Below are 288358 nucleotides of genomic sequence, written 5' to 3'. Positions count from 1 at the left end.
GAAAAAAAAAAAAAAGTCATTTGTACACTCTACCACAAGAGGGTGCTATAACATAAAGCTTCCCGAGTCCTAAAGCATACCTCAGTTTTCTAAACTACACCAGATACTCCTTACTCTCTTACTTGCTGCTATTTGCACCCCGTTTCATGTTAAAGTTCTGATTTTTCGGTGGTCTTCCCCATTTTCCTGCTGTTTGCAGTTCACTTTCAGGGAAAGGACGTGTAGCAAGCCCATCGTTCTGCCAATAGTACACTGTCCTGCACTTTCTTGCCCTTACTTCCCATGCTGTATAACACTTTGCCTGGTTCAATCAGCAGGGAGGCAGTAGCTGAATGTCAGCCCCTCAGCTTTAGCAGGATGATTCAGACACTCAGACACATTCTGGTGAAATGGTTAGAAAAGCCACTACAATATGTGCACAGATACAAACACACAGATCCTATAAATTGTGCAGATAGTTATCACAGTGCATGCACTCTGTCGGCCTGCAGCCTCTGAGAGCACTGGAGCCGGCTGTGAGGATAGCTCTTCTGCTAAGGAAACGTCCTTGTTCCTACAGAAGCTCTGTACCTAACAACATAGGGTAAATTGCAGAAACGTTGGAGACCCCTAAAAAGACTGGTAAGCAACAATCTTGGGCAAGATTTGTGCAATGCGAGACGCATGAATATGAACCTCATTTTTTTGAATGAGCTCATACACATTGTGGCACGTCCTATCTTTGGGCATGCCCTCACATCGCCCATTGTTTTCAATGGTGCTGGCGGCAGTATCGCGCCACGTGCTAGGTACACACGATGCGAGGTCTCCAACTGAAAATAGGAGAAACTTCGCGATGCCCTGCCGCGGCTGTCAGCTGTGGATCTTTATTTCCCCAAAGTGATGGGAAGCAGTTTTAATACAAGCTGGTCTTTAGGACATGTTCGATTCACATGTGATAAGATTCAGTCATGGAAAACTCCTTAAATGTAACTTACCAGTAAAGCACTTCATCGCCACACTCCACGTCAAATCTGAAGTGCACGAAAGCAACAGGCATACTAAGTTCATCTCTGGCAATAAGGTACCAGGCACGTTCATCTGTCAACTCCTCTCGTTTTTCTCTCTCTTTCCATCCCCATTCGCTTTGTTCATAACTACGATGACATATTTACGCATAACTTAGACTGACAGAGGAAAATGCAACTAAATAAGAAATAACAGTTTTCTAAAGAGGCATAAATAGGGTGCACTTCAGCTGAAAAGATGTAGAAAAACAAGTAAGAACAACTTTAAAGTTTTTTCCCCATCTTATAAAGTGCTAGCACATCACTAGGATACGCCATCCCTATATGATCAGAGTCTTGCCTAAAACAAGTGGGGCCATTTGCAGTTCCTTGCACGGCCGTGTGGGCAGATGCATCTATGTGCAGGAAAGACCGAAGGCCTATTTAGACAAAGATTATCGCTCAAAAGCCATCTTTTGAGCGATAATCGTGGTGTGTAAATGTGCCCATTTTTCAGTCGTATGACAACTTTCAGTTCGGCTTGAAAACAGTCCTTCAGCAGAAGAGCTGATAAAATGGACTCCAGGCTGTGTTCTGCCAGGGGACTGCTAAGAACAGCTGATTTCATTGTATCAGCTGTTCTCAGCTGTCAGCCCGCCAGCAGAACAAAGGGAATGTAATCAGGAAGTAGCGGGTGGTCTGTTCCCTGAATACAGCTTCTGGCAGCTCACATGCTACTAATTGGTACTAATACGCATTAGTACCAAGTAGCAGCTTATGCAAAATGATCGCTCAAAAGCCATCTTTTGTAAATGCGCCTTTAGAAGGAGAGACAGCACTAAATCAGCTATGCTGCCTCATTACTCTCAGGATCGGTGGGGGGACCCGAAGGTTGGATCCCGACTGATTATAAGGTATTCTGTATTGTAGTATACCAGCCACAGGCAACACATTGATCATGGCACTTAAGTGATTAAATGGTTGCAATTCGAGCTCTCTCTGATCGCAGCCATTGTTGGCTGGTGACAGCTGTTTAACACCAGATATGTAGATTTTGAGCCTGCTACATACATTCTCCAGGGGCCAAGTTCATATACTCTGTCGTGAAGGGGTTAATATTGAGTAAGCAAGAGAAAAAAAAAAAAGCTACAACAGGTACACATATACTGAACGTAATAAAATTCACTATATTAAGGGAGATATTTCCATAGAGACGTATAATTACATAAGAGACCCTTACAGAAGCTGCATATTCGTTTTTGTGAGTTCAAAGGCCCAATCTATGGTCTTCTGGTCCAAATCCGTTACTCGGCAGCACTCTATAGTCAAATTCAACCTACGAATGTAAAGGGTGAATAAGAGTCAGCAAAAATGTCAGATTTAAAGGGATTTGTCATTAAAACAAGAATACCGTTTTCCAGCTGGGTCCTGCCTAAAATAATAAACAAGGATATACTAGCCTTTCCTGGGCTCCTCAACGCAGCTGGCAATGGCATCGGTGGTGGCTTCTGAGTATACAGGCCGGGCAGAAACACACATGATCCCCACGGATAATCAAAGGCCTTAGCATCACCGTCAACACTCCTGACATTAGGGCACATTTTATGATGCCAGGAGTTTGGCTGCAGCAGTTAAGTGATTCTGCGCACCCATCTACCCAGATGCCACCACCAGGTTGTCAACTGCTTCCCGAGGCCCAAGGAGAAGCGAATAGGACCCAATTTATTTTGGGCAGTTCCCAGTGTTTTATTTTAATGGCAAAACTTGTTTAAGAAAAAAACATTTGGTTTTCTCTACATCACATCTTACCCATTTCTGTCAAATTTTTTGAATACTGGAAAGGCTCCAAGAGGGTCACCAAGCTGAAGAAAGGAATCGTAAAGGAACAAAGCTAAGAAAGAGGTCCCAGGTAAGGCGATAAGGAATAAAATATATATTTTTTAAAAAAAGGTAAAAGACACTTTATAAGCCACACAGCTTACTTGATTGGCCGCTTGCACCTTGGCACACACAGCAGCCATGGCAGCGCGCTCCTCCTGGCGCTTTTGCTTTTTCTCTTTTGCCCGTACAGATTTCCTCTGAAGACCAAGTGAAAACACATATAGTTAGTAAAAAGCGCTCAGCATCAATACAAAGTAGCAGTACCGCCATAGCGCCATTGTTATTCACGTACAGTGACAAATTCCAGAAAGATCTGTGCCATCGCTTACCTTCCTAATACAAGCAAACACAGGCAATTTTATTGGCAAGTCTAAGTTACAGGATGCCATACAAAGCGTCTGGCAGTCCATATTCCCAGGACAAGCCCCGCACAGGACCACTAGAAGGTTTATGCAGAATTGTTGTACCAAATGGAGTTATGGCATTTTTACACATCTTTCCGCCCCATGTAAAGACACCCCAAGGGCTTTCTCACACGGGCGTTTTTACCGTGATTGACGTGGCGTTTTGAACACCACGGTATATTGCTCCCATTGAAATCAATGGGCCACAGTTGATTGCGATGCTGGACGGCGCTTTCCAGCGTCGCGATTTTTGAGCGCTGTCTCTGTCTTTGGCTGTTTAGTGCACCCTATCACAATGATGGTGTGCGCTAAGACACGCTGTCGACCGCAGGGAGTCATGGCTGAAAACTAAAGTAAAATCGTGACAAGCCGCCGCGTCTATGTGTGAAAGGACCCTTAAAGTGATCCTCTGAGCAAGAGCTCAAAATTGCTATATGCAAGTTAACGCCTACAGGGAAGGATTACCTGCTAGTTTATTTTTCCTCTGTGCTTGCTCCTTGGCTGCTTTTTAACTCCGCTCTATTAGGTCAGAGCTCTAGTGCCTATTCTGTAGTAGTCTGGCACCCCCTTTCCTCATCCCATCTTTGGTGGCGCTCCCTCTGTGACATCATTGGACCTCCACGATGACATCACGGAGGGCTGACAGGTTGCCATGGCAACAGGACGCCAGCCAAAGGCGTCCTGCTTTGCCATTGCTTATTGATCGCTATTGCTAGCGATAAGGCATTACAGGACAGAAGTCCTGCAATGCTTTATTAGAGCGATCATAGGCGGTATGGTACCCTACAGAGAAATAAAAAGTGTTAAAAAAATTGTTAAACCCAGTTTTTGTGCGTTTCCCCCCATTAGTGTATAAAAAAAAAAAAATGTTAAAAAATTTAAATGCCACATATTTGATATTGTCGAATGCATAACGACTCAAACAAGTTGAACATACTTTTTATCCTGCACGGCAAAAAGCGTAAAAAAAACACCTAAAAAGCTGAGGCAAAATGCTTATTTTTTTCATTTTGCCCAATAAAAAACGCAGTAAAAGTCATCAAAAAAAGCTGTTTGTACCCCAAAATGGTACCCATAAAAACCACAGTTCGTCACACAGAAAACAAGGCCTCACAGAGCTCCATCCAAGGAAAAATAAAATAGTTATACGACTTTGAATGTAGCGATTTAGAAAGAAGTAGAATTTCAAAAAAAAAAAAAAAGTTGGGTTTTTTTTATTGTGGAAAAGTGGTCCCCCCCCCCCCCTCAAAAAAAAAAAGAAAGGAAGAATTTTGGTATTGTTGTAATCACACCGACCCGCGGAAACGTATTGTGTCATTTATGATGCATGATTAACGCTGTTAAAAAAAAAAAAAATCAAATGGCAAAATAAAAATAGCTATAATAAAAAAAAAATTATACACGTTTTACAATATAGTCTATGCACCCAAAAATAATATCAATAAAAATTACAGTTCTCCATGCAAAAACAAGCCTTCATACGGCCGTGTTGATGGAAAAATGAAAAAGTTATGGCTTTTGAAAAGTGGAGATGAAAATCCCCCAAAAATCATTGTGTCGTTATGCCCAAAATAGGCCGTGCCTTTAAGGGGTTAAAGGGGTATTCCCATCTTGGCTTTTCATACCTGAGAAGGGAAACCGCTGCCATGGCTTCTAGACACCCAGCCAGAGTTCACGTAAGTAGCTGAGCACCTAGGCAGTTCTGTATCCCTCATTGAAGTGAATGGGAATTACGGACACATCCTAGCACAGCGCACTACATTGTTACCCCAAGTTACGTAAACAACGTAGCGAGCTGCGCTAGGCTGTTTCCGTAGCTGCCATTCACTTCAATGACAGCTACAAACACAGTACTGCGCTAAGTGCTTGTCTCTTTCTGACTGGCGGCTGGAACAGAATTTCCGGGCTTTCCCATCTCGGCCATGAAAAACAGAGCTAGGAATACCCTTTAAGGGCTTGTTCACACATGGCTGAAATACGGATCTGGACAAAAAAAGTGCCCACCTTCTCCTCACTTCCCCAGCAGTCTCTCTTGGCCTTTTAGCCATGGCATTGTGACCCATGAGTGTTCCATGCCATGATGCAGAGACGGGCAGGAAGAAGGGGAGTAGGTACATGAAAGCGCTGTGGATCTGCCACTGCGGAAAATCTGGATATTTTCCATCGCAAATCCACCCTGTGTGAACGTAGCCCAAGCGGTGAAAGGTGTTCAAACATCCCTGTAGAGAGGAATACGAGGTACAGAAGAGGAGAGCGAACTACAGGAACCCTACAAGTGAGCACTCCTATACAAACCACCATGGATCTGTCCTACGGCTGCAGAGAAGAAGCACACAGACCATTAAGTAGAACCTGCCACCTCTGTGCGCGGATGTAAGTTTTAGGCCGCTTTCACACGGGCTACAAAATCGTGCGATTTGTCTGACAATGCGATAGCGCTATAAAACACATGTATGTGAAGCCCATGGTTACCTTCACATTAGCAATGTTTTGTCTGAGATGTTGCTAGAAAAAAAATATTTAAAAAATTGCGGCATGCTGAATATCGCCATGATTTGCGATGTTTTGTAGCCCAGGTTTCCCTATGGAGCCTCCTTGTTTAACGCATCGCTGGAACTTGCGATTTCCGTGCCATGCGATACATTTTTAATATTAGAAACTCCTATTAAATTTCTCACAATTTTATCGTGCGACAAAATTGTGGGTCGCAGCGATGCGACATTTCACAAGACAAGAAGCATCACTGATGCTACAAAATCACACGTACATAGCAGCGATATTGCAGCAATCTTGTAGCAGCGATATTGCTGTCGCCCGTGGGAAAGAGGCCCTATACTCACCCGCACCCCCAGTGCAGTCCACGCGCGGGGTGAAAACCTGACACTATCCAAGGTCCTGCGCTATCCCATACAGATTACATAGCAGAGCGCAGGACTCTGAAGAGTCAGATTTTCGTGCCGCACGCCGAACTCAGAGGGAAACGCCGCCAGATAAAAGCACACATCACCCGGCTTCCCCACCCCTAACAACACTTAATGGTGCTGCTCAGAGATGACAGGTCCAATCACATAACCCAAAACCAGACACATCCACGGCAGCGGACCCCGCTAACAGATTAGCACACAAGATTGGAGTTACCCATAGAGTCCTGCCAGAATAGTTTCTGGAAGCTAGAGCTTGGATCTTATTGGCTGCTATGGGCAAGACCCCCATACTTTTATTATATATTAATATCTATATATCATATATAATGAAAGTAGGGCAGTGCAAAAATTGGGGTCTTGCACATAGCAAACAATAAGATCCAAGCTCTATCTTCCAGAAACTATTCTGGCAGGACCCTAGTTGGTTGTTATGTGCAAGACCCCCCCCATTTCTGCACTGCACTACTTTCAATATATGATATATAGATAAGACTATACAATGAAAGTATCACAGTGCAACAATGAGGGTCTTGCCCATAGCAACCAATAATATATTATATACACCTACATACTATACATACACACACACAGGGTGAGCATATTAGTTCTCCATCCCTGTATCAGCCTCACAGACACTGCCATGCCAAGACTTCAGGACCCGCACAGATTTCTGCCCCCCCCCCCAGCCAGGTTAAAGCCCCCTCTCCATATCCAGGATGGGAGTCCACCCTGTACCAGCCACCACAACTGCCCATTACACGCCAGAATCGAATACCCTCCTGCCATAACCAGATAATTGCCCCAACCTCTTCTACTGCCCCTTCTCCCCTCCCTCCTCACCCCCATGACGTAGCTGATGACGTAAGACTCTCAATCCCGGTTCGGTTCGGTGCTGGAGGGGGAGAAGAGTAGAGTAAGGGGCTAAGTGATGATATCATCACGCACTGGAGCCAACACGCCCACTTTGTGTAGTTCGCCGGCAGCATATTTCTGTTTTCAGCCGCACTTAAGCAGCGCTGCTGATTAGAGCCACCTGATTGGCTCTTCGGCACCACGTGACTACACAGCGTGCACGCGGGTTGCCTTCAGCAGCCGTACACTACACACTACAGTTAAGCAGACGTGCACAGCACACTACACTTAAGCAGCACGGGGTTAGGGTTAGGTTTAGGGTTAGTGTTTAGGGTTAGGTTTAGGGTTGGGGTTACCCTAAACCTAACCCCGTGCTGCTTAAGTGTAGTGTGTAGTGCACGGCTGCTGAAGGCAATCCGCGTGCACGCTGTGTAGTCACGTGGTGGCGAAGAGCCAATCAGGTGGCTCTAATCAGCAGCGCTGCTTAAGTGCGGCTGAAATCACAAATATGCTCCCCGGCATAGCGAAGGGAACTGGAACGCAATGCGTGACGTGCGTCTGCGTTCCAAACCTCGCTGCTAGTTGGCGGGGAAACCAAGAGCCCCGCCCCTTCTGTCTGAGTCTTTGTCTGAGTGAGAGAATGCGGCCGACGTGACGTCACGGGGAGAGAGGACTGAAAGAGACGGCGGTTGGTGAAGCGCCATTATGGGATGCTTGTTTCCATGGAGATGGTAGCGGCTGTATATCGTGAATGATAGTCCCGACCCGCACAGGGGTTATGGTTTCCTACAGAAGCTTCTGACACTAAACATGTCCGCACACTATTGCCATATACCTTTTTTTTAACATGGCTGAGTATACAGCCATTTATTAGACCTATTGGTCATCCGCTATTCAGTAAACGGATGCCTTAAGGCACGTTTTTTACTGTGGCGTTCAATGGGGCCTCGCAGACACGTACTCCAACGTTGCACGTTGTGAGCGTGCTCTGCGCTATTTTGCCGCATTTAGCACACCTCATCACTCATCAGAAAGAGGGGCAGCGCAAAAACCCACAGAAACCTGCTTCCGAAAATGGCGGGAAAATCATGGCGTTTTGCTAACAGCGTGTGAGAGCGGCCTTAGGCTGCTGCCCCTCCGGCGTTCGCGTCACTTCAGGGTTTCCATCTTTTGGCTCCATAAACTGAAATAAAGTAGGGAAAAATCTATTTATTAGATTCCATTCTGTCAGGATTCCACATTTTTTTATAACAGACTGCGCCGATTTTCTGTAAAAAGCAAAAAAACGTAACAGAACGTAAGTAAACTGAAGCTGAAAGAGCAATATCCGCATAACGTAAGACTTCATATGCGAAGTTTGGGGTAAAAACTGCATTCGCAAAAACAAACAGTTTTGTCAATGTGGCTTTTGTGCAATTTTTTTCCCACACAGTAATTGCGCAGCGTGAATATAGCCTACGGCTGGGGTCACATGGGGCGGAATTGCCGCGGAATTTCTGTGCGGACTTTCTGCATGGAAATTCCGCCGGCAATTTTTATCCTGTGATAAAGCAGCAAAGTGGACGAGATTTTCAAAAACCTAGTCCACACGCTGCGGCAGGCTGCGCTAAACTTGACATGTTGCGCAGAATTCAAGGCCGCGGCATGTCAATTTTATTGCCGTTTCCACTGCGGCCGCCTCTCCTCTCTATGGGGAAGAGCTGGGTGCCGCAGAATAAGCCGCTTGAAAACCCGTGGGACTTCAAGCTGCAGAAATCTCGCGGAATTTCCGCTGCAGACATTCTGAGGGATTTCTGCGCCGTGTGACCGCAGCCTACGAGATCATGGGGCAGCGTGGCCAACCCTGCTTCAGGCCTCTGTCACACTCAACGCTTTTTACAGAGTTTACAGCGCCTCCATTGATTACTACGGAGCTTTGCATACTAGCGTTCGAACGCAGCAATTTTTAACACCACGTTTTTTGTGTTCTGGGAGCATTTATGCGCTTTTTAATGCACCTTATGACCCATGACAGTGATGGGGTGTGTTAAAAATGCTATCGAACACTGTACAGTGCGTTCGAAAATGCTGCTTGAAATCGATGGTGTGTGTGAGAGTGGCCTAAGGGCTGACTTACACAAGCGGTTTTCTCACAGCATGCCTGCGGGAGCACGCAGCAAGTAGGCTATGAATTGCGTACTTGCTGTGTGCCAACACTCCCCATACACTATCTTGGCATGTATGTGCGCGTGATACGCATCAAGATAGTGCATGCCGCGACCTTTTTTGCATTCGCTGTGTGAGAGGCACAATTAAAAGTCAATGTAAAGACTGGTGCTGCCACGTATTACACAGCAGCATACAACCATGAGAGAGAGCCCTAAGACTGGGTGGATTTGCTGCGGAAATTCCATCCGGAATTAGCCAGCCTTTTGGCGAGATTTGTCAAAAATCTCATCCACACGGGACGGACAATCTGTCTCAGCAAAGCTGACAGAAGCCGATGCTGCGGCGAGAATTCCCGGCCACAGCATGTCAATTTTTTTTTCCGTTGCAGCCGCGCACTCCCCTATGCGAGCGCCGGCCGCAACGGAAAAGCATGCAGCCAAGCCGCTCCAAACACCACAGTTGAGTGCTACAGGTTTTGAAGCAGCGCTTTCCTGGGGGAAATCTCACGTTTTTTTTGCTGCGGCCAAACCGCTAGATTTCCGGTGGGACTCCACCCTGTGGGAACCCAGCCTAAGGCTTCATGTCCATGGGGAAAATCAGGCCCGCCGCGGATTCTCCATGCAGAATCCCGCAGCGGGTCCCTCCTTTCCCGGGGACATGAGGCTAAAAATAAGAATAAACTCACCTGTCCGGACACTGCGGATCTTCCCTCCGTCGCGGCCGGATCTTCTTTCTTCGGCCTGGCGGATGTGCTCGGCATTCGCCGTGCACACCAGCTGGGCCGCAGAAAGAAGATCCAGCCGCGACGGAGGGAAGATCCGCAGCGTCCGGACAGGTAAGTTTTAATTCAGGTACGGGTGTTCCGTGGATCCGGACGGCTTCCATAGGCTGCAGTAGAAGCCTGCGGGAGCCGTCCCCGCGGGAGATCCGCACGAAAATGGAGCGTTTTTTTCCTGCACACGCAATCCGCGCCTGAAGGGAAAATGACATCCGCAGGTATTTAACTACCTGTGGGTGTCCAATGCATCCCTACGGGGCGCGGATCCGCGTACGGGAAAAACGCTGCGGATTTTAAATAACAATTATCCCGTGGACATGAGGCCTAAGAGCGCTATTACACTCGCAAATTTTAGGTCGGAGGTTTTTAAGGTGGTTTTTGAAACCAAAAGTAAAAAGGTGTAAGGTCCTCTGTACACAAGCATATGCGTATTTGCGTGCAAGTAGTGTAGCGGTTTTGTGAAGTTTACAATGTTTTTTTGCGCATGAATCAACGTATTTTACTGTACTTTTTGAGCCCGCATGGCATGTTCATCTGCATGCAGCAAGGACGCGCTGCTTGAAATGGCTAATTAGTTCCAGATGTGTTCTTTTTCCATTGGAGTTCCGCCGTGTTTCACACATCCCTTTGTGTATTGCGCAAGCATTTGCTTAACACCCCTCCCCCACATTGATTTCTGTAGGGACCTTTAGGCCTCATGTCCACGGGGAAAATCAGATCCGCTGCAGATTCTCCATGGAGAATCTGCAGCGGGTCCCTCCTGCCCCGCGGACATGAGCGCTGAAAATAACAATAAATAAGAATAAACTCACCTCCCATCCGCTCCGTTTCTTCTCTTCGCTGCGGCGTCATCTTCTCTGTGTCGCGGCCGGATCTTCTTTCTTCGGCTCGGCGGATGTGCAGGATGACGTCGGTGACGTGCCCCGCGCATGCGCCGGCCCGAAGCAAAATGATCCGGCCGCGACGGAGAGAAGATGGCGCCGCGGAGAAGAGAAGAACCGGAGCGTGTGAGTAAACTCTGATTTTTGTCTCCCGCGGATCCGGACGGCTTCCATAGGCTTCAATAGAAGCCCGCGGGAGCCGTCCCCGCGGGAGACCCGCATGAAAATGGAGCATGGTCCGGATTTTTTCATGCTCCATTTTTTTTTAAATTCCTTTTATTGATGATCCGCGGGTATTTATCTACCCCGCGGGTGGTCAATGCATCCCTATGGGATGCGGATCCGCGGGCAGAAGAGTTAAAATCCGCTGCGGATTTTAATTCTTATTTTGCCCGTGGACGTGAGCCCTTAGGGCGCATATGTGCAGATAAGTATAGCATGCTGTTTTATTTTGCGTGTCTGAAATGCGCATTCAAAATATGGAAATGTGAATGAACCCAGTGAAATCAATGGGTTCTATTTTCTGCGTATTGCGCACAGAAATTTTCCATGCATAATACGCTGCATAGATATGTTCATGTGAATTCGGCATTTGTCTGTCTGTCGGAGTTGCCCTAAAATGATACCAATGGACACTACAACTCATCCTACAAAACTCAATACTAGAGATGAGCGAGTATACTCGCTAAGGCACATTACTCGAGCAAGTAGTGCCTTAGCCGAGTATCTCTCCGCTCATCTCTAAAGATTTGGGGGCCGGCGTGGGTGCCAGGTGATTTGCGGCGGGGAGCGGGGGGGGGGGAGGGAGGGAGAGAGGGATCTCCCCTCCGTTCCTCCCCGCTCTCCCCCGCCGCTCCCCGCCGGCCCCCGAATCTTTAGAGACAAGCGGGGAGATACTCGGCTAAGGCACTATTCGCTCGAGTAATGTGCCTTAGCGAGTATACTCGCTCATCTCTACTCAATACCTCACACAGCTCCATTGGTGGAAAATTAAAAGTGTTATGATTTTTAGAAATGTGGTGATGCAAATCCAGTTATTTTCCAGCATTTCATTCATATTGTAAAGTGAACCCCAGTAAAACAACAATGGCGGGATTTGTTTTTTTCAATCCTCTCCAAAGAAAATTAATAACAGTGAAACAAGAGAGAAACTTTATACACCGACATAGAAGGGGGTTCTTTACTGTAAGAGCAGTGTGCCTATGGAACTCTCTGCCTGAGAACGTTGTGATGGCGAACTCGATAAAATTTTTTAGAGTGCTTAGATGCTTTCTTGAGCGATACAATACTATATGTTATAATCCCCCAAAGCTATTAGGTTCTATTGAACCTAATAGCACACTGTTTACGGTGTGGAATCCCACCGTGGAATTCCGCCCCGCGAAATCACCCGTAATCACCCGCGCCATGTTCTCTTTGCCGCGGGCGTACGTGCTGAAGGCTTTCATTGCAGTCAATGGAAGTCGTCCGTCATGCTATCTTCCGCTGTAGCACAGCGGTAGATAGCGTGAAAACGCTTCCCTGCCTACCGATGCCCGCGTCATGTGACACTGTGGGCATGTCATATGACGCTGCCGCCGCGCCACGCGCTGTATTATGCATGCGCGCTGGCACAGGATGCGGGCCGTCGGGAAGCAGATCCGGAGGTGAGTATGGGGTCTCTGGGGGGGCGCCGTGACGAACTCTGCTGCGGAATTCCGCTTGCAGAGCCCGTCACGGCCGTGGGCACTAGGCCTAAATCTTCCTTGTGATTTATTCTTAACTTGGTATACTTCATCTCCTTTAGATGGCAGCAGACTGCAGGGTGATTGCAGGAGCAGAGCGTTATTGATTTGTACACCAGCATGTGCTATTCATGACAGTTGTGTATATAATACAGGTCATAGTCCATTTTCATTTCAAAATTATTTTTTGATATGTAACAACCAATTGCATCAATTTACATATTGAACACGCAAGATCATTCGCATGGAAATAACATCTTACTTAAGCAAACGTCAATGATACAGTATTTTCCTGGCATTAACTTTTTGCTTCTTTACTTAGTTTCTACATTCTTTGTTTTTTGGGAGCCAGAACAGTAGCATCTTGTCCTATTTATAATGAGGTAGTTTCCGATCTGCCTTAACTTATATTGCCCTTGACCCACTCCTGGTCGTCCGATGAGAGGGGCTGCGGGTGGGGGTATGGATAAGGGAAGGTAGGGGAGAGGGTAAGTAAATTCTACTAGAAGAGACAGACCAGGAGCCATTTTGCCTTATGGTTGGGGTTCCCTGTCTCTTGCTTGCTCTCCACTAGCCTGCCAGTGTTCCATCTACTAGGAACTATTCTGTATATCTGAAGGGAGAGAATCGTATTGTTATATCCGCACTCATAAGAGGAGATTTACCTATATAAATATCACATATAGGGTGTTTTTATTATGTTAGATAGTGCAAACAATATGCAAAAAGGACTCACCTGGTATAGAGCCTGTCTATATAGACAGGACTCCACACCTGTGGTCCCAGGATGGCAGTATATTATCCTCATAGGTGATCCCGCTTAGCTGGTGTACTTCGGGAGAGCAGTATAGGAAGAATATTTGGGGTTAGATGATCCCCAGTGTGACATGGTATAGTAGGGGTCAAGACTTGAAAAAGGGGCATAGTGCACCCCGAAATGCGTTGCCATTACAATCAGTGTGTTACAGTCCTAGTAGGGTGCACAGGTACGCACGGCGCGGGACTCCCTGACCCTCACCCACGCCAATGTCCCTTCCTGGAAGTAACCCCAAAGGTGGACAGGTCCAGGCTGCAAACACTGACCCTACGCTGCCTAGTGGCAGGACAAGAAGGAACCGCCGAACCTATGCAGATGACAACTTACTAGTACCGACAGGCTCGGCCGATGGAATAAACCAACATGACAGGAAAACCACAGAACACAGGCAGAGTTGGATCGAGACCAGGTAACTTTCACTGGAGCAGCACCGAAGTCAGACACACAGGGTACAGAACCAATAACTGGAAACTGCTATCAGCAACCAGAGGGATAAATAACTTCAAAAGGGATTTATGATACACCCTATGCACCCTCTAAGAACTTGGTAAATCCAACTCATAAGCTAGAGGATTGATAACTCGCGTGATGGCAAAGGGACCAAAAAAACGCGGCACAAGCTTTACCAAGGGGAGCTTCAATTTTGAATCTTTGTGGACAGATAGACCTGACCGACCTCAAATGGCTCTGACACAGTGGACCTTTTACAACTACGTAGTTGCATACGACCACTTGCTTCCTCCAGATTCTTGTGCACACCATTCCAGACCTCCCGCAACTCACTGATAATAACATCAACAGCGGAACAAGCTGTAGGTACTGGAATGGAAGTCAGGAACCGGGGATGCCGACTGAACACACAAAAGAAAGGTGACAGCCCCGTCGCAGAACTGATACGATTATTTATGGCAAATTCGGCCAAAGCTAAAAACTCTACCCACCGACTGACCCTCTCACCCACAAAAAGACACAAGTATTGTACTAGGTCTTGATTTTTACGTTCCATTTGCCCTTTCGTCTGCGGATGAAACGCTGATGAAAAAGAAAGACAGAGATGTTCCCAAGTTTTTACAGAGGGCCCTCCAAAATTGGGCCACGAATTGCACCCCCCGATCTGAAACTATATTGACCGGTATTCCGTGCAATCTTATAATCTCTCTAATGAAAATCTTCGCTAATTCAGCGGCAGACGGTAATTTTTCCAAAGCAACAAAATGGGCCTTTTTCGAGAACCTGTCAAAAACTACCAAAATGCTGGAACAACCTCATGACAAAGGCAGGTCAGTGACAAAATCCATGGACACATGCGACCATGGACTACCAGGTACTGACAGCGGCATTAACGGTCCCTGCGGGCTATTACAGCGACTCTTACCACGTGCACAAGCTGAACACTGATTTACGAACTCCCGGACCTCCCGTGCCATGCCGGGCCACCAGTAGAATTGGGAACATAGTTCAAGAGTCCCCTGGACCCCCGGATGCCCTGCAAAAACGGAGGAATGAGACTCTTCCAGAACCAACAACCGCAGAGACATCGGTACAAATAACTTCCCTGCGGAACCTCCTCCGGGGCTTCTTGTTGATATTCCTGAAGCTGAGCCAGAAGGTTCCGTGTCAGGGCTGCCACCACGACACCGGGCGGGAGGATACCTTCTGGAGTCCCGAAAACGGCGGGAGAGGGTGTCAGCTTTTACATTTTTATTTCCCGGCAGGTACGTGACTGTAAAATTGAATCTCCAGAAGAAAAGTGCCCACCTGGCTTGCCGCGCATTAAGACGCTTAGCATTCTCAAGATACACTAAGTTCTTGTGATCTGTGAAGACTGTCACCTGGTGTCGAGCCCCCTCCAGAAGATGACGCCATTCCTCAAATGCCCATTTTATTGCCAACAGTTCCCTGTTCCCAACATCGTAGATGCGCTCATCGCTACTGAATTCACGGGAAAAGAAGGCAGACGGACTATACCCTGAACGGCCCCCCAATTCATGGGAGAGGACTGCCCCCACCCCAACCTCCGAAGCGTCTACCTCCACTAAAAATGGCTTCTGAGGGTCCAGCTGAGCAAGCATCGGCGCAGTGGAAAAAGCCCTCTTAAGTTGCTCAAATGCCTCTGAAGCTTCCGGAGACCACAACGTCATGTCCGCTCCTTTTCTCATGAGATCAGTCAGCGGTTGTACAATCACTAAAAAATTTCTGATAAATTTTCTGTAAAAGTTCGCAAACCCAAGAAAGTGCAGAAGAGCCTTTAAATTATCGGGTTTAGCCCATTGTGCGATTGCCGCAACCTTGTCTGACTCCATACAGACATCAGTTGGAGTAACAATATACTCAAGGAATGACACGCGTTTAACTCCAAATGAGCACTTCTCCAATTTAACATACAATTGGTACTCCCGTAGCCGCTCTAACACTAAATGGAGATGTCTGACATGCGTGTCCCAATCCGACAAGTACACCAAAATGTCGACCAAATAAACAACCATAAAGACCCCTAGATAATCTTGGGAGACCGCGTTCATAAACCCCTGAAAAACCGCAGGGGCGTTGCATAACCCGAAGGGCATAACCAGACACTCGAAGTGCCCCAACTGGGTGTTGAACCCGGTCTTCCACGCGTCACCAGACTTAATACGTATAAGATTATAAGCCCCCCGAAGGTCAAGCTTAGAGAACCAGCGTGCTCCCACCACCTGATTCAACAGATCAGGGGGCGCAAGCACTGATTTTTTTATGGTAATCTTGTTTAAAGCCCGATAGTCGACACAAGGCCGCAAAGACCCATCTTTCTTTTCAACAAAAAATAGGCCTGCTCCAGCTGGTGACTTTGATGGTCTGATATGTTCCTTGGCTAATGCCTCTGAAATATAGGATTTAAGAGCCTCATGCTCCTGACCCAACAGATTAAATATGGCCCCCTTAGGGATGGGATTATCCGGGACTGGCATAGTGCATTATTTTGAAAAATAACTCTCCACACCTTTCTCTGTACATGTTTGAGTACCATGTTCCAGCTTTGGTCTTTGTGTCGTTGTTTTGTATGACACATTTTTAAGGCCCTGTAGAATAAAGCCCAGACACCCAGGACGTGAAAACACGTATTGATAGTTACTAAGGACTTAACACTTTTTGGATTAAATATTTCATAAACACCAAAAGTCACCCTAGAGTCACTTTATTATCAATATATTGTCAAAAACACGTTTCTCAATCCCTGCACCTCTCACCTGATTGCCTGTCGCACTCTGGAGGTATCCTGTATATTGTAGTCACTTCCATGCAGTGCAGCCTCCTATCTGATGCTTATCAGGCACTATCTTAATGCGCAGATTTCTGCTTTTTCTTTTATTACTAGTACCAGTATTTAGTACCACTTAGTAACATAATACAGTGAAAGGGATTGGAGTCAGTCAAATATTTCCGTGCAAATAGTAAGCTATTGCCATTATTTGCAATTTTGCTGCACAGTGCAAACACCTATGAATAAGAAAATGGCAGTAAATGTACAAAATAGCAATACCGTAGATGTTGGATTGTGGTTTTCGCATATAAGCAGCATGAGAGTTACAAACTTCCACAGCTCGCTGAGGAGACATGATGGCTTGTTGCTTTCGCATATAAGCTGCATGTGATTTATGAACTTCAGCTGCTCGCTGAGGAGACATGTTCGCTCGTTGTTTTCACATATCAGCTACACGAGATTTACAAACTTCAGCTGCTCGCTGAGGTAAAATCGTGGCTTGTCGCTGCATCATGTAAGCTGCATTAGCTTTACGGCGGCATTGAACCCACTGTGGTGACATGTTTGCACGACAGCGACAGTTTGTTTCAACAATGGAAAACGGTTCACGATTAGATGAAGGCTGGAATGGTGTTGGTGGTATTAGCACTTGAGATGACATGATATCACATTCAGGAGACTATAAAGACAGTGGTGAAGGACTATGCTTCAATGTTGTTGGTAAGAATACACTGCCAGCTATGTATGTGGACATTTGTGAGGTGTCATATATTGGAGTCTCCACACAGGTGTCCAGCTGTCTCACAACCAGCTACAAACTGCCAGACTGAGTCCTGCTGTATCCATAGCAACTGAGGCCGCGGGGGTTTGTAGGGGGTTAACAGGGATAAAGGACCTGTGATGACATCACCGTCATGTGATCAGGGGCAGAGTTCAGAGCCCCAGTGAGTGATCCCATGACGGTGTCATCTTCACATGTAACTCACACTGTCACTCACAGACAGATGGTTGTTAGTATTCCATAACAACTGAGGCTGCGGGGGTTTGTAGGGGATATAGTGAGCTTGTAATCTGCGCAGGGATGAAGGACCTGTGATGTTGTCACCATCATGTGATCAGGGGCGGAGCTAAGGGCCCCGGTGACTGATCACAAGACGTAACTCACACAGTCACCCACAGATAGGTGGTCGTTAGTATTTTGATTCTGTGATATCAATCCCATGATGCATCAGCACAGCATTACATGAGTAGCTAGAGACTATACTATCTCTGTTGCAGGGAAAACATTGCCATTATGTTCTGTATTCACTTAAATAAGTTACAGACCATAATTATACAGTCAGGAGGATGAGGTGTCATCTCCTCTAGTATATCTACTTGACAGGAGCTGTGTGATCGTCATCAGTAACTGTGATAGAAGTGTATGAGTCCTGCTATGAAGAGCATGTATGCTACACTCCATGTAATATCCTCACACAGGAGTTATGCTGACTGAGAAACTGACTAGTTTGAAAATACATAAACCCAAGTAAACCTAAGCTGGTCAGAATTGCGATCAAATGACCACTTGAAGAGAAAGAGGTCAGGAGTCTCAGATAGAAATGAATAACTAACCAAGAAAATTCTAGCAGATTTAGGATATGTTCACATGGGGCAGAATTTGCTGTCGAATGACCTCAACAGGCAGATCTGCAGTACACAAAACATGAGTCAAAATCTAGTGGTGCAGAATTCCCCCATATTTGAAGAGGTGGAATCCACACTGAAAATTCAGTGCTATAATTGACATGCTTCGGATCCAAAATCTGCTCTAGAGAAATTTTCGCAGCTGCTACTGTAAATGACACTGACTTTCATGCTAAGAGCCTGCATGGAAAATCTGCAGAAAAATCCGCCTCAGGTGAACATACCCTTATAAATACTGGGGTATAGATACATAAGGAATGTAAAAAATTTTTTATATTCTTTATCAATAATCCTAATGGATAATGCTAAACATATTTGAGTGGTTTACTGGAATGTCAATGTCAATATTTTTCTTGGCTGTTAGGGCTAAATGCTACAATTTGGCAAAGTACAGTTCCATAGTTCGGCTCAATAAAAATGATTTTCCTTGGGAAAAAAATCTGAATGCTTTTGTCACTTATAACTATCTTTAGTACAGGTGACTATTCCACATCGCATTCTAACGGTAGCAGCTCAACATTCAAAGACTATAGACACCTTTCCATGTTTTTTTTTCTCTAAATCCATGTCATTTTACATATAAATGATATTTGTAATTGAATGTTATTAAAATATTTCAATCATCACTTTCAAGGCTCTGTGTCCATTAGACCTTATTTACACAAGCAATTTTCAGGTCCGTATGCTGTCCATATTTACAGCTGACTGCACACAGACACCACACTAACCTATAATAGTCATTAAGTGTTACATGGACGTACACAGAGAACATTCGTGTGCACTGATCATTGCTAAACAACTTGGTGCGAGAAAAAATTTGTTGCATGTCCTATTTTTAGGCATTCCCTCGCATCGCTCATTGTTTTCAATGACGCTGGCAAAGCGTTGCATGGCATGCGAGGTGCACGCGATTGGGATGCGGTTTCCTATTAAAAATAATGGCAAACACTTGCCGATCCTCTGTCGCAGCTATCTCATCCGCGCGCGACATAGCACGTTAGTGAGCTCGATATCGGCCCGAGTTTTACGGCCCGTTATCGCACTTACCAGTGTGAAATTAGCTTTAGGCCAAGACACTTTACGTTTTTTTCCACTTCATAAAATCCTTGATTAATAGAGAGTAGAAGATCCTGATAGGAGATTCTATGTTGCTAGGGCTGTTAAAAGGAAATATGTCTTTGATGAAGAGGGGGTGGCTGACTGAGTTAAGGCCCTAAAAATTTATCCATCAGTTGCAAAAATTTCAAAGAAATCAGCCCTTCCATTTGAACATCTAGGATGGGTAAGGAACGCTTTAGATAGAAGAGCAGAGGTTTACCTTAAAAAAAAACTGAGAGGCAGCTACTACATCTATTAAGCTCTGTATTACAACCACCTCTGTGACACAATATCTTTAAATATGGTTGGATCAGCTAGAGTCACAGATCATTAATAGAACCCCTAGGGAACAGATCCTGAATCTTTTCCTATTATGACCAAGGTGATTGATTTTATTTCAGATGCATCTGCTAATGCTTTGAGATTTAGTGCTAGAGCAGTGACTTTATCTAATTCAGCAAGAAGAGCCTTATAGTTTAAATGCTGGAATGAAGATTTATCTGCAAAAGCTAGGTTATGTGCAGTTGCTTGCCAGTGTGTTTTTATATTTGGTCAAGCTTTGGATGATATCCTGGAAAAAGCTTCAGATAAAAAGAGGAGTTTCCCAACACCTCGTTTTTCTAGAGCTGTTGCTGCCAGTAGCAGTGAAAACCATCACAGAGCTGTGCCAGGGAATATGGGCATCCACATAATAGCCACAAGACTGGAAAAGATCTGTCTTCATCCCTCTACCAAAGAAAGGTGACTCCCAGAATTGCTCCAACTACTGAACATGCTTGCATGCGGAATAGCCCTCATTCCGCATGCAAGCAAGATCCTTCTCAAAATTATACAGGAAAGACTGAGATCAGTATTTGAAGCGGCACTCCCTAATGCGCAAGCAGGATTACTGTGAGGAAGCATCACCAACGACCATATTTCAAACCTGCGATGAATCATGGAAAAAGCTTGAGAATACCAAAAGAATACCTACATGTGCTTCATCGACTATATCAAGGCCTTTGACTGTGTCAACTAGGACAAGCTATGGCAGGCCCTACAAGAGCTGGGTGTATCGGCACACCTAGTCAAGCTAATAAAATCACTTTATACCAGTCAAGAAGCCACTGTAAGAACACAGTATGGGGACACAGATTGGTTTGAGATCGGCAAAGGCGTCCGACAGGGCTGCATTCTCTCACCCTTCTTGTTTAACCTATATGCAGAAGTGATCATACGTAAAATGGACCTATTATAGAAAAATCTATAATGCTTCGACAGATTAGTGGCAAAAAAAGACCTGGCCGCCAAAGGACACGATGACCTGATACTGTCAGCTGATAATGGCATGGATATCGCACAACTGAAAGAAGCAGTGCAAAACTGAAAAACATGGAGGGAGCTCACCTTTAGGATCGCCGAGGGTCGTGAACGACTAAACGGCTAACAATAGCAGTTTTCCTAGACAGCAAAGGCACATTCATAGGGTAAGATGGAATAGAAATAGAGAGTTTAAAAAGAATAAATCCTGGAAATTTGCAGGTAATGAAACCAAGATTTTCATGTTCAATAAACAATCTGACTCTACCAATAGAAACTAAGAATGACGCCAGGCCCTAGGTTGGAGGTTGACTTTCTTTGTATTTTCAGGCCTTGGAAAAGATTTCAGCAAGTTCTTGGATAAAAAAAAAATGGTAAAAGAAGGATAAGGTCTGGACTTCCTCTGCCGAAAAAGAATTTCACCTCATGAATCTGAGGTCATATTCCGCAAAACGGTCTGCCCTCTTGGAAGAAGTTCTTTCTCTCCTAGACAAAAATCTTTTAGTTCCAGTTCTAGAGGTAGAGAAAGGAAGATGTGTTTATTCCATTACACACAACTCCAGCTTTCTGGATCTTTGGGATGAATCTCCTTTTGTCCTTCTTTGACCAGAAGTTCAGTATTTCCAGTTCAGTAAAAATTTCCCTTCATTGGTGGACCTTGCCTGCAAATCTAGAGAAGGGGGTACATTGACTAAAGGAAGACCCTCTTTCATTACTACATTTGTGAGCGTCTATGGATGGAGTGCCCATCTGTAGGGTCATAATATTCAGGATCAGTGGGCTCCACCATTGTAAATAAAGTCCCAAAATGTGAGGGAGTTGAGATCCATTCAATTGGCAATTTCCCAGTCCATACACAACATTGAAAGAAGGCATATGAAAACATTTTTGCACAATGTAACTGCAATTGCATATGTAAACAAACAGAGGGTCCCAGGTCCCAGAAGTTGATTAGTATTGCTCAACAGCTTTTAAATTTAGCGGAGTTCAACATCATTTTCCTGATCGCAGTCCATGTGAAGGGGTCAGAAAAAATCCAGGCAGATTATCTCAGTCACCATCACATCAGGCCAGGGGAGTGGATATTGAATCTGGAGATTTACAACCAAATCTCCAGTCTCCCGGAAAAGCCAACTCTAAGGCTGGAGTCACATGGGATGTATTCCCTTCGGAAATCTCGCAGTTTGGCTGCAGCGAAAAACCGCAAGATTTCCGCCAGGAAAGCGCTGCTTCAAAACCCGCGGCACATAGTTATGGGTTTTGAAGTGGCTTGGCAGCCTGCTTTTCCGCTGCCGCCGGCGCTTCCATAGAGTAGAGCGTGGCTGCAGCCGAAAAAAGAATGGACATGCTGCGGCCAGCGAATCCACGCCGGCTTCTACTGGCTTTGCTGTGACGGATTCGCCGTCCTGTGTGGACGAGGTTTCTGAGAAATCTCGTCCACATGGCTGGCTAATCCCGGGATGGAATTTCCCCGGCAAATCTGCCCTGTGTGAACCCAGCCTAAATCTATTTGCGACAAGAAAAAATTTGAAATACAGCAGGTTTGTTTCTGTAAATCCTCACGATCGACTTTGCGGGGTAAATGCTTCATCCCAGTCATGGGATGAGGATAAACTTTATTATGCCTACCCTCCTCTGCATCTGCTCCCGAGAGTGATAGAGAAGATCAGGGAGGAGGGGACCAGAGTAATTCTCATAGTCCCTTTTTTGCCCAGAAGAGTTTGGTTTTCTTGCCTGAGAATGATGTCTTTGACAGATCTTTGGGTTCTTCCAGTGAGAAAAGATCTTCTCCACCAGGGCCCATTGTTTCACCCAGAAATAAAGCCCCTACATTTGACTGCTTGGAATTTGAAAGGCAGTCTTGAAACTAAAGAGTTTATCAGATGAAGTAATTTCTACCCTCTAGTAGAAAGGAGGCGACCTCTAAAATTTATCTTAAAATTTGGAAAGCCTACTTTAATTTTAATGATAATGAGGTGGATATCATTAAAGATCCCATTTACTCTTAAGATCCTAGAATTTTTTCAGGCGAGTATTGATAAAGGGTTAAGGCCTAATAGTATTAAAGTACAAGAGTCGGCTCATAGTGCTCTCTTTGATATTAAATTATGTGAGCATGCTTCGATTAGAAGATTCATAAAGGCTGTTAGTAGAATACATCCCAAAATCAGATCTAGTGCTCCTCCATTGGATTTAAACAGTATTATCCCATCTTTCTCATCCCTCTGAACCTTTGAAGGGGATTCCAATTGCATTTCTAATAAAATTGTCTTTTTAGTAGCGATTTAGTAGGAAAGCAGGAAAGATCACAGTGATATCTGCAGTACCTCCATATGTGAATATTCTTAATGATAGAATGATAATTAAACCTGACCCTGCTTTTCTTCCCAAGGTGGTTTCTGACTTTTACCACTCTGAGGAGACTATCCTACCCTCTATCTGCCAAGAGCTAAGGATGAAAAGGATGTCAACTTCATTTATGTGATGTTAGAAGATATCTAATCAGATGTCTAGAAGTTACTAAATCTTTTAAGTCATCTCAACTGTTTGTACAGTTTCAGGGGAATAACAAAGGCCAAAAATTATCTAGTAGAAGTTTGGTTAGATAGATTGTTTTCACAATTTAGGTCAGTTTATTCATCCGGAGGGATTGAGGCTCCTTCAGGGTTTGCAGCTCACTCTACCAGGGCAGTTTGTGGTTGAGCATATCTGCAGAGCTGCTATTTGGAGCTTTCAAAATACCTTTTTAAGCATTACAAGCTGGATCTCCAATCAGAGGATCAATTCCTTTGGAAGGAAGATTCTTCAACAATCAGCCACCATTAGGAATATATTATCTAGTTTATTCTCTCACTGGTATTGTTATGGGCGTTAGGGAAGCGTAAGGTTTCTTACCGGTAATTGGTTTTCCATAAGCCCAAGAATAAGTGCAGATGAAAAAGCATAAAAATATTCAAAATGTAAAAAATAAAATATAACAGATAATTAAAACTATAGATAAGGTAAGGATTACACTTCTATGGATTTATGGATCTTGCTATATACTGAGGATATGGAGGGTGTTCCTACTGTTAAAGTGATCAGGGTGATTCCTGTTTCCTGTCTGGATGGAAGGCGTCTCTCACTGGTGCTGTCATTGGCTCATGGAACATCGATTATTGGTAAGTAATCTTACACTTTTTATTATTGGCACATTTAATTTTCAGTCCTTTATACACATATATATTTTAACACGTATATGCTTCTGTTTTTACCAAGATAAATAGAATATAATATTGACCAAAGAAATACAGATTGGATTATGCAAAGCCAGGACTGACCAAGTGTTTAAGGCCATGATAGATTCTTCAAAATAATATTAAAATTAATTTTTTATATATTGTAGGAATGCAATACCAAAAGTGGCCAGTATGGGGCTGTTGGATAGATGATGTGAGGAAATCTCCAGCAGGGATGGGGTTTCTGTGGCTAATTAGTCAGCCATCACCTGGATGGGTGTGGATTCAGAACACAATTCTCCTGTGTCGCTGGTTACTGTGTCTATTGGAGATCAAACATTGGTCTAGTGAGGAAGGCCTCCTTTTACCTTTGAATTTGGGAACCTGAAAGGCCTGGAAAGCCTTTAGGTTGGCACCCTGGATGGGTATGACATGATGGACTTTGACGCAATGTGTTAAGGCACTAGACCTGTGTGGTAGACAGGACTACAAAACTTATGTTATTTAGTGGCCTGGGTGCTGTTTGTAATATGTACACTGTGACGATTAACAACGATGTGAAGACTGTGTTATTGATGCTGATTTACAATAATAAAAGGACTGATTTACCAAGTTTTATTAAACTTCTGGCCATAATGTTGTTTTCTGGTGTTCGACTGTCTAGTGGAGGAAAAATGGTGATCTGAGTTCAATACCCCCAAACTATCATAATATATAAATATGAATTTCTGTAGTCTGTTGTTTATGCGTGGCCAAACGACTGGACCAGTCTGCACCAAATTTGCCACATGGGTAAATCAGGTGCTTCCAAAGGTTTTAGCCAAGGTTTCAGCTGCCTAGGACCTACCGTTCTCAACATCTTAACAAAAAATTGAAATACAAAAGCAAACAATACAAAATTCATGAGCTGAAATCCACTCTAAAACCTTCCGAGGTGTCTGATTTACCTAAGTAGCTAACTTGGTGCAATAAGAATGTTTGCTCCATATCAGTAGCAAACTAGGTTTTTAACAACAAACAGGCTAACTTCACACAGATGAGCATGATATAGGGCCTTAAATCCGGCCCCCATATCGCGCTCCCCATCCATGTGAATACCCCGAGGCGTTTTCATGTCAACACAGCCTTGCATCACTTTGGGGATGAAGGGAATCTCCGCCGTGGCTGTCTGCCGTTGCAGAGGATTGCAGAGTTTCTCCCATTGTTTTAAATGGGAGACATCGCATCGCATGCACCTAGCACATAGTGAGACGCTGCTGGCCCCATTGAAAGCAATAGGCGCTGTGATGCGAGAACAAGCAGCAAGATAGAACATGTCACGAATTGTTTCCCACATAGCATTGCGGGAAACATCGCTCATGTGTATGACCCCATTCAAAAGAATAAGGTTCATATTTGTGTGAGATTTGCACATCTCGCACTACGATTTTCTTGCCTGTGTGAAGCTGAGCTTACATGAACTAGACCTATGCGAAGCTGTGTAATTCTGCTAGTATATCTTTAACTGCTATCAGGCTTGTGTAATGTATGAATGTTAGTAAATTTAATCTTGCTTTTTTTTTACTGTGACTTTTGTGATTTTTGCCAATTCAAATTTTGTTTATTGTGCAAAAAATGTATATGTAAGAATCATTGTCGAAGACAGATTTTTTTCATGCTTTGTATACAACTTACTAGAATTGACAATAGGCATACATTTTATTTTGAAATACAAATTCTTATAAACATTACATTTGGCCAGTTACACTAAGGCCTCCTTCCCACGAACGGATTTACGAAGCGTAAATTCGCGGCAAAAATCCGCTGCGTTGCCCCCTGCTATTAGGTTCTATTGAACCTAATAGCTCAATGCTCACGATGCGGAATTCCACCGCGGAATTTCGCACAGTGAAATCTCCCGTCCTCACCCGCAGCATGCTCTATTTGCTGCGGGTGTACGCGCTGACAGCTTCCATTGCAGTCAATGGAAGCCGTCCGTTCACGCTATCTCCCGCTGTAACACAGCGGAAGATAGCGTGAAAACGCTTTCCCGCCTACCGCCGCGTCATATGACGCGGCCGGCGTGTAACGTTACGCGCCGGCCGCGTCATGTGACGTGGTGGGCGTGTCACATGACGCGACGGCGGTGGGCGGGGAAGCGTCTTCACGCTATCTTCTGCTGGTAAGTATGGGGTCTCTGGGGGGCGCCGTGACGGGCTTCACTGCGGAATATTCCGCTGCGGAGCCCGTCACGCTCGTGTGAAGCCGGCCTAAGGCTCTTTTCTCATCTAGAACATAATCTTTATATAGCACCAACATGTTCCTCAGCACTTTACAAATCACAGGGTATGTGAACCAAAAATGGAGCTCCCTAACTCTAAGGGTGTCTTCACACTGGCGAGAAAATCGCACAATTACCCAACGTTCCGAGGCTGTGAGAAATCGCAAAATTATGAAGCCAATGGCTCAATGTACATTTGCGATGTTTTAACTCTTGCGATGCAGCATTAAAACAAAATCGAGGCATGTCCATTCTTTTTGCGATCTCACCTGTTGTTTCCAATGGGGCTGGCGGCCCCATTGTAAACAAATAATCAATAACTGTAGAAAAATTAAAAAGTAGAATACATAACGTTAGTAGCGCTGTCATCTCCGGCGCGTCTGCTTGCAGGTCCCGACACTCTTCTTCTGTTCTTCTGGCCTGGGAGTGAAAATCCCCGCCTCCTGAAGCGCTGCCTCTGATTGGCTGAGCGCTGTGACCAATCAGAGGCAGCACCCAGCTGTCATTGGCGCCCAGCCAACAGATAACAGCGATCACGTAAAAATTAAAAACAGGATAAGTGTAATGCTTCTTTCGGTTTGGGCCCCGTTGTGCATACGGACATAAGGTTAGGGACACAATGGGTACATTTCTGAACATGGAACAAACAGGGGGATCCATTTGGGGCAACAAGTCTTCATTCATATGTATGCTGTACAACAAAACCTGTTTTTAAAATGACTCAATTACCAAAAAAAGGAAAATCATATTATTTTCCTTCTGCTTTGCTTAGATTCATTCAAAAACTGTGGGGTCAAAATACACATTACACCCCTAGATAAATTCGTTAAGGGGTCTAGTTTTCGAAATGGGGTCATTTGTTGGGGTTCTATATCGTTTTGGCCACTTAAAAGCTCTACAAGTGGGCAATAGGGCCTAAATCAACTTCAAGCAAAATCTCTGTTCTGAAAGCCACTGGCTGCTCCTTTCATTATGGGCCCCGTTGTGCATACGAACATAAAACTAGTGCCACAAAGGGTATGTTTCTGAACACCGGACAAAAATGGGTATCCATTTTCGGGTGCAAGTCTTCATTAATATGTGTGCTGTGCAGAATAATAACGTTTTTTAAAATGACACACTTGACAAAAAAATGCAAATTGTAATTTTTTTTTCTACTTTGCTTAGATTCATTTAAAAACTGTGGGGTCAAAATACACAGTACACCCCTAGATGAATTCATTAAGGAGTCTAGTTTTCAAAATGGGGTCATTTGTGGGTGTTCTCCATCGTTTTGACCGCTCAAGTGCTCTACAAGTGGGCAATTGGGGCCTGAAACACCTTCAAGCAAAATGTCTTCTGAAAGCGTCCGGCTGCTCCTTTCATCTTGGGCCCCGTTGTGCATACGGACATAATATCAGGGCCACAATGGGTATTTTTCTGAACACAGGATAAACAGGGGTAACCATTTTGGGGTGTAAATCCTCATTTTCATGTGCACTATAGAAAGAAAATATGTCTTTCTCATCTAAATTGCATTAACTCTTGAAAAACAATTGTGGGGTCAAAATACTCCTGACACCCCTCAGTGAATACATTATGGGGTGTAGTTTTTAAAATGAGGTCGTATGTGGGGGTATCTATCATTCTTACACCTTTGAGCTTCTGCAATCTTGGCTTGGTGTAGGAAATCAAAGTTTTCCTCAAAATGTTGATAAGTAATGTTAAATTTATACGTCTCCTAAATGGTTACCAGAACAAAAGTTTTCTAATGTGCGCCAGAATAAAGTAAAGAGATGGAAATACATATCTTATCAAAAATTTGTACAGTATGTTTGCACATATTTGAGATATTGCAGTTGAAAATATGAAAAATTTATATTTTTTTCAAAATGTTCCCAATTTTGGCACTTTTAATAAATATACACAAATTCTGTTGGACTATTTTTACCACCTAAATGAAGTACAATAGGTGGCAAAAAAACTGTCAGAATTACTTGGATATGCAAAACCTTTACGGAGTTATTCTATGCTAAACTGGCACGTCAGATTTCCACATTTTGGCTCTGTCACTAAGGCGCAAACAAGCTTCGCCACTAAGGGGTTAAGGGCTCTCTCACATCGGCGCATGTCACCTGCATGATATGCAGTGCTAAAACCTCAGTAAATTTTATTGGGCCACTCGCACCTGTTTTTTTCATGCGTGTATTATGTGTATGAAAAAAATGCAGCGTGTTCTGTTTTGGGGCGTATTACGAAGGCAATGGGAATTTAGTATACACAGCAAATCACGTAAGGCTAACTGTCCATGGCCATAACGGAATATTGCTAGCGATATTCTGCCGCGGGGGAGAACTGACAGATTTCCGCGATGAGCCTCTCTGATAGATAGGCACACCAGGGATAATCGCTATGATTCTTCGCTCGTGGACGGCGAGCTGTGCTTTCCATAGTTAAGTCTATGGAAAGCGTTTACTGTGTTACCCGCGGCCGAATTATTGCCATGGATAACGCAGTGACATATCGCCCTTGGACAGAAGGCCTTACATGCATATTTGCTGTGTACTGCGTATTTTATGCACATAAAATGTGGACAAAATACACCTGTCTGAGTGGTCTCTTGGGAATGTGAGCTCTATCTGTCAGATCTTTCTGATGGAAGCCAAATACAGTGGAATGCCGCCCTTTGACTCCCTCTTTGCATATAGGAAAATGTTTGACTGCAATGATTGGAAAAAAGGTATTCTGACGCATTCCAGCCCACCATATGTCTAGAGGACACTTATTCGGGGAGCAGCAACAGTGTCCTCAGAGGCTGTGGCGGCAAGAGTAGACCCCACCCCGGTCCGGATATCTACGGCGTCACCGGTAGAAGACACAGAAGTGACCGATGAAGGACTCTGAAGCAACTCTCACCAATGGAGCAACTTTTTCCCTTCGCTGGTTGGCAGGCCGGTCACCCATTGGTGCTTCGTGGCCAGCCGAGGCATTGGCGTGGCCCATTCCCGACCAGCAGCATCAGCAGGGGCCGTGGCAGCATCACAACCTTCCTCTCTGGAGAAACAACTCATAGTCAGGTCTACGGGCAATGGCTCAAGGAATTGCAATGATCCTTAAATCTCTTTCTCATTGCTGAAGTACCACTGAGGCGCTGGCAGAAGGTAGCCAGCAGGCACACCCCTTGTCACCATTTCTAGACATGGTGCTTCAGTCTCCAACATGTCTCACTCCTCCTCCTTGTTCTCTGAGAACTGCAGAGCATTCCCGGAAGACTCCGCCCTGGGGTGGCTCCTGGCTTCACTCTTTCTTAGCTCCGCCATGGGGTATTCACGCCCATGACTTTTTCTATACCGCTGGTGGCCATTTTTTGGCGCCAAGATTTCTTGGGCTTTTCCTGTAGGAGTGAAGAAGACAACAAAGCGCCATCTTGGGAGACCATGGCACAGCACAAATTTTCTCGCGGTTCGCCACCATCTTGTACGGTCAAGTCTCCAAGCAACACCACACAGTCCGCTCTCAGCACAAAGGGCATTTTAGCACACATTGTCCCAATAAAATTTCAATTTTCAGTCCATAGTTTGTAGACAGATTCAGTCCATAGTTTGTAGCGCAGTAGACGGATTACACAAATAAGGCTCATGATCACAATGATAAAAGTACATGATGCCAGTGCCTCAGAGTATAATCTATATATATATAAAATTGAATGTATGCGTGTGTGTCTGTGTGTCTGTCTGTTTGTGCTTTATGCGCTACTACACCATTCATCCGATCGCCATGAAACTTTGGGAAGTTGTTGAGTACACTCCTGGGAAGATTATAGGCATAGTACATTTATGCTACGATAAATGGCGCGCGTGCGTGCGTCGTCGACAGTTACGACCCCCCCACGTAGATCGTTCGATTTCCATCATTGCCACTAATTCTCTCACTTCCCGATGTTGTAGAAACATAAAATTTTGCACAAGCATGGATTATGTCATAAATAGGAAAAGCTAATGGGTCCCAACTCGATGATTCAATTGTAAGCGCCAAAGAATTAGCGTCCAAATTTTACGTACGGAATCTAATTTTCTCGCTTCCCAATGTCATAGAAACTTGAAATTTGGCACAAGCATTGATTATGTCATAAATAGGAAAAGCTAATGGGTCCCAACTCGATTATTCAATTCTAACCGCCAAAGAATTAGCGTCCAAATTCTACGTACGGAATCTAATTTTCTCGCTTCCCAATGTCATAGAAACTTGAAATTTGGCATGAGCATTGATTATGTCATAAATAGGAAAAGCTAATGGGTCCCAACTCGATTATTCAATTCTAAGCGCCAAAGAATTAGCGTCCAAATTCTACGTACGGAATCTAATTTTCTCGCTTCCCAATGTCATAGAAACTTGAAATTTGGCACGAGCATTGATTATGTCATAAATAGGAAACGCTAATGGGTCCCAACTCGATTATTCAATTCTATGCGCCAAAGAATTAGCATCCAAATTTTACGTACGGAATCTAATTTTCTCACATAGAAACTTGAAATTTGGCACGGGCATTGATTATGTCATAAATAGGAAAATTAATGGGTCCCAAGTCGATTATTCAATTCTAAGCGCAAAACAATTAGCGTCCAAATTTTACGTACGGAATCTAATTCTCTCACTTCCTGATATATATAAATGAATGTATGTCTGTCTGTTCTTTATGCATTACTACACCATTCATCCAATTGCCATGAGACTTTGGGAAGTTGCTGAGTACACTCCTGGGAAGATTATAGGCATAGTACAACTATCCTACGACAGGTGGCGCGCGTGCGAGCGAGCGTCATTGACAGTTATGTCCCCCAGACAAAGATCGTTTGATTTCCATCTCAAGCATGAAAGCAAAAGGCATTACGAGCAACGGGATGCGTGTTCAACTACAAAATGATGCATCCGCCGAACGTTTCACAAGACAATTGCTGCCTATTAAGAATGCTGAGGTAAAATGAAAGCTGTGCTGTGATTGGTTGCTATTTTTTATACTGCTGAGGTAACATGAAAGCTGTGCTGTGATTGGTGGCTACTTCTTATACTACTGAGGTTGCATGAAAGCTGTGCTGCGATTCATTGTTATATATTATACCACTGAGGTAACATGAAAGCTGCGCTGTGATTGGTTGCTATATATAATACCGCAGAGGTAACATGAAAGCTGCGCTGTGATTGGTTGCTATTTTTTATATTGCTGAGGCAGAATTAAAGTTGCGCTGTGATTGGTTGTTATTTCTCTTACTGCTGAGGTAACATGAAAGCTGCGCTGTGATTGGTTGTTATATTTTATACTGCTAAGGTAACATGAAAGCTGCGCTGTGATTGGTTGTTATATATTATACCACTGAGGGAACATGAAAGCTGCGCTGTGATTGGTTGTTATCTAGATATATAAAAACTAATGAATGTATGTCTGTCTGTCTTCGCAGCAACGCGCGACGGGTAAGCTAGTCTATATATATAAAATTAAATGTCTGTGTGTGTGTGTCTGTTTGTCCTTTATGCGCTACTACACCATTCATCCGATCGCCATGAAACTTTGGGAAGTTGATGAGTACACTCCTAGGAAGATTATAGGCATAGTACAACTATCCTATGATAAATGGCGCGTGTGCGAGCGTCGACAGTTACGCCCCCCCATGTAGATCGTTCGATTTCCATCATTGCCACTAATTTTCTTACTTCCCTATGTCGTAGAAACATGAAATTTGGCACAAGCATTGATTATGTCATAAATAGGAAAAGTTAATAGGTCCCAACTTGATCATTCAATTCTAAGCGCAAAAGAATTAGCGTCCAAATTTTACGTACAGAATCTAATTCTCTCACTTCCCGATGTCATAAAAACTTGAAATTTGGCACGGGCATTGATTATGTCATCAATAGGAAAAGCTCATGGGTCCCAACTCGATTATTCAATTCTAAGCATAAAAGAATTAGCGTCCAAATTTTATGTTCGGAATCTAATTCTCTCACTTCCCAATGTCATAGAAAGCTGAAATTTGGCACAAGCATTGATTATGCCATAAATAGGAAAAGCTAAAGGGTCCCAACTTGATTATTTAATTCTAAGTGCAAAAAAATGAGCGTCCAAATTTTACGTACGGAATCTAATTCTCTCACTTCCCAATGTCATAGAAACTTGAAATTTGGCACGAGCATTGATTATGTCATAAATAGGAAAAGCTAATGGGTCCCAACTCGATTATTCAATTCTAACCGCCAAAGAATTAGCGCCCAAATTTTACGTACGGAATCTAATTTTCTCACTTCGCGATGTCATAGAAACATGAAATTTGGCACGAGCATTGATTATGTCAGAAATAGGAAAAGTTAATAGGTCCCAACTCGATTATTCAATTCTAAGCGCAAAAGAATTAGCGTCCAAATTTTACGTACGGAATCTAATTCTCTCACTTCCCGATGTAATTTGGCACGAGCATGGATTATGTCATAAATAGGAAAAGTTAATAGGTCCCAACTCGATTATTCAATTCTAAGCGCAAAAGAATTAGCGTCCAAATTTTACGTATGAAATCTAATTTTCTCACTTCGCGATGTCATAGAAACATGACATTTGGCACGAGCATTGATTATGTCAGAAATAGGAAAAGTTAATGGGTCACAACTCGATTATTTAATTCTAAGCACAAAAGAATTAGCGTCCAAATTTTACATACGGAATCTAATTCTCTCACTTTCCAATGTCATAGAAACTTGAAATTTGGCACGAGCATTGATTATGTCAGAAATAGGAAAAGTTAATAGGTCCCAACTCTATTATTCAATTCTAAGCGCAAAAGAATTAGCGTCCAAATTTTACATATGAAATCTAATTCTCTCACTTTCCAATGTCATAGAAACATGAAATTTGGCACGGGCATTGATTATGTCAGAAATAGGAAAAGTTAATAGGTCCCAACTCGATTATTCAATTCTAAGCGCAAAAGAATTAGCGTCCAAATTTTACGTACGGAATCTAATTTTCTCACTTCCCGATGTCATAGAAACATGAAATTTGGCATGAGCATTGATTATGTCTTAAATAGGAAAAGTTAATGGGTCCCAACTCGATTATTTAATTCTAAGCGCTAAAGAATTAGCACCCAAATTTTTCGTAGTAAGGAATCTAATTCTCTCACTTCCAGATGTAATTTGGCACGAGCATTGATCATGTCATAAATAGGAAAAGTTAATGGGTCACAACTCGATTATTTAATTCTAAGCACAAAAGAATTAGCGTCCAAATTTTACATGCGGAATCTAATTCTCTCACTTTCCAATGTCATAGAAACTTGAAATTTGGCACGAGCATTGATTATGTCAGAAATAGGAAAAGTTAATAGGTCCCAACTCGATTATTCAATTCTAAGCGCAAAAGAATTAGCGTCCAAATTTTACGTATGAAATCTAATTCTCTCACTTTCCAATGTCATAGAAACATGAAATTTGGCACGGGCATTGATTATGTCAGAAATAGGAAAAGTTAATAGGTCCCAACTCGATTATTCAATTCTAAGCGCAAAAGAATTAGCGTCCAAATTTTACGTACGGAATCTAATTCTCTCACTTTCCGATGTAATTTGGCACGAGCATGGATTATGTCATAAATAGGAAAAGTTAATAGGTCCCAACTCGATTATTCAATTCTAAGCGCCAAAAAATTAGCGTCCAAATTTTACGTACGGAATCTAATTCTCTCACTTCCCAATGTCATAGAAACTTGAAATTTGGCACGATCATTGATTGTCAGAAATAGGAAAAGTTAATAGGTCCCAACTCGATTATTCAATTCTAAGCGCAAAAGAATTAGCGTCCAAATTTTACGTGCGGAATCTAATTCTCTCACTTCCCGATGTAATTTGGCACGAGCATTGATTATGTCATAAATAGGAAAAGTTAATAGGTCCCAACTCGATTATTCAATTCTAAGCGCAAAAAAATTAGCGTCCAAATTTTACGTACGGAATCTAATTCTCTCACTTTCCAATGTCATAGAAACTTGAAATTTGGCACGATCATTGATTGTCAGAAATAGGAAAAGTTAATAGGTCCCAACTCGATTATTCAATTCTAAGCGCAAAAAAATTAGCGTCCAAATTTTAGGTACGGAATCTAATTCTCTCACTTCCCGATGTAATTTGGCACGAGCATTAATTATGTCATAAATAGGAAAAGTTAATAGGTCCCAACTCGATTATTCAATTCTAAGCGCAAAAAAATTAGCGTCCAAATTTTACGTACGGAATCTAATTCCATCACTTCCCAATGTCATAGAAACTTGATATTTGGCACGATCATTGATTATGTCATAAATAGGAAAAGTTAATGGGTCCCAACTCGAATATTCAATTCTAAGCGCCAAAGAATTAGCGTCCAAATTTTATGTACCAAATCTAATTCTCTCACTTCCCTGTGTCATAGAAACTTGAAATTTGGCACAGGCATTGATTATATCATAAATAGGAAAAGTTAATAGGTCCCAACTCGATTATTTAATTCTAAGCGCAAAAGAATTAGCGTCCAAATTTTACGTATGAAATCTAATTCTCTCACTTTCCAATGTCATAGAAACATGAAATTTGGCACGGGCATTGATTATGTCAGAAATAGGAAAAGTTAATAGGTCCCAACTCGATTATTCAATTCTAAGCGCAAAAGAATTAGCGTCCAAATTTTACGTACGGAATCTAATTCTCTCACTTTCCGATGTAATTTGGCACGAGCATGGATTATGTCATAAATAGGAAAAGTTAATAGGTCCCAACTCGATTATTCAATTCTAAGCGCCAAAAAATTAGCGTCCAAATTTTACGTACGGAATCTAATTCTCTCACTTCCCAATGTCATAGAAACTTGAAATTTGGCACGATCATTGATTGTCAGAAATAGGAAAAGTTAATAGGTCCCAACTCGATTATTCAATTCTAAGCGCAAAAGAATTAGCGTCCAAATTTTACGTGCGGAATCTAATTCTCTCACTTCCCGATGTAATTTGGCACGAGCATTGATTATGTCATAAATAGGAAAAGTTAATAGGTCCCAACTCGATTATTCAATTCTAAGCGCAAAAAAATTAGCGTCCAAATTTTACGTACGGAATCTAATTCTCTCACTTTCCAATGTCATAGAAACTTGAAATTTGGCACGATCATTGATTGTCAGAAATAGGAAAAGTTAATAGGTCCCAACTCGATTATTCAATTCTAAGCGTAAAAAAATTAGCGTCCAAATTTTAGGTACGGAATCTAATTCTCTCACTTCCCGATGTAATTTGGCACGAGCATTAATTATGTCATAAATAGGAAAAGTTAATAGGTCCCAACTCGATTATTCAATTCTAAGCGCAAAAAAATTAGCGTCCAAATTTTACGTACGGAATCTAATTCCATCACTTCCCAATGTCATAGAAACTTGATATTTGGCACGATCATTGATTATGTCATAAATAGGAAAAGTTAATGGGTCCCAACTCGAATATTCAATTCTAAGCGCCAAAGAATTAGCGTCCAAATTTTATGTACCAAATCTAATTCTCTCACTTCCCTGTGTCATAGAAACTTGAAATTTGGCACAGGCATTGATTATATCATAAATAGGAAAAGTTAATGGGTCCCAACTCGATTATTTTATTCTAAGCGCAAAAAAATTAGCGTCCAAATTTTCGTACGGAATCTAATTCTCTCACTTCCCAATGTCATAGAAACATGAAATTTGGCACGAGCATTGATTATGTCAGAAATAGGAAAAGTTAATGGGTCACAACTCGATTATTTAATTCTAAGCACAAAAGAATTAGCGTCCAAATTTTACATACGGAATCTAATTCACTTTCCAATGTCATAGAAACTTGAAATTTGGCACGAGCATTGATTATGTCAGAAATAGGAAAAGTTAATAGGTCCCAACTCGATTATTCAATTCTAAGCGCAAAAGAATTAGCGACCAAATTTTACATTCGGAATCTAATTCTCTCACTTCCTGATGTCATCTATATATATATATATATATATATATATATATATATATATATATATATATATAAATGAATGTATGTCTGTCTGTCCTTTATGCATTACTACACCATTCATCCAATCGCCATGAAAATTTGGGAAGTTGTTGAGTACACTCCTGGGAAGATTACTGGCATAGTACAACTATCCTACGATAGGTGGCGCGTGTGCGAGCATCGTCGACAGTTATGCCCCCCAGACAAAGATCGTTTGATTTCCATCTCAAGCACGAAAGCAAAAGGCATTACGAGCAAGCGTGTTCAACTACAAAATGATGCATCCGCCGAACGTTTCGCTTGACAATTGCTGGTTATTGAGAATGCTGAGGTAACATGAAAGCTGCGCTGTGATTGGTTGTTATATATTATACCGCTGAGGTAACTTGAAAGCTGCGCTGTGATTGGTTGTTATCTAGATATATAAAAACGAATGCATGTATGTATGTCTGTCTTCGCAGCAACGTGCGACGGGTAAGCTAGTGTAACGATAAAATAAAGAGTCCAGACCCAAAGAACTTTCATAAAACCAGACGCAGACGGTTTACTTCGTACTTGCAGAATTGGCAAACAGATCACACTTGGCAGATTTTCAAACAGTGGCGTCAGTAATAATAGTGACCCCCAAAGTGGTCCTTAGTAGTAATAGTGACCCCACAGTAGCCCAAGTAATAATAATAACAACCTCACAGTAGCCCTAGTAATAATAACCCCCTCAGTAGCAATATTAACCCAATAGTAGCCACAGTAGTAATATTAACCACCTCTGTATCCCCACTGGTAATATTAACCCTCTCAGTAGCAATATTAACCCCTCAATAGCCCCAGTAGTAATATTAACCCCCTCAGTAGCAATATTAACCCAACAGAAGCCCCAGTAGTAATATTAACCCCCTCAGTAGCCCCAATAGTAATAGCTTCCCACCAAGCCATATACTTACCTCCTCCTTGTAGTGAGCGCCGCTCCTCCTCTTCTTGGCGCTGATCCCTGGTACACACTGACAGCAGTGTCTGCACGCCTGGTACGCTTCCTCCCTTTTCCTCTTCTGCGGAACTAAGCAGGAGAGGACTCGGGAGGAGGATGCTGGGTGCACACACTGAGGTCAGACTGTGCACCGGGATCAGCATCGCAAACAGCGTCACTGAGTGATTACCAGCCAGAGAGCTGCGGCTCCCCAGCCAGTAATCACCATTGTAGTGAGCATAGATTCACCACCATGGACAGGCTCGCCTCTGGGCCCCCTCAGCGCAGGGGCTCGGTCGCCATTGTGACCTCTAGCGATACGCCTATGGTGTAGCACACGGACACATATTTGTGGTATATAGAGATTTATATCTTTTTTTGTTTTGCCGATGGACTCATAGATTCCTTTGGGGAGGAGACGAACAGAAGATTTTTAATAAGTAACTGACAACTGTAATTTTAAGTGTCAGGCATTTGCTTATTTGCGTATGTAGGAGGGGGGGCTTGTATCTTAGCCAATCAGAGTGAATACCATTTTTTTGTGCATCATAACTGAGTTGCTGCATAGGCACTAGATTACTAAAGTATTTCCTGTAGGGGGAGGGATTAGTTAGTCTATCCTTGCAGGGTAGCTGGGAGGAGAACAGTTTGGGGGAAAAGCAAGATGGGGGATAGAGGGCAAGACAGCTGGTGGTGAAAGTTCTGAATGATGTCTGTTTAACCTGTTCAGTGCTGGTAATGTGTTGTGACTCAGAGAGCAGATGGTCTTTTGTAAAACAGTGTTCTATAAAACAAAGGAATTGTAAATCTTCAGAGCCCTATTTGTGACCTTTTTTCTTGTATTAAGTCCCTTTTGCACAAGATGACTTTCGGGCACTTCAGTCCTCCCAGTGATAATCACACCTGTGCTTTTACACAGGAAAATCATTGCTCAGTGAATGAAGGCGGAGCGAGTCGGGGATTGTTCCAGCAGACTCCATTTACAGTAAACAGGCCATTGTTTACACGTAACGATGCAGACCTTTATTAACTTTAGGTCTGTTTGCAAGACCCAATTAGTGATTTATTCCTGATTGTTCTTTCATTGCATGCACACATACTGCACAATTATTGTGCAAACTGCTTAATCTAACAAGTGATTTGCACAATAATCATGCCCTGTAAAAGGGGTTTTAGTTATACATTTGTTATACTGTATATAAATGAATGTCTGTTCTTTATGCACAACAAAACATTTGGACTAATTTTCACTGAATTTGCCACATAGCTATATCAGGTGCTTTGGAAGGTTTTAGACTGGGTTTCAGCAATCTAGGACCTACCGTTCTCAACTTATTCCCCAAAAATCGTAATACAAAAGCAAATATGGTTATGTGGCTAATTTTATGCTATAATAATCTTGGCTTCATATTAGTAACAAACTAAGTTTTTATGCTCCGGGAAGTACATTTACATAATGAAGGTTTGGGGTTTGTATAGAGGAGGACCGGGAGTCGATCCCGCTCCTGACACCTGATACAGCTGACACCCACCCACTGATGGCAGTTGTTAACTCTTCAATTGCTGCAATCAATTCTGACAGCAGCATTTAGATTACCCGATTGGAGTCCCAAACGCCCCCTCTACCACCGTAATCTCCTACTAGAGGGCATGTTTGCAATAGAGAGAGGTTTTTTTTAGTGTAGATGGAAAGTTTTTCTTTATTAAGGATTTCATTACCCATACCAGTATGGGAGAAATTGATATATTAGAATGTCCCTGTGAACTTATGTACGTGGGACATATTTATAGAAAATTAAATGCCTGTAACAATATTAGAATAAGTAAACTTGATCACAGTGCTTCTGCACACTTTTTTGAGAGACATGGAAGAGATCCTAATGGCCTAAAATTGATAGCCAGGGCGGAAGAAGCTTGTTAGCGAAACCCTTTATCATATAATGCATGTCGTGAGGCGCCTGCCGGCTGTTTTCATTCAGTGCATATTTATTTACATATATTCTAAGTATGACCATTAAACTCATATGAAATTTAGTTCAGACAGTATTGCACCCATTTCTGTGATTTCTTCATTTAGTGTGAGAGTTGCCTGGGAAACTTCAACCTGTAGATTATATCATTTGGATGCTTCTCTGAGGTGTTTTCTGTGGGTGAACAAGTGGAAATAATTCCTTGGATTGACAGTTGCTCTATTCCCTATGTTGAGCATTGAGAGCTTTCTAATTTGGGAGTATACACATGATTGGAATACAAGGAACAGACTTAATAAAAGGGGAGAAGGTGTTGCATTGTATGTTAGTAAAGCATATATCTCCACAGAGATCCAAGCTTGAGAGCATGGTAGTTCTGTAGAAACTGGGTAAGAATACAAGGAGAAAACAAAAGAAAGGACACCATTGTAGGTATTTACTAAAAAACGCCTACACAAACAGAGGATATGGATGAGCTCTGTATACATCAGATTGGGGCTAAATTCTCAAAAAAGCACAAAATAGTGATCATAGGAGATTTTAACTATCCAGACATTTGTTGGGAATCTCTCTCCAACAAATTCTTATGCATGCTTCCTAACAAATTTATCTTCCAAAAGGTAGAATAGAACATAAGGGGATCTGCTATATTGGACCTAATTCTTACCAACAGGGAGGAAATGGTTGAAGAAGTACGGGTGGCTGGAACCTTAGGAGGCAGTCATTATGCTATCCTCAAGAGGAAGAAGATCTGAGACGGCTAAAACTTAAATATGAGAAAGGCAAATCATAATGGCCTTAGAAAGAGGGTAGGAAGCACCGTAAATGGGAAGATTGCTGGGATTACCCGGGTCTAGCTGCTTGGAGGACATCGCCAACCTCGGAGGACATCGATTGTAGACTTAGTGGTATTTTACTGGTTATATATCTTCACTACAATTCTTGACTTTTAGAAGTTCGGAAGTGGACATCAACTAACAACATAGAAAAGGAGAGGAGCCATTTGGTGAACTGCAACGTATGCTATATGTTTACAGACCTACCAGAGGAAAAGCTAATTTTCACCTACCAGAAATGCAAGCTTGTGTCTTTACTGGAGGAAAAGGTGCGTAGTCTTCAGGAGAGAATAGCTACATTCAAACGTATTAAGGAAGATGAAGATTTCCTGGACAGAATAGAAAAAAGTCTTCAAAATGTTGAAGGAAAAGAAATGTCCAGTGTACCTGCAGAAGCCGAGGAATGGAAGCATGTGACCTAAAGAAGCAGGAAGAACATGAGTCAGTCAGCACCCATACTGCTTGGGAACCGATACGAGGTTCTCACGCTGGGGGCGCTGGTACTGGTTCCTCAGCAGAAGGACAAAGAGGTACAACAAGAAATGACTCCACCCACAAAGAGCAGAGCAGAAAAGAGAGAGATACAGCAAGAAATGACTCTACCCACAGAAAACAAAGCAGAGGAGAAAGATATACCACAAAAAAATTACTCTACCCACAAAGAACTGCGTAGGAAATGCACAGAGTCCTCTTGAATAGAGAGAAAAAGAAGTGCTGTTGTGAAGAAGAAGAGGAGAGTGGTGGTTGTAGGGGATTCCCTGTTGAGAGGAACAGAGGCCCCTGTCTGTAGACCTGACATAACCTCACAAGAGGTGTGCTGTCTTCCAGATGCATAAATCAAAGATGTGTCTGATAGGCTGTCAAAACTCTTCAGTCATACAGAACACCACCCATTCCTACTAATACATGTAGGGACAAATAACACTGCAAAAAAGGACCTCCAACTACCTGCAGAGACTTTGAAGACCTCGGAAAGAAGGTGAAGGAACTTGGAGCACAGGTGGTCTTCTCATCCATCCTCCCAGTGGATGGCCATGGTATAAGAAGATGGAACAGGAATCTGGAGCTGAACAACTGGCTATGTCGATGGTACCGTCAGCAAAGATTTGGATTCCTAGACCATGGAGTGAATTACCTATATGATGGACTGCTTGCTAGAGATGGGTTGCACCTTATAAAAACAGGTAAGCACATTTTTGGTGGGTGCCTTGCTTCACTCATTAGGAGAGCTTTAAACTAGAACAATATGGGAAGGGAAGTGAAAAGCCAGGTAAAAATATACAGCTAATTAATACATTTGAGACCCTCACTTTTAGAAGTGGAACGAAAGAACAAAGACAAAAAATTCAGAAAGCAAGTAGAGGAGCAAGAGATACCGATCACAAACTAAAATGTTTTTAGACAAATGCACAGAGCATGGGAAACAAACAAGGAGAATTGGAGCTCCTAACACAGGAAGAGAAATATGATGTCATAGGCATTACGGAAACTTGGTGGAATGGTACACATGATTGGAACACGGCTTGAAGGATACAACTTATTTATAAGAAACAGACAAAAAAAAGGGGGGGGAGGTATTGCGTTATATGTTAGGAAAACATTCATCTACACAGAGATTCAAGCTTCAGAGCATGGGAGTTCCGTAGAAACTGGGTAAGAATACAACGATAAAACAACAGAAAGGACACCATTGTAGGCATTTACTATAGGCCACCTGAACAAGCAGAAGATATTGATGAACTCTTTCTACATCAGATGGCTAAGCTCTCTGAAAAGCATGACATGGGAGATTTTAACTATCCAGACATTTGTTGGGAATCTCTCTCAGGTAAAAGTAATGGATCCAACAAATTCTTATCCACTCTTACTTTATCTTCCAAAAGGTTGAAGAGAAAACAAGGGGATCTGCTATCTGGGACCTAATTCTTACCAACAGGGAGGAAATGGTTGAGGGAGTAAGGGTGACTGGGTCCATAGGAGGCAGTGATCATGCTATCTTTGAATTTTGGATAAAAAGGGGCGGAAGACCTGAGAAAACTCAGACCTCAAGGTTGGATTTCAGAAAGGCAGATTTCATTGAAATCAGAAAGAGGCTAGGAAGAATCCAATGGCTGGATGTTCCTAAGGACAGAAATGCCCAAGAAGGTTGGGAAAGATTGCGAAATATAAGTACAATCATTAATAGAGATGAGCGAGTATACTCACTAAAGGCAATTGCTCGAGCGAGCATTGCCTTTAGCGAGTATCTCCCCGCTCGAGACAGAAGGTTCGGGTACCGGTGCGGGGGAGTGGTGAGTAGCGGCTGTCAGCAGGAGGGAGCGGGGGGGAGAGAGGGAGAGAGAGATCTCCCCTCCGTTCTGCCCCGCTCTCCCCCACAGCTCAGTGCCCGCTGCCGGCACCCGAACCTGCAATCTTGAGCGGGGGAGATACTCGCTAAAGGCAATGCTCGCTCGAGCAATTGCCTTTAGCGAGTATACTCGCTCATCTATAATCATTAACAATTCCTAAAAGAAGGAAGAATAGGAAGCATTTAAAGAAACCAGGATGGATAAATGCAGAACTTGCACACATGTTAAAACCAAAGAAAAATATGTTTATCAAATGGAAAGAGGGGGAAATATCTAAAGAAGAATATAACGCAGTCTGCAGAAACTGTAGGGCAAGTGTCAGAAAAGCTAAAGCTAATAATGAATTGGGCCTTGCAACACAGGCCAAAAGCAATAGAAAAGGATTTTGGGGGTATGTCAAAAGCAAAAGAAAAGTCAAAGATGCTATAGGATGCTTACAAGATGACAATGGTGAATTGGTTAAGAATGATGCTGAGAAGGCCGAACTTTTAAATTCTTATTTTGTATCTGTTTTCTCTCAGAAAGTAGATGGAACATCAACTGATCTTCCCTGTGCTATTGGGGGAATAAAAGAATGCAGGCTATCTGTAAGCAGAGAGGTGGTGAGGGAATACTTAGCTAACTTAAATGAATTCAAGTCTCAAGATCCAGATGAATTACATCCTAGGATACTAAAGGAAGCAGCAGAGCTAATTGCTGAACCACTAGCCATAATTTTTGAAAATTCCTGGAGAACAGGAGAAGTCCCAGAAGATTGGAAAAGGGCAAATGTTGTCCCTATCTTCAAAAAAAGCGAAGAAGGTGGATCCAGGAAACTACAGGCCTGTGAGCCTGACTTCTCTACCGGGAAAGATCTTTGAACAAATTATTAAACAGCATTCTGCAAGTGCCTGGATGAAAATGGAGTAATTAACCAGAGCCAGCATGGAATTGTAACAAACAAGTCATGCCAGACAAATCTAATTTCCTTCTATGATAGTATCACTGACTGAGTTGATCAGGAAAATGCAGTTGATATAGTTTTTCTTGACCTTTAGTAAAGCATTTGACAAAGTATCTCATACTATACTTATTAAAAAAATTACCAAATATGGGATTGACAAGGAAACTGTTAGGTGAATTCAGAACTGGCTGAGTGTTCGTACTCCAAGAGTGGTTATAAATGGCTGCATATCCAAGTCGAAGAATGTATCAAGCGGGGTACCACAAGGCTCTGTCCTAGACCCAGTGTTGTTCAACATTTTTATAAATGATCTGGAGAAGGGAATTGATGGGAAATTAATAAAATTTGCTGATGACACAAAGCTAGGAGGGATAGCTAACACTAGGGAAGAGAGAGAGTATTCAAAAAGATCTAGAAAAGCTTGCACAGTGGGCAGCGACTAACAGAATGGTATTTAACAAGGAGAAATGCAAAGTCCTACATCTGGGCAAGAAAAATGAAAAAAGCACATACAGAATGGGAGTAATTGAGCTAAGCAGCAGCACATGTGAAAAAGACTTGGGTATACTAATAGATGATAGACTGAACATGAATCAACAATGTGATGCAGCAGCCAAAAAGGCAAACACAATTCAGGGATGTATTAAGAGAAGCATAGAGTCTAGATCACGGGAGGTAATTATGCCTCTCTACTCTTCCTTAGTCAGACCTCATCTGGAATACTGTGTCCAGTTCTGGGCACCCCACTTTAAAAAAGACAGAGACAAACTGGAGCAAGTTCAGAGAAGAGTTACCAAGATGGTAAGCGGTCTGCAAATCATGTCCTATGAAGAACAGTTAAAGGATCTGTGAATGTTTAGCTTGCAAAAAAGAAGGCTGAGAGGAGACTTATTAGCGGTCTACAAATATCTGAAGGGCTGTCACAGTGCAGAGGGATCAGCCCTATTCTCATTTGCACAAGGAAAGACTAGAAGCAATGGGATGAAACTGAAAGGGAGGAGACACAAATTAGATATTAGGAAAAAACTTTCTGACAGTGAGGGTAATCAGTGAGTGGAACAGGTTACCACGGGAGGTGGTGAGTTCTCCTTTAATGGAAGTGTTCAAACAAAGGCTGGACAAATATCTGTCTGGGATGATTTAGTAAATCCTGCACTGAACAGCGGGTTGGACCCGATGACTCTGAGGGTCCCTTCCAACTCTACCATTCTATGATTCTATGATATACTAGAGTACTGAAGGAAGCAGCAGAGGTAATTGCTGAACCACTTGCCGTAATCTTTGAAAATTCCTGGAAATTAGAAATCTCAGAAGATTAGAAAAGGGGAAAATGACTGAGTCTTCAAAAAAGGCAAGAAGATGAACTTAGGAAACTACATTTTTCCTGATGACACAAAGGTAGGAGGGATAGCTAACACTAGAGATACGAGAGAGGATTCAAAAAGATCTAGACAAGCTTGAACAGTGGGCTGTGAATAATAGAATAGTATTTAACAGGGAGAAATGCAAAGTCCTATATCTTTTTTACAATGGGTAAGTAATTTATTTCTGTCCTATTTATATCACCATTTGTCTATATATCTTTATGCTTGAGAAAGGCGTTTAATACGCTGAAACGCGTCGCAAGGATTCCGCAAGTATTTTGTCATTTTATGAGGCTGCGACCTCTTTTTTTGTATAAATAAACCTATTTGTCTCTAATCTGAGGCTGGCTTTTGAGACACCTATTATTTGTCCTCTACATGATAAGCAGCGCAGGTCTATAGTTTTTTTTCTTTTACTTTTTCTTCTATATTATCCCACCTCTTATGAGGAACGGAGCATTGTTATGATCTGCAGCTCTCCAGCGAGCTGGATCATCTCGATATTGATTTGTGGATTTGTGGATAAAGAAACTGCTATGAGCCTACCAGGATATTGGGTGCTGACATGACCACCTTAGGGTGACATGTCAGGCACCAGATGAGTGATCACATTATACTATAGTGATTACTTCTAAAGGTGCTTGGCGCTCTCCTTGACTTTGATATATCTGGGCAAGGAAAATGAAAAAAGGACATACAGAATGGGAGGAACAGAGCGGAGCAACAGCACATGTGAAAAAGACAAGGGTATACTAATAGATCACAGACTGAAAATGAGTCAACAGTGTGATGCAGCAGCAAAAGTAAACAATTCTGGGATGTATTAAGAGAATCATACAGTCTACAACACGAGAAGTAATTATCCCCCTTTACTCTTCCTTGGTCTGACCTCATTTGGAATACTGTGTCCAGTTCTGGGCATCCCAATTTTAAAAAGACATTGACAAACTGAAGAAAGTTTGAATGAAGGAAGCACTAATGAATAGAGAGAAATTTGTGGTTTCTTCCCTTGCCACATAGATTTTGTAAATGACAAGTTTATCAAAGTAATGTCTACATGCTTCAAGAGTGAAGAAATGGTTTGGCGGGGGTAAAGGAGTTTAGGTAAGGTCACCATTTTTAATGAGTGCCCCCCTACCTAATAAGGTTGATAAAGGGAGATATTCCCATCTCCGTAGTTCCTTGCATATTTTTAAATTCAGGGAATATTATCAAAAGCTTTTTCCACGTCCGAAGTGATGAGGATTGGAAGTTTGCTCGGTCCGTAGAGGTGTCTTATTCTGTCCACAACCACCAGGAATTTTCTTAAATTAGTGACTGACACTCTAACTATAATAAAGCCCACCTGGGCAGGCTGTACCAGGGATGTGGGGCAATCAGATAAGTTTTTACATTTAATTTTTATGCTCTTGTCTATTAAAAAGACAGGTTTATTAAACCCTAGGAGGATAGGATCTTTGTATTAATTTGATGAGTCTTGCCTTTCTGCTTTTCTTGGACAGCAATGCAAGTTGTGTGTTTGGGCACATTGCTTTGAGCACCAGATTTTTAATTTGGCTGCAACTTGCTTTACTGTGACCAGCTGTCTATCAGTATGATTCTTGACATCCTCCTCTAACTCCTTATGTCAATAAATAGTTTACATCCTTACGGTCCCCTTTTGCTGGATGTTTTTTCTTGATTACCGCATTCTTAGTATACTCTCCACTGTGTTGCATGAGAAATCCTAAGAAAGTTGGCTGTTTTTAAATCCTAGCCTTGGCTAGTATAGCACCAATAACCATGCCTTGTTAGAAGTTATTTATTTTTCCCATTCTAATGTGGATTCATACTGAAACTGATCCATGGAAAACTTAAGTTTATGCTGTACTACAGGGTCACGTTTCTAATTTTGACACGCGGAAGCTTCAATTGTGAAAGGGCTGGTGTCTCTAATAAAGTGACAATTCAGTGTATAAAGAATGTATTTATACCTTTTTTATGTGATTTCTTGCCACTGAAAATAAAGTGTTCTAAGTGTATTTGTTGCATAGGGGACCTTTACCGTCAGTGTCTGCTCTGTATATTATTGAACAAGCATTTGGGGGACAATTATTAGTCACCTTAAAGAGTCAGGAAGGTTTGAGTGGATTATGTTATTTTAAGAAACCTTCTAACGTAATCCATGTCAGGAATTTGCCTCCTTGTTGTTTAACATCCGGGATGAACTTCCCTGCAAACAAAAACACCTCCCATCACTTCAGTACAGTTGTGATCCTCCGGCGTGGCTAGTGTTTCCCATTGTTTTCTATGGCAAACCTTGCATTGCACTGGTGTGCACATCGTAGTCCATGCAATGTGTTTTGCTGTTCTATTGAAAACAATGGACGATGCATTTCGAGAGAATGGCCAAACATAGTTCATGCTGCGATTCTTTCCTGGACCGCGATGCGAGAAAAAAAATTGTTCATATATGTGAGCCCTTTCGAAAGAATGAGGTTAATATTCGTGTGAGATTTGTGCTTCTCCCATTGCACAAATCTCGCGCGGTTTTCACGGCTGTGTGAAAGCGGCCTAAGTGGTTAAATAATCTGAGAATCGGTCTGTGTAAAAGAAACACTAGGGCTTGTTCACTTGAGTGTAAGGGTATTTTGGCAACGCAAAAGCACCGTGCATTTGTGCGAACAAAATGCGCTTATGTCTGCATATTTCACCCACTCTGTTGTCTATGTGTGCAAATATACCATGTGTTTGCACACTAAAAAATAATGCACGCAAAATCACATTGATTTTGTATGCATACATGCAGCAAATATGCAGGTTTTCTGCATATCTTGCGCACATTTATGCAAGCCCACTTGCATAACAGAATCACCAACTGGCTTGCAACATTGAGATCCATTGACAACTTGTAAAGGAGTTTGCTTCTCGCTGAGCAGGCACTTGCTGGGGTAGATGTGGGGGTGGATAGTAGTAGGGGAGTGCAGGATGATCAGACAGCTAGCTGGGTGACAGAAGGAGGAGTATAGGGAAGAGATCCAGGGAGGCTAGGCCTAAACTGGCACACCCTAAGAACTCTAAAAAATTGGCATATTAGGGGAATGTCATTGCAAGATTAACACTGCTGCAGCATGACATGCCCTCTAACTGCTGGGGGGATGTCTGCTCCAGTAAGAAGGTGAGTAGGAGTGCAGGGCAGGCTAGACAGGTGCTGGTAGTAGGGAACCCAATTATTAGGGAAACAGGCAGGACATTCTGTCACAAAGACTGGGATTGTCAAACTGTGTGTTGTCTTCCTGGCACTTAAACATCACGCATCAGGTTGGCAGCTTACTGGGAGGGGCCAGTGAGAATCCAGTGGTCATGGTACACATTGGCACCAGTGGCAGTTAGAGGTAGGTGGAAGGTCCTGAAAAATAATTTCAGCGAACTACGCTATAAGCTTAGGACAAGACCTCCAAAGTAGTATTTTCTAAAATACTACCTGTACCACATTTCTAGACATGATGTGCATTTGTAGGTCAACTACTGGGCCAACTTTGCCATTGACTACAGGTTCTACCATAAGGGTGGTACTAAGTGGGGAGGATGCAGCTATGCTGGGCGAGAAGATGGTTAGATGGTTGCAGGAGTGTTTAACTTCTTAAGGACCAAGGCTGGTAAGTATATGGTACTTGGTTCTGGGCCTTAATCGGTAAGTATATGGCGTGGGATTAAAGCCTCTACTCCTGCAATCAAGCAGGAGCAGGTCAAGTTCTAGGCTGTTAGTCACAGCTGAGAACCTGGAGAAGGGAGAAGCGGTTTTAACCACTTCTCCTTTCCTGGGTACATAGCACTCAATGAGCGCTATGTACTAAGAAGTGAAAGTGGAAGTCTTTCTTCCACTATGCGACCCAGCAATCACATGATCGGCGGGTCCCTTTTACAGCAGAGCTGCAGGGTCCTAGCAGACCCAGATCAGTTCTGCCAGTGACTATTGTCACTACAAGGGGGATGTTTCCTCCTGTAACTGGGGCTTCTATGGATGCTGCTTCTATGGATGCCCCAGCTACAGTGGAAAATTGTGTAATTTAAAAAAAGACCATGTGAATGTCCCCCCAGATGTCTTATATGACGTCCTGGGGAACATAGATGGTAAAAAAATCATTACAAGTGTAAGTAAAAAAAATTATAGAATAAAATAGAAATATATAAATAAAAAAGATGACCCAAAGCCGACGCCAACCAAAACCATTGCCGCTTCTGCGCTGTAATACAAAACCATACGTAATATATATCAAAAAGTTCAAAACAAAATGAGGAACTCATTGCCATGCTTTATCTTAGCATAATTATACCAATGGGGAAAAAAAGCAATAAATGTTAAAAAAAAATCTTTTTTTTTAATCTTTTTACCCCCCAAGAAAACTAAAAAATGGGGGGGGGGGGAATCAGTGAAAAAAATATCAAAATAGCCCTATATTTCACAAAAAAACCACAGCAAATATAATTTTGGTAGGTGAAGGAAAAAAATAGGAGAGTAAAACCACATGGATAAAATCACTAGAAAGTGTTTGGTCCTTAAGGTACAAAACAGCCTCATCCTTAAGGGATTAAACTAGGGATGGGGGAGGGGCAGTGGTAAACCAGAGATAAAGATAGGGAGATAGTGTAGATAGTGATCAGGGACAGTTAAAACTGGCAGAACAGTTAGTAGGTATACACTTAATATAGAAAAGAACCAAAAACCCTAAAACTGTATGGTGACTAATGCTAGAAGTCTGACCAATAAGGTTGACGAACTGGAAGTAATAATGTCTGAAGAAAACTATGACATAGTGGGAGTAACGCAGACTGACCTGGTTGAATGAAAGCTGTGACTGGGCGGTTAACCTAACGGTTAGTTTTTCAGAAGGGATTGTAGAAACTGGAAAAGGGGAGGGGGGGTCTGCCCTTATGTAAAATCCTGTTTAAAGCTCCCAGTACGGTAAGATATATGGGGTTTTCTGTAGCCCATCAAAAATAAACAATGTCACCGAAAAGCTCGTGTGCTAAGCTCCAGCCCCCTCTTCGACACTTGTCGGCTGCTAGCAATGGGAGGGGGTGGGATGGGAACTTAGCAACTAGCTCCCCCCCCCCTCCCATTGCAAACAGCTGGCAAGGGGCAGAGAAGAAGAGGCAAGGGGGTGGGAGTTTAGCAAACACACTGCTAACCTCCCTCCCACCTCCCTTCTCCGACAGCTACCGTAGACTCCCATAGGAGTCTATGGGAGCTGCCACCATGTTCCAGCCAGAAAATAGCTCCCGAACTATCTTTCCTGGCCAGCGTGAAAGCACCGGCCGAAATGTGCACCGCGTGCGCTATTTTAAATGGCCGGGTGCTTTAACACCGCGGGAATACGCCCATCTGAACTGATGCATTGTAAACCAATACATCAGATGGGCAGCGTATATCGGCCGGCCGTGAAAGCGTGGCTGATATACGCTTGTGTGAATGAAGCCTATGATAAATAGATGAAGTGGCAAATCACAAGAAGGTAATGAGACTTTAACTATGTGGATATAAAACTGGGAAGTTGAAACCTGTGGTTCTCATAAAGGTAACAAATTTTTGTAAATAACTAAACACAATTAACTTTCCTCACTTGTACAGGACCCAACTAGAGGGATGGCCATTTTAAATTTAATGTTAACCAACAGACCTGACAGAATAACAAAGGTGCAGGTCAGGGGACACCTGGGAAATAGTGACCATAATATAATAAATTTCCACTTGTCTTTTAATGGGGTGTTTTATTGGGGAGCTATATAAATACTAAAATGACAAGGCAGTGAAAAAGGATTAAAACCTATAAGGAAAACAATTAATTATGTAAAACGCAGATAAAAGCAGCAAAGGTGGAGACAGAGAGATTCATCGTCAGAAAGAGTAAAACTAGCTCTAAACTGTTCTTTAACTATATAAATAGTAAAAAGATTAATACTAGAGATGAGCGAATATACTCTCTAAGGGCAATTGCTCGAGCGAGCATTGCCCTTAGCGAGTACCTGCCCGCTCGGGAGCAAAGATTCGGCTGCCGGCGGCGGGCGGGGAGCTGCGGGGGAGAGCGGGGAGGAATGGAGGGGAGATCTCCCTCTCCCCCCCCCCGCTCCCCCCTGCTGACTGCTGCAACTCACCTGTCACCCGCGCTGGCAGCCGAATCTTCTCTGCCGAGCGGGGAGATACTCGCTAAGGACAATGCTCGATCGAGCTATTGTCCTTAGCGAGTATGCTCGCTCATCTCTAATTAATACTCAAAGTGTTGTCCCTTTAAAAAAAAAAACTATGTAAGAAAAATTATAGAGGCTGATGAAGAGAAACCAAATATATTAAATAATTTTTTGCCAGTGAATTCACTGAGGAAGATGAAATGTTAGGTGAAATTCAGAATTATAAAGTAAACTCTCAATTAAAGGTCACCAGTCGAACCCAGGAGGAAGTGCAGAACCACTTTAAAACGATTAAAATAAACAAATCATCGGATCCCTATGGCATACATCCTTGGGTTCTAAGGGAATTAAGTTATGTGTTAGTCAGACCATTGCTTCTTATATTTAAGGACTCCATAGTGAGAGGGTCTGTTCCACTGGATTGGTGCATAGCAAGTGTGGTGCCATTATTCAAAATGGGGTTAGAAGTAAACCTGGAATCTATAGGCCGGTAAAGGCCCATTTATGCGCAAAAATAATCTTTCAAACCATTGAAAGATTAAAAGTTTTAGCGATCTTTTTGCATAAAGTGTTAATGCCCACTGATGGCTATTAATACTTTATCATCTTCATTTGCATGTAGAAGGGCCTGCAGGAACTTTTTGCAGAGTCCAGCGTGTTATTAATCACATGCCCTGCATTGTTCTTGTCAGGGATGTCCGCAGAATACAATGTTAACTGCCGTCTCCTTGTGGAGATACCAGCCGAAGGTCTACTGACAGATAAAGGTGTTTGCTTTTTCTCCAGTAGCTGATTGATGGATTTTAAGTTCACCCTAAAATCGTCATTCAAATGAAAAGTGCCCAATGCCCGCATTTACATCTAACGATTATTGCTCAAATTCGGTCGTTTAAAAGAAATTTTGAGCGATAATTGTTGTGTGTAAATGGGCCTTTAGTCTAACTTCTATTGTGGGTAAAATGTTTAAGTGGTTTCTAAGAGATGCTATTCTGGAGTACCACAATGAAAATAGCTGTATAGCTTCATATCAGCTTGGGTTTATGAGAGGTCGCTCCTGTCAAACCAATCTGATCAGCTTCTACGGGGAGGTAAGTTATAGACTTGACTGGGGAGTGTCACTGGATCTTGTGTATCTTTATTTTTCCAAAGCATCTGTCGAGACTGTGCCACAAAAAATTGGTATATAAAATGAGAATGCTTGGTCTTACTCTGTTTGTAAGTACATAAGTAACTGGTTCAGTGATGGAAAACAGAGTGGTTTATAATGGTACATACTGGGTTTGGGTCACCATTATTAGTGGGGTACAACAGGGGTCAGAATTGGGCGCTACCTTCCTAACTCTTAAGTAAATCTAAATCCTCTTGATGAGCGTTCTGGGTAATATTAATGTGTATCCCTCTATATGCTATTGTTTGTTGGGGATATTTGTAAAAGCTGATCACCTCCCAGCATGATGTAATGTATTGCCTGTAAGGGTATTGGTGTATCTTGTCTCCACCAAAAACTGGGTGGAGACCTTGGATTGTGCTGTGGGAGGTATAAGGTACGCCCACAGCTGCTGATTGGCTGGGCTCCTGTCTCGGCTGTACCATGCCCTCCTTTCTCTGCTTCAAGCAGCTTACCCGCCGGACTCCCTGAAATGCCCCTGGCTGTGACAGCATGAGATGGCTGCTGCTGTGTTGAGCAGCAGCATGATCAGCACCATGGAGGGGAAGGAGGACGAAGCAGCGGCTTGCGTACAAGCCGCCTGTGCTCTCACACCTTGTGTGAGCCGCCAGCGGTCCCCAGGGCGGGAGGCGGGGCAAAGTGAGCACCAGAAGAGGCAGGGCATCGACAGGGGAGAGCGAGTTCTGGCGGTCCCCAACTGAGCGGGGAGGGCAGCAGTGGGGGAGAGCGAACGGGGGGCAGTGAACTCACACATGGCACACCGCGCAGGGGGGGAACACTGATAGCGGGGCCAAGAGCCATGATGGAAGGGTGGGGGGGAGGATAACACTGTTAACAGAGCTGCCAGCAGCCGAGACTGAAAGCAGCAGTGGCCCCGGGAGCCTATGCTAGCGGGCACACTTGACAGAAGCAGCAGGGTGGTGAACAGAGGCTATACAATGACAACAGCACTGGTTGCTTCGGCAGGGAAGATGTTGTGGGCGTCACCTCGCCCTCCTCTCCAAATCAACTTTGCCAGCCCATATTTCCACCCAATTATCCGGTGTAGACAAGGTACACCAGTACCGTCTGTTCTTTGTAGGTTTCTGGATGCCTCATGTATATTAATGAGATTGAGGGGTATATATATGTATTAGAAAAGACTAGAAAGGCCTCAGTTACCAGTTAATCGAGGTTAATACCACAGGACAAGAAAACCTGCCATAGCAACAGAATGTATATGTATAAGAAAATAAATAAGTGACAAACGAATCCCAGTCAAGAGAGATCTGACCATCAAGGCAAAATATACCATGCTCAAAAAATGAAAACCAACATGACCCCTAGGGATGTAGGACTCAAAACAAAACAATTGCTAAAATAGCAAAAAATCACCCTAATAATCATCCCTAGCATATTATAATCATAAGTTTATTGAATGTAATTTAAAAAACTAAGGCCTGGGATAAATGCTGCATTACAGATCTGAACCAAAGCTATGTGCATGAGGCTCAATTCTTGCAATCTATTTACTTCTATACACCCCTTCTCTCTCACTGCAGCTTTGCTTCTGTTATGGAGATTTTTAGTCTGCTGACTGCATCTTTGTCACACCTCCTCCCTCTACACACCTCTACTCTCCCTTCCCCCTCCAATGTCTCTAGGGAATGTATGGTGTTCCTAATGAGTGGGATATATCTATCTACATTCTTCCTTTCCATCTATCTACAGAACACTTGTGCTATCTCTATCTCAAAAACATCGTCAGAATCTTCCCTTTATTTGTATGAAAACAGCCAAAATTCTTAAAGGAAACCTGTAGGGACCTTATACTGCCCTGGCAGAGGGCAGCACACTGTAGTGACAGATACACTGATTTCAGCAGTCTGTCACTTATATCTGTACATGCAGTAATATATTTATAATTTACATTTCAAATGGTGTAATGCACAGCTAAAAGAGGAGTAAGGCTGCCTTCACATCTGAGTTGGAACCTACGATCAGAGGTTCTGTTGCAGATCTGGCACAAAATACTCGAGAAAATAGTACTGCATGCAGCTCTTTTTCTTCCAGTAAAATGCCAAGCAGCTGAGTGGAAACTGAATGGATCCCATTATGGTCAATGGAGCTCATTCTGCGCTGTTCGGTTCTGTTTTAAGACGGACCTGTTCGGGCCAAGGAATTCACCTTTTCTTTCCTACAAACAGAGCAGGAACATGGAATCCTCACCACAGATGATAAGGCAGCCTAAGTTGGTGTTGACTCATATTCATATATTCATTCTCCTCTCCAGCCGCTAATTGAGAGGTTTCTCCATATTACTGTGCATACTACAGTTTTACATTTTACCAACAGCATAAGACTAAGGGCCCTTTTAGATAGAACAATTTATCGTTGGAATGAGTGAACGATGTCAGAGTTCGCTTGTTCGCTCGTACAGCCTGTTTATACAGGCAAATAAATAATTTGCTAAATTGTTCAGTCATTCAAAACTGAACCATTAGTGAACAAGTGAACAATGATTTTAATGCTTGCATAAAATTAACGATAAGCAAACGCTCTAGCAATTTTTTTTAATGATAACACTGGTCAACAGTGAAAATCTTTCCAACTTGAAAATAGGTATTTCCTAATCATTTCATCATAGAAGAAACGCAAATGACATTGAAAACTTTGATTTAGCTCTTGGCTCTGAGATGTAGGATGAAGGTCATTGCAATACTGTTGGGCATGCAGTTGGGATACACCAAGTACTGCTGTTTCTTGTGTCAGTGGGACAGTCGGGATAGGTCTTCTCAATACAAGATAAAAGTCTGGCCTCCAAGGGAAAATCTTTTCCCCGGAGAGAAAATTCTCCAGTATGATCCTCTGGTAGAGAGAAACAAAATTCATTTTCCCCCTCTACACATAAAAGTTGGACTCGTGAAGAACTTTGTAAATGGGATGAACCAGGGCGGATAAGCTTTTCAGTACCTCAGAAGACACAGCTCAGTGATGGCATTAGAAACCGTGTAAAATTTGGTACTCTTGAGGTGTTTCTTCAGGTTTGGAAACAGATGATAGTCGGAGGGAGCTAGATCTGGTGAATAAGGTGGGTGATCAACAAGCTGGAAGCCTAGCTCCACCAGTTTTGCCGTGGTCGCTTGTGCAGTGTGAGCGGAGGCGTTGTCTTACAGGAACAAGATTCCTTTGGACAGCTTGCCGCACCATTTGGCCTACAGAGCTGCTTTCAATTGGTCCAAAAGTTCAATGCAATACCTTGCATTGATGGTAGAACCATTTTGAAGGTAGTGCACCAGCAGCATGCCCTCCTTATTCCAGAACACAGACGCCATCACCTTAGTGGCCGATTTTTGCACCCTGAACTTCTTTGGGCAAGGAGAAACACTGTGCCTCCACTCTTTTGACTGCTCATTATTTTCAGAGTCATACAAATAAATCCAGGTCTCATCCATAGTGACCAGTCGATCCAGGAAGTTCTTATCATTCCGGAAACGCTGACAAATGGACCGGGAAGTTTTCACTCGCATGCTTTTCTGATCTGCTGTCAAACATTTGGTGACCCACTTTGCAGATAGCTTCTTCATGTTCAAATGTTCATGGATAATGACACAAACACGTTCACGAGAAATCCCCAAGATGTCTGCTATTCCTTTAGCTGAAATTGACCGAATCTCCAGTATGAGGTTGTGCGCAGCATCGACGATCTCTGGGACAATAACCTCTCTCGGTCGTCCAGGACGTTCCTCATCATTGGTGCTGAAGTGGCCCGTTTTAAATTTGGCAACCCAGTTCTTAACTGTAGAATATGAAGGGCATTGATCCCCCAATGTCTGTGACATATCACCATGAATATCCTTCGTGGAATTTCCTTGCAGAAACAAGAATTTTATCACTCCTCTGCTCTCATTTGCTGTGAATATCACCTTAGACTCCGCCATTTTCTTTTCCCGCTTGTCTAGATCACTGTTGCCATAAAATAGAAACACAAAATTTTGAAGGCATGTATTAGACACATAAGGCTTTCATGTGATGTAACATTCGTTACCATAGAAACAAAAAAAGAACACAAAGCCAAAGACTTATCAGCAGCCCCTCGTATTTTAAATTCTTTTTCAGTGATTTGACCTCTTTTAGTGGTTAGTGGGCTTAGTGGTTAGTGGGCTCATGTATCTTGGCCAACATCCAACTAATGCCTTGCATTTATTATCTATCATTCACATGCAGTGTGGCATTAAGACTCCAGGGGGAGCCCAGGGTGGCAGTACCAATGTGGTTCACTGATGGATATGCAGGGCAACCCGCTGAATTATCATGGCGTCATTAACAGGTTGCTGGTCTGCATGGTGAATTACATATATCAGAATGGTCTGGCACCCTGTATCCACTATGTGTGGGAGTGTACATCAAGCATCCACCCCCTCATTATCAGGAGGCAGTGTGAGTGGGTGTTTTATCGGTGCCCTCACAGGTGTTATTGGCTCCTCCATTTGGTAGTCAGCTACCTGCATGGTGAGAGGAGGATGCATCTATATGCACTCCTCAGTCAGTAACGGCCATTTTCTGTGATTGTTTTTAATTCTTGATTTCCCCTTCTGTGATGCTTTTAGTCCAAAAGCATTCGTACTGTCCCGGTGATTTGCTTTTATTTGAAGTTAGTGTAGCTATAAAACCAGAGTTAGGCCTACTAAACAAAATATAATGCCGCATTCATTTTCCTCAACCTAAAATTAGGGTATTTTAGTTATTTTGAGAAAAGAAAGGACTTCAAAGCGCATTTTCAGTATTTTGATTTGAGATTAGTGTATCTTAAAAAACAGAGCTAATAAACAAAATCTAATGTCATATTCATGCTTCTTGACCCAAAATTAGGGTAGTTTAACTATTTTGAGAAAAGAAAAATTTTTAGTTTTCCATTGTAATTGTTCTGTCTGAACACACCTTAACATCTTTCATAATCTGAGCCGTTTACCCAGTCTTCAAGACTGTACTCATGCTGCTACAGTAGAGTTGAGCGAACATACTCTGCCGAGCTTGATGCTCGTTCGAGCATTAGCGTACTCGATGGTACTCGTTACTCGAACGAGCATCAAGCCGTGTTCGACCCCGCCCCAGTTTTTGGCTCCTCCCTGCTGTGACGCGCCTGTTTTGGCCCCGCCGCGACGCAGCGCGCGTCATTGGCAAATTTTTTGGCTGGATGGCTAGCGAGAGAGAAAGAGACAGAGAGACAGAGAGAGACAATGAACCTAGAAAAAAAAAAAAGCTTGGCACCGGGCGTCCCACATACAAAAATGCTCGAGTCTCCCGTTGTAGTCAATGGGGTTCGTTACTCGAGTAGAGCTCTCGAATTTTACGAAAAGCTCGACTCAAATAACGCGGACCCGAGCATTTGGGTGCTCGCTCATCTCTATGCTACAGTTCTCTGGAATGGGCTACCCCAGGCTACCATCAGATTAATTCTCAACTTCCAAAGCAAAAATTACATTTCGTTTTGGGGCCCTTTTACATGGGCTGATCTGTCAGGCAACAGATATTCAACAGGTTGTCCCAGCGATGATCTTTACTGTGCTTTTACACAGGAATGATCATTGTTGAGTGAATGGAGGGGAAGTGGGCCAGGGATTGTTCCAGCCCTTCCGCCTCCATTCACAGTAAACAGTAGATGGTCATAGAAGAATGACTGTCTCTTTACTTAGGCCAATCGTCGTATATTTTCATGCATGCATAAACTGAACAACAACGATAAGAGAACTCGTTAAACTGAATAATAGTCGTTCAGATTCTCGTTGGACGTGGAAATCTGAACAATTTATCAGCCCATGTAAAAGGGCCATCAGGCAGACCTTCCACATTCCCTAATCTGTTTGCCAACAACAGAACATGAATGCAGGAGAAATTGTGTACCTACTGACACATTTCAGACCAGATGAAGGAAGACCTCAGCTAAATATGTGCTGGGTTGCTGCACAGTGCAGTCAGACTCCCACTACAAACATGGATAAGGCATTGTGCCAATACTGTTGATCGATCTATAATGGTTGTTTGAGACTCGTACACCTGGGAATGGTGTTCCATTGTGGATTGCTATTACAGCCATATACAATTGGTATAGTCACATGGTTTGAGTGTGCTTAAATTGTGTAGTAATTTAGAGACCTCTTTCAAATATCTCCTGCAGTGGCTGCTACAGGGCCCACGTCTCAGGAGGTTCGGGCTGACAAGTCCAGCCTGGCAGCTCAGGTTCCCCTGAGAAGGCAGTTACTAATCAGGTTATCCACCAACTTTAATATTTTTTTACAAAATTAGCAAATGTAAAATAAAAAAAAACAGCCTATATGCTCCTCTTTAACATGTCCTGCTGTTCTCAGCTTCCCTCCTGGTAGCTGGTCATGTCGTGGGGGTCAGTAGTGTGATGTAATAACAAGGATACTGTTCAGTAGATGGAATTACCAAAGTGAAACAGATTTATTACTAACAGAAAAATATTAATAATGATTAAAGAAGATTAAAGCATTGTATAGCATATTTTTCAGTAACAGTCTGGTGGTATTATGTTGTCACAGTCTGGACGTATTATTAATCACTCGTACAGTCAAACCTCTAGTTTCATTGGTAATCCGTCTGAAAGCAATCGGCTAAACTTGAAACCAATGAAACTTGAGGCAATTATTTCCATAGGAATCAATGTAAATCCAATTAATTTGTTCTAGACATTCCAAAAAACACACCAAACCACATTTTTTGTACAGCGTTTAGCGCTGCTTTTTCAGCACAGTGCTAAATACTGTACAACGCTCCCATTCAATTCAATGGGGCTGTTCACACAAGCATTTTCAGCCCTGCGTCGCCCATTGAAATGAATGGGCAGTGGTTTCAGCACTGCTGAAAACGTGGCACAACTTGGTGCCGCGTTTTTGGCAGCTTTAACCTCACACCGATTTTTCAGGGGGAGGGCTTGAAATATAAGCACTACCCCGAAAATCAGCCCTAGCTACCCCAAATTGAAAAAAAAGCAATACTCTTCTTGCACGTACTGTCGGGGTCCTGCCCTCTTGTCTCTGGCACTGCTCAAAGCCTCCCCTGCACTGAGAGATCATCTGTTGCTGTAAGCGAGGATTGAGAACCCCACCCCCAGTAATTGATTGCTGTGATTGGTTCTCGGCGCTGGCTCAATGCCTAATCACAGCCATTCATTGACTGGCTCAGCCAATCAAAGCTTTCCGGTTCTGATTGGCTGAGTCAGTCAATGAATGGCTGTAATTGTACAGTGAGGTCATGTGGCCTGGCGGCGAAACTAGAAGCATGTGACGAAAGTATAGGAGGAATTCTGCATTAAAGAATCGGCGAAACTGGAAATCGGTGAAAGAAGAAGGCAACGAAAGTAGAGGTATGGCTGTATAATATTGTTCTTGGTAATATTGGTCTCTAGAACACTACAAATGCAGAGTTTTCCCCCTTGAGATGCTTTGCCAGGACTTTACTACAGCTGCTTACATCTGCTGCTTGTTTGTGGGTTTTCGTCCTTCAGTTTTGCCTTCAGAAACTGAAAAATATATTTGACAGATTGCCTGATTGTAAATTTCCTGTGTCATACCATTATTTAACCCCAATATAGGGTTAAATTATGGCTCATCTGACCAAATCATAGCTGTGCACTCTTATGAACAGTGAAATAACTATAGTGGGTGCAGAGAACACAGTTGCCCCTGAGCCCTGGAGCCTTAGGGAGTCAATAAGGTATCTCTTCCCCATATGAGTTCAGTATTATAAGTGAAACATTATATTTGATGGATTTTTATCTGTATAATCTCCATTTACAATGTGCTCCATGATTGACAATGCCATCCAGTGTGCATCTTTTGCCATGTATGCAATCCTTGAACAGCCATTTGAGGGTGCATACTACTGTATGAGATGTAAGCTTGTTGCACATTTGGAAATGTACAGCGTGCAACACTGAGAACCATTGACAATATGGAAAGGAATTTGCTGCTCACTGAGCAGGCACTTGCTGGGGTAAATGTGGGGGTGGATGGTAGTATGGGGGTGCAGGATGAGCAGGGTGACAGCTAGAAGGAGGGGTAGAGGGAAGACATCCAGGGAAGCTGGTCCTTAAGTGGAACACCCCAACAGGTTTGCAAAGGTGACAGATGAGGGGGATTTCATTAGAAGATTAACAATGCTGCTGCATGGCATGGCCTCTGACCGACTGCCAGGGGAATGTCTGCTCCAGTAAGAAGGGGAATAGGAGCGCAGGGCAGTCTAGACAAGTCCTGGTTGTGGGGGACTCAATAGGGCAATAAACATGGCAATCTGCCACAACCATTAGGATTGTCAAACAGTATGTTGTCTTCCTGGCAATCAAGTTCAACACATAGAGGATTGGGTTCACAGATTGACAGCCTGGAAGGAGCTGGTAAGGATCCAGTGGTCATGATGCACATTAGCACCGATGACGAGGTTGGTGGAAGGTCCTCAAAAATATTTTAGGGACTTAGGATTTAAGCTTAGGGAAAAGACCTCTAAAGTAGTATTTTTTGAAATACCAACTGTACCACACCAGAAAGGCAGGGGGAGTTTAGGGAGGTAAACAGCTGGCTCAAGAGTTGGTATAGAAGAGAGGGATTTGGGTTCCTGATTAACTGGGCTGACTCTACTGTTGGCTACAGATTCTACCATAGGGATAGGCTGCATCTCAGTGGGGAAGGTGGATCTGTTCTGTGGGAGAATACGCCTAGAAGGTTGGAGGAGTGTTTAACCCCTTCATGACATGGCCTATTTTGGGCTTAAGGACGCAACAATTTTTGGCGGATTTTCTTCTCCGTTTATCAAAAGTCATAACTTTTTTATTTTTCCGTCGACACGGCCATATGAGGGCTTGTTTTTTGCGTGGCGAACTGTAGTTTTTATCGGTGCCACTTTTGGGTACATAGACTATATTGTAAAACTTTTATTTTTTTTTTAATGATAGCAGGGAGAGAAAACGCATCAATTCTGCCATAGATTTTTTTTTTTTTTTTTTTTTAACAGCGGTACTCATGCAGCATAAATGAGACATTCCATTTTTTCTGCGGACCGGTACGGTTACAACGATACCAAAATTCTTACATTTTTTTTAGGTTTTCCAACTTTTCTGCAATAAAAACCCTTTTTCTGGGTAATCTTTTTTTTTTTTTATAAATTGCTGCATTCAAAGTCCTGTAACTTTTTTATTTTTTGATGTACGGCACTCTATGAGGGCTTATTTTTTGAGAGACGAGCTGTAGATGTTATTGGTACCATTTTGGGGTACATACGGCTTTTTTGATCACTTTTATTGTGTTTTTAGTGAGGCAAAATGCTAACAATTAGCATTTTGCCTCAGTTTTTTAGCGTTTTTTTCCGTGCACAGTCAAAAGCATGTGCAACTTATTGTACGCGTCGTTACGGACGCGACAATACCAAATATGTGGTATTTTTTTTTTTTTTACCTTTTTTTATGCTAATCTGAGAAAAAGCATAAAAAAATGGTTTTTTTTACTCTTTTTTTTAAATTTTTTTTAATTCTTTTTTTAATCTTTGTTTTCTTTACACTGTTTGTGTCCCTCTGAGGGACTTTAACCACTGCCCTGATGATCTCTGTTATAAGGCATGGCAGAGCTACTGGCCAGTGTCTGGTGTCCTGTTGCCATGGTGACAGGCCGGGCTCTCGCGATGACATCGCGAGTTCTGGCCGGAGACACAGAGGGAGCCGCGCTCCCTCTGTGAACTCTTTCCCTGCCGCGATCTAAGGGGTTAACAGCGGGGGGAGCATCTCCGATGTCCCCCCGCTGTTGCAGCAGGACGCCGGCTGTGAGTGACAGCTGGCTCCCGCTGCGGGATAGCGCAGGATCTTATGTGATCCCGCGCTATCTCCAGGACGTAAGTTTACGCCCTGTTGCGGGAAGTACCAGGCTGCCAGGACGTAAACTTACGCCCTGCAGCGGGAAGGGGTTAAACTATGGACTGGGGAGAAGAGCAATCAGAGATATAGAGGGAAAGATAGTGTAAACAGAGTTCTGGGACTAAGTAATGAAAATGAGGGTGAAGCGATGGGATGGGTTAGTGCAGTTAGAAATGGCAGAACAGTTAATAGGGATAGACTTAAAATAAAAAATAAACAAAAACTTCTAAATTGCATGGTGACTAATGCCAGTAGTCTGACTAACAAGGTTGATGAACTGTAAATAATAATGTCTTAGGAAAACTAGGACATAGTGGTAATAACTAAGAATTGGTTGGATGAAAGCTGTGACTTGGCAATTAACTTACAGAGTTACAGTTTGTTCAGAAGGGATCATAAAAATCGGAAGGGGGAGGAGTTTGTTTTTATGTAAAGTCCTGTTTAAAGCTCAAACTACATGGAAATATATGTAAGGAAAATAAACATGTGGAGTCTCAATGGGTACAAATACACAGAGGGAAAAGCAATTATAAAATCCTCATAGGGGTTTGCTTAGAGTCAACAAAGATAACAGAATCCACTAAAAATCTATTACTGAAACACAATCATAGTAATCACAATGAGGTAATTATTATGGGGGACTTTTACTATCCGGATACAAACTGGGAAACTGAAACCTGTGGATCTTTATGAAGGAAATAAATTTATGTCAATAACTAAAGATGATTAACTATACCTGTTTGTGCAGGACCCAACTAGAGGGATGGCCAGGTGAGGGGGGGACCTGGGAAATAGTGACCATAATAGAATACATTTCCACTTATATATGAATAGGGTGTTTTGTTGGGGCACAAAGATACTAAACTTCAGGAAGCCAAAGTTCAACCAGCTCAGAGATGCCCTTAGCCTTATCAACTGGGACAATGTTATCAGAAATAACAGTATAGACAATAAATGGGAACATTTTTAAACAATCCTAAATATTCACTATGAGTGGTTCATATGTTACAGGGATAAAAGGGTTAGGAATAGGAAAAAATCAGTATGGCTCAATAAAGAAGTACAGGAGACATAAAACAACAAGATAGCAAACTACTAAAACAAAAAGGCAGTGAAGAACTAAAAGCTATAAGAAAAGAAAAATTGTGTAAAAAGTAAATAACAGCTTTAAAGATGGAGACAAAGAGACTCATTGCCAAAGAGAGTAAACTAACCCTAAATTGTTCTTTAGCTATATAAATAGTTTAAAGATTAAAATGGAAAGTGTTGGTCATTTAAAAAGTAATGAAGGAAGAATTGTAGAGGAGAAAGCAAATCCGTTAGTTTTTTTCTGCCAGTGTATTCACTTAGGAAAACGAAGTGTCAGTTATTTCTCTATTACATTTTTCAGCCTGGGGGGGCATGGCCTAGCCGAGCACTGGAATGGCCAATTGGTCCGGAGCTTTGCAATTCCAAGCTCTCATCAGCGACTCCTCAGCCATTTTAGTGGCTGATACCGCTATAGGGGTACTGGAGATCCCTCAGTCTGCAGATGACCCTCCGCAGAGCCTCCTGCACTCAATCTAGGTGCCTGCAAGATTTTCTTCTCACGCGGCAGGCTGAGCGACACAGGGCCTGAGGCCCCAACTTCACCAGCCTCTCTGCTGGGAAGGGGAATCCCCGAATTCCCACAGCTTGTCACCACGGGCCCTGGTGACCTTCCAGGGGGAAAATTCTGAAGTGAGCACAGCCCATGAGTCCACCAGGAGCTGTCCCTCTCCAGTAACAGTGCCCAGAAAGCCCTCCAGAGTGACAAACTCTCTCAGCGAGGCACAGCTGATATCCAAAATGGTGCCAGGCCTCCAGTTTATGGCAGCCATATGATTCACCCTCAGCTAGTCCTCTCAAGCAGCACCCCAAGTGACAGGATGAGCAAGCAGTAGAACCATATATGCCCCCAACAAATGAATCTTCAGTATGCCTTCAACAGAACAGCTTACAATGGAAGCAGTTATAAAGGAGATGGTGGTCACTTTAAGGGACTCACTCCAGGCCAATTTTGCCTCTGGCATCTGCTATAAAGGAAACTTAGATGATTTTGGTGAGATGCTTGAACACACCGAAAACAAAATAGAAAAAAGAAATAACTCGGTCACATAACAAGCTAATTGATGCCCATTACGCTCTCTCAGACGAGGTAGACCTGCTTAAAGCTAAATTGGCGGACATCAAAGACAGAATCAGACATAATAATGTCAAATTCGGGGGGATCCCAGAATCTAGCCCTGCGACAGAAATCACTAAATATCTGCAGCAGCTTATGAAAGCCATACTGCCCAATGCATCACCTATGGACTTGACAATCAACAGAGCCCACAGGTTGCCCAAACCTAAATTCATTTCCAAAGCACTTCCCAGAGATGTGATAGCTCGTATTCATTTTTTCCATACTAAACAGGCTCTAATGCAAGCAGCCGCAAGCTAAACCAGTTACCAACATGCCATGCAGACATACGTCTTTATCTGGACTTATCACAGGTCACTATATAAGCGAGAAGGAAATTCACAGGAATCGCCAGCTCCCTCCGCCGAGCGAAACTATCCTGCAAATGGGGTTTTCCCCCAAAGTTTATAATCCAAGAAGATTGTGTCATCCACATGATCGTGAAACCCGATGATGCAGATCCTCTTTTGAAAACATGAGGCATCCACCCAGTCGATGCATCATCTCCACTTCTGACCAAAAGACCCAGAGCCCTGGAGAAGAATCAATCTACCGACTACCTGGCCTGCTGAGGCTACAAACAACTATCCACAAAATGAGAGCCAGGTCATTGTTCCTGTACAGGTGAACTTTTCCACCCCCACTTGAACAAGCCCGCACTTTGTTAGGACTTGTCACCCTATTTCACACCCAGAAAGGGCACTTCAACCCAGGGGCCCAGGACCTTTTGGCCCCCAGCCATAGGCCACATTAAAATTTATTTGTTAAAATTAATGTTTGATACAACACTTGTTTTTTACTCCCAACATTTAGAGAAGACATCTGACAGATTCCACACTATTGTTTTAGCAAAATTCATGTTTCACATGGCTATTAAACTTACCATGAACGCTAATTAACTGAATTTAAATGCTCATCTTTATGGAAAGAAGCCCTTTTCAACAATACAGGCTGTAAGGTATGGCCTTAGAGTCACGTGGATTTGCAACACTGCTGTGTAGTTTGTAGATGGAAGGGTTAAATGCTTTTCAACATCTAGGAAAGCTGGGTGCTGAAAGGGAGCTTTAAATCAGGCTTCAGCAAGACTGTCACGATATTATTGTACCTTGATGCCACCAGAAGCTAGGGGTTTGACAGGAGGAACGCCTCTCTCACACCCCTAGCTCCCGATTGGGTCAAGGCTGGCAGGTCCTAGTAGCAGAGTGTGGATTCATTAGTACGTTCCTTGCAGGCTTAGGCTGAGGGTTAGTTGTCTTCTAAGGCTTACATTATCAGCTGTAAATGCTGCCATGTTACCCCTGTAAGATGGCAGCATTAACATCTCATAATGTAAGCCTAAGAAGAAATCTTACCCTCACCCTAAGCCTGCAGGGAACGCACAAAGCAATCCACACTCTGCAGCGATGAGTGTCAGCGGTAGCTGGCTGTCAGCTCCATGTCGGCTGTTCCCCTGCTCACAGCTGCTGCCCTCACAGTTTGTGCTCCGCCACTGCTGAAACTGTCAGCTCCGTGCTACCGGCTCCCCTGCTCATAACTGCCACCCTCGGCGTTTGTGGTCCGACGCAGGGAAAGCCGGACGGCCACGGCCTTACTGCTGCAGGCGGCTCATCCCCGGCAGACAGCTGCCAATGTTGGGCCAGTGTGCACTTGTGGTCCGCGGTGGGGAAATGCAGTCGGCCGCCGTTTCAGTGCTGCAGGCAGCTGTCAGCTCTGTGCGGCCTGCCAACTCTGCGAACACTGACACCTGCTCCCCCGCTCACTGCTGCTAATGCCGGGCCACTTTATGCTTGTGCTCAGCCACAAGGGATGCCCCTTAAAGCTGCGATTCCTTTGTGGGCTTCCAGGACTTACTGCCCAACCAGGACTGCAACCAATCACATTCAGGGGGCATTACCCCCCTGTCAATCTTGGTTCCACCAGGACTTCCTGGTGGCATCAAGATACAATAATACCGACTGTCACATCACCCTAGGGGGGTCTGTGATCTACTACAGCCCCTGCTAAACCAGGGCTAGAAAATATTTACATTAGGAGATAAGGACAGGAATAGGCCCTTCACAAGCCAGTAAGTTCTCCTCCCCATTCCTCAAGCTGGTTACCTTGTCGCTCTAAATAAAGAAAAAATGTAATTTGGAAATTATGACTGACCTGTATGTCGTAGCCCGCTGGCAAGGATATTTTGCAAAATTCTTATATTTAAGGACTGTATAGTGACTGGGTCAACATTTGCAGATATATTTACAAGTGACTCATCAGACCACACATGGAATATTGTGTACAATTTTGGGGAATGGTACTCAAAAAGAACATATCAGAGCTTGAGCGGATACAAAGATGGGCAACTAAAGTAATAAATGAAGTGGGCGGACTGCCATACCCAGAGAGGTTATCGATATTCAGATTATTTAGTTAAGAAAAAAGATGGCTGAGGGGCGACCTAATAACTATGTAAAAAATATATCAAGGAACAATACAAAGATCTATCTCATGATCTGTTTATACCCAGGACTGCAACCGTAACAAGGTTTCTACACCAACATAGAGGGGGGTTCTTTACTGTAAGCACAATGAAACTATGGAACTGCCTGAAGATATGGTAATGGTGAATTTGATTAAAAGAGTTTAAGAGGGCCCTGGATGCCTTTCATGAACATTTCAATAAAACATGTTATAGTCACTAATTACTTCAGAAGGGTCAGTGATCAGGTCAGGGATTATTACAATTGTCAAACATGTCAGGAAGGAATTTTTTTCCCCCTTTAAATGAGGAAAATTGGCTTCTACCTTAGTTGTTATTTGCCTTCCTCTGGATCAACTTTGGGGGGATAATAGGCTGAACTAGATGGACAGTGGGAAGAGTGTATGGTTGCGTACCAAAGCACTTTGAAGCCTAATATTTTGGCTATCTTAGTTTAGGGTCAGGTTCTATCTTTGTGCAAAGTTTCATTGAAATCTGAGATGGTCGACTGAGAGCGTTGGTTGAACTGACATGGAATGACCCAGTTGAGAGGTGACATAATAACTATGTATAAATATACCAAGGGCTGTGACTGTAACAAGGGGGCATCCTCTAGAAGAAACGTCTAGAAGAAAAAAGGTTTCTACACCAAAATAGAAGGGAGTTCTTTACTGAAAAAGCAGTGAGACTATGGAAAATTGGCTTATTCCTCATTGTTTTTTTGCCTTTCTCTGGATCAACATTGTGCGATAATAGGCTGAACTGGATGGACATGTGTGTTCTTCAGCCTGACACACTAAACCACTGTGTTACTAAATAAAGACTAGTACAAAGATCAATAATACCAATAATAACACTATATGGGAGACAAATAATACCTCCAGACTGATCAAATAATACCACCATAGTGTTGCAGAAAATAAACATTATACAAAAAAAAATATTACTGCCATACAGTGACTATATACTGGTACATACCTGCGCTCCACAGGAGCTTTGCTGAGTGTATCAGTGATTACAGTATCGATATAGCCAGTAATCACAGGTGATGCCCTCTCTGACTGGAGTCGTTCACTTTCAGTTTTCTTCTCTACCTGACCCAGAACGCCACAATGATTTGCCCCAGCCACAACTTGAGTCTGCAAAATCTAACCCATAAGACATCTTTGGCTGTTTGTTTTTTCAGCACCTTCCCTACATTAATCACCCCTCGACACAACCCCCATTTTATAATGTCCCTGATGGTAATAATGCCACCAGTTGTGCCCCACACAGTAGTAGTATCCCCATTTTTGTGTTACCTGTACGCCCCACACAGTAAATTCTGCCTATAGTGACCCTCACAGAGTAAAAATACCCCCACTTTGCAATAATGTGTTCCTTACGGCCCTACTAAGTAATAATACCCACCTTTGCTCCATGTACTAATAATATTCCCTTTTGCTTCCTTTCAATAGTAATTCCCATTATGCCTTCTGTTAGTATTAATGCCCCTTTTGCCACATTCAGTAATAATATCCCCTTTTGCATCCACTCAGTAATAATACCTTAGTTTGCTCCATTCAAAAATAATGCCTGCTTTTAGAAATAATGCCCCCTTATATGTAATAGAAAGAAATGTGGCTATGCCTCTGTCGTTCCCCGTCCGCTGTAATCAACGCCATTTCTTTCACGTACCCCGGTGACTTCTGGGTTGTACGGTCATGTGGCAAACATGTGATTGCTGCTGTCAATCCCCGGCCTTAGCCTTAGTAAAGCCAAGGAATGTCCATAACAATCACATGTGTTTGTCATGCGATCGCACAACTCAGAGGTCAGCAAGGGACCAGAAAGTATCTGTCCCAACTACCAAAGTCAGAGAGTGATAGACGCAGACGATTATTGACACTTTATTTTATTAAATATTCTTAAACAATTACAATCAGGGAATGGAACTGACCCAGCAGCCTGGGTCTCCCTTTGACTGGCCCCAGGATCCGACCAGCTCACCAGGATTTCTCCTGGTGCAGTCAAGGATCACTTTGCCTGTAGTTGTAAGCATATAGTTTAATGGCTTGGTAGAGAGATAATGCCTAAGATTTCCCTGAATCCATTTTTTCCCATCCACTATTTAGCTCTACCTAAAGGGAATATGTCATTAGAAAATTATGTATAAACTGAAAGGGTGTTCTCATCTTGGCGAAACATGGCCAAGATGGGAACACAGCTGATTTTGAAGCAGTCGGGCTGATGTAAACAGCTGAGCTTTGCTGTTTCCAATACTCCCATAGAAGTCAATGGGAGTTATGCAAATAGTGTAGCTCGGTGAGCTACATTGTTTACACACCTCCCAAGTTGCAGAAACAGCATAGCTTCCTCTATCTTCTATGAGAGAAACATTTTCTTGTATAAAGCAATGAGTTAGGTCTTGTCCATTGTGTGAATGAATCATAAGTTCTATTGTAAATCCTATCTCTAAATACTGCTAACTGCAACTCAAACCTCATTTGCACGCAACAATTATCGCTCAAAATTTGTTCAAACGGTGGCATATGAGCGATATCATTGCGTGTAAATGCTACCATCGTTTACTCTTCGGCTGAACAATAATTTTAAGGTGAGCTTAAAATCCATTTTCCAGCTGGACAATAGCAGGGACCGCACACTGTGCTCTCCATGGGAGTGGCTGATTACATTGTATTCATGTGGACAGCCCAATGCGAGAACAAAGGACCTGATTGCAGAACTCAGACCACATGCTGTGTTCTGCAAGCAGCTCCTGGAGACTCAATTATATGCAAATGAAGCTGATAAAGTGCTAATGGACATTAGTGTCCATTAGCATTTTATGCAAAATGATTGTTAGAACTGTCAGTCTTTCAATTGTTTGAAAGATTGTCTTTGCGTGTAAATGAGTCTTCAGGTAAGATGGTAGCCCCCATAATCATGTACAGACATTAGAATTTTAAAAAGTTACATTCACACAATAAAAACTAATTAGAAAAATGGTGATGATCTGGTTTTAGTCTGTAAAAAATACAGGTGATACATTTCCTTTAAAATCACGAAGGCATATTTTTTGTCGACATAACCGTATGAAGGCTTGTTTTTTGGGGGGATAAGTTTTATTCTTTTTATTATTTGAGTCAATGCATTTACGGCGATACCATATTCTTACATAGTGGGTTTCTTTTGTTTTACTACTGATGCACATTAAAAGTACTTTATAAAACCGTTTTCTTTCTACCACATCCAAACACATTTTTATTTTTTTCTATAAGGACATATTTTTTACAGGACTAGTTGTCATTTTCTTTGATACTTTATTCGTATTCATACAAATTTTTGATCACTTTTATTCCACCCTTTGGACGTCAGGATGAACAAAAGACAGCAAGTCTGCCTTTTTATTTTTTACAATGTTCACCCTGCAAAAATGATAGGATAAATGTATTCTCCGGGTCAATACGATTACGGCGATACCAAATTTATAGTTTCTATTTGTGTTTAAGCTACTTTCGGACATAAAAAGAAATAATTTGCTTTGAAGCATTTAAAAGGCTACTCTCACGAATTTTTTTTTTCGCTCCACAAATTTTTAAAACATTTTCATAACAGAAAGTGATATGTTTCTGTAAAATTAAAACCTGCTGAATACACTGGCACAATCGAATAATAGCAGCACGTCTCATTCTCAAGTTATGAACCATTTACTTTATTACAGAGGATAAGAGTTTGGACGTGCCGTAATATTACTATTCAACTGTTTTTGGTAGAAAATGACCCTTTATTTTTCCTTCTGCTTACTGAAGAAACCTTTGGTATTCGTCGTGCAGAAATAACAGTCAGTAGGGTGGTCTTTTTGTTCTCGCCATACCTTCGGAATGGCAAATGGCGTTCTACTCTTGCCTTCCAGCCCCCGTGTGAGATGAGTGTTACATGACACACAGATGTGCGGTGCCACTTCTTATCTTGGTCATCAAACTTTATTCCAAAATACTTGTGATAGGCACACTTTACCAAGGATGTTATTTTCCTCCGCTGTGTCTTTGTTGTGAACTGTCCACAGACATATCAGAAATTGTCAGAGTTGTTCAGACATTCGCGCCGCTCAGCCATATTGTTATTACATTTTAAAAAATAGCACCAGTCTAACGAATGACACGTAAAAACACAGTTTATTAATTACAACCTACTGGCAGTAGCACCGCAATATCCTGCTGCGACTGTGACAGCTGCAGTAGGGGATTCCTTTAGCCCCACAGGGATGCGAAGCTTTCGCATCTAGGGGTTTCTTCATGTTCTCAATGGGGCAGTCACGGTGGGATGAAGGGAACCCCCACAGGGATGCGAGGCTGTTTTCATGTGAAAACGCCTCACACCCAGGGGATTTCAGAAGGATTACAATCCGATATCATAGTCGCCAATGTGAAGGAGCCCTTATAGTGTTCAGTCAGCGCACGGTGTGTAACAGAGATTGCTAAATCACTTTTGTTAATCTTTTTATTAAGCAAGGTTAATGGGAAGCCTATTGGACGAGGCCTCTCTCTCACGGCCATAGGCGTTTTTACGTGTGCTCACTGGCGCCATAAAAACGCATGGACCGGCGCACAAATCTAACGTTTGTGTGCCCGTTCAGATGGCACTGGCCCCAGCACATATACGTCGAGGCTGCAATGCTGTTGCCTCCCCTCTCTCCCCCTCACCGGTTCACCTCCTCTCTCCTTCCGTCCAGCTGTTTGCAATGGGAGTGGGTAGGGCAGAGCTAAGCAACCGACCTCTCCCTGCCCCTTGTCCACAGCCAGCAATGGGAGAGGGCGGAGTGAGGCAGAGCTTGGCTCCCACCCCCTTCACCCCCCACATTGCAAACATCTGGAAAGGAGGAGAAAGGAGAGAAGAGGGAGAGAGTTTAGCATTTACACTGCTAAACTCCCTCCCACCTCCCTTCTCCGGACGCTGTCATTGGCTCCCAAAGGAGCCCATGCAGCGGCCAACATATTCTGGCTGGAACGATAGTTCCATCTTTTTGGCCTGGTGTGAAAGCGCCCACCGCTATATTGGCACAGCCAGGTGCTTTTATGCCTCGGGAAAGCGGCCATGTGATCTGATGCATTGGAATCCAATGTATCAGATCGTAGCGTATATCGTCCGGCCGTGAAAACAGCATCCGATATACACTCATGTGATTGAGCCCTTAATTATATAGGCATATTTCCAAAAAAAAGTACAACGGCAACTGTATTACATTATTCTCCATAACTGGAAAACCTTACATGGCAGAAAAAAATGGCTATAATATTTGAATTCAGCACACTAAAGTTACTATGAGCCACCTGTCTGCTTATCGGTTACAAAAATTGTGTGATTGTTCTCAGTAAGAGAAACAAAGTAATTTTGTAGATATGATACCTTTTAATGACTAACAAAAATACATGATGTTATTGCAAGCCTTTGGACCTTACAGGGTCCTTCATCAAGGCATAATAAAATGGATCTGAAGAGGCATGCATATATATATATATACACACACACACATACATATATACACACATACTTATGACAAGGCACAGACATGGTGGGCTGAATTTGCTCATAAAAGAATACTACAACAGAAATACAAACATAGATGTGAAGGTTTTATTGTCCCTGAATTAGTGTTAAGAGATCATCAGGTCAACAATGTTATCTGTGTTGTAGATTTCACTTACTTACCATTCACGCATGAATCCTTTTGAAGAATTTATACCCTTTGTTGAAAGTGTCAAAACTTGTTATAAAATTGTATTCCCAAATTCTTCTTTTGCTTTGTGATTTGAAATTGCCTTTCAATATAATAACTTTCATGTCTTCAAGTTGTGTCCGTAACTTGAAAAGTGCTTGGCCACAGGGAATTCTGTCTTCCTCTGTTTAATTGTGTGGCGATGAGACCTCATCCTCGCTTTAAGTTTCTGTTCTGTTTCTCCAACACAAAAAGCCCCCCAACAAAACATTTACTACACAGGATCAGGTACACAACATTGGATGTGGAACATGTGAATGTCCTCGGGATCTTATAGTCCTGCTGTTTGTTGGAGATTTGTTTCCTGTCCGAGGTCAGTATATGTGAGCAGGTCTTACAGCTCCTTACATTGCAGGGATATGTTCCTTTTTGTGTGTTAGAGGGTAATGCACTCCTGATTATAAAGTTCCTCAAATATGGAGGTTGCCTGTAACACAGAAGGGGAGGGTCCGGGAATATGGTTTTCAGACGGTCATCCTTGTGTAGGGTATGATGGAGTTTTTTTGCAGTCTTCCTTAGTATCTCTAGCTGTGAATTGTAGGTCACTACTAGAGGCACACATACATTTTTTTCTTTCTCCGTGTATTGGAGCAGTGAATTCCTGGGTATCCTGGTGGCTCTGGTGATTTGGTCATCAATTAAAGTGGTAAGGTAGCCCTGTTTAAAAATGTCTTTTTGACATTGTGTAAATGTTCCTTTCTCTCTCTGTTGAGTTGGAGCAGATCCGATTATATCTCATGACCCGGCTGTAGACGATTTGATGTGCTTAGGATGGGTACTCTCCAATCAGAGTTATGTGGATTGATCAATTAGTTTTCAGAATAGAGATGTCCGTATTGAGTTTTTTGAAATTTTTATTGTGGTGTCCAAAAAGTTGATTTCTGTATATGAGTAGCTTAATGTCAGGTTTATGGTGGGGTTAAATTGAATCTCTCATGGAATTTTATTAGTTCTTGTTCAGTGTTGGTTCAGATGATTATGATGTCATCAATGTAGCAAAAGTAGGCCAATGGTTGGCTGAGGCAGGAGGTCAGAAAGTCACTCTCCAGTTTTGCCAGGAAGAGGTTGGCATAATGCCGTGCCATTTTACTGCCCATGGCGGTTCCGGTGATTTGCAAGAATATCTCTTTGCCAAGGAAGAAATAACTGTGTGTGAGGTGGTCAGTTCATCTTTGTGTGGGATGTTAGAATATAAGGATTCCACATCCATGATGGCCAGGATAGCGCCATTGGGGAGGGGACCTATGGTTGACAGTTTGTTCAGTAGGTCAGTGGTGTCCTCCAAGTAACTGGTTGTATTCCTCACCAGTAGTTTGAGGACACCTTCTACCCAACCTGAGATAATTGGCCTCCCTGGGTTGCCAGCTTTGTGTAGTTTGGGAAGCATATAGAATACTCCAACCCTGGGGTTCTCTGGTAACACGCCCAAGAGTTTTGTGGAGACCACAGACAGACTTCTGATGATGTTTCTCAATTCCCTCACATATTTTTGAGTCAGGTCTTGATCCAGTTTGGTGTAGTATCTGGTGTCCGTCAGCTGTTTGTCTGCTTCATTCGTGTAGTCTGATGTATTATCAAGTCCAAGAGTTTTGTGGAGCCCACAGACAGAATTGTGTTGCACAGTGTTATGTAGCTAGTCCCCCAGTATATAAGTCAGCTAGTATTACCTTGTTTAGTTATTCCTTTCTATCTGAAACTACTGGATTTCTCCTCAATTCTGACTAGCTGAGATATACTTGGATTTATGTGGTCTGAAATTAGTCAGTTTCTTAGTCAGCATAACTTCTGTGTGATGCTCTTCAGAGGGGGACACAAAGACTCCTATCACAGTTACTGATGATAATCAAAGAGTTACACTAGTTACACTGTTCTGTACTTAATTTAGATGAATACAGAATACAGATGCTAATGACAGCATCTTCCCAGAAGGCAGAGATGGTACAGTATGTAGCTTGTCATGAGATGCTGTGCTGATGCATCATGGAAGTGTTAGTATACCATAGAGAAAGTGAAAAGAGAGAAATCTCAGCATCAAGATGATGCCTGATAAGCACAAGACAGAAGGCTGCACTGCACGAAAGTGACTGTTTTTGCTGCAGTAGCTCTTTAAGGGCCGTTAACGTTTTTTTCTTTTAACAGAGCTGTAGTTATTAATGGTAGTAATTTGGGTACATATGACTTTTGATAGCTCTTTCACCCTTTTTTAAAGGTGGTTAAACCAAAGACAGACATTTTGTGACATTTTTTTTTCTTTATGGCAATAATGTGATCATTATATAGCTTGAGTCATTACAAATGTGGTGCTACCAATTATTTTTTTAACCTTATTATTTTATATTAAAACTGTGTTGAATATTGGAAAATGTGATTTTTCTTTTTACTGTGCTGCTCTGCCCCTCACCTGCTCCTAGGCTTGTGGTCAGTCACCACAACTTGTCACATGGTAAACAAAGCCAGACTCCATGCACAGACGGCTGTTTTACAAGCACACTGAAACAGCTGTCTGTGCATGGAGTCTGGCTTTGCTTCTGCTTCTGACATTGAGCCACAGCTACCATTACCCTCACATTATGATGGAGACTCCAAGTCCTGCCAAAGATTTTTGAACCACTGCTAGATCCATTTTGAACTCAAATCTCCACAGTCTCCCACTGATCACAGTAAAATTGTGTTTATTATTTCTTTACTGTCTGGCGATGCCGTGACCTGGGCTACACCTATATGGGAGCACAACGGTCCTGTGACTTCTGAGCTACAGACCTTCCTAGCCACATTCCATACTGTATTTGAGGAGCCTAGCTGAGTTTCATCTGCTCTCCTGTGCCAGCGTCAAGGGTCCATGATGGTTGGCCAGTGGAATTTTACACTTTGCCCGTGGAAGTAGAATGTAATAGCTAGGCACTTGAGGCAGCATTCTGGGAGGGGCTTTCTAGCAGAATAAAAAATGAGTTGGTTGCCAGAGAGTTACCCTCGTCCTTGGAGAACCTCATCTCTTTGACCTCAAGAATTGACATTCCGTTCAGTGAACACCTATGTTAAGTCTGTCATGAGAGAAAGGCAATTCTTCTGGTTCCCAGTTTCTCTAGAGCACTTGAGCTGTCTCCTGCTCTACAGAGGTAGAAAGAAGCAATCTTAGGAACACCTGAGAAGGCAAACACAAAACTTACATCTGCATTGCCGTGGTGATGGACATTTTCTCAGATATTGCCCAGTAAAGCCAGGAAAACTGGAGAGGCTGCCCTAGGTGACACTGAGTCCTCTCCAAAGCTTCTGCTTCCTGCATCTCTGACCTACGTAGACTCCAGCACTGCTGAAAACTTCATCCACCAGGCTTTGGTGGTCAAGAATAGGATATCTACACTATCCTTGAAGAAGCCTATTACTGTCACTTCTGTTGATGGGGAGCTCCTGTCTGATGTCATCAGGTTGGTCACCAGCCCGCTGGATCTGCAAATTGGAGTTCTGCACAGAGAGATTTCTTTGTTGATTCTACCAGAGCAATAAATGCAGTGTTGTTGGGATTTCCTTGGCTTTGCTTGCATTCTATAGTCATTGACTGGCATACTGGGCAAATTTTACAGTGGAGCACCCACTGCTATACCAAATGTTTGCATGCTATTTCTCCAGTCATTAAGCCACAAGTTCATCCTGAGCTTCCATGTCTACCTTTTTGTAATGCCCCTGCTGTTTTTGAAGAATTTGTGAATGATGTGCTCCGAGACCTGTATTTCTCTGTGATCATCTATTTAGATGACATATTGATATTCTATTGTGACCGTCCTTTGTACCACGGACATAGTCTTACAGCATCCAAGCCAAAATCACCTCTATGTCAGGCTAGAAAAATGTCTGTTTGAACAATTTAGTTTGCCCTTTCTGGAATAATTTGTATCCGCACAAGGTCTCAGTATGGACAAAGAAAAACTGTTGGCTATTCTTAATTGGCCTAAACTTCATCGAAGGCCATCCAGCACTTTTTTGGGGTTTGCAAATTACTACTGTCAATTCATACCACATTTTTCCTCTTTGCTACCCGATTAACTGCCATGACTCGCCGAGGTGCGAACCCTAAGAAATGATGATTTGAGACTTTGCCAAGCTAAAACAACTGTTTATCAATGCCCCCATTCTTAATCGTCCAGACGCCTCAAAACTATTTTATTTGAAGGTTGACACTTTTTTTCTGGCGGCAGGAGCCTTTGTATACCAAAAGAATTCCAAATGAAATAACAATACCTGTGGTTTCTTCTCCAAGCTGTTCATCTTTGGGAGAAAAATTATCCCATTGGCGATTGTGAGTTACTGGTGATTAAGCTCGCATTGCAAGAGTGGAGGCACTTACTGAATGGATCTGCTCATCCCTTTCATATTTACCCAGATCACAGGAATTTGACCTATATTCAATCTGCTCAGCGGTTAAATCCTCGTCAGGATCATGGGTTGCTGTTTTGCTCCAGGTTCAACTTCTTTCTACACTTCCATCTGGCTGAGAACGAAACTCAAGCAGATTCTTCTGCCAGGTCTTTTGATGCAGCTGATGACAATCCTGAGCCTCAATTCATCATTGATCCTGAGAAAATTGTTTCTGTTGATGCTACTTGTCTATGCAGCATTCCTTAAGGAAAAACCTTTCCTGCTTCTCAGAGGTCTTGCATTCCGTTCTGGGGGCATGACTCTAAAACGGCTAGACATCCAGGTTATAAGAGGACTCTTGAACTAATTTTTCATCATTACTGGTGGCCTACTGTGGTTAAAGACTTAAAATAATTTGTTTCTGCTTGACAAGTATGTGCCAGAAACAAGCCATCACTACTATGCCTTGCCGGTTTACTCCACCCTTTGCCTATTCCACATTAATCCTGGTCACACATTGCCATGGACTTTATCACCTAATTCTTCTGGTAATTCAGTAATCTGAGTGGTGCTGGATGGATTTTCTAAAATGGTTCATTTGATCCCCCTTACTTGTCTGCCCACTGCGGCCCATCTGGCACACCTGTTTGTAGCACACATTCACAGGTTACATGGACTTCCACTTCATATTGTCTCTGATTGTGGAGTACAATTCACTTCCAAGTTCTGTAGAACATTATGTTGTTTGATGGAAGCCAAGTTAGCTTTCTCTTCCACTTACCATCCTCAATCCAATGGCCAGGTAGAGTGGACCAATCAATCTTTAGAACTGTATCTTAAGCATTTTGTGTCCTCACAACAGGATGATTGGGCACGTCTTCTCCTCTGGGATGAATTCTCTCATAATAACCACATTAAAGGGAACCTGTCACTAGGTATGAGCACCATAAACTAAGTTATGGTGCTCATACGGCAAGTTCCTTGGAGTCCGAGGTGGTACTCCTTATACTTACTTGTGTGGTGACCCAGAGGGTCCTACAGGGTAGGCAGAGTGTTTGTAGGTCCCAGAGATTTTGCTATGAGCCCTTAGAGGGACATAGGAGGCACCCCTCTAGGAAAAAAGACAGTATTCCCTAAATATCGGGTTATAGCTAATCTGCCTAGCAACAGGTTACCTGCTGATTGGCTCCGAGCAGCCAATTATCTGATTGGTCTGCTGCTCCCTCAGGGTAAGTTTTAGGGAATTGGCCAGATGACCAAAAGGGGAAGGAGCCGAGAGAAGCCCAGGAAAAAGAGTCAGGGGGTGGCGGAGGAAGTGAGTCAGTGGAAGAGAGAGGAAGCGGGGAGATGGAGGAGAGTGGGGAAATGAGTGGAAGCTGGGAGAGGAGCCAGAGAGTGCTGGAGAGGTACAGAAGCATAGCACCATAATCTGACAGTACCCGAACTGAGATCGGAGTCTTGTTCAACCATCCGGAAGAAACCAGAGCCAGAGCAGACCCCGTGGAAGCTGGACGGAGAGTAGCTGGCACAACTATGAGTCAGACTGGTCTCCCCTCGAACAGTTTGCAGTCAGTGAACCCCAGGAGAGACTGCACTATTCCCTCCATTCTTCCACAAATAACCTATTAATATTGCAAGCATTTAACTTAGTCTGGCAGCCTTATTCCTCTGGAGAGAGAGTCAAGAAATCACTGTATGTTATTTTGAATACATGAAAAGTTATTGAAGTTTCTATTGCTGGCTAAACTGCAAAAGTGTGAAGACTGTAATTAATCTGCAAGAATTCAGTAAACTGTGTGCCTTCGGTTTTATTGCATCCTATTTGGATTTATTTCTTTGTCTCATTATTGCAACACATTCAAAGGCACTGGCGTCCCATCAAACAGTACATGAACTACTAATTGTCATTGCCAAGAACCCAATTGCAATCCAGCTGCACGAATCACCATCTTAGACAACGTAGCCACCACCCTGACCTAGCCAAAGTTAGCGCACCCACTATGCTTACGGACTTCTGCTCACTGCACCTAGCTTCACTGTCACTCCCGAAAGTCAGCTCAGACCGTGCAGCCATACCGATAGTTGCACGCTGTGCACGCACACACCTATAGTAAGCAATGCTAATGCTGTCCCCAGCAATCACCAGCAACCACCTGCTATATCAGGTATCTTTCCCCTATGGAGAATACCTAAGCAACTCGTCTCCTACATTGCGACAATGCCTCAGTTCGTGTGTTCCTTGTTTTAACTCTCTTAACTTCTGTGCTTCTTGACCTCGGCTCTGTGTCTTGGACTATGCTTTGTCTGCTACCTGCCCTGACCTACAGGCTGGACTTTGTTCATGCACCTGTGCCACCAGCCCTGACTCTAGCCTGTCTCTCCACTACATGCCTGTTCTGATGTGCAGGTACCATGCCTTGGTCCAGTTCAGCATAAGAGGCCACTGATTTAGGACTTTGTGTGTGTGTGTATCGGCATGGGGACCCAGTTGCAAAGCTGATATCCCACTTGCAGGGGTTAAGTGTGATAACTGGGGTTCCCCCGATGCTGCTACCTTAGTTAGGCCATAGCCAAATCAGTGTGGCAAGGCAGATCCACAGATGTCTACCTGACAGTTTTAGTTTTAACATTGGATTTTTTAAAGAATACTATGATTGAAACCTTTTTTAATGCAATGCTTAGAGATTTGAGGATGTGATCTTGCACCGTATACTGCACTACTTATGTAGTGCAGTGTACTATGCTTGTCAGTATTTTGACAGATCTTCTATTAGACCCTGTCAGAATCACCACATGGCAGACTCAGAGCCTCTTATAATGGTTCCCTCCAGCTGCCATGGCAACCCATAGGCACTCTGCGATCACGTTGGGGAGGGATGTAACACAAGAGTTGCTCCTGCTGTTGACCATTTAGATGCTGTAGTCAGAGTTTTCTCCAGTATTGACTGATAGAGCAAAATCCTGGCACTTTCCTGCCAGGCTGAACCTGCAAGGTCAATTAGGGCTTAGAAAACAAAAGTGAAAAAATATAAAATATGCAACACAGTATAGTATAATGCAAGTGAATGAGATTTCATTATCACTACTGAGTTTAGGAGAAGTTACCGTTCTGAAATTTCCTTTTTTACTCATCTGCATTGAAAAAAGTTAGGACTGGTTAACACAAATTTTGAGGGCATGATGTGAAATTTTAATTCTGCATCATCCCTTATATGACATGGGGCAGGCAGTGGTGTACATAATAGTCAGACCCATAGGAGAGATCAAAATGGACCACTCACAATAGTGCTGGGTTTTGCCACATAGGACAAATGGACCTGGTGTTTGTTTCTGCCTCCACATCCTTTTCTTGACACTTAGTTCACTTCCCCAACCTCTTGCTTGAAAATAATGCAGTTCTTCTGAAGAGTGCGGTCCTGCATGTTATTACTGCACAGTAGGAAAGTAGATGGGACCAATTGTAACGCCCCAATGAACTTACTATATGTATGGCTGGAGGCCTAATCCTTGTCACGGTGACGTCACACTCTAATTGGACACTCTGGATGATATGCCGCAGAAATAACGGATACAAGTCCAGTTTAGTTTAGCAATCTGAGAGCAAGCAGATTTACTAACTTTTGTATTTGCAGCAACAGGTTAACTTCACAATTCTCTGTAGACGTATATATACCAGGTACACAACGATGCAGTACTAGGCAGGCAAGATACAGCATTATTGACTTGATGATACTCTGACTTCAACGCTCTCTCTTATTTTCCTGAAGATTTGATTTACTAGACAATTTCCCCACTAGTGAATTTAGATGAAACTATTTAGTTAGATTTGACTGTAGGATTTGATGAAGCAGAGGAACAAAAGGCTGTATTGCTAATCCTGGCTTTGACTTCACTGGGTAGCTATAACTCACTGTTAGATGAAGATGGACCTCAGAAAGGATCTTCTGTTTTCTCTGCTGCGGGATGCCAAGGGAGCAGGTTGATCCCCACACTCTATCTTGGGTAACGATAACTCGCTGAACTACTTCTCCTCTCTGACCACGGAACTGCAACCTCTCCTTACTCACTCCTGGCTGAGTCAGACTAACTGCTCTGCATAACTTCCTTTTATAACCTCTCTCTCTTCCCGCACTCTTGCAAAGGGACTTGTATCTTTGCTTCCAGCCCTTGGGCTCTGCACCAGTAAGATTAAACCTGACTGTCAGCCAATGAGAGGCCAGCTGACATCAGGGTTGAGCTCTATGCTTATAGCAGAAGGGAGACACAGGGTCTCTCCCTCAGACGGCACTGTTTGTATCCATGGATGGCATACAGACAGGTGAGACAGGACAAGTGTACTGTGAGTGTTCTGTAGGACCGGCTGGGCCACTACACAACCATGGCTGAGCCCTCTCCTTTCAAGTGCCTCCTAGCAGCTACACAATAATATGTAAACCCTTGGGAGGAGATTTGCTTTACTGCAAAAACCTAGAAATTGGAACAGTGTTAGGGACATGCAGGGGGGAGAGCAGAGGAGATGAGCTGTTGCCATCACCCAATGTCAGTAGCGTGACACCCCCCCCCCCCCCGATTATCTAATAGTATGTGTGTGTACATCTAGTTCAAGAGTAGCAATTGTCACTATGCTCTGACTAGCAAATGTAATCACAACTGTTACAGTGACTGTAATTGTGGTGTGAAAATCTTTATATTCATATTCATCAGATGCAACAATGTTTTGATGTAGTAAGAGCTGATTCACATCAGCTTTTGGCAGTCCCCCCCCCCCCCCCCCCCGCACCGGGCCAAATGGTTCTGTCTTATGATGAAATTAAATGGCATTGAATAGACCCCCATTGACTATAATTGGGTCCATTCGATGTCCAGTTAGCAGTCCGGCATTTTGCCAGAGCTTACAGAATAAAATAGCACAGCTTGCTGTGCTATGTCATCCAGTTTCCTAGTGGAAATGAGCGACGAAGGTTCCAAACAGAACCTCTGACATTGATGTGAACGAGCCCTAGAATGTAATAATCTGACCACAATGGTTACTGTGACTGTGGTTTGTAAATCCTAGGGGAGATGTATCAAAAAATGGAATAAAAGCCCATCACAGCCAGTTAGATTCCAGATTTTTCAGAGGCCCTTTAGTAAATGAAATTGGAAACCTGTCTGGTTGCCATTGGCAACTGCTCCACTTATTCTGTGCTCTAGTTTTGATACATCTCCCCTTGTGTGTGAGTGAATTGGAAACCTATTATGGGGGTTCTCATCCTAGGAGGGTGCCCATTTAAATGGTGTATATGGCCAGCTTGAGGTGATAGTGTTTTATTGTCCCCAGTGGAGTGTAAACCCAGTGTTGGTGACCAGAATACAAATGCTTATTATCTAGTTATACATGTTAGTTATACTGTAGTCTTACAGAAAAGAAGACTGCCACTTATATATATGACTCCCTCATTCACACTTCTTATAAACACTCTCTTTTGTTATATTCTTCTACCTTCTGTGTCTTCAGCATGTACTCTTCTTGAAATAAATGTCTCCCATCCACTACCCCCTGATTAACCCTCTCTGTTTGCTGAAACGTCAGGCATCACTATGGCACTGGGTATCTGAATGTCTATTTTCACAGCTCTTTCACCCACTATTTCTATGTGCAGCTCACTGCACATTATGCCCATTGCTTCAGAATGTACTTCCTTTCAGTCATTTACATGAACTGCCATGTAGGTGCCCTGGTGATCAGCCTCTATTCCTGGAGAGCCATTAATACCCAGCAATAATGGATGCATTCATGATTTTAGCATGGCAGTAATGTCTCTACTGCCTTCTTTCTATGCCTGTCTTTATTTCCTCCCATGAGATGCGGCTCTGAATCAAGCCTGTCCACCAATGTGAAAATATGCTTATGTGCTCCACAGTATCCATGCTCAGCCAGCCCCAGACAAAGGTGCCCCCTCTTGTCCCGGCTGGGGACACAGGATTTATCCTCAATTATACAGATGTTCACAATTAATTGGGAGTCTGGGCTGGACATTTACACACAGCAACATTTCTGCTGCTCCTATTTCTAGCAACAATAAATCCCTGTTTTTTCCCTTAAATGGATTTCATGTTTCAATGACGATTCGTGCTCTCCGATCATAGCCATGATGGGGACTGGATCAGGAACGTTTTTATATCCACTACTGATTCTATCCCATAGACTGGACCACTTTTCCAATTAAAACATTACAATTCACTCATTGATCACTCTCGGTTAGACTATAGCAAAAATGACTGCTTATAAACCCAATTATTTTTCTATCATATTTGCAGTCTTTTTGAGACAAGATGTTACCATCAGATCATTTTCAATCCTGGCTCTAGAATCCTCATCTGCCAAATAAGCACAGTCTGCACAATGTTCATGAATCACGGTTCACTGTGTTTTATATATTTCCATAAGTCATTGTGGCACCACTTCTAACTAACCTATATGGACTGTCTGCTGGCCTGTATGTCTTTATATCACCACATTATTTACATTATTCTCTTCTTTGCCATCATTTTGCCTTTTACACAATATCAAGCTTTTTGTATTGTTCGATATGTCACATATTTAGTTTGTGACAATATTCCAAAAAAAGTGCCATTTCCTCCCTCCTGAAAGCATTGTCAACTTCCTCTGTATGCAATCTGACACCTCCACAGATTATGAAGCCTGGCAGGCACTCCCTCTGTGTGCAGCACATCTCCCCTCTGTGATCCATGCACATTTTGCATGCAGTGCTGCAGACACTAGATGAATTCCCTCCCCAGGAGCTCTGTATGCCCTATCTGCTAAAGTCAGCCCTTACCCAACCTGAACCTCCATAAATAAATGCTGGTATCATTTCTGCACCCCTGTTGGGAATTACACAACTTGCATGCATTGACTGAACACATTAGTGAATCACCGGAAGAGAAGGAGTTAATTTAACAGAGATCTGGCCAGCCCAGCAGCAGGAACCACAGTTACCCCCCAAAGGTTAAAACCACCCACTAGAAGGATAAAATAGTCCCCCTAGCTCATTAATCCTTTAAAGTGTGGACACTAATGCTGGTTGAATAAATAATGAAGCTCAGGAACAAAAATAAAACAAATGACACATTGTAACATTGTAGGGAACGTGGACAGAAGATGAATATAGCCAATCACAGCAGGAAAGGGCAGTTCATGAGATGGGCACAACTGGACAGGGTGCATAAGGGAAGCATGGGGGAGGGGGGGCAGGGTACTGGCACCATTAAATATAGATTATTAATATGGTACATTTGTGCTAGTTGAATAAGGGCTCATATAGATGGATGTATTTGTCACCTCCACCCGTATCCAGGAATAGATCCCAGCAGAGGGGGAAGTCTGGTTAAAAAAAAAGACCAGGGAAATTGTGACCTGCAAGGTATAACACTTGGAATTGTAATTAAAGGGGACTCTTGTTAAATGGCCTATTATGCAAATATAGAGGGAGCCCCCCTGCTAGCTGGAGCCAAAAGCTGCATTTAGATTGTCAGCATTCACTAAAAAGCAGAGGTGGTCAATGATTTCTGTGGGTGCCATGTAATGTTCTGCTTCCTCTGCAGTGACTCTGCAGGCAAAATGAGCTTGGCAGTAACAGATCATCGTAGGGATCCAGCAGTGTTGTCCGGGCTGTGCATAGAATTCACTGGGCTTATATATATATATATATATATATATATATATATATATATATATATATATATATATACAGGATTTCTCTGCCATCCAACTAATATATATATATATATATATATATATATATATATATATATGGGATTTCTCTGCCATCCAACTGCAGATCGCCATGCAATGCAATGATGCATCAGAACAGGGCTCCACCACCTAAACAGCGATGCCAGCCAGAAGCCTGTAGTGCAGCCGACGTCACGGTCATTTTGCAAAAGTGCAGTGTTTTTGCGAAAGGCTTTTTTTTTACATCTCAGAAGATGCAGCATCCAGATGTTTATGGCCGGTCAGTCCGAAACGAACCATAAATAGTCTATTTTTGTAACAGAATTTGTTTTCACTTTTTGTGTTCATGTTTTTTTAATCACAACATGTTTTGGGTATATTCTTTTTTCTGCCATTTTTCCATAGACGGCATGTGCAGTTTTTTTATGGAAGCCTTACAAGGGGTCAGGTTTTATTTTTTTGCTACAAAGAGAGCTGTTTTTCTAACAGAAAGACATATTGCTCCGACTGAAAGCATCGCTGTATCTATGGCCAGCTCTGACAACCCTCGCACAATGGCTGCAAGGCAAAAAAAAGTTAGAGATGAGAGACGGTAAGTGGGGGGATGGGAGGGTAAGTGACTGGAGGCAGGGGAGGAGGAGAGGGTACTTGTGATGAGGGAGGGTGACGAGAGGGTGAGAGGAGGGAGGTCACATTGGGTGATGCCGGCAGCTGTGCACTCACATGGTGAGACGGCGCGGAGTGATGCCTACACGGGAGTGAGGCGGCTGCGGCGGATCTTGATGCGAGCAGGCTGCTTGTGTGTGGTTGCTCTCATTGTGACTGAGCGGCACAGGGAAGCACTGGACTCCCCTCCTCTGATACTTTGTGTCTCCTCATCCATCCCATGCCCCGTGCTGCCTACAAGGGATACATTACCTCCGCAAACTTTTCTCTGTGCCACACACAAGCAGAGCTCCAGGTATAGATGATGATGTATGTATAATCTTGTACTCTGCCCAGTCCTGCAACTCTCACGTCCCTTTATCCCTCACCTAAAACAATGTCACTTGGGTTCTTTTGTTGCCATTATTGAATCCGCTGGGGTTTCTCCGCTGTGAATTCTGGACTTGTTATATTGCTGATTGATTTATGTTTTTAACCAACTTAAAAAGAAAAAACTGTGAATTTCTGGGAGGCATCTCCCTCCTTTAACCCCATTCCTGTAATTGGCTTCCCCAATAAAATAACTTGAACCCGTTTGTGCCATGCTGACTTTCCCCAAACAGTGGGCTTTAATCTGTGAAGTCTAATATTGGAATCTGTACTTTGCTTCATTGCAACTTTGTTCACTGTATCTCTTTAATTTTTATTTTTGGAGGTTTGTCAAGGAGATACAGCATCCTATCAAGGATTGAAGGGTTAAAGGAACCAGCAATGCCCTCCGTGATGGATAAGTCTCCAGGCTCCACTCCAATCATCTCTCGTAACCGAGCCAAATCAGACAGCTTGGGAAGCAATTCCGAGGGGGACAGCAGCGAGGATGAAGCACCAAGGGGTGAGGGTTCAGGAATCTCCAGAATGATGGACTTGTCTTAGGGCCTCCTCATTGTCTTGCTAAACTGCTCTGGTAGAGAATGGGTTAAGGGCTTCCTTGAACTAAAAGGATTAAGGTCTGTTTTGCATTACTCTGGCATGGGAGGAGTAGGGGTGTATTCACACAAGCGGAAAACTCTGACTGATGATGATACGCTCTAAAACTTGCGTTTCTGGTTGCGAGCACAATGCGTTTTTGCTTAAAAAAATGTGATTTTCTTCACATGCGTACATAGATGCGACGCAAGGGCTTCCAATGGTAAAAAGTCATATGGCGCGTAAGTGTGTGGCGCTTTTTCTTTTTGAAAGATCTCATAGGCAATAATGGGTAATTTCTTATGAGGAATCGCCCAAAAATAGAACATGCAGCAATTTTTCAATCTTGCCGCATCATTGCGAGAGAAATCGCTCCGGCGAATAAACGCATTGAAATCATGTGCTGTCTACACGCACAAGTTTCGTCCATATCGCTATCAGGCAGAACTCGCGCGTGAAACTTACCCGTGTGAATACACCCTTAAAGAGAATAGGGTAATGACTGCTTTAACAGTTCTGTAGAAGGGAAGGGTTAAGAATTGTCTACCATCCATCTGGGAGAATGGGTCAATGGCTGCTCTTCAGCTTCCTAGCAGGGTCCAGTGCAGCTCCATATAGAATGTTTTAGGATCTGCTACATAGCAGGAACAGGTTATGGTACATGGAACTGCTATGCAGAAAATGGGTTAATATCTGCTCTCCGACCCCTCAAGGCCTTATTCACACTCCGTATTCTCATCAGTATTTGGAAGCTAAAACAGGAGTGTCTCCCACAGAGGGTGTAATGGAGATATTTGTATTTCTTCCGTATTTTAGACCCACTCCTGCTATTGGCTTTCAAAAACTGATGCAAGATACTGACTGAAATACTGATATGAGAAAGTGGTCTTAAGGGTTTCTTTTGTTTTGAGACAGAAGGAAGAAAAGGTTTGCTTTGACTTGTAGCCCCTGGAAGAAAATGGGTTAAGGGCTGCTGTGTAGCTCTCTGGAAAATGAGGGATTGAGTGCTGTCATGCTGTTCCCGGGCAGGAAATGTGTTGGGGGCTTCCTAACCGCCATCCAGCAGGAGAGATGGGTAGCAGCTTTCTGGTAGGATAAGGAATGAATGCTACCACACAGCTCTCCAATAAGACGAAGGCTGAGTTCAGCTCTGGCAGGACAATGGCTGAATGCTACCTCTGGCAGGACAAGAGTTGAGTGCTGCAGAATTATATTCTGATGAGTCTTTTATGGGGTTAGTTGGTGCTTTGCTTCACTGTAGTTAATAAGGGGAGGTGATATTGGATATTCTGTAGCTACTCTACACTACGAGTTACTGGTGGGGTTCTAGGATGATTCAGAAGTAAGACTTGGGAGGGCAAATTTCAGGAGTCTTATAGAAAAATGTACATCTAGTAGATTTGTTGCTGAAATTTCTGAAGATCTGCTGATCTGAATGAGCTTATTTTGATGGCATATGTGGATTTCTTGAAGCCCCATTCAGATGAATGAAACAGTTGCAGAAATTTCTGCCACAATACTGCCATGTGTGAATTTCACCCTAATCCTAGGATGCGCTCCTATTAGACAGCTTGCTTGCGGGCCATATTTCATATTTGTCTGGTCTTTGTCAGTAGTTAATTACCTCTGGAGCTTTCTGTTCGCGCTTGGCTTGCAGCTGCCCTTGTTATACTGACCTTTCTTGCTTTCTGTTATCTGTTTTACTTGATCCCTTGTTCTCTAGAGCCGCCTTTTCTTCTCTCAGTCCTTCTAAATTCTCTGTTTTCTATTCTGTTTTCTAGATGTAGTTGCTCTCTGGACTTTCTCTACTTTCTCTCTACTTATGACCTCTGCCTTTTTTTTTTTGGTTCTACTTGTCTGTTTTCCTGCCATCTGGGTAGCTGTCCTGGTAAATCTTGTGTGATGACGCTAGCTTGCCTCCACCCCTACGCCCACTTGCTGCTGTGTATTCATTCATTAATTTCTGCTGATGCCCTTCAGTAGTGCCAGTCTAGACACTTGCTGTCAGTTCTGTCTCTGTACATCTCTAACGCCTGATTTTAATTTATTTATTTGTTACCTTCTTAATTTTATTCTGATGCTATACGACCTCTTATTTGTTTATTGTACAATTCACACCCCATACTTATATAGCCTAATAGACAATACATAAAGAATGGAAAAGAAATGAGCCCTGATGGCCTGGCATAGAATAGGCTTCTACAGATGTGATGAAGAAGCATTGCCTTTACAGGGCTTCCTGTTTTGGCTCCACCTCCTTTTTTCTTTTTTTACCAGATCAAAATTCTATCTTCTTCTCGGCTTTTCTCTAATGGAGCTAATGTTTAACATTTTTCTTAGGATCTATGTATCCCCGTTTTGCCATTTCTAATGAATGTTGCTAAAAGCTTGCATTCAGATTTTGAGTCATTTTTTCTTTTTTTTTTTTTTTTCTTTCCTGCTGTTTTTGAAAAGAATGGGTGCATTCCTCTGGTTCAGGCATCTATGCCTTAAGGCTGGCTTCACACAGACATGTTTGCGCACACAAAGTTTGCACATTCAATATGCAGAGAATAGAACCCATTGATTTTAATGGATTTGTTCAAATGCACATATTTTGGTGGCCGCATTTCGGCTATGCAAAAAGAAATAGAACATGCTCAATCTTTTTTACATATTTGTGCACTAAAAGACCCCATAGTCGTCAAAGCGGGGTGTGCAAATACGCACGCAATATGCAAGGAGATGCGTGAAACCTTGCGCAGGAGAAAGAACACATCTGGAACTAACTAGACGACCTAACCTTTTCCAATGGGGTGTGTCTGTGTCCTGTGCACTAAGACATGCCCTGTGGAAAGAAAAACTACAGTAAAATGTGCAGATGTACATAAAAAAAGCCTCGTTCATAGCTCAAAGAAGTTGCAATAAGGCACGCACAATTGCGCTTACACTTGTGTGAAGCCGGCCTAAGGATAGATTTTTGTTAAACGGATTGTCTGGTTTAGAAAACTAATTTTCAGATCCCTTATTAGGGTATGCTTACATGTAGCATATATGCTGCATATTTCCTTCCTACCCTACAGTTTTGCTTGTGCATTTTCCCTACAGCGCCACCACAGGGGAAATGTAGCGTTACATAGCGCCTTTTCAGATAAATGAGTTGTCAGTGTAGTACAGGACTGGTCCTAATCAAGTGATTCTCTATGTAACAGTTTGCTGCTTGGATTGTGACATGAGTTTCCTGAACATGGGTAACTGTGAGTTAAGGGAGGGGTTCTAATGGTGTATATGAAAATGAACTGAGCAACCCCTTCTATAGCTCTACACATCTGACCTGTTTATAGCCCTTAGTCCTGTATTTGGACCACACAACCCAACAAGAAAAGCAGCCACCAGTATCACTCCTCTAATACAAGAATATTTATCGTCAGTTAACTTCTGAATATTCTTGTATTAGAGGAGTGATACCATTAATAATGAGGACATTATACAGTAACTAAGTTTTTGAAGTACTGAGGCGCCTTCACCAGGCAGGTTACGAATGACCAACTGGGCGAAATGCACAGCGTTTGTTACGTCAAGACATTTTTATATATTGCTGCAGATGGATGGGTAACAGAGGTCAGAGCAGTTCAGAAATGCATAGCCAATCTGATGGGGTGTGAAGTGTCCAAGTTGTGGGTCATAAATCCAAGCACTTAGGAGTTGTTTTACTGCAAATTCGGCATGCAGTTACAATTTTGGCAGATATGCAAATGATCAGAGTTTTGGCATAAGATGAACAGTATTGCTACCTGAGGCCTTAAAAGTGGTTCTCCCTCTGGCCTATAAAAAGGCTCTGAGGCTACTTGTGTGTACCTCACCCCCCCTTCCATTCCTTGAGTAGAGCTTGTTGACCACCTAGACACCTCTATGGTGCAGTCAAAGAGATTTTGCCAAGTAAAGAGTTTGAGAGAGGGTGCATTATTGGGATGTGTGAAGCTGGCTGGTTGTATCACTGAATTTCCACCACTTGGGCCGTTCTGAGCAAACTGTTAGGAGGTATTGAGACCAGGGAATGCGTGAGAATGCCCTCGACAGACCACTAGTACAAAAAGGATCGTCTGATTGTGCAACAAGCACAAGCAGCTCCAACTCTTTAGTTGTCTGCCATCCAGAGACAGGTGGCGCCATTGTTAGAGGCAACGGCAAGTGTCAGAACCACTTTCAGGAGTTTGACTAAGGCTGCCTGTCCACGGGTGTTGTGGTAGGCAGATGGATCTCCACTGGTCAGCCTGACAGATAAGCTGACCGCGGAGAATCGCAATGATTCTCCGCTCATGGACGGGGGGGGGGGGGGGGAGTGCTCTTCATAGCAACGCTATGGAGAGATTTCACTGCGTTCCCCGCGACCGGATTATCACTGCGGGAAATGCAATGAAAACCCGCCCGTGGATAGGCAGCCTAAAGGACATTTGGTCTCATGATGCCCAGTAAGTGTACTGCCCTTGACACCCACTTGACTTCTCTATTTGTAGTAGTGTCGTGAATGACTAAACTGGACTGCTACGGAGTGGAACTGGATTGCCTTCAGTGACCAGTCCAGGTTTGGTTTGGCCACTGTCTGCGGCCGTGTTTAGGTCTGGAGGCCTAGGGGTGAGCACCTCAATCCTGCCCCCACTGCTGGTGTGATGGTCTGGCGGGGCCATTGCATACGACAGTTGGTCACCCCTACTAGTGGTACAAGGGACAATGACAGGTTAATGCTCCATCACACAGGGTGTCACAGAAATGCCTTTACAACATTGCCACACTTCCATGGCCTGCCAGTTCGCCAGACTTATTGGCAATAGAACATGTATAGGACCATCTGGGGTGCCAATTTCAGTAGACCAAGGGTCCCCAACTCTAGTCCTCCAACAGGTCATGTTTTCAGTATATTTTATGGTAAGAACACCTGTGGTAATGTCTGATGCAATGACAATAATTACATCACATGTGCAACACTGAGGAAATCCTGAAAACATGACCTGTTGGCGGTCCCTGAGGACTGGAGTTGGAACACTGCAGTAGACTACAAGTTTGCATGATCTAGAAGCTGTTACAGTAATTGTGGACCGATATGCTGCAGAATAACATACTGAACCTGGATGCCTCCATGTCTGCCCATATCACATCTTGTATACTATTTAAAGGTAGCCCAACTGGGTACGAGAGCCTGCCATCAAGGGGTCAATTTCTCTGCAATAAATTATTCTATTGCTCTAATATTGTAATCACTTATATCATGGTTACAATCCCTCAAGTTTCATTTAAATTAGACAGCTTCTAGGTATTTGATTTATATATTTTTTTCTTTTTTACTGTGATATATCAAACAAATTGTGAATTAAATTTTATATTTATGTATAAATAGAATTTGCATACTTCCTTAACTTTTGAAATGTCCTATAAATTTTCGTCTAAAGGCCCATTTACACTGAAAGATAATCACTCAAATGACATTTTGAGTGACCGTTTTGAGCGATCATCTTTGCATATCTCTAAGTAGCTAATTGGCTACTTAAGAATTAATGCAGGCAGAGCAGGATACCTCCGATAGCTCTGAGAACAAAGCAGCTGTTTTGTATATGCAAACAGCTGCATTGTTCTCGGAGCTTTCAGCTGGTGTCCCGCTGAGAACTGCCAGTGGGATACCAGCTGAAAAAATACTAACAGCGCCGCCCACTGAGAATCGTCGTGCGGCGCTGATAACGGTCATCGGTGATTTCTAGGTTTTGGAGCAGCTTGGTCGCACGCTTTTCTGTTGCGGCCGACGCTCCAATAGAGGAGAGTGTGGCCGCAACAGAAAAAAAAAATAATGGACATGCTGAGGCTGGTGAATCCGCTCTACAACGCCAGCTTTGCCGTGATGGATTCGCTGTCCCGTGTGGATGAGATTTCTGAGAAATCTCTTCCACGTGGCTGGCTAAAACTGGATTTAGCGGCCGCAGGCGGATTCGCCGCGGCAAATCCGCCCTGTGTGACCCCAGCCTAAGACTTTTTTTTTCCTCTTTATACAAGAGTTTAGATATCGAAAAATTAAAGGAAGCAAAAAAAACTACACAATTTGTATAACCACATCCATAATCTGTATTACAAAATATTACATTATTTAACCAGCATGGTAAATTCTGTAAATGTGGAAGCAAAATGATCAGTAAGCTTCGCACCCCCCAACACAGAAATAAACTTAATTGTAAAATGGTATGTACATGAAATTGGTACCAATAAAAACCACAAGTGGTCCCACTAAAAGACAGACATGCCACAGCTCCGTCCATGGAAAATTAAAAACGTTCTAGTCATGGAATGTGGCGCTACATAGTCTTTTTGTTAAACAAAAAAAGTTATATGGTGCAAAAGTAGTAAAACATAAAGTCTCTATAAATTTTGGTGTTGCCATAATCGTAATAACCCGTAGAACAAAGGTAACATAATTATACCACACGATGAAAGCCACAAAAATAAACAATGGTAATTTTTTTTCCCCCTGAGGGGGTGGGGGTTGGGGGTAGGTAAAACCTAGGTTTTTTTTTTGTTTTTTTTTTAAAAAAAACAAATGTACTCAAAACTGATTCCTATAAAAAATAAAGCTCACCCTGCAAAATACAAGGTGTCATTCAGCTACATTGATAAAAAAAAATTGTGACTATTGGAAAACAAAAGGAAAAAATTACTGGCTCTTAAGTGTAAAATTAGTAATGTCATTAATGGGTTAAAAATGCACTTAAAGGGGTTGTCCCGCGCCGAAACGGGTTTTTTTTTTTTTCAACCCCCCCCCCGTTCGGCGCGAGACAACCCCGATGCAGGGAGGTAAAGAAAGCTCACCGGAGCGCTTACCTGAATCCCCGCGCTCCGGTGACTTCTCTACTCACCGCTGAAGATGGCCTCTTCCTCCGTGGACCGCAGCTCTTCTGTGCGGTCCACTGCCGATTCCAGCCTCCTGATTGGCTGGAATCGGCACGTGACGGGGCGGAGCTACACGGAGCCCCATAGAAGACTGCAGAAGACCCGGACTGCGCAAGCGCGGCTAATTTGGCCATCGGAGGGCGAAAATTAGTCGGCACCATGGAGACGAGGACGCCAGCAACGGAGCAGGTAAGTATAAAACTTTTTATAACTTCTGCATGGCTCATAATTAATGCACAATGTACATTACAAAGTGCATTATTATGGCCATGCAGAAGTGTACAGACCCACTTGCTGCCTCGGGACAACCCCTTTAAGGAAACTAGGTCCTGTGCCAACTATATTTTCATAAGAGATTAATTCAAAATCTACAATAAAAAAGTGACACTTTCTAGAGGGCTTTTCCAATTTTAACGAGACTGTTGAGGCGTTGCACCTTGGCTGAGGATATAAGCCAAACCAATGTCATCTTCATTAAAAAAAAATGCCCACCCTACTATGCAATTAGGAGGAGCAAGAACCCAGAAATGGCTGTCTGTCGGTGTCTGGAGAAGACTGACCTTAGTAAATCAGAGCATGAATGCCTTCTTAAATATATTGGTAAAGTATCCCTTAGTTTTAGGTAGTTTTTACATTTTAATCAAAGAATCAAGTAAACAACTATGCAGATGCCAATTCCCCACCTCATAATGGTGATTCATTACTATAGGGAATATATTGTTTATAAGAAGATGGTATTATCAGTGTATAGGTTATACCATATCCAGCTTTGTTTTTCCGACCTTCAATTCCCTTTGTTTTGACTTGTCGCTGGCATAACTATAGGACAGTGGTGGCGTACCTATGGCACGCGTGCCAGAGATGGCAGAGTCCTCCCTGCTGACGCACCGCCGTCAGCCGCTCACCACATTAGTGAATACCGGCAGGAGCCGCAACTCCCTTGCCAGTATTCACTCAGCTGCGCTGGTCCCAGCGCACACTATGACTTCAGTGTGCAGCTGGGATCCTCTTCCCGTGACGTCTCCTCTTGGGTTCCACGAGAGCACCCCCTGGAGGTGTCTGGCAGCACACTGATGTCACAGTGTGCACCTGGGATCAGCGCTGCTAGCAGCGCTGAGCAGAGGAGCAGCAGAGCTTCCACAAGGAGGAGGGGGTAAGTATATGGGTCTCAGGGGGTCACTGTTACCGCTGGGGCCGCGCTGTCGGCTGTCACTGTTACCACTGGGGACCACTTTGGGGGTTTTCACTGTTACCGCTGGTGTATGTTTACACGTGGCGGAAATTACCGTGGCAAATTCTGCAGCATTTCCACATCTAAAAAGCAGTCAAAATCGTCGCGCTGTCTATTTTGAAGCGGCCATGTCCTTTTTATAACAACGGACGTAAAAATCATATGTCGTGATGAGCATTGCTATGGAAAGCGCCGGCCCCTGTCCACGAGCGGAGAATCATTGTTCTCCGCGATCAGCCTATCTATCAGATAGGGCTGATCAGCAGAGATTTGGCGGCGGCTCCCGCGGCGATCTGCCATGGGACTTCGCAATGCCCGTGGACAGGGGGCCTTAACTATGCCCCTGCTTGTAGTTCATTGCTTTTGTTACCTTAAACACTAGGAAGTTGAGGAGATATAGTTACCTTTTTATATCGGTCTCCTCATATTCCTAATTGATACTTCTCCTCCCTATCCCTTGTTTGTTTTTAGCATATTTGTGGCAAACTATTCTTTATAGTGCCTTCTCTGCACCATTTACCCTCTTTGCTATGGCTTTAGAGTCTACACTTTTTGTCCTGAACTAAATCACTGTTTTTCAACCCCTATAGAGATGATTATTTTACCTTTGCTGCTGCTTTGTGTGTGTGTGTGTGTGTGTGTGTGTGTGTGTGTAATATTTATATTCCTGAATGGCTTTACACTCTGAAAAGTGGACGGGACGTCTTGGAACGCGAACCGGCAGATTTATGTATATACCAGAAATGTACACCAGGTCAGCACTGTCGTACATTTCTAAAAAGGCAGTTCATGGAGGAGCCAGGGATGCTTTTAATATATGGAGAGACGTGCGCGTCTTCATGTACAAAGTGCCCCATGTGCTGGGTAAAAATCATACTAAGCAAGGTGTTAAAGATGTCGGGCTTGGTTAATTTCCTCCTGTGTCCTCACATCCCGATTACTCCCATATTTGGGGGGAAAAAACATGGCTGATGCCAGACTTTATTTATAAATTGTTACATTGGTTAGTCTGTTGCCAATTGGGCACTACCAATCCCATGGAAAGTTAGCTGGCTTCGTTTCGGTCTGCCAGGACCAGCTTGCATCCTGGTGTGGTCTTTCCTAGTTGGCAGTAATGTCAGCCACCTAGCCCACCTCCCACTGGCTTACACAAGGCACTCTGTTGCCACATTGTCAGCTTGGCATTCTCTTTGAGATTCGCTCTTAACACTTACGTAGCCCACAGGCAGCCAGCTTTACCGCTGACAGCAGTAATTCCCTGCATTATGGGGACCTCTTTGTTGCTTCAACCAGGCTGCAGTGCTGCATTTCTGCCAGAAAAAGTAGGGTTCCCCACCAAATGCCCTATTTTCTGCCACCCAATTTACAAGGCCTGCCACCAAATGTGCATTCCAGGTGTCCAAACCTACTTTTGAGTTGCACTCCATTGCATTGGTAGAATCCCTTGAATTTAAGCGCTGTCAGATAATGACTTTACAAATTTAGCAATGGAACAATTAACCCCCTTCCTGGATCTCTCAACGGCCTGTATTGATGCTGCCAGGTTCCATTTTCTTCTCTATATTATGGAGGACCTAGTAAGTACTAGCACTATATAAGTTGTTAACCAGCAGTTAATGTACGTTCGTACTTAGCCTATGAGCTGCAAAGACATGTTATGGTGATCATTATCGCCTGCATGAATGATCATAATGTATTGTTTTTTTTTTTCCCCTGCCACCATTTCAAGCCTCTATCCTTGAACCAGTGGACTGAGCATATGTCTTCTGGCAGTCTTTGTTGAGGACTGTACGCTCTCAATCCTGCTGTCTGGGTGGCCCAATGGACAAAGGAATGGCCAATAATCCAGACTGTTCCCCTGTTTAGAAGAAAGAGATAAGGTAACAGGTGTCTGGTCTGGTGTAGGTGAGGTTTGCTCTTTACCCTGTGCACATACGATTTGAATACATCTGACCTCCACCTGCCTAGGTGCTTAATCAAGCATCCCCTGGCTGCTGCCTTGGGATGCTATCTAGACTGAAAGAATGAAATTTATACCTCTTTCCCTATAAACCTGCCTTATGCAGAGCCTTCTCAAGACTGCATGAAACGTGACAGCATGGATCTTAGAAAAACCTCAAGGGATGTTGTCTGATGGTTAAAAGCTTCTTGAGCTTTCCACATAGGTGGGTCCTTTCCTGATGATGATCACCCATGCCCCTGCACCTCTCTGGTTGGTTTTGGACTTTGCAACAAAACTCATTACCTTGTCCCCAAGCAACTGGACATCGCCCACTACCATGCCAGGATTGGAATACTACTTGGTTTATGTAGAATACGCCTGAAAAGGTTAAGTATGAGTGCCATGGAGAATGTTTTCTCATGTTCATTGGAGAAAATGGTCGATGGAGCCATAACTATCTTTTCCAGTCTCCCTGAGTCTATTGGTTCGCACTTGTCTGGCTCCTTATCTTAGCTCTGGTGCCAGCCTTTCAACACCTCTCCATGAGGGATAGCATTGCATCTTCTACCTTGAAGAGCCTGGAGAAGAAAGGCACAGCTACCATCGTGGCTTTACCTTTTCCCACACCTTCATTGCACTGAGGAGCTTTCAAAGGATCCTTATAAGTTTTCCTCTTGGTAGTGGTCAAGGAGGCTTAATCACCTTGCCCAAAGTTGCTTGGATGCAGTCCATGTGCTATCAGGGAATTTGATGAGATCGCCCGCATTGGAATAACAAGCTGCCAGAGGTGGTTAAGACATTGCTCACTAAGGTTTGCAGCGCTTGGAACGTTGACACTCTGGTTGCCTGTGCAGAATACAATATGCCGATTTGTGGAGTTGGTTTGCCCATAACTTCACAGCAATGACTATGTGGAATAGCTCTAATAATGTCATATTGTGCTACAGGTTACTATACACCCAGAGCTGTGGCCATTTCTTCATCTTCACATGCATTGTCCTTTGGAAGTATACCATATAAACTGGAGCATCATTGACTAGCTGAAACTCTTGCTTTGATCTAGGGGACTCAACCCATACTTCCACCCCTGTTGGACTCCTGAGGAAATGTCTACCACACTGTCAAATCCCCCCTTTAAGGCTTTGGTTATTCTGATTTTCTAGAAGGGTTTTGTTTTTGTTTTGTTTTTTTTCCTCTTTACTCCTGCTGTGCTTCTTTCTAGCTTTTTGTAGAATATTCCTCCAACCAGTATTGCTCTACATGCAAAGTTCAACAACCCTATCATTGGCTGCAACTTTCAACATGATTCTTGCTCTGTCTCTCATCGCCATAACAGTGGCCTGAAACCTATTGCCCGACAATGGACAAGCTTTTAAATGAGTCTATCTCTATGTATAGGAATTTCATGGTGGGTCAATGGTCTTCTCATGGGCATAGGGACACCCTAAAATCTTCCATGAGTTGTTCAACTAGCTGCTTTTCTGACCTGCAGACGAGACTTTGTGTAGGGCCCATAATTGGGTAGTTATCCAGATAATAAGCAGTACAGGGCAAGCCGGATGCCATTTCTTTGGATCAGTGCAAGAAGCATCTAAACATCTTAAAGAGTTTGCAAGATATTGCGCAGCCCATTGTTAGGCATTTGTTGATTCTAGTATCAGCTGTGGAAAAACCCACCAGTGAACTTGTGGCTGTCCACATGCAATGGCAAAAGCCTGAAAGCAGACTGTGGGGACGTTGGCCATTAATGCTCACCTGCCTAGGGTCTTTAACATTAAGATTGTACCTTTGAAACGTTGATAATAAACCTCGCACAGTTCACTGTCAATTGCATCATTCATGGATCTGCATTGAGTGGTATGATTTATGCTGGATCATCTCGAAATTTCTTTTGCAAATGTATTTGTTTTCTTGCAGCAGGTTTCGCTGGAGTTGTTGGATCCATGGTGTTTGCAAACCCCTGCTACATGCATGTATTGCCCTAACTCCCCACTTGGTTCAGGTTCCTGTTTGGTAAAATATGCTAGCATAAACACATGTATTTTGAGGACCCCATATTATCTGTTGATTTATCCTTTGATGAATCCATGGATGATTCAACAATCGGGACGACATGGGCAGTTGTGCCATGGGTATTGCAGGTGTGGGTGGTGTGTCACCTGCATATTGTGGCCCCCTCCCCGCTCTGGCCACTTGCACCTCAATCCTGGCCTACATGACCTTTCACTCTCTTGATAACCTTAGGCAATCCTCAAGGCTTTTATCTCCATACCTGGATCTCCGTTGTCTAGATAACTACATGGGACTGCTCACGCTGCTTCTTTATGGGGTTGTCCCGCGATAGCAAGTGGGGTTATGCACTTCTGTATGGCCATATTAATGCACTTTGTAATATACATCGTGCATTAAATATGAGCCATACAGAAGTTATTCACTTACCTGCTCCGTTGCTGGCGTCCCCGTTGCCATGGTGCCGTCTAACTTCAGCGTCTAATCACCGGATTAGACGCGCTTGCGCAGATGGGTCTTTCCTCTTCGGCTCCCTCCGGCATCATCGGCGTTTTGGCTCCGCCCCCTTGTACGCGGCATCGCGTAGCTCCGCCCCTGTCACATGTGCCGATTCCAGCCAATCAGGAGGCTGGAATCGGCACATGTGACGTAGCGGAGCTACGCGATGCCGCGTACAAGGGGGCGGAGCCAAAACGCCGATGATGCCGGAGGGAGCCGAAGAGGAAAGACCCATCTGCGCAAGCGCGTCTAATCCGGTGATTAGACGCTGAAGTTAGACGGCACCATGGCAACGGGGACGCCAGCAACGGAGCAGGTAAGTGAATAACTTCTGTATGGCTCATATTTAATGCACGATGTATATTACAAAGTGCATTAATATGGCCATACAGAAGTGTATAACCCCACTTGCTATCGCGGGACAACCCTTAATGGAGATGCTGCATGATACCGGGTAAGGGTAACTGCTTGAAGATTGTGAAATCCAGTTTACAGTGCATGGACCACGCTCCAGACAAACCCAATGGATAGCTTAGATAGGAAAAATGTCCAGCATCCGACTAAGGTTTTTAGTAAACAAATACAGAAATTGATATCTCAAGGTTTTTTGTTAAGGGTTTTGCCCTTTAACGGCAATGATTTTCTTGTTTCTGCTTCTATTACCTGTACTATGCATTTATGAAAGGTGCATCAGGATAGTGTCACTGCCTATCTGTTCTTATCCCCAGTGTTCCTGAGTATATTCAGGAAAGGAAAGATTTACCTACAGTTTGAGATTATTTATTTATTTGTTAGTTGGGGCAATACACTTGGTTGAGTTGTGATGTTCTTTCCTTATACACTTCCTTTCCTCATTGAGTTGCGATTTCATCTCTTGAATTGTATCTCAAAAATCATAGTCAATGTACAGCAAAGTTAATGGAATACATGATACATGTATGCTTTCCTGATGACGATTTTTAACTTTTAATGTTGTGTTTTTTTGGGTTTTTTTTTTTAATATTCGAGTGGTGTCTCTATGGGTAGGAAATGTCCCCTCTCTAGCTAATTGGATTATGGGGTGGTTGAATCAATCAAATCACGCCTGTCAAATTTTCTAGATACATTCAGTGGAAACGGGCACATGCCAGTACAGCCACCTTTCTATTAAAGTATATATAGAATGCAGCAGTGAGGAATTTATGAATGGGAATCGGGTAATATTTGCATGCAATTTGTATAGTGGACTCCAGAATAAACTTTGTGTGGGCCCTGGGCACCTTAGTATGACACTGTTAACCTTGCCCATCCTGTCCGCGCAATTAAAGCAATATTCATAGATGAACGTGTACCTGCTAAGCAGAACTGTTCTTGATGCTAAAACAAATCCTTAGAATTGATAAATATTCTAACTCTAGCAAGTCTCCTAAATCTACAACCCCAAATCACAAAAAACGTTAAAACACTGTAAAAATGTAAAGAAAAAATGCAATGATTTTGAAATCTCATCTAACCATATCAGAAGGTAAAAGGGAGACCTTCTTCTATTTCATTATTATTCATATTTATAAGTCTTCATCACTATATCCAGTTCATTAAGGTTTTTATTTCTGGTTCTTTTTACCATATCATTGTATAGTTTTTTTTGTTTTAGTAATTGATTGTGAATACACATTACTCCTCATTAGTTGATATTTTAACTGGGCATTGGATTCTTCAGTGAGCATGCTATGAGCAAGAACTACTTTCTTGTCTGACATGTATAAGTAGTTCACCCTGTGACGTCCTGTTCTTGTACAAGGTGATATGGAAAATAAATCATTTTATTCTTTGGAAAGCCCATGAGTGCTGGACATTTTCCTTTGTTTGCTACTTGCTTGAAGCTCTGATCTCTGCCTCTGAAGGGCCTACTTTTTCACTTTGACCCTGTGGGATTGCTGGAGACAGTTGACTTCAGATACCCCCAATGAAAAGAAAACACCACACTGAGCATAGAGGGTTTTGAAAAACCACCACAGACCCAAAAATCACCTGCGTGTTGTATGTTTCATAACTCGATGTTGACCTGCAGCTTACTGGGGCATTTTTCCAATATGTAACAAAATTCGGAACAAATCACGTAAAACACATAAATGCACCATAAAACAAAAAAACAACTCTTATAATTTTTAGGAAGAACAAAGCATAGACATACGCTTTGTTTAAAAAAAATGTATAAGCCCCTAGAAGGAGTTGTCGTTTTGACCATGAGACTCTTCTACGTCACAATGAAAGAGGTTTCGCCTAGTTAACAGAGTTCTTTTGAGGAGGTGCAAAAAGCCGGATGGTCATATTGATGAATTGCCCATCACTTGGGCTATTCTGACCAGACTGTTATCAGGTGTTGGGACCAGTGGATGTGTGAGCCAGTCAACAGCTGAAAGAAACTGATGATTGGCTGCAACAGTCACGTGGCCCTTCCGTTGGGGTTGACATTGCTAGCTCCCAGCACCTGGTAGTGGAAACCAGTGGGGACTGAAGAGACTGCAATGGCAGGTAGTGTGGTAGGGTAAGTAATAGCAGGTAAGTTATTTTAATACTGCAGGTTGAGCAGTAGCCCTAATATCTGCCACGAGGTGAAAGAGGGGCAGACAAAAGCCTTCAATACACATTAGATGTTAGTAATATGTATTAGCAATTTGAAGCCCATTTCCTTTGACTTTTTTTTTTTTACTTTTCTTTTCACTTCTGGTTAAAATATAAAGTTTATTTTACGTCTGAAAACTTTTCTTCTACAGAATTGCGTTTTAAAAAAATTAAGTGTCAAGCTGAAGGTACATCTCCATACAATATTATTATATATGCTGCATAAGTTCTGCAGAATTAAAGAGTTGTGTGAGTGAATGAAATATATATAGTAAAACTTTTATTTGAGCTTTTCTTCTATCTGCAGTCTGTTTTTGTTTATCTAATGCTTTTATGAATACTATTTGTCTTGTATTTACCTGCCATTTTGTTATCCTGCCTGTATAAATGCTGCTTGTTTGGATTTTATTGGTTGGGTTTCCTTCATTTTCATGGCTGGACTTTTTACCATTTTTTTGTCATCTTTTCCTTCTAGACACGATGATCCGAGTGGGTTCGGATTACCAGGCTCAGATTCCAGACTATAAAGCAGGTAAAACCTCCTTCAGGCGACTTTAAATATTAGAAAGTTAATTGATGTGGAGCTGCAAATCACTTGCATAGAGCTAAAGTTATATGATAAAATTCTTGATGCTTACCGCTGCTATTAGCTGGAGTTTACTGCAAGGTATAAACAGCAGATTTGTATCAATTTATTTAGACCAGAAAAATGGGTATAAAATTAATAATCGGATGCCGGACCTGTCAAGATGAAGAAAACCATGCTGTGGATATTAAGATTAAAAATAAAATTCAAACTTTTGGGATCACTGATGGAGAATCTGCGACTAATTTTAAAAACATTCTTTTGAATCTGGTAAATGTTTTATTCAGGGACCTTTCGCACGAAATGTAATTTATGACGCAGGATGCAGCCAAAGTCACAGCTGCAGAATTCCACTTGAATATCTGCAGGTCTGACTGCGGATTTTGATGCAGGTTTCAAGCTATTTCCAGTTCTCCATCAAAATCTGCAGGTAGCTTGTGGAATTTACCATGGCTTGTGGTGCGTCCTGCAGCATATTTCCGTCTTATGTGAAAGGTCCATTAGTAGCTTTACTATAATACAGTGGTACCTCGGGATGCAAGCGCCTCAGCTTACGAGTTTTTTGACTTGCGAGCAGGCTCTCTCCCGAATTTTTGCTCCAGTTTACGAGCAAAAACTCGGGTTACGAGCCTCCTTGCAAGTTAAAAAATGATACAAATCTAATTGTGTCTCTAAAATGAGAGGAATGATGGACTAGATGGGCAGCCGTCTAGCAGATCCCATTGTTGATTCCAGAAGTCTCCCTTCCGTCCTCGGATGTTCTTTCAGTAAAAAGAAAAATTTGTATTCAATGCACAAATTTATTTTCTTCAGCTTCAAAAGAGCACCTTGTATGCACCATGGAGCATTTCTGAACCGATGAAACGGTGAGGTGTTAGTTTAGAGATGCAGTAATGTCAGTAATGACTGTGAATCTGTCAGTAGACTGTGCTGCTCTATGGACGTGCTACATAGTAGGGGGACAGGGCTACTCTGCTTTTAGCCAGAAGGCAAAAAAAAACTACTATCTTTTGGCTAGTAGGATCAATCAGAGAATAGAGATCAATCCATTCATGAGGAACGAACTCCCCTCATTGCCCTCATGGTGCTTGAGCTGCTGATGCACACCAGCCAGCCTTGAACTGAACCTCTCACCAGGTTCATGCTGCCCGAACCTTGCTCAGCATGAAACTAGGACAGATGCGCCCATTCAGTCAATGTATGCTTTAAAAAAAAAAATAAAAAAAAATTGAAGTTTGATTCAGTTGGAATGGAGTTTGGAGTTAGGCAGGCCAGGCTGGGCTCTGCCTACGTCATAAAGCATGACAGTCCTCTTTCTATACACAAGTAGAGAGAGGAGTTGTTGCTCTTGATGCTGCAGGTTGGGAGATCCCAGCGCTGCCTGCCCCTTTGATTCGAGAGCTGAGCTCCAGTTTTTTTCTGCAATACAGCAGCATTTTAGAATAAAACCTACATTGGCTCCATAGACTTATCTGTCCTGGGTTCATGCTGCCCGTGGCAGACTCTTATGTGGCTGTAGCATCAAACTTGTAAGTCATTTATTGCTTCTGGAAGCACATCTACACTGCTCACTATTTCTCCAGTATCCTCCATGATGCTGTTAATTTTGTGTATTAGAGGTAAGGAGTAGAATCTGCCACATTCTCCATGTGCATTATATAGAACACAACGTGGTATCCAGCAGCTCAGTCAACTGAAATTTAGAGATGGAGACCGGAGTGAGGAAAACCAATGAAAAATACAAATCGTATAATGGCCAGAAAGTGTTTTTCCTCATGTACATTCATACAGCAACTTATTCTGCAAAGTTAGGTAGGCTTTAAATCCTTGCTGAGAGGGAAGCGCAATTCTCATGTATATACCAGACTGATAAACTGTATCCTCTGTATGATTGGTCCTAGTCACCAAATGACACAGTACTTTATTTTTTCTGACATTTTTGGCTAATAGGAGTATGGACTTTGTACCCATTCTATGCAGCCCGTACATAGAGAAGCATAGTCTGATATATCTGCCTTAAAGTGAACCTGCCAGGTCAAACATGTTGTCCAGAATGCAGGCATCATGTTATTGGGCAGGAGGAGCTGAGCAGATTGATTATATAGTTTTATTGGGAGAGATTCAGTAGAACTTGTATTTCGTTCATTTATATATCTGCTGATTCTGAGCTGAACAGTCCAATGGGCGGTCCTATCAGTGACTGATAGACTGTGACTGACTGCACATACAGAGGTAGCCAACAATCACTGATGGGACCGCCCATTGGACTGTCCAGCTCAGAATTGGTAGATCTATAAATGAATAATATAGTATATTAGGCCAATAAAAGACATATGTCCATCTAGTTCAGCCTATTTCCCCTCCAATGTTGATCCGGATGAAAGCAAAAGCTCCAATGAGATAGAAGCCGATTTTCTTCATTTAAGGGAGTCCTTAAAGTCCTTCCTGACTCCAATCTGGTAATGGGAATGATCCCTGGCCCCTCTGAAGTTATTAGTTACTATAACATGTACTGTATTTTTTGCTTTGCGATGGACCTGATGATAAGACTCATCTAGGTTTTAGGCCGGCTTCCCACGACTGTGACGGGCTCCCCCGCGGAATTCCGCGGCGGAGCCCGTCACGGCGCCGCCCCAGAGACCCTAATACTTCCGGATCCGTCGTCCTCCATCCCGCATGACACTTCGGCGCGCATGTGCAATAGAGCGCGTGACGCACCGGCCGCGTCATATGAAGCGGCTGGTGGTGGGCGGGGAAGCTGTTTCACGCTATCTTCCGCTGTGCTACAGCGGAAGATAGCGTGATGGATGCTTCCATTGACTGCAATGGAAGCCGGCCGCGCGTACACCCGCAGCAAATAGAGCATGCCGCGGGTGAGGTCGGGTGATTTCACGGTGCGGAATTCCGCGATGGAATTCCGCACCGTGAGCGTTGAGCTATTAGGTTCAATAGAACCTAATAGCTGCGGGCAACGTGGCGGATTTTCAACGCGTATTACGTGACAGAAATTTGTCCATGGGAAGGAGCCCTTAGAGGAGGAAAATAGGCAAGAAAAATATTTTGAACTCACCCAGGTTAGTCAGTGAAGTATTACAGGAGGATAAAGAGCAGTAGTACTGCATCAGAATGAAGTCTATACCACTTGTCAACCTGCCATTCAGGATCCAGGGACAGCTGAATGTAAATGTCATGGTGATCTTTTTACTTGTCACCCATTGAAATGTATATATTTCAACACAACTAGGCATCAATCGTCTGTACCTAAGGGTGGCTCCCCCTCCCCTGCTATGGAGACGGCATCTGTGTGATAAGAAGGGTGGGAGAGCTGCCCCGTATGTACAGATGATTGGGGGAAGCAGGGGAGCAGCAGCAGTTCCCTCCGGTGGTGCTCACTAATCAGCTGTCATACGGGCTGCCGCTATGGAACAGACATGTGATCCTTATCGCACAGCTGTCAGCACCATAGCGGGGGTGGGGCTGGGGGAAGGAGAGCAGCCCATATGAACAGCTGAATACTGAGCACCCTGCTGCTCCCCCGCCTCCGAGAATTGGCTGTTAGTATGGGTGGCTCTCCTCCCCTGCTATGGATGTGGTCCCGGATGGCAGCTGTGTGAGAAGGATTTGCGATCCTTTTCACATGGCTGCCGATTTTAGAAATTTTTATTTTTTATTTATTTTTATTTTTTGATGACCAAACACCTTTTTAAGCATTTTATTTCCTTCTCAGGAATCCTATTTCAGTGTGTTCTACATCTCAGATTAAGGCCGTCAGTGTGTACCTGTCATTACTCATCTTTTTCAGCTCTGATTGATTTATTATTTTTTCACCCTGCACCGTCACTAGGCAATGATGTGGAATCTGCGGCCTGTCCACAATGTTAATTGTGGATGGGTCGGATGGCTTCCATTGACTTCAATGGAAGCCATCTGCGCAAAACTGGGGCATGCTGCCCGTGTGCCTAATGCAGTTATAAGATGGTTATTTCCAAAATGCCCCGTTCTCCATATATTAATTTCCGTGCCCTCTTGTTGTTGACAGATCTTTGTCTGGGAAACCCACCACGTCTGCTATCTAGTAGTGTTGGCCGGCACTTGTTACTCCTCCTTTCACCTAAATGTGGTGGCCGGGATGTCGGGAGCGCATGTGCTCTGGCTCCAGACCTGCCTACGCTGTTCTCTGCCCTGTCCTTCAGTAGAAGGGCTTCTGGACGGTGTATACAGCAAGGACTTGTTCCTGCTGCTCAGAAGCCAGTTGTGATTGGTGACTTTTGCAATAATTAAGTTATAAATCTAACATGTTAATATTGTGTGTCATATAGCAATTTAATATCCATTACTGTACCTTCTTACAATCGGAGACCTATGTGGCCTTTTGACACAGTTGATCGTTGAACTCCCTGACTTTTCTCTACAGATTATGCGGCACAGAATGGGGTCGAGATGAAGGGAATGTTAGTATGGTCACCAAGTCATTTTGTATCAGATGCCAAATGTAAGTTTGCCATATGTTGTTCTTATAGTAGTATTCATTCTGCTACAAGTCTAACTTTAACTCGGATGTTCGGAGCCACTTTTGGGGTTTCCATTATTGACAGCAAGAATAGTGCAGCATGCAGAGAAATTCTTTCCTTCAAAATAATGGGAACCCTAGTGGATCCCGTTATACATCAACACGATGAGACCTATGATGGGTCTGTCACAGATCTATGTGAATTTCAAACTACCATCATGACTTCCGTTTATATTGGCAGCCATGATGGTTAGCTTGCCGGCGCTGATTGGCTAAGATAGTCAATGAAGGGCTGTGATTGGGCATTGAGCCAGCGCCGAGAACCAATCGCAGCAGTCTATTGCTGGAAGTGGGGTTCTCAAACCTGGCCTACGGCAATAGACTTGAGAGTGCAGGGGAAGACCGGATCAGCGGCAGAGACCAGCGGCCGCAACCTGGACGGCAGTGGTCAGGTAAGTATTCCTTTTTTTTTTTTTTCTCTCTATCTATTGTGGCTCGGACTGATTTTCGGGGTAGGGCTTCTATTGCAAGCCCTCCCCCCGAAAAACGGTGAGCGGTTAATGCTGCGAAAAATGCGGCACTGAATGTTGCCGTGTTTTCAGCAGTGCTGAAACTGCTGCCCATTCATTTCAATCGGCGACAGGGCTGAAAACGTCCAAAATAGAACATGCAACGCTGTCAAAGCGCAGCGTTGAAGATGCTGCGTATTTTCAGCCCTGTGTGAGCAGTCCCATTGACATGAGTGGGAGCGTTGTACAGCGTTTAGCACTGCTCTGAAAAAGCTGTGCTAAACACTGTACAAAAACGCCTGTGTTAGAGGCTAAGGCTGGGTTCACACAGGGCGGATTCCTGTCGGAAATCTCGCGGTTTGGCCGCAGCAAAAACCGCGAGATTTCCGCCGGGTGAACCGCCGCGATTTAAGCCGCGGCGGCTTTGAAGCGGTCCGGCCGCTTGCTTTTCCGTTGCGGCCGGCGCTCCCATAGAGGAGCGCGCGGCCGTGACGAAAATAAAAAAAAAAAAAAAAAGTAAATAGACATGCTGCATCTTTTGAAACAGCGGCTGCGGTGGCCGCAGCCGCGGTTTCAGCTGGATTTACCGCAGCGGATTGGCCGTCCCGTGTGGACGAGGTTTCTGAGAAATCTCGCCCACATGGCTGGCTAATCCCGAGATTAGCGGCCGCCCTGTGTGAACCCAGCCTAAGAGCAGAAACTGAAAACCTGTACATGGTTGTCCTTCCAGCCGAGGAGTAGATACAGTGTTATCTGTGGGTTACATGCATTGGCAGTAGCTGCACAAATCTCTGCTAGTTTACAACAATGTATCACTCTGCACCTGGGCTGTTCAGCTGTGACTTGGGTCTCATTCACACGTGCAGAAGCGCATTTCGGCCATGTCAATACACTGCATATTTACACCACCGAAATGTGTTTGTCACCACGCATTTCACTCCCTCCAGCATATCTTTTTGTGTGCAAAACACTTTGTATTTGCACATGCAAAATAAGGGCGTGCAAAATCGATTGTGTGTAAATATGCAGCAAATGCACAGGAAACCTGCGTATTTACGCATGCCCATTGATTTCAGCATGCATAGTACCAAGATAAGACATGCTGCGTATTTTTTCATGAGTTGCGTGAAAAAATACATTCATGTGAATGAATGCATTGTAATCAATGGGTTCTCTTAACTGTGTTACGTGTGCAAAAGTTGCACATGTAATACTTGGTGCGAATATGCTTGTGTGAACAAGCCCTTATAGGCCTCCTGCAGAATTTCCGCTCGTGCCTGCCTGCATAGGATTGCATTACAAAACGTAATCCTGTGCAGACGGCCGTGATTTGTCCGTGTAAAAACACACACACGGAAAACAAAAAGCGGCTTCCTCTATTTCTGCAAGACCCGCACAGAAATGTCACTCCCGACACGCGCTCTGCTCTGCGCAGCCGGCAGCCAGCACATCACAAAGCAGACGCGGTAGAAGCTGAGCCGTACTGGTCACTGCAGGGGCGCAGGTCGGATCCCGTTACGAGAATTCTTGCAGCGAGATCCGACCCGGCCATCTGCAGTCGGCCATACTCGGAGCTGCCTTTTATCAACTATTATAGGATAGGTTTAGAGTCTGATCATGGGTTCTCTCCGCTCTTCCCCTTTTCTTCTCCCTGCTATATGTTCTATTTTTGAGCGTCGTCAAAAACGTGGTTTCAAGTTGTGCCACGTTTTCAGCAGCACTGAAACCGCTGCCCATTCATTTCAATGGGCGACGCACAGCTGAAAATGGACAAAGATAGAACATTCATCGCTGTCATCGCAGTGATGCTGCGTTTGGATTCCTGTGTGAGCAGCCCCATTGAAATGAATGGGAGCATTGTACAGCGTTTTAGTGCAACGCTGACAAGGCATCGCTAAACGCTGTACAAAACGCCCATGTGAGGGAGGCCTTAGTTGATGGGAAAAAATAAGTTGTGATTATTTTGAATGTGGGGAGGTAAAAACGAAAGCTTTCTTGTCTTGAAAGGGTTAAAGATGAAGTGATCCTTTACGCAGTGATCTTTAATCCTGCTTGCTTTGTTTTGTAGTGGATGAATACATCTTGATGGCAAAGGAGAAACATGGCTACAATGTGGAACAGGTAAGACGGACAATAGGAGGAGACTTGTCCTCTAAACTCCTTCAGTAGCTATCCCTGTGCACCCACAAACAGCCTTTCTTTTTAAAGGGGTTTTCCAGGGAAAGACTGCTGATGACCTATCCTCAGGATGGGCCTATAATGGTTGGGTGGGGTCCACTGCTCGGGACCCCAGCTGATCAGGCATCTGCGCCACAACACACAGGGAATTGAGTGGAAACACTTGGCTCTGACCCTTGGGTAGTGGCCAGCGCTTAGAATTACAGACAAAGCTCTCATTACCATCATTGAGAGCAGCGCTGGCCATGACAGAGGGGTTGGAGCTGCAGATTCTGCTCTGTTCCCTGTATGTTGTGGCACGGACAGCGGGTGCCTGATCAGCTGGGGTCCCGATCAGTAAACCCCACCCAATTAACTGATGACCTAATGTGAAGGGCAGATATCAGCAGTATCTCACTGGAAAACCCCTTTAAGTTCCTTGTCCCCTACAATTCGTTGCTGAAAAACCACCACCTGCCTAAGTAGAAAATGCTATATATTTCTTAGACATTTGTCAGTTTAGTAGCACTTCCACCCATCTGAACCTGGAATTCAGGTGTAACTGTAGTTAATAAGCTTCCCCATATCCTTCATTTCAAGTGCCTGTCTTGACTTCCTGACCCCTCCAGTGTTAAGCTGTAAGGCAATGTAATAAAACTTCTTTTGAGGGGCCTGACATCAGGAACCCCCACCTATTCTGTAGCTCAAGCTAAAATGGCTAATTTTCTAAATTGATAGTGGAGGGTCCAAGCATAGTCATGGGATAACCTGCTTAAGGGGTTATCTGGGGACATAGGATTCTGTAAAACCTGGCTCAGCTTTCAGCATTGAAATAACAGCTTGCATACCTGCCCTCATGCACTCTCCCACCACTGCCGTCCCACCGGCCCTCTGGTCCCTGCTAAATGTCACTTCCGGCAGGGGAATGATGATGACCCGACATGCGAGTCATGTGAGTGCTGCAGCTATTTAACGGCTGAAGGGAGCCAGTGATTGGCTGCAGCGGTCACATAGCCCTTTGGTTGGGGACGTCATCGCTGATTCTCTAACTAGTAGTGACTATCTGCAGGGAGCACAGAAGGGTGATTATGTAACTTATTTTAATGCTACAAGCTGATCAAGCTTTTACAGAATACTATGTCCCTGGATAACCCCTTTAAATGCAGTCCCACCTGAACTTTCATAGTTTGAGTAAAGATGGGATGAATCCACAAGTGGCAGAGAACTCTGCCACAGGCAAATATACTACAAAAGCTGCATGTCTATAATATGGATTTGCATGGGGTGAAATCCACAACAAATCTGCATGCTTATTTTTCCAGCACGTGTGAATTTAGGCCCCCTTCACACTGACGTTGCTGGAAGTTCTGCGATTTAAATCGCAGTGCTTTGCTGCGTTTTACTTTTGTCTTTCAGCACTCCCTATCATTGAGCACTAAACGCTCTAAAATGGAACGGACGCTGCTCGAAAACTGCGGCACTGGAAAGCGCCGCAATTGAGCGGCTGTCTTAAGAGGATCCATTGAAAACAATGGGAGCCTCTGACAGCGTTTAGCACTGTGCTGAAAAAAACATCGTGTGAGGGAGGCCTTAAGCTTTTTTTTTTTTTCCACAACATTTTGTGTATGTCTTTTACTCTGCTTTACACAAAATGGCTATAACTATAAGGCCAGCTGCACACCAGTTTTTGATTTGCGGAATCCGCAATAGTCTCCTGTGTGGATGATCCGCCTTATTCTGGACCAGTTGAAAAAAATGTAACATTTTTCAGATGAGCGGATTGCGATTTCCGCGAGCGGATTTAAAATAGCAGCATGTTCTATTTTTGTGCGGACTCCGTACAGACAGCTTCCATTGAAGTAAATCGAAGTCATCCGACCCATAGCCCATCCGCAACTGACATTTCGGATAGACCGTGGGTACCGGCGTTATTGCCTAGCAACGGTGCAGGGAAAACAAATATTTAAAAAAACAAACTGTACTGCGCATGACCGGCGGTGAGCATCTGCGGTCATCGGCAGTACAGGAAAAGAAGGTAGCTGCTGTCAAGGGAAATAGGATCCTGGGGTGCATCAGAAGAGGTCTATGGGCACATGATGAGAACATTGTTCTTCCTCTTAACAAGTCACTGATCAGAACACACATTGAATATTATGTACAGTTTTGGGCACCGGTACTCAAGAAGGACCTATCGGAGCTTGAGTGGGTAGAAAGGTGGGCAACTAATTAAGTAATTAACAGAATAGATGGACTACAATACAGAGAGGTTATCAAAATTGGGGTTATTTAGTGTAGAAAAAAAGACGGCTGAGGGGCGTCCTAATAACTATGTATAACTATATCAGGGGACAATACAGAGGTCTCTTCAATAAACTAAGTGTAACAATGTTATAATCCATTAAAAACTTCATAAGGGTCGGTGCTCCAGGGATTATTCCGATTGCCAGATTGGAGTCGGGAAGGATTTTTTTTCCCCCTAAATGGGGAAAATTGGCTTCTACCTCTTTGGGTTTTTTTTGTGTTTGCCGCCTTCTGGATCAACATTTGGGGGCAATAGGCTGAACTGGATGGACATGTCTTTTTTTCGGCCTAATATACTATGTTTACTATTTTGCAGCGTTGGTCTGTTTTATACTATAACTACCGGCCTAATTGTGTGATAATGTCTACTAATCTTCTCCTAACGGCACACTGAAGAATGAGACAACTGATTAGTATTATGTGTTAAAATCTGTATTTTTTGCCTTGGGTGCAACATTGTTTCTCATACAGAGATATATTGAGGCAGTTGACCAAATCTTGCTGTATGGATTCCCTGTATCTCCAACCTACAAGGTTTTTATACCGCTTGCATGCACCCAACACTTAGTAAAACAATTATAATATATAGCTTGCCTTTGTACTTTTATGAGGATTTACTAATTTAGTTTTTTTGCATACCTTCCTTTTCCCACGCTTGTACATTTTTCTCCTACTCCTTTTCAATCCTATCTCCTTGTGGCTCTGCCATTCACTCTTCCTGCCATGCCTCAATCACACTCTTTCATTTCATACTTTGTCATCCGGACACTACAGGCTCTTGGTATGCTGCTCTGGCACAAACATGATGTTGAACGTTCGCTCGCTGACCTTGCAAATTTTACACCATTTCCTGATGAGTGGAGCGTGGAGGATAAAGTTCTTTTTGAACAGGCATTTAGTTTTCATGGAAAATGCTTCCAGCGAATACAGCAAATGGTAACTACTCGCTAGTCCTACATCTACTGTCATTACAATGGGGATGATGATGTAGTCCTGATCAGTGTGCTGCAGGCATTAAGAACCCCATCAGTTGCTAGAACACCAAATACATAGGGTGTTGCTGGGCATTGAGCCATATACTGCCCAACGAACAGGAATGGGGTTCAGCCCCTGGATCACCCCTATTCACAACTTCTCACATGTCTTTCAGCTAGTTGAAAAATATTGTTTATAGCATTTACTTTTTCTAATATTGTATGGTTCTGAAATGTCCAAATCACCGCAGTAAGCTCTGAAAAAGTATTAATGTTCCTAATGTTTTTATGCACTTTCTTATATTTACCAATTCAGTGTCTGTTGAAAATATACAGTTTATTTCAGCTGATGCAAGCAAATGTTTTATACTTGGCCTCCTGCTGCGGTCAGTACTATCAGCTTGTGGTCAAATGGATGAATAAGCTAATTGATGATGATTATTCAACTTGCAGTTTTAGTTGTAGTAGTTTTCTGACATTCAGTTACAGTTTTGTAAGCTTTTCGTCGGTAAGGTGACAGCAATGTGGTAGGTACAGTGTACCTAATACTCCATAATAATGCACCATTGAGACTCCAACGCTTGTTATAAGGCTCTGGGCACAAGCTTTTACCATGTGTTTGAGACTTTACTTGTAAGAAGCATAGTATTCTATAATGAAGTATCTATGCACTAATGTTACAGCTCCCAGATAAACTAATCCCCAGTCTGGTGAAGTACTACTACTCCTGGAAGAAGACCCGAAGCAGAACCAGTGTAATGGATCGACAGGCCCGTCGACTGCAGAGCAAGCGGGAGGAGGGGTGAGACAAGGAACCTGTGGGGAATGAAGAGTGTAGAACTACCAAACATGGGAAACTTGTAGAGAAGAAAGTTGTGATCTAGGAGGGGGACATGAGAAGGATGCTTTAAAGTGATGTAATGGACAGGCAAAACCTTAATGGGCAAGGGATTTTTAAGGCTGTTGGTTATAATGAACCGTGTTTCCTCTCCCTCACAGCAGTGAAGAGGCAGATGATGTGATTAAAGCGAGTGACAACGACTTGGAGGCTGCTGATATTAAGAAGGAGGTGAGATATTGTTCTTTGGCAGCAGTGTCCTTCACTAATACTTGTTTTCAGCAAGCATGCTCTTCTGACACTGGTTTGGCTTCATCACCCTTTTTTTGTTTTTGTTTTCTTTACTATATTTAACTTTCTCTCAGTAATTCACACTTCTGTCATTTTTATGAACTGTTCTAGGATTCTCAGAACTCTGCATCAAGTGGAAAGCCTGGACCAATCAAAAAGGAACCTGTAGTGTCTCAGTATCGCCATCACCCTTTAAGATCACGCCGGAGGCCCCCAAAAGGCATGCATCTCATCAAGAGTGATATTTCTGCAGTGTGTGCCAGCTCAGAAATGCCATCACTCACTCTGAGTCAGCTGGACACTCAGCTTGTCTCACTGAAGCGCCAGGTAGGGAAGAGCATGATTGTTACTGGATCGGATCCAACATGGCTTCATACGTTTGTTTTCTAAAATTGCTTGTTCTACGTTACCGGAGTGGTGGTTTATGGCCACTTACAGTAAATGCAATGTTGCAATATACAAATTTTACTAAAAGTAAATTAGCCAATTTTTAAGGCCCAATGCCCACGGTCGGATTATCGCTGCAAAAATCGCGTCCAGACACCCGCGGCAAATTCTGCAGTAATTTACGTCCATAGGCATGCTATGTTAATGATTTCTCCCCTGCCCACAAGCAGAAATCAACTGCGATTTAATTCCCCCCCCCCCGCTTGTGGGGGAGAATCACAGCATGTTCTAGTCTGTGTGGAAAAACGCACAGATGGCCTCCATTGCAGTCAATGGAAGCCGTCCGCCCCATGATACTTGCATTGCGAGCACAGCGGAAGTATTGCGGGAATCCACGTCATGCACTGCGCTGGCTTGCCAGCCGAGACACGGCGGATCTGAAAAGGGGAGTAGAGCGTCTCTGTGGGGGAACGCCAGGACTGATTCCGCTGCGATATTTCGCAGGCAGAATCCAACCCAGCCGTGGGCATAAGCCCTATAGCTTTAGACACTGACTTGTTACCAGTGCAGATCAGACAATGCAAGGGTGTGTTTTTCCATTGTTTTGATTACCCCTTTGCAATCCAATTTTGGATTTAGGGTTTCCTAGGGTTTTTTTCTCTTTCTGCCATTATACAATGGCACCATCTGCTGGAAAAAGCCAGTACTGCAGTATGGGACATGCTGGAGAGGCCCCCGACAACAGAGTGGGCAGTAATATACAGTAAGAATACCCTGCCAAATGTCTTCTGACATCAGAGCTGCACAAGCTTCAATCAGAATGTCGGAAGACGTCAGATAGTGGATTGGAAAGGGTTAAATAAATGCTTGTGTGCAGTGCTACAATATAGCAACTGGCAGTGCTACAATATAGACAACTCTAGATTATTGGACCTGAGATGTTAGTGCATTATACCTGACCTGTGTCCATGTTGTCACAGCTGTTTTGCATTGGTGCTGCTGAAAATGTAGCTGTGTAGAGGTCGCCTACATTGTTTTATTCCTGTTCAAAACATTACTTTATCAAGACAGCAAGGAGATCTAGAGACTCCAGTACAGTATGACAAGGGGATCTAGGGACTTCAGTACAGTATGACAAGGGGATCTAGAGACTCCAGTACAGTATGACAAGGGGATCTAGGGACTTCAGTACAGTATGACAAGGGGATCTAGAGACTCCAGTACAGTATGACAAGGGGATCTAGGGACTTCAGTACAGTATGACAAGGGGATCTAGAGACTCCAGTACAGTATGACAAGGGGATCTAGGGACTTCAGTACAGTATGACAAGGGGATCTAGAGACTCCAGTACAGTATGACAAGGGGATCTAGGGACTTCAGTACAGTATGACAAGGGGATCTAGAGACTCCAGTACAGTATGACAAGGGGATCTAGGGACTTCAGTACAGTATGACAAGGGGATCTAGAGACTCCAGTACAGTATGACAAGGGGATCTAGGGACTTCAGTACAGTATGACAAGGGGATCTAGAGACTCCAGTACAGTATGACAAGGGGATCTAGGGACTTCAGTACAGTATGACAAGGGGATCTAGAGACTCCAGTACAGTATGACAAGGGGATCTAGAGACTCCAGTACAGTATGACAAGGGGATCTAGAGACTCCAGTACAGTATGACAAGGGGATCTAGAGACTCCAGTACAGTATGACAAGGGGATCTAGGGACTTCAGTACAGTATGACAAGGGGATCTAGGGACTTCAGTACAGTATGACAAGGGGATCTAGAGACTCCAGTACAGTATGACAAGGGGATCTAGGGACTTCAGTACAGTATGACAAGGGGATCTAGGGACTCCAGTACAGTATGACAAGGGGATCTAGAGACTCCAGTACAGTATGACAAGGGGATCTAGAGACTCCAGTACAGTATGACAAGGGGATCTAGAGACTCCAGTACAGTATGACAAGGGGATCTAGAGACTCCAGTACAGTATGACAAGGGGATCTAGGGACTCCAGTACAGTATGACAAGGGGATCTAGGGACTCCAGTACAGTATGACAAGGGGATCTAGGGACTCCAGTACAGTATGACAAGGGGATCTAGAGACTCCAGTACAGTATGACAAGGGGATCTAGAGACTCCAGTACAGTATGACAAGGGGATCTAGGGACTCCAGTACAGTATGACAAGGGGATCTAGGGACTTCAGTACAGTATGACAAGGGGATCTAGAGACTCCAGTACAGTATGACAAGGGGATCTAGGGACTTCAGTACAGTATGACAAGGGGATCTAGAGACTCCAGTACAGTATGACAAGGGGATCTAGGGACTTCAGTACAGTATGACAAGGGGATCTAGAGACTCCAGTACAGTATGACAAGGGGATCTAGGGACTTCAGTACAGTATGACAAGGGGATCTAGAGACTCCAGTACAGTATGACAAGGGGATCTAGAGACTCCAGTACAGTATGACAAGGGGATCTAGAGACTCCAGTACAGTATGACAAGGGGATCTAGAGACTCCAGTACAGTATGACAAGGGGATCTAGAGACTCCAGTACAGTATGACAAGGGGATCTAGGGACTTCAGTACAGTATGACAAGGGGATCTAGGGACTTCAGTACAGTATGACAAGGGGATCTAGAGACTCCAGTACAGTATGACAAGGGGATCTAGGGACTTCAGTACAGTATGACAAGGGGATCTAGGGACTCCAGTACAGTATGACAAGGGGATCTAGAGACTCCAGTACAGTATGACAAGGGGATCTAGAGACTCCAGTACAGTATGACAAGGGGATCTAGAGACTCCAGTACAGTATGACAAGGGGATCTAGAGACTCCAGTACAGTATGACAAGGGGATCTAGGGACTCCAGTACAGTATGACAAGGGGATCTAGGGACTCCAGTACAGTATGACAAGGGGATCTAGGGACTCCAGTACAGTATGACAAGGGGATCTAGAGACTCCAGTACAGTATGACAAGGGGATCTAGAGACTCCAGTACAGTATGACAAGGGGATCTAGGGACTCCAGTACAGTATGACAAGGGGATCTAGGGACTTCAGTACAGTATGACTCATGGAATTAATTTCTAGCATATCACTTTTCTCAAACTAAAATGTCCAAGCAGTGCATGATGGTAACAATGAAAGAAAGTGTCCAATGTGACCACTAGGTGGCAGTAGAACAGCTGTATATACAGAAAGAACCATACGCTGATGGACGTAGTAATGCAGATCTGTTCAGAGATCACACAGAAGTAGTCATATGTAGACTCTTCATATTGTGTAAAATACATTGTATATTTTTGCCGTGGTTCAGGTAATCGTCCGATCGCAGCCAAATGTATTTTTACTTTACTTTCTCTGCACCTGGTTAGAGCTGATGATTATAATGCATTACATCTTGTAGAAGTAGTATTCACTATGCTATTTACTTTTCAGGTACAAAACATTAAGCAGGTGAACAGTAGCTTAAAAGGGACTATAAATGGAGGGATAAATGACCTGAGACCTCCAGAGGTGAGATTACCCAACATCTGTGCCCCTATTATCTAAAGGCTTACTGTGTTTGTGTACTTAACCATTTGTTTACTACTTCTGTAGCTGAATATCAAACTGAACGCTCGCTGGACTACGGATGAGCAGCTGCTGACTGTACAAGGTAAGTTTCTGTTTAGACTTACAATTCATAATACTTGTACTACAGCAATATGTTGGAGGGTCAGTTTGCTTGTGGGTTAACTGGGGAGGAATAGAACTACCCTGTAATGTGCAAAGAAAGAATAGTTTGTTTTCTTGTTGCTGTTCTAGCTGTCAGACGATATGGGAAGGATTTTCAGGCCATCTCGGAGGTTCTGGGTAATAAAACGCCGTCCCAAGTGAAGACTTTTTTCATAAGTTATCGTAGACGTTTTAACTTAGAGGAAGTTCTTCAGGAATGGGAGGCGGAACAGGACATTGCTCCATCTACTACACCAGTGGACTCCAGCAGTAAGAACGCTGGCTCCCCCCAGGCAGTCACTGAAGATGAAGATGAGGTGAGACGTGTGGTTAATGTCTTTTCTACTGGTTATATTTGTCACTGCAGTAAATATGAATTTCTAGAGGCCTGACCCTAGAGCCATCATTCATATATAAGGGACGCTCTTTACTGGGATTAGCGCGGTGTCCTGAGTGACTTCAATGGCGCTTCACAGACCTGGCATGCAAGTGTGACTTGCAGGTGTGGACTACAGTATGAGGCTTTACCTGTTCCTCTTTCATTGGGCTGTGATGTAATTATGTATTGTAGGTTCTGATCTGTTCACAGCCAGTAGAAGGGCCTACATTCTTTGATCTGCCATAAAAGTTGATTTTGAGAAATACTGGTTTTAATACGTTTTGGTCAATGCATTGTGATGTGACCTGTATGTAGCAACGCTGATTACAAAAACACATTACTTGCCATTGGATTCATTAACACATAATATCGAAATGTTATAAGTCTAAATCAATTTCTGTCTACAGGTACAAATCACATCCGTCTCCTCTACTACGCAGACCGTAACCACAACTACAACAGCCCCACCTGCTGCCACCACTTTGTCTCTTCCGCCTCCATTACTACGTCCAGCTCTTCCGTCAGCTCCCACACTGCATCGTCAGCCGCCTCCACTCCAGCCAGGTCGCCTCCTTCAACCTCGTCCTCCCCCTCTTGTGCGCCCGGCTCCCCGGCAGAGCCCTCGCGCACCACCTGCCCTACTAGGAAATCACGCAGAGCCAGCCTTCTCATGAAGAATTATTTTAAACATTTCCTGCGGTAAATTGTGATTGGGTTGGATTTATTTATGGGGTAGCACTGAAATAGTAGTATTTAAACATCTGACCTGTGAAACTACTCTGTTATCAGAGGAACAGCACTAAACAGGAAGCCCTTTCTAGAACATGAGGCACCATCATGTGGAGCGACTGATCACAAAGCACAAGAGGGACCATAACAAGCCCTGAACTACAAAAGGACTCCTCATGGGTGCAACTAAGAAGGGAACTTAAAAAAAAAAATTTTGCCATAGAAAAACATTCAATGTACTCGATGTTGCCCTCTTAAGGAGTATTTGGGCTCTTCTTTCTAGGATTCAAATAGAAGAGTGTTCTTTGGGGATATGTAGCATTTGTATATTTACTTGAAAGTGAAATGTCTGCAGTTGAGGGAATATGTAATGGCCTTGGCGTTTGTCTCCAAGATGGTTGTGTTTCCTCTTCCATTTGAGCTTTTGCTGGTAAGTTTTAAGCTTCTTCTTTTCAGATTGGTGTCATTAGACAGTTGGTGTGACTGTTGTTCGACCATGCTAGGATACACTTACTGGCCATGTAGTAGTGACTTAACTTTGTGAATAGTTTATTAATAAAATCAATTCCTTTCTTAATGCTGGATCGGTTTAGTGTCTAAAAGTGTAGCTGGAAGGTCCACAAATAACGAGGCTTCTGTGTTTAATGGAGACGCTGAAGTGACTGGCGTATGCTAATATGCCTTTCTAAGTGCTGGTAAAAAAGACTAAATGTTACCTAACTTGTTTGTGTGCATTTAAAATAGACTCAGCCTGAATGTGTTTTTTTTTTTTAATTATTCCTTACTTAAACTGGTTATACCATTGACTTTGTGTCTTCACCCCACTGAAGGAATAGTCCAGGAAAAATTGATATACTCTCTCATGTTTAATGTTGGACCTGGTGGGGAAGTGCATGACTGAAAGAACCCTAAAGATAGAAGTCCTGCAGTGGCTCCCCCGGCCCTGCTTCAGGCATAGTTCGATGTATCAACGTTTCTTAGACTGTTTCTTTATGCTTCATGGATGGAGGGAATGCTTTATCACTGAAGGAGTTTACCGGAACATCACATAGTATTTTAGGCTGTAGTACATCCAGTTCAGCCTATTTTCCTGCAGTGTTATTCCAGAGGCAGGCAAGAAAAGAAGCATAAGATAAAAGCCAATTTTCCTCATTTTTAGGGAAAATGATTAATTCCCGACTCCAATCTGGTAATCAGAATTATTCCTAGATCACCGACCCTTCTGAAGTAATTTGTGACTATAACGTGTTTTATTGTATCGCCCAAGAAAGGAGTCTAGGCTCCTCTTAACTTCTTTTATTGAGTTCACCATTACCATGTTGTCAGGCAGAGAGTTCCATAGTCTCACTGCTTTTACAGTAAAGAACCCACTTCTATGTCCGTGTAGAAACCTTCTTTCCTATAGACTTAGAGGATGCCCTCTTGTCACAGTCCTGGGTATAAATAGACGGTGGGAGAGATCTCTGTATTCTCCTGTGATATAGTTATACGTAGTTATTAGGTTGACCCTCAGCCGTCTTTATTAACTTAGTTGTCCGTGTTTGAACCTGCTCAACTACTGATCTTGGTCTTTCCTGTATAATTTTGAGAATGATCTTGATTGCATGCGGAATGAGGGCTATTTGGTAGTTGGAGCAATTCTGGGAGTCCCCTTTCTTTGGTAGAGGGATGAAGACAGATCCTTTCCAGTCCTGTGGCCATAGCCCTGCTGGTATGTTATCTATGTCTGGTACTTTATTTTTAAGTAGTTGTGTCATTGCCAACCACTTCTGACTCCATAATGAAGGGCTCCAGGTCCACAGGCTCCACCTCATGCAATCGACCAGGTATGTGGTTGCAGGCATATAGTTCGTCTGAGTATTCCTTCCACCTATCCTTGATACTCTGATGGTCTTTCGGTTCCTTCCCATTTTTGCCTTTGATTGTGCTGTTGCGTGCCAAGAAAGTTTTTCGGGACATCCTGACCTGTAAAAATAGGCCTTACTCATGGCCTTTCATGGCTTCTGTTTTGAGTTGTTTGCAACGCTTATTCCAGTCCATTTTCTTGTCTTTCAATGCCGCTCGCTTAAAATCGGCATTTAGTTGCCAAACTTCATCTTTGTTGCCGGCCACCTTTGCTGCTGTTTTTTAACCAGCTATTCTGAGGCTTTGCTCTGACAACCAATGGCGCAGTTTTTCCTGCTTCTTATAGGTGAGATGTTTACTGCCCGTTTCCATAACTGTGAACTGTATATCGTGCCATAGTTACTTTGGATACCTTTCTGATGTGTCAAGCAGTTCTAATCGGTTTGCTAACCCCTTCCCCCATCCTTTAAAAAATGTTTTAACTCCTTTATTTACCCATTGACGTAGCTGTATGAGGGCTTGTTTTTGTGGGACAAGTACTTTCCAATGGGACTATTTTAATGTACCATATAATATATAAAATGTACTGGAAAACTTTTTTTAAAATCTGATTGAAGTAAAATGGAAAAAAAAGGGACATTCCGGCATCTTTTGGTGCATCTTGTTTCTACAGCACACAAACTGAAACAAAAACGACAAAAAAGTGCATTTCTGGTGTTCTTTTTTTTAATTTTTTTTTATTTAAGTCCCCAAAGGGGACAACAACTTGTGATGCTTTGATCCTTCCTGCAATATGATGTAATGCCATAGCATTACATCATACTGTGATTGGGCCTTCCAGAAGGACCGGCTGCCATGACAAACACATGGCTCCCTGCGATCTCATCGTTGGGGCCTATATGGGACCCCTGAACATTGTTCAGAGCATTTAAAGGGATAACTGCTCTCATGAGCTGCGCAGCTCATCTGAGCTGTTCCCACCGGGTGTCTGCTGTACGAAACAGCCGACGCTCGCGATCTATGAAGAGAGATCGCCAATACTGGCCATCAAAAGGCGTACCGACTGTCACTAAGAGGTTAATGCTACAGAATTTGATCTTAGCTACAAGGAGTTTATAATCTGTGCCAGGAAAAGTTTTTATTGCAACGACTCAACTTTGCCAACGATGATTACACAGGATCAATCTGATTTTGATGGAAGTCATTGGTAGATGTCCACATGTAGTCAGCATTTAGGTTGCATAAACAATGTGTTTGCTATCCTGAGACTATTTTCTTGGCAGAGCTGTACCAGGAGTTCACCAACTTCATCATTTTTTTTTTTTTTTTTTTTTAACCAAGCCCAAATCTTCCTATGATGGTTGCTTCTGGCTGGCTGACTACTTTGGAATTGAAGTCGCCCATAATGTATGATGTCCTCCTTTGGCACTTTGTTTAGCGGTTTCTGGACGTCGGCATAAAAATCTTCAATGGTTTCCTCATCAGCATGAGTTCTTGGGCATAGACCTGTAAGATTGAGATGATCTCTGGCTTATCACATATCCGGATAGCAATGATAGGGTCACTGTTTGTTCTAAAACTTTCTACTGCTTTTGAGGTCTGCTTGTTTGTAATAAAGGCTACTCTATTGTGGTCTGAAATGTGACTTGATATTCAAATGTGTCATTCATTTATTTATTTTTTAATGTACAAAATAGACATTTCTAAGCATTTTTGCTATGTTTTATTACCCTATTCTGTACATTTTTCCTTTTAAAAAACCGCACTTTTTTGCTATGCAACTAGGTGATGTTGCTAGGGAAATACATATTCACTTAACAATGCAGAACAGGGAACTCCAGCTGGATACTGGTGTACCTTGACTCCACCGGAAGCTAGGGGTTTGACATGAGGAACGGCCCTGTCACACCCCAACAGCTTTGAGGAGGCAGAGAGCAGTGTGTCATGATTTCTGACAGTGATGGAGGGTTAGGGTGAGGGATAAGTGTAATATAGTTAGCCTTACTTTTATAATATAAGGCTAACTGTTTCACTTACCCCTAACCCTCGATCTCTGCCACAAATTGCTGCATGATGCTCTTCCCCTGCCAGACTGCTTCTCCGCTGACAGCCCCCTTCACCGTCACACTGTAGGTTCTCGTGTCAGTGCCCCCTGCTCTTGACTCACGGCTTCCGGCCAACTCCGGTCCTGACACTGCACCCCCTTTCTCCTGCGGCTGGTTGGCCATGTGCCCCTGCCGACAGTGCACAAAAGCCGCCGCCGCTGTGCTGCCAGTGCCACAGATGCTCCCAATTCTGCCCCTCCTTCGCTGTTGCTTGTCTGGGGACAGTGCTGCTGCTCCCGCGACCGCCGTCCAAATCTTCTTTTCCTCCTTTTACTGTTGCTCATCTGGCACAGGTGCTGCTGCTGCGCCAGAAGAACATTATCTAGACTAGAGTGACAAATAGTGCTACTCAGTTTTCAAATTTGATGCCTTTTGCCTTAGTGTTGTACCAACAACAGGATTCTGTCACTAGGTTTATGAAGTTTGACTTGGAGCTGAGCTCTGAATCCCCAAGGTGGGGCACTCCAGCATCTTCCCAGCCGCAGCATGCAGAGTGACATCCTTGTCTATACACAGAAGTTCGGAGAGATGTTAGTTTGTGTGGTGATGGGGAAAATCCAGCATAGCCCATCTCTGTGACTCGCAGCGCTGATAGTGATCTTAGCGGTAACATCCCCTCCTCCTCGTCAAAGCACCGCTGCTACTCTGCTCAGCACTGTTGCTGACATTGATCTTAGGCGCACACTGTGACGTGTGTGCTGCTGGACGCCACAGTGTGCGCCTGGGATCAGCGTTGCTGAGTGAATACTGGCAGGGGATCCGCTGCACCGCAGGCGGTATTCACCACTGTGGTAAGCGGTTGTCAGCCTGCATGCCGCAGGTTTGCCACCAATGTTCTAGACAATAATATGCTGCCAACAGTATGTGGCAATACTCTGGTAATGGCAATAATTCCAACAAGAAACACGCCTTTTCACAAATCCAACAGCGTTTTACGTTGGATTGAGGTTCCACGATTGGATTAGCCTGCACAGAGTCCCAATCCTGAACTCTACTGAACATCTTTAGGATGAATTGGATTGTCAAGTCAGGAAATATGATCAGTGCCCACCTTCTGAGAGAACATGCAAGATGTTTAAAGGATACATGGAAGGAAATACCAGCTGAAGTATATCAGACGTTAGCGGATGCTCTTCATGGTATACTTGCTGCCATCTATAGGGGCAAAGGACGTCCTATTAAGTATTAATGTATGTAAATAAAAACTACTTTTCATTCTTTCTCAGGTGTCCAATTACTTTTGGTAGAATAGTGTATATCTTGCTTTTTCCAAAGTGTTTGATACTGCGCCGCATAAAAGGTTGGTCTGGGTGAGAATGTGTGTAAGTGGGTAAGTAACTGGCTCAGTGATACGAAGCAGAGGGTGATTATAAATGGTACATACTCTGATTGGTTTACTGTTATTAGTGGGGTACTACAGGAGGCAGTACTGAGCCCTATGCCTTTTAATATATTTAGTAACAACCTCCTAGTATTGTATAGTAAAATATTAAGGCTTTGCAGATGATACAAAACTACATGTCACCATTACACACTCTATGGGGAAATCACTGGGCAAAACCGAGGTACTGCTGGAGGACATAACGGAGCTTGATCGGGTACAAAGGCACGCAACTAAAGTAATGGAATGGGTGGACTACACTACCCAATTTTCTTTTTTTTTAGTTTAGAAAAAAGACTGCCTATTTATGTATAAATTAAGGTGACCAGACATCCCGATTTAGGCGTGACAGTTCTGCTTGGGTTCCTGTGTCCTGCTTTCGCCAGGGTCCCAAGTAGGACAGTTATTTTAGGACGCAAGGTCACCATGCATCAATTAACAGGTGGAGTGCCACAGCTCCCCAACTGGTAATCACTCACTGCCACTGCTGTGGGACGCACACACTGACATCAGTGTGGGCGCCCGGGATTATCCTCCCCTTAAGGCCGTCTGCAGACTGCCAGATCAGATCCCGCTGCGAGAATTGTCGCATCGGGACCCGACCCGAGCCCCTGCAGAGAGCAGCGCGTCACTCACCTGCTCCTGCGGCTCCGGATCTTTCATGTGCCGGCTGCCGGAGCATGCGCAGACCGGAGCCGGCAGCTGGGGAGTGACATTTCTGCGCGAGCCCCGCAACAGAAATATAGCATGCCGCAATTTGTTTTCTGCACGGGATTTTGCAAATACAAATCGCGGCCGTCTGCATAGGATTGCGTATTGTAATGCAATCCTATGCAGGCGTGTATGGGTGAAAATTCTGCGGGGAATCCCGCCACGGAATTTCCACCCGTGTGCAGGAGGCCTAACTCACCTCCTTGGTTCCACAGAATGAGGGGAGGAGTATTCCAGGTACACACACTGACATCAGTGTGTGCCTCCCACATATATCTATATTCCACAACACTTCTGCTCGATTCACAACATGATTGGTTGTTTGGGTTGGCTGATTCAAAGTGATTAGTTGTTTGGGTTGAATCGAGCAGAAGTGTTTGTGGAATATAAATATATGCGTCCTGCAGCAGTTCTAAGCGAAGGCGCAGTGGCCCTCTGCAGACCAGGAGGGGGTAAGTATATTGGTTTCAGGTGCGGGGCTACTGGATAGTATTACTACTGAGGCCACTGTACGGGACATTATTACTACTGGGGCTAATATAGAAGTCTCTATTATTACCATGGCTAATGTAGGGGGACACTATTATTACTGGGGCTAATAGTAATAATAGTGATATCCTATGAGGTCACTTCAGGGGACAGTATTACTACTGGGGCCACTGTACGGGACATTATTACTACTGGGGCTAATATAGAAGTCTCTATTATTACCATGGCTAATGTAGGGGGACAGTATTACTACTGGGGCCATAAGGTGGAAATACTGTGGAATGTCTTAGGCAGAAATTTCCACATTTAAAAAAAAGTCAAAATCTGTACCATTGGAAATCCGCTGTGTATCTGCAGCCGATTTCATACAATGCGGCGCTCCCCTCACCTCCATAGGCTTCCTGCAGGCAGTGCGCCCCGGCTTCTGGCTCCGAGTACTGAACGGCTTCTATGTCAAGGCAATGGAGAGGGGTGGGAGAGGGCGAGGAGAGAAATCTCCAGCTGCCCCACTGTGAGCCAGCGATACTAGCTCCTGTGCAGGTGCTCGGGGAACTACTATGTGTGGGGATGTTTTCCAGCCTTACCTTTTTGCAGTTCTTCTACTCCTGTGGCACTATAGGTCACAATCTCAGCATTGTTATGAATTAGAAGTCTACTCAGTTATGACACATACATACTTGTAGCCTTACAAATGTGCAAAAATATAGTTCCTGAACTTTTCCTTCACCTTCTAGCTCAGTTTCTGTAATACAGGGTAAATACATTTTCACTACACAGGTTCTTACAATATTAAACAATTTTAATTGGTTTCAATATAGCTGTTTTTTTTATTATAAAGAGTGCATGAGCCATTTTTTCTCTTGAAAAATAATGTACAATAGCATTGCATTGATGACACTGAACGTCTGCAAGTCCAGTTAGTGTGACCCCACAGATGTACTTCTCTGCAGCAGAATACTGCTAAAATTGGCAGAATCACCAGTGCCAGAATTTGAGCCCTCGACTCAGTAAGAAGTTTTGCACTCATTTTTCTTCCAAAATGTTATGATATTGACAGCTTCAATCTGCTCTTAACTAGACAATGCAAAATTATTCCATTGGAGATCTGTGTGTATAATCCTGAATGGTGGCAGGATGCAGTGTAAATATATTTAACCACAGAAATGGAGATGTGCTGATACTGGGGGGGAAAAAAGGAAACGTTTATTTCAGTTTTAATTCAATGGGCTTTCAAAAACAAAATTTAAACCTTGCAGAATGGAAGCAAACAGGTTTTTTTAGACTAGTGCAGCTCTTTGTTCCGTTTCACTGGGTTTCCATTGAATTAACAGAAGAAAAGCTTTGAAAGTCCATTGAGAACAATGGGGTAAAAAAAAAAAAGGTAAATCTTTAGTTACTGCAGCATACTATATAATAATCAAATAGCCGTTCTACCTCAGACTCTTCCATTTTAAAGAGTTCAAGGTCCCTGCTGAGCACACAGAGCAGATTATGGTATGGACCTGGGCAAAAAGTTGCCACAAGTAGGCATCAAAATTCACATAGCCAGGTATTAGAGAAACGCTCTCCTAAAGTAAGGTTTCTTCTTATTTTGACTAGATAATTTCCTCGATTTTGTATATTGGAAACCAAGAAATGCGTCTCAAATGCACTCAGTCAAAAAAAATTAAGCCCATAGGAGGAGTCAGAATTGAATGAAACTTTGTGTAATTGATATTGTAATCACTTATATTAATGTTACAAAGCAAAAGGATAATTTATTGCATAAAACTGAACACTTGTAGTGAGGCTCCAGTACCCTGTTTTGCCACCTCTAGTTTGGATACAAGATGTGATACAGGGATCATAGATGGTACAACAGGGTACTAGAGCATCTCTAGCTTGGGTACAAGATGTGATATGGGCAGGCATGGAGACTCCAGTACCCTGTTGTACTGCCTCTAGCTTGAATACAAGATGTGATATGGGGGGCATAGAGGCTCTAGTACCCTGTTGTACCGCCTCTAACTCGACAAGATACAAGATGTGATATGGGTAGAGGCATACAGGTTCCGTATGGTATCCAGTATATCAGTTTACCTTTGCTGTAACTGACAGCCTAGCTCTAGAGGCTCAAAGTTGGCATCCCAGATGCTCCCATTTATATTCCATTGGTGATAAATCTAGCGAATGGGCAGGTCATGGAGGGGGCATTCCTGAGACAACCTTGCTGTGTTTGGCTGACCATTTTGCTGCTGGAAAATGCCTCTTGGAAGCCTTGTCATGAGAGGAACACAGGCTGCTGCAGAATGTCCTAAACATATCGCTGAGCGCTCATATTTCCTCGTACCATCACTACTAGGTGTGACAGACTGTCAAATGCAATGGGCCTCCAGATCATCACAACAGCAGTGGGGACATTGTTCCACTCCATAGCAAAGACATGATTGAGATGCTCACCCCTAGGTCTCTAGACTCGAACACAGCTATAATCAATGCCAAAGCTAAGGCTTGATTTCTCGCTGTAGACAAAACTGAACTGCTACAGTGTGGAAGTCGGGTTGTCGTTCACCACTGCAAACAGAGGCAATAGTGGGTGGGTGTAAAAGGCAGTAAACATCATGGGCACTGTAAGACCAAATGTTCTTCAGCCAAGCGCCTGGAAATGGTTCAGACAGACACAGAGGCCTGTAGCAATAGTGGCACCTGCCTCTGGCTGGAGTTGCTTATGCTTGTTGAATAATCAGACTACCATACTTGTGGTCCATCGAGAGTGGCCTTAGGCCAGTCGCCTTGTTGTCAACAAGCTCTACACAAGCAGAAAATTAGGTCCACTACATACAAGTAACCTCTTTAAGCCTTTTTAAAGGCCATGGGTGCAACCACTTTCAGGGTCTCAAGTGGCAATACCATTCATCTAACCACGACACAACTCTAATCATTTGCGTATCTGCTTGAGATGTCTTTTTGTTGCAAAATTTTGCATGAAGTTACAACTCCTTCTGCGGGGCTTGAATTATTTTTGACAGTGTAGTATAACATAGGCGTTATACAAGTTTACATGTAAATAAAGTTTTACCATTGTATAGTCAAAAGTTCTGTAATTTAGCAGAGAATTATTAGCATTGGTGCACAGAATGAGCCATGTGGAGCATGCATGAGGAGCACGTGATGGCGGAATGCAAAGAAAACCAGTAGACCATAGTTCTTTTTAATGCAGTTTAGCTGAAGTAATACAATATTGTGCTAGTCTTCATAGTTATTGTGATACCAAATGCGTGTTTATTACTCTTGGAAACATAAATGAAATGGTTTGAATAAAAGTGTTTTGTGATGTATTTAAATCACTAGTATTAATCCCTTAACTTTTTTCAAATATTTTGTCCTCACCCTCCATTGATGGGACTTTGTGAGGGTTCATTTTTTGCAGGGTGTGCTGTAGCTTTTACTTGTACCATTTTTTAGTACATAAGGCTTTTTGATCATTTTCATTCAATTTTTATTGGGAGACGTGTCAAAACTCCTACAATTCAGGCATTATGTATTTTTCTCTTTTGACCACATTTGCAGTAATGCAGTACTTTGATCACTTTGAAACAATTTTTTAGAGTCATGTCCAAAAAAAGTCAATTGTGTGGGGAAAATGTGGGTTTGAATTTTTTATACTTAATTTCAAAAGACTAAATTGTATAAGCAAAGCAAAATTAAGTCACTTTGTGGGGTACTGTGTTTGCTTAGGAGGGAAGGTGGGCAAGTCTACAGTAGGGAATGTGAGCATAGTGGTTAAAAGTTATATGGATGATTGCCGATAGATTAGGAAGAAGTTCTCACTTAAATATTTCTTTTATATATGTCACTGAGGCTCTGGCTTTATACACCTCATCAAGAAATACAACTGATTTCTAAGGGACTAGGATGGTTTCACAGTTCAGCTTTTTTGGAAGTGGGTTCAAGACATATGGAAAATCTAAAGAAAGATTTTTCTACTGCGCTTTCCTGATTGATCCACTTTGGTATTTCAGGTCCTTTAAGCCAAAATCAGTTTTTCCAAAAATCTGCACCCAAAACCGTTTACAGCTTTATTCTGTATTGTATAAATGCCTGCACTTCTTTATGAGCTGTTAGAATTGTGCACTCATTGTTAAAAGTCAAGCACCTAGGAGGAGTTGTGAGAATCTAGTGAAAGGTGTGTCATAACATTGATATAAGTGATTACAACATCAGAGCAAAAGGAGAATTTATTGCAGAAAACTGAATACTTGGAGAGTAATACCCTGTTGTACTACAGCCTCTAGCTTGGATGCAAGATGTGATATTGGCCACCATGAAGGTTCCATACATGTTCTATTGGCGATAGATCTGGTGACCTGGCAGTGAAATGTGGCAATGTGGAAGCATTCCCATGACACCCTTGGTGTGTGCAACTGAGCATCATTAGCTTAAATGTCACTAAAGACAAATCTGGTTCCACCCCATTGCAATAGACTTTCATTGTTAACAACACTACTGCAAACACAAAGATAGGTGGGTCTCATCGGCAGTACAAGCAGTGGGTGCCATGAGACCAAAATGTCCTTCAACCAAGCACTTGGAAATTGTTCCAACAAAGGAGCCTGTAACAATGGTGTCACCTATCTCTGACTAGCAGACAGATGGAGCTGCTTATGCTCGTTGTAGGATCCCCTCTACTGGTGGTTTGTCGAGGGTGTCCTGAGCCTGGTTGCATTGTGTTCCTGCCCTGTCCCAACACCTCCTAAAACTCTAGTCAGAATGGCCCAGCTGGCGAGCAATTTGTCAATACAACCATCCAGCTTCTCACATTCCAATAACAGAGGGCAAACATTAACTGGGCAAAAGTTCCTTGATTGTGTCGTAGAGGCGTCTAGTAGTCAACAAGCTCTACACAAGCGGAAAAAGCCTTTTTGTAGGCCATGGGTGAAACCACTTTTAGGACCTCAGGTGGCAAGACTGTTCATCTAATCACGCCACAGCTCTAATCATTTGCATATCTGCATGAGATGTGACTGTATGCAGAGTTTTGCAGGAACAACGACAACTCCTAGGTGTTAATTTTTTTTTGACAATGAGTGCACATCTATTTGTTCAACCAAAAAAAAACACTTTATAATTTTCACGAAGGGTGCATTCAAATGTAGCAGATTTGAAAGGAATTTTGATACAGATATGAGTGCAGATCTCACAATTCCAATTTAATTTAAATTGAGGTTGTGAAAACGGCTGCAGATCTGCACCAAAATCCCCAGGAAATCGGCCATGTATGAATGCACCTTCAAAAGCACTAGGTGGATTGACAGCACAGTAGGAAAACCACCACCGCAAGTCAAAATGGAGTTATGAAACGTACAACACGCAAGTGGTTTTTGGAGTCCATGGTTGTTTTTTTAGTAAATACTATGCTTTGTGTTTTTTTCTAGGCATTTTTCCATAGGTTTGTAATAGGAGGAGAGCCCCCCAAAACAAGCACATTAAAAGAGTGTGAAGGTGGCCTAAAAGAGGTAAATAGTAGGACAGTCTAATGGACAGCCTCTGCATGGAATTGGTTGGTATTGTTAGTCACTCTTCCATGGCTGAACTTGTGATTGTGCGTATAGTCAGGAGCTATGCCTACATGTGTGGCAATATATTGCTCCCCCGATGTACATGCATGTGAAGCTAAGCAGTTAATGAGCAATGCACCTATTTGATCAGGCCAAGTCCTCAGCAACTGGATCTAGTCAAAAAGGTTTCCATTCATCGACAACCGGTAGGATCAGGAAAATGGAGGAGCTGAAATTATTATAAAGTGTCAGAACTTCATTATACAATGATTAAGCTTTATTTATATAAAACCAACTAACCACTTTACAATAAAACCTATGTATTTGAGGAAAAAGTAGAGGTGGTTCAACATCTACAGACGTCCAATTCAAAAGAATAAGTATGATCATGAAAATTTAGAGGTCCGCTCTTCTGCCATGCTTGTTTTAAGCAGGGTGAAGTGAAGGGTTTACTAAAATACACAGATATCCGACAGCTCTATTTTAGTGTCCTTATTACAGCTGCAACATGTATGCAACTACGGCCCAAACTAAGTGCTATTGTGTTCTGTCAGGTTGACCTGCTGCACGTTCACATGTTGCAGTCCTAGTAAGGATGGTAAGATAACTGCATTGAAGCTATGCAAGACCGATGATATTGTGTATAGCCTAGGGGGATTAGAAACTTAAAGCAGCAAGTAAAATACAAACACCTTCCTATGAACCAGCAATGTGCTGCGGCTGGACATTACAGCTATTTGTTCCATTATTGAGCTGCAATAAACCTATTGTTCTATGAATGTCATTCTCGTATTGCCGAAAGAGTTGATGTTAGAGTGATGAGGTGTGGTTTAATGAAACAATAAGAAAGGCTTTGTCATAGAACTTCTCTTTTTTTCCAAACAGCAATTAAATCATTCACACAAAAGGAAAAACAAAATAACTAAATAAATTGCAAATCTGGCAAGTAATCACCGCCTGTAGGTCAAGGTAACTACTTCACCCCTCAACTGCAGCTCGGAGTCACACACAGATTTTAGATTGATATATACAACAGATAAATCCTGTAACTGCTGCTGAGGGGTTTTTTAGAAAGTCCAATATGATGTACTGGTTGATCCGCTGCCATTCTACAGGCATTTCCTCAGCAGGGCAGCGTCCATTCATTCCACCACAATAGGTATTTCACTGATACTTTCCTGGATTTATATCTAGCTCTAGACATATATACACTGCGAGCTCTGCAGTCAACCTCTGCTCCTGCCACCGTTCATACAAATATCAAAAAGGGTGCATTCCGTATAATGTGATATGGTTACAGTGATGTGTTGCCATACTGCCAAGTCTGGAGGAGGAGTGGGAATACTGAATATGGAGGATTAAGTCAAAGTGAGCAATTTCTGTGCTCCTCCGACTTTGATAACTGTTTTTTTTTTTAGCAATGATACATGAAAAGGGAAGGAGAAGATGGATCATTTAAACTAGACAGAAATACATTAGCCTACCTCTGCGATAGAAGGGTCTGTAGTTTGTACCATGGAGTAACTGAAGTTGTACCCACCACTATGCGGCACTGCTCATTTCCAACTGAAACAGCAGTGTTGAGATTTTCAGGAAGAAAAAAAAAAAAAAAAAAAAGCTAAAAAGAAAAAAACTTTTTTATAGCTGTTGCCCACTTATTTTCCTCCTAACAAAACTAGTTACCCACAAAAACTTACTCCGTAGTGGGCAGTCTTCACCTGTACCTGTGTCGTATAGCCACCCTGAGCTAGTAGTTCAGTGTTTTAGACATTTCTTTTTTTTTTTTTTAAACAAATTCTGTACAAAGGGAACTTGGAACGGTCTGTGAATAAAGGGAAAGAACAGATATTACCCCTTCAAATCTGGTGGTTTCATTTTTAAAACTGTATTAAATATTATACAGTTGCACATGTAATGGAGGGGTAACCATTCTAGCTCGCTTTCTACAAGACTTTTTTTTTTAGCAGTCTATTAGACAATCTGAGTCCCAAACCCAATCTTAAAAAAAAAAAAAAAAAAAAAAAAAAAATTATAAATCTATTTCAAATAAAATAACCCTCAAAACCTATGGTGAAAGGAGCAGTAGTTTAGGCCAGGGCACCCTGCCCGTCTCCATCTAGATCACTGCTGAGCCCCTTCCAGGGCAGGTCAGCATGAAATGCCAAAATGGAAATCCCGGCATCCTCTTGGTTAAAAGGGCTGGTCAGGCTAGGGGAGGGGTGCCTGTTAAGTGTCTTATTTTGTCTCTATCCCTTACAGAGCAAAAAGCCCTGTTAAAGTTTGAGTTCGTTGGCAATTTTGGAGGCAATATTCTTAAATGCCATGGAAGTGCCAGAAATTCTCTTGAAACGCACACCATTGAGGGAGAGCCGTGGAAGCTTGCACACCTCCATCTCCCACTGTACATAGCTGTCATGACCTGGTGAGCCATGGACACAAAGCAGCATGTACTTCTCTTGTGACTCATGTTGGCAATTATTGGCATCCAGCACTTTGCGGATTTCACTCATCATCTCATTAGGCTCCATTGAGCTGGTGGTTTTCATGCTCCACGTGAAGCGCAATGACCGTGGCTTGGAGTCCCTCAGGTCTTCTTTTTCTTTTTCTGCAACAGTCAACTGAGGCCTGAAGAAACAAGACAAAAATATATTTTTATATGAAAGTAAGCAGTTTGTTAACCTACATGCAAATCCGTGAATTAAAAACAAAGCTCTTAATACATCCTCTGCCGGGGGCACTCACAATCACAATATTGGCAGGAGAAACCACTTAAATTTCTTTTTTCCATGACCACAGAAGGTAAAACAAAGGAAGCAAAAAGGCCTGTCTTATATGTGCGTAAAAAGGGCGTATTTATGTGCCCATAATACAGACGAGTATTCCGGCCCTACAAGATCCCTATGATGCTTTGAGATTTAGTCAGAGTCTGGTCATTTGCCTGTGAAACACATGTGAAATGGCCCTAGGATGTATCCAATACAATCAGCTGTAATCCACTACAGTCAATGAATGCTAATAATCAGGCTGAAAGTGGAGGTCATTTCTATTTAGGCTGTGCTTAAGGAAAGCAAATTTGAACAGGTTTAAATAAAAAAAACTACTAATGTCAAGAGGTCACATGTGAACATACCCTAAGGCTGGGTTCATATGGGACAGAATTTCCGCACAGCAATCCCGCCTGCGGTTCCTAATCCCAGGGTTAGCCAGCAAAGTGGAATACATTTTGCAAAAATCTCATCCACTAGCTGAAGCAGATCTGTTGCAGCTAAGCCGAACGGAAATGGACATGCGCCGCGGAAAACAGACACAGCATGTCAATTCTTCTTTCATTTTCGCAACGGCCCCTCTCCTCTCTATGGAGAGAAAGCCACAGCAGAATGCCGACGGCGAAACCGCTCGAAAACCTGTGGCTAACGGCTGTGGGTTATGAAGCTGTGCTTTTCCAGCGGAATCCTCGTGGTTTTTCAGTGCAGCCATTCTTTTGGAATTCCGTCCCGTGTGACCCCGCCTAAAAAAGCACGGTCTATGAAAACCAGATGAATAGGGAATACCTTGTAAAATTGGTGGCGGTCCCAGCAATCACCACCGATCTCAATAATGTGTGTCTGGTGCATTCCAGAATAGTGCCGCTGCCTTATTCATTTCAAATGGTACCACCAGAGAGGAGCCTAATCAAACGCTCCATCTCCTGCTGCCCCATTAAAAAATAAAAAAAATACTGTGGTGGTGGACACATGCGACCATCGCTGTCTTCACTGGACTCTAGGTTTTCTGGGTCAGCGGGGGGCCCAGCAGTCGGTCGTGTGCATAGGGAACAACTTGTTTTGTGGTACAACAGTTTGAGACGCTACTACAGTTTTTCATATGCCGTCCTAGGGCACATTACGTCAAAACTAGAAAACTCTTGTATGTACAATACATTAAAATGTAATTGGCTCGATCAGGACAAAGTCTGCCATCTTTTTTTTTTTTCATTCTACCACATTTGCTACAAAAGGCAAAATGATGGCTTATTGTAAGTTCTCTTCCTAGACCCCCTCAAAAGGTGTCAGTTCAAAAAGATTCAAAGTATGATAAATATCTAGGACACAAAAGGAGATCTTGAGAGCATCCTTCCCTGACTTCATGAGGCGGAAAACAAGGCAGAGTTGGCTGCATCAATGGAACATCAGCGGTGCCAACGAAGGAGAAATAGATTGTGGTATAAAGTACCAAGGATAACTTGTGAATGTATTCTAGCTTTTTGTACTTGCAATTTAGAAAGGTAAATGATTTAAAAATGGACACAAACTTTTCACACATTCGCTCATCTAATAGTCTGTATCATCAATCTTGATTTTCAGTGGTAAAATAAAAACTTTTTATGCCCCTAGGGGTATCCTATCAAGCAGCTTTGCAATCCACTGCCAGTCATTAGGCATTTAGCTTCTCAGGCACATGAGAACATCACTAGTTACTATATGCAAAAGAGGGATGGGCATTCAGATGCTACTTTGCAGTTGATTGAAGCAGGGCTGTGCAAGGCAGCATGGGAAGCGTGTGAGGGGAAGGCCTGGCTAGTACAGAGTGGCAGAATGCCTGGCTTAGTACACACCCAACTGTAAGTGGATTTCATCAAACAGCATGGCAGCAGAGAAATTGGAAATTTTCAGTGGAAAACTGAACTGGTAGATCTATAACTGGGTTCAAACAGCAAATCAGTGGCCATTGAAGACCTAGGCTGCATTTGTCATTTTTTGAAAACTTTAAAAAATTATATTTACTTTCTTTGGACCTTTTAGCTCTACAAGCCTAACATTTATTATTAATTTCATTAGTTTTAATTGTAATTTCCTTTGATATTTCCTCAATTTAAACATATGTGACAGCTTCTTTAAGCATTACTTTGCCTTTTAATTGTGTGTAAAAACACTAGAATGCATCCACAATTAAAGGGTAGCTTCACATGTGTGTTTTTGTGCATGCATACGCACGCACAAAATCAGCTTCTGTTACAAGCAATGCATTCCCTATGATGTTTGCACATGTCCGTGCTTTACAGGCGTGTGCCTGCAAAGATAGGACATGCGTGCACCACAGGGAATGCAGGCATTGTCTTCAATGGAGCCACGGCTGCTGCCGGCAGCTCCATTGAAGACAATGGGCTGCCGGCACCCCTGAATTGTATTTCAGGGAAGAGCTTTACATATAAGCTCTTACCTGAAAAACAAGAACTTTAGTGTAAAACAAAAAAACAAAACAAAACCTTACCTGTCCGCCGCTGCAGTGTCCCCGAGGGGATGAAGAACACACCTGCGTTTGCTTCATCCCCGCGAGGAGAAAGAATTCCCTGCTGCACCTGCCACATCTGTGACAGATGCAGCAAAGGAATTCTTCATCCCTGCGGCGAATAAAGAACTCCCTAGCGCAGCTGTCACATCACACCTGCGGTAGGGGATCCAGCTGCCAGCATTCTGTAATTGTTTTTCAGGGAAGGGCTTTAAATATAAACTCGTCCATGAAAAACAAAGAAAAGTGGTGTTAAAAAAATAAAAAAAGAATATCACACTCACCTTCCTTCAGCTGTCGGGGCTCAGCCGCATCCTCTCTGCGCTGTCCCTGGCTGTTCAGAGCAGTTTTCAGCAGCCAGGGATTTAAAATCTGAGCCTGCTAAAAGAGTTGCTTGTGATTGGCTGAGGCGTTCAGCCAATCACAGCTCTCGGCTGTCATTCAGCAAGAGTTGCCTGTGATTGGCTGAGGTGCTTTACATATAAGCTCCTCCCTGAAAAATTCAGAGGTGCCAGCAGACCATTGCCTTCAATGGAGCCGCTGGCAGCAGCCGCGGCTCCATTGAAGGCAATGCACGGACCTGCATTCACGTGTTTGTGTGCGTACGTGGGTACGCACACACTCGTGTGAAGCCACCCTAAGGATGCAATTGAAAACTAAAATGCATTTAATATATAAAATATAGTCTACTTCTACAGTAACTGAAGTCCCTTCCTTTCGCAGCACTGATGTTGAAATGATCCAGCCACCCCCTGCTTTATCACTGCAATTTAAGGGGATTTCCCCGTCAGAGTATACCAAGAGCTGGAGCAGTGTTGATCATCTATTTCTGCAAATTGCTCTATTATTGTTGTGCCATCACAACCTCCCCAGGTGTGTGCACACATTATGAACCGTTGCATAGCACTCCTACGTTTGAAGTGCTTGCTTTCATTTTTCACATATATTCAAACACAAAGCAGAGACATGAAGTTCTACATCTTTCCTAACTGGCTTCCAACAGAATGGGGGGGGGGGGGGGGGGGCAGTGGGTGGTGGGAAGTATTGCAACTCAACTTCTATGCAACTCCTCTTTCGCACAGTAAATTACATACTTAAGTGTGCTGTAGGCAATAATGGCAAGTTTTTGGGAAGTCAAGCTTGATACATTAGACAAAATATTTTTGTAGCCAATTAATATTTATCTATACAACATCAAGCTGGACTTCCAAAAAATTGCCTTGCTGCCTATGGGCGCCTGCACACGAGTGGAAATCTTGTAGCGGGATTTCCGTTGCTGCAAGCCTGCATAGGATTGCATTAACAAATGCAATCCTATGCAGACGGCCGTGGTTTGGCCGCGCGTAATCTTGCACGGTAAACAAACCGCAGCATGCTCTATTTCTGTGCGGGGCTCCGCGAGCCGCGCACAGAAACGTCACTCACCCACCGCCGGCTCTGGTCCGCGCATGCGGCAGCTGCCCGGCAAGCCGGCACATCAAACAGCCGGAGCCGCGGATGAGTACGTGCTGGTCCCTGCAGGCGCTCGGGTCAGGTCCCGCGGCGAGAATCCTCACCGCCGGATCCGACCCGCCCGTCTGCAGGCGGCCTATAGCATAACTAAATTTTGTGGACTAGAGAAAAAAAAATAAATAAAAAAATCATACTGGTTGCAACAAAGCCCCTAAAAACTCTATGGAAAGAGTTTATTAAAAATCGACATAAGTGGAAGAGTTGGCCACACAGCAACCAGATTACTTCATTTTAACATGACCATTAGAATAAGCAGCTCTGGGATCTGATGGGTCGCTGCTAGCAACTGCTTCACTTTAAAAATCCAACCAGATCTGCCTACTACTTTAATGGCTTCTTTCCAACAGTGACAGGCCCAAAGTTAGTTGTTAAACTAGACAGTAGGTGAAATCTCTAATAAGTCTTACATGTGTCAATTCAGCCCATCTGAATGGAGATTGCAGAAATAAATGCACCACTCCATGAATGGAACAGATTTTCAATTGCAGAAACTTCTGCAAACTTGCCGCATCTGAACATACCCTTACAAAAAGTATACTAAAGGGTTTTTATTGTTTGTGGTTTACACTATTGTATGCGGTTTTCTGTGAGCCAAGCACAGGACTGTCACATAACCATCTCTAATCCTGGACTCCAGATGAACAACTAATTCATTATGAAAGATGTATCACAACTAGTTCAAAGAATAAAAAAATTACGCAGCTGCCCATAGACGTAGATGGTTTGCATTTTCCAAAGGAGACCTGGAATCTGGTTGCTGAGGGCAATCCCCGCACCCTCCTCTGCACCAGATGCCATGACATGGATAATCTACCACCATTCCAATCTCAAAAGCTGTGTGATCAGAACAAGTTTTCTGACTGCAGTCAGCGAATGGAAGTTTTTATTGTGCAAACAGATATGTTGTAAAAGTTTATTTAATGGCTGCATGTGTTTACTATATAATGGATATTACAAACCCCATTGAAGTGCAACAGGCATATAGTGTAGTGCATCACCACCACAAAGGCCGCCTGTCCACGGGTGCGACAGAATATCGCTAGCAAAATTCTGCCGCAGGGGAGGAGCAATAAAAAGGTCTCCGCGATGAACCTATATTGATTGGCTCACTGCAGAGAATGAGTCATGCCGTGGTTTTAATTATACGACCATAAAATCGCTATGATTCTCCGCTCGTGTGTAGTAGGTTGTGCTTTAATAGTTATCCTATGGAGAGCATGTCATACGAGCTCCGCGTGCGATTTATCGCTGTGGCTCTCGCTATGTCACCTCACCTGTGGACAGCCAGCCTTAAGAGGACATATCAAAATACACGTTCACCTATGCAAGTTTTATATATGGTATACCAATGTTGTAGTTCAAGTAACAAACATTTCCTCTAATTGATAACAGCAAAGTTGAATCTGGTGCAAAATTCCAGTGCATAATCAAAACCAAAAATGCAGTACAAATAAGTGTTTGTTTGTTTTTTACAGTAAGCATGGGTATAAAATAAGCTATACTCACCAGACTCCATTTATGTGCTACAGTAGTGATGTGTATGCACATGATGGCTGAGGTCTGTGATTAACTGTAGTTGTCAGGATTCTGAGCAACATTTGGTGCAGGACTAGGGAAGATTTGTCAATCTTCCAGTTTTATGGACTTTATTAAGGTATAGGCTGTTACAGCATGTTTTGAGTCACCGATTAACAGAAGAGTCTGTGGTGGCTCAAAGCATAGTAGTAGCCTGTATACTTTAGTAAAAATCTGTAATACTGAAAAGGTGCAAGATTTTCCTGATCCTGAACCGAACGTTACTCAGTCTTGACAAATTCATTACCTCTTGCTCCACCAGTGGATTAAGTGATTAGTTCTGAGGCAACAGCAACCAGGAGCCTTCAGTATGCAAAACACAAGGTGCGCATACAAATCGTCACCTACACGTATCTGTAACAAGGGGTCTACACACTGGGTGCCTCTTCTCTCTATGGCATTGACTGTAGCCATCACGTGTGTATATGGACGTCACCACAGCAGTACTCGTACAAACCCCAGCAGGGAAAATGAAAGTAGGGATGTAGAAGTGGTAGGGGACAATCTTATAGTCTACACAAGCTTGCTGTTAAAAAAAATTCATTCAAAACAACCCCTTTAAGACCATTCAAATGCTGTAAAAAAATATATCATTAAGCAATCCTGCAGAAATTAAAACCTGCCATATTTCCCCAATAGAAAGGTCACAGATTTCACCAATTGAAAGCTACAAGGTGAAAGTGCATCCAGTTTGTGGTGAAGGATTGTGGACCCGGCCATAAAAAGCTTTTTTTAAAATTGCTGTTGATCCACCACCATGTTTTGACGGCGTAGAAGGTGTTGCTCTGCAGTAGTAAATAACCAAAAGTTGGAAAAGACAAAATGGTGAAGAGCTCCAATACATCAGGATCAAAGTTACTTAGAATCAGATTCCAGAGGGAAAGAAGAATAAGAGCAAGCCCACAGGGAGAGTCAGCGGTTCAAGGAATGAACAAGGAAATGAAAAGATAGAAGTGCAAAAGAATTTAAATATACTGGAAGTTCAGCAGGAACAATGAGGTGGAAATGGGAGAAGAACTGCAAATAAAAAAATGAAATGGAATAGGAAGTGATTATGGATTTGAACAATGATACAAGGTCATGGGTCTCACCTGGTGCTCTCCACTCGATCTTTCCCTTCTGGTTCATTTGGGTTCCTCAAAAAAGAGAGGTAAAAAAGGCTGTTCAATGTGTGCACTCTTAACTCTGCAGAGCATGGACTGACTATACTGTAGCTTATGTCTTCATTGAAATACATTGTAACATTCACAGCTGATTCTTATTTCACAAATGATGACATTCTACATAAGTACACAAAGCCATAAATAAAGAACTGCTTTCAAGGGAAGAAATGCTCCAAAAAACCCAAAATAATTAGTGTATAGCACTAAAATCATGTATAGCATAAAATGCTACAATGGCGGTTTTTATTAAAGAGGTTGTTTTTTTTTTATTTAAAACACACACCAACAGTGAATTCTGAGTCAAAGGGGGTTACACAGCATCTTCATCTATTGTCCAGAGGGAGAACAGCTACATAAAACACACAGTATCTTCCTCTGGGGGACCAGCATGTCCATGTCCATGGGTTAAGCAGCCAGCTCATTTATTTCAGTGGGTCCTGTGTAATACTTCAGTTCTGTAGCAGTGCCAAAGGGTAAATGAACACTTGCTGCCAGATTCCACCACAGTTTGAGGGTGTATTTACATTGGTGCATTTATTGTGCGAGTTTTGAGCATTGCGAGATGCAAAGAAAACTCACACGAAAACAGAACCCATTATTTGCAATGGGTCTATATATGTGGGCAATTTTTCTTTTGCAGCAATGCTACTAGATTAAGAGAGACCAGGAAAAAGAGAAAAAAAAAGCGCGGCATGTTCTATTTTTCTGTGAGTCTGCCGAAATCTTACCAATTTCCAATGGTTGTGAAAAAGAAAATTGCATCGCAGTCACATATACATGCAAGTTTCATGCGAGTGCAATGTAAACTTTAATTTTTCCCATTGAATATATATGCGATTTTCACACTTGAAACTTGCATGTTCAGCTATGAGATTCTCTCATAAATCGTATCAAACTTGCATAGAAAAAAAAAAAAGTTGCATTACAAGTGCTATATCCATCTTAGAAACTCAGATATTGTGCTTGCTGATGCAAATATACCCCAAAGACAATAGCTGAGATTCCCAGCAGCAAGCTGACCTCTCATTCAAGATACTGGGGCATAGTTCACTTACCAATTTTGCTGTGTAGACTGGGCCAGAGTCAGCAGAAGCAACTCATTAAATTACCAGAAAGTCAGGGCTTAAAAGGGAACCTAAATCAGCTCTGTTGAGCTCCATAAACTACATTATGAGGCTCAAATAGGCGACAGAAAGGGGAGTCGGTGATGCTTCATTTATGTTCACCGGATCCCACGATCAGCGTACACAGCATGACTTTTCAGAAGGCTTTGTGCATACACTTTCCAACAGAGATCAATTGAGAAGCACACGCGCACACAGCCTTCTGAAGAGTCCCGCTGCGTATGTGCACCAATTTCTTGGGAACACCGCACTGGATTGGGGGACCTGGTGAGTATAAAAAAAGCACCCTCCTGGAATGCCTCACCTCATAATGCAGTTTACAGGGATCAAAAGGTATCGAGAGGTTCTCTTTAATGACGACTCTTATGCCTGGAGGCTTAGATAAGACATGACAAAACTATACACACAAACAAGCCTCTATGCATCTAACCCTGTTACTGATTCTTCTGTGGACTCAATCCATTCCTGCATACTGCTAGTCTACTGAAATTTCTTTAAACCTTAGAAGGGGCTGTGCCAGGTTTCCCTTTAGCAATAAAATAGCTGAAATCATAACATTGTGCATGCAAAATAACTGTACATTTACTGATCATCTCTGCTTGTTCCCTTCCCATTTTGGTACCGCCACTGCTCTAGCAAAGCTGGCCCTTTAAAAAAAGAAAAGAAAAAAACCAAAAACTTCTCTGGGTGCTGCTGCAGCAGCGGGATACTAAAAACAAAGCACGCCACTTCACCCTGTGTGCAGGGCTTCTTCCACTAGAAGTATCTTCCTTCATAACAGTACAGGCTGCATACTACTGTGTTTGAAGCTGAACTCCGAGGGATCAGTAAAATGTAGTGGAATAAATAAAAACTGACAAACTTTCTATAAAATAGCTTTTCTTATACTAGTGCCCCCATATGTATGTACAGGAAACAGATTTATAAGTGTAATCTATATACAGTACACACTTTCTATATGTATATCTACCTGGCCATGATGTGTCACCATTATAGGGTACATATTATAGAGGCAATTCATAGCTGGAATGCAGACCTATTGGCACCAACTATCATTAAGGATCTTTCACACAGGTGGAATCTGCAAGCCACAGGACATTCCACACAGCTCCATGCGGATGTGATGCAGAATGAAAATGGCTTAATTTTGCTGGCAAATCCGCATCAAAATCAGCAAGGAGACTTGACATTTTGGTGTGTAATTCTCAATGGTGAATTAACCCTTTCCAATCCACTGTGATGTCTGAAGACATTCTGATTAAAGGATGTACAGCTCCGATGTCGAAAGACGTCCAGCAGGATATCCTTACTGTATATTACTGTCCGCTCTGTTGGGAGCCTCTACAGCATGTCCCATACCGCAGTACTGGCTCTAGCCAGCAGATGGCGCCATTGTGAAATAGCAGAAAGAGAACACCCCCTAGGAAACTCTGAATCCAAAATTGGATTGCAAAGGGTTAAAGTGCAGAATCCCAAAAAAAAAAAACCTTCTGTAAAAAAAGGTCTGATCTGGATTTACAATGCTGTACGTTCAGGCAATTACACCCGCGGGCTAAAGAATATTTTCGGCCGTAACATGAAGTCTATCATGATGTCGGATTATGGATGTCTGAATGAACCATAAAGGAAAGCTAGCAGAGAATCTGAAAAATGTTATATTTCCTGACTTGATTCAAAACACGTGCGGTGTCAGAGTCCGAGACTAAACATTGCAGATAAAATGGGGAACCCAATTCAATAGGTTTAGTGTGTATTTGCAAATTTAAAAAATGACCTAAAAAAAAAAAATTAAAATATATATTTTTTCTTTTTGTACACTTTTATAGAAATCCTTTTCATTTTTAGGATTTAGGGGTAATGTTAGTTATTGAAAAACTGTGTCATGGAGAAGAAAAAAAAAAACAGTTAGCCCCTTACACCACATGGACAGAATTGTTAAAAAGGGCCTGGTTTATTTCAGACCAAAACACTAGTCGTTAAGAAGTTTAAGGCACTTCTACCAAGTAAAAGCTCATCAGTAAAATATATTAAAAAGTCTGCCAAACAACCTGAGATGGAGAGGAAAAAAACACACCAAAATTATGAGCGACACCCCAAAATCTATAAATAATTTCAGTCACTGCAAATCTAAAAACAGGCGACACAAGCCTAATCCACCAGAGCATATGAACATGTTACTGAGGAGATGAAGCCCAACAAACATTTGCTGCTCACGACAACTCGGTTATGATTCATACAGCCATCCTATGTCTGCAGAAGGTGAGGAGGAAGCTGGTGGGCGCTAGAAACTGCATCTGCTTATTATGCATCGGCTAGGAGTGGGACTTAGGGAGGTCTGCAGCTAGTTATCTCTTCACTCAAGGAGATGCAGCAGAACATCTAAAATACTGCAATACAAGGTAAAGTGGCTGCCGTCAGTCCCCGAGCACAGATTATGGGCCCTACTGGTGGCAGGGACTGAGGAGAGAGAGAAGACAATCTCTGTACAAGGCAGAGGAATAAGTTAGCACTATAACAGGGCGATTCTCTCACTAGGAAACCCAAACATTCAAACATTATCATTTTTGTATGCTTTCCTATGAAAATTGATATGCATTTACCTTGTATGTTGCAAAACGAGATCTGCTTCGACCATACAAATATTTGCAATCATTTGTATAGACTGGCACATTGCGATATCAAATGTTATATAAGGCCTCTTTCACACGGGCTACAAAACGCATGTAGGTGAAGCTCATGGTTTCCAATGGGTTCTTTCACATGAGATGTTTTGTAGCCTGAAAGAACCCATTGGAGGAAACCATCAGCTTCACATACATGCATTTTGTAGCGATGATTTTTGTAGCCCGTGTGAAAGAGGCCTTATGCTGTAAACCAAGCTAATTGGCTCAGACCTGTTAACCCTTTTAAAAATTCAGCTGTTAATTCTGATAGCGGCATTTAAATTCCCCGAACGATGAGATCACAGTGAGCCATGTGGGTGTCATGGCAGCCGGGGGCTTGATAGACTGCCTGCCTGCCTGATTGCAGTATGATGTAATGCCATAGCAGGAGTGATCAAAGCATCGCAAGTTGTTCCCTCTGGGGACTAAGTAAAAAGAAGGTTAACCAAAATTTTTTTCAAATAAAAAAGTTATATAAAGCTTATTAAAAGTAAAAAAAAAAAAACAAAAAAAAACTCCTTTGCCAAATTTATAATAAAAGAATCTAAATAAAACAAAAATACATTTTTGGTATCGCTGCATCCTTAAAACTCGGATCCATCAAAGTAATGCATTATTTACCTGCACGATTAACAGTCAGAAAAAATAAAATGACAGAAATGCGCTTTTTTGGTAACAAGTCCCCAAGAAAAAAATGCAATTAAAAGCTATAAAAAAGTTGAATGTACTCTAGAATGGTACCAATGGAACCTACAGGACGTCCAGCAAGAAAAAGAAAAAAAAAAAGGGCCCTCGCACCACTTAGTCGACGGAAAAATAAAGTTCTTGCGTGCAGAAAATTGCGTCAAACTTTATTACAATTCAATGTTTGAAAAAAAAAAAAAAAACCCTATTAGGTTTGATCTTGTAGTAATCGTACTAACCCATAGAATAAAGTTATGTCATTTTTGTTGCAGTTTGTGCGCCATAGAAGCAATGCACAGAAAGCTGGCGGAATGTTGCTTATTTTTGAAGAAGTCGCTATTACTACTGAGGTCGCTGTGGGAAGACAACAGGGTGTGTCAAATTGTTTAACTTTAACTTTCCGTCCGAGTAACAAAAAAATGCCCATGTGCATACACACCCATTCAAATGAATGGATGCCATTTCTCTCCAATTTTCAGACAGCCAATGTCCGATGTTGGGCTCCTTGCACATAGATTTTTTCGGGTCCAAAGACCAATGTTGCATGTGGGCACCAGTTGGAGAAAAGTATCAACACTTTGGATCACTGACACATTCATGACAAATTCAGTGGCAGTTGAATGCTGTTGTAGGCAGCCCAGTAATCTCCGTGCTCCGTCGACCCTGGATGCATCACACGTCGAATAGGAAGGAGGTTTTCAGCACTTCTGTCAGGAACAACTTTCATATACTTAACAGCTGCTGGTGCTGCCGTGTCCACAATCCCAAAGATCCATATATTATGATCTGGGGTATGGTATTTTATTTTATGACTAGAGCTAGACTCCAACTTCAACATGACTGGGGCCACCAAGAAAAAGGGGGTTATTATGAAAATAGACACTACATACTTCACGATAAACGTTATAAAGCGCCATTTATGGAGTGTTCACATCTTCCAGTCAGTTGTGCGGCTTGTTTTTCTAGAGGTTTGACTCCAGCGGTCAGCAACATGAAGTCACTTTTTCAAAGAGCGAGCCATTGCTGATGGATACCCATGACAACGCTCAGTTCTTAATACGCTTCCAAGGATATCCATCAGAATATTAGCGCTAAACAATCCAACACAGGGGTTGATGGCAACTTTTACAGTCCAGATTGTTTGCGTGCAAATAGCGCTGTTTCATGAACTCGAGGACATCTGTGTTATCCGTACCAGCTACAATAGGCTGGAGTCTCTTCACAAAGAAACGTTATTCTTATAAAATAATTAAAATGGGTTGTCTTTTGTTACCTACAGTAACCAAAACAGAACTCATTAACGAGCCCAGGTTCAATGAAAGCTAAAAGGTATGATTGGTTGCTATAGGCAACAAAGGACATTCTTATTATAAGAGCTTGATAATTCTCCCCTGATGTTACCGAGGAAGCAGGGGGAACAAGCTTCACTTGCTCAATCAGGAGAGCCACACTCTTCACTTGCCCCCACAACCCTTCAGTAAACCCCGAAAAGATGACGATGACAGGTGGAGTCAGGTCTAGTTTTATCTATTTCTATTGGATTACTTTTGGGGCTTTTTGGTTCATTGACCGCTGCTATGGCTCTGCAACATTTTTCCTCCCCACCCTGATTGGGACTATATAGAGGAGTGTGTGCTGTTGGATCCTACACTTGCAGGTCTAGTGACCTTGGTAGCCACAGATGTGTGGCACGTTGTAGCATCTCGTTTAAATTAACCTTTGGTTGTATTAGCAACATTACTAGGATATGTGCTCTAGGAACACAGAAACAACCTCTGGAGCTCATTCATACTGTGTATTTCGCTGCAAAATTTGTGAGCACAATATGCAGTATATAGAACCCATTGACTTCAATGGTTCGTTCATGTGAGTGTACTTAATGTGCGCATTCCGTTCGGGGGAAAAAAAACGTAGCATTTGTTCTGTTGCAGTTGTGTGTTTTTATTAGCACTGAGAAAAGGGTGGCCCCATACCGGATCATCACTCCATAAACCCCCAATCCTCATAGAAGCTTATTTGCAAATGTGGAAAAATATAAGGTCTGGGCTAAATCCAAAAATCAACAAGCCTAACACATATTATGAACAGCCGCTCACTGGATGTGTAGATTACTGGGAGCAGAGCCTTGCTTTTGATGATCTCTGTATATTATTGTTGTTAGCCGTTTAGTCGTTCACGACCCTAAAGACGAGCTCCTTTCATGTTTTTCGGCTTTGCACTGCTTCTTTCAATTGTGCGATATCCATGGCAGTATCCGCTCTGACAGTATCAGCCATCAAGTGCTTTGGTGGCCAGGTCTACTTTTGCCGCTGATCTGTCCAAGCATTATAGATTTTTCCAGCAACTCTGTTCGCATTACATGGCCAAAATCCGTGAGTCTGAGTCCGGCCATCTTTCCCTCCAGCGATATATCTGGTCTTCTACGATTCAGAACTTCTGTTTGTTACTCTCGCCATCCAGGGCACACGCAGCAGCTTTCGCCAGCACCACAGCTTCAACGCATCAATCCTCTTTCTATGAGCCGTTTTCGCAGTCCAGCTTTCACATCCATACATGGCTATGGGGAAGACGTTTAGTTGCTATACCGATCTCACTACTTTTCCAGATTTTGTCCATGTTTTAATATTACAAATCAGCTGTTTCAGATCTGCTTCTGTTTCTGCAAGCAGAGTTGTGTCATCCGGATAACAGAGATTGTTGATGTTTCCTCCACCTATTTTCACCCCGATTTATTATACCTTAGGGAAAATCTGGTTGTATACATGCAATTTATTATATAGAACAATAAGTCTTATTTTAACATTAAAGGGCTACACTTGTGATTTGATTTTTTTCTTCATTTATTATATAGCTAGCCCCTAAGTATATATAAGTCAGCTGGTGTTACCTAGGTTAGTTATCACTTTCTAGCTGAAACTTCTGGCTTTTCTCTCCTTAGGTGGTCATGTGATCCCAAATTCTTACCAACTCAGATATACTTGGGATTAACGTGTTCGTTTTCCAGTTAGTTTCAACAGTCTGTGTGACGTCATTACATGGACCCTACCATAGAAACTGCTTAGATAGTAAGACACACTCCTATCGCAGTTACTGATGATCTCACAGCTTCTGTCACACAGTTATAATAGAGCTGATAACAGTTCATTCTCCTGGCTGCATACTTATGTTCTGTAGCATAGGGTGCTTTTACATGGGACAACCTATCCCAGTGATGATTGTTTTTATCCTTTTACACATGAAAGATCACCTAGTAATTATGTATGAATATATCAGGGGACAATACAGAGATCTCTCTAATCATCCATTTATACCCAGGACTGTGGCTATAACAAGGGGATGCCCTCTATATCTAAAGGAAAGAAGGTTTCTATACAGACATAGAAGGGGATTCTTTAGGCTGGGTTCACACAGGGCGGATTTGCCGCAGCAGATCTGCCCGCGGCCGTAATCTCGGAATTAGCCAGCCATGTGGATGAGATTTCTCAGAAATCTCGTCCACACGGGACGGCTAATCCGCTGCGGTAAATCCAGTTGAAACCGCGGCTGCAGCAGCCGCGGTTTCCAAAGATTGAGCATGTCCGTTTACCTTTCCTTTTTTGTTTATTTACGTCGCGGCCGCGCTCTCCTCTATGGGAGCGCCGGCCGCAACGGAAAAGCATGCGACTGAGCCACTTCAAAGCCACCGCGGCGGTTCTCCCGGTTTTTGCTGCGGCCAAACCGCGAGATTTCCGACGGGAATCCGCCGTATGTGAACCCAGCCTTACTGTAAGAGCAGTGAGACTATGGGCACTCTGCCCGAGGACATTGTTCTAGAGAATGGAAAAATGATTTTTTTTTTTAACGTTTTTTTTTAAAAAAAAGGACCATCCCAGCAAAAACACAACTCATTTAGAAATTGATGACTTCTGTCAAAAATTGGGTCAAGGGTAACAAAAGCCTGGAAAAAATGGTATTAGAAAATTGACCCTCCAGCTGTTTTTCACTATCAAGTCACAGGACTGTGCATAAAATTAAAAAAAAAAAAAAAGAGCATGTTAGAGAGGGAAAAACTGTCAGATAAAAAAAAAAAATTGTCAAAAAGTTCACCCATCTGAAACGCTGTCTAAAAATTGCGGAACAATTTTAGAAAGAGGTTTCTCACTGTGAAGACTTTGAATATCCCACCATCTACAGCACATATTGACAAAAGATTCAGAGTCCTGCTCCACCTATAATTCAGTGCCTAGCTGGACTAATCCCTTCATGGTGTGTGTTACTAACATACATAGCTGCTACTCAAAAGTCTCCTTTGCTCTTTAAGTTCTGTCTCCATTCCTCCTTTATCCATCAGGCCTTGCAAATCCCTAAGCCACTACTTTCTCTCTGCACCTCCCTTTCCCAAGCACTAAGTCACTAACTCCAATGAAGGCAAGAATAGGTAGAAGGTGCAGAAAATAGAGAACCAGAATACGTGAAGGCAAGTATCACCATCTGGTATCTAAAAATGTAGAAGCTGCAGAAGCCAGGCAGCACAAAATGTATTTATGGCTGAAAAGCACATTTGCAATATTGTCATCTTAAACGTGTGCAAGTAAAAAAAAACAAACAAACAAAAAAAAACCCCAAAAGGTGTCCGTATCCTTTAAAATACAGTCTGGTTAATGGATTAGGGCGTCTATTAGTTCATATTTCGCTGAATGGAAAGTTGCTACAAAGAGCTTCCTTCTCTCTGCCCGTGCATTATGTGGACAGTCAAGGGATTTCAATGGGATTGTGTATTGCTTTATTTACACTCTGGTTGTGCTGAAACTGAACACTGGCTGTGAGGGTTTTCCCACAGGTTATGGCAGATTGATATAGATCCCAACATCGTGTTATATGATCATATTAACATTGGAATGTATCATAATAACAGACCTACTGCCATAGATGCATTAAAGGAGAACAATGTATCCAGTCTGTTCTACCGTGTTTCCACGAAAATAAGACAGTGTCTTATATTAATTTTTGTTCAAAAAGGTTTAACTTTTTTACATGTATAGCTGCCTGGACACTATTTAAATTGACTTTAACTGTTAGCAGGGCTTAATTTTGGAGTAGGGCTTATATTTCAAGCATCCTTAAAAAGCCTGAAAAATCATTTTGCATCCTCAAATTCTGGAAAATCATGCTATGTCTTATTTTCAGGGTATGTCTTATTTTCAGAGAAACAGGGTATACGGCATGGAACTAGTGTAAGGATGTTGTGTACTGCAGCACATGGAAGTGAAGGGGCATTCATTTTGAGCTACCTTAAGGGATTTGCACTCATTTTAGAGTATGGGTCAGGGGTCTGAGACAATTTTAGTTCTGCCTGAATTTTAGGGTCCTGATCTTAGTTCAGAATTAATTTAGGGGTCTTGTCTATCATTCAAAAACAATAAATCTTAATGTAAAATTGTTCCACATCCTACAGTAAATGTTCTCTTGTTAACATTTCACAAACTGATTCAGCTCAGATCTTCACCTGACCGCAGATACAAGAAAGCAGACGTTTACTAAAGCTACTTGGGTACTCCTACCATATGGTTCCGTATTATGGACTAATAGGCACCAGGTATGCCATTGTATGGTACCTCCAAGAGGAATGCTTCTAAGGGAGCAGTTCGCTAATGAGGTTTACACTAGAACATGTGAAGAATGTAGGAATCCATAAGAACACATCCTATGAGTGTCTCGGAATAAAATCAGAGGCACACAGCAGTGCAGGATGGCTCAATAGTCTATGGGTGTCATTATGACTCAATACAACATAGATCCCCAATATGGACGAATGTACAAGTCAATTTTCAAACCACACTCATCACCAGGCACACTGTAGAAAAACATTTCAAGTGTATATTGGAATATACACTTAAACCTACTAAAAAAGAAGAGCATCCTGCACAAGTCAACCTGTTGCAGACTTCCAAGACTACCATCCCCAGCAGTGAAGGGGTAGGACTTAAGCATCTTCATCAATAAGCAGGAAAGGTAGGGCGGATAGGGCAGTAGTTACAAGCGAGAGCTTCCTAAAGAGATACATGCAGACAAAAAGTTGGATTTATCTCACATACACATATCCTGCACAAAACATTCACATTTACACTCACAGCACAAAGAAAATGTGACATCAGTCAAGAATGAAGAATGCTATGAAAAGTAATGTTAGATTTTTTTCAGTTTGTTTAGGGATGTATGCCTAAGAGCATCATTTATTAACACTTTACATATTTTAAGTGTAGTTACTTCTATTCACAGCCCAGACTGCGCAAACCCAACATTACCCGTGAGTGAAGAGTGTTCAGTAGTAAGCAAACATACATATTTGTCTAAAAGGATAATAAGTCTGGCTATGCTTCTATTCCTTTAGCAGTCTGTCTAACCATAAGAATATTTAGTTATACAATAAGACTCATCAGCAAATGATGTGAATCAAAGCCCAGGGGATAGTAAACTTTTTACATATACTTCATATTTGCTATACTCTGCAATTAATGGTATACAACCAAAAGACAGACTTATATGGACAAGAGAACTCTTTGGTCTGTCACATTACCCCAAGTGAACAATTTAGATACACAAGTTTAAAACTTATTTCAGGATAGCAAAACTTTTTTTCTCGACAGACAGGGAAAATAAAATTTAGTTTCCTTAAAAAAAAAAAAAAAAAAAACACAACTAGAAATGTAACTTCTGTTATATAAATTATAGCCATACACGGGAGGTACTTGCGTAGCAGCACAATATCTTCAAAGTTGACAGCTTGTCCTCTGTAGCCTACATTACACAAATGGCTTTTAACTTAAATCTCTCCTTTCCACCAGTATACAAGAAATACAATTATATATTTATTCCCACCAGACTGATGACTATTTTAGAGTCAGCACAGGTTGATACAGCCCTTTCTGTGTCTCTCCGATGCAGAAAGCCAATCGTGAATGAGCAGATGACTCCTATATTCACGCGCAGACACATCCCGTAACTGTCCAGATGGTAACATGGTGACTGGGATGCAGGGTAGAAAGCACAAATACCTGGGAGAGTATGTATGGAAAAAGTGTAGGGAGGCGAGAAAAGACCCACTATATGGTGTATGATAAAGCTGCAAGGTGTCAAGCACCAACCAAAAAAAAAGTGAAAAAAAGAGAAAGAAAAAAAATTTTGGACACTGCAGATTTATGGCCTCTTGGAATATATCCAGCTTGCTATATATGCACACGATACTTTAAATCACAGAGCTACTTTGGCAAATCTCATAGTAGTAGAGTGCCATTTAATAAAATCTATTTACATATGCCATAAGATCAGGCATAAGTAAAAGCTCTGTGACATAACCAGAAGGGAAAAAAAGTGTGTGGGCCAAAAACCTATTTATAACTGCAGTGTGCAAAGCTTATTTCAGCAGTGTCTAAAATGTGAACATCATGAAGAGGAATAAGTAGCAAGACGCAGAAACAAATCCCAGAAAAAGAGCTATACCCAGAAAAGACACCGAGACATGAGGCAACTCAGATCGCTAGAAGTGTCCAACATTCACAACAATCTAATGTCCTGAATCTGCCTCAGCTCTCCATGTCCGTGACACTCACTCACGCACACATACACACGGTCCTAGCCGCACAGAACATAACATTTAGGAGTGCTCAGTAGACAAGAACAACAGAGAATAGCCAGCAGTGTTGAAAGGGAGAATATAGAGTTGGGGAATCCATGCCTACCTTCTTGGAAATCTGAAAGACAGATTTCTAGACAGAGGGATGGAAGGAAAACAGGAAAAAAAAACAAAAACAAAAAAACAGATAAGTGAGGGGGTAGGAAAATTATGAACTTATGTCTAAACATATGACATGACTGAATACTATCCCCTTCACTGCTGGACTGTAGCACAAGTAGCATTTGTTGTGAAGGATACTACATTAAATCACCAACTTATAGGGGTTTTCCCACTACTTTAAATAGCTTCACACCCACTCTGTCCTTCCTGGTTGCTGCTGAGCAGGACATGTGACTGCTGCAGCCAATCACTGGCTATATGAGATCACTGCTGTGGTTAGTCATTGGCTGCTGCAGTCGTAGGTCCTGGTCAGAAGCAACTAGATAGGACAGAATGTTTAAGAAAAAAAATTAAGTTGTGGGAAAGTCTCTTTAAAGGGATTCTACATTATGGCTGCATCAGTAGTAGTGGCTGAACTGGTCTCCTTTAGATACAACTTACACAAGTACAAATGTACCTGAATGGAGAACACCGAAGTGCGTCTATATTCCTTATGTAAAGTACAGATATTACCAGCAGCACAATATAACAACCACTCCTGTGGTGGGACCCTCAATAATGCACCAGCCACCCAGATTCGGACCTGATCCGCAGTCAAATGTAGAAAGTAAATGTGGCAGCATTCATGGGTGTAGAAGTCACAAAAGTTTCCTTTATTCTCCTAGCCTGTATATTTTTTTTTTGTTATGGGAGAATAAAGGAAACTTTTGTGACTTCGACACCCATGAAGGCTGCCACATTTACTTTCAATATTCCTTATGTAGGCATGGACATAACAGTGCAGGATTTCTATAGAGACCAAACTGGTAGATGTACACAATAAGGGCAGATGTGACTCATAATGTAGATCCCTTTTAATTATTAACTAGCCTATAGATTACACTGATTAGTTAAACTCCTATACATCTTGTAAATATCTTAAGATATAACAGGTTTAGCTTGGAACAAAAAGAATGTGCTACACATACACTAGGTCAATCATTTTTAACAGCAAAGTCTATAGATTCCATTAAGCATCGCACCTGCGTACAAACTTGGATGTGAACTTGCTAAAGATGCTTCCAGTTGCCCCTCGACGACCTTGGCTATTGCCAGAAGGAGACGCTGGCGTTACACCCCCAAATTGTGAGTTCTGCTGGTCCCGAGCTTGGCGAACCTGACCAGCATGAAACGTGCTCCTGCTGGATACTCCACGTGGGAAGTTGGTCTTCTCTGGTGCAGCACTACTGATGTTGTGAGCAGATGGGGATGCAACAGGGACTCTCTGAGGGGCTGTGCTGTTAGGTGTAGAGAGGCAGAAGAAAGAAAACTAAAAACACAAACTCCACCAAACGCTCTTACATACAATACATATATGCTGTGTTAAAAAAAAATTGCAGAAGTCAAAAGATTTAAAAAGGTTTTTTTTTTTGTTATCTTGCATCAGCACTTAATGCAAGTGACCATGCTAGATCCACACAAGACTTAAAAGATTCAGCAGCATCACCCACATACCACACTCTCGTTGCCAAGTACAGTCAAGATGAGAGCTCAAGTCAAGACTCTATAAGGGCCTATTCATAGTGTGGTTCCGTGGCAAGGATGGCAGAGTGTGAATAGACCTCAATGAATAAATCATCAACGTTTTTGCAGGTGTTTTCTTTTAAAAGGACCACCACGCATACCCTGAGGCCTCTTTCACATGGGTGACAATGATATCGCTGTGAGAAAATTGCAGCGATATCGCATCGGTGTTTTGTGCAATATCACTGCGCTTTCTCGTGGGCGATAACGCGACTTTGTAGCGCTCATTTGCTGGGATTTAACCCTGGTTGCATAAATAAAACCAAATACATCACCTAACAGACGTTCTCAGGTCCACCGCACGTCTTTTCTGTAGGCCCCAAGGACTTGTCTTCCGGCATGAATTCCTGGTAAGGGGTTTGAAAAACCCCACCTCCAGGAAGCGTTGTCTTTGATTTGTTCTCGAGCGCCGCGGCTCAGCCAATCAAAGCCAGTGCTCGATGAACCAATCACAGTCATTCATTGCTTCACGCGGTGGACCTGACAGCGGCTGTCAGGCGATGTATTTGTTTGTTTAATGCAACTAGGGCTTATGTAAAAACCGCGTTTTTGTGCGATGCAACAGAGGAATGTGATGCAACAGAAAAGAAAGCTCCATAGAGAAACACGGCCTACAAAACCTCACAAATCACAGCAATATTTAGCAACCCGCGATTCTTTTTCTCGCAATGTAGCAGCCCACAAATGCTACACATACATGCGATTTGTAGCACTGTCGCATTGTGAGAAAACCGTGCAACTTTGTCGCCTGTGTGAAACCGGCCTTAAGACCATGTTCAGACAGGTAAAATATGTATTGGACCTGCTGCTTCAGATTTGGTTAACACTGAGTGGGCAGTTTCCAAATCTGATGTCATTCATTAACAGTGAGCGATGGGAATTGCCCACTTGACACAATCACAGCACCAGGATCCAAGAGTAGCCCAAATGCAGGCAACTATAAAAGAAAAAAACATCACTGAAGTCAGGACTGCAGCTAACCCCGCTGGCAAGAGGGCATGGACAGGTTCTCTTTAAAGGCAACCCGTCACATTCAACATGGTGCCCGATCTCTAGATAGCATGTTCTAGAGCAGGAAGAGCTTAGCAGAAGATATAGTTTTGTTGGTAAAGGTTCTGCATAACTTGACAATTATTGATCTACAACGCTACTAGTTTCGGCCTTAGACCAGTGGGCAGCCCTAATGAACAGCTATCTGTATAAGGTTTAATACAGATAATATTGTCAATGACTGACTAGGATCACCCACTGGATTCCAAAAGCCCCAAATTAGCAGAACTTTATATCAACATACAAACTATACAGAATCTTTCCCAATAAAACTGTTCCCTTTAAAGAGAGGGCCTGATCGTTTCTCTGGCATGTTTTAGTAAAAACTTTTATTCTTTTATACTTTTTAATAAGACAATTCAGGAACATTTTCTCCAAGAACTCTGCATTTGGCTGATCCTGTGTTATTTCTCCTGGAAATAAATGGAAAACTAAATGTTACCAAGCCCCTCATCAATGGGACAAGCCCCTACATTTCTTGACACTGTTCAGTGTTGACAGTTTCAGACTGCATGGGGAAATTGGATACCCATTAATATACTAAAGATGAAACATGAAGGTGTTAAAACAATAACAGTTTCCCACTAGACCCAACGCCCAGTCTTACACTTGCCTTGGTCTCTGTGCATCAGTGCTGCCCTCCAAAGAAGGTGTGGCTTTTGAGGGGTGCACAGAGGTGGACATGGATTTCTGATGCGAACGAGTCCGAGCTGATGTAGCTGGGGCAGAGGCGGTGGAGGCACGGGAGCCAGGTGTGGAGAAGCTGAATGGAGTAGGGTGTAAATGGAGATACAAAACAGGATATGGATGCACAGACTAACAAAGGAAAAGCGAGGAAGGGAAGACAGGAAAGTTTTCTGCAGCAAATGTTTGTTTTGTAACATATGAACAACATGAGACTGAAGGTACAAGTTATAATTATTGCTCTTTTGCGAATGATGAATGATCACAATTTACAAGAGGCTTAAAGAGAACACAAGGAAAACCAGACTTGTGAAAACTTATGTTGGAAGACACACAGATGTATTTAATCATAAGCATCCATGAACTTAAGGTGAAAATGCTTACTCCGGTTTCTCAATCACCTCCACCTTGCTAATGTTTTATAAGGTAGAAGTGAATATTCCAGCCATTATAACAAAAACAGTTTAAGGCCAAGAATTCATAGATCCGTATTCAAAAGGTTGCACGTATTACATGTTGATTGCAGCAGATTTCACCAACCTCAATTAAAAGGGGTGAAATCTGCAACATAACCTGACATGTTTAGGGCACGTTCACATCTTCTGGATTTACTGCCGAAGATTTCGGGAACAAATCCGGAGAAATCCATACCAGCAAATCTGCAGAAAATCTTGCAAATTCAAGAGATGAAAAAAACTCCAAAAACCCTTGAGTACTCACCTCTTTTGTTGTTCCCCTGGTATCTATAGACTGATTCCCTACAAGTCTCTGTAAGATGCGTCGTCACCAACAACTGCATGTACATGCACAGGTCATTAATGTATGTGCCCTCGTCATTGCTAGACACGAGGATACATATGTTGGTAGGGGAGCAGCTAGCCTAGTATTAATAGAGTGGCAGAAAACTGGCAAAATAAACTCTTTAACCCCTTGGTGACCAACCTATATTCTGCCTTGAAGACCAAGTGATTTTTATTGTTGCATTGCAAGAGCCATAACTCGTTGACAAAGCCATCAGATTTTTTTTAGGGAGGGACTAGTTGTATATTTCAATGGCACCATTCTGGGGGTACATATAATGTGTTTTATAACTTATTACTTTTCTGGTGGGACAGATGGAGAAAATTGTCCAGAAAATCTGCCATTGTTTCTACAGTGTTCACTAATCAGTAAAAAAAGCTTTCTTATCTGGTTTAGCACGATTATTATATTAAGCTCACAGATTTATTTATTTATTTTTATTACTTTAGCACAATACACATTTTTAAAGAACAATTGAATCTGCACTGCTGCATTCTAAAATCCATAGCTTTTTATTTTTTCAGCAATGTAGCTATGAGAGGTCCTGTTTTTTGCTGTAAGGGTTGTAGTTTTTAGGTACGTATGACTATGGGACTGCTTTTTATTACATTTTTGGGAGGCAAAGAAAAATAGCAATTCTGGCAAAACTTTTTTTAAAATTATTTTTACAGCGTTCACCGAGAGATAGATAAATTTTTTTTTTCTTTTTAGATTGTTACAGGCGTGGTAATAGATTAAAATACAAACAAAGAATAAAAAACAACTATTTAAAATGGGTATTTGTGGGGAAAAATATGTATTTAACTGGATTTTGCGCTTTTTAAATTAACTTTATTTAATGCTATTTTTCAGTCCCTGAAGGGGACTTGGAGATGTGATTGTTCGATCACTAGAGTAGTACAATGCATTATTTATGTAGTGCACTATACTAAGCCTATTACAACAGTCTATTAGGGCCTGCCTCCTACTCTGAGGTAAGCAGGCCCTAATAAGCCAAGTTACATGACCAATATGGAGGACTTTGTCAGGCTTCCAGCTGCCATGAAAACTTAATGCTACCCCCCCTTGCAATCACATTGTGGGATGCGGATGGGTGACAGAGGCCCCTTCCCCTGTCATCTACTTAAATGCTGCAGTTGCTATTGATTGTGGCATGAAAAAGGGGTAAACTGCCAAGATCTGAGGTTTCTCTGTTCATGGTGTTACAGCAGGTGCCAATCAGTTGCCTGCTAAACCACCGACTTAAGATGTATGTGCAGGTTTATAGCCCATTAGTGACTGCCGTAAAAAGGCGTCTTGTTGATCACTGAAGGGTGAAATATCTCCTTGCCTGCGGATTTTGATGCCGCTTAATGGGTAAATCCACAGCAAGAAACACAATTGATTTGCTGCAAATTTTGTCTGTCAAATTAAATGTGGAACAATCAGCAAGTATTCAGCGAAAGAAATTTACATGCTGTGAATTAAAAAATCCTCACTGAAGGTAAGTTTCCATGCGGACAGTTTTCACATGGTGTGAATGAGATTTACTGTAATCCAGAGCGGATTTTAGACTGCAAATCTGATAAGGAAAAAAATCTGCAGCAATTCCGTTGTAGGTGAACAAACCCTTAATATAATGTATATTAGAAACAGAGTTCAAACAAACAGGGATTATTTGTATTCAGAAGAAAAATTTCAATTCTTAAGGCCCATTTAGACAACAATTATTGCTCAAAATTCGCTCAAAAGCTGTCTTTTGAGAGATAATCGTTGTGTCTAACTGCACTGACATCGTGCAGTTTTTGTTAACCAGTCGCTGATCGTTGTCTTTCAGCATGCTGAAAGACAACAATGAGCCTTATCAGGAGTTCACAGCGGGATACAGCTGATACTATTGTTTGGCTGAGTATGAAGAACAGAGCGGTCAGCTGTGTTCTGCTTACCTTACATGGAGTGCTCAGCTGTATAACAGCTGGGCGCTCCGAGCAGAGAACAGCTGGATGCAGAAGACAAGTGGCCCCACTTGTCCTCTGCATCCCCCACTCGGGGGTGCAAGGTGATCGCTCAACGTTTGAGCAATCACCTTGCCCTGTAAATGTGATAATCGTTGTTTCTAAGTGGGCCTTGAATTAAAACAGGACTTGTGCATGAGACTAATCATATAGTTGCCTTGACAACTTTATCACTCAGAATGCAGTCTACACCCAATACCAAATTGGGTCAGAGAACTGAATTGTAGGTACACTTTAAACAGAATGAATGCTTCTTACCTATCCTTGCCATTCTGAACCGATCCAGGGCCAAGGTTGGATCTCTCTAACATGGGAGAATTGCGGCTACGATTGGTACCAGTTGATAATACACTGTTCTATAATAGTAGAAGTGATAAAAGTTGTCACTATGGTAAACAACATAATGCTTGACATTATATACCAGATGGGACGTTAAAAATCAGTAAAAACAAATTTTCAGAGGACAAAATCGCTTACTGACGAGACCACATACTTACAAAGATTTATGAAAACTACGAGATGGACCACATTCCAGTAAATAACAGCTGAACACAACAGTAATCACCTGAATGTCAATGTGCTATGAGCAGTTTGCCAGGTCCTGGTACAAGCGGGTCATAAGAGCATTTGACTACCAGATTTTAGTGTTACCAATTATAACAAGCAGATGTGGGCACCATGTCTAGAGACCTCACTATATCAGGTTGATGAATAGGTTAGATATCATTAACCCCTTCCTGCCCTTTTATTTTTTTTCCTTTTTCGATCAAGTAAAAAAAAAAAAATCATAACTTTTCACCAACCTATCTACAAGAGGGCTTATTTTTTTTCATGACAAGTTATTTTGAATGGTACTATTTAACTTACCATACAATATATTAGAACACTTAAAGGGGTTGTCCCGCGAAAGCAAGTGGGGTTATACACTTCTGTATGGCCATATTAATGCACTTTGTAATATACATCGTGCATTAAATATGAGCCATACAGAAGTTATTCACTTACCCACTCCGTTGCTGGCGTCCCCGTCTCCATGGTGCCGTCTAATTTCAGCGTCTAATCGCCTGATTAGACGCGCTTGCGCAGAAGGGTCTTCTCCCTTCTGGTCGGTCCAGGCACGAGCGGCGTTCTGGCTCCGCCCCCGTCTACACGTCATCGCGTAGCTCCGCCCCATCACGTGTGCCGATTCCAGCCAATCAGGAGGCTGGAATCGGCAATGGACCGCACAGAGCCCATGGTGCACCATGGGAGAAGACCCGCGGTGCACCATGGGAGAAAACCACGGTGCACCATGGGAGAAAACCACGGTGCATTATTGGGAAAGGACCGGCGGCCATCTTTAAAAGAAGATGCTGTGCAAACTGGGAAGGAGGTAAGCGATGTTTTTTTTTTTCTTTTTTTAATTACAAACGGTATTGATTTTAACGGGCCAGAATGTGGGGTAGGTTGGAAAAAAAAATTGTATTTCGCCGCGGGACAACCCCTTTAATTTCATGTGTAACCATTCACGACCTAGCCCAAAATATCAAGCTTAGTATGGGGTTCGTGGGAAAAAAATCATCTAAGACCATGTTCATATGGTCTAAAGACATCTGATAAGTGTATGTCCCCTAGGTGGCACCTATGTAGAGAAGGACTAATAATAACTGTTACGTTTTGTTGCTCCCAGGCCACAGGAAGTGGGTCAGGGGAAATCTTTAATGAACGCCCTCGTACATGGCACTCTGGGCGTCTCCACAAAGCCCTTGACTGCCATATCACCTAATCAAGCATCCGCACTCTTATTGCAGGTGAGCCAATCAGGGGACAGAGGGAGCCCTCTCTCTCTCAGACATCTTAAGTGCTGCTGTCAGCTGAAAGCAGCATATAAAGTGTTAACTGTTGCAAATTGAATCATTTGCATTCCCGGGAAGTTGGGATTGGGTGTCCGTTATCAAAGACAACTGACACTCAATGTATATAGAGCGGGCTCGGCTCCCAGGTCTGTTCTATACAATGACACCCAACATCTACTGTACATATATGGCGGAGGTCAAGAACAGTCATTCTGAGACCAGTATGTATGCTGCAGTCCTTGTTAACATTCTTTGCTACAGGTCATTCTGCCTACCCTGTCTTTGGAATGTTATCTGATTGCAATATGTACATCAAGGATGCGCTCTCGTTAGATAGTTTTCAGCAACACAAACAGCAGTTCTTACTGTAGATGGAGTTGGGGTCGTTCTTTTCCTCTCCAATCCAGATAAAGGACTAGGGGGGACTCTAACCGTGCTGTTAGACTTGCGCCCACTTTCTCGTTCCTCATCTGGCCTCTTGTTTTCTGCATTGTTGCTTTGTGTCTTTTTGGAGTAGGAATTTGATGTAGGGATGGTTGGACCAACTTTGTAAGAAAAAAATATGTGTATATCAAAATAACGAAATGGCAGATTCCATGATATCTGGGGAGTGGCTTCTACTTCTCTCAGAAATTAAGTAAGCACTCACCCTGGTCACTGAGCCTTCTTTGCTTTGTATTAGCAGATACACTACGGTGAACTTTATGAGCAGGTGAAGGCGCTGTGCTGTTGGTGATGTCTGGAGGCGGTCTAGGTTTTAGGTTCAAATTGTCATTGTCCAACTGAGCAGAAATGGAAATTAAAGAGTGTGTTCATAATAAAACTTATACCCTGTAACTGGATAAACTCTTGTAAATGAATGAAGGTATTGTCCTACACCTGCACTTGACTTGCTAGCTCACTGATAATTCTTAAACATTAAACTACTCCCCAGTTTTAGGCTGGGTTCACATCGCATTTTGTGGTTATGTTTGGTGTATATACTGGGGAATGCTTTCCGCGCATAAGCCAAACATGGCCATAGGTATCCAGTAATCACACATTACAAGTGTTTTCCCCCTCATGTTTGAGGGGTATGCACTAAAATACCTTATTCCTGCTGTACAGAGAAGAACAGTCAAGTACAACTTTCAGTTCAGAGGAACCCTACAAAGAAATGTATACAGCGCAGCATGTGTGTCTTCAAGATGGGAGCCAATGGGGAATGTCACTTACTGTGCGTCCACTTTTACACACAAGCACATAGCAGGTCCAGTATGAGCATTCAATATTAGAGATGTAGCATCGCTAACCTTGATCAGCATCATGCTATTCAAACAGGATCGGCAAGCCACGATGTCTACGCCATTTGAATAGCACAGCTGTTACCATTCACCAATCATGGTTTGCTTGCCACATCTGTCTATTTCTATATATCTGTTCATCAACTAGAAATAAAAACCCTGTAAAACGTCTCATCACTATCTCAAAAGGAGGAAGGAAGGCGCGAGAGAAGATAAATTCTTAAATTGTTAATAGGAGTTTTCTAGTCTCCTGACGGGACTGTACAAATTTAACACTCTTAAAAGGGTCACAACTTCCAAAATTAATTTTTTCAAAATTTTGTCAGAGAGTCATTAAATAGAAGAGAAAAAAAAGTATTTAAAATAAAAGTTGCCTACTATGACAAACAGAAGAGGGTTCTTCCCATACATGCTGAACACAGACTGCTAGGACTTTATGATATACCTCAGAAGACTTGTAGCCAAGAAGCAGATATGTTGCCATAACCTCGTTATATTTCTGGTTAATAAGAGAGTCCTGGATTTCTTCACGTGTGTAACCCATTGTTACCATCAGTTCTATACATGGGGGAGAAAAAAATTTTACATTTACTTCAGGTTAATTTACCAGTGCTAATCTTCTATTAGCTAGAAAGTGTGTTTTCGAGCAATGACCTTAAAAGGTTTTGATTTCCACTTTTGACTACAGATATTATGATCTTCATAAAGTACAGTCTACTTACAGAGTTCAAGGCTATATACAGAAACTTCTGCCATAGGCTTTTGGCATAACAGGACAAGAGACCAGAGCTGTCACACCAAACCCGTCCAAATCTACAGTTGTATCAAAACTAAAAAGGAGCACACTAGAGAGGACGATGCTCAGGTTAGTGCAGCTGTGGCTTCTTTCACAGTGGGTCTTTGGCAACTCCTTACTCTCATGTGTCATTTTCTGCACGTGAGACGAAGACCTGAAAGTCCTGGATGGAACCATAGTCTTAGGTGTGTAGCGGAGTTCACTTTGATCTCCATTTCACAAGGTTTCCATCCAGTTCCATCTTGGGATAACCCCTTTAATCTCCATGGCTCCATCTCAATGACATTTTTGGCATTTGAAATGAAGACATGGAAAGTGGGAGAGCACTTGAAAGCTCAATGTGAAAAAGCTTTAAGAACCCAACCTTATTGTGTTCAACATGGTAGCAATTTATACTTCCTGCTGCTTATGTAGTGCTAACATTTCAAACAGCACTGTACAGAGATAGTCAATCACATCAGTCCCTGTCCGCAGTGTGGCTCACATTCTAGTTCTCATATTAGAGACTTGTACTCTAGCATCATTTTATAAAAAGGTAAATTAACCCATCAGTAAAGCAAAGTTACACAAACATGAGTAGAACATGCAAACTTATTACAGAGGTTGTCCTTTGGTATAATTGAACCCAGGACCCCCCCGTGATGCGAGGCATCAGTGCTAACCACTGGGCCAGTGCATCTGTTTAACCACTCCAAGACTGCCATAGACTAACATTATCTCACACTCTGCAGGGACACTTTAAAAACCCACGTTATGCAGGAGCTCCGTGATGTGAGAGTCTAATGACAGCTCAGATCAGAGAGCTTTACCTGGAGACCATCAGCGTGGTCTCCAGGCATGCGATTGCTGTGATAGCCAGTCACAGCAATCACAGTGACAAAGCTATACCCTCCCCTCCATCTCAGAAGTCAAGCAGCTCACTTCATAAAAAGTAAAAAAAAAAAATCATACAGACATAACGTGGACATATGGTAAAGTTATTAACCATTTTGTATGGTATGATTATCTGTATAACAAGCACAAAAATAACGGATTTTTTTTAAATAAATGCAAAAAAACACACTGACCAAAATTTACCATATATAAGTAAAATGTCTCAAAAATTATTACATATCTCACTTGAATAAGTAATGGCATTCCAAATTTATTAACACTAAGTAAAACATATCAGATTTGAAAAATTGGGTTTGGACACAAAACTGGCTTGGGTGGTTAAAGGGAATTCGTCATTATCTTTTTTGCAGCTTTCACTCAGAGCATAAGGTAGTGCCTGTACCACCAATTACAGTGACGTGTGCGCTGTATTTACAAGGGGTGGTCAAAAACATAAAAACACCCTATGAAATGCATGGGATTTTTAGCACAGTTGCCCTTTTGACCCCTGCTTGGCTGAGAGTTTTCCTGCCAAATTTGTTTACTTCACCTCTTGCCCTGCTCTGGGTGGTTTTGGAAAGCAGCTGGTAACAGCAGCTGAGTAGCTCAAACCCCTGACCAAGTGATGTTCACTTCTGCCCGGCAGTATCTGTGTCATATTACCTCTGCTTAAAGTTGGTCTTTACGTATCTTATTGAAGTAGGATTTATAATCCCATGTAACTTAAGGCAAACATTTTGTATGGAGCTTTTATTTTTTTGTCCCCCCTTTGTGCAGGAGTTTGAGAAATTTGCATTTTATTAGTAGCAGCCACACAGAACTAGTCTTGTGTATTCCTGATCTGCAGGCTAGTACCACCCTGCCCTCCAGCCACTGACTGACAGCGCTCTCTATGTAAAGTAACAGGCAATCAGTGGCTGGAGAGCAGGGTGGGCAGTACAAGCCTGCAGCTCATGAATATTCAATACTATAAGTAGTCCTCTGTGCATGTGCATCTGCTAATAAAATACTAATTTCTCCGAAACTACTACACAGATACACAGCAGGTATATCCCTGTAATCAGTGTGCCTGTCATTACCTTCTGCTACTTTCAGTGGTGCAAAAAGATGGAGAACGTCTCAAATAGGTACCAAAAGTAACACTGAATATTATGTACCGTATATACCGGCGTATAAGACGACTTTTGAACCCCGAAAAATCTGCTCTGAAGTCGGGGGTCGTCTTATACGCCGGTAATACCAAAAAAAAAGTGTAAAAAAAAAAAAATCATTACTCACCTCCCCCGGCGTTCTGTCGCGCTCCGGCAGGATGTCGCTCGCTCCTCGTCCCCAGCGCAGCATTGCTTTCTGAATGCGGGGCTTGGAATCCCCGCCTCCAGAAAGCCAATACACACGCCGTCAGCCAGTTACAGCCATTCAATGACAGCATTGAATGGCTGTGATTGGCTGAAGGCGCACGTGGCTTCAGCCAATCACACCCATTCAATGATGTCATTGAATAGTGTGATTGGCTGAAGCCACGTGCGCCTTCAGCCAATCACAGCCATTCAATGCTGTCATTGAATGGCTGTAACTGGCTGACGGCGTGTGTATTAGCTTTCTGGAGGCGGGGATTCCAAGCCCCGCATTCAGAAAGCAATGCTGCGCTGGGGACGAGGAGCGAGCGACATCCTGCCGGAGCGCGACAGAACGCCGGGGGAGGTGAGTAATGATTTTTTTTTTTACACTATATTACCGGCGTATAAGGTGACAGTTGGGGGGTCGTCTTATACGTCGGTATATACGGTATGTCGCTATTTGTAAATGAAAAAAAATGTTGAAGTACTCACAATCCACTATAGGATGTTTTCACATGGCAGCAATTAGGTCAGTGTTTTGTATCAGTATTTATAAGTGAAAACCAGAAATTAAACCTATAGAGAAAAAGTATAATGGAAAAAATCTGTATCCAATTCAAGTTTTGGACCCGCTCCTGATTTACGCTTATACGTACCTACACAAAATACAGACCAATATATTGCCATGTGAAAGCTGCTTTACCTTTCTGGGATCCTTAATAAGTAAAGCTTTCCTTACTTCCGAGCTCCAGCAATATAGACGACCTGTGCAGTACCTTCCTGTAAGGCCTCCTTCATACGGGCGACAAAGTTGCGTTGCTACAATGCTACGAATCGCATGTAAGTGAAGCCCATGCTTTTCTATGGGTTAATTCACACATGCGGTGTTTTGCAACATACGAAATCCAGACACAAAAACCTTGCGGGTCCTGCAATATGCACACGACTCGTGAGGTTTTGTAGCCCATGCTTCCCCTAGCGGCAGCCACTTCAAGCATGATTTACATTGCTAAAGCAACAGCTTTTAATGCAAGTATATTAAAGAAATAACGAGACCAACACAAGCTAGTAGATGCGCAGAAGTTGTCTGAAACTCGAGTCCCACTTAACGTAAACATTTGCAAGCATGTAAAGTTCTACACGTATCCATTCAAAAAAAAAAGCTGTAAAAAAAATCATTAAAACATACGAGGTATTTATAGTGTTACATGTGGATTTTGTTGTGGATGTGAAAGTCTAACATTTCCACAAAGGAAAGAATTAATGAGTGGTATAGCCGACTTTATAGTATGAACATGAAGTAAACAGACCTGTCCTTTTAGGATCCTTGTAATCTGGAACTGGTTCAATATATGGCTTCAGTTCATCATCCTCATGACCTACATTCATCCAACGATCCCTCATAATTTGCTAGGAACAAACAGAAGCATGATATTTAAAGACAATTAATATTCTAACAGAACTAATCGGCAGGCATGATTCCTCAGCTGTAATTAAAACATACTGAAAAAAACCCTAAAAACAAAAACCCCTCAATGAAACTACAAACTTAAACTCCAGGGGCTTGTTCACTTCTGTGCTGCTGGCTAGGCTTTCCTGCCCCATTATGAGAGCAAGAAAAAAAAAATCAAACAGGATTTTACAGTGTGAATAGCGCTGCATGCGGCACTACTTCAACTTGTATTTTAATGGAAATCAGCGATGAAGGCTCCAAACAGAGCCTTCGGTGCAGATTCAGACAACCCCTAACATTGGGACAGATTTACTATCAAAAGCGTGTCACTTTTCTGGCAAAAATAATGCCAGAAAACTGTCTTAAAGGGCTTTATACCATATTTATGAAGTGTTTTAGACACTTCATCAAGCCTGAAAAGGGAGCATGGATTTGTGGAAATGGCACCTTTTGAACCCCATAAACCACGTTATGGGGCTCATAGGAGAGAGAACAGAGCTGATCGTTATACTCAAGAGGGTTGCCTGTTCCAGCACTGTGACCCCAAGAAACTGGTGCACACAGCGTGTACTATTAGACAGGATAAAGTAAATATGACCATTGTACCAAGATGCTAATCCTGATTATAATAAAGCAATTATACACACTCTGTATTACTAATTCATCTTTATGGACTGCTGGAGATAGCCAAGTGCTTGTTCTCTGCTATATCCAGCAGTCCCAGAGAGATGAATGTGGTTAGTGCACATCCATTACCGCAGCTCTATTCTCCTGATCAGTGGATCTATCCCCTCCAAACCAACACTTATCTGTGGAAAGGAGACAAGTTGCTACGATGGTCAAACCTCTTTAAAGGTGCTTCACATATGGCTAAGTGTTACCACTAAGTTTATAGATTGCTCTATGGGGAGGCAGGGGTCCTAAAATCTTTTCTGCTCTAAATGTAAAATTACACTTCACAGGGTCAAGCCAATCACAGCAAAACGAGCGGCACTGCTTAATGGATATTTCCCAGGTCTGGAAAACCAGACCTGATCTGTAACAGGCACCGTCCCAAGTCTGTTCAAGGATGGTTTCAGATATTGCAATTCAGCCAAAATCACTTGAAGGGGAATGAGCTGCAATACCAGACTCAGCCCACAGAGTAGACAGAAAGTAAGGCCGCCTGCAGACGGCCAGGTCGGATCCCACTGCACGAATTCTCGCAGCGGGATGCGGACCCGTGCCCCTGCAGAGGTCTGTGGCTCACCTGCTCTCAGAATCTTCCGTCTCTGCTATGCACCGACTGCCGGCATATGCGCAGAGCGGAGCCGGCCCGTCACTACTGACATTTGTGTGCGGGCCTCTGCAGACAAATTGCGGCCATGTGCATAGGATTGCGTTTTGCAATGCAATCCTATGCATACACGCACGGGCGGAAATTCTGCGAGAAAGCCTGCTGCAGAATTTCCACCCGTGTGCAAGGGGCCTACAGCAGACTTTTCTAATTATGAATAACCCCTTTAAGTAGTGATAAGCTAAATAGCACACAAAAACTAAAGACAGTAAATCTTTAACAGGAAACATTTTTGGAGTTCAAATCTTAATGTTTTGTAAAGACCTTTGAAAGGGAATCAGTTGCCATCTTAATAAAGGGATATTTACATACTGTTCCAATTCTTTTCAAAAAAACGATTTTCTTTTTTGAGCCAATAGATTTGGTTACTATACTAAAATCTTCGGTAATGAGACGTTTCATAGTTTTATAATTACCAAAGGAGTATGTATGGGTGGATTAGAAAAGCACTATTGGCCTAACCAACAGAACGAAGCAGCACATCTCACCCCAGAGGCTCATCTGTCCAGCTTGCTGTGCCCGATACTGGGGTTCAGTCCCCAATCACTCAGTATGTGGATAGTTTAGGTAAATATTTCATGGATGTTATGATGCAAGCCCCTATAATAGACCGCACTCACCTCCAGTGTGCCTCTCTTGCTTGGGTTTAGTATGAGGAATTTTTTTAACAAATTTTCACAGTCTGTAGACATGTAGAAAGGGATACGATATTTGCCCCTTAACACTCGCTCCCGTAGTTCCTGAAATAGACAGTGGTTAGTGTATCAATATGCAACCCCAATAAAAAGTTGACACAATTTGCTAGCAATACAAAAACTTCTATATACCACAAAGCTCTAGGCAATTTGGTATAAAGCAATTTTTTGACTAAACATGGCATCGTTTTCAGAAACTTGTATTGGGTGTTCATGATTAAGGATGAATATTAGAGATAAGCGAACGTGCTCGTTTAGAGCAATTACTCTATCGAGCATCGCTTTTTTTCGAGCAACTGCCTAATCGGGCGAAAAGATTCGGGGGGGCGCTGGGGTGGGAGAGAGCTCCCCTTGTTCCCCCCTGCTCCCCTCCACTTCACCCCGCCGCCTCCCACCCCTTCCAGCGCCCCCCGAATCTTTTCACCCAAGTAGGCAGTTACTCGAAAAAAAGCGATGCTCGTTTGAGTAATTGTCCTAAACGAGCATGTTTGCTCATTTCTAATATTAATACCAAAGTAGTGAGAGTCTTCATTTATAAAGTTTGCATCCTGGAGGCAGGACAATTAAATTAATTACACTGCTGGAGGTAAAAAGGTGAAGCACTCGCCCCCTTCCCTCTCTTCAAACAATGTACAATTAAATTGGGAAAATCATGGCAATAAAAACAAACTTGCAAAAAAAAAAAAATCACAATTTTCATGAATGGCACCAAAACATTTGTAGCAGCTGTTCTATGTACTTTCCTTTGCAGTTTTATTTCAGAGACAGTCAAATCTCTTTAAAATTAAAATTAACGATGTCAAGATGAGTTTTCCAAGAAGAAACTTAAAACATGATTGATGGAGGTTCCAAAACCGGAACTCTACTGACCACCAAAAGTAGGTTCCCCAATTCCACATTTCTCCTCACTGTATAACTACTATAAGTTAGAATGGAGCAGCAGATTGCATGAATGGGCAGTTTTCATCAATGCCAGAGGATTTGAAGCGATGGTCAAGCATCTGTTCTACTGCTTATTTCAACTTCTCCCCACAGTTGTGCTGTGAGGAAGATCAGGGGGCTCCGGACATCAAGTTCTACTGACTGACATATCGAAATGTGAGCACACCATGAGGGTTTTAACCCCCCAAACTGTTCACTGCATTTATTTAATCCATGCTGGTGTCTGCAGTCTTAACTCTGTGCCCTGACATTCAATGACTAATGCCTAGGTATACACAGCTGCCAAATCTACAAGTTGGTAGTCCGGTAGCATAGCCAGTTGCTGGTGGCAGCATGGAATCCTGTAATGTTAGCTAGGACATCCTGCCTGTTTTGGGTTCAGCTGTGTTTTAACAATCCACTGCAACTTGTCAAGCCTGCACCTAATGTATATCTGTGAGATCCCATATTTCACCAAAGGCCCCCCTGTCCATGGCAGTGATTTCGAATTACGCCGGCCGACGCTTACCATAGCATTGCTATGGAAAGCGCCAGCACCTGTCCATGAGCGGAGAATCATTGAGATTCTCCGCTCGTGGCAGGCAATTCTCAGCATGCTGTGAATTGCCCCGATTCTCCGCGGTTAGCCTATTAGATAGGGCTGACCGGCGGAGATTCAGCGGCGGCTCCTGCTCCCGGGCGGCGGAGCTTCGCCGCAGGATACCGCATCGCCCGAGGACAGCTGGCCTAAGGTGACCGACTACACTGAGATATTAGGTGTAATTCTCTTTACTCCATATAACAGTGCAGTGTGCATATATTTATGGAGCTTAAGATTGGGTCCTTTTTTGCACAAGCATACCTTTAGATTTTGTCCATCAAAAGGCAAGGAACCGCTGACTAACGTATAAAGAATAACTCCAAGACTCCATACATCCACCTCAGGCCCGTCATACTTCTTTCCTTGAAAGAGTTCAGGTGCTGCATAGGGTGGGCTTCCACAAAACGTATCCAGCTTGTTCCCAAAAGTGAACTCATTGCTGAAGCCAAAATCAGCTATCTTTATATTCATATCAGAATCTAGCAGCAAGTTTTCAGCCTAAAGGAGAGGAGGAGAGAAATTAACGCAATTGTGTCATTGTTCTTTGAAAAACGTAATAATGAAATCTAAAAAACGTTCAAACTTTACAAGGAGGATAATTCCTCTTATCTGCCATTATGCCACACAGGAGTGTACCCCATACAGCCCACAATACCCCTTATAGCTTTTAGCTTACCCTAGACCTTCTGCATCAGCAGCTTGACCTGGGAAGTTGTGTTTTTTATATTTATTTTTAATTTTTAACGTAAAAACTACAGGAGTTTATTAAGGCAGGCATTCGCTTAACGAGGTGCATCTTTGGCCTCCAGGTGCCAGTCAAATTTACGCTAGTTATAGATATGCACTATAATTCATAACGGTTTCCGCTGGAGACTATACTAAGTTTGTCAGACTGCTGAAAACCCTGCCCTCTTCAACTAAACACCACCCACTTAAATGAAAATGGTAAACCCATCCTAAAAAGATTGCAAGTTTGTGCACAAGACAAATGTGTGCTAAAATCTGCGACTTTCCTCCCCCCACAATCCTGGTGCACAGTCAATGATAAATTCCCCATTTAATTTTTGAATACACAAAGATGTAGATTTCAGCAGCGGTAGATGCAGCCACAGCAAGCACCGCATTATTGTATGGCTGAAAACATTTATACTATGGGTGCCCAAACATTTGGCATTTCTGGGCCATATTGGAAAAGGAGTCTTGGGCTACACATTAAATGCACAATAATGACATGTGACCTGTCATTTCTTAGCGGCAATCCGTGCAGAAACACTTGACTTGACTAAATTTGTGTGCAGGTTCACGGCAAAAACTGACAAAGCCAGTAGGTTTTAGAGGCAGGGGATGAAGCTAGAACACTATTAGAGATACGTGTGAGGTTGGTTATACCCACCCCCCCTAGTCATTTGCTCTATGATATGGCATTTTACCTACCTTGCTAGATGGGTGCTATCTTGATTTGGTATCCTATTCTACGTATTTTCTATGTTATCTAGATTACCTATTTGGGTGTTATTTTGCTATGTTTACAGTCATTTTTGCACTAGCCTTTTTTGTATGTTTTATTTGAGCATTTTTGTACCTTTACTTATTGTGGTGGTTATCTATGAATTCATATTTTAAAGTTTTTTAACTTGTTTCCTATGGGGAGTGTTCATATTTGCGTATGTATTTAATAAACATTTGCACTATTTTCCTATGCGTTGTGCCTATTCACTAAACATGCACATCTTCCTTTATATAGTCTTTGCTCCAGTTCATACTGCGATTATTGTGCACCCCACATTTTTTTGTGGTGCCCACTGTTTTTGCGATAGTTTTTAGAGGCAAAATTCACACAGCGAATTTCGCCATATGAATGTGCCCTCAGGGTTCAAATAATGCCCACCTGAGACAGACAGAAGCACTGAACTGATGAAGCGGCTGGTCTAGCTAGCCCCCGTCTATTGCACTGGGCTGCCTGTTCGAGTTTCTCACTGTAGGCCCCTGCTGGACACAGGCTGGCCTAGCTGCAGTGCAGGCCAAGAGTGGCTGTAGTCTAAGGAAGGAGGAAGCACCACGGTAACAGCTGGCTGCTGCCTCGCTGAGTAGGTCTGATGCCTCCAGGCTGGCAATGTGTCATATGACTAGCACTGCATGGAGGTGGGACTACTAAGAGGCAGACCAATGAAGGGTCTTGCTGGCTCAGACTGTCAGCAGTATGGCTCCCTAGTGACTGGTCTGCCAGCGCCGCCTACAGCAAACGGCAGCTGAACACTAAGTGTCCACCTAATGAACTCCTCCCCCTTGTGAGTGCACTGAACTCCATGTGATACAGTCCGTAGTTGGGCAGGTGGGTAAATGCAGTTCTTATACACAGGGCCGACGGCATATAGTTGTCACGGATAGCAGCTGGCCCTGTGTATAATGAAGCACATCAGCCAGGCTCCGCCCCAGTGGGCCATATTCATAGACATTCAGGGCCACATGCTGCACACAGGTTGGGCACCCCTGCTTTATAGTCTTCGTTTAGAAAGTCTGCTAAATACATTAACTATTTAATGGCCACACCTGCCTCTTGTCCAGAGTGCGCACCAGGGCAGAACTATTAAACAAGTTCAGTGCAAGCTAAACTAGGATATCAGGTCTTTGTTGTACGGTTAAATAGGTTTCTTACCTTCAAATCCCTGTGAACTATAAACTTCTGATGACAATACTGAACAGCAGAGACAATCTAAAGAAAAACAGATATTTGAACATTAAACCAAAAGTTTGAAATTAAAAAAAAGGTTGTACAGGAATGATCAATACAACGTGCCCTTTTACACAGGAACGATCATCGCTAGTGAACGGAGGTGGAGCAGGATGGAGATCGTTCCGGTCCACCCAGCTCCATACACAGTAAACAGGCTGTGGTTCATAGATGAATGACTGCCTGTTGACACGGGCCAAAAGTTGTTCGACGTTAGGTTTTCATGCCTGTACAAAACTAAACGAATGTATTGTTCATAGTACGATGAAACCTGCATTTACACTGAACGAATCATTCATATTCCTGCCGATTGTGGGAATCTGAACCATTTATCGGCCCGTGTAAAAGGGTCCTAAGAAAACCTACAATACAAACACATGAAAAAGTAGAGTAGCAATAAAAAGTTTTGGATCTGTCAATCTGTCAACAGGTTCTTGTTTTTCTATTACTTATGTGTCATTTCACATCACCTTTAAACAGGGAAAGGGAAAAAATAGTTTTGTTTGGAATTAAATTACATAAAAAAATGTGAAGCTCTAAATCAGATCACAAATGCCATGCCCTCAATGTACTTGTGTAGTTGTATAATGATTCTGCGAAGTGTAGAAATGTCAGCTTGTGATGGGGTACATTTGTCTGAGTTGTGTGCCCCTTCTACTTGCTGGAGGTAGAGTACCTTTTTTTGTATAATCTTGTGCATATAAAAGGTATTCTAGAGAAATATGCATCACAGATGGTCAGTCCGGCATTAGAACAACTAACTGAAGTGTTAATTGGAAATTAGGGCCTATGACCCAACATCATTGCTTTATCTCAGTAAATATCTTAAATCCCTCAATCAATGCAAGATCAATGCAAAGTCTAGTAGAACGTTTTCCAAGGAAAATTTAAGAGGTTACAGCAGAAAAAAAAGGGTGAGGGTAACGATTACTGCAATCCTCATGCCTGTATATAAACAGAATTATGGCAAGATGTTTCAAACAAGGAGATAGTCTTGGCCGCACAGAGTCCGTGTGAGTCCATGTGAGGAATGAACATAAAGAGGCCAACAGCTTCCTTATAGAGAATCCTCATTCAAATAATTGTATCACAATACAGATCCGGCACTGCTGAGTTAACCTAGAAATCATGCAGAGCTTCAAAAATGTGTTTAATTTAGTATAGTCTATATTTCATAATGTATTTTATGTTCCATCTTTTTGTTACAAGTCACCAATCTCAAAATGGAATGTATCACCAATATTTTGTTTGCTAATCAAAACTAGACATGAATACATTTTTTTTCTAATCTGTTTTTAATTTTTGGATTGAAGTTTTGTTTTATTCTATTTTTATTTATATGGTGGCTGCCATCTAGCCTGAACTGTTATTAAAGGCATTAGGCTTTGTAGCAAGGGTCCCCAACTCCAGTCCTCAGGGACCACCAACAGGTTATGTTTTCAGGATATCCTATAGTAAGAACATTTGTGGCATTGTCTGAGGCACTGTCAATAATTACATCACCTGTGCAACACTGAGGAAATCCTGAAAACATGACCTGTTGGTGGTCCGTGAGGACTGGAGTTGAGGAACACTGCTTTGTAGCATCCACATGACCTCAGGAAATAGTCTGGTGATGATTTATTAACTTCTATGGGAGAGCTTTGTTGGCATGCCTTGATATGTGCAGGAAGGGAGAGGAGGTGAGCTGTGACTATAACCCATTGTGAATGGTGGATCCTTGTTATTTATATACTGATGTTACCTTTCATTGCAGTCCGGCCAGTGACTACTGAAAACGCGTTTGTTGGACTATTAGGCCTCCCCCTCTCACAGGAGTTTGCAGAAATGCAGCAGTTTTCAAGGCTGCGTTTACTGCAGTTTCAGCAGCGTTGTCATGCATATTGACAACGTTTTGGATGAGTTTTCTGAAAACGCAGCCAAAAAAAAAATGAACAACCAGGTCCTGCCGCTGCCCTGCAGAGCTCTAGCACTTGTCAGTGACGTCAGACCCCACCTCCAGCAAGAGATTGCTCTGACAGTCTAAGCAAAAGCTGCTCTGTCAGCGATGACAAGTGCCCAGAGCTCCGGAGAGCAGCGGCAGGGACTCGGATGGCACCTGCTGGGTAAGCATTGATTTTTTTTAGATAATGTAGCTAGCGCTTGCGTTTAGCGCTGTCAAAAACGTAGTACCAAGCTGTGCCACAGTTTCAGCAGCGCTGACACCGCTGCCTATTCACTTCAATGGGCCACGCACAACTGCAAACTGCCAAAGATAGAATATGCACCACTGTCAAAGTGCAGCATTGTAGACGCAGCGTTCTGATGCTTGTGTGAGCAGCCCAAGTGAAATGAATGGGAGCTTTGTACAGCGTTTAGCGCAAAGCTGAAGATGCAGCACTAAAGGCTGTACAAAAACGTCTGCGTGAGGGAGGCCTTAGGCTTATTGACCAGAGTGAAAACTGCAAAACTACAAAAAAATTTTTTTTAATAAACTGACATGTGAAATTAAAGAAAAGGATTAATCACAAATAAATAAAAAAAAAAAAAAAAAAAAAAAGAAGTGTGTTGCTTAAATCTAAGCTTTATGTATATGGCACTTTCCCTTCAGTTTCATCCTTTAAAAAGCTGCATATAACAAAACATCCCATTCATATAACCCAACAGCTATTACACCGACTTTTCTTGGTTATTTAGGCATAATTTGTATCTGATGCAAACACGTTTCATTTCAGCACTTTCTAGTAAACATAATATAAAATAACCTACATTAGATATTCTATACTCACCTGCCGGAATTTAGCCCTTGCCTCCTTCTCTTTCATTCTTCCATGTGCAACCAAGTAATCAAACACCTCCCCTGAGAAATCAAGCAAAGCAAGGTGAAGATATCCCACTAAATATGGTATGGCATTTGTTGCAGTATTTTATATATGCAGAGTTTTTATTTGGCTTTTGTTATTATCCCCATCAGGCTGCATCCGCACGGGCTACAAAATATCACTCATGTGAAAGAACCCATTGGAAACCATGGGCTTCACATTGTAGAGTTCCATCGGGATTCCACCCTGTGTGAACCCAACCTTACTGGCATTTAGATCAGAGATTTTTAGTCTATTCCATTCTGGTGAAGATTTGTACTTGCAGCTGTAGTGTCGTGTATGAACTCTGCAAATCCTGGACTTTTACTTATGAACGTGTTTTGAGAGTCGGGTTTTTCTTGATTTTAGCTACTAACGTGAAATTTTTCATTTTTCTACAAAGCATTACACTTTGATGCAAAATTGCAAAAGACACCCATGAGTGTAAAGTGCCAGGAAGCATTTTCTCAATAGCCAAGATGTCTCGTTTCAGAAAATATATATGGGTATACGAATACATAATAGTATAATACGATTTTATAGTTCAGGTTTTTTTGTGTTTGTCAAAATTGTAAATTGTTTTATTAAATTGGGATTTCCAGGCCTCCTATTGATGACCTATCATCAGAATAGGTTATCCACACCACTGCTGCTTAGCTGTTCTGCTAAACTATTGCATGCTGGAACACAGCTGTGTAGCGGCCTGGAATGGTGTTGAACTGAAAGCCCATCTTTATTGCTGATCCATCTTAAAGAATTAAAAAAACAAACTAAAAAAGTCATTTATTACAAAGGGCTCTGGGAAGCAGAGAACCACAGATAGTGATATAATGTTAACAGCCCACTAGATTTGCCATCATTGCGGCTCTGTTAACAGGAACATACATACAGATAAGGCACATAGTGTCTGGTTGCCTCTAGCCCCCTCTTGCCACAGGAAATTCCTGTGATTTCAAAACAGGTTTTCCAGGCAAACAAAAATGCAGAAGCAGCTGTTTAGTGGGGTTTACATTAATTCAGCTCCCTGTCACAGTATAGGGTTGGGCCGTTAGTGTGTCAACCCAATTCATTTCATGACACTGCACAGGAGCAAGCTGTGCCATGAAACCAGGAACATAAATTAACGGGCAAAAAACATGACGTTCGTTTAATACCTTTTTATCGACCAGTAACCAGGAAACCAATTTAAACATATCAATGTGGATGTTAATAGGAGATGATGAGGTTAAACTGTCATATGCAGCAATGCTGGGTGTTTCACAGTGAAGTTGTCCAGGACTTTCTGCAGTACATATGTCCCAACCCTCCATTCTGCTCGAATGATGGCTCTAGCATTCTCCTGGTTGGACTTACACATGGGTATGTTTAAAGAAGGCATTTCTCTTACGTTAAATAGGAGTTAGAGAAAGCAGATGGAAAAAAACACAGACAAACCTCCACTGGCATATTCCATTACAAGGTACAAGGTCTTCTCAGTTTCAATAACTTCAAATAATTTTACTGGAAGAAACAAAAAAAGTTTATAAATGAGCGCTTTCCTTTGAACAAAGAACAATTTAGACATTACATTCATTGTTTTACAAGTTTAGGGAAGGAGGAATAGATCATGACAAATGTAAGAATGAGCAGGCACATTTGTACGCAGAATTCAAAGGTGTAACGATTATGACAATAACCAAATATAGCAATGGAAATATCAAGTCATTTACTGTAAAAGAAATGTATGATATGTGATTTAAAGTTTGGGTCATCATTACTGCCTGCGGGCTCAGTCACACGGGCGTTTGTACGCGTGCATCAGCACCATAAACGTCTGCACCTGTCAAAACAAAAAAAAAAAAAAACAGACCATATGGGTGGCAATGGAGCTGGTCATACGGATTTTCGTCCGCACGCGGTGCGGGCGTTTTCCCACACGAAATACGCGCAGATCACCGCTTGTGTGACTGAGCCCCGCTCATGTGTTTTTTCCATGAAAATGTCAATTAAAAAGTTTTAAAAGATTCATTCTTTTTGACTAAACAATGTTAGATCCATAGTTTTAAAGGAAAATATCAATTTTCAGATTCCACTAAATAGTCTTTATTGGACACTAGATTTATCCCATTTATTACAATACAACCACAATTACATGTTGCATAAAATTATATTATGTCGTATCCAGATTAAAGGGATTGTCCAGTTGTAAACTACTGATGGCCTATCCTCCTATAGCACATCAATAGTAGAACAGCAGGAGTCCTTTGCCCGTGGCTGTCCTCCGGGCCGCTGCGCTCATGCGTTAAGCAGATTTCTAAAAAAACAGTTCCATTCCCACTGCATTGGCCCAGCTTGGTGGGATGGGAATTTGACCTGCAATTGATGGGAATTTGACCTGCAATACTAAGCCAGCCCATTGCAGTGGGAATGAGCGGTCTGCTACCTGCAGAAATCAACGCCGTGTACTGGCCTGGACAACAGCAGGAAGGTCACTAGCTACAGATCTCTGTCAATTTATTGACAACCTATCCTGAAAATAGGCCGTCAAAAGTTACAACTGGACAACCTTTACCCCCTCTGTGACCTACATGTAAGTCACAGAGCTGCAGGGTAAGTATGCTGCATACTACGCAGATTATAGCTGTGTGAAACAGCTGACACCCGCTGCGATCAGAGCCAACTCCGATCACAGCGGTTTGACAGCTTACATATGTGATCAATCCTGACTGCATCATGTAAACTATCAGGAAGAAGGGGGGTGGCTCCCTGACCAACTCACCATCGTACTTTCCTGCCCGTGATGCAGCTGTGAGACGCCAATGGTTATTAGGGCCCTTGGCCTTGCAACCTTAGTTGCAGGGCTTAAAGGGGCTGTCTAGCGCCAAAACGTTTTTGTTTTTTTTCCCCATAGGCCCCCCGTTCGGCGCAGGACAACCCCAAAGGAGGTTTAAAAAAAAAAAACATTACTTACCCGAATCCCCGCTCTGCGACGTCTTCCTTCTTCCTACTTCTTCCTTCACCAAGATGGCCGCCGGGATCTTCACCCACGATGCACCGCGGGTCCTTTCCCATGGTGCACCGTGGGCTCTGTGCGGTCCATTGCCGATTCCAGCCTCCTGATTGGCTGGAATCGGCACACGTGACGGGGCGGAGCTACGATGACCAGCTCTCCGGCACGAGCGGCCCCATTCACCAGGAAGAAGACTGCACAGCGCAAGCGCGTCTAAAAACGCCAGAAGAAAGCGAAATTAGACGGATCCATGGCGACGGGGACACTAGCAACGGAGCAGGTAAGTGAATAACTTCTGTATGGCTCATATTTAATGCACGATGTACATTACAAAGTGCATTAATATGGCCATACAGAAGTGTATAACCCCACTTGCTGCCGCGAGACAACCCCTTTAATAGTTGATCAAAAATAAAATCTACTGTAATACTAAAATAGTGTAGAAAAGCTTAAATGATCACAAATGCAAGTACCCTATAGGAACTGAAAAGAAAAAAGTGTCACATTTCAAAAAAATTTGAAAAAAAGAAATATTAAAATTATTATTTTGTAGGGGAAATTAGTTAATGAAAAAGTCCAAAAACATAAAATCGGAATTGCCACATCCAAAAAAGCTCAATCTAAGTATTGCATTATTTATCTCACATTGGGGGAGACTGTAAACAAAGGAAAAAAATGCCACAACAGTGGTTTTCTTTGTTACCCTATATCTCAAAAATGGATTACAATGTGGTCAAAACTCAAAAAATAGTAGCCATAAAACTGCAGTATGCCTCACAAAAAGCCTTCACGCACCATTGAAATAAAAATAAGTTGTTTTTTTTTGGGGGGGGGGAGGGGGGGGGTATGAATATAATGGGAAGCAGCATTTTCTTTTTAAATTAAAACCCCCTATGCTGAAGTAGTAAACAAAATCCGTAAACTTTGTATTGCCATAGATGTACTGACCCACAGAATGAAGGCAACATCGCATTTGTTGCCTTGAAATTGTGATCTTGCAGTTTTCCCCCCATTTCATCCCACTTAATTTTTTTTTTTTAAGTTTTCCAAATACATTACATGCTGCATAACATGGTATCTTTAAAAATACAACTCTTTTCATAAAAAAGGGAGTCCTCATATGGTTCTGTCCACAGAAAAAAATAGCTGTTTGAGAGAATAGGGGTTAAGCAATTAAATTACAATATAAAAACACAACTAGCTCAAATTAAAAGGAAATTTTTTTGGGGGGATTGATGACTTTAAGCCAGTGTCAGATCTTTAGAGGTCCGACACCTGGCAACCCCACCGCCTTTTGTCAGGGCTCTTCTGTACTAGAATAAACACTGTTGTGTTGTGCAGCGGTCCGGTTGCATCAACTTAATTATAATATCAACACCAGTTATTACTGGAAAATCTTTATTTTTTTTACTTGGGGAATTAAAAAAAAAAGTTTTACTTGGGGAATGAAAAAAAGTTTTAACAGTTGTTAATTGTTACTTACGGGTTAAAAATTTTTTTTTTTTTTTTTACTAAGCAAACCCGAAACACACATCTAGACATTCTAGAATTAGAAGACAAAAACTCTTACCTATATTAGGGTGGTTTAGAACCTTCATTATTCGCACTTCTCTGAAGAGCTGTTAAAAAATTAGATCAAGCAGTGAAGCGAAACCAAATCAACAAATATCTTGTTCACAATATGTTTAACAGTCAGCTCCATTCTCCATGTACAAACAACTTTCTATGAACCAAAAGCTCAAGACAAAATAAGTAACTTTGTAATGTATCTTACTCCAAAAAAAAAAAGACTAAAAAAAAACAAAAAACAGAAAAAAACTTACCAGATTTAAAGCTTTCTTGAATGGGGAAGAAAAGGAAAGGGGAAGGAACTGCAGACAGACAGGGGCTCACAATGCTGCTACTTGTAGAGCTTTATTGTCTTGTACAGTGTTGCTGTGAATCCAGCACTCAAGTAATACTGCTGCAGCTTGTGTGTATGTATAAGGCCCCCTTCACATGGGCGACATGGCACTGCCGCAAGAAAATCGCAGCGATATTGCATCGCTGCTCAGTGCGATATCGCTGCATCTTCTCACGGCAATACCGCGATTTTGTAGCACTACAAAGTCGCATGTGGTGCTACAAAGTGGCGCGACTTTGTAGCATCACATGCTAGGATTTTCGGGGAGGGAGGGGGGCTTGAAATGCAAGTCCTACCCCAAAAATTAGCTTTAGCTGAAGAAAAAAACAACTATAAAATCACCTTTCCCGCATGCCACTGCAGCTTCTTCTTGGTCCCCGGCATGGTTTTTCTTAATCTTCTGGACGGGGAAGTGCTGACTGTGATTGGCTGACACTTAGCCAGTCACAGCCAGTGCTCGATGAATGACTGATTGAATGGCTGTGAATGGCCAAGCATCAGCCAATCCCAGCCAGCGCTTCAAGGAGGCGGGATTTTTTAATCCCGGGCCAGAAGATGAAAAGAAACAATGCTGGGACCCGGGTTAAAGCTGCGGCGAGCGCTTATAAGATGTTTTTTTTTTCTGCAGCTAGGGCTTAGATTAGGCTTTGACAGTAGGATTTCCTACTGTCAAAGTTGCATCGCACGAAAACCGCGTTTTCGTGCGATGCAACACAGAGGAAGACTCCATAGGGAAACATGGGCTAAAAAAACCTCGTGAGTCGCGGGTATATCGCCGGACCCACGAGGTTTTTGTGTTGGGTAGGGTTGTTGCATGCTTAAAATCGTTGCATGTGTGAAGGAGCCCATATGAAAGCATGGGCTTCACATACATGCTATTTGTAGCAACGCGACAATATGGCGTGCCTTTGACGCCCATGCGAAGGAGGTCTAAGAAATAGATCTGGGAGGAGGCCCTCTATAAAGGGAGACATCATTGCTACTAGTCTTCTGCTCCCTCCTCCTGCTCGCCTCTCCATAGACTTCTATGGGCTGCAGCTGATCCATCAGTGAAATGGGTGATTTCAAGTGTATGGATTAAACCAATTAACTGAGCGTGAGCAATGAGGCAGAGAGGAGTAGAAGTGACTGAAAAGTGGAGAAAAAGGCATTTTTCAATAATAAGATATATTATAAAAGTTTCTTTGGTTTAATTTCATTCCATACATGAATAGTACACTGTTTTTATGAGAACGCATAAATTGGTAATGTCACTTATGTAACAGCATCTTAAAAAGAACAAAAAAAAAAAAACTGAGTCAGTTGGTTTCCTAAACCAGGTGAGAGTCAATTTCAATTATCTGCATTCACACCAGAATAAAAAATTGCAAAAGCAGACAAAAGGAAAACCTCTTCGAAGTGTAAAACATCTGAAGCCAGTTTTCATTTTGACTCCCTTATAAAAGGGCATGCTTGGATCAGCCGAGTATGCATGTTTACGTCATTAGTGCAGTGCTCGGCAACTAATGGCTGTCCAGCTGTTCTAGAGCTACTACAACTTCCAGCATGCCCTGACCATTGGTGTAGCTTCCCAACCCAATTTAGGCCAAGTGCCCACGGTCGGGACGGAATATTGCGAACGATAGTCTGTCATGGGGAGCACTAATGTCAGTGCGATTGTCTGCGCCATTTTCCACCTATCTTAATGTACATAGCTATCCTATGAAAAACGTGTCATGCGTGCGATTTATCGCCGTGGATTGCGCTATGACAAAGTGCCCATGGACAGCCAGCCTTAGGCTTATCCAGTGCTGACAACACATTCAGAAGAAGGGAGAACACCAACGAATCTGAACTTCGGAAGCATACATTTTTCTTTCATTTTCCTTTTCAATCAAGGCCGGGAGCAAACAAGAAGCATAAAAGGAATCCAAAGAGCAAAGATGAAATTTGCTTTTTGGCCCCTTTTCCTGTGACCCTATTTTATTAAGAACCAAAAGAAGGTGTAATGGATTCCTCTGATGCTAGCGGGAATCTGTATATTGTTCTGTTTAAAAGACAAACACTGCATTAATAACCATCCCAGCTGAATCTCTGAAGGGATTATACTGCTAATAGATTCTTGTGTCCTCGGGGGACTGTGCAGCTTTAGAAGGAGTTCTACACAAATCTACAACTATTTCTTCATGTGATTGTATAAAGCACTCACTGTGCTATGTTCAAGTAATGCACCCTTATAGGATTTATTTTCTATTGTGTGGTGTTGGTGCATAGATCATGATTGGTGTAAAGTATCCTTCAAAGCGTCTTCAAGGGTCTCTTCCCAGAACACATCAGTGGCTGAGCAGCTATATTCTTCATGGCATTATAGGTCTTTGGAAATTGCAGAAACAGCAAAGTTATGATGTCAACATAATTTAAGACTGAAGCTTCCAAAAACCACCTCCAGATATTGTTGTCACCTAATATTAGAAATCAGCACAGCCTCAGCTATGACGCCGGCACACAGCGGCTGGGAATGTCAGCACAGAGGAGGAGAACCTAGTCAAAAAGGAAAATTCCAGTTCAGACTGGAGTTCTGCTTCAAAGCATACCTAACTTTTCAGAATAAGTGACGTGTGTGTGCATGAGGAACAACAGTTTGACCATTATATAACCTGTATCTTGCATTTTCACCAATTCTAGGGTGTATCTGATTCTCAATTCTCTTAGAACTGGTGGGAGGAGCCTGTCTGTCTCCCTTTTCCCCTCTGCTCTCTATGCAGTTCAATAACTCCTCACCCATGTGCACATCATCCCACGTCCTCAGTCTGTTAATCATTTGACAGCATGCTAGGAAGAAGAGTGACCCCTAGTGGCCAGCACTGCAGTTAGTTTTCAACTCTACTGTCATTTTAGGCAAACAGCAGGTTTGCTAGTTCTCACACTAGCTAAACATAAAAAAAAAAAAAATAAATAAAAAGGGTTCTCCTTGGCCATCTTTTGACCCAATTTTTCCCCCCCTTTGTTAATTTTTCCATTGTAGCACCTGTGTTTTTTTTTTTTGCGGGGCAACCTGAAGTTTTTATTGGTACTATTTTGGAGTGCAACTTTTTGATTGTAAGGCTGTGCATCAAATGAAATAGATTAGAATAAAAATCAAGAGTTTTCAGGCCTGCAGCTTAGTTCTGCTAAATCAAACTCTTAGTATAAATTAGTACCATAATACAGATAGGTCCATCAATAGTTGATAATCTCAAGTGTCGGACCCCAGACTAAGGCCGATCAGCCGCCTGCTATCATTCCACTACACACTAGGGTGTAAAAATTAATGAGAGCTGCTCCTGCAATTACAAGTACTGGCCATTACACAGAGGTTGGAGCAGTAGCTTCCATGCCGTACGATGAACGTCAGGAAAAAAAAAAAAAAAACAACGCCAGAAATGCCCTTTCTTCATTACCCCGTCACAAAGAAAAAATGCAATAAAAAGCGATCAAAAAGTCATATGTATTCCAAAGTGGTACCAATAGAAACGACAAGACCCCTTGCAAAAAATGAGCCCTCGCACAACTAGGTCGATGGAAAAATAAAAAAGTTATTGCGCAGGGAAGGTGGTGGCAGAAAATTTAAAAAAAAATTAAATATTTCTTAAAGAAAAAATTACAAGTAGTACAGCAAAGAAGAAAAAAAAATCTACTATACAAGTTTGGTGACGTAATCGTACTGACAAAATAAATCATAGAATCAAGTTAGCATGTGATTTTTGTTGGTTCGATGCATTGAAAGATGGTGGAATTTCATATTTTTCCCCCATTTCTCATTTAGAATTTTTTAAGTTTTTCATTATATGGTACATTAAATACCATCATTGAAAAATACAACTCGTACCACAAAAAACAAGCCGTCATACAGCTGCGTTGATTGATAAAGGCATTACAATTTTTTTTAACGGGGGGGGGGGGGGGGGGGGGGATGGGACAAATAGAAAACAAAAGCGCTCCGTCACTAAGGGGTTAAATGCTCTGCGTTACCAAGCCATTAACTGGAAGAGAACCACCAACAAGGTTCGCAAAACTGAGACCCAAGACCATGAATGTGGTGAGCTGTTCCAAGTTGCATTCCACTTCAGAACACATCTATAGCTGGGCCCACTGCCGTACTACTGTGTGACATCATTTGGTGTTTTACATACAATAGACAGTGTTAAAATATATAAAAAAGGACAGCAAACAATCAGAAAAAGTCAAAGACTCAGAAGCATCTGAATGTGATATTGTATAACTGCCTGGATCAAAGGGGTTGAGCTTTCTTTTGCAGTACTGTCTACACCCCTCTCCTCCACATGAACACAAATCTGCTGATCTGTTTAACCCCTTAGTGACAGAGCTTTTTTGCTTTTTTCCCCACTTATTTTTGTTTTTTCCTACTCCCTTTCAAAAAATTGTAGCTCCTTTATTTATCCATCGACGTCGCTGTATGAGGGCATGTTTTTTGCGGGCCGAGTTGTATTTTTCAATGGCACTATTTATTGTACCATATAATGTACTGAAAAACGGTTAAAAAATTCTTAGCGGAGAGAAATGGAAAAAAAAGAACGACATTCCACCATCTTTCAGTGCGTCCTGTTTCTACGGCGCACAAACTGCAACAAAAACGACTTGATATTTTTATTCTATGGGTCAGTACGATTACTATGATACCAAACTTATATGGTTTTTTTTGCTGTAGTACTTTATTTTTTTTTTAAAGATATTTAATTTTTTTCAATTATTTTCTGCGGTCATTTTGTGCGCTCAATAACTTTTATTTTTCTGTCGACGTAGTTGTGCAAGGGCTCAATTTTTGCGGGATGTTCTGTAGTTTCCGATAGTATCAATTTGGAATACATACAACTTTTTGATCTTTTATTGCATTTTTTCTGGAAGACAGGGTAACTAAAAAAGTGTATTTCTGGCATTCTTTTTTTTTCCCGGACGTTCACCGTGCAGGAAAAATAATGCACTACTTTGATAGATCGGACTTTTACGGCCGCGGGGATACCAAATACATATTTTTATTTTATGATTTAGATTTTTTTAGTAATTGATATGGCAAAAGGGGGGCGATTTAAACTTTCATAACTTTTTTTTTTTACAATTTAAAAAAACTTTATTGATCTTTTTTCTTACTTTACTTTGAAGTCCCCCTGGGGGACTTTAACATGCGATGCTTTGAACGCTCCTGCAGTATGACGTAATGCTATAGCATGACGTAATGCTGTAGCATTACGTCATACTGCTTTTTTACAGGCAGTCTATCAAGCCACCTTGTGTGGATGGCTTGATAGGCAGTCTGCTAAGGCAGCCCTGGGGCCATTCATTAGGCCCCCGGCTGCCATGACACCTGCACGGCTCCCCCGATCTCACCGCGGGGAAGGGGGGGGGGGGGGGGGTGCGGGACCCCCAAACAGCGTTCGGGGGATTTAAATGGCGCTGTCAGAATTGACAGCGGTATTTAAAGGGTTAATAGCCGCGATTGGCCGAACGCGGCTATTGCCCGCGGGTGTCAGCTGTAATAAACAGCTGACGCCCGCGCTGTATGGAGGGAGATAGCGGCGCTACCTCCCTCCATACACGTCCTGCAACAGCAGGATGTAGTTTTGCGATAGCGCCGTCACTAAGGGGTTAATGAAAGTTGTCGGAACCCTGGTTACACCCGTACGTCCTCTGAGCACCACTTTTATTTGCTGGTTTGTTATCCCCACAAAAGGTTGATAAGTGGAGAAATCTAGATGGTTCTGGGGTCTACATATGCATGGATATTGGAAGATATCCACGGACTTCGTGTGGCACTATCTGGTGAAGCAGTCCTGTGGATCCCTAGGGGCACTTTTACACAGAGCGACAATCATTCATCCGAGCAAAGGAGGTCACAGTTCTATTGCTCGGGCACTCAGTTTAGTCAAAAAATAAATAAATAAAAAAAAAATATATATATATATATATTTTTTTTTAACAAGATTGTTCGGTTCCCTGCACCAGTCAATGAGAACGACAGAGCGATTGGCGTTTAAACTGATCGATCAGCGAGCCAGCCAACAATGATTTTTATGCCTGCATGAATGATGAGCAATAATTGAGCAACCATTGGCTGGTGTATTTTACATCAATTACTTTTGGCGCATTGAGTTTTCCAGCATGTTGCTTTATCATGAATTTGGATGCAGTAAAAACTATCAGTGTAACCATCTTAAAACTGTAATTGCCCCTTCAGAAGAGATTAAGTACTGCTGCCTAGGGCCCTTTTACATGGGCTGACAGTCGGGCAAATGACTGGACGAGCGCTGACGTCACTGCTAAGGTAGTTGGCACTCGTGCAGAGCGTTTACACTGACAGACTTCCCCGCTGGATCGCAGGCTTCTCGCTCAGCGCCTCATCTTCACAGCGTTTACAATGAACAAAAAGCCGGCAATCCAGCTACGGTTTTCATAGTGACCGAAAGTCAGCGATAAGAACCTGTGAATGAATAGTCAGCGATGTTTTTTGTATGTACACTGCACAATTGTCACTCAAATTAGTTTGTTTGAACAAACTGTGAGCGATAATCGTCCCTTGTTAACAGCCCATAGCACCATGTACCAGATGACATTGCTCGCCTTTCCATATCTCTCCCGTGCTGGCTGTGAGGGTAATTCTGCTGGCATGCCATTTCACAAAACTCCAAATAGTAGCAAACATCTTTCCACTTACCTTTTGCAAACTAGAAGAATTTAATTGTGTTTTGTCTATAATTTTTACAGCAACCTAGAAACACAAAAACAGAATAGTTAAATTTTACACCAATAAGACCGGCCTGTTTAATTTATTGGGGCTCTAAGTGTTTTTTTAGATCATACAATAAAAAAGGTAGAAAATCTAAACTGCACTGTCCATGACGTCGGGCTTTGTACGCTCCCCAGTAAAAGTGCTGAAGGCATCTCTATTGATCAGTCTCTGAACATGGCTTTTGGCAACTTTTATTATGATGTATGTGGCTATCTAGATGCTGGGACTATGTGATCCAGAACTATAGCTCACAGGGTTAACATTCACAGTGATCATTTTACTCATCTGATGACACTGCCATCATCTGGAAAGAAGGCAAACACATCAGAAATACTCAGCCGATAGAGAGACACAAGTCATGGGTGACCTCCCTTCGAAAGACCGTCCCCAGAAACATCGTTCATCCTTCGCCCAGTGTCATTGAGCGCGTACAGCCTTGACTAGTCTGGACTAAAAGGTATATAACTGTCGGCGAAAGCTTTCTTCCCCACCCAGTTTATCATTCAATCATCAGACTTTCTTAATCTAACATGTATGGTCACCTTAAAAAAAGGTAACCAGTCATCGTATCTGCGTCCCATAAACTACCTTATGGGACTTAAACATTAGGGACCAGGGAAAAGTGTTACCCCAAAAATAAAACAGTGTCTTGTATTAATTTTGGTTTAAAAAGGTTTAACTTTTTTACATGTGTAGCTGCCTAGACACTATTTAAATTGACTTTTAATGAACTGTTAGCAGGGCTTAATTTTGGAGTAGGGCTTATATTTCAAGCATCCTCAAAAAGCCTGAAAAATCATTTTGCATCCTCAAAAATTCTGGAAAATCATGCTGTCTTATTGGGAAACGGGGTAGATACTCACGGGGTGCCCCAATGACAGCGTGACTCATTTCACCGGGCTATGTGCGCACCCTCCCAAACATCTCTATAGGGAGTGCACACTTATAGCTGGCAGAAAAGAGAGACAGTGTGTGCTCACAGCAACTTCACCGGGGTCACAACGCTAGAATGGGGCACCCAGCGAGTATCAAGCACCGCTGCTTGTTCTCCAACGTTTGAACCCCACAATGTAGTTTACGCAACTGTGATAACAGGTTCACTCTAAGGCCCAAATTTGAATTGTGGACAATGCACAGTTCAAGCTGCTCTACTAGAAGACATGGGCGTTCGCAGCTGAATTAACGCATGCAGATTTGTTTTGCAGACCTTTTGGTCCGGAAAACAAAATCGCAGAATGCTCTATTATGCTGCTGCTCCCGCAGGGACGGCTTCCATGAAGTCAATGGAAGTTGTCTGGTCCGGGGCCGGTCTCCAATTGAATTGCGGAGGGGCCAGAAATTCCGCGGGTAAGCAGACTTAAAAAAAAAATATATATATATAACTGTATTGTGCATGTGTGGCGGCGCACCGGCTGGCGCTTTTGTACACATCTGCAGGGAAGACAGGTAAGCACTTCCCATGGTCCCGAGCAGGGTCGGTTTCCCCTGCGGGCTCCCGCATGCATAATCCGACTCGCCCGTGGACATGAGGCCTAAGGATGATAAGTTTACATGTGGCATGACACTATGCAGCGCGTTCTGACTGATATCAGAGTTGGTCTTCCAGTAACATGCTTACCTCTTTTCCAGTTAAAACATGGCGAGCTAGCTTGACCTTTGCGAAATTGCCCTTGCCAATGGTTTTGAGAAGACGGTAGTTTCCAATATGTGGCTGTTCATCTGCGGATGTTGGAATGGAGGTGCGACATCTCAGCATATTGGGTTTGCTATTGCCGCCCCCACTACTTGTCTTCGAGTCAGCGTGACCCAACGCAGGCTGCAAAGTTTAAAAAAAATAAATAAAATTAGTGTTTTCAGCCACTTAGTTAAAAAAAAAAAAATCACAAATACAATGTATCTGGACAAATATACTTTTCCAAAGGTGTGTAAATTAAATTAAAACCAGAAAGCACAGAAATGGCCGATTGACTATTAAGTAATGCCTGTGGGGGTGGCTTGATAGAATGCCTGTCAGATTGCGGCAATGTAATACTATGGCATTACATTATACTGCAGGAGTGATCTTTAAAGATTGCAAGTCCAAGCCCTCTGTGGGGACAAAGGAAAAATGCTTATTAGGAAAAAAGTAAAAAAAACAAAAAAACAAACACAAAAAACACATCCTTTTCCCAGATTAAGGCCGCCTGCACACGGGCGGAAATCCCGCGGCGGGATTTCCGCCGCTCAAAGCCTGCATAGGAGTGCATTACAATACGCACTCCTATGCAGACGGACGCGGTTTGGCCGCGCGAAGTGTCGCACGGCAAACAAACCGCGGCATGTCCTATTTTTGTGCGGGGCTCGTCTCTGCAGGCGCTTGGGTCGGGTCCTGCGGCGAGAATTCTCGCCGCCGGGTCCGACCCGCTCGTCTGCAGGCGGCCTTATAATTTAAAAAATAAACCACAACATGAACATTTGGTTCACTGTGTCTGTAAAAGTATGATCTATCAAAGCAATTTATTGGTCCTGCACACCAAATGTCATCAAAATACACAATGTCAGAATTAGTTGTTTTTTTTCCCCCTCTTTTGGTCACATCGTCACCAAGAAAAAAAAAGGAATAAAAACGCAATCAAAAAGCCGTATGTACTCCAAAAGGGGGCCAATAGAACTACAGAACTTTCAGCAAAGAAATGAGGCCCAAGATAGAATTAAATATTTGTTATTCCACTACGGCTTCCAATGAGTTTTCAAAAAAAATAAATAAAAAGTTTCCGTTTGTGTACATAGTTTGATTTTTCTATTTAACGGAAGAAATAGCGCAGTCTGCAGTACTAATTCTTCCACAGAAAAAAACAAACCAAATTAAATTAAAAAAACATTTTTTCAACCCAATTGAAATGAATGAGTGAGAAATGGAAGCGTTTAATTCACTTAATTCAGTTTCCGTGCTCCAAAGATGCAACAGAAACAAAAAATCCCTAAGGCTGTCTGCACACCGCAGAGCCGGATTCCGGCTCTGACCGTGGCAGACGATCCTGCGTACCTGTATTTTCTCTATCTGTACTGTGGATGGTCACAGTGAACCATTGGACATGTGAAGCACAGATTTTTTTTCTCGTGCCGTTACTAGGCGATGATTTGGAATCCACAACCTGTTCGCAATGTTAAATGCAGACGTGCTGCGGGTCGGACAGCTTCCATTGATGTCAAATATGGAGCACGCTGCGATTTTTTTCTCCGCGAGCAGAAATCAATTGAGTGTGCAGGAAGAATCAATTTCCCACAGCATGTTATAGACTTATTTGTGGTGCGCCGCAGCCCAGTGTAAGGCAACTGACCGCCACCAGGTGTGTATTTATTTTTATGAAGTGCAACTAGGGCTTATTTTCAGGGGAGGGCTTATCAGTGTAGATCTTTTGGAGAAACACTGTAGAAGCAGGGCAGACCCCGCAGTAGTGAATATTGCCTGTCTGGGTCAAGCACTTCTGGTTTTAATTTTCCTACAAAGGAGGAGTCTAAAAAAGCAGAAGCCGTGGTGTGAATCAAGCCTAATAAAGCTTTTCCATTACCCAAAAACAGAATCCTTTCTTGAAAAGAACTGTTCTTTTCCTGTCATAGTCCATGAAGGAAAGTTTCAAACAAAAGTTAGTGTTAAAAATAAAATAAAAAGGAGAAATAGGAAATAATGCAGTTTATTGTAGCAAAGTGTGACCATGATATAAAACGTTAGCCAACAACTCTAACATGTGGCCTCCACCAGGGAAGTCCGATCAGGACCGTATGAAGGACACCTCCATATTGGCTAACGCTTCATGTAGCATTTAAATCTAGAATAGCTTTAATATCACCCAACAAGAAATCATTTGGATTCATAGCTCCGTTTAGGTTTTTCAGCCGGCAAACAAACAATTGCCGGGTGATCAGTGAGTCAGGTAAAGCCGGATGAGGGACAAGCCTGAGCAAGCGGTGTGAAGAGCAGGGGCTGGGCATGTGCTGCCGGAGCCTTATAACCTCCTAGAGACGGCTAATTGCAAGGAATGAAGCAGTAGGGAAGGGTAGGAGGGTGGAGAGGAGAAAAGTTATTCAAGGTTGATCTCCGTGCAGTCACTCTACAGTACAGGGGTGCGTGGGCAGAGGAGGAACAGGGGGAGGGCAGACTTCAGAAGACATTGGAAGATAAACAGAGGAAGGCAGCCAGCTGATGACCTGTTTGTCAGTGAATACCAGGGACAGACTCATGTACTCGGCATAGGCAACTCGGGTCCATAAAAAACATACACATGCAGTGAAAATGGTGCTACTGTTCTTCATATTCATACTACATCTGTGAGCCATCCTTTTCACGCAAAAAAAAAAAAAAGGGGGGGGGGGGGGATAGCCCATGCGGTCCACATAACGCCTTAAGGCCACCTGCTCATGGGCGAATTTGAATTGCGGAATCCGGAGCAGACGACCGCTATGGATTCCACAGCAAATACCACCCATAGCATGCAATGCAAAACAGATTCAGTATCACAGAATGCTCCATTTTACTGCGGATTCCGCATGGACAACAGGAGTTTAAAAAACAAATTAAAAATCTGTCCTGCGCACAAGTCCCTGTTTTGAAATGCATCCACACACATTACGGTAAAATTCATGGGATTTGATGCAGAATGCACACCAATTCTGCACCAAAGCCTTTATTGGAAACACGCGACAGTCTGTACGGTGCAGAATTTCCTTCCGCACCTGGAAGAAAAAAAAAAAAAAAATTAAAAATGGCATGTCGCTTCTTGATGAGGGTTTTGCAAGTGGCTTTGCTTACTGAAAAGGGCAACAATGCACGCGCCAATCCACGGGTGTCCATATACAGGGCCGTGGGATTTCTGCCGCAGTTTTTAGAGGATTACTATTTTTTTTTCCCCGTCAGTATACAGGAGTGACTTCATAATGAGTTAAAGTTTTCATCTTTTATGAATCATGACACAGCTTGTGGAGTTGTAAAACTGAACCCCACGTTCCTTACTTACTATGTATTTTTCCCTGATGCCAACAGAGAACCAGAAAGTATGATTCATCGAGGGATGTTATGTTACTTATTATTTGTTCTGTATTTTTACATTTATAGAGGCGGTGCTTTGAATAAACTCCATTTAAGGCCCGGGTGTCACAAACGCATTTTGCGCACGTAATACGCAGTAACCAGAGCCCATTGACTTCAACAGGTTTGTTCACATAAGTGTATTTTGCATGCACATTTGGTTTCTGCAAAAATATATGCAGCATGCTCTATCTGCCTGCGCACGCACGTGTGCGCAAATAAACATGCCCATGTGACGCCAGCCTAAGGCTTGTAGACAATGTCCAACCTCTGCAGAAACAGCTTCATTTCAGATTTTACTGTTTTAGATTTGTAATTTGTCCAAAATAGTTAATATATAAATATAAGAAATTACACAGTTCAACATGCATCCCATAGTCTAGTTTTTCAAGAACTATTATTTCTACATTATATAAAGAATACAGTTTAACAAAAGTTAAAATTAGGGAAAAAAAAACTCCTAAAAGTACATGTAAAAATAAAGACCTTTTCAGACTTTGCACACCACTCTAACGCCGCCTGCACACGGCTGGAGCTGGATTCCACATGCGGTAGAGCCAGAAACCGACCCCGACAGCAGCCGGCGTCCACACGTACCAGTCTTTCTCTTCCTCTGTACTGCGTATGGTCGCAGTGAGCCGTCAGACATGCGCAGTAGAGATTTTTTTTTTCTTCAAATGTTTATTTTTCCCGCGCAGTTGCTAGGAGATGATGCGGAATCCATGACCTTTCTGCAATGTTAATTGCAGATGGGCTGCGGGTCGGATGGCTTCCAATTTTTTAATGGAAACCGTCCGCACGGAACCCACGCAAAAAAAACAAAAAAAAACACAAAAACACATGATGCCATTTATTTTCCTCTGCTCACGGTAACTGCAGTTGGTTTACACAAGTGTGCAGGAAAAAGCTATTTTCCATAGCAGGCTGTGAACTGTATTCGCTGCGGATCCCTTGTGCGGACGCCCGCCACGAATTCTGCAGCAAAAAATTCCTTTGTGTACGGGCGGCCATAGGCTGCTCTCACAGAACCCACTTTTTACAGTAAACAGTGTTTGGAATGTTTAGAATCGCCCATTTAAGCCCATGGGTGCATAAGAAAAAAATAATAAAATTACATGCAAGTCCTTTTTTTTCCCCCCCATTCACCCCTTAACTTCAAGAAGTGCTTTAAATTACATCAATTGGGTAACTCACCGTTTTATTTTTCACGCAAGTCGTCAAACAGAAGTAAACCGCGTATAGCATACACTCAGTGAGAAGTCGGTCATTTTATCACTGACCAAAATACATGCGTTCAGAAAACTCCACGCGAAATCGCAGCATTTTACAGGGACTTCGCGCTACGCTTTCAAACGTATGTAACAGCGTTTGACAGTATTTAACGCACCACATCAATTGTAACAGGTAATGAGGTGCATTACAAAAGTGTTAATACACAAAAATAGAGCAGACCATGCACTAAAATCGCTGCGTTCGAGCACTGGCCTCTGAGGGTCCAATGGAAATCAATGGCGGATTACCGCAGATAGCGTAACGTTCGGTGGCGCCGTGCTAATTGCGGTAAAAAGCAGGAAGTGTGAGCGGCCTAAATTCTAACTTTTCAGCAGGCATCACATTATCACTAGCAGGATTACACCGAAGTATACTATACTAGTCAAACGAATAGCATAATCTTAGATGTTGTATTGACATAAAGGGGGGCTTCCTTTCTCAAAACTGTAAAAATAATAAAAATAAAGTGTACCCATAGTGATAAATCCCAGCACAGCTTTCACTTTACCAGGGCAGTTGCAGAAATGAAAGCTGGGCTCTGATTGCTTGCAATGGGCAAAAAGGCAGTTATTCTATTACTGTTTTGATAAATTAGGCGCATTCATCACTGCACTCAGAGCATGCTCTGCCTGTTTGTTATTGCCTGGAGCATCTCTGGAGCACGTGCTCCGGCTGTTCATTACTGGAGCATATTCCAGAGTGCGCTCCATCCAAAATAAGGGTTGAGAGCAGAGCGTCAAAGTGGCGCACCGAGTGCAACCACTGTGATGCAATGTATCTTGCACACTTAGTAAACCATGAGAGAAGCAGCACAGATGTAGCCAGCAGTCAGAAGCCACGGCTAGACGTTATTTTGTTGGCTCACTCTAGATTTAACACTTAACAAGTGAACATTAATGCTCAGGTTGTTGCTATTAATGGACTAACAATTTACAACATCGTTACATCTGCTTTAGGCTAGGTTCACACGGGGAACATTTGCCACAGTTTTTCCGTTGCAGTTTTTCCGCAGAAGAACCACTTCTGCGGCAAAACCGCTTTAAAAGGTTTTTTGGCTTGTGGATTTTGGCCGCTTTTTTGCCTTGGAAAATCCGCAAGCGTTTTTTTTCGCAGTGCTTTTTTACTTTTGCAGCGCATTTAAGTGCGGATTTTGCTGAAGAATCCAGAAGAATTGACATGCTGCATATTCTAAAACCGCGCCGCAGCTGCATTTCTGCACTGCGGCAGTCAAAGAAATTCCGCTCTGTGAGAGCAGCTTTTTGGCCAAACACTATTGCACTGCAAATGCAGCAAAACCGCAGCAACTCTGAACTGTGTGAAGCCAGCCTTAGGCCGGGCTCACAGGAGCAAAGCTCACAATGTGCGGGCTGCGAGATCTACATTTCACAGCCCGCACTAATATACATCTGTCGCAGCCTTTAAGGCCTCCTTCACACGGGTGACAAAGTCGTGCGATTTTGTAGCGATGCTACAAATCGCATGCATGAGAAGCCCATGGTTTCCTATGGGTTCCTTCACACGAGAGGTTTTGTAGCATGCTACAAAACGACACACAAACCTCACAGGTCCGGCGATATGCCCTCTACACGCTAGGTTTTGTAGCCCATGATTCTCTATGGAGTCTTGCGCTCTGTTGCATTGCACGAAAACGCGGTTTGCATGCAATGCGATGCAACTTTGACAGTAGCAAATGCTACAAAGTCGCGTGATTCCGTAGCGTCACATGCGACTTTGTAGCGCTACAAAATCGCAGTATTGCTGTGAGAAAATTGCTGCGATATCGTACAGTGCAGCGATGCAATATCGCTGCGATTTTCTCGCAGCGATGCGGTGTCGCCCGAGTAAAGGAGGCCTAAAACAAAAATTAATGCAGAAGGACCTGTAACCAACAAAGTTAGGCCCCAGAAACCCGGTATTTTCTTGCCCATGTGCCCTGACTGAACGCAGACACACGGACTGATTAAAGTTGGGCCATTCACAGACATGAGAGTCTATGGGAGAGTTTAAAAATAAGCACACACAGGGAACACGGATTTACATGTGTGTGCACTGCGTTTATGTATGTTGCCGGTATACAATAAAAAAGGGAAAAAGGTGACAGCAATTGGCCCCTGCTGCGTTTTTCCCCTTTTTTGGACATTTGAAAAAAAACAAAAAATAATGAAACATGAATGGCACATGGATGTAAAGAAAACACACTCAACAAAACCGGCAACACGCACATACATGCAGTGACACTCGTCCTTTTTATGGATTAAAATTGTATACACCCCAAGTAAATAAGCCCTGGAGTGTAGCTTCATGTGAGCGATCAAGATCTCGTCACAAGAAAAAACTAGGTAAAATGGCATTCGTTCCTGCGACTTCAGCTTTTTCTCGCAAAAATATCGCTGCCGTTTGAGATTCTCACTCATTTTTAGTGCGAAAGTCGATTGGAATTCCTAATGTTAAAAACGCACACAAAAAAAAAAGAAGAAAGAAATGCGCAAGTTTGTGTCATGTGATAAAAAGGGAAACACGGCCAATAAAAGGCCACAGCGCCATCGTTCTTAACTCCTGGGTGCCATGGCCAGGCGAATGCATTGGGGGCGCTGCAGCGATCACGTGATATTTGGTGACATCTCTAACACACCCCAAGATGATTATGGCAGGTTAAACAAAATCAAGGGGAAGGGTGTGACCCTGCAGACAACCCTTGTTAATGCACAGATATGCTCTGTTGCGGCGATTGTATTGGCACATATGTTGTCTGTTAAAGCCCTTAAATGGTGAAAATCAGCTTCTACCTCTGGGTCCATATTGGGGAAGACTGATGGGCTGAACTGGATGGACGTCGGACCTTTCAGCCTAACCTACTGTGTTATGTTATAAAATAGAAAGCAAGAGATTATCTGGCTTTAAATCCTTAAAGGGGATGTATCGCCTACATTAGTTTTGAGTCCTACATGCTGTGAGCCACTAACGTAATATCGGACTGGAGCTTTGCATTTCTTTAGCCATCTCCACATAAGCTTATAGAAACAGATTTCTTTGTCTCTTGCTGCACCAAATCCCGTTAAAGGTCTTTTTAAGATATAAACTGCAAATCTCCACTAAAGCTCCTTAAAGCTCGTTGATTCACAACATTCTGGCTAATATAAAGTAGCCGAGAATCCCATTAAAGATGATGTGGGTTAAAGCTACTAGTGCCCAGGCCTGGAGGACGGCCTGCCGCTGACGTTACTGCTCTGGTTAACCCCTTAAGGGCAGAGGATTTGTGCTCTTTACAACTAATAGAAAAACGGGTTAGTTTACTTGGTTTAATGCCTATAAATGTGAAATACTGCAATGCCAGACCTGCACGGGCCATTACTGAAGAGCGGGAAAAATGAAGCAAAAAATGAGAAAACCAAGAGCCAGCTTTGCCAGTCTTAAAATCCTAGATGCCACCAGAAGATTTGCAGAATATCTTGAATGAACAGCAACTAGTACATTAATCCAAGTGGATATCATGCATTATACACACCCTACCTCCCTGGTTAGGCCACACAATATAGGTAGATTCCCTAACTTCAGGATCTGGTTACTAATAGGTGAGACATTCATATGCCACATGATGTAACGCCGCCAAGTCAGGGCCAATTCACATGGCTGTATTTTCAAGCAGCATGCTGTCCATGTATTTCGGAGACAGCACACAGCCCCAGTAAAGCCTATGAGGACATTCACGTGAAGGATCCTTCCCACGGACAGATGGTCTGTATGGAGGGGGGATGCTGCATGTCCCATTCTCATCAGTTTTCACGACTGACAATAAGACATGCAATGTGTCCACAGAGATCAGATGGCACATTAACTTGTCTGTCTGATGCGAGTTGCGCCCGAGATGGTTAGGCACAATTTACTTACAGCTGTGTGAATCCAGCCTTATTGCCTCCTTATGCTAAGATCATGTACTTACGGAGGTTTTCAAATCTTTATTAAAAAATAAAAAATTAACACTTCGCAGGGTAAGGAATGCCATAAAAAGTAAAATAAAGCCATCAGTCCTCTTCCCACAGGGTTCGCTGTCCAGCTCCGATTACCTGGTTTCCTACACTTCGGTCCATTCTGAAAAAGGAAGCTATGATGTAACGTTCATTCACATGACTGCTGCAGCCAATCGTTGGCCTCAGAGGTCACATGCTATTCATGCACACATGGCCAATGAATTGAGCACATAGCTGCAGCTGTCACATGAGCGATGACATCATTGCTCTAGTTTGCTGCAGATGGCCTTCATTGAAAAAAAAGAAAGAGGCAACGTCAGCACCACACAAAATACTGACGGAGGGAGGCCAGAGACCTCAATAGGATGCAGACTTCCAGATGCTTGACAGACCGCAGCAGCGGTTGAAACGTTGCCTGTATGCAGTGGACCCAATAAAGAATACGTCTTCTAGTGATGTGAAGTTTATGCATTGTTCTATGTGCACCCCATAAGCTTCTTGATTATTCTTGGGCCTCCACTCAAGTCAATGGAGGCCGTTTGACCCACAGCCCATATGCAATGGCTATACGGATAGGCCGCAGGTACCTGCGTCATCACCTAGCAACGGCGTGGGAAATCCAAATTATAAAAAAAAAATCTGTACTGCACATGGACGAATGATAAATGAACAAATTATTCATTGTTCAATCATCGGCCAGGTTTAGACCGAACAATTTTCGCAGAGTTCAATGCTAATTATTCCGTGTAGAAGGGCCCCAAGTCACTCTGACACCTCTAGCAGTGGTTTATCTCCCATGGGAACAAATGTTTGACCATGTTGAAATCTAAAACATGCCCATCTTCCATCCAACACGTTAATGGGGAACAGACAAGCTCGTCAGATACAGTTATCAGCGATTTGATTAACTTTTTTCAGCTTAACGAGGTGTTTTTTCATCAAAATGTTACATCTTTCAATTAGTAAATAAAGCCTTCTGTCCAAGTCAGGTTTTAACCCCTTAACGCTACAGGATGAACATTTACGTCCTGGAGGTTAAGGGTTTGTATGGAGGAGGATACGGGGTCAATCCCGCACCCTACAATGCAGGGTGCCAGCTGTTTCTTACAAGCAGCACCCGCCTGCAACAGCAGCGCCACTGATCAGAGCCATTAACCCTTCAAATGCCCGGATCTATGTTTTGGGGCTCCCGTACTGCACCCCGCGATCACTGCAGGGCACCGAGCAGTGACATGACAGCCAAGGGCCTTCTGAAAGACCCCAGGGCTGCCTTTGCAAATTGCCAATCAAGCCATGCCTGCCCTGGAAATATTGCAAATTTAAAAAACAAACAAAAAAACAGAATTGCGCTTTTGGTCATCCCCATCCTCAAGAGTAAGGGGGAAAAAAAAAAAAGCAAAGTCAACTGTACTCCAAAAGGTTACTAATGGATGTCCCACAAAAAAAATGAGCCCTCGCATAACTAGGTCAACGGGGAAAAAAATAAATAGTTACAGCTGTCAGAAGATAGCAGCAAAAAAATTAATACAGATCGTTGGCAAAAAAAAAAAAAAAAAAATGGTACAAAAAACCCAAAACTATATAAATTTGGTATCTTAGTAGTCATACTGAACCATAGAATTAAGTTACGTGTCATTTTTTGTTACAGAAACTGGACTCCTCCCCCCCTTCCTCAAAAGATCGGAGTTGTGCGTTTTATCTACTTCACTTGTAATTTAATTCTAAGTTATAACTTGTCCCGCAAACACCGCCCCCCCCCCCCAAAAAAAAAAAAACCCCTGACATCTACGTTGATGGATAAATCAAAAAAGTTATTTTTAAAAGGAGGGGAGGAAAAAATAATGTGTGTGTTGGGGGATAAAGGGCAGCATCCTTAAGGGGTTAAATGCTTCTCTATGGGTTAGGGTGGCTTTACAATGAACAACTATCAGCCAAAAGAAAGGTGGCGAGTCCTGTGTTTTTACAGGATAACTGCCATGGTAACGAGCGACTAGTCACTCAGTAGTCACTAGCTGCATCGTCTCCGCACTGGCTAGTAAGCAACTCTTGCTCAGTGTAAACAGGCAGTTCACAGTGAATGGGCAAGGGGCTGGAAAAGCTCTCCTGCGCGCTCCGCCTCCATTCACTGACCTGTTGCCCCTGGGTGTAAGCCAGGAGCGATAAGTTGCTAGGACGACTGCTGAGTGCTCATGTGCCCGATAGCCATCCTGTGTAAATTAACCAACCATAAGCATACACTTCAAAGAGTATGTCCACAGGGAGCTCATTTGGTACAAGTGTATCAAACAGTTTTAGTTGTTGAAACATCTTCAGTGTGCCTAGTCACATGACCAGACCTCAACATGCTAAGACACCTTTGTATTCCTGCTCTAACATCTTTTGCTCCTGTGTAGTTTTGCCTTTACAAGTTGTTCAACTTCCATTAAAATGCACACAAAACACTAAAAACTTCTATAAAGTTACATTAAGTATAAACACAATATGGCATTCATTTTTCAACATACCGTGCTGCACACGGCTGCATAAGTAATGTTATTTCAATTGATTTTTACAAGGCGGAGGAGCAAAACTATGAAAAAATCCTTGTTAGAATGCTGCAGCCTCAAAACAACATGCAAGCGCAAAACATCAACACCATACTTTATCAAAGCAACTGCTCAGCCGTAACATAACAAGTCCAATGAACCTTTCCAGAGCAGATTACCACTGAATTAGGGTACAAAGGTACAGACATGCTAATGAAAGAAGCTCGCTTTAAGATGTTTATTAGAGATGAGCGAGTATACTCGCTAAGGGCAATTGCTTGAGCGAGCATTGCCCTTAGCGAGTACCTGCCCGCTCGAGACAGAAGGTTCGGGTGCCGGCGATCTCCCCTCCGTTCCTCCCCGCAGCTCGCTCAATTGCCCTTAGCGAGTATACTCGCTCATCACTAATGGTTATCCATCACTAGTGTAAAGGCCCATTTAGACAATGATTATCGCTTAAAATTAGTTAAAAGGGTCGAAAGGGTCGAATTACTTTTCGTTAGTAATTCGTTAATCGTCGTCTTTCAGTCCACTTAAGATTCATCGTTTGGCAGTTCACTTTTCGTTTGATTTAAATTAAATCCGTTCAGTCGTAGCGCTTTGAGGGGAGGGGTTCATAGTTTGGTGGGGCGTACATTTTACACAAAAACTATCGTTCAATTATCGTTAAATGTAAATGCTACATGACGATAAAAGAACGACTGAAATTCCCATCCATTTTCCAACGATAATCGTTTTAAGCTGGAGTCTTTAACAGCAAAACCATCGCTCACTTTTGATCGCTTAAACAAATTTTGAGCGATAATAGTTGCATCTAAATGGACCTTTAGTAATATTTCCCAACCTTCTTGGGCATTTGTCCTTAAGAACATCCCGCTATTGGATCCATCCTACCAGCTTTCCGAGTCCATTAAAATCTGCCTTTCTGAAATCCAATCTTGAGGTCTGAGTCTTCTCAGGTCTTCCTCCCCTTGTTATACAAAATTCAAGGATCGCTTGATCACTGCCTCCTAAGGTCCCAGCCACCCGTACTTCCTCAACCATTCCCTCCCTGTTGGTAACAATTAGGTCCAAGAGAGCAGATCGCCTTGTTTTCTCTCCTACCTTTTGGAAGAGGACTGTTCCTGCCTCTCGCTCCTAATGTTTCCCTGTATGCACCTTTTCGGTTATACCTGTTCGGTCCTGCGTCACCCATACTATTATTCGTTTAAAACCTTCAATACTGATTACACATAAAACAAGCACCACACCTGCTGTGTCCCTTGGCATAGTTTGTAGCAGCTCTACCGCTTTTCCGAGGAAGGGCCAGCGCTCGAGTATTCTCTTCCACTGGTGAAGTTACAAGCAGCACCCCTGCTGGAGACTATTAAAAACTATGTCAAAGATCAGGCAGTCTTCCCTTGGCATCATTTGTGATCTGAGTATCTATGGGGCTGCCTTTTGTTTTCAGTGACAACCCTGTGAGCACAGTGTTCCCCAGATGTGTGATTGAATTCTTACAGTTTGGTAACTCTGGCTGCATTAGGGACCTTCTGGAGGGCAAATTAGTGAACCAGATTTTTGCTCCCATTGACTTTAACCCTTTGCAATCCAATTTTGGATTCAGGATTTCCTAGGGGGCTCTCTTTCTGCCATTATACAATGGCGCCACCTGCTAGCTAGAGCCAGTACTGCGGTATTGGACATGCTGGAGAGGCCCCCCCGACAACGTTGTGGCCAGTAATACACAGTAAGAAAACCCTACTGGACGTCTTCCGACATCGGAAGCTGTACAGCCTTCAATTAGAATGTCTTTAGACGTCAGACAGTGGATTGGAAAGGGTTAATGAGCACAAATCAGCGGATATTTCATTTTTAAATTTTGCATTTCTTGCATCATCGCTAGGCGATAACGTGGTTACCCACAGCCTATTCGCGATGTTAATTGCGTATGGGCTGCGGACTGGACGGCCTCCATCGACTTCAATGGAGGATATCCACAGCAAAATAGAGCACGCTGCGGTTTTTCCTATGCTCGCTGAATATGTAATTTGTATCCTCAAATGTGTAGAAGGAAAAATCTAATTACATGCCTTTCAATGTGTGTGATCTGCTGCGGATTCCGCAGTAGGAATCCGCTCATGTGAAGCCAGCCTAAAAGTGAGACCCAGCTTACGTATTCCATTAGTGAGATGTCACAGGGCTCATGAACGAATATTTATATGGTTCTATGGACAATAGGGTTTGTACAGAAATTCTAATTTGGATCACTTTATTTTGAGATTGCTGTAATTAAAGCAAGCAGGGCTGTAACAAGGACGGCCATACAGGTGGTGTCATGTGCCGTCTTCACTGGGCTGCTACGCTAATAGAAGACAAACGTTAACGTTCCTTATGAACAGGATTTGACAGCAACATGTATTACAATGCTGCTGAATACCAGTCTTTTGGCATCTTACTGAGACGGCATCAAGTGTCCTTGTTTTAGAAGGGTGATTTACACAAAGACTGTTCCAATAGGAGGTCATCTTTGGCCCTTTCCTCCTATATGTTTCGTGTATCAAAATGTAACCAATGAATTCATGCGGTTTATGGACAGATTGATATACTCTGAATGTTTAATGTAAAACCAAGAGGCACAGATGCTCCACTTAACTCTCTCCTCCCACATTACTGAAGATCCCAAAGTAGGGCTGGCATCATTCTGAAAGCAATCAGTTGTTGCAGGCCAAATTGGGCTTTTTTCCCTGGTACCAGATCCATCTTTTTTTATGAATAACCATGGAAACCAATGCATTTCTCATCTGTTTCATTTTGTGTGGGTGTATGTGAGAGAGGTGTGCGGTCCTAGGATTATTTTAAAGCAAGCAGCACAGCTCCATTGTGGAGTTAGTCCATGTAAGATTACATATCCATACATAGAATCGTCGCATTAGAAAGGCACAGAATCGTATAGAAATAAAAAATTACAGTTTACATATGGCATTCTTCTCTGCTCACAGTTTATGGTTCACTCTAATCTTACTGATATGAATGTAATTAGAAGCTTTGGTGTGGGGGTTTTAAAGGGTTTTTCCCCCTCCTTTTTAAATTTAGCCAAAACCAAAACAAACAGGACTCGCCTCTTGAGCGACCCCCAGCTCCAGCGCACTGACCTGTTATAGCAGCCATGTACCATTCATTGTTCACTTGACCGCTGAAGCCAACTGCTCCCCTCAGCGGTCAGGTTTACCTGAATGACAGGGGACTCAAGACCGCGATGGGTGGCGGCAGTCATAAAAATAATGATCAGCACACAATAGCGCCAAGAGCTTCTGGCAACGGACCGGAGCACCGATGCTGACAGGGGTCTTTTAAAGAGGCATGTTCTGTTTTTCTTTTTTGGTCAAATAACTGAACCCTGCTTTTTTGTTGGAAAAAGTCTTCAAATTCTTAATATAGTATTATAGAATTTCCTTCTTAAAAATCCCTTTTTGGGTACAGTTGTGTTGCTATTCCAAAGCTAGCAAAGTTGCAGCTCATTAAAACCACAGTAAGTGTGCGTTAACGCCGCACGCAGCTTCTGACCACGTGAATCCTGGAACGTGCGGCAAAAACAGCAACTCAACCAGATCCACTTACAACTCTTAAAAGCAACAGATCAGAGCAGTTAGGAAACAAAAATACTAATTTCATCCCTACAGGCATGGTCAGTAGAATAATGGTACCATACAGTAGTCTTCAGACCTTTTCATTACCCCTCTCCCACGCAGGTTGCAGCCTTGTGCAAATTAAAATAAAAAATGTTTTTCCCATTATTTTGCACTCTAACCAAAATGGTGAAAATAGAATGTTAATTTTTTTTTTTTTTTTTAATGGAAAACATTTTGCATTGACATAAGTATTCAGACCCTTTGGTATTATACTTAAAATTTTCAGCTGGGGCCTCAATCTTAGAGAGGTTTCTATAGCCGTGGTATAATTCAGTTGATTGGACATCATTTTAAAAAGACACATCCCAGTCTATATAAGATCTCACAGCTCACAATGCATATCAGAACAAAAACCAATCCATGAAAGAAAAAAAGAAGTGCCTGTAGAGTCAGGATTGTGTGGAGAGACAGTTCTGGAGAAGGCTACAAAAACATCTCCGCTGCACCGATAAGTCCCAAAAGCACAGTGGCCTTCAAAATGCTTAAGGCCGATCTCACACGACCAGATTGCAATTGCGGAATCCACGACAGCCACTCTTGCGGACGATCCACTTTATTCCACACACTGACAAAAATAGAACATTCACATATCCATTCCGATGAGAGGATAGAGATTGCCGCGAGCGAAAACCGCAGCATGTTCTATTTTTGTGCAGACTCCACACGGATGGCTTACATTGAAGTCAACTGAAGCAGTCAGACCTGCAGCCCATCCGCAATTTACACTGAGGATAGGCCGTGCGTCATCGCCTAGTGATGGTGCGGGAAATACAAATATGAAAAATAAAAAAATCTCTACTGCGCATGACTGACAGCGAGCGTCTACGGTCATCCGCAGTAAAGAAGTGACAGGTATGTGGTGTCACCTGCTGCAGTCAGAGCCGGATTACACTACAGGCTCCTGCATGTGGAATCCAGATCGCCCATGTAAGAACATCCTAAATTGAAGAAATTTGGAACAATTTTGAGTTCTTCCTAGAACTAAGAAATTCTAAGCATTATGTCTGGAGGAAACCAGGCGCTGCTCATCACCTGCCCAATACCATCCCTACAGTGAAGACTGGTGGTACCAGCATAACACTGTAGAACAGGGAGACCGGTCAGGGTTGATGGGACGCTGAATGGAGCCAAGTACAGGGATATTCTTCATGAAAACCTGATCCAGAGCACAAGAGACCTCAGACTGGGCAGAAGGGGCATCTTCCAACAAGGCAATGACCCCCCGCACACAGCCAAGACAACACAGGAGTGGCATAGGAACAACTCTGTGAATGCCCTTGAGTGGCCCAGCCACAGCCCTGACTTGATCCCATTTGAACATCTCTGGAGAAAACGGAATATAACAGTCTGCAGATGGTCCCCATCCAACCTGACAGATCATGAGAATCTGCAGAGAAGTATTGCAAAATCCTTAAAATTCAGTTGTGCAAATCTTGCAGCATCATGTCCAGGACAACTGAAGGCTGTAATCAGGGTCTGAATATTTACATCAATGCAAAGTGTTTATTTTTATATATTTCATATTTATCAAAGATTTTGAACTTTCTGCTTTCACTTTGTCATTATGGGATATTGAGCATGGAATGATGGGAGAAACTTTAATCTTTTTTTAAAAATTTGCACACAGGGACAGCGCAGGCTGTAAAAAGTGAGAAAAAAAAGTGAAAGGGTTTGAAGACTTTCCAGACATACTGTATGCAACAGCCTATATTGTTCGCCTTGTTGGGGCTTGAGTAAGCCTCTTTTCCAACCCTGTGTGTGTCAACCCTCTGTATCATCAGTCTTTACTGCCCATTAAACTTAATAAAATAGGACATTTCTTACATTCTAATTCTATGATCACGTTGGGCAGTCCAAGTAAACGTACCTCCGTGTGACTCAGTTTTAGTTGTTTATTTTTTACTGCAAAAAACAAAACAAAAAACAATTACTGTGGCCACATGTGAACTCTAGCATGCAGATGGTACTGGTGTATCTTGATGCCACCGGAAGCTAGGGATTTGACAGGGCTTCAATGCAGGAACACCCCTACCTCCTAATTGGCTACTTGCAGCAGCGTGTGCCAAGTCTTTTGGCTGCCCTCCAGGGTTAAGCCGTTGCCCTCCGCTCCTGATACGGGGCTCCTGGGCACCTCCGGTCCCGACACTACGCTCCTGGCCCCCCTTCCCTCTGCGGCTGCCTGGCCATGTGGCCCTCACCAACACTGTGCTGGCCATGTGCGCCCGCACTGCGCTCATGGCCCCCTTTCCACTGCGGCCACCTGGGCATGTGCTCCCGCTGACTCGGTCCTCCTCGCTGTAAGGCAGCATGCCACAGCTGCACGTTTACCCCGTCTGACGGGCTACCGCGGACACTGGCAGTGGGGGAGCAGTAGTGGTGCAGGACACTTCCTGCGGCGCAGCACGCATGCAAGCTGCCGGACCACCATTGCAGTGCAGAAGGGAGCGCGTTGGCTGCTGCCACTGACCCCAGGGAACCAGTACCAGGTGCGGAGCCAGCAGAGAAGAGGGCGCCCTGGCCGCCACTGCAGTACTGAAGGGATTGCGGTGGCCTGCAGGGACTGAGACCAGGAGACCCCGCTGCTGCAGTGCAAAAGGTAGCGCGGCGCGCCGCAGGGACTGACAGTGGGGGAACACTCCCAGCCGCAGAGGACACAGGGAACACAGCGGCCTGATGCTGCATTGAAAAATGAACACTGCCGGGGACACTGACAAGGTACAGTGCCAGGGGAAGGTGAGGGAGTACCTGCCACAGCCATTACTCCTTCCTGCTGTATCTTGTCACCCAATCCAAAGCTAGAGGTGTGACAGGGGCGTTCACTCCTGGTGACAGATGGCACACCCCTAGCTTCCGGTGGCGTCAAGATACACCAGTACCCATGCAGATTTTGGGTCAGTGGCTTTTTTGCCATTCCAGCAGGCTGCAGGTTTTATTTCTAGTGTTTTTGTATAGGTTTCTCTATAGGAAAAAAAAACAAAAACACTAGTACTAGTAAAGTATTTTTCAGGGTCCAAAAACACCACTTAAAAAGGGTGTGTGAGAAAATCCTAATGGAAGGCTGTATCAGGTCGCAAAATAGCCTCTTTCAACAGACATTCCCCGTGGCTTTCCAGTTTTATTATAATACTACTTGCACAGGGAGGGATTCCATTTATAGGTATATATTACGAATTCGCCGCTTCAGTCATTCCTAAGTATACAAGCGTGGGTTCACCAAAGGTGAATCTACTTTGCAGCATTTAAGTAGTAAAGCACACTTTCTCTGCATAATATGTCATTTCAAAAGTTGCCAGATACGTAAACTGCAGAGTATACAAATCTGATTACTTTAATCCAAAATTAATTACATTTTCCAAAAGACCAGCAAAAAACAAACAATGTAACATGTCTAGTTTCCAAAGGAAGGAATGTGTGTGTGTAAGCCATTCTAGATCGCCAATCGCTAAAATATATAAAGATACAAATCGGAAATAATGGCTCGGTGGTCTGCAGCCTCCAGCGCTCAATGAAGCTATAAGACCCAGCATGCCATGAAGGCTGCAGCTCTACAACAGCTGGAGAGCCCAGTGTTCAGCTCACCAACTATATACCATACGAGTTATCAAAATTTGGAATGTCTAAAAGCATAAAACTTTACCCATTACTCAAAAAACTAATATTAAAGATATGATCCAAGCAAATGTTAATCTTGAAAGCACAGAAGGCCATCTGTATATGCTATATATACTCACCATTTATTATCACCCCTTTATTACATACACCACCCAAAGAAAATGAATCCCTGCCAGAATGTGAGTCAGAGAACTGTACAATGCCAATTACTACAAGCTGAAGGGATATTTACAAATCCGGTCATACCTTGCACACTAGTGCCTTCACCTGCCCTCATCCCTGGATTTTTAATTTTTTTTCACATCTCCCAAGACCGGGCTTACATCTCTCTTGTACGACCATGCAATGACACACGTACTTGCTGTGTGCCGCCAATCCCCAAACATTCTTGGCGTGTGCGAGTTTAATACGCGCCAAAATAATGCATTCTGCGCTGCTTGTGAGTTGCATAATAGAAGTCAATGGGACTTTGCTACTGCATATCACACACACAAACTGAGCGGGTAATATGCAGTTGGGAATATGGACGGGTGATCTCAGCCTAAGGCCTCGGTCACACAAGCGTACATTTACACGTGCACACAAATCCGCACCTGCCAAAACGCTCGTGAACGAAGCCCCGTGCAGCAAAGGGGCCGCCCAAATGTGCATCAAAAACTGCATTTGAAAAAAACCACACACTGTCTTGCCACGATTTGATGTAGTTGTGTTTTACTACAACTGCATTTTCAGGTAGGGTTCATAAGGTGGTGGATTCAGTTAGTAGAAATCCCTATTTGTTACTACAGTCGTCCAGAAATAAGCCGATAATGGCTCGTCCTACTACTTAGACCCCAAGCGATTAGCTGTAATCTTCATAGAAGACAGGCAGCAAGTGTTTAGCGGCGATGGACACCTTTGGAGACTGACTGTTCTATGTCATGCATACACTTAGTTTGTTCTGGTTGACACGTTAGGACAGTTTGTCTCCTGCAGCCTGTACGTTTTACACTTCAGTCCCGTTCAGCGCTGCAGCCATTGGACAAGCTGACAGATCCAGTCGCTCTCCGGAATGACATTGTATTTGCTGTGAAGATGATCGCCTAGTAGCAGAGGAGAGACGGGCTGCAGACTGATGGAATGAGTACTGAACGAGATCCAGCGGCTTGTATTGTAGTGTGACACACAAGCTGCAGGAGACAAATCCAGAGTTTTTAGTTAAAACCAGATGTAAATGTTTTATTACATGCAATGCAAAATGGTTCCGAAAAAGACACTTTCCAGCTAATAGTCCCCAAATACAACACCCTCCATTACTGCAGAAAGTCCTTACAGGGTCTTTGAAAATATGTTTTCTAAGGTTACGTTCGCACAGCAAAATCCACCTCATTTTTCCGTGCGGATCCAGTCACTAAAACCTCAGCTGAGCTGCATTTGTCTGCAGAGTACTGTGCCACGAATTTAGCCCTATGAATGAAACTCTGCATAGATCACATTGCGGATATGTTCCGACCGCAGAAATTTCAGAATGAATTCCACCTCCAAAATCTGTGTCTTCTTTATGCAGATCTGTACGCGGAATGCGACACAGAATCGCATTTCCGGGTCAAGTAGTGACAAGACAACGGCAAATAGCATCGGCAGAGTATTTAATACAGACACTTACTAAACCACAGGGCAGGTTCCCAGGAGCCCGGGGAGGGGATTTTTTTATCCTTGCCCACCTCAGACACAGTTGCAGGCTGTGTGCATGCATACTCACGGAGAACAGGAGCGCGAGCACAAAACTGTTCATGCGCTGAGTCTCAAGGCTGGCAATGCAGGGACCAGGAGGAAGGTCGTTCTAAAATACCTTCCCAGGCTCTGGGGAACCTGCTTCCATGAGCGCCATCAGTTATTTTCTGGTGCTCATAGCCAGTGAGAGGTTCCCTTTAAAATAAAAAAAAACAAACCTCTAAAACGGTATGGCAACTAATGCTAGAAATCTGACCAATAAAGCTGACAGACTGGAAGAAGTGATGTCTGATGAAAACTATGACATAGTGGGAATATAACAGACGTGGCTGGATGAAAGCTGGGACTGGGGATGAACTTACAGGGTTACAGTCTGTTTGGGGAGGAGTTTGTCTTTACGCCGAGAACTGTTTAAAGCCTACATTACGGGAAGATATAAACTGTCAAACAAAGTCAAGACAGAGGGAGTTGTGCTGCAAAACTGGCATGCAGTTACATCTCAGGCAGATAGGCAGGTGATTAGAGTTGTGGGATGATTAGATGAAGAATCTTGTCAGCTGAAGGCCTAGAAGATGTTACACCCATGGCTCAGAAAAAGGTGGCGACAGACTTGCTGTTAGAGTTAAAACACGAAACTGTTCTTCAAAGAAATCTTACAGAAATAGCACCCAATGGAGAGGGGGGTCTCTGACAAGGTCATTCCTGTGTAAAAGCACGGGAGCGAGTCGCTGTAACGGCTTTCGGGCGCCTATGTGCCCAACAGTTGTACCGTCTAAAGGTATCTATACATACTAGTTTAACATTAAATATAGGTGATATCCTTTATCAGTTCCACTTCTGGAAAATTTAAAAAAAAATGAAACAGTTCTCTAAATTATAGCACCTATTGGATTCCCTACTTGAACAGGTGCAACGAGTGCAATAGGAACCAGTCTAATTATGATGCCTCTACATGCTTTGATAATGTGTATCACACCAATTATCGAATTCCATCCTCTGTAGGTGCAAATGCTCATCCATTTTAAATGAAATGGGGATCACAGATCTTCAAAATATATAGCATACCCAATGATGAGATTTGCAAAATCTTGTGTGCAATTACAAATTGATGAATGGTCTGGCAAGTAAACGTTCGTTCTAGACTTAGTCATATGGTACAAATGTGGAGCACCTAAAACCAGCTTCACATCGGCGCTGAAACCTACGGCTGGACTTGTCACAGTTCCAGCTCAAAATAGTTAAAGAAAGTGCTGCAAGCAGAGCCTATACTTCCATTCGAAAGCCGGGTGGAAAGTGGATATAGTCAATGGGGTTCGTCCGGCACTGTTCGGTTCAGAGACTATGCCAGTTGGCCACAGGGATTCCCCGAACGGAGCAGGAAAGCGGAATCCCCAAGGCAGGTATGAAACCACCTTAAGATTACAAGTCACCACAGAAACCATGTTAGTTTTTTCAAAACCCTGTAGCAAGAATTAGCCAGATTGTACATTATCAAAGCCTGCAAAAGCCACAATCAGCTGGCAGGATAGTACTGATTGGCATACAGGGGGCACTTTTGAACTGTAGCATCTACGGACACTGTCAGACCTTCCCATAACAGGTCCTCTCTGATGTGGTAAAAAGAACATTTTTATGTAATATGGCCCCCCCCCCCCCCCTTTTTTTTTTTAACCAGACTTAGGCCGGCTTCACACGAGCGTGATGGGCTCCGCTGCGGAATATTCCGCAGTGAAGCCCGTCACGGCGCCCCCCAGAGACCCCATACTTACCAGCGGAAGATAGCGTGAAGACGCTTCCCCGCCCACCGCCGTCGCGTCATGGGACACGCCCACCGCGTCACATGACGCAGCCGGCCGTGTCACGTGACGCGGCGGCCGCGTCATATGACGCGGCGGCGGTAGGCGGGGAAGCGTTTTCACGCTATCTTCCGCTGTGTTACAGCGGGAGATAGCGTGAACGGACGGCTTCCATTGACTGCAATGGAAGCCATCAGCGCGTACACCCGCGGCAAATAGAGCATGCTGCGGGTGAGGACGGGAGATTTCACGGTGCGAAATTCCGCGGTGGAATTCCGCATCGTGAGCATTGTGCTATTAGGTTCAATAGAACCTAATAGGGGGCAACGCAGCGGATTTTTGCCGCGAATTTACGCGGCGTAAATCCGTTCGTGGGAAGGAGGCCTTATGGATGTCTAAAAATACATTTTCAGCTACTCCCATCTTTAGCTGTCAGGAGCAGTCGAATGCTCCAGCGTGAAAGGGCAGATACTCTAAATTAGTATAGGCGGACACCTCAGATGAAAAACCTATTAGAATTACAGGACCTGCATACTGCTACAGAACGCACATATGAAATGCACTAAAAACATTTTGTACATTAAAAAAGGTCCAACTGTCACTTCCAATCTGTAAATATGCTCAATCTGTGAAAATAATTTTATCTAAAAACAGAAATTCTGCCTTTGCCGCACAGCCTTTAATCAGGTTGTGAGCTTTACAAACATGCAAAAAGTGCTGGTATTTTTAGGCACAGACCAGCGCTCCGAGGTCTAAATAAGACATTTACCAAATGCACTGCATGCTGTACATACGCTGTAAATGTGAATATCCATTTTAATGCTATGTACAATATATGCAATAGTGTGGAATCCTTCCCTATCAGGAGTGAACAGCAAGTTATCCTCTATCCTATAAATAGGGGATAACTGGTTATTCTGGTAAAAACCCTTTATGGTCAAATACTCCTAAACACAGGCCCTTCTCTTATAACACCCAGATGTTAACCTCCAATTCTTCTTTGAGTGGTATCCCTCCTATCTTCCTTATCAAGGGCCCAGATTCGAGATCCCTTCATGACCCAAGTTTCTCCCTCTTGTTGCACTCTGCGTTAAAATGACCTGGAGGGTTATCAGTAGTCTGTCCTGGTTTGGGGGGATAAATATGCTAAAATGTCTTAGTTTGGGTCAAAAGATAAACCCTCACATAGCCAGCTTGATGCTAATATGACCCAAATCCCAGGGCAGCATGGGACTACCAGATATGCAGTCATTATTGGACTGCTCTCATTTGGTTGGTTAATTGGTTTCATCAGTTTGCCTAAACAGTGAATATCTTTAGAGGAATGATTGAGCATGTTCTTCCCTGGTTACATAGTTCTCATAGGCCGGTGTCCATTTCTGGTGCCTCCTGTTCTGCATCTTTGGGACCATATTCCAACAGTCGCCTCTCATAGACCTTGCCTGCTCAGGGCTTTATTTCCCTATTCTGCCCTTCCCCCTGGCATACATACTGCTTGATTTTGGGTTGGGAAGCAGGCGAGCCAACTCAGCTTTGACATGTTAGGCCTCTCTTACACAGGACGTTTGCAAAAGCGCTGTGTTTTTCAACGCTGCGTTTACAGCGTTTTCAGCACAGCTGAAACACTGCCCATTCTTTTTAATGGGAGACACAGCTGAAAACGCCCAAAGATAGAACATGCAACGCTTTCAAAACGCAGCGTTTTTCAATGCAGCATTTTCAGCCTTGTGTGAGCAGCCCCATTGAAATTAATGGGAGCCTTGTACAGCGTTTAGCACAGCGCTGAAAATGCCTGTGTGAGGGAGGCCTTATGCTCAATGCCCTGGATGCAGGAACAGATCGCAGGTAGGCAACTCTCTTGGCTATCATATGATTAACTGTGCTCCCTTCTGATAAGCCTATTTGCATTCTCATTGTATCCATCCATACGGCATTTGAACTCATACTTACCTCCTCTTGACCAGATGTCTCAGCTCTCTATAATTTACTTCTTTACCCAACTGTCCTGGGGTATCCCCCATTCATGGACCTCCGGGAGAGCAATTTGGGTACGTAGCTGGAAGATCAGGCTAAACTGAAGCTCTGTAGAGTTTCCCATGTTTTGACAATTCCATGCCCAGGAGAATTTTAAGTTGCTTTCTCAATGGTACCGCTGCCCAGTCAGAAGAGTTTGTCCCTGTTGTCCCAGATATCTGTTTATGCAAATCAGAGGTGAACACCCCTACACATTTAGTGGGAATGCCCATTGATTTGGGATTTTTGGGATCACGTCCTAGAGATCTATTACAGAGTTAGCGGAACCTAGGTGCAAAATACGCATTTGACCTGCTCTTAAGATTGTCTTGCGTGTGTAAAGCGATCCCTTCTGTGAATTTTCTTGGTTACGGCTCGCGCTGTGATCGCTCAACACTTGGCGATTTACAGAGGGCATATTAACATCTTCATCAGCACTTCGGCCCCATTCACCAATTCCAGCAACCTGATTGCTTGTTTGGGTTGTTTGTTTCACAATTCCAGCAATCTGATTGGTGAATATGGCCAAAGTGCTGATAAAGATGTAAATATGCCGACAGAAGTCCCTTCTACCACAAAGTGGGTTCAGGAGCTGATTATGCTGAAGGAGGAACTCAAGATAGTTCTCTCAGGCTTCGGATACCCTGCATGTCTTTTAAATCCTCTAGTTGCTTTGACCTTAATATTTGTGCCACAGCTGCATTAACACAGGCTTCTTTTTCCCTAGATGGAGACACTCTCTCTGGATTCTCCCTCAGTAGTAATCTGGTTGGCCTAGGTTTTGTTTTTCTATACCATTTACAGCTCTGTATATTGTGTGACTACCTCTAGGATGTTGGATTTTCCATAATATCACAACTACTGTTCATGTAGCCAATAGAAATATCAGCAGGTCTGAAAAAAGTCACAAATATATACTTAATAAACCAAAATTCTTAGTATTTTTAGAGCCGTCTTTTATACACACACAAACCTCAGAGTGAAGTTTAGCAACAACTGCTTCACCGCCTATTAAACTGTCATTCCTGTAGCCGCTGGAGGTTCACAAAACACTGTGCGTGAAAAGACTAGCAAAACCTTACAGGTGAGTAAAGTAATGTCAACCTTAAAGGGGTTGTCTCACGCCGAAACGTTTTTTTTTTTTATTCAATAGGCCCCCCGTTCGGCGCGAGACAAACCCGATGCATGTGTTAAAAAAAATAACGGGTAGTACTTACCCGAATCCCCGCGCTGCGGCGACTTCTTCCTTCTTCTTACTTACCTTAGTAAGATGGCCGCCGGGATCTTCACTGTGAAGTCCATTGCCGATTCCAGCCTCCTGATTGGCTGGAATCGGCACACGTGACGGGGCGGAGCTACAAGGAGCAGCTCTCCGGCACGAGCAGCCCCATTCAGAAGGCAGAAGACCGCACGGCGCTAGCGCGTCTAAAATCGCCAGAAGAGGCGATTTTAGACGGATCCATGGAGACGAGGACGCCAGCAACGGAGCAGGTAAGTGAATAACTTCTGCATGGCTCATAATTAATGCACAATGTATATTACAAAGTGCATTAATATGGCCATACAGAAGTGCATAACCCCACATGCTTTCATGAGACAACCCCTTTAATGACGAGAGTTAGACTAAGGCTGCTTTCACACTTCTACTGGGGATTGAGCTTTTGAGCTGTTCGGGGAGCAGTAAAGGGGAATCCCCGTGGCAGACCGGTTCCATCTCTGGACTAACACCTTGAAAATAGTGAGGAACTGAAAATCATATTAGAAAGTTGCAAAATGTTTCATTTATGTAGTGATTAAAGCTTTACTTCCGTAAGAAGCAGAAAACTGCCTTTATGTAAAATAAGCAGCTACATTAGCGAACAAAATAGTAACAGCTCAGCGGTGCTTGTGAGTTCATAGCAAGTCACAGCTTTACTAACGGCGGTACTGGATACCTTATTAGATAAATATTTCTCTCATGCCTAAGTAGCAGAGTTGAGGCTTACTCTAAGCCTCTGGATACAGTATGGCACATTCACACAGTAAATCCCTAACAATATGCTGCACAGGTCACTTTCATACCAAGTCACCACTGACTGGCTAAAACAACTGCACAAAAAACTACCTGCATTAAAAACAGTCTGTAAGTCCACCCCCAGTGTGATGTCACACATCGCAGATATGCTGCGGAAATTGGGATGCACGTTTCACACCAAGCTTCTGTGACTGACTGTACATACAGGGGTAGCAAAAAAAAAAAAAAAAAAAAAAAAATCACTGATAGGACCGCCCATTGGACTGTTCAGCTCAGAATGAGTAAAAGGTTTCATAGAATGGTAGAGTTGGAAGGGACCTCCAGAGTCGTCTCCAACCCCCTGCTAAATGCAGGATCACTAAATCACAGATGTCTGTCCAGTCTAATCCAGTTTGAAGACTTCCATTCACCACCTCCAGTGGTAACCTGTTCCACTCATTAATCACCCCTCATTGTCAGTTTTTTGTCATATCTAATCTGTGTACCCTTCCTTTGTTTCATCTCATTGCTTCTAGACTAATACACAAGATAAGATGACGCAGTCAGGTCGGATTCCACATGCAGATTTCCATAGCAGATGACCTGTGATCATTCACAGAAGGTAATTGCAAATGTTCAGGTATGCACAATGTATCATCTGCTTGGAAGATCTCTCTGGCTTTCCGGCTCGAAAATATGCGTTTCAATGGCTGCGTTTTACCGCAACTTTTCCACGCAGACGCAGATTGTGAATTCCGCAATTAAAATCTGTTTGAATGAGACTCCCCTCGTACTGCATCTTTCCCCATAAAACTACATATCAATCTGCTCAGCTCCTCCGGCTCTATAACATGATGCCTGCAGTTTGGACAGAGTGTTTAAGCCGATAAGACTACCTTGTCAGTCAGTGTGCATTCACATGTAGCGGAAAAGCTGCGCATTATCCGCAGCGGAAAAATCTGTGGCAAAATCCGCCGTATTTCCGCATCAACTACAGATGACTTCAGCATCGGAAAGAGGGAACAAGTGAACTTTGGAGGCCTGTCAGAATGGAGGATAGTGTTGTACCATGATCATTACTCCCAGCTCTGCACAAGTCAGTTTGCCCCGACTGCTGGTCAACATCTCACTTCTGAGTAGTTGCGGACAAGTTCAGGTTGTGGAGGCAGTAGCACTACCCAATAGCCACCGACACTTGTGTATCGTGCACCAGAAGTCCATACCTGGCAACCACTACTGCGCTAAATGCATTGCACTTGCATAGAACCCATGGGTGTGCAAGTGCAATAGCGCCCGTGTGAATGCATGCTCCGATCTTCCATTATAGTTCAGATTCCTTTTAAATTCCCTTCTGGCATTAAACACCAAATTAGAAACGGTCACAAACTGCAGCACTTTTCCAAAAACAGATTGCGGACAGCACCCTTGCGGTACACCCCTACGGGAGAACATATGTCACAGCAGAAATTCCACTGCTAATCTTGCTGCAACTCTGATGAAAGCTGCATGCAGATCTCACCTTTCATTTAAAGGGGTGAAATCCGTGGCAAATCTACGGCATAGACCGACATGCTGCGCATTTAAAAATCACCACCGCAGATCAAATTAAACTGCAGGTTTCTCTCTCTATGATGTGGATATGATTCGTTAATGTCTGAGGTTCAAACTGACAAAACTCCGACCCATTAAATCAATAGTGCTAGAATATTTCACACATGTGGACACATTCTCAGATCAGAATTGCCAATTAAAGTCAATGGAGAAGTTTTAAAAAAATAAATAAAAATTGCAACTGCATTCTGATTTTTTATGGGCACATGGGCGTTTTATACCACATCAAATCGGGTCACTTTTTTTTTTCACATGCGTGAAAAACTGATTGCACTCTGACATCACTAGTACATTAAAGATACAAGTGATGATAAATGCATATACACTTGCACTGTCCAAAATTGCACTCGCCCATGTGAATCTAGACCAAGAGTGAACCATATATTCTAGACCACTGATATTCTCCTACTGTACACTATCATGGCAGCTGCTGTAGCTTTTAATGCTGCTTTCACACAGATCGATCGGATGTCTGTGATCCAGCGAAAATCTGAGCGATAATCATTCAGTATAAATACATGCAGAAACTGAACGTATCAGAGCAAATGATCCCCGGCCCTCTCAGCCTCCAATCAGTCAGCGATGCTCACGGGCATGTGGTAAAATGCTGCGTGAGCCTGCGCATCCCATGTACGCTGTCATGCGCAGTCTTAATTTCATTTTTTTTTTTTTTAACTTTCCGCTGACACTTAGCCTGTAATTGTGTATGTACGGCGATTATTACACACCCATAGACAATAGGGCTCAATCCGTGGGTCATATGCAGTAATAGAACACGCTGCATTTTTTTCCTACACGCGTAACATAAGCAATGAATATAATCAAGTGTTAATGGATCAATGAAAATCAATGTCCTTTCATTCACTGCTTACTATACATGCGTAATACACAATATTCCGCTCGTTGGAGCCTGCCCAAAGCCCATGACAAAAAAGGGTCTAGGGTGTCCCAGAATGCATCTTCCCAGACAGAGGCGGCCAAACGTTAACACTGCCTTATCAAATTTCCAGTATTGAGTTTGGACTGTAGAGATTATTGCAGGACAGAAATTGTACTTTAAGGCCCAATGTCTACAGGCGGATCTGATTTGCAGAATCCGCAAATCAAGCCGCCCATAAGAAAGCATGGGCGTCCGCAGCTGAATTAAAGCATGCGGATTTGTTTTGCGGACCTTTTGGTCCGGACAAAAAAAAAAAAAAAAAAAATCACAGTATACTCCATTTCAGTGTGGTTTCTGCACGGACAGCTTACAGTGAAGTCAATGGAAGCCGTCCGATCCGCAGGTCAGCAGGAGCTTAAAAACAAAACAAAAAAAAAAGACACAAACAACTCCATAGCTCATGTGGGGCAGCGTGCCGGTCGGCGATTTCACACGCATCTGCAATGAAGAAAATAGAAGACCTGGACAGGCAAGCAGAGGACGCGGACGGGTAAACAGTGTCCTCGGCCGCGGGCAGGGTCAGATTTTGCTGCGGGCTCATGGACATTGGGCCTAGAGTCGCTGCTTGCTGAAATCCAGGTTTCAGTGAGTAGAAAGCAGCAGAGACCATGGAGGAGACACAGTATATATTAGGGCTCCTGTCTACGAACACGCACACACTCCACACCGCAGCAAATAGTAACCATAGCATGCTATGGGAAAATAGATTTTTCCTGCACGCTTGCGGAAACCAATTGCAGTTTCCACAAGCAGAGGGGGAAAAAAAACAAAAACACAGCATGCTCCATTTTTCGTGGAATCCATGTAAGACGACTTCCATTGAAGTCGTGGAAGCCGTCCAATCCGCGGCCCTTCCACAATCACAATCTGGAAAGGTTGCGGATTCCGTGTCATCGCCAAAAGTAGTAGTTCCAAAAAAAATGTAAAATCTGTACTGCGCATGTCTGAAGGCTCGCCATGTGGACTATCCACAGTGCAGAAGAAATCTCAGCACAATCATATGAGCAAAGTTGTGCAGCAAGCACAATACTGCAAGTACACAAATACTGCTCCACAATATATACATTTCATTTAGTACTTGGAAGAGGTTTGTATATCCTAAATATAGTTGGCTAGAACATTACAGTATAGAAAGCCAGTCTATATACTAGTATGATAGCACAGAATCTAGCAGGCTGTACATGTTGTATATACACACACACACTGTTGCCCCTAAAGAGATGAGAGTTTGGAAAATGACCACCTTCATGCTGCTTATCTGAGCAGGGGCCAATTAAAGGGCCCCTGCTTTTAGATATATATCTTCTAGATGGAAAGATTTGGCAGTCGCTAAAGGAATATCTGCAGCGGTGTGTGTAATACTCCAAGGGCTCACAGGAAGGTAAACTTGCTTAAAAACCTGTTGCAAAACTGGTCTTGCACAAGGCAAGCCTCCAGTACACAATATGGTGAATCATGGACAGGTGTTGAGGGTACTTTACACTGGGCCATTATTACCCGAATTCTCGCTGAAAACAGTGACTACAGCAAATAATCATCCGGTGTTCACACAGGTGCCGACAGCACACTAAGTGAGAAATCACTCACTTATGGGAGTAGTTTGGTTTTGTAGCAAAGCTAACAACCAAGGGACTGTGGGCCGTGTAAACAGGAGCGTCTTTATATTTGAGCGACTCCTTTAAGATGAGAATGAGGGCGGGCAAGTGGGCCCGCTCTGCCTCTGTTCACTTTAATAACTACTGAGCCTGTATAAGCAAAAGAGCGATACTCGGGCGGTTATGCGCCTTACAGTTATTCCGTGTAAAAGACAATAAAATAGCCCACTGCAGTGAAATCACATTTTCCCATGCCTGCCCCCCTCACCTTATTGCCTGTCACACTCTGCCAGTCACTTCTATTAAGTACAGTCCCAACTTCATACAGATTTTTTCACATCTATCCCATGATTCATCAGTTCAGCATTAGGAGCTGTGATCTTCTCTATTATAGCTTTGGGACAGGAAGTATGTGTTCATCAGTAACTGAAAGGAGAGCCGGGAGTGTCAGACAAAGAAATAAAGGTCTAGGCTAGGTTCACACGGGGCGGATTCCCGCGGTTTTGCCGCACCGAAAGACCAAGAGAATTCTGCGGGAGAGCTGCAGCGTCAGAACCCGCAGCATTTTGCCGCGGGTTTTGGAGTTCGGTTTTCTCTCCCCATAAAGAGGAGTGAGGCCGCAGCTGGGACAATTAAAAAAAAAAAAAAAAAAAAATTAATAAAAATAAATAAAAGGATTGACATGCTACAGCTGTCAATTCCGCACTGCAGTGCCACCGCATCCACATGGCTTTTCCGCGACGGATTGGCCGCCTCGTGTGGATGAGATTTTTGACAAATCTCGTTCACATGGCTGGCTAATCTCGGGATAAGCGACCGAAGGCGGATTTGCCGCAGCGAAATACGATGGCAAATCCGCCCTGTGTGAACCCAAGCCTCACTGCTCACTTATATACTAAGGGAATAGCTACGTAAATCAACGGAAAAAGAAAACAAAACACCGGAGTCTCCCTTTAACTGGGCCATTTACACAACAGGTTTCCTAAAGCAGGTAGTTTGGAGACAACCCACATAAATAGGGCATCCGAGTAAAGCAACAGGATTTGCGTGGGTTGTACGTTTCAGACTACACTAGAAAGTCGGGCTGAACTGGACGAATCAAAGGGAAACAAGAGTCAGTGACATCTGTGAGACTGCCTCAGACACGTCCCAGAGAAGCAGATCTGTCACCTTGCCCTAATTTGCAGCGGCATGTATTATAACCCCAGACAATCTATAGGAAAACTGTATAGAATCCTGTAAATGCTCACAGCAGCTGTCTTAGCAGTGTGCACTGAACATAATCAGCCGCATGGTCAAGAAGTATCGCTGCAGTTTTACCATGATTGCTGCAGTTTTGCAATAAGGGTTAGTGGTAGCACAATTTTCTTTGCTTTTTTTTTTTAAACCTGTGAAACCCACACCTTTCACCTGTAAAAACCAGAAAAGTAATAGTCACATCACAAAGCCGCAGACAATGATAAAACTACATGCTATCAAAAATGTCTTATGTAAATAGCAACAGCCCGGTTACTATACTATGAAGTAACATTGGCTTCATGAATAACCCACCCCCACACCTAGAGAGACTACAAAAAAAAAAGTAAGTTGACTATTGTCCATGGCAAAGGGAATATACATAAAAAGGTGGACTGTAGAGTTGAAAAACTATGGGCAGAGTGGCTGAGCGCTCCTGGTTTGGCCCCGTTGCACTCCATTAGAAATGCTCTGACACTTGGCCTCACTAGGGGTAGTCAGCATTACTAGGCTTTATCTGCTGGTGGTTTCTTACGCTACAATGCTGATATACGGGTTTTCATTGTTACTGCCACTACAGAGTTCTTCAGCTCCATAGCTGCGCTGCACGATGGGTATTGCACTATATGGTTGGTATTGTGAATAGGGAGATAATGTGTTGCAGTTTGTGCCATTGTACTGGTTATGTATACTGTGATATTCTGCAACCTCTTCTGTTCGCAACATTATATATTTAGTGTTGATACGATATTTCAGCTCTAAGCACAAACAAGGAACGAGTGTTTAAATATAATATGACTAGATAGAGACACTGACAGACACGACATTTTGAAGAATACTGTTCTTATAGACAACTGTTTGGTGGGAGGGCAGGGGTGGTTGGTTGCTGTATGCAGTTTTTGTACTTGAAAATTCAATAAAAATTATTCAAGAAAATAAAATAAAAATAAATAAAGTCTTCTGTAAATACAGCTTCAGGTCTCACACAAGCATTTTTGAATTGCGGATGGTCGTGGTAAAACGTGCTCCATTTTACCGCGGAATCCGCACGGACGGTTTCTACTGAAGTCAATGGAGGCGTCCAACCCGCAATCAACAGTTTATGGGCTCCGGGTACGGGCGTCATTGCCTTGCACCTTTGCGAGAAATACAAATAGAAAAAAACCTGTACTGTTCATGACCGCCTACGAGGCTCCCTGGTCATCTGCAGTGCGGAGTCTGACCCACTCGTGTTAGCCTGGCTATAGGCTTCATGCACACAGTACTGCTATACGCAGAAGCTGCTTGGTGGCAAATGCAATAACCGCCTAGTTATTTTATGTCCAACTTCGCACCACTGCATGAGTTCTGTGTGGTACGTTTCTTTTGACTAACTCCACAGCCCTGATTGGTATCTACTCCGGCTTATTTTATAATAAAATGTACACAATTAAATGCAGAATTTGTTGCACATTTCCTTTCAGAGGAATTTAGGAGGGTTTAGAAATGTTCTATAAATACATTTTCTATTCATCCAAGTCCCCATTTATCAGAAAACCATTATTAACTACCATTTTAATACAGTGCATTTATCAGTTTAGAGACATGAGTCATATATGAAGGAGTCAGGAGTCTGGGAACACTGATACCAATATAACAGGATTATCCACCCCGTGCACAGAGAACACCTCCATACGGCTGCATTCATATGGTGCATCACAGAAGGAAATCCACATGTGGTTTTCCTGTAATTTGTGGTAACTACAGACAAAAAAAAATAAAAATCACGACCGCATTGAAAACACCGCAGAGACATTGCTTTTCTAGTGCAGTTTTTCTTACGGTGTCTGAATACAGCATCCCATGGAGCACACCACAGTGTTTTTCCTGTTAGATTCATATGGACTTCTGTATATGCATCTAAATGGAGCCGAGATACATCGTGCCCTACTAGGACAACTCCAACTTGGCAAGAAGTCATGAAGCAGCCATGTGCATAAGCCCTGAGACATTCCTATCATTCAAGAATGAGAAGGCCAGAGGAGGCAGGAATGAGCGGGGCGCAGATGGGATGACTATTGCATAGGATGTATGCTTTTAAGATGCAAAAAAAAAGTAATAAAAAAAAAAAAAAAAAAAAAAAAAAGACAACGGATCCAAACTTCTAGTATCTTAGCTTTGATTGCAGTAGCTTATTTAAAAACAATTGGAGGGGCATTTCTTTCGCCATTAAAAACACGTTTTTTGGGGTAGATCATTCTGGTACTGGTGCATCTGGTCTCCACCAGTTATGGGTGGAGACCTGGGCCAGCCGGCCCGAGCTAGAGGGAACACCCACAGCTTTTGATTGGCTGCCGCAGGTTCGCAGAGTGGGGGGAGAGAAAAGCGCCTTGTGAATCTCTGCTGCTCAGCTCAGTGCAGGTGGGTCTCCGGCAGCCAATCATGAGCTGTGGGTGTTCCCTCTAGCTCTGGACTGCCAGCCCATGTCTTCACCCATAACCCTGGTGCAGACCAGATGCACCAGCACCAATCATTCTTACAATAGGATTTTATTAAGTTTTGCTCAGTTTGTCTTTGGCAGCTTCCACATACCACTGTATATAGACACTGCAGTTTGATAAAAACATTTTTGTCCCCCCTTTTTTTTTTTAAATTAAAACCAAATAGAAAAACATTTCATTTTTCTAATAATTTTTTATTAATTCACTGTCTATACATAACTATGGGGGAGGTCATCTTTCCTGAGCTACATGTAACAGTATTTAGAGAGATGCTTTACAGCAGCTTCATGGGCCGTTGACACAATGGACAGGAGGGATCTATTGACTTGCATGGGAGACTCTAGACATGCCCTGTAACCAATGCAGAGGTAATTTTGCAGGGAGGGGCAGTAAATCACAGATCACCTATTGTGAATGGTGGATCCTGAGTTATCCACATATAGGTGTTACCTTCCATTGTAATCCTGCCTGTGATGTTAGTGGGAGAACTGATGAAAAGTTCTCTCCACTGATCAGGAAGCTCCTACCCATTTGTAATTATAAGGCTCTGGTCAGTGTGAAAAAAGTAGAATTTTAGGATTTAAAAAAAAAATAAATCTCTAGATTGACTGAAAATTCCAAAAAACACAAAAACTATTTTTAATTTACTTTTTTTTTTTTATAAACACAAACATGTAATTCATACAATAAGTAATCTTCTGGTGACATTACCTTTAAAGCGACTCTTCAATTTCAGGGTGAAATTCTCCCAGTACTAGAAAGGAGGGGGTGTATAACCTGCAGTTATTCTTCTCCACCCATCCAATTTCACTAGTTCCAGACCTAGTTTTTAGCGGCAGCAAGTCTCTAGCTGATGCTCAGTGTACTGCTTTCCAATTGGCCAGTGCTGACAACACGAACAGTTCTAACCAATCAAGAACGGGGGTATAGTGCACATTTGTAGTCAAAGGATGCTTTTACACAGGAGCGATCATCAGTGACTGAATGGAGGCAAAGCTGGCCAGGTATCATTCCAGCCTTCCCGCCTCCATTCACAATAAGCATGGAGTCGTTCATAAGTGACTGCCCATTTACACGGAATGATAAATCGTTGAGTTTCCGCATGAAGAATATTGAACGACGAACAAGAAGTGCATTTACATTAAATCCAAACTAATCGTTCCATTTAAAAGAACCTTAACACAAACAATCAATCCCCTGTGCGGATTAGGTAGTCTTTAGATTTCATCAGCCACCTTGAATGGCTGAAACCAGGACATGGAACTGGCTGATCGGAGGGATGGCTTAAGAACTACAGATTATACACCCACTCCAATTCTGATACAGAAATCTGTACTGAAACAGCAGGGTCCCTTTAAGGCCGCCTGCAGACGGGCGGGTCAGATCCGGGATCCAACCCGAGGGCCTGCAGGGACCAGCGCGTACTCACCCGCACCTGCGGCTCCGGCTGTTTCATGTGCCGGCTTGCCGGGCAGCCGGCGATGCGCAGCCCGGAGCCGGCAGCGGGTGAGTGATATTTCTGTGTGGGGCTCTGCAAGCACCGCACAGAAATAGAACATGCTGCGGTTTGTTTGCCGCACGAGATTTCGCGCGGCCAAACCGCGGCCGTCTGCATAGGATTGCGTTTCCCGCGGGAAATCTTGCTGCGGAATTTCCGCTCTTGTGCAGGCACCCTAAGGCCGCCTGCAGACAGGCGAGTGACGTTTCTGTGCGAGGCTCTGCGAGCCCCGCACAGAAATGGGACATGCCGTGGTTTGCTTGCCGCGCGACATTTCGTGCGGCCATCTGCATAGGAGTGCGTATTGTAATGCAGTCCTATGCAGGCTTTCAGTGGCGAAAATCCCGCGGATAATCCCACCGCGGGATTTCCGCCCGTGTGCAGGCAGCCTAAGTCTCAATAAAGATCAGTCAGTGAGGCTGAACTGAGGGCTTGTTTTTCATCTCTTATCTTCTGTACTTTTTATCAGCTAATTTATGACCACAAAGAAACTTAGTTGAAGTCATAAATTGGCTGATAAATGTCAGGAGAATAGGGAGCAGAGGGAAACTAAAACCCCTTTTACATGAGCCGATTATCATGGAAATCATTCATTACATTGAGTTGTTTGCGTAATCATGCAGTGAAAGACCAATCAGTGATACATATCTGATGGGATCTTTCAAGCAAACCATAAATCACTGTTGATGCGCCTCTGCGTCATTCAGTCTAAACAGGCAGTCATTCATCCATTCATAGTAAACAGGCAGTCGTTCATAAATGAGGTGGGCCAGAACGATCCCCCGTCCAATCCACCTCCATTAACTGAGCGAGCATCCTGTATATAAAAAAAACAAAAAAAACAAAAAAAAACAGAAGCTATTGTCCTTGGACGGCTGTTGGCCACTTCATTAGCAGATACCCATCCTGTGTAAAAGGGGCTTAAGGATGGCTTTACACAGATCAACTATCCTCAAAATAAATAGATATCTATATATCAAATGATTCATTGAGCAATTCTTAGTGATAATATAAAGATGGGACTAGACAATATAGAGCACGAAAATCACTCAGTTGCTAGTTACTTTGTTTCAGGCTACTCTATTGAGCAAGTGTAAACAGGCAGTCCATCTTTGACTGCCTGTCCATAGTAACTAGAGGCAGACGACCAGAGGAGATCTCAGCACGCTCTGCCTTCATTCACTGAATGACTATTGCTGAAAGTACAGAAGTGATAAAGCCTCTCTTTTATATGGGACGCCTATTGATGATTATGCCTGCACTTTTACACAAAACCCCCACTGACAGACCCATGTTATCAATTGGTCTATTAATGTGCAATTTTTGCCTCAGAGATGCTGCAAGATCATAATTTACAGCACGTTCTATTTTTCAGCGAGTCCGCAGAAATCTCGTTTATTGCTTCCCATTGGTTAGGGGGGGGGGGGGGGGGGGAGAAATAAAATAACTCCCCCATGTACAAGCACAATTTAAGCGATTTTTAATTTTTCATATTGGAAAATGCATGCAATTCTCCAGATTTCTCACAAATCGCAACACACTCACAGTGATCACCACAATTTGAAAAAAAGAGCAATATCAGAGTTTCTCGGACCTATGTTGTGAACAGCTGTGTAACTACACCCTCAGGCCTCTTTTACAGAGCCGAGAACAAATCGCACAAGATTTTTGTGTTAAATGCACGATTATGACCACCAGGCTTTTGAATGGGGTCCTACACGAGTGTTTTTTTCCCTGCATTGCAGCGTGGAGAGAAAAAGGAATCATGTCCTATCTTTAGCGTTTCCTCGGAACGCCGAGCCTATTGTTTTCAGTGGGGCCTGAAAATGCATTGCACGGTGTGTGCGGTGCAGGCGAGGGTGATGCAAGGCTTCCCATAGAAAACAATGGGAAACTTTTGCTGATCCTCCGACACAGCTTTCAGGCACTTTGGAGCGCAACTGTACTGTACTGAAGTGAAGGGAGGCGTTTTTGACAAATGCCTCACATCAGCGGGGACATCACACATGCAAGGCTTCAGGCAGAATGTCACAGCCCAATATTGTGCTCGGCTGTGTGAAAGTAGCCTCAGAGAGAGATCTATTGAGACTTAGACGGGTGACACACAAGTGTATTATGGCCATATTTATGCATCTGTACTACTGACAAGTGTCCTGGCCTGAACGCCAGGCTTACAACCCAAGTGCTGAGCATTATAGTCATCTATGCTGCTTGGAGCGAATAGCTGGGGCACCCGTGCCATTTTATGGGTGCATAAATGCAGCCACAATACACCCATTTTGGGGCACATTCACGTGGGTACTTGGTTTGAGACTAAGTAGTCACAGGTCAAACTGTTAACTCGTGTTTTTCTGCTCATCACGCACCAAGGTAGGTCATGCTGTGTATTTTGAAGCAATGTCAAATCTTGTGGAAAAATACGCTCGTGAATGAACCCACTGAAATCAATCAATGGGCTCTATTCCTGGCATCCGACCCGCAGCCCAATTAACATTGTGTATCGGCTGTGGGTACCCACGTCATCGCTTAGTGATGCCGTGGGAAACACAAACATTGAGGGTGGGTGGGGGACATCCATATGACGTAAATATACATCCTTTCACGAGAATTCCTTCCTACCTAGGACATTTTTATAACATATCCTAGGGTTGTAAGGGGTTAATTAAAGGAATCTTCTAGCTTGAACATGCTTACTGTGGATTTTAGCTCCGCCCATTGGACTGTTAAGATCAGAATGTGCAGCGATATAAAATGAATAAAGACAGAAGTTATACCGAATCTTTTCCCATAAAACTATATACCAATCTGCTCAGACCCTCCTGCTGTATATTAGGATGCCTGCAGTTTGTTCAGGATGACAAGACTCTTTAAACACTAGTGTAAAAATGACTGCCTGTACAAAATACATGCAATTAGGTTAAAAAAAAGGAAAAATGTGTCCCATAAAAGTGTGCAGAGCCTATAAGGGACAGATCCACCTTAGAATTGTGGTAGATAACAGTATACACTGTAAGACCCTCACATTACAGCAGGTACAGCTATATGGTACACATGAGTATCTAATACTGATCAGACATATGCCACTAAAGTTACGTAAGGGTGCATTCACATGGCTGAGAGCGCTTCGTGCCCGACATTCTCCATCTGTGTTGCTGTGTAGAAGACCACATATCTGCATGTTCTGTTCATGCAAGACTTGCACATCTATAGAACATGCCACTAGAGAAAAATCACCCATCTAAATGCACGCAAATTATGGGTTGCATCACGCAACGCACAAAACTCATGATTTTCTCGCTCGTGTGAATGCACCCTTAACATGTTCATGCAGTATTAACTCCTTCCCATAAGAGTATGTATATGTACACCCTCCGGCAGGATGGGACGTATAGAACAGGCCAGGGAGCCGAGCTAGCTCCATACACAACAGGTGTTGGCTGTCCTTAACAGCCAACACCTGGCTGCGACTAGAGATAGTTAAAATTATTAGATGTTTTAAAATACCTAATCCCATTTTAGCAAAAAAAAACCAAAACCAAAAACAAAAAACCCCACACATTTGGTATAGTATCAATAAAAGTCTGATTTATTGAAATAATGGATTATCGCACACAGTTAATGCCATTCTGATCCTTGCAAGACACGCAGTCCTACACATTAGCAGTGCACCACTTACTACTGACACCAATGGGTATGTACAGGATTCAATTCTAAGCAATGAAACAATAATAAAAAGCTACCAGAGTCGTATGCACCCCAAAATGGTGCCAAAAATAGAAACTACGGATCTCCTCCCACAAAAAGCAAGGTTCCACATAAAATCAAATTAAAAATAGTAAATTTACAGCAGTTAGGAGACAGGTTGAGGTTTGTTTTTTAAGCATAGAATCTTTTAAAAAGTAGAACAAAAAAAACAAAAAACAAAAAAAAAAAAACACAATTTGACATTGCCGTAGTACTTTCCCATAGCAAAAAAGCTGAACTATTTTTTCCTGCATTAAGGCCGCCTGCAGACGAGCGGAAATCCCGCCGCGGGATTTCCGCCGCTGAAAGTCTGCATAGGAGTGCATTACAATACGCACTCCTATGCAGACGGCCGCGGCAAACAAACCGCGGCATGTTCTAATTTTCTGCGGGGCACGCACTCACCTGGCCGCCGGCTCCGGTCTGCGCATGCGCCGGCTGCGCGGCAGCCGGCACATCAAAGAGCCGGGGCCGCCAGGCGCGGGCGAGTACGCGCTCGTCCCTGCAGGCTCTGGGGTCGGATCGCGCGGCGAGATTTCTCGCTGCCGGATCCGACCCGCTCGTCTGCAGGCGGCCTTAGTATAGTGTAAAAATCAAGGACCCTCAAAAAATGGTGCAAACTGAATTTGACTGTTAGGAAAAAAAATTAATACGTACATAATGTTACTTTAAATTGTACCATTGGAAAAAATGCAATTTGTTACATCAAAAATGAGTGCGCAAATTGCATTTTAAAAAAAAAGTTGAGATTTTGTTTTGTTTTAAAGTGGGAGGTGAAAAAAAAAGCTAAAATAAACAAAAAATTACTCAAGAGTGAAGGAATAAAAGAAATACATAGGCCGCCGCAGACGGCCGGGTCGGATCCCGCTGTGAGAATCCTCACAGCGGGACCCGTCCCGTGCCCCTGCAGTGACCAGTGTGGCTCACCTGCTCCCGCATCTCCCAGCTCTTCTATGTGCCGGCTGCTGCCCAGCCGGCGCATAAGGAGAGCGGAGCCAGTGCATCACTAGTGACGTTTCTGTGCGGGCCTATGTGAGACCTGCAGAGAAATAGAACATGCCGTGATTTGTTTTCCGCGTGTCTTCACACGGACAAATCACGTCTGTCTGCCTAGTATTTCATTATGTAACGCAATCCTAAAGCAGCGGGCACGGGCTGAAGTTCTGCGGGAAATCCTGCCCCGGAGTTTCCGCCCGTCTGCAGGAGGCCATAGACAATTGTTTCAGCAAAAGACATGCGTTGTTTGCCGCTTGGATTCATATTCTACACTTTTGTTAAGTGCAATTCACAAATCCTCTCCAGAAGTTGCAAAAAAGGGGCTACATACTGTAGAGTGGGTCATTACCAATAATACCATATAACGTCAACTTCGTACTGCAATAGCTCAATCAGTCGGCACACATTCCTACACCAAGCATTGTATGAGTTAGTATACCACACAGTCCCCGAGCCATCCAGCTATAGCTGTAACATACAAATGGGAGGTGCACAAGAAAGCGTTGCCTCATGAGATGTCTCCAGTTCCTGGTTTGTCGTAGGTTTTACCAGCATACATTAATTATATGGCTGGTTTCACCCATTTGAACTATAAACAGCAGCACATCAACACTTACAGCAAGTACAGTAAGCAAGTCATAGGAAGGGGAAACAGACGCCCTTCTAGTAGGCTTATAAAAGCAATCCACGTTCAGCAAGATTCAGCACACCATTTAGTGAAATCCCTTTACTATGTTCTTCTTTCCATCACTACTTAGCAGCCGGCTCAAGCACATAATTAATATCTAAATTTAACCTCCTGTGTCACAAGAGATGTTGATCACTCGATACGTTCATACACCTAACAACAATGTAGCCATCCCACCCTACCTGAAGGAAAGCAGAGCACAGCGGCTAGACGGACGGGTTTGCGGAAGTGTTCTTCGTGTACACTAAACAGGTAAGAGGGCAGAGTCGGGTGTTCCTGTATGTTTGAACAGTAATCTTACACCCCTCCCCTCTGTACAGCTTAGTAACACAAACAAAACCTTTATAGACTTCTGCACTAGCCTGAGAGGATGAAACTGACCGGCATCCGGGAAGCCCGAGCTGTCCGTGCCTAGCTTACACACTGTTACTTATGGCTCACTGAATGGAACACACCACAAGAAAAGCTCCATAACAGTATGATGTTTGAAGGGGGGTGGGGAATGAGCCAAAAACACCAGAAACCAGTCAAAAAGTAGATAGGCAACAAGGTGCATGCTAATAAACAGGTAAAGAAGTGATGAACTGACATGCTGGGGAGGACTACGAAGTTCCTCCTACTCCTTATTGGCCAGAATCTAATGCTATTAGGCCAGCTGCACCCGACCGGGTCAGACCCTGTGCCCGGCCGTACCCGTCATTTACTTGTCGTGTGCAGACGGCCTTCTGTACTGTGGATGGTCCAGTCTGTGAGCCGTCATACATGTGCAGTACAGATTTTCCCACACTATAGGTGGGTGATGGCGCGGGACCCGCAATCTTTTCACAGTGTCAATTGCGGAAGGGCCGCGGTCGGATGGCTTCGACAGACTTCAATGAAAGCCATCCATGTCGAGCCCGCAGGAAAATGGAGCATGCTATGATTTTGTTTCCTCCGCAAGCAAAAAACCTGTTGCTGTCTGCTCGTTTGAGCAGACATGAGGATGCTCCACTGGTTTGCACTGGTGCGGATCATCCGTGCTGGAAAATTATGGATTCCGCAATTCAAACCCGGTGGTGTGCAGCCGGCCTTACATGTACAGGGTTTATCAACACAATGGAGATACCTAGATGGTTTATTAGTTTTTCTATTAATACCGTATAACACTGCCTTTAATACAGCCTTAACCTTCAACTGTGGGTGTGATTTGTTACACTTCCGAGGACATAGAGGTCTCAGTCACATAAAGGACTCGTGCACATGGGCGGATTTTTGCTGCGAGTTCTGGGGCGGGCATCTGCCTGTGGGTTCCACAGCAATAACCCTCCATAGCAAGCTATGTACATGAGCGGACACCAACTGCTGTTTCTGCTCACAGTTGGTAAAAAAAGACAAAAAAAAACAAACATGCAGCATGCTCCACTCTGCTTTGGTTCCCATACGGACAGCTTCCATTGAAGTCAATGGAATCTGTCCGACCCACCGCCCATCCACAACTGATATTGCCATGGGAAAAGTAGGAGTTTAAAAAAAAAAAAAAAAAAATGAATCTGTTCCACTCATGTCCGACGGTGAGCCGTGCGGACCATCCGCAGTACAAAGAAGCCGGAAGACAGGTCCGTGCGGATGACGGCGAAGGAGGCTGCCTTCAAACACAGGTACGCAGGTCACCCGCTGCAGTCCGGTTTCTGTGCGGTATTCCGCAGGCAGAATCCGAACCGGCCGTGTGCATGAGGCCATATCGTAGTTGAATTTATTTGCGCAATAAGGAACTGGATATTTACAATAACTTGTTTTTATTAATTTTCAGGTCATAAATAATTAAGTGTTGATTTCTATAGGTTTGTTTATATATTTTAGTAATTCTACATAACAGGGAGGTACACAGTTCTTGGTTAATGTGGTTTGGAATGGACTCAGAAGTGCTGAAAGGTGTTTAATGAAATAGGAGACCACTCATGACACAATAAGGCCACTCACATACTTGCGCAAAACTCTGCATTAAAAACTGCGTTTTCGAACGCACTCTACAGCGTTTAGCGCACCCCATCATTGTGGTGCGTTAATCGCTAAAACACACAAAAATAGAGCATTGAAAATCACAGCGAACTCTAAACTACGAGACCCCATTGAAATCAATGGGATTGTTTTACAGGGCTTAGCGTGGCGTTCGTCAGGTATAAACACATCCTGTGGTAGGAATCATCATGACGGAGGATTCATTGGGCCAAACACCGTATTTCCAGCCATCAGCAGGCCAGGATATGTGCGCGTGGCACCACTGTAGTCTTTGTGCATTTGCTTGTGTAACCAGTGGTTGGCGAATCGCTGCTCTGCCGTGAAAACAGTTTGTCGAGTTCTTGCCCCACCGTAATGGTCAAGGATGGATGCTGGGCATGATAGACAATGGCAGCCAGAGTGACTGCCAAGATCAGAGGTCACAATCCGCTTCCACATCCTTCTGTCACAGAGTTTGCTGAACGCAGCAGTGGCTGAGAGTGCAGGCAATACTTGCTTTCAATGGTGTACGCCGCCATGACTCTGATAGCGCACCTCCGGATACTCCAAGTGAACTGACAGTTTTGCTGACTGTTGGTGCCTGTCTAGTTTACATCTGTCTTCTCTGAAAGCCTCCAAGGTCAGACCTCTCACCAGCCACAACACCATATGCAGATGAGCTACTGCCTTTTTACTATTTGCGTAGACGCTACATATCAACAGCAAATGAGGGCCGTCCATGTCCGCATGCATCACCAATCCTAGGCGGTTTCATTAGATTGATGAACCCCTGTATGAGATCTGCAGCATATACTAAACTTCAGAGACTTGTTAATAGGTCGCCTTCAGGAGGAGAAAATATGCAGATTTGGTAAATCTTATAGTCTTAAGTCATTCAATTTGAGGCACATTCTGAGTATCAGGTGGTAGGAGGAACTTTGCAGTCCGTCTCCCCCGGTATATGCAAGTTCATCACTCCTTTGTTTAGGCCGGGCTCACGCGACAAAGCATAAAGCGCTGTGTGTATCACGCAGCGTTTTACCGCTGTGGAGCCGGCCTATTGCTGCGCATGCCAGCGATTTTGGACTGTACATGACAGCGGATGGCAGTCTTTATGGTTTCTTTGTTTTCATTTCCTGCTCTGTTGCTTCTCAACAGCAGGTATAAAAGCCGCACAAATGCAATGTAGTTGCATATATACAGCGTGGATTATGCGCTGTATAGCGCACAATATGCAACGATACAAAATGCTGCATTCTTTTCTGCATGCACATTCTACGCAATGAATATTCACAAGTGTAAATGGATGACAATGTACTTTCATTGACTCCAATGACCGCGTATTAGGCACACAATACGCAGTGAGATTACATCTAGTCCTGCCTTAGGAGCTGCAGGGATGCATTGACTACATGAGGTGGCACGTGCCTCTTCACATATTAAGCGCACCGTGCACTGGGCAATCATACTATGGCCGGCATCAGAAATGCCAGGCTTAGCAACATTCCCTCATGTTGTGCAAGGCATGTAAGGTAACATTTTAGCACTTACTGCTCCAGTAAACTGTCCCAATTGCAATTTAAAAAATTTGCCTCAGTTAAAAAAAAAAAAAAAAAAAGGTTTGGATCGAAAGATCGCAAAATTGTTGTGTACGAATATTTTTGCTCAGCAGTTTTGCAATGAAAAAGCGTGTTACCGTGCAAAAGTAATACGCAAATTAGGTCTCCTTCACCAAGCCAACCAGTACCCCACACTGTACTAATGAGGGACAAGAATCCTAAAACAGCCATCTATAGATGGGTGCCTACTTTTTTGGAGACCACTCCGTTTTGACTAACTTCCTCAGGCCGGGCTCAGATGGCCATAATTTGTGGTGTGCTGCCCCCAACACACGTGTGCACGGCACACAGCAAGTACGCAATGAACACTGTATGCTAGCTGCAGGCCGCCAATCCCATGAACTATCTTGGTGTGTGTACCCACTTAATATGCGCCAAGCCAGAACATGCTAAGATTTATCTTGCGCATGTATTTCACGCAATGTATGAGCGGCACAATGGTAGTCTATGGACGCTTGCTACAGGGTGTTAAGCGGGCAATACATGCAATTACAACACTGTTTCAGGGCTCTTTTCTGGGTCAGATATTTACTTACAGGGTAGCTACCTGTAGGTGGCACTGTACAGTTTTCCTTTTCAAGAGAGCCAATTTAATTACTTTTTCTCAGGGAGCATTGCCTGTAAGACTCCAAACTCCTGATGCCAGGTTGCAACATCCCCTGGCATCTCCCTGCGTCACACAGAGCCAAAGGAAGAAGCAGCCAGTGTAATTTGTCTTAACCGTAAAGCCAAGGGAGCGACAGCCATCATCATGTTGCCTTAAATTTAAGCAACAGCTATTCCCAAGAACAGTATATGTTTCTAGATAAAACTAAAAAAAAGTTATACAGCTACTTTGTCTACAGTACTTAATACAACACCCAAGTACAAGTCATTCTAGGGAATCAAATCAATTCCTTGCACAAAAAAAAGCACACTACCATAAAAAAGATCAGTGGCAAGTTTATGCCATCTCAACCTGTAGACTAGCCATGGGACCGACAGTTTGAAGTAATTTTGGCAGCAATAGGCCGCTTGCACATGAACAGGTCAGATTCCAGATGCGGGATCCCACCCCGGAATGAGACCTTGCGCCAGGCCGCCGACCCCACGTACCTGCCAATTCTTGGCGATTGTACTGCAGATGGTTGGGCCAGCGAGCCGCTGAACATGCGCAGTATAGATTTTTTTTTTTCTCTTCAAAATGTTGTTCCAGCACTGTCCCTAGGCGATCATGCGGGTCCCGCGACCTTTCTGCAATGTCAATTGCAGAAGGACCGCGGGTCCATCTGGAATCCGCACTAAAGTATGATATGCTGCGATTTTATTTCCGCAAGTAGAAATCGCAATTGCTGTCCGCTCAAGTAAGTGGACATGCGAATGTTTAGTTGTTTGAATGTGTGCAGAATACCGCGTATATTCCTGAAGACATAAGGAAAATTCAGAAAGGAAAAAGAAAACCACAGGAAAAGCCGAAGCAGGACCGAACGCGTTAAACACGATGTACATGCAGAAGCAAAAACATGACAATACTGTTGCAGCGTATTACCATATGGCTGAGAGTCTGGCCTTATACCACGACCAGGCAAATGCTGTAGAAGAAAATATCCTCTTCCAACTCCAGCTACAGTAGTGAGGTCCGTTCACCAGTCAGCTGCAACAACTCCATAGCACCTGCCCCAACAGCTATAAGACAGGACATGACGATACAGGGGGAATTCCTGCGGATCGTAACACAACCTGTGATAGACATGATGATTATTTATAAAATGTCTATCGTTTAATATAACCCAAATGTATTTTGCTATTGTAATGACTTTTAGCTCAGGAGTTTAAAGGACACACACACAATCTAATCATAGTATTTGCTAGACAATGGATGTCTGATCTAATGTTAGTTAAGTACATAGAAGTTACACAAGTTGCACAACCAGCTTCTAAGAGTTAAGGGCCATAGTCTCTGTGTATATCCTTATATCCTGTGTTTAATACTGAGTGTTTGTCTAGCCCCCTTCCACTCCTCATCCTGAAGCTAGGTAAACAATGAGTCATCACTACACGGAGATGACTTCAGCTAAAGAATACAAAGTCCATACTATGGCGGACGTGAGAGAGGGTGGGCAGAGAGGTGGGCAGAGAGGTGGGGGATTCTATATGAACCGACAAATGAGAATCTTATATGTTACTGATGTAATCTGTTGCACGCCCATTGAAGGGCGGTTGTCATGTGTTATAATAAAAAGCCTGAGCCTCTACACATGTTAGAGACTCTCCCAGTTTTAGACCAACATTGGTGTCTGATTCTGGTTCGATGATGTGTGCACACGATACTCAATTTGGAAGCGACAAAATACCCCAAAAGCCTGCTGGAGAAACCGTAATCCAGCACAATTGGAGTCCCTGGGTGAGCGAGTGGATCTGTGAGGTCACAGCCTGGAACGTACAGAGATCGGCAGATGGCACGCAGAACTCGGGGGCCCGAAAATCTACAGAACACGGTAAGATTGCTTTATCTACCTGTGTCAAAGCTGGGTTCTGACTGCTTTTCTGCCTGTTCCTGAGCCAGACTGGACCTTCACTGAAAGACAGGTAATAACTCTAGTTCTGTCCACTCGGGAAAATCACCACGTTACCTGTCTAGGGGTATTTTGTACGCTGTGTATGCTGTTATGTCTGAGACGGTTAAAAATTGTGTATACAAGACCAAGAGATAAATTCTGTGAGGGTTAATGTGTCGGGAGGGCGGACTCGGCTGTTTAAGTCTGAGGGAACACGCCAGTGACACGTGCTCCTAGGTAAAACTAGTGTGAGGTTAGGAAGATTTATGATACGTATACTTAACTTTATGATTGAGTGTGTTATGTTCTCATATGTGGAAAGGTATATACGTATGAAGTATAGTCGTGCTTTGTGACGGCTGATTTCTCCAGAATATTATTGAGGTTTTGGTCATTGAAAATAATCGTCAGTCTCTGTGTATAGCTAAAATGTCCTGTCTAGGACGTGTACAGGAAGTGCTCTTCGGGATTGCTAGTAGACCTTGGGTTGATATAAAGGTAGATGAGATATATACCTTGGGTTGATATAAAGGTGGATGAGATATATATATACCTTGAGCCGTTGTGGGTATTCTCCAGTAATCCCGTCTGTCTGCTATTATAGAAAGAATGTGCAGTGTTGATTATTGGGGGAGGGGTGCTGGTAAGAGAGTGGACTGAAGTTAAGCCACTAAGAGCACTTCTCAATTAACCCTTTCTGTTTACTTTGTCTTTCCCTGTGTTTTATAGAATTAATGCGTATTGTAATCTGAGTGGGAAAGAAGGGTTATATGGGAAGGATTTGAAGAAAGCAGATTTTACAAAAGAAACAGTACTGTGTGCAGAAACTTTGAATAGAATAGAATAAGCAGGTAGCATAAAGTTGAGCAGATTGAGAAGGTTCAGGCATAGACGCAGGTTGTTTAGAGAATGGGGAGCAAAGTGAGCAAGGACAAAGGTCATAGAGCTTGTGATTTGGTTACTGAACAATGGGAAAGGATCAGGAAAAGTTGCAGAAAGAAATGCCAGGTTATAGACAGATAAGATAGATTGTAGAAAGTTTTCAGAAGATGAGCAGGAAGCCTAGCAGAAAGAAATGTGTTTTTAGATTGCTAGAAGGAGGTATAATGTAGTTAAGAGATTGAAGAGGGGAAAGCATGTAGGGGGGGTATGTGTATTGCTTATGAACAATGTAATGTCTTTGTGTTGACTGCGGCCCCTCCCTGTAATGGCGGCCGTGCTTGCAATGTTTACAATCCAACATAGTGTGACTCTGCAGTAAATGTAGTGAGGCCTGCCCCCACCCTGAAGTTACTTCCCCCCATGTGCTCACTTTCAGGGTGTGTGATGTTACTTCCGGTCCCTCCCCATCCGGGACAGGACCTGGCCCCGCCCCTTCCTCCTCCAGCAGCCATCTTGCCTCACCTGGAAGTGCTGCTGCCCCTGGCCCCTTTCTGCCTCTGGCGGCCATTTTGCTGCATTTGGGAAGCCTATATTTCCCAATGCCACTGTATCCAGTGCTAACATCATGATTGTCTGAAGTAAGGTTTGTTTGACCAGACTTTGTTACACTCCAAGATGTGGCCACTTTGGATGTGTGATAAGTTCAGGGAAACAAACCTTTGTGGAGATGCAGCTTGGGACATAGTAGATGACTAAGCTGGTTTATAGTGCATGGAAGATTGGAGTTGATGCATGGGGGGCAGAGGCTGGGAATACATGACAGGGGACGCTCTCTCATGTTCCCAGGGGCTCTGTTTTCCACTGCCCGCTTCTCCAATGGATGCTCAGACAGATGATGTTATGGAAGGCTCCTACAGATGGAATAATTTCCCTATAGTCACCCAGCAAACTTTTTCATGCAATTTGGTGAAGTAATTTTACTTTTTATGTGAAGAAAGAGGGACTGAATTGCCCAGAGTAGGATGTTAAGTCATCCGTATTCTTTAGTTTTTCTTTAAGCCTTTTGTATATTCTAGTGTCAGTCTACACTGAAGCTATAATTATATTCCGACAGGAGAGTAAAAGCTAAACGCTGGCCATACCCTGAAATACTATTACACTGGGTGACGTAAAATTTGAATTGTGTGGCGCCCCCTTGTGTTAAAAAATGCTAACTGCGACCTGAAATAAAAAAAAATTTTTTTTTAAGGAGATTTTCGCTCAGACTTCGCTGCATACAATGTCACCTTGACCTACAAAGTGCTTGTTTTTGTGCCTCTTGGTTTACTAGTTTGAACGCAATGACTCTTTTTCCATTGAGTATTGCGGTTCAAAAGGGGGGAGGCATAGGTGATCTGGGTCATAGATGATCTAGGTGTTGTAGATCAGCTATTGGGTTTGAAAAAAATAAATAAATGATTTTGTGCTACAAGGTTCCGAGCCATGTGAAATAGAACATCAGCACGATTATTTAGTACTAATTCAGTAAGAAACTGCAGATATGCAAACAGTTACCAGAACCCCTGTTGATAATGCATATGTTGAGCTTTTTGCAGATGGTACCAGGGTGAGGATTGATGACTCCACATCGGATATGCAGTGGTCACACAACAAGATGTCCTAGAAGCAGAAGCTCTGCCTCCGCATGTCACAGTACAATAAGCGGAATGGAAGGCCCTCACTGAGGCGTGTAGAGTGGCGAGAGGTAAGACCGGCAATCCTTTACACTGACTCCTGGTATGCATTTGGCATAGCTCATGATTACGGCCCAATATGGAAGGCCAGACAGTTTTTTACCTTAGCAGGACAACCAATTGAGAATGGTGCAACGGTACAGAGTCGCATGGAGGCCCTGCTTCTACCTGACAAAGTTGAGAGTTCGCACCGATTCCTACACTGGAGAGGCGAGAGACGACACCCTCGCTGACAGCGCAGCAAAGGCAGCGGCCCTCAAGCCGTGGAAGAAAGAAGAAAGATACTGACAGCATGAGTCAGTGGTAAAAAAACTTTGGACATTGACAAAAATTTGGACTTTGATATGCTAAAGACTTTTACAGTTACAAGCCAGCAAGGAAGGAAAGAATAAATGGACTAATATGGGAGCAGCAGAAACAGGACAGCGTGTGGTGAACGGTCAACAGCACTTGCCCACCACAGTTCCTGTATCCCATGATGGCCCAGCTGATGGACGGAAAGACCCACCTAGTAAAGCAGTAATGACGACGACGCTTGAAAGAGGTTGGGCGACTTCTAGGTTCTCTGTAGCTGCTGCATCATTTGTCCGGTTTAGCATGATCTATGCCATGGGTAAGTCAGGGCAGAAGTAAATTTGCCACACCACACTTGCCGGGACCACTCTACCCATTTCAGGGATTGCAAATTGACTACGTTCAGCTCCCACTTGTTGGGAAGTATGAATACGTGCTTGTTGTTGATGTCTTTGCAGGTTGGAGGCCGACCCTGTTACCAAGGTAAACAAGTAGGTAACCGCAAAGAAGCTCATGAACGAGGTAAACTGTGAATATGGGGTACCAGAGGTGATTCAGAGTCAGACAGAGGTATAAACTTCGCAGGTGAATGTAACATGTCATGTCTGCTCTGGGTGTATCCCAGGCCTTTTACATACTGTACCACCTTTAGTGTAGTGGAAAGGTGGAGAGACATAGTGGCACGCTAAAAAGTAAGATACTTAAAAATGACGCCACTTTGGAAAGACTGTCATCCAATAGCCTTATACAGTGTTAGATATGAACCCAGGGGGGATTATACATTATCTCCCTACGAGATTGTTTGGGCTAGCCCCAAGACTAGGTCGTTACTATCCTCAGTGGTTACAATTACAATCTGATGTGTTGACTGAGTATGTGATTTCCGTTGTTAAAGAACTAACCAAAGCCTATGCACAGGTGTTCTCTTCCAGACTCAGAGGCAGACACTGGGACACATATCTTGCAGCCTGGGGATTGGGTGTGCGTCAAGAAGTTCCCCAGGAAGCACCCTCCTGAGCCCCGATTTGATGGCCCCTACCAGGTGCTTCTGACTACTGCCACAGCTGTGAAACTAGCCGAAAGACTTACATGGATCCACGCTTCATACTGTAAGAAAGCTTCAGATCCGGGAGACCAGTCTTAGTTGTGCCAAAGACGTTACTCTGGTTAGGGCTAGTGAGAGAGGAAGGTAGCAACTGGAATCCTTAGTCGGAAGAATATGGGGGTATGGTTACCTTCTAGTATAACTCGTCCAATGCTTAAGTAGCCGCATATTCCTTCGACTATTGTACTGTGGTCCCGTGTCTAGGCGCAAGATCCCACCGCAGGCCAGATTTAGCTCAGTCCAGCTGGTTATATGACTTATATACCCGGGGAATACAATATGTTTGCGCCACTGATAACGTCTGGGGAGAAGACTGCCGTTATTGGGGATTAGTGGGATGGAACACAGGAATAGACTAGTCCTATAAACCGCGAAGTGCCTTAAATAAGAAAGATAGGAGCGGGAAATCCCTAATTAGTCGTATAACCCTCCTTGAGAATAATAAGGACAGCAGGTATTGGAAGGCTGAACTTAGTATGCTGCTTGGTTTTAATGCGGTTGTTACACTAACCATGGAAGATCCAAGCCCGGGGGACGGGGAGACTTATAGTCTGGGGACATACCGGTACGGGAGGATAGATCCCTTAGGGAAGTTTAAAATAAGGGGTATGGTAGATGCAGCCGAATGGAAGCCTTCACTTAGTCCCGTGCCCATAATTAACCCCCTCCGCCGTAAGATAAAGACCTTGACGAACATGATGATCATAGCCGACCCTACCTTTGAGGACACCTTGACAGTAGCGACTGGCTACTCTGACCAGAATCTCTGGTTGGAGTTGATGAGGTACAATGCTAACAGGAGCAACAAGTCTAACTGTTGCGTGTGCGGTAGTGCCCGACCACACTCGGGGATGGTCCCCCTAAATCTCCCTGTAGATGCTGAAGAGTGGTTTATTAGTCTCTTCACGAACATTTCCGCTAATTACACCGTCCGTGAGAAATGGAAGAAGGAATACTCTATAACTACTTAAGTGTTTTGCACCGGAGAGAGTATTACTGACTACCCTGGAAACTACACCTGCCAGGCAAATAGGCAGGGTGGAGGGAGATTTTTGGGGAACTCGCCAACGGGTATTGCTCCTCCTACAGTATGATAGGAGGGGAATAGATGCAGAATCAGGTCCAGTCCTTAGGAGACGTTTACTGGCTTTGTGGAGACATGAGGTAGAGGACCCGCCTGGAGGGTAATTGGACAGGGGAGTGTGCCTTAGTAAAGCCCTTATGCTCCTCCACATCCTGTCAGACACTAACGTTTCCCTTGTTTGAAAAAGATGAAGAGCCAGTTCTGATAATGCCAACCACGTACGCTACCAAAGAAAAGGAGAAATGTACTAGTACTGCGCCTGCCCCGATCTCCTAAGATGGATTGTCAGTGGGATTCCCATTTGCCTAGGGATAGTGCAGAAGACCTTAGGTTCCGGCGAGGGCACACCCTGTGGGGTGTTAACTTGTACAGATAGAGGGTATGGATGCCCGGAAATGAGCCCAGGGAATCCATGGCCTCCCTCTGAGGTGAGGTAGGGATCCCCCCCCTCCTAGGAGTAGGGACTTACGGGCAGTGGGAAAACCCTGACGCAAGGGTGAGGCGACTTGGACATGTTCACCATTAGGACTATCTCCAGGAGGGACATTGGTGTGGGTGAAGATTAGGGAGTCCCACGCCGTGCGTACCTGTGCACGCTACTAGTATTGTAACATTATACTAGAGCAAGAAGAGAGACCCCTGGTGGTAGTTTTGATCTACACGTGTACATTGACGTCATGGGATAGCCAGGGGGGGTACCTGACAAGTTTTAAAAATTAGAGACCAAGTTAAAACTAGATTCAAGTCCATTTTCCTGATCATTATGGTAAATAAACGTTGACTGGATTAATTATGTTTATTATAATTAGTAGTGGTTTATAAATTATACTGGAGACGCCTTATAGGGACTAGTCGACCAATAGGACCTATCTCGACTATGACTTTTTTAAAAATAGAATGGCCTTAGAGACGACTTTAGCTAAAAAGGGGAGTGTCTGAAAGATGATAGGGGAGACTTGTTGTACCTACATCCTAGACGACACGTGACCCGCGGGTAAAGACGCAGTTGTCATTAAGAAGCTGACCACACTGACTAAAAAGAGCTAACTTTTGGGACCAGCCCTCGCCATGGATGAGCGGGTGGTAAAGGATCCTGGCACAGACGGGCGTCGCTGTTGTATGTGAACTGATGATTACCTTTTCTGTTCTAGTCTGCTGTGTTATCCCCTGTGTCAGAGAGACCTGTGAAACTGATGCTGGAAAAGCCGCTCCCACCATGAGTTTGCTGGATGCATCCCCAGAAGGAGTGGACAAGTCCTACACCCCCTTGAAGACCCTAAAACGAACCTTCAACGCGCTCCGGTTATAGGCTCATGCGCAGAAGACTGTGAAAATTAGATAGAAAATTAGAGGATAGACATTTTAAGGGGGGATTGTGATAGACATGATGATTATTTATAAAATGTCTATCGTTTAATATAACCCAAATGTATTTTGCTATTGTAATGACTTTTAGCTCAGGAGTTTAAAGGACACACACACAATCTAATCATAGTATTTGCTAGACAATGGATGTCTGATCTAATGTTAGTTAAGTACATAGAAGTTACACAAGTTGCACAACCAGCTTCTAAGAGTTAAGGGCCATAGTCTCTGTGTATATCCTTATATCCTGTGTTTAATACTGAGTGTTTGTCTAGCCCCCTTCCACTCCTCATCCTGAAGCTAGGTAAACAATGAGTCATCACTACACGGAGATGACTTCAGCTAAAGAATACAAAGTCCATACTATGGCGGACGTGAGAGAGGGTGGGCAGAGAGGTGGGCAGAGAGGTGGGGGATTCTATATGAACCGACAAATGAGAATCTTATATGTTACTGATGTAATCTGTTGCACGCCCATTGAAGGGCGGTTGTCATGTGTTATAATAAAAAGCCTGAGCCTCTACACATGTTAGAGACTCTCCCAGTTTTAGACCAACATTGGTGTCTGATTCTGGTTCGATGATGTGTGCACACGATACTCAATTTGGAAGCGACAAAATACCCCAAAAGCCTGCTGGAGAAACCGTAATCCAGCACAAACCATCCTAAATAACGCAACTGGGTTGGATCTCTTGGGAAACAAAGCAATTTTTGTGACCATGGCAAAGGCTGCTGTGTAACTGTAACCCACAGACCTGTTAGACAAAGCTGCCATTACATTTAGGCTTATTGTACAAGTGCAGATTTGGTGTATTCAGCAGATTTAAAGGGGCTTTCCAGGCAACTACTACTGATAGGCCAAGGTGGACTCATGGGCCCACGGTCAGCTCCACAACACAGATACAAAGCAGCTGCTGTTAACTACGACCAGTATAGTAGCCGCTGCTTGTAACTGCAGGCGCAGCTTTCATTTATATTGAATGCGGCGTTGAAATTGCTATCACCAGCCACTACAGGGGGGTTGGAAGCTAACTGCTTTCGCTGCTTACGCCTGTGTTGGAGTAGATTCCAAGCGGTGGAGCCCGGCCCATCAACTATTGATGACCTATTCTGAAGGGAGCTCATCAATAGTACTTGTCTGGAAACCATCTGCAGCAAATCTTTACACGGACAGACTTCCCCGCTGGATCGTGGGCTCCTCGCTCAGTGCCTCCCCTTCTAGCGGTTACACTGAACGACAAGCCCGCAGTCCAGCAATAGTTTTTAATGTTGACTGAAAGAATCTGAACAAATGCTCAGCGATTTTTCTGCATTTGCACAATTATCGCTCAAATTCCTTTGAGCGATAATCATCCTGTGAAAATGGCCCATAAGTGACTGAGCAGCTTTAGTTCACACCCCTTTTATACTACACCCTGAAGACCACCCAGTTGTCAGTGTACTCATTTTTATATTGATCATGGGGAGAGAGAAGAAAAAAAACAAACAAACAAAAAAAAAAAACAACACATGCTATTGTAGAAGAGGTCCACATAAATGTATAAAAAAATCTCTGGGATAGACAATAGAAGGTATGGTACCAGTTTAACCTTTTTTGGGGACACAAAACGTCCCCTTTAGGTCTCCTTCACACGAGCAACATGGCATCACTGAGAAAAAAAAACCTGCGGCATCGCATCGCTGCGCCGTGCGATATCACCGCGTCTTCTCGCAGCAATAACGCGATTGTGTAGCGCTACAAAGTCACGTGACTTTGTAGCGTCACATGCAAGGATTTTTTGGGGGAGGGGGGGGGGGGGGGCTTGAAATATAAGCCCTACCCTGAAAATAACCTGTAGCTGAAGAAAAAGGAGAAAAAAAAAAAAAAAAGGATACATCACCTCTCCCGTGCTGTCTGGGACAACTTTGGCAGCATTTGCTACTGTCAAAGTTGCATCGCATGAAAACTGCATTTTCGTGCGATGCAACAGAGAGGAAGGCTCCATAGGGAAACATAGGCTACAAAACCTCGCAAGTATATCGCCGGACCCGTGTGGGGTTGTTGCATGCTACAGAACATTGCATGTGTGAAGGAACCCATAGGAAAGCATGGGCTTCTTATACATGCGACTTGTAGCATTGTAGCAACGCAACAAAATCACAAGACTGTCACCCGTGTGGAGGCCTTAATGTTCCCATGTTTTGTATTGTCAGAAAACCATGTCCTGTATGTCCAGTATAGAAGTAAAACTCCTGATGCACAGGCAATGCTAATTACTATGAGAAGCAGTTTCGTAGTCAGGTAGGTTCTTTAAGAAATATTCCCAACTGTGAGAAAAGAAGAGGCAGGAAGAACACTAGACTAGCGCAGGGCACACAGCTATTCCTTGACTAACAACCCCTGTACAAGCCACGATCCCTACGTTTTGCTCACAGCTCTTCTGCTATAAGCGCTGCCAGAAACCAACCTAGAAAACAGACCCTTCTACAAGACAATAGACTCAAGGTCATCACCAGGAAACACGATCCTAGCAGACCGACCTGAAAGCCAGAGTGAAACAGAAAGCTTGGTAGGATTCTCTGGAAGAAATGATTTCCCGTGAATCTCCTACCTACCATGATAAATATTGCACCACACATGCTCTACAGCTCGTCTGAATCACTTCCTCCCACGGCTTGGATATATTTGGGCCTACATAGAAGTATAAGAATAGAGGGAGCGCAGCACTGAGACGTTCTGATGCCAAAGACTGATGTTCAAGCCGACAGTATAGGTCATGTATTGAAAGTCAACAAAAAGGAAACAGTGAATGTGCGTACTACTGTATATATATGCAGAATATGCATAGAGCATCTGCACGCTGCACTGATATGTCGAGAACTTTCAGCAGCAAAATTTGCAATTATTACATAAGGATTTAGTCACCGATTTTTCCCCTATGCATTGCAAACTGTGAAATCAACAGTGAAAAATCCCAAAAAAGTATCAACATGCTGTACATGTTAAAATTCTGTCCCAGGACAGGAAAGGTAGAGGGAGTATATTACCAGAGCTTTATTTTCTCCTCTGTCCCTCTGTTGTGCTGTTTGCAGGACAGCTTTTCGCTGCCATCTTTAGACTAATACCTCCTAATTGGTAATGTTAGACTACCTATGCAGTATACCTGCTCTGTGACTGGTCAGTGCTGCTCACATGATCATCACTGGCCAATCACAGCAGTGCACAGTTTAATTAGAAAAAATTTTCTTAGCCACCTGAAAACAGGACAGAAACAAGTGTAATGAATGTACAAAGGGGATTAAAAGCAGGTAAAATATTACGGGAATGGGGTGTCACTAACATTTTTAATAAAGACAAAATACATAATCCGGCAGCAGAAGTTTGATTGCATTTGCAAATATTTCAATTTGATCAGTAAAATATTGGTCTCAGTCATCAGTGTTGATGCCAATAACAATGCATTAGGGCTTAAAAAAAACACAAAATACAATTCTATTGTTGCAATTTAAATAGGGTTGCTCCCGGGGCTGTGGAGTCAGAAGATGTATACCAACTCCAGCTCCAATAAATATATGATGTTCTATCTAAATAGCTTGACTATTTCATCATAATAGTGATGAAAAGCCTGATGAACCCTTTTAATACAGTAAGTTTATCACTGAAACATGAGTCACATATGAAGGACTTGAGTCAGACAATTTAGGAGTCAGAGGTTTGGCTTAAGGAGTATTAATACGGGACGAACTTCGGGCAAACCATGCCCGACACTTGTCCCTGCGCTGTTGCACAGGATCTAGTATTGCTGGCTCACTCAGAGCAGCCAGTAGGGAGGTGGGAAGGCTGCAGGAGATTTCTCTCCTCGCTCTCCCCCACCCCTCTCCATTGACTTAACATAGCGGCTGTTTAATAGTGAACAGCTGCAATTTACACTGAGCGATCAGCTCATCGTCCATCGTTTATGCTGCATAAACGATGGCTGCTTTTTACATTGAACGATCAGCTTATCCTTCAGTACTGAACGGCAGCTATGTTAAGGCAATGGAGAGGGGTGGGGGAGAGCGAGGAGAGAAATGTCCTGTAGGCTCCCCGCTGTGAGCCAGCGATACTAGCTCCTGTGCAGCAGCACAAGAGTGTGTATGTGCGGGGAAAGACATTGGTCCAGTCTAAATGGACCTTTAGTGACTCCGCAGCCCTGGATCCCCCACTTCAAAGATTAACTACTAGTATACTCAGAATAGGTAATCAACAGCTGAACAGTAGGAGTCCACTGCCAGGGACCCTGAGAGTCAGACGACTGCTGTGGTCAGCATTATAATGTACAGACCTGCTTACCAGGAATGGAAGAATATTCTTGGGAGTGGCCCTTCAAACAAGATTGTAGGACACAAATACCATGAGTGGATTCTAAACATAACATAATGGAAGCCTTTCCCCCCCCCTTTATTGATGTGGTTTTTGGTTGCACAGCTTGCACTAGTGAAACACATAAGGTGGCTGCAGCTTTCCTGCTCCTTTCAGGGATCAGGAAAGGGATATCCCCACAATTGAACGTTTTCAACTCTCCACTAAACCCAACAGCGCCAGAAGGACCCCACTGACTATAATGGCGTCCGTCGGCTTTCTGTCCAGCTGCGTGGCTTTAGAAAGGAAGAAAAAGTGCTGCATGTTGCGTTTTCTCTTCCGGTATTTTGAGCCGGATTTGTAACAACCTCCTTAGGGCTCTTCACATTGGCGATCACGATTTTGCCCCAAGAAAATCACAGCAATTGTCCATAAAATGTGAGCGTCAGCAATGCATTTTCTTGCAAAATCACCACTGCTGCTTGCACCTCTATCGCAGTAGACAATAGACAAAAGTCACAAGTTCATGCTTTGCAATGCGATAAAAAAAATAAAAAAAAAAGAAGGCTCCATAGGGAAACAAGGAGAAGAAAAAAAAAAACACAACAAAAAAAGCAATACGCAAAAAGACAGGACATGCTGCCATTTTTTTTACTCCGTCGCATGAGTGAAAACATTGCAAATGGGAATGAAACCATTGAAAACTATTGGTTTCCTAATCTTGCGTTTTCACTCACCCATCGCTCAAAAACACATGATAATGGCTCAATCAGCACAGTCAGCTGTGAAAGCTGAAGACATGCAATACATAGGCACGAGCTGTGTAATAAGGGATGTAATGCAGTGCTTTTGCCCAACCATATGCCACACAATGCACCAACATAGACAAGCTGAGTGCCAAGGATTAAAAAAAAAAAATAATTACAAACAAACTCTAAACACTGGCTGAAGAGCTGGTAGATACAAGGCCCTGCAAACTGTCAGGATACACGCAGTTTACTTTTATCAGGAGCAATGCTATATACTTACTATTGGAAACATGTGAGAGGGGTATCTGAACATTTTTCTTACAAATTAATAAATACGAGAAATTTTACTTAAAACATATGTAACTTTTGGGGATAAGCTGCTGGGTGTACAAGGGGAATAATTCTTTCTCTGGACATAATAGAACTCCTATCCTACAGTTATCTCCAGTTTTCCCATCTGCAGGCTGCAGCTCTAATTTTTAGTTCTCTCTGAGCTGGTGGGAGGAGTCCAGCTGCACATGGCGAAAACAGATTCCCTAGCAGTGCGATGACTTTGGTACTTGTGACTCACTAGGACCCCATTCACAGCGCATATTTTCAGCATGGAATCTGAATTGAAGTATACACTATTTTTAGCATTCCACTGGATGCAATGGATATTTTTATGCACACCTGTGTGGGCACCGTGTATTGGTACATAGGAGAGGGGGGAAAAAACGCAGCATGCTACATTTATTTGTATATCATACACAGCCCTTGTATGGGCAGCGTATGAAACGCCGTCCACACACATGCATTGTGTATCGGCAGCATTTCCATAAGTCCTTGAGAGTTTTAGAGATCTCTCAGGCACCACTTATAAGTAGCATTCCTGAAAAATCAATGTCTGTCCCTTTAACAAGTCTTATAATATGAATGGAAATATAAACCAAAGTTATTTACTGCTTGTACAGGTTATAACCATGTACTGACAACTGTTTCAGGGCATTTACCCTCAGTGTACAGTAGGTTGCTGGCTGAGGCCTATGATGTGGGTCGGGAGGGGTATAGTTTCTCCCTATGGACAGCACCAAGTAGGTGTGAGCATACACTGCATTATACCGTAGTATTAAAAAATAGTAAGTTTGTAAATGCAAATAAAGTGCAAAAAATAAAATGTCCATAAATGCAAATGCACTTGAATAGAATGTGCACTACTGCCAAGAAAAAAAGAAAATGTTTGAGTTTTCACTATAGCATGTGCAACATTTGCCACCCTTCTGCCTTAAATAAGGTACAAAGTTAAATACCTGTTATTCCACAGAATTAACGACTTCACCAATTCAACTGCTATTTAAAAAACTCTTTTCAATTAATGATCCAATTACTCAGAATGAGCGGCATGCACGTTTTAATTGTTGGGTCTGGGTTTTTTCCCTATTATTCTGCTACACTTACAAGTCAATTACGGCTGAGTTCACACAGGGCGGATTTGCCGCGGTTTTGCCTCAGAAGAACTGCTTCTGCGGCAAAACCGCTTCAAAGGTTAATTTTGGCTTGCGGATTTTCGTGCCGAAAAATACGCAAGCCCTTTTTTCCTTTTTGCCGCGTATTTGGCTGCATCCATAGAGGTCTATGGACAAAAAAAGTGCTGCAGTAAAAAGACCAAAGAATGAACATGCTGCATCTTTTAACACCGCGCCGCAGTTGCATTTCCGCACTCCGGCTGTGCGGAAAAAAATCCGTCCTGTGAGAACAGCTTTTTGGCAAATCTCATTTGTGCTGCATTGCACTGCAAAATAGTGTGGATATAGCTTTAAAGTGGCGGAGCGACAGCAGCACCAGTCACAAACAGCGACAAGGCTGAAAAGTCTTGCCACTTGGGTCACATTAGTGATCATCTGCAATGCCTTGAGTTTAAAGGGGTTGTCCCGCGCCGAAAAGGGTTTTTTTTTTTTCACCCCCCCCCCCGTTCGGCGCGAGACAACCCCGATGCAGGGACTTAAAAAAAAAAAACCAGCACAGCGCTTACCTGAATCCCCGCGCTCCGGTGACTTCTATACTTACCGGTGAAGATGGCCGCCGGGATCTTCTTCCTCCGTGGACCGCAGCTCTTCTGTGCAGTCCATTGCCGATTCCAGCCTCCTGATTGGCTGGAATCGGCACGTGACGGGGCGGAGCTACACGGAGCCGGCATCCTGCACGAGAGGCTCCATTGAAGAAAGCAGAAGACCCGGACTGCGCAAGCGCGGCTAATTTGGCCATCGGAGGCCGAAAATTAGTCGGCACCATGGAGACGAGGACGCCAGCAACGGAGCAGGTAAGTATAAAACTTTTTATAACTTCTGTATGGCTCATAATTAATGCACAATGTACATTACAAAGTGCATTAATATGGCCATACAGAAGTGTATAGACCCACTTGCTGCCGCGGGACAACCCCTTTAAGTACACAGAAACTACATACCCCACTGGTACAACTACATACCCCACTGGTACAACTACATACCCCACTGGTACAACTACATACCCCACTGGTACAGCCATGAAGAGTTTTCATGCAGCCTTGTTTACAAAAAAAAAAAAAAAAAACGACAAGATTTTTCACAGCGTTGGCTGTCTGTAAAATGAGCAAAGTCCCTGGGAGGATGACTAATTGGAATCCTCTTGTGTATTATTTCAAACTGGTTATTAAATGCATGGCTTAAGATCTAAGGTGTACCTAACAAGTCACGTCTGCAAATTTAAGGGTGCCGTCACACGAAGAGTAGTTCCCAACAGAAAATAAAGTGCATCAAAATGATACGGTGCGGTTCGAAATGGGGTTGTCCTGCGCCGAAACGTTTTTTGTTTTTTTTTCAATAGCCCCCCCGTTCGGCGCGAGGCAAACCCGATGCATGTGTTGAAAAAAAAAAACGGATAGTACTTACCCGAATCCCCGCGCTCCGGTGACTTCTTACTTACCTTGCGAAGATGGCCGCCGGGATCTTCACCCTCGGTGGACCGCAGGTCTTCTGTGCGGTCCATTGCCGATTCCAGCCTCCTGATTGGCTGGAATCGGCACACGTGACGGGGCGGAGCTACGAGGAGCGCTCTCCAGCACGAGCAGCCCCATTCAACACGGAGAAGACCGGACTGCGCAAGCGCGTCTAATCGGGCGATTAGACGCTGAAAATTAGACGGCACCATGGAGACGAGGATGCTAGCAACGGAACAGGTAAGTGAATAACTTCTGTATGGCTCATATTTAATGCACGATGTATATTACAAAGTGCATTAATATGGCCATACAGAAGTGTATAACCCCACTTTGTTTCGCGGGACAACCCCTTTAAGAGCGGTGCATTGCATTCTCTTCTATGGGACACTGGGAGATACACCAGTGATTCAGATTAGTTCTTAGGTTTAGAAGTCTCAGTGTGCTTTCATATGAATCAGAGGGACCCTCACCCCTACAATGGCCAGTTTTGGTCTGTTCCTGTACCCTTCGTTTTGTAAAGTGATGTGACCATGTTGGTGTTGAAGATTATTATATGGGCATGGTATATCTACAATACAGATCAGTGATAGGGTCGAGATGCTACAAAGGGGTACTCCAGTATCTCGCAGGGGATCCGACCCGGCCGTCTGCAGGCGGCCTTACGCTATATAGCATTTACAAATATGCTTTGTTCTACACAATCTTCAGGACAGCTGCTGGCAATCATTGATTGAAAACTTCAACTTCCAGTAGAATGAAGAATCTGCCCTCGTCATTTGAGGACACGGCTTATACTGTAAAGGCTGCATAATCTCCGCAGGCAATACCACAGCGTTTATGGCCTGTCTGAAGCAGACCTAAGACGGATCAGAGTTTCATTCTGGGTGCGTTCAGATAAATTGCTGTTTTTACCATGATTTTTGCACACACTTTAATGAACCCGTACACCTGTGTGTTAATTACATGATCATAGATTTACATCCTCCGGAAACTGCCTCTTTAGCAAAAAATTAAAACGTGGCAGAGATTACACCCCGACAGGCTGCTTTGCTGCAGTTTGACTTTGCGGCTACACTTCACCTTTGAGCCTTATGATTATTTGGATTTTCACACAGACAGATCAAATGCTCATTTTGGGATAAATATACAATCCAGAGTCTCACACAAAAATTGAGAATTGTTGAAATTTATGTAAATATCTCAAGTAAAAAATTATGTAAAACCCCAATTTGTCAATTTGTTTTTCCTTTACTCTGTGTAATTTGTCAGTCTATTCTCTTCTATCATTGCTTGCTGTCAGTGAATATTGTCTTTCTGCTGCTGTGTGCATGGCCAGGTTAGGAAGAGTCTTCTAGGCACCTTGTGCAGAGGGCTCTCCCCTGCTGTGGACTCCAGAGTCAATGCATAGACAGCACACAGTTAGCCATTGTAACAAACCGCCACTGTTACCACCACCTCTGAAAGTAATCGTTGACAGCAAGCAGAGATCTTGAAATGGCTTGAAAATTAAACATCTATAGACTGCACAAACACCAAACTATATTTAGGCCATGAGCGGACTACTGGATTTCAGATGCTGTTTTGCGTCAATAAGGAAGTGCGTTCCAGCCTGACTGCCATTTTGCCTCCATGATACACGGTGCTTCCAGGGGTCTCCTGACCCAAACGCCGGGCATTATAGGAATGTATGATGCAGCACGCACAGGGCAACACTGTGTACACAGAGGCACAGTATGGAGCCATAGTACTCTGAATAAAACATTACAGAATCATACTGCCAGTATGCGCACGAACATCAGGCATTAAACCGCTTCTACAGTATTCATTTTCTACAACACAAGGAACGATGAAACTTTGTAAGACGTTCCCATGTACGCATCCAAGACAAAAAGTCAAGAGATCGGGAATACATGCAAGCATCCATAATAGGCTCCTAACATAAAGGGACGGCACAAATCCTTCAGTATGTGGTCACACATCTTTAATAGCCTATCCCACCCAACAACTGACGGTAACAAGCATTTCAAGAATCAAAATAACACACTGGGTTTACTTTAGATAAGAGAATATATAACATCACATAGTGACGTGTCAGCATATAGCAAACACTTCCAAAGTTTCTTAATTGTACAAGTTAGCTCGTTGTCATGAAGTCCCCAACAACCCAACATGTGTCAAAAGGGAACCATTTGTTCTGTGCTGAGCCAGTAAGGCCACATCACACCCCATCTGTAAAACATTGTTTTACCGCAGTTTCAAACGCATTCAGAGCGCCTCATCATTGCACGAAAATAGAGCAGACAGCGTTCAAAAGTCAATGGAGGCGTATTACAGCGTTCACAAGGTTGTGGTAAATGCTGTAAAAGGCGGTGTGTGCGAGCGTAGCCTTAGGCCTCATGTCCACGGGGAAAATCAGATCCGCTGCAGATTCTCCATGTAGAATCTGCAGCGGGTCCCTCCTGCCCCGCGGACATGAGCGCTGAAAATAGAAATTTAAAAGCATTTACCTATCCGTAGCGGGCGGCGAAGGTCAGCTGTTCCTCACGGCCGGATCTTCATTTTCGGCCGGCGGATGAATTCCTGACGCCGGCGGCACGTCGCCGGCACGTCGTCGACGTGCCGCGCGCATGCGCCGGGCACATCCGCCGAGCCGAAGCAAGGGAGATGCGGCCGTGAGGAAGAGCAGAGCTTCGCGGCCCGCTGCGGGTGAGTAAATGCTTTAAATTCCTATTTTAGGTCTCCCGCGGATCCGGACGGCTTCCATAGGCTTCAATAGAAGCCCGCGGGAGCCGTCCCCGCGGGAGACCCGCATGAAAATGGAGCATGGTCCAGATTTTTTCATGCTCCATTTTTTTTTAAATCACTTTTATTGACGATCCGCGGGTATTTATGTACCCGCGGGTGGTCAATGCATCCCTATGGGGTGCGGATCCGCATGCAGGAAATCCGCTGCGGATCCTAAATCCTATTTTCCCCGTGGACATGAGCCCTTAGAGTCAGTGCTTTTATTTTACCGCATGGAATACCTTAGACCAAGCTATTCTATACAGAGATGCTCTGAACGGGACCCTATGGGTGATGCATGCTTTTACAATAGCAACGTAGGGGTCCTCCGTCAGTGGTATACAGCCCTGAAGCGATATGAAGACAGCCTTAGTTCACAAATGAACATCCACACAGCTATGAAGTAGATACTTACTGAGGAAACATTCATTTGGGGCCAAAGACAGACTGTTAGGCCCTATTCACATCTGCAGCCTGATCCATTTTTGTTAAAGGGGTTGTCCCGCGGCAGCAAGTGGGTCTATACACTTCTGTATGGCCATATTAATGCACTTTGTAATGTACATTGTGCATTAATTATGAGCCATACAGAAGTTATCAAAAGTTTTATACTTACCTGCTCCGTTGCTGGCGTCCTCGTCTCCATGGTGCCGACTAATTTTCGGCCTCCGATGGCCAAATTAGCCGCGCTTGCGCAGTCCGGGTCTTCTGCTGTCTTCAATGGGGCCGCTCGTGCAGAATGCCGCCTCCGTGTAGCTCCGCCCCGTGCCGATTCCAGCCAATCAGGAGGCTGGAATCGGCAATGGACCGCACAGAAGAGCTGCGGTCCACGGAGGGAGCAGACCCCGGCGGCCATCTTCAGCAGGTGAGTATGAAGACGCCGGACCGCCGGGATTCAGGTAAGCACTCTCCGGTTTGTTTTTTTAACCCCTGCATCGGGGTTGTCTCGCGCCGAATGGGGGGGGGGGGGGGGCGGGGTTGGGTGTTAAAAAAAAAAACCCGTTTCGGCGCGGGACAACCCCTTTAAGCTCAGTCCTCTGAACCAGACGATGAAAATACTGGAAGTGGCACATACCGGGCCTGAACGGACCCCATTGACTAATGGGGTCCATCTGGCTACTGGGATTTCATCTCATTTTCCCAAAGACCATATAATACAGCATACTGTGCTATTCCACCTGGGAATTTATGCCAAGAGCTTTGTATAGAGGGTCCAGCACAGATGTAAATAGGATCTTACAACGTTTTAGCCCTGAAATTAAAGTAAGGGCCTGTTTACATCAGTAAGGTTGTATTCAGAACCTCCATCTGTTAAAGTACAGGTCAAGATAGTGCTGCATGCACGCTATATCCTGTAACATGACCGAATAGCCATTATAGTCATTAAGGTCAGTTAGGCGATGTTTGATTCTGACACAATACGGATCCATTTGGTCAACCGCTACAGTTTTCACACTCCCATAACAGAGCAGGAACAAGAGAACCCCTTGAGCGCAGATGTGAACGAGTCCTTATTTGGAATAGCACAGAACCCCTTTAAAATGACTCGTCTTGAAGAGACAAGTTCCCCCACTTATAAAGGATGCTGTGTTGTGACTCCAGAGATCCTGCTCCTAAGTTGCGAACCAGCAGACAAAGGTTTAAGAAAATGATGCCATCTTAAGTCAGTTTGGTAAGGCGTCATCATTTGCCTGCCTGAAGATGTCCTGGCATGACTGATGCTCTTTAAATTAATGCATGAGGTGAAATGCAAAATCTGTTATTAGTCAAACTATTTTTACATCCTGCTTTGATAAGAATCAGAGGCTTTCTGGGCCCATTCAACTTTTAGTGCCCAGTTTCTAAAACAGTGAAACCAAAAAGGAGTAGAGCGGCAAGTATTCTCAGTATCTACTATTTCCCCAGATATTCCACATTTCCCATTGGCAGGGCAGCACCTGCGTTACTAGGACCCTGACTGAGGCCTACATTACTAACATTTACACTGTTTTGTTATTACAGTAGTGACAAGAATACCTAAGAATTAGCATTATCCGGGTCAGAACTACCCAATCAGCAAAAAAAATATATATAATTTTTTTTTTTTTTTTATCCAGGTATAACATAGTGAGCACTTCTAATGCAGCAGTTTAATAATTAATCCAACGCACAATGATACAGATTGGCAACCAGATCATACAAGACTACGGGCCACTAATTATTCAGGAGCCCCTTCCCTAATGGATGTAATAGGCCGCACAATGCGCCACAAGCCGCGGTAAATTCCGCTGGCTACCTGCGGGTTTTGATGCGGAATTGAAAATGGATTAAAACTTGCCTGCAATTCCGCATCTGTGGATTTGACTGCATCCTGTAGCTTATTCCGTCCCATGTCAGAGGGAGATAAGCCCAGCAAACACTCGTTTCCACAACACTTTCCCTAATGTACGGTTACAACAGCGAAGCGTATTTAACATTCATAAATGATGTGAATCATTAACATTCATTCTTACTACTTCATGCTGTAGACGGGTTACACGCTAGTAACTGAGTGACAACCTTCACCACGCAACAATGAAACAAAAAGCAGCTTCTAATGCAGAATGTCATGGAGCAAACACAGCTGTACTAAAACAAATGGTTACAAACCTCGAGAGAAAGCAGTGGGTTCGTACAGGAGTCAGGATGATCACGACGCTTTGCTGCTATATCCTCTAACATGTTTTCTCTCTTTTTAATGAATCACTCATGTAGATAAAAAGGCTGTAAGCCAGATTGTCCGATTCTTTCCCCCTTTAATCCGTCGGTCCAGACTTTGCGGCAGGAGGGGGTACACCTACTATCTGGCTCACGTTCTCATACTAAACTAGAAAGCAGGAAGTTCCACCCTGAAGTATCACGCAACAAGGGAGGAGAGCCTGACCTGTCCCCTCCTTACTAGGGCAGGTAGAGCTGGTGAGATAGGAGCTGACATCATGGCATTGGATGCGAGTGCACAGCAGCTGAGAGGACGCAGTTCTCATGAACCTAAAGTGCCAGAAAGGTAATTCTTCCTCTCCCAACCCCCTCAAGATCTGCTCCTCCTCTTCCTATAGAAGACACTGAAGCTCTTGCCTTTTCTGACTGTTGCTTCTTATTGTGCAACAGAGCAAAGAGTAAACTGGGTGGAAATAAGGGAATAAGCCCTCTTCATCTATTTTCCCATAAACAATCCCCACAACACACATTATGCACTTGGCAGCTCCAGCCTTATCGATTAACCATAAATACAGCAGCCTATGTCACAATAGAAGATCATTTATATATATTTGCGGTAATCTAGGAAATAAAACTATGGACAATTTCAATACTGAATGTTTCTCTTTTGTTTGCAACAACCCACACACAATTAGATACATATTAAGCAAAAGACCTTGCTGTCTACAGCACCGCTGACACATAAGGGTTTACACTTTAGAAATAGAACATGTCATTGGGTCAACAGAAAGGAAGCATTTAGGTAACCGAAGCGCTTTATTCTAGCTGTCAGTCAGTACAGGCTTTCAGAACAAAGCACATTACAGAGCATTAGTAAGCAGCACATACGAAGCCGTAGTATATTTCGCTCCCACCCTCTTTTAAAGCATGCTAGAATGAAAGTTCCCTGTCCCCTAAACGGAGTAAAACATTACATGAGAACCCAGTAAAACCACCGTTTGATAAGTGCTATTCCACAAAGGCCAGTGCTGAAACTGGAGTTGTATTAAAGGGGTTGTCCCGCGAAACAAAGTTGGGGTATACACTTCTGTATGGCCATATTAATGCACTTTGTAATGTACATTGTGCATTAAATATGAGCCATACAGAAGTTATTCACTTACCTGCTCCGTTGCTGGCGTCCTCGTCTCCATGGTGCCATCTAATTTTCAGCGTCTAATCGCCCGATTAGACGCGCTTGTGCAGTCCGGTCTTCTCCCTTCTGAATGGGGCTGCTCGTGCTGGAGAGCTGCTCCTCGTAGCTCCGCCCCGTCACGTGTGCCGATTCCAGCCAATCAGGAGGCTGGAATCGGCAATGGACCGCACAGAAGACCTGCGGTCCACCGAGGGTGAAGATCCCGGCGGCCATCTTCGCAAGGTAAGTAAGAAGTCACCGGAGCGAGGGGATTCGGGTAAGTACTATCTGGGTTTTTTTTTTTTTTTTTTTTACACATGCATCGGGTTTGTCTCGCGCCGAACGGGGGGGCTATTGAAAAAAAAAAAACCCGTTTCGGCGCAGGACAACCCCTTTAAGGGTCTAAAATTGCATAAGTGTGACACTAATGGTAAGGTCCCATAGGACGCTGTGCAGACTACACACTTGTGTGCGCTACCCTATATCCTCCCAGGATGGACGGATGCCTCCACGAATACGACAGGTGATGAAACATGCCGCCATTTTTCTCTCTGCTGGATTCTGCCATATATCTGGCAGTGAAAAAAAAAGCTACATATGTATAAAACCTATCCACAGTACATACATATGGATGGAGCCCACAGGCCTGGAAAAATAATGTCCATATACAAAAAGTAGCCACTCTTTATGGCTAGAACGAGTAATTACAGTGTGGATACTCATTCATCTCTAGGCTGTACAAATCCTTAGCTAGACACTCAAGGAGATGGGGGATTAACTACAGGTTGTTAGCTACAATTGTAGCATTCAAAAACCATATATTTATTTTTTTTCAAAAGTGACTTAATCCTTTTTATGCTGCTCTTACCACTTTTCTCAAAAGTAGGTCAGACCATGCACAGGCCACCAAATCTAGCTGCAGACCCCAGCTGATCAACTATGGATCATCTATCCTGAGGATAGGTCATCTATAGTATTTCCCTGGAAAACCCCTTTATTCGTAAGACATTGTCCTCTGCAAAGCACAGCGGTCACAAACGTGTGGTTACATACAACAGATTAAAGCAGAAACAAATCCCGGATAGGAGAGAGATATTTGTCAAGTCGGCAGCTTGCCCTCAAATCTGATTTTTTCCAGTGTGGATGGGGACTTTTAGAACCCCACTTATATACCTTATATTGTACTTTTGCAGAATAGTCACCCGAATTATACAGCAAATACTCCACGTGTGAACAAAGCCCATCATCAAGCCGTAGCCTGGCAAACACGCAATCCTCCCAATTGTTAAATCCAGAGTATAGATAGTCTTCCCTCACCTGGGAATACACCAGCATTATTTTGGTTTGGAGGTAAATTAAGCTAATCACCAGCACAGGCTAGTAGTATTTTCTGTTCTAGCACACGGATAAGGTAGGACAGAAAAAAGAAAGGCTTCCTTTTCAATCTTTTTTTTTTGGCGGAAAAACATTGCAGACCACTATATTTCCATCCCAAAAAAAAACAAAAAACTGATAGAACGGAAGCATACAGGAGCTTTTCAATTTTGCTTTCCTCTTTTTTTTTTGAAACCCCATTGAAATCAAGGCGGAAAAAAAGATTTTTCCTGTTTGATTTCAGTTTCTCTATTCCACAAACAGAGCAGAGGCCTGGAAACCCTGAACTGAGCCCTAATGCAGATGTGAAAGCAGCCGGAGCTATGCAAAACATCAAGACATCCACAATAAAGTCACTTCCACGTGTTCTTAAAGGGGGTATTACTAAGCTCAGCTTCTCATAGCCGAAATAGGAAACCACTACTATGGTTACTGGCCATTTAACCAGAGCCTGTGGAAAGAGCCGAGCCCGGATTCCGAAAGCTTTCCTTTAAGTGAATAGTAGCTGCGGTAACAGCATAGCACAGCATGCTGGGCAGAAGAGCTCGACTCCTTCCACAAGGTGGTCGCCACACAGGGCTAGGGTTCTAAATAAAGCCATGAAAAGCTGAAATGGGAATTCCCCTTTAAAGGGAAATTACAATACTAAAGTAGGAAACAATAAAAACAAACAATCTGAATTAAGGTGAATACAAAAACATTCCTACAAAGGGAATTTTTTGGGGGGTTTTTATTAACCAGTTTTTACTAAATACTGCCTAGCGCCGGTGTTGACATACCTCCTATACATCACAACAGATGGCTTAACATGTTACCACTACACACACCTTGATTCTGGTAAGGCAACAAGGCACAAATAGCTACAAATCACCAAACCTACCAACAAACTCATCAGTTCTGTTTTGTGAATAACTTCTCAATTTTGGTGGCCATTATGGACACATTATGATGGACTCCTGTCCCAAAAATGGGCAGACAGGATTACCGCCCAACTGTCCGGATCTTCCTGTTCCTACGTATTCAAACCACTAAACCGTACATAAGACAATGCATGGAAAACACAATCATGTTAGGTTTGCAATTTAAAAGGGGAGTGTAGAAAATAAACATGGCCTAAATATTTGTAAGATTGAGCACTAAATCTAGAAGGCTCTCCTGGTGACAACGCTCATCCATCCACATTCAGAGCTGAAAGATGATCTACTCAACTAAAGTTATGGCCACAAGTTTTCAAACAGACCGGTCTCACGGCCAGATTTACATTGCAGAATCATCACCCGTGCAGACGAACCACGGGATTCTGCACACATTGAAAAAATAGAACATTCACATGTCCGCTCAGATAAGCAGAAAGCGATTGTGATTTCCACGAGAGTATTTAAAAAAAAAAAAATTATACACACAATGTTCGATTTCTGTGTGGAATCTGCACAAACTGCTTCCACTGCAGTCCCCGGAAGCCGTCCGATCCACAGATCATCTGTGAGCGACCACGGTCATCTGCAATATAGAAAAGCGAAGGTACGCAAGGTCGCCAGCCAGGGTCAGAGCCGGATTCTGCAGCGGGCTATTGCATATGGAATCCAGATCGCCCACGTCAGACTGGGCTGACAAAAATTTTGGTTCTCACAAAGTTTGCTGCTCCAGTGTTTCAGATCTCTGAGGGCTCTTACCCACTGGCGAGACTTTCCTGCGATGTGAGAATGAGTGAAAACACATGATTATTAAACCTATGATTTTCAATGGTTTCATTCTCATTTGCGATGCGTTCTCTTAAGCCTCGCAGCGATTAAAATAAATAAATAAAAAAATCTGTAATATCACCCATTGTTTTCAATGGGGACAGCAGCTTGAAATCAATAGGAAAAGATCATGAAGCAGCCTAGGAATCCCCCATCGAGGGGAAGGGGGTGGAAGTCACACTAGCCCCACCCCTTCATGTGGCTAGAGAGACATTACTATGATAACCCCTCTAGCCCTGCACCCTTAGCCCCGCCCACACTCGGGGAAGCCCTGGGAAAGCCAGCCAGCCCCACCCTCTCTCTCCAAATATGGAGAGATATGTAAAAGATCCCCTCCTGTTGCCCCCTTCCCCACCACGTCCTCTCTATGGGGGATTCCTAGGTTGCTTCACGATCTTCTATTGATTTCAATAGTGCTGGCGCTGCCGGCTCCGTTGAAGACAATGGGCGATAGCTCAGATTTTTCTTATCGCTTGGTTTCACTCCCTCCCGCATCGCAGGAAAGTCTATCGCCAGTGGGTAAGAGCCCGTAGACAGATATTTCTATGCTATACCGATTAAAACAGGGTACTAGAGCCTCCATGCCTGTCTGTATCTCATCTTGTATCCAAGCTGGAGGCAGTACAACAGGGTAATAGAGCCTCCATGCCTGCCTGTACCATATCCTATATCTAAGCTAGACGCGGTACAACAGAGTACTAGAGCCTCCATGCCTGCCTGTATCACATCTTGTATCCAAGCTAGAGGCGGTACAACAGGGTACTAGAGCCTCCATGCCTGCCTGTATCACATCTTGTATCCAAGCTAGAGGCGGTACAACAGGGTACTAGAGCCTCCATGCATCACATCTTGTATGCTAGCTAGAAGCAGTACATCAGGGTACTAGAGCCTCCATGCCCACCTTTATCTCATCTTGTATCCAAGCTGGAGGCGGTACATCATGGTACTAGAGCCTCCCTTCAAGGGGTCAGCTTTCCACAATAAAGTTAACTTTTGCTCTGATATTGTATCCACTTATATCAATGATGCAAATCACACAAGTTTCATTTGATTTCGATAACTCCTAGGTTTGTCTGTCTTGACTAGGTTACACTGATGCCCTCAAAAAGAATAAAAATTCTACAGTCGGAAAAGCAAACATTAGAAAAGTGGAATATGGTTTCAAATAGAAAAAAAAAAAAAACTACCGTATTATCCGACGAGTAGAAGCACAGTCAGTAAGCCAAGCCATTAAAAAAATAAATAAATAAATAAAATAAATGGTAAAACTTATTGACTCTATAAGCCTAGCTATACTCCAGTATATACTGGGTAAAAACACACACACACACACTCCAGCTGGCGTCTGTGTCCCTGGCCCGATGCTCTCCCCGGTGGTGCGTCAAGCTGCTTCAGACTTCTCCCTGCTCGGCTTTCAATTCCCCAGCCATCAGCGCTGTGATTGGATCGAGCGCCAGCCAATCACAGCCAGCGCTTAATAAGCCAATCACATCATTCACTGAATGGCTGTGAATAATCGAGCATCGGCTGTGATTGGTCGGCACTTGATCCAATCACAGCGCTTAGTTACACAGCGCTGATGGCTGGGGAATTGAAAACCGAGCCAGAGAGATGACAGCGGGGAGAAGTCTGAAGCAGCTTGCCGCACGGCTGGGGAGAGCATCGCGCCAGGGACACAGACGCCGGCTGAGAGGTGAGGATTGCAGTTCTTTTTTTTTTTTCACCTCACTCGAGTATAAGCCGGGGGGGCTTTTTCAGCACATTTCTTGGTGCTGAAAAGCTCTGCTTATACTCGAGTAGATACGGTATAGATTTCTTTTTGTTCAATGAAAATCTGTGACAGAACTTATAGGATATGGATTTTAAATGGGTAACAAGGAGGGGGGGGGGGGAACGAAAAAAAAAAAAAGTCAATTCTACACAGAAACACGGTTTACAAATCGCATCAGGTGATCATATTCGGCCATGCATTTCTGCAACACGTTATGTGGTAGATCCATGCAGATTATGCCGGTGTTAATTAATCCACCAGAACAGAGCAGTTACAATTCATTGGGGCCAGGGGAATGGGTAAACTGATCGTAACAGAGCCATCATTTCACTCATGGATGCTGTAAAAATCAAAGCCTTAGGGCAGGTTCACACAAGTGTAATATCGTGTAGTGTTGCAGTTTTCACAAAACTCTGCTACAAAATTACAGTACAATCCTAGTACTTCACACCCATCAACATTTTCTATAGGGGAGAAAAGGGGGGAAAAAAAGTTGGAACCCAACTGTCAACTGTTGTGGGGGGAAAAAAAATGGTCTGCAATCTTCCAAATATCACAGAAAGCACACTGAGGTTACAGAAGTCATCGTACTCCACAGAGCCTTATGCCCAATGGCCACAGGCAGATTTTAATTATAAAATTTGCATGAGTCTCCGGCGCGGGAGACCCGTAGCTCTAGCTGCCCATAGGGATGCATTAGCATCTGCAAGACAAATTAAAGCATGCTTTATTTTTCTGCGAATCCCGCGGGACGGCTTACATTGAAGTCAATGGAAGCCGTCCGATCCGCGGCACAGCCACTGCTGTCACTGTCGACGTGCCGCAGATCCGGGGAAAGCAGGAGATTAAAAAAATTAAAGATTGCACTGTGCATGCGTCCGGCGCGTCGCTGGAGCGTCCGGGCGCATCCACCCTGCTGCAGAGAGAAGATCCGTCCAGCAGACGGAGACCCGTGCTGGATCTGGACAGGTAAGAAAAGGTCTTTTCCGTGGGCACGGCTGGATGCCGCTGCGGGATAGTTAAATATCTTAAACTTATTTAGTTGTCTGATCTATTGTGACAACTCTTCAACAAAGCATGTAATAGCCAATAAGCGTGGGAAATCTGAGCATTATAATGTATCCTTTCAGATAGCGGATCATAAACCTTTCTGAAGTGTGAAGTACTGTATGTATAATGTAAAAATAAAAAAAGTTTTAGCGCAAACAAAACCTAACTGTTGGGTCCCCGGAAACTGCAAGCATTTGTACATCGAGTTCAGACAGCCAGAAATACAAGTCTGAAGATAAACAGGTTCTGCAGCATATTACAGGAGGAAGTGGCACACTTCCTAGCTTCAGTCTAGCGTCACATCAGGGTGTATCCTAATTCATCAGATGAAAACCCATCTGAGAGACAAGTCAGAATACTGACAGACATCACAGCCTTTCAATTCTTGTGGGATCTGCCATAATTTAATGCCTATAGTGCTTCACAGACTCCTAGCAGTTCCCTCACATCATGGAAAGAACTGGACAGCCTGGCTTTTTTTTTTTTTTTTTTTTTTTTAAACATATCTTAAATGTACTCCAATGATAGCAAAAAAAATTCATCCAGCCAGTGATCTGCAATACCCACTGAAATAACACAATGGCTTTCATTAGCTTTAAAAGGATAAGGAGTGTGCTGGGCTCACACGAATGGGTCAGTTGCCGCATGCAGATTTCCACAACAGAAGACCTGCAATACATCATGGAGAGTAATTGCGAATGTTATTCCACGCGGATGTACGCAATGCACAGTGCATCATCCGCACAGAAGAAAGATCTCTCGCTCCTCTCTAGCTGGCATTCCGGCTTCCCCATCTATTCTTATCTAAGGCAGCGAGCGGTTCTGCTGTTCATACGCAATGGTAACGTGTGTGTTGCCCACGGAACAATCGCATCCATTGACTTTAATGGAGGCCGTCCGTGCAGAATAGAGCGTGCTGCGCAGCTTTCAGACATGGCAGATAATTGGCAACAGTTTCCCATTTTTTTCAATGCAAAACCTTGCATAGCACTCGTATGGCACCTCGCTTGTAGAAGCACAGCTGCTCCACGAAGGTCCCCTCATCACCGAACACTGTGACCCCCTCCCTCTTTCTCCGCAGGGACGAAAAAAATCCCTGGCATAGCTATGGCAGAGGACCGCAATGCTATCCCACTGCTTTCAATGGGGCACCACCGCAGCCGCCCCATTGAAAGCAATGGGATGAAGTCAACCCCTGCAGCAATGATTCTCAGGGGGGAGGGTTGAAATATAAGCGCTACCCCGAAAATCACACCTAATTGAATGATTTTGATTGGTCACAACACTCAGGCAGTCTCCGGCCACCAGAATACAGGAGACGACTGCTGGGGATGAGGAGAATAGCCGGACAGCGCAGCAAGTTAACATTCTCCCCCCCCCCCCCCCCTACAGCTAGGGATGATTTTCAAGGTAGGGTTATATTTCAAGCCTCTTACCTCCACCCAAAAAATCATCGCTGCGGGGGTTGTCTTCCTGCCACTCCTTTCAATGGGGCAGCAGCAGCCCCATTGAAAGCATTTGGATGGCATTGCACTTTTCTGTGACAGCTGTGGATTCTTTCTTCCCCGCTGTAGTGCTGTCACAGCGTTCAGTGATGAGGGGATTAACAGAACCCTCCAGGAGTACCCTCATCCCCCGTCACCTCGATAACATCACACAATGTCTTTACGCGCGGCACGGACCTTGCATGTGCCCATTCTAGGCACGAATGTCCTACTTTTTGCAGGTGTGAGTACTTTGTGCCTCTAAAAAAAAAAATAAATAAATAAAAAAATAAACCATGAACATGTGAGCACTTCATAGGAAACCAATTGTTCTAATAGACGCATTTGTTTGCACGCGCATGCTCGTCTGACCGAGGCCTCAGGCAAATAAATTGTGCGCCTGCTAAATCGTTCACATTCATGTACCAGTGAATGAGGACGACTGAACAATCGGTGTTTAAACTGATCAGCAACGAGCCAACCTTGATTTTAATATTTGCATGAAATGAACGCTGAGCGAATTATTCTTTTATCATTCGCTGCGTTTACACTGAATGATCTAAATGCCAATTATCAAGGTTTTGTTTTTAACGATAATCGTTCTGTGTAAACGCATGAAATGACTGCATAGCCTGAGATTAGACGGGGCAAATAAGTTTAGGCCTGTTTCAAAGAAGCGCATTGGTAAATATTTGTAATGTACACTAAAACAAACCACGCGGACAGAGTAAGAGACATGGTCGGTATACCGTGGGGAATAGACAACACCTGAGCGTGTTTTCTGCGTTTCCTATATATACTAAAACTGCAAAGATACGCATAAAGAAGGAATTTCAAGTTGTATTAATACTCTGCCCACAATACAAACTGTCTCCAGTAAATAAATTGTTCAGGATCTAGTGAAACCGAGATGGCAGCATTATCACCAAGTGTACATCTAGGATATCAGATTGAGTATTAAGGACACCACAACTTTTAATAAGTTCAGAAAAGCATATGCAACTTCACCAGTCCGTCTCGTTGTTTGTTCCACATTCCAAGTAGAACTTGTACCTGTAAAAAAGGTACTTAAGAGCTTCTGATGCAGCACATCAATAGGTTCATGTGCTAAATTACCACCTGCTAATCGTTAATTTTACCTAGAGCTCATCCACCATGAGAAAAACACTATTAGAATCATTCTATTTGGGTAACATAGTAACAATATTCAAGGTGAAAAAAACAGACATGTCTGTCCATCCAGTCCAGCACCCCCCCAAAAAACCCAATGAGGTAGAAGCCAATCATTCCCATTCAAGGGGGAACAGGGAAAAAAAAAAAAAAAAGAGAAGATTTTTCTGACTCTAATCTAGCAAAAGAAATAATCCCTGGATAAACAACCCTTAATGTTATTAGTGATTGTAACACGTGATATTGTATCGCCCAGGAAAGGCATCCAGGCCCCTCTTGAACCCTTATCCAATTTCCACATCCTCCAGCAGTGCTCCATTGTCTCACTGCTCTTACAGTAAAGAACCCCCTTCTATGTTGGTATAGAAACCTTTCCTCAACGCAGAGGATGTCCCATTGAATAGAACAGAGACAAAATGAACAGATCATGGTCACTACTTTCCTAAAACCAGTGATACACGTTTGTCTACAGTGCAATATTTAGGTGCTGATGACAAACAGCTCTATAATAAGATTTTCATCACAGTGGCCTAGCAGCACAAACAGACTAACTGGTTGGGTAACATTACTGAAATTAGATTTCCAAACATGGAAAATATCTACATTGTAATTTTCCTTCCATAGAATATACCAAACAAATAGAAAAGAAGATGAATGCGAGGCAGACTGTTACCAGGTGTAGTCCTGTACTCGGCGATCACACTTGGGCCTCAGATGAGCGAGCATGCCTGAGAATCTCCAGCACACTGCATGGCCTCCCCTTATCCTCAATATGGACCAGAATAGGACATGGTGTGAATTTACACAGACCATCAGTCCCTGTAATAAATCAAACCTCCAACGACGACCTGTCTGTTCATGAGTGACTTACATGCTCTGCCCTTGATCACATGACGGTGACATCACAGGTCCTGTACGCACACGGCTGCTGTCCAGCTAGCTGTTCGTTAGTATTCCATAGCAACTGAGGCCACAGTGGGTTTGTAGTCCGCCCATAATCTGCACTAGGATGCAGGACCTCTGATGAGGTCACCATCATGTGATAAGGGGCAGAGCATGTAACTCCCCTACTGGCGATGAAGGATCTTTGATGACATCACAGTCATGTGATCTGGGGCGGAGCATGTAAGTCATTCACTTGAGATGAGCTTAACAGTCATGTGATCAGGGGCAGAGAATGACTGATGTTATCATAGGTCCTTCATCTCCAGTGCTGTGCTGCTTCTCATCCTTATTGTATGGGAGGAACACTATGTAGCAGTGCTGTCTGTGTGACGTGCATGCAGAACAGCTGTGTGGCGCATTGCACAAACAGAACTACTCGTACTATAATTTCCTAATAATTACTAGTCACATGTGAATAACCCCATTGACTTTAATGGACCTGTGTGCAGTTAGATGCAAACAAGGACCAAACATATGCCCCTGTGAATAAGCCCTTAGGGCTCCTTCACACTGGCGATCGCCTCGAGAAAAATTAATAATTTTTAGCACAAATTTCAATAGGACGTTCTAATCTTAAAAATGCATCGCACGAAAATTGCAAGTTTGTGCTTTGTGATGCGATAAAAAGGAGGCTCCAAAGTGAAACATGGGAGAAAAAAAAAAAAGTAGAAAGATAGGGCATGCGTCGATTTTTTTTCACGCAACACAGCATGAGTAAAAACATCACAAATGTGAAGGAAACAATTGAGCATGGGTTTCATAAACCTGCATTTTCACTCACTCACAATCGTGCCATTTTAGTCGTACCTAAGGGTACGCTCACCTGTACGGTAAATGCTGCAAATGAACTGATCGACAGCATTTACAATTCTCAACCACACTGTGTGAGGGAGAAAAAAACTCTGCAAGGGTATTTTGTGCGCGGTGCGAATTTTAAAATCGACATGTTAGTTTATGCGGCAAGTTTTCAGCACGGATTTCACCTTTTCAAATGGGGGGAAAATCCACTACGTGGGTTAAAAGCTTATTGGGCAGACTTGTAGTGTTGCTTATGAAAGTTCTCCATGCTGAATACAAACTGTCAGATCCGAGCTACAATGTAACGTCATCCCCGGCATAAAGGAACTGTATAAATAATAGAGCCACACCTGCAGAGTAACCTACATGCCACGCTCCCACTTCCTCTTAGGGTACTTGTACACGGAGCCATTGATCGTTCGCATGAGTGATTAGCGTCCGCTGGTGCAGCTTGTTTATACAGGCAGATAGTCCGCTCGCAAACCAGTCAGTCATGTTCTCTGTACCAGCGAGCGACTAACCGACCGCTGTAAACACACAACCACGCGTAAACAAATTATTTCTATGCCTGCGTAAAATGGACGAATGAGAAGCGCGTTTACGCCAATTATTGCGCAAATTTGAACGCTAATCGTTCTGTGTAAAAGCACCTGAACTCAAGTGTGATCCCCCCATGCAGATCCTACAGACCTGTCAGCTCTCCTGACTGGTAATTAAATGGGAAATACAAGTATTTACAATTCTGGACAGTCCCTTCTTAGGATTCTGCACTGTACGGTTCCTCTTTTATCCCTCCTGGAAAAAGATGAACACATTGTTCTTGGTTATATTACCATATCACTTGTTAACAGGGTGTATCCCTACATAGTAATGATTAGACAACATCAGAGTGTGGAGGAATACACATCGTTGGCAAATGGAGACATCCCACTGCCCATTTTTAAACACCTCGCCAGGAGAGATAAAAAAAGACCAGTACAGTGCAAAGCTCTCATAGAAGATGCTCCAGAATCATTCCATAGCGAATTACCTACTAGAACAGTCAGGTCCTACAGAAGGAACTTCTCTATTAACAGGATAGGGGGATAATTTGATTGGGTGGGTCCCAGCAGTTAGACTTCACCAAACACAGGAATGGAGTGACCCCAAATAAATGGAGTAGTGGTTACATGTGCGCACTACATCATTCCTTTCCATGGGACTGGCACAGAAAGCCAAGTACAAGCGCTTGGATATCTACAACAGTCCCACCGAAGCTCTATTTGGGAAAACTTAGTACCCCCATTCTGGTGGTCAGTGATGGGGGGGGGGCACCCCAGCAGTCATACCACCAGTGATCAGATGCTACAGCTCGTTTTGTGGGATCCCTCCTTTAAAGGGAACCCGTCACCAACTCCGAGGAGCGTAAACCAGTCACAGGCACACATTAAACACTTATTCCAAAGAGCATTTTGTTATAAAGAAAGTCATCATATCTTGTCAGATGAGACTTGTAAGGGTTCCCGCGCTCTATGCTAATAAAGCTGTCTGGTGGACCGCCGCTGCTGACCCCACCGAGCTGCATAAACCGGCCCCTCTCAGTTAGCGACGTAACAAGTAACACGTGCATCACAAGACCACGGCCGGCGCATGCGCAGGAGAGTCACTTCAATCTGCCAACAGTAGGGCAAAAGAACCTGCGCGTCGGGCATTGTGCAGTCTTGCAGGAGAGACAGAAGTCACTGACTGAAGGCAGCAGAGACTTCTGGGGTCCTACAAACAGTTCAGGCTCCAATAGCATAAAGTGAGGGGAAACTTTTAAAGTCCATTTGACAAGATACGGTGGCTTTGTTCCTTTAAACAAAACAAAAAACCTCCATGGTCCAGTGAGCCGGCCTTTGTTATGTGGCTGCCAGTGATTTACCCTCCTCTGAACTGCTGACAGCTTCCCTTTAACCCCTTAGTGACACCGCCTATTTTGGACCTAAGGATGCAGCGATTTTTGGGGGACTTTTATCTCCACATTTCAAAAGCTGTAACTTCATTTTTCTGGCGACGTGGCTGCATGAGGGCTTGTTTTTTGGGTGGAGACCTGTAGTTCTTGGTACATGTATTGTAAAACTTTACAAAGAGAAAAAAAAGTTCAGATGGCAAAGAGAAGAAACATGAATTGTGATCGTGTTTTTGTTTTCACAGCATACGGGCAGCCGAACAGGAGCGTAGTCTCATTAAGTGGTGAATGGAGTCAATGAGAGTACATTAACCCACTCACACCAGCGGGTTTTATTGCATCTAACACGCGCGTAAAGAATGCAGCATGTTCTACCGTTACCGCATATAATGCACAATAGAGCCCGACTGTTCTCTATGGGTGTGTAATAAATGCTGAACGTGTAATTACATTGTGTGCGCAGCGTTTATATGAAACGTCACTATTAGACAGAGGGGGAAGTTTTTAAAAAAAATAGTCAGACTGCGCATGACAGCGTGAGATACAACGGCATGCGCAGTGCAAAAAACCCCAAAACGCTGCCCTACGCAGACATGCCAGCCCAGAGTCTGCTCACAGCACAGGGGACCCTAAGGGCCGCTTTGCCAAGATTTCCCTTTCACTTTTGACCTCAGTTCCCTGCGGTCGACACGGTTTTAGTGCACACCATCATTGTGATGGGCGAGGAGGTGTGCTAAACGGCCAGAGACAGCGCTCAAAAGTCACAGAAAGCACCGTCCAGCGCCGCGTGCCTGCGAGGCCCCACTGATTTCAGTGGGAGCGATTTATCGCGATTAACGTGCCGTTCAAAGCGCTGCATTAGTCGCAGTAAAACGTGGCGTAGTCATACAGCATAAGGCCGGGCTCACACAAGCGGAATATCGTTGTGTATTACGCGCACATAGGATGCTGTGAATGGAGCCAACAGAAGTACATCGGTCCATTCACACATATATATTGTGTAAGATACGCACGTATTAAGAAGTTTTATAACTTTTCTTGTCCTTCCCCCATCAGCGGAGCTCTGCTGGGCTTCTGTGTGAGGAGCTCTAGTTTACATTGGAACGGTTTTGTGGCACACAACGCTTTTGATCACTTTTATGCCATTTTTTTAGGTGGCGAAATAAACAAAACGAGCATTCGGAATCTTTTTTCCTTTTTTGTTATACACAGCGTTTGCCGTGCAGGAGGAAAAAAAACAAAACAAAAACCCGTCAACCCATCGGTCCTTTGCAATTACATATCAAGGGGTCAATGATGTCAAAGATGGAGCGCCCTCCCTCTATGAACCCTTTACATGCCATAGTCATCGACTGTGGCATGTAAGGGCTTAAAAATAAATAAAAATAAGATTCTATACTTACCTATTCCTTCCCCGTCCGTCTTCTGTCCGCATCTTCCCCTGGCTCCCCCCGGTCACATCACCTCCCTCCAGTGACGAAGCGTCCATTGCTGGCATTCTCCTTCCGGCAGGTCGGTGTACCCGGTCACTGGTGACGTACTGTTCACTGCCTAGCAGGGAGTGCAGAATGCTGGCCAGCCTGCTTTAGCACAACTGCGCATGCGTAGTGTATCACCAATAGTGGTTCATATTCTATATCAAACACCAGCGGCGAGATATCGCGCATGTGCGCTAAAGCAGGCAGGCGATGTTTCGGCATTCCCTGGTAGGCAGTGACCTCCACATCACTCATAACGCTTACTGCCCTGCAGGAAGTGAACTGCAGCTGATGGACGCTCTAAAACAGGAAGAAGAGGATCCAGCCTGCTGGAGGTGAGGTGACCCGGGGGACTGGAGGAGACAGAAGATCGGTGAGAAGATGCGGTAAGGAGACCGACGGGGGAGGAATACGCAAGTATTGACTTTTTTTAGTCGGTCAATGCTGGCCCACGCCGTCCTTAGGACGTAAGCTTACGTTGTGGCACGGCAACTGCTTCCCAGTCAGGACGCAAGTTTACGTCCCATATAGAGTTAAAGGAGTTGAATCATGAAATAAAGGGGTGTTTCGGGCAAATTCTACTGATGACCCATCTGCAGGATAAAGCAGTGGGTGTTGGAGTGGAAGTGTAATGGGGGCTTCAACTAGAGCAAAGCCACCCCAAATTTCCACTCCAAACCCGATGAGGACGTCCTGTAGAGATCTCCATGTACATATAAGTGTTTTATCAAGTGCCCCCACAGCCGCAGGTGGGGGGCGCCGGCACCTGCCCCCACAGCCGCAGGTGGGGGGCGCCGGCACCTGCCCCCACAGCCGCAGGTGGGGGGCGCCGGCACCTGCCCCCACAGCCGCAGGTGGGGGGCGCCGGCACCTGCCCCCACAGCCGCAGGTGGGGGGCGCCGGCACCTGCCCCCACAGCCGCAGGTGGGGGGCGCCGGCACCTGCCCCCACAGCCGCAGGTGGGGAGGCGCCGGCACCTGCCCCCACAGCCGCAGGTGGGGAGGCGCCGGCACCTGCCCCCACAGCCGCAGGTGGGGAGGCGCCGGCACCTGCCCCCACAGCCGCAGGTGGGGAGGCGCCGGCACCTGCCCCCACAGCCGCAGGTGGGGAGGCGCCGGCACCTGCCCCCACAGCCGCAGGTGGGGAGGCGCCGGCACCTGCCCCCACAGCCGCAGGTGGGGAGGCGCCGGCACCTGCCCCCACAGCCGCAGGTGGGGAGGCGCCGGCACCTGCCCCCACAGCCGCAGGTGGGGAGGCGCCGGCACCTGCCCCCACAGCCGCAGGTGGGGAGGCGCCGGCACCTGCCCCCACAGCCGCAGGTGGGGAGGCGCCGGCACCTGCCCCCACAGCCGCAGGTGGGGAGGCGCCGGCACCTGCCCCCACAGCCGCAGGTGGGGAGGCGCCGGCACCTGCCCCCACAGCCGCAGGTGGGGGGGCGCCGGCACCTCCCCCACAGCCGCAGTGGGGGGGCGCCGGCACCTCTCAACTCTTAACATAGGAAGTAAAATGTAACAATCACAGGTGGTAACACTAGTTACAGAGTCTCCACAGACAGCAGCGGTGTAGCGGCGTCCTCCAGCAGGCACATATATATATATTTACGGACCACACAGCGAGACAAGGACAGGGCGCCATACTCACCTGCTCGGCATCGCGTTCATTCACTGTCGGCAGGGGGGTCCGAGCGGACATCTTACTTAGTTATAGATCCACGTTAAGGACAGCATTGGACACGAGGAGACAAGAGACGCCGCTGCAGACGGAGGGGACGTCACCGGGGGGCGCAGGGTTTATTACAGATATGGTGAGCGGTGATGGGCACCCACTACTATCCCAGACCCTCACTGTGCCCAGGTAACACCACCAAACTGCCACCCCAATGGAGGGAAGGCAAGCAGCCCCTGAGGGCGGCACACGGCTGCCCCCTGGTGGGCGGAGGGCAGATAGGGCACAGCAGGTGTCACTGTACTCGGGAGCGCAGGTGAGCCGCCCTCATGAGCTCCACGCCTATCCTCCCTGACAGGAGAGACACACCCGGCCGGGCCCGGGAGGTAGTGAGTAATGGACGCCGCTGGGCCGCCGCCTGTCCGGAGCTTGGAGGTGTCAGTCAGGTTGTGAGTGAGCGGGGAGGGGGAGTGACGGCCGTGGGAGGGGAGGGAGCATGTGTGGGGGTGACAAAGGTAAACTCTCCCGCCTCGGTCTGGCGCCTCCCCCTTCCCCCCAGGGCGCGCTGTTGATCTCCCGCTCGCTGCTCCAGGTGTGTCCCCGCTCTCGTAGCTCTCTATGGAGGAGGGGGAGGGGCGCGCACGCACAGCCCGGAGTCACCTGACCACAGAGCGGCGGCCCGCGATTCTTTCTGAGCGTTGGGCTGCGCGCGCATACCCGGACCTGTCTGTCCTCGGCTGCACTACGCATGCGTCACTGGAGGAGGCGTGGCGCACGCGATCGTTCCGGGTTCGCACTTTGCACGTTCTGCTACGTTTTCATTTCAGTGTGAAAACTGGGCTGTAGGACTTTCTCCAAGCGTCTCTTTCACACTGGTGTGCGGCGAGGAGAGAAGGGCAATGTGGAAGATATAGATTCAGTCCTCACTTTGGTCCCCGCCAGCACTTCTAGCTGTTGGTACTGCAGACTGAGTCCTTTTGAAGTGACTTAGACTCAGCCTGCAGTACCAACTTGGGCCACTGCACAATATACAGAGCTGTCTGCTTTCTTAAGAAGTGAGACAACCCCTCTAGGGTATTTTTACACATAACAGAAATGCTGCAGAGAACTCCTCTGCAATTCTGCAGCAGATTTCAGTAGATACCGCTCTCCCTCTGACCTCCAAAGGATCTGTTTTCTTCACTTGGCGCCTGGCAGCCTCTAGTGAGCGCAGCACTGCTGGCCACTTCTGCATCACCTCACCAGCGGCGCTGCGCTCACTAGAGGCTCCCAGTGAAGAAAGCACCGAGAGCGCAAAGACTTTGGAAGTATGGGCGAGCGTGGTATCTAATGAAATTAGCTGCAGAAGTGCAGCTGATTACAAGTCAAAAATCTGCACCAACAGCAAACCTGTTTTAGGCCGGTTTCACGCAGCTGAGAATATTGCGCAAGATTTGTATGTTGAGAGACACACAAATATGAATCCCATTCTTTTGTATGGGGTCATACACACGCGGCATGCCATATCTTTGGGCGTGACCTCGCATCGCCCATTGTTTTCAATGCCGGCAGCAGCATCGTGTGCTGGGTGCATGCGAGTGTGATGTGAGGTCTGCCCTTTGAAAACAATGGGAGACCCTAAATGATGCACAATAAAAACTACAACACGAAGTTGTTCAAAATTTTAACCCTTTACAATCTAATTTTGGATTCAGGATTTCCTAGGGATTTTTCTCTTTCTGCTATTATACAATGGCGCCATCTGCTGGCTAGAGCCAGTACTGCGGTATGGTACAGTATGGGAGTGGCCAGTAAATCTACAGTAAGAATATCCTGACAGACTTCCTCCGACATCGGAGATGTACAGCCTTCAATCAGAATGTCTTCAGATGTCAGACAGTGGATTGCAAAGGGTTAAAAGTTGTAATGGAAGCCGTTCTTTATTAACAATTCTTGACAGACAGCAGAGGCTAATTTAACCCCATAGTAGCCATGCACTTATTGATCTGGGGCTACCACTCCTCAGGCCACAGTTTTTATCCTGGTGGCGCAGCCCCACCTGCCCTGGCTCCCCCTTTAAAGGGTCCAGTTGCGCCCCAACCACATGTTGGGTAGCCACCCCTCTCTTTCGTCTTTGCCTTAGCAAAATCACGTACCAGAGGATCAGGCTTCAAACTTGTACTCTGCTCTCACGCACAAGGATTCCTGTGGTGGAGCTTATGGGATAACTCACTCTCCAGCTACAACACCCATCCACTCTTTTGCCCTTACTATACTCCTATGTCCCAAGAAAAAAATAATGAGACAAGACACCCCCCAACCCTACACTTTTCTTACACTGCCATCCTAGGCCGCCTGCACATGGGCGGATTTGCATTGCGTAATCCGGAACGGGCGTCCGCCTCCAGATTCTGCAACAAATACTGCCCATAACGTGCTATTGAAAAACGCTTTTTCCTCCACACAAGTGGAAATCACAGCATGTTCTATTTTTGTGCAGATTCCGTGCAGACGGCTTCCATTGAAGTCAATGTATATTAGTGCTAATCATGGCACAATTTTGAACAGAGCCTAGCACATGCCGCATACGTAGCAGTATCCCCTTTTCGGGAGTGCAGATTGAGCTCTTGGTGTGTGCTAAGCAGGAGGACTCGGGAAAAGTGGTGGAGGTCAGTGGCAGAATAGTGCAGTGGGTGGCACACGTGGCACCCTAAACAGACAAGAAGAGGCCCAGAAAGTAGAGCGGCCCATTGTGACGAAAAGCATGCCAGAACTGAAGATAAGAGTGGCCCAGGTGAAAACCATAAGTAAGGCCACAAGTCACTCACACTAACATTTTTTGCACTGCATATTTTGCGCTTGCAAATTCACATGCATTTCTTTTTTTGTGTATTTTAGTGCATATTTCATGCATAAATCGCTAATTGAAATGAAGGGGGTGGGTAAAAAGGGCAGTAGATATGCAATTGCATGTGTAATACTGCATTTTTTACGCAGGCAAACGTGCAGAAGAACGCAGCGTTTTTACATACAGTCATGTCAAAACGGCCTAAGGGTAAGGTGACCGATTTAGGTGGGACAGTCCAGCTTTGGGACCCTATGTCCCGCTTTCCCCAGGGTCTCTAAGCGGGACAGCCTTTTATCCTGCTTTTGGGATGTCCGTCCCGCTTTCGGGATGTCCGGTCAGCATGAAGGTGATTACCAACCGGCTCCAAGCCTGGTAATCACTCTTCGGGGCTGATGCGGGATGCACACTCTGACAGCAGTATGTGCACCCGGGATCCTCCTTCTTTGACCTCTCCTCTTTGGTTGCGCAGGAGGAGAGGAGAAGGGAGGAGGCGTCCAGGCGCACACACTTCCTCCCACACCAGCGCCGAGCAGAGGAGCAGCGGTGCTCTGAAGACAAGGAGGAGGTTAGTATATCGGTTTTAGGGGAGCTCTATTACTACAGGGGCTACTGTGCGGGTCACCATTACTACTGGAGCCGATATAGGAGACACTATTAGTAATAGTGTCCCCTATATCAGCCCCAGTAGTAATTGTAATTGGTGTGTATTATCCCTATATTAGCCCCAGTAGTAATAGTAACCCCTATAGTGGCCTCAGTACTAATAGTGACTCCCACAGTGGCCCAAGTAGTGATAGTAACCCCTATATTAGCCCTAGTAGTAATAGTGACTCCTATATTAGCCCCAGTAGTATTAGTGTCCCCTATATTAGCCCCATTAGTAATAGTAACCCCACAGTAGCCCTAGTAGTAATACTGACCCCTATAGTAGCCCCAGTAGTAATAGTGACCTCCACAGTGTCCCCAGTAGTAATAGTGACCCCCACAGTGATGCCAGTACTAATAGTGTCCCCTATATTAGCCTCAGTAGTAATAGTGACTCCTACAGTGGCCTCAGTGGTAATACTTTTACTACTGGGGCTGATATAGGGGACACTATTATTAATGGTGTCCCCTATACCGACCCCAGTAGTAATAGAGCCCCCCTAAAAAACCCATATACTTACCCTCTCCCTCCTGGTGTTCAGAGAGCCAGTGCCCCCCTGTTCGGCACTACTGTGGGCGGAAGTGTGTGCACCCGCAGCAGCGGCTCCTCCCTTCTCTCCTTTTGAGGAACCAAGAAGGAGAGGTCAGGGGAGGAAGATCCAGGGTGCACACACTGCCGTCAGTGTGTGTATCCGGCAGCGGCGTTGCAGAGTGATTACCAGTCGGGGAGCCGCAGCACCCCAACTGATAATCACCTTCATAGTGACCACACATCCCAAAAGCAGGACAGACACGCTGAAAGCAGGACAAATGGCCGTCCCGCCTGAGACCCTGGGGAAAGCGGGACACAAAGTCCCAAAGCGGGACTGTCCCGACCTAAATGGGGATGTCTGGTCACCTTACTTAAAAGGATCATCTGCTAGCATCTTGATGCCAGAGACTACAGGATATCTTGAGAGGTCTTGTGGAGTCCATGCCTTAGTGGGTCAGAGATAGAGATGAACGAGTATACTCGCTAAGGCACATTACTCGAGCGAGTAGTGCCTTAGCCGAGTATCTCCCTGCTCGTCTCTAAAGATTCCGGGGCCGGCGCGGGTGACAGGTGAGTTGCGGCGGGGATCGGGCGGGAGAGAGGGAGATCTCCCCTCCGTTCCTCCCGGCCCCCGAATCTTTAGAGACGAGCGGGGAGATACTCGGCTAAGGCACTACTCGCTCGAGTCATGTGCCTTAGCGAGAATACTCGCTCATCTCTAGTCAGAGATGTTTATATAGGCTGATATTTCGTGATATCTGTGGGGAAAACCTTTCAGCAGTCATCGCACTAACATCATAGGCAGGATTACCCTGAAAGGTAACTCCTATATGTAGATGACACAGGATCCATCATTCACAATAGGTGATCAGCTGTGACGTTCTACTCCCCCCTCCCTGCAAAATGACCTCTGGCCAGTTCACAGAGCATGCCTAGAAGAGTCTTCCATACAAATCAATGAGTCCCCTTGTGTGAACGGCCCATGAAGCAGCTATACAACATGTCTACAATCTGAAAATAAGAACAGATAAGAAAAATGTGAAATGTTTTACTATCTTGTTTTTGTTAATACCAAAAAACATATTGCTGATACAGTCCTATCTCAGGAATCCTATTTCAGTGTGATTGAAATCGAAAAACAATGCAATCACCGGTAAGATGGTTATTTTCAAAATGCTCCCTTCTCCACATGTTGCAGATATTGATTCCTTTGTCCTCTGGTTGTTTTCTGCTCATTGCCAGGGAAACGGACCACCTCTTCTATGGAAAGAAATAGCAGAGCACAATGGTAGTAGGTGGCAGGGCCAAGATCTAGTGTGCATGCGCCCCTGAGATCCCGGCCATCATATTTAGATGAAAGAAGTGCACAAGCTTCAGCCTCCTCTGCTATTTCTTTCCAGAGATGAGGTGGTCTGTTTCCCTGGCAACAAACAGTAAACAACCAATGGACAGAAGAATCAAAATCTGCAATATCTGAAGAACAGAGCATTTTGGAAATAAACATCGGTGAATGTATTGCGACTTAAACACATTGAAATAGGATTCCTGAGATGGGAATGCTCCTTTTAATCCATGTCTGCCCTGGGTGAAGTCTATTTGTTAAAATTTGGATACAGAGCACCACTGCTTTCTTGTGAAAAGTAAGACAGTTGGCAGATTTTAGACCCTTAAAGCAGGGGTCCCCAACTCCATTCCTCAGGGACCACCAACAGGTCATGTTTTCAGGATATCCTATGGTAAGAACACCCGTGGCAATGTCTGAGGACTGACGATAATTACATCACCTGTGCAATACTGAGGAAATCCTGAAAACACTGCCTTAACGGGTTCATCGCTTCCTACCATATTATAAAGGTAAAGTCCCCTGGTGTAAGCACCCAGTCATGACTAAGTCCTAGGGTGATGTCACCCCCCAGCAAGCTCAGTACTCAATTTAACGACCGGGGATTGAACCTGCAACCTTCAGGTCATGAGCGAGAGCTTAGGACCGCATTTCTGCTGCCTTAACACTCTGTGCCACATGCGGCTTTTATATTATATCATAAAAGCTATAGTTAAAAATCAAAATGTTACACTAGAAAGCAATGCTTCAGTATATCAACAATTGTCATCTTCCAACAACTGGCAAAGACCAGGAGGACTGTATGTGGCCCCTTACTCAGTGATCACCTTATCAGTTTACCACTAACATACACTGTGTAGTGTAAGTGAAGGTACTTCTATACAATTTAACAAGTCTCCACACCATCAGTACACCTCTAACCCATATATCCATCAATCTAGAATACATTCAGATGATGACATGCCATTTAATGATCAATATCTCCAAATAGCCAAACTGACTACTCAACATATACAACTAAAGTGCTTTTACAACTGTTAAACCCATGTGGTTTAGCATTATGCTGGACCACTGGAAGGCTACTTTTTTTCTTGCCCTCCTTGCCAGTTGACTTACCTCATCCAGGATCGATGGTGGCACAGGGCAGATGCATGTTAGGCACTTATATCTGTGAGTGAAAAACCAGCTACTACGGTCCATGATAGGCTCCTGTGTGTTTTGTCTCACACTTCCAAAAAGACTCTGGTGTCTTTCAGCAGTTGGAAGATGGTCACATGCACAAGCCAGGATTGGCACATGAGTACATTTACATATATGCATGACAATCATCAAACTATGATCTACAGTGATTTTACACATCTGTAAAGTATGCCACATATCCAGTACACGTGGTAAGAAGACGGACATAATCCAGCTAGTATGCCTGGCAGCAATGGCTGTCTTTTATTATTTATTATATTACTATGCATCATGGCAGAAGCAGCAGTGTGATGTAACTGTAGGGATCTGAATCAATGTAGCAGTCATAACGCATTAATTACATTTGATATATCATGACTAAATGCTTTTGGCTGTTTGTCAAATCATATTAAATAGTTGTCTGGTTCGGAGATTAGATCATTAGGAGGTTTCCGACCATAAGAAGAAATGGCATATCCTGAGAATGAAGGGGCCGCAGCCCTATTTTAAGGGGTTATTCCATTACAGCAAGTTATCTAGGGGATAACTTGCTGATCTCAATACCGAGATTTCAGCCACATATGCACGCCTCCACTCCATTCACTTAAATGGGAGATAGCCGAGCACTTCAACTCGGTTATCTCTGGCATTCCCACTGAAGTGAATGGGGCAGAGGCGCACAAAGCACTGAGGCTGAACTCTTGGGATTGGCAGGGGTCCTAGTGGTCAGACCCCTAAGGTCAACAAGTTATCCCTATCCTCTTGGCAGCTGCAGAAGGTCCCCACTCTTCACAATTTAACCCCTTTTTTAGAGGGATCTGGTCTTCACTGCAGGGAACCTCTTGAATGTTAACTCAGGAGTAATAAAAGCATAATGACGTTTGACATGGGCCAATCAAAAGGTGTGATCTAAAGGATCAGACTAGGACATAGTCAAATAACAGTCCCAGGTCAGAACAGGCAGAGTTCAGAAAACTTCGATATTCAGGCATAGAGATGAGCGAGCACCAAAATGCTCGGGTGCTCGTTACTCGGGACGAAATTTTCGCAATGCTCGAGGGTTCGTTTCGAATAACGAACCCCATTGAAGTCAATGGGCGACCCGAGCATTTTTGTATTTCGCCGATGCTCGCTAAGGTTTCCATGTGTGAAAATCTGGGCAATTCAAGAAAGTGATGGGAACGACACAGCAACGGATAGGGCAGGCGAGGGGCTACATGTTGGGCTGCATCTCAAGTTCACAGGTCCCACTATTAAGCCACAATACCGGCAAGAGTGGGCCCCCCCCCCTCCCAACAACTTTTACTTCTGAAAAGCCCTCATTAGCAATGCATACCTTAGCTAAGCACCACACTACCTACAACAAAGCACAATCACTGCCTGCATGACACTCTGCTGCCACTTCTCCTGGGTTATATGCTGCCCAACCCCCCTCCCCCCTGCACGACGCAGTGTCCACAGCGCACACCAAACTGTCCCTGCGCAGCCTACAGCTGCCCTCATGCCACACCACCCTCATGTCTATTTATAAGTGCGTCTGCCATGAGGAGGAACTGCAGGCACACACTGCAGAGGGTTGGCACGGCTAGACAGCGACCCTCTTTAAAAGTGGTGGGGCGATAGCCCACAATGCTGTACAGAAGCAATGAGAAATATAATCCTGTGCCACTGCCATCAGGAGCTGCACACGTGGGCATAGCAATGGGGAACCTATGTGCCACACACTATTCATTCTGTCAAGGTGTCTGCATGCCCCAGTCAGACTGGTAATATGTACCTTAACAGTAACCGCGTTGGTGGTAATGTGGTGGTGACTGCGGACCTAGTAGCGCGTTTTTATTTTGTTGGTTTTCGGAATGTGGCCAGGATTAAGTGGGCCGTGGCGGGGGGATGGTGGGGGGGCTCTCTTGTTGTGTCGGTAAAGGTGAAATTCTTGGACTGCCACCAGACGAACCAATGCAAAGGCATTTGCCAAGAATGTTTTCATTGTTGGAGGAGGAGGGGGATGTTTTTGAGGCACTATGTGTCCTCTCCACGTGTCCGTGGTTATATGCACCTTAACAGTAACCGCGTTGGTGGGAAATGGCCTCGCCGCCATCATGTCTTTGGGAAGCCTCTGTTTCCACACCCCAGAGACATACCATTAGCAGCGGTATAGGCAGAGCCCATAATTCGTAACATTTCAGCCGTAGCATTAGGACAGGCCTCACTAACATATCACTAGCAGCATTATAGGGGGAGCACAGTATTAGTTCCATTTTAGTAATAGTAGCACTCAAGACAGGCCCTAGTAACAATTCCGAAGCAGCAGTATAGTGGGAGCGCAGTCTTCGTTCCATTTCAGTAATAGTAGCACTCAAGACAGGCACCAGTAACAATTCCGAAGCAGCAGTATAGTGGGAGCGCAGTCTTCGTTCCATTTCAGTAATAGTAGCACTCAAGACAGGCCCCAGTAACAATTCAGAAGCAGCAGTATAGGAGGAGCATAGTCTAAGTTCCATTTAAGTAATAGTAGCAGCCTACACAGGCCCCAGGAACAATTCCGAAGCAGCAGTATAGTGGGAGCGCAGTCTTAGTTCCATTTCAGTAGCTGCAGTATAGCCAAGGCCCAAGTTACATTTATGTAGCTAAAGTGTAGGCCAACCCCACACACCTTTCTGTACCATGAGTGCAGGCGAAGAACATAGAAATTGCTATGATTACACTGTAGGTGAGGGCCCAAAAAAATTGGTGTACCAACAGTACTAATGTACCTCAGTAAAAATTGGCCATGCCCAACCAAGATGGCAGGTGAAACCCATTAATCGCTTTGGTTAATGTGGCTTAAGTGGTAACTAGGCCTGGAGGCAGCCCAGTTTAACGAAAAATTGTTTCAAGTTAAAGTTCCAACGCTTTTAAGAGCATTGAAACGTATAAAAAATTTTTAGAAAAATTATATGAGTGAGCCCTGTGGCCCTAAGAAAAATTGCCCGTTCAGCGTGATTACATGAGGTTTCAGGAGGAGGAGCAGGAGGAGGAGGAGGAATATTATACACAGATTGATGAAGCAGAAATGTCCCCGTTTTGGATGGTGAGAGAGAACGATGCTTCCATCCGCGGGTGCAGCCTACGTATTGCTTAGGTATCGCTGCTGTCCGCTGGTGGAGAAGAGAAGTCTGGGGAAATCCAGGCTTTGTTCATCTTGATGAGTGTTAGCCTGTCGGCACTGTCGGTTGACAGGCGGGTACGCTTATCTGTGATGATTCCCCCAGCCACACTAAACACCCTCTCCGACAAGACGCTAGCCGCAGGACAAGCAAGCACCTCCAGGGCATACAGCGCTAGTTCAGGCCACGTGTCCAGCTTCGACACCCAGTAGTTGTAGGTGGCAGAGGCGTCACGGAGGACAGTCGTGCGATCGGCTATGTACTCCCTCACCATCCTTTTACAGTGCTCCCGCCGACTCAGCCTTGACTGGGGAGCGGTGACACAGTCTTGGTGGGGAGCCATAAAGCTGTCCAGGCCCTTAAAGACTGTTGCACTGCCTGGGCTGTACATGCTGCTCGATCTCCGCACCTCCCCTGCTACCTGGCCCTCGGAACTGCGCCTTCTGCCACTAGCGCTGTCGGATGGGAATTTTACCATCAGCTTGTCCGCCAGGGTCCTGTGGTATAGCAACACTCTCGAACCCCTTTCCTCTTCGGGAATGAGAGTGGGAAGGTTCTCCTTATAGCGTGGGTCGAGCAGTGTGTACACCCAGTAATCCGTAGTGGCCAGAATGCGTGTAATGCGAGGGTCACGAGAAAGGCATCCTAACATGAAGTCAGCCATGTGTGCCAGGGTACCTGTACGCAACACATGGCTGTCTTCACTAGGAAGATCACTTTCAGGATCCTCCTCCTCCTCCTCAGGCCATACACGCTGAAAGGATGACAGGCAAGCAGCAGGGGCACCGTCAGCAGTAGGCCAAGCTGTCTCTTCCCCCTCCTCCTCATCCTCCTCATGCTCCTCCTCCTCCTCCTGAATGCGCTGAGATATAGACAGGAGGGTGCTCTGACTATCCAGCGACATACTGTCTTCCCCCGCCTCCGTTTCCGAGCGCAAAGCATCTGCCTTTATGCTTTGCAGGGAACTTCTCAAGATGCATAGCAGAGGAATGGTGACGCTAATGATTGCAGCATCGCCGCTCACCACCTGGGTAGACTGCTCAAAGTTTCCAAGGACCTGGCAGATGTCTGCCAACCAGGCCCACTCTTCAGAAAATAATTGAGGAGGCTGACTCCCACTGCGCCGCCCATGTTGGAGTTGGTATTCCACTATAGCTCTACGCTGCTCATAGAGCCTGGCCAACATGTGGAGCGTAGAGTTCCACCATGTGGGCACGTCGCACAGCAGTCCGTGCACTGGCAGATTAAAGCGATGTTGCAGGGTGCGCAGGGTGGCAGCGTCCGTGTGGGACTTGCGGAAATGTGCGCAGAGCCGGCGCACCTTTATGAGCAGGTCTGACAAGCGTGGGTAGCTTTTCAGAAAGCGCTGAACCACCAAATTAAAGACGTGGGCCAGGTATGGCACGTGCGTGAGGCTGCCGAGCTGCAGAGCCGCCACCAGGTTACGGCCGTTGTCACACACGACCATGCCCAGTTGGAGGCTCAGCGGTCGGTCTGCTCTGTCAGACCCTGCAGCAGTTCGTGGGCCGTGTGCCTCTTATCTCCTAAGCTGAGTAGTTTCAGCACGGCCTGCTGACGCTTGCCCACCGCTGTGCTGCCACGCCGCGCGACACCGACTGCTGGCAACGTGCTGCTGCTGCTGACACATCTTGATTGCGAGACAGAGGTTGCGGAGGAGGAGGGTGCTTTAGTGGAGGAAGCATACACCGCCGCAGATACCAGCACCGAGCTGGGGCCCGCAATTCTGGGGGTGGGTAGGATGTGAGCGGTCCCAGGCTCTGACTCTGTCCCAGCCTCCACTAAATTCACCCAATGTGCCGTCAGGGAGATGTAGTGGCCCTGGCCGCCTGTGCTTGTCCACGTGTCCGTTGTTAAGTGGACCTTGGCAGTAACCGCGTTGGTGAGGGCGCGTACAATGTTGCGGGAGACGTGGTCGTGCAGGGCTGGGACGGCACATCGGGAAAAGTAGTGGCGACTGGGAACTGAGTAGTGCGGGGCCGCCGCCTCCATCATACTTTTGAAGGACTCCGTTTCCACAACCCTATACGGCAGCATCTCAAGGCTGATAAATTTGGCTATGTGGACGGTTAACGCTTGAGTGTGCGGGTGCGTGGCGGCGTACTTGCGCTCCAACAGTTGCGCTAGCGACGGCTGGACGGTGCGCTGACAGACACTGGTGGATGGGGCCGAGGACAGCGGAGGTGAGGGTGTGGGTGCAGGCCATGAGACGGTAGTGCCTGTGTCCTGAGAGGGGGGTTGTTTCTCAGTGGCAGGTTGGGGCACAGGGGGAGAGGCAGCGGTGCAAACCGGAGGCGGTGAACGGCCTTCGTCCCACCTTGTGGGGTGCTTGGCCATCATATGTCTGCGCATGCTGGTGGTGGTGAGGCTGTTGGTGGTGGCTCCCCGGCTGATCTTGGCGCGACAAAGGTTGCACACCACTGTTCGTCGGTCGTCAGGCGTCTCTGTGAAAAACTGCCAGACCTTAGAGCACCTTGGCCTCTGCAGGGTGGCATGGCGCGAGGGTGCGCTTTGGGAAACAGTTGGTGGATTATTCGGTCTGGCCCTGCCTCTACCCCTGGCCACCGCACTGCCTCTTGCAACCTGCCCTGCTGCTGCCCTTGCCTCCCCCTCTGAAGACCTGTCCTGAGTAGGCGTTGCAAACCAAGTGGGGTCAGTCACCTCATCGTCCTGCTGCTCTTCCTCCGAATCCTCTGTGCGCTCCTCCCTCGGACTTACTACCCTCTCTACTACCTGACTGCAAGACAACTGTGTCTCATCGTCATCGTCCTCCTCACCCACAGAAAGGTCTTGAGACAGTTGGCGGAAGTCCCCAGCCTCATCCCCCGGACCCCGGGAACTTTCCAATGGTTGGGCATCAGTGACGATAAACTCCTCTGGTGGGAGAGGAACCACTGCTGCCCAATCTGAGCAGGGGCCCGAGAACAGTTCCTGGGAGTCTTCCCGCTGCTGAGCATGTGTCATTGGAGTGGAGTGAGGAGGCTGGGAGGAAGGAGGAGCAGCAGACAGAGGATTCGGATTTGCAGCAGTGGACGGCGCAGAACTGTGGGTGGACGATAGGTTGCTCGAAGCACTTTCTGCCATCCACGACAGGACCTGCTCACACTGCTCATTCTCTAATAAAGGTCTCCCGCGTGGACCCATGAATTGTGCGATGAATGTCGGGACGCCAGAAACGTGCCTCTCTCCTAATCGCGCAGCAGTCGGCTGCGATACACCTGGATCAGGAGCTTGGCCTGTGTCCACACCCTGACTTGGGCCTCCGCGTCCTCGGCCGCGTCCACGTCCTCTAGGCCTACCCCTACCCCTCAGCATGCTGTATTACCAGTGATTTGATTTCCCAGGCAGGAAAGAAATTGGCGCAAGCCTGCAGGCCAAATATACTTTTTTCCCTTTTTTTTTAAAAGGAAAGGCCCACTGCGTCTATTCAATGAATAATAAGTTTAATAACTGTGTTGTGCCCCTGCAAATGTGTCACAGAACTTTAGTGTTGCAGAGTTATTAACTAGAGCAGAGCAAGGAATTTCACAGGCAGGAAAGAAAGTGGCGCAAGCCTGCAGTCAACCGTAGCTGGCTGCGTCTGATTATTTTTACGTTCTCCGCGCAGCACACACGTACCCAGAGCCCTGAGGAGTGTCAGAGGCAGGCCAAATATACTTTTTTCCCTTTTTTTTTAAAAGGAAAGGCCCACTGCGTCTATTCAATGAATAATAACTGTGTTGTGCCCCTGCAAATGTGTCACAGAACTTTAGTGTTGCAGAGTTATTAACTATGGCAGAGCAGGTATTTCCCAGGCAGGAAAGAAATTGGCGCAAGCCTGCAGTCAACCGTAGCTGGCTGCGTCTGATTATTTTTACGTTCTCCGCGCAGCACACACGTACCCAGAGCCCTGAGGAGTGTCAGAGGCAGGCCAAATATACTTTTTTCCCTTTTTTTAAAAAGGAAAGGCCCACTGCGTCTATTCAATGAATAATAACTGTGTTGTGCCCCTGCAAATGTGTCACAGAACTTTAGTGTAGCAGAGTTATTAACTATGGCAGAGCAGGTATTTCCCAGGCAGGAAAGAAATTGGCGCAAGCCTGCAGTCAACCGTAGCTGGCTGCGTCTGATTATTTTTACATTCTCCGCGCAGCACACACGTACCCAGAGCCCTGAGGAGTGTCAGAGGCAGGCCAAATATACTTTTTTCCCTTTTTTTTTTAAAGGAAAGGCCCACTGCGTCTATTCAATGAATAATAAGTTTAATAACTGTGTTGTGCTCCTGCAAATGTGTCACAGAACTTTAGTGTTGCAGAGTTATTAACTAGAGCAGAGCAAGGAATTTCACAGGCAGGAAAGAAAGTGGCGCAAGCCTGCAGTCAACCGTAGCTGGCTGCGTCTGATTATTTTTACGTTCTCCGCACAGCACATACGTACCCAGAGCCCTGAGGAGTGTCAGAGGCAGGCCAAATATACTTTTTTCCCTTTTTTTTTTAAAGGAAAGGCCCACTGCGTCTATTCAATGAATAATAAGTTTAATAACTGTGTTGTGCCCCTGCAAATGTGTCACAGAACTTTAGTGTTGCAGAGTTATTAACTAGAGCAGAGCAAGGAATTTCACAGGCAGGAAAGAAAGTGTCGCAAGCCTGCAGTCAACCGTAGCTGGCTGCGTCTGATTATTTTTACGTTCTCCGCGCAGCACACACGTACCCAGAGCCCTTAGGACTGACAGAGGCAGGCCAAATATAATTTTTTCACTTTTTTTAAAAGGAAAGGCCCACTGCGTCTATTCAATGAATAATAACTGTGTTGTGCCCCTGCAAATGTGTCACAGAACTTTAGTGTTGCAGAGTTATTAACTAGAGCAGAGCAAGGAATTTCACAGGCAGGAAAGAAAGTGGCGCAAGCCTGCTGTAAAACGTAGCTGGCTGCGTCTGATTTTTTTATGTTCTCCGCGCAGCACACACGTACCCAGAGCCCTGAGGACTGACAGAGGCAGGCCAAATATACTTTTTTCCCTTTTTTTTTAAAGAAAAGGCCCACTGACTATATTCAATCAATAATATATGTCTTCTGGCCCTGCCTACACAATTCTGTCCCTGTAGTATCAATGCAGGGTGCAATGCTCTGCACAGCCGATTTTGAGAAAAAAAAAAAAATGCAACACAGCTAACAGCAGCCTGCACAGTACTCCACACGGTTAAATGTGGCCCTAGAAAGGACCGTTGGGGTTCTTGAAGCCTACACTCACTCCTAACACTCTCCCTGCCTAACCACCACTTCTGTCCCTAATGCAGGGTGCAATGCTCTGCACAGCCGATTTTGAGGAAAAAAAAAATATATCCACTGCTAACAGCAGCCTGCACACAGGTAGATGTGGCCCTAAGAAGGACCGTTGGGGTTCTTGAAGCCTACACTCACTACAAACACTCTCCCTACAGCAACTCCAATACAACTGGACTTTCCCTCAGCTAACTCACAAGGCATCTGAGGCGAGCCGCGGGAGGGGCCGATTTTTATACTCGGGTGACATCTGATCTCCCCAGCCACTCACAGCAGGGGGGTGGTATAGGGCTTGAACGTCGCAGGGGGAAGTTGTAATGCCTTCCCTGTCTTTCAATTGGCCAGAAAAGCGCGCTAACGTCTCAGAGATGAAAGTGAAAGTAACCCGAACACCGCGTGGTACTCGTTACGAGTAACGAGCATCCCGAACACGCTAATATTCGCCCGAGCATCAAGCTCGGACGAGTACGTTCGCTCATCTCTAGGCAGGAATCAAAACCGAGAAGCAAGTAGAATATAGATACACTTTGACTAGGTGCCTTATTCCTCAGGCACCTTCCAGTGTGGGGGAGGTGCCTTAAATTACCTAGCAAAGGTTAGGCCTAATGTCCAAGGACGGAAATTCCGTGGCGGGATTTCCCGTTGAATTTCCGCCTTGGCACGCTGTCATAGGATTGCATTAGTTTATGCAATCCTATGCCGACAGCCGTGATTGAACAGCGTGAAAACTCGCGCGGTAGTTACATCCTATTTCTGTGCGGGCCTTGCATCACCACTGACGTGCCAGCTCCGCTCTGAGCATGCAGGGAGAAGACACCGGACGGGTAAGTATGAGGTCAATGCCGGGGCACGGATTCCGACCCGGCCGTGGGCATGAGGCCTTAGGATACACTAGGACAGGAAAGCTGGGTGTACGTAACATAGTATGTTAGGCTGAAAGGAGACAATACTCATCTAGTTCAGCCTGTGTGGTGGCCCTTTAAAAGGTAGGCTGCATATGGGTATGCCCTACAGATTTAAACAGAAGGAGGAATGATGTGGTGCCAGCCACACAACACATGAGGAGATAGAGAACATTGGAGACAGCAACCAATGGCAGAGGGAGGTGAGAGAAGGTCCCACTGGTTGCAGCCAGCGGTCAACCTACATCAGTCTGTGTGGTGAGAGTGAGCAAACTTTGCCACTGGCAACTTTCTTCTGTGTATGACCACATACATATGCATGTTCCCCACAATCCCAAGAATGCAGCTCCAACATGTCCTGAGGTGTGGGTAGCAGAGGACAGGCATGCACACCTCCATTGAATTCAATGTGACTGCCAGAGATAGTAGAGTTTAAGTCCTCAACTATCTCTGATGGTCCCATTGAAGTGAATCGAACAGAAGTGCATATGCTCATACTTTGGGACAATCCAGGTCTGCATTCTCTGGATCGGTTGGTGTCCAGCTGTCATAACTCCACAGATCAGCTAGCTACATCCTAT

The 288358-nt window shown here is 43.7% G+C and overlaps 3 protein-coding genes and 1 long non-coding RNA gene across 13 annotated transcripts in view; 2 read left to right on the top strand and 2 right to left on the bottom strand.

Moving 5' to 3' along the window:
- Positions 1–7164, bottom strand: part of NAA40 (N-alpha-acetyltransferase 40, NatD catalytic subunit) — a 10102-nt gene extending 2938 nt beyond the window's left edge. The window contains exons 1-5 of the mRNA XM_066583981.1: positions 7036–7164; positions 2969–3064; positions 2796–2848; positions 2227–2322; positions 978–1136 (exon numbers count right to left, since the gene is read on the bottom strand). Coding sequence (XP_066440078.1) covers positions 978–1136; positions 2227–2322; positions 2796–2848; positions 2969–3064; positions 7036–7041 — 410 coding nt within the window. The 5' untranslated portion in view covers positions 7042–7164. The remainder of the gene's footprint in view (positions 1–977; positions 1137–2226; positions 2323–2795; positions 2849–2968; positions 3065–7035) is intronic.
- Positions 7165–85196: 78032 nt separating this feature from the next.
- On the top strand, positions 85197–119140 carry RCOR2 (REST corepressor 2). Of its 2 annotated transcripts, none has more exons than XM_066582780.1 (13): positions 85197–85324; positions 85724–85900; positions 101644–101700; positions 106169–106246; positions 108842–108894; positions 112006–112167; positions 112889–113007; positions 113205–113274; positions 113446–113661; positions 117177–117254; positions 117339–117396; positions 117546–117772; positions 118242–119140. In XM_066582780.1, exons 2-13 carry the CDS (start codon positions 85780–85782, stop codon positions 118506–118508), a joined length of 1506 nt encoding a protein of 501 aa, XP_066438877.1. In that variant the 5' UTR covers positions 85197–85324; positions 85724–85779; the 3' UTR covers positions 118509–119140. The 2 variants fall into 2 exon arrangements, with proteins under 2 accessions (XP_066438877.1, XP_066438879.1); XM_066582782.1 differs by having other exon boundaries at positions 85197–85338.
- A 7134-nt stretch (positions 119141–126274) lies between these two features.
- On the bottom strand, positions 126275–278505 carry MARK2 (microtubule affinity regulating kinase 2). 9 transcript variants are annotated; one of them, XM_066582770.1, is made up of 19 exons: positions 278387–278505; positions 188461–188658; positions 186768–186821; positions 179747–179795; positions 176622–176687; positions 175116–175186; positions 172273–172329; positions 169878–170114; positions 168020–168139; positions 165921–166020; positions 162050–162162; positions 160971–161103; positions 160688–160866; positions 158745–158842; positions 155621–155770; positions 153417–153671; positions 152339–152365; positions 140078–140122; positions 126275–133256 (listed from the first exon to the last, which is right to left on the bottom strand). In XM_066582770.1, exons 1-19 carry the CDS (start codon positions 278468–278470, stop codon positions 132905–132907), a joined length of 2388 nt encoding a protein of 795 aa, XP_066438867.1. In that variant the 5' UTR covers positions 278471–278505; the 3' UTR covers positions 126275–132904. The 9 variants fall into 9 exon arrangements, with proteins under 9 accessions (XP_066438867.1, XP_066438871.1, XP_066438869.1 ...); XM_066582774.1 differs by lacking the exon at positions 278387–278505 and adding an exon at positions 271901–272564; XM_066582772.1 differs by lacking the exon at positions 278387–278505 and adding an exon at positions 255296–255569.
- Positions 235749–242412, top strand: LOC136582031 (uncharacterized). Its single transcript, XR_010787127.1, has 2 exons — positions 235749–235889; positions 235924–242412. It is a non-coding gene; the product is annotated as an uncharacterized lncRNA (long non-coding RNA).
- Positions 278506–288358: the final 9853 nt, after the last annotated feature.

Source organism: Eleutherodactylus coqui, chromosome 11, assembly GCF_035609145.1.
Source record: "Eleutherodactylus coqui strain aEleCoq1 chromosome 11, aEleCoq1.hap1, whole genome shotgun sequence".
Lineage (NCBI taxonomy): Eukaryota > Metazoa > Chordata > Amphibia > Anura > Eleutherodactylidae > Eleutherodactylus > Eleutherodactylus coqui.
Note: the sequence above shows the minus strand (reverse complement) of the source record. Positions and strands in the feature narration are given on the sequence as shown.

Coding starts and splice junctions, on each gene's coding strand:
- RCOR2 (XM_066582780.1), top strand. CDS start 85,780: ATGCCCTCCGTGATGGATAAGTCTCCAGGCTCCACTCCAATCATCTCT. Junction 108,895..112,005: donor ATGGCTACAATGTGGAACAG/GTAAGACGGACA, acceptor CGGACACTACAG/GCTCTTGGTATGCTGCTCTG. Junction 113,008..113,204: donor CAGAGCAAGCGGGAGGAGGG/GTGAGACAAGGA, acceptor TCTCCCTCACAG/CAGTGAAGAGGCAGATGATG.
- MARK2 (XM_066582770.1), bottom strand. CDS start 278,470: ATGGACCGTAGTAGCTGGTTTTTCACTCACAGATATAAGTGCCTAACA. Junction 172,330..175,115: donor CAAGGGCTAAATTCCGGCAG/GTGAGTATAGAA, acceptor GTTTTTCTTTAG/ATTGTCTCTGCTGTTCAGTA. Junction 153,672..155,620: donor ACTGATGCACAGAGACCAAG/GCAAGTGTAAGA, acceptor TACACCTAACAG/CACAGCCCCTCAGAGAGTCC.